Raw genomic sequence first — 288,358 nt, forward strand, 5'->3', positions numbered from 1 at the left:
CAGGTTAACTTCGGTTAATCATTTTCAAAACTTGCAAACTTGAAACTTTCAACACACACAGGTGGTCCCAACGGAGACTGTGACAACGGTGCTCCGCTGCCCTACTCAGAGTCCTCGGCATCACTTTGGGGAAGGGGTGCGGCGCTCACACGGGCCTCCTGTCTGCCCCTCAGCTTTGCATCTAGCGCAAACCACCCCCTCTCCCCACAGTGCCGGGTGTACTGAACCAAGTCGCCCGGCATCACGTTACGACCTGGGTGCTCCTCTGGGAGATGGGCATTCACATCCCGCCGGGCTATGAACACTTCGGCCTCCAGGCCCGGTTCATAAATGAATCCATAGCCCCGGCGGACATCAAACCGCCTCACCTGCCCTTCATACAACGGGCCCCGGACACGGAAGGTAGCTTGTCTTAGGCTCTCCTTCTCCCGGATCGTACGGGCCACCATCTCCGCCTTCTTTCTTTCCCTCTCCTCGATTTCCAGGCCCAACGGTACCAGCTCCCTGTCCCAATACGGCGCTGCTGCGAGCTCCGGCGCGCGGGTCAGGCCCCGCGAGACATTTTGGACACTGCCCACTGTTAGTGATCTGGGCGGCAGGTCCCGCGGTGTCTTGGCCTTGGACGCCGCCTTGCAGCGGCAACCCGGCGCAACCTCAGCCGAGGTGTGGGGAATGGGAGTGACAGCGGGTAACCTCAGTGACAGCTCAGCTGATCGCCGGCTGTCTTCATTAGCTGCGTGGAGGTGACCGGAGCGGCTGTGTCTGCTGCAGCTCCGGTCACCTCCATGCAGCAGTGCTGGAAGCGACGCTGGAGCATCCTGGATTACGCCTGGACAAGGAGGGCTTTTTGGGGCTGATTAAAGTGGTGAACCAGGGAATGTGTGTGTTTTTTATTTCCAATAAAGGATTTTTTCGGCCGTGTGTTTATTTACTGTAACTTACAGATTAATCATGGAAGGTGTCTCATAGACGCCTGACATGATTAATCTAGGACTTATTGGCAGCTATGGGCTGCCAATAACTCCTTATTACCCCGATTTGCCAACGGCACCAGGGCAAATCGGGAAGAGCCGGGTACAGCCCCAGAACTGCCGCATATAATGTATGCGGCAATTCAGGGCGGCTGTTGGCTGATATTGTTAGGGTGGGGGGCTCCCCATAACGTGGAGCTCCCCATCCTGAGAATACCAGCCTTCAGCCATATGGCTTTATCTGGCTGGTATTAAAATTGGGGGGAACCGCACGCCGTTTTTTTTAATTATTTAATTATTTATTTCACTACACAGTATAGACACGCCCACCGGCTGCTGTGATTGGGTGCAGTGTGACACCTGTCACTCAGCGTGGGGGCGTGTCTCACTGTAACCAATCATAGGCGCCGGTGGGCGGGGAAAGCAGGGAATACGAGATTGTTTAATGGGCGGCCGGCTTTTTCAAAACAGTAAAAGCCGCCGGAGCAGTGTGAATGCCGTGCAGCGCCGGGGATCGGGGATCGGTGAGTATATGAGAGAGGGGGATAGACTGACATGGACAGAGAGAGAGGGACAGAGATAGTGACGGACTGACAGAGATTAGTGCATGACAGACATTGTGAGGCGCTTCAGAACGCAGCTTTTCAGCTGCGCTCTGAAGCAGACCTTTTTTAAGCTGCGGTGCAGAGCGCACACCTGCGCACATAGCATCAGACATCAAAATCGTATGAGGGATGTCACACGTTACAATTGACTAGTTTTGTACTACTAAACGTCCAATGTATGAGGAATAAACGACGTGTATGCGATCACCGTATTTTCGTTCAATATCGATCGCATGTAGGTTTCACACACAAATACATCACGAACGATGCCGGATGTGCGTCACTTACAACTTGACCCCGACGACGGATTGAAAGATTTATTGAAGTGTGTAAAGCAGGCTTTAGGGCCCTCCTAGATTTCTGGTAGAGGACCACCTGAGGGTCTGCTCAAATGTAGTGAGTGAAGACCGCTTTAGGGGCATCCAAAATTTATGTTACAGCCAACAGGGCTCTATATAAATAAAAATTATTAATTATTATGCTGTAGATGGTATTTAGCTAATGCCCTCTGTTGGTCAGAAAGCCTTGCCAAGCATATGTGCAATGTGGAGTTCCAGCTTGTGGTAATGTCACACACCTGCTCTTGAGCTGCCACTTGCAGGTTCTGCTGAACCACTGCCAGACAAGTGGCAGCTGGAGCTGACTTGTGAAGATGGGCGCAAACACGCCATACCTTCAGAAGTAGAACAGGCAAATTGGGTTCGCTTTTCAGAAACCACTGAACCACTCAGCTGAGCATATGGCCCAGGCATGTGCAAGCTTGCCAAGCTTCAGAACCACCACCAGGTTACAGGCACGTTAAGCCGGCTTCACATCAGGGGTATTCTGCCACAATGCTGGATCTGTCAGAAATGTGGTACAGTTCAATACAGTTAAATGGCATTGCGGCAAGATAAGGTCACATGCGGCCGCATGTGACCACATATGACCTTAGCTTGCCGCGATGCCATTTAACTGTATTGAACTGTACCGCATTTCTGACGGATCCGGCATTGCAGCAGAATACCGCTGATGTGAAGCCGGCCTTATCACACACAACCATGGCTGGTTGTAGGTTAGGATGACAAGAGCTACAGATTTGTCTGGTCTATTAGAACTTTGAACAGGTGTGCTGCACTGTGCTGTGCGGTTTATTGTCACGGGCGGAGGAGGGGACGCCGCGCACTCCCTACTGCTCGGGTCCGGCTGCCGCGGCTGCTGCGGCCGGCTGCTGCTCGGTGGCTCGAGCGATGAGCCGGATCCTGGGGACTCTAGCGGCGCTCCTCGCCCGTGAGTGAAAGGGGATTGGGTTTTGGGATATAGTTTATTGTCCGTGACGCCACCCACGATTGTGGTGATTTGTTGACACCACCGCTGCTCTGTATGGGGATCCCGGGAATGATGGTATGGAGCAGCAAGTTGTTGTGTTGCCCCTCCGTGGGTAGGGGTTGGTGATCCCGGGGCCCAGTGATGAGGTGGGAGATGCAGGGCTTGGTGGGCGCAGGGACGCGGGGGTAGCACTGTGCCTTGCGGCACTGTGGTACTCACTCAGCCTGAGACGATGACACAGTTCTCGGTAAAACACACAGCTGGAAAGACGGTTCCCACGGACGGCTGCAGTTGCTTTTCCCCAGTAGTTGACGGTGACGGTCCCTTTTCCTGCACCTAAGATGATGATGGTTGCGATGGGTTCCCACCGGTAACCCGCTCCCCGGCTTGGATATGGGCCGGAGGAGCCCTACTTTGCCCGCAGGCGCTGGCCCTGAGAAACTGGTGCCCTGGCGGTGGCGGTGTCTCTCTGTTACGGTTGGACTGTTGCCTTCTATCGGGACTTAGTTGTTGGGAGACAGTCGTCCCCTTCACTGACGGATTTGGCAAATTATGGCGACTCCTAGCCTTGCCGGGATCCGAAAGGCCTCTGCCCTGGTGCTGACTGTTCCTTGTACACTGCTCTAGACCGCCGGGTCACCACCCGTCCGCGGTCTTCCAGCAACCTCCGAGCAGTCACCCCTGTGGACAATCACCGCCGTCTGCTGACCTTGCTATCTCTCAGTCCGGGGCACACACCCGGACCAACTTCAGGCTTTACAAACTGTCATTTCAGCTTTTCTCCTTAGCTCCACTACTACTTCACTTCCTTCTACTTTCACTTCCTTAACTGTTCTCAAGCTCTTCCCTGAGCTGACTGCCTGGTTCTTCCCGCCTCCAGGGCTGTGAACTCCTCGGTGGGCGGAGCCAACCGCCTGGCCCACTCCCTGGTGTGAACACCAGCTCCTGGAGGAAGGCAACAAGGATTTTGGGTTAGCTTAGATGTTCCTAACTGGGGTGTAGGGTGTGGTGGTGTAATGACCTGTGACCCCTGGCTTGCCCAGGGCGTCACATTCCCCCTTAGCAAAATGCAGACCGTCCGCGGGCTGCCCGTCCAACACCGGTTTTATTTTCTGAAAATGTATAAAAAGGTAAAACGGTAAACATATTTACATCTTATAACTTCATCCCACATCGGGAGGTTCTGTTCTTGAACGTTACGGTAACAAACATTTTAACGGTTGCGGCTCCGCTCTCTCCCACCCAAGCAACCTGGCCTTGATGCTGCCCCTAAAGCCCAGGCAGCACCCCTTGACCCCAGTCCAGCACAAGTTACCCGAGCGGGATCTGTCCTTCCCCTCCAGAGGGTAGCCACCGGTTCCTGTGGTGGCTGGGCCCCAGCCGGCTCTACTGCGGGCCCTCCCTCCAACCTGCCTCTCCGGAGGCGGTAACGGTAGCGGCAACAAAAAGATTTTTATTTACATCCCACTAACGTTTGTGGTTGCCCTGCAAGTTCTCGGGCCTGTTCATAGAGAGTTCCCTATGCAACTTTTCAAACGGTCCCCACGGGGACAACGGTGCCGGCAACGGCCGGTTCTCTCTCAATCACGGTAGAATCAGGTGACTTTCACGGTTATCATTACTTTCATCATTTTTAAACTTTCAAAACTTTTTCAAACAAAACTCAGTGGTGGTCCCAACGGGGACTGTGCAACGGTGCTCCGCTGCCTTTACTCCGAGTCCTCAGCTAGGGCAGCCCCATCCCCCTCCACCAGCATATCCAGCATGCACTGACATGCCTGCTGTGACAGGGGCACCCGGTACCCATTTCCACCGGTACACGGGGTATGGAAGACCACTGGACCTCCTACATAACGGCCACGCTCCATTGCCTCTTCCAACTCAGCAGCGGACCCGGGACTGGGGCCGGAGTTGTCATCTCTTGTTCCTGAGTTAGGCGGGTTGCCGCCAGCTGCCGCAGCCTCCTGGTCTCCAGCATCCAGCATTTCAGACCCTTCTGTGGTAGCACGTAGCAGCAGATTAGGCGAGCTTACACTGAGGCGCCCCATAAGTAACTGCAAGGGTGATGCATAGGCCGAGACTAGGCCGGGCCCCTCAGCCGCAGCGGCCGGTCCTGGTAGGACATAGGGACGTGGGTCACCAGTCGACTCTGCTACATCCATTTCCCCTCCGTACATCGGGGCAGTTGTAATCAGCTCCTCCACCTCGTTGGTCCACTGCTCCATCATCCGAAAGATCTGATCCTGCTGACGCTGGTGGAATTGCATCACCCGGGCCTTCATCCAGGCCACGGTTCCAGGCTCAGGGTCTGGCACAGTCACTGCCGGGACTTCTGGCACCATGCTGTTAAGGGGCCGCGGTCCTAGCGGTTCCCCCTGATGCACTTCAGGGCCGTCCTGGACGTCTGCAGCCAGCTGGTCCGCCGGAGCGGCTGGGCAGGGTATCGCTACCGGTTGGGCAGGTAGCGGGCCTAATGGCAGGGCGGCAGCAGCTATCACGGGTAGCGGGGAGAGAGGCAGGGTGAGCGGAAGCCGGCCGGGCCCCTCAGCTCCAATGGCCGATCCCTCAGGAATACAGGGGCGTGGGTCGCTTACCCGCTCCTCCAAATCCTCTTCGACCTCGCGTCTCCACATAGCAGCCACCATGTCCGCCATGTCGGTCTCCCACTCCTCCAGGAGGAGTTGCATATGGGCCTGCAGACGATTACTCAGCGGGACGGTCCGGTCCCTCAACCACGTCGCTGTGCCGGGCGCGGGGGCTTCCTCGTTGGGATTTGGGTTGTACATCTTGGCAATCGTGCCTTCCAGGAACCCGGTATTGCTGCAGAGTCCTGGCGTCTCTGCTTTTATAGCTGCATTCACATGTAGCCAGCCGCCATCGCGTCCCCCTTAGCTTCTTTCCGGCCCCTCCTCTATTGGGGCAGGGTTTTTGGCCTTCGCGCCTCTGCTACTCGAGAAGACGCTCGAGCGGGAACTTTTCGCGCCAAAGATGGCGACTTCTGAAATTTTTCAGCCGGATACCTCCGGCGGTCACAAGGCGCACCTCTACCCAACGGCAGAGCGGTAAGATCCTGTTCGTGACGCCAAGTTGTCGCGGGCGGAGGAGGGGACGCCGCGCTCTCCCTACTGCTCGGGTCCGGCTGCCGCGGCCGGCTGCTGCTCGGTGGCTCGAGCGATGAGCCGGATCCCGGGGACTCTAGCGGCGCTCCTCGCCCGTGAGTGAAAGGGGATTGGGTTTTGGGATATAGTTTATTGTCCGTGACGCCACCCACTTTTTTTTGATTTGTTGACACCACCGCTGCTCTGTATGGGGATCCCGGGAATGATGGTATGGAGCAGCAAGTTGTTGTGTTGCCCCTCTGTGGGTAGGGGTTGGTGATCCCGGGGCCCAGTTATGAGGTGGGAGATGCAGGGCTTGGTGGGCGCAGGGACGCGGGGGCAGCGCTGTGCCTTGCGGCACTGTGGTACTCACTCAGCCTGAGACGATGACACAGTTCTCGGTAAAACACACAGCTGGAAAGACGGTTCCCACGGACGGCTGCACTTGCTTTTCCCCAGTAGTTGACAGTGACGGTCTCTTTTCCTGCACCTAAGATGATGATGGTTGCGATGGGTTCCCACCGGTAACACGGTCCCCGGCTTGGATATGGGCCGGAGGAGCCCTACTTTGCCCGCAGGCGCTGGCCCTGAGAAACTGGTGCCCTGGCGGTGGCGGTGTCTCTCTGTTACGGTTGGACTGTTGCCTTCTATCGGGACTTGGTTGTTGGGAGACAGGATTTGGCAAATTATGGCGACTCCTAGCCTTGCCGGGATCCGAAAGGCCCCTGCCCTGGTGCTGACTGTTCCTTGTACACTGCTCCAGACCGCCGGGTCACCACCCGTCCGCGGTCCTTCCAGCAACCTCCGAGCAGTCACCCCTGCGGACAATCACCACCGTCTGCTGACCTTGCTGTCTCTCAGTCCAGGGCACGCACCCGGACCAACTTCAGGCTTTACAAACTGTCACTTCAGCTTTTCTCCTTAGCTCCACTACTACTTCACTTCCTTCTACTTTCACTTCCTTAACTGTTCTCAATCTCTTCCCTGAGCTGACTGCCTGGTTCTTCCCGCCTCTAGGGCTGTGAACTCCTCGGTGGGCGGAGCCAACCGCCTGGCCCACTCCCTGGTGTGAACACCAGCTCCTGGAGGAAGGCAACAAGGATTTTGGGTTAGCTTAGATGTTCCTAACTGGGTTGTAGGGTGTGGTGGTGTAATGACCTGTGACCCCTGGCTTGCCCAGGGCGTCACATTATTACTAAGGATAGTGCTTTAAGCAAAGCCTGTTGCCACTTTGCAGAGGCGGGGCTGCAGTGCTTTTAGCTTGGGACTGATAGAGATGGTAATTCAGACCAGGATGACAGGTCTGACAGGGCCTGTGGGCCCTCTCAAATGTATGGGCAATGGTTGGTCCTCCAAAAACAATGATAAAGGACCCCATGATGTGGATATGGTGGAGAAAGAGGCCAAAAAATAAAAAATAAGATCCACAGACGCCATTTTGTGCGCAGTGCGTAAAGCGACTTTGGTACTAACCACTGAGCCACCATACTTACCTACCAAATGTATGCGAGAGGGCCCTTTCAAATATATGAGTGAGAGCTGCCTGAGGACTCTCCAAACTTTACATGACAGCCAACATTGAATGGGGACACCATTGCGTCAATTTTGGGTGCCAACCTCTTCAATCAGGCAGGGACAAATCGAGGTCAGGTTTAGGGATATTTAAGCCAGTTTAGGGTCTTCTGAATAGATCTCCCCTGATTTTTCCATCCTTGTGTGTATTAGGATGCTGTGGTAAAAGAAACAGCGTTCCACAGAAGCAGGATAGTACACTGTTTATGGCATCATCAGCCTTTTGTGTTGATTCCTAAACATTTGTAGAGTTTCACAGATGGCAGACATTCATGCTTCATGCTTATGTGCAGAGACTGACCGGAACACTGATGGACATGTTATAGCTGGTTTTGTAAAGAGCTGTGGAATATGTTTGGTGTTATATAAATAAAAATTCAATTATGTATGAGGAAGGGCCCTGAGGGCCCTCTCAAATTTCTGGTGGAGGGCCACCTTTGGGCCCTCCCAAATATATGAGACAGGGCCCTCATGAATGTATGAGTGAGGGGCCTTACAAATATATGAGCAAGGGATGCCAGATGGTCCACCAAAAATTATGTTTGAGGGCCTTATGATGACTCTGTATATATGGTGGAGGAGTCAAAAAATAAAAAATTAGATCCACAAATGTCATGTTGTATATAGTGTCTAGAGACTGCAGTACTAATCATTGAGCCAATGTGCTGCCCTCCCAAATGTATGAGAGAGGGCCCTCCCAAATGTATGAGTGAGGGCTTCCCAAATGTATGAGAGGGCCCTCCCAATTGTATACGTGAGGGCCTTCTCAAATGTATGAGAGAGGGCCTTCCCAAATGTATGAGTGAGGGTTACCTGATGGTCTTCCCAAAATTATGGTTGAGGGCCTCAAGATGACTCTGCGATTATGGTGGAGAAGGAGGAGTGTGTCCAGTGTGTCCAGAGACTGCAGTGCTAACCAGTGAGCTACCGTGCTGGCCTCCTAAATGTATGAGTGAGGGCTCTCCCAGATGTCTGATGGCCCTCCAAAAATTGTGTTTGAGGGATGCATGATGAGTCTGTGGATATGGTGGAGAAGGAGGAGGAGTGAGTCTTCCCCCCCCCCAAAAAAAAGGTCCACAGACATCAACTTCTGCACAGTGTGTCCGGAAGTAGTGTAGGGGAAGCTTGCGTCATTGAAGGAAGAGATTTTTGGGCTAAATTTTTAGATCTGCTGGTACAATAATCAACCAAACAATTCCTAATTACAATCCAGTCTGGCATGGATTAATACAGCTTTTTTCAGGATTGAAAGCAATGAGAAAAGCAAAAACGCTTCTTGTGAACATATGCCAAAAAGGAGGATTTTTTTTCCTAATTTTTAATTTGCCTTATATACAAGTCATTTTACAGGAAAAAATGTTTCTGAACATTTTCTCCTGTAAAATGCAATTTAGATTTGGTTTTGGAGCTTTTATTGTCACTCTGTAAAAGTGGTGTAATACTCTGACAACATTAGTCATGGAAACCAAATGTGAGCAAGAAATGCATCCAGGCATCTTCCCCATGCTGTTCCCATTTAGTTTCAGCACTTTTCCATCTATTACAGCTTTTTACGGCCTTCCCAGACCTTCTTGCAAGGGCCTCTTGAAAAATATTCGAGTTTCCCATTCAGTTGCATTAGGTTTGTTGTTCGTTACGAATACATGAATACTACAAATTATTTGGCACAAATAATCAGAACCTGAATATTTTTCTATTCGCCCACCACTAGAAAAAAGGAGAGGAAAAAACAAAACAGCAAAAAAAAAGAAAATCACCTTGGGGTGAAGGGGTTAATGACCTTTCGTCATTTGTGCAGTGCAGATTGATCTTTAACGACACTTGTAAACTGGTTGTAAATGTTCTCTTGATGTCTTTAGATTTGTAGATTGAAAGAAACACCAGAATATACCGACCCTTTAAAATATCAGCTTTTAGGTTTACTCTTTCTAAGGTTATGTGGGCACGCTGAATATTTGGTTAGAGAAATTTCAGCACCAAATCTGCATCTCTTGGCAGAAAAATGTGTTTTTTTCTGCCTGTTTTTGACCTGTGTTGCCACAATTTCGGTGTGCGTTTTTTTTCCTTGCTTTTTTTTATGCATTTCTGGTAGAGGGCCACTCGTGGGGCCTCTCAAATGTATGAGACAGGACCTTCCCAAATATATGAGAGAGGGCCCTCCTAAATGTATGGGTGAGGTATGTAGCACCCAGGGATATGGGATACTCTGTTCTGGACAGTACAGGTTTTGGGGAAGTCACGGTAGTGGCCGTTACCCGGTTCCGTGCCCTGGGCCTTTTTTGTAATGGGGATATTTATAGGGGAGAATATGATAATGTTCACATGTGACGCCACTTGCGGTGTTGTTGCTAAGTGTAGGGAGCCGCTGCCGCAGAATGTCTCTACTGGGGCTGGTGGTATTTCCAGCTAGAATGGTAGTCCCTTCGTAAGTAGGGTTTTGCCCCAGAGGGTGTATGGTGCAGTGGGTGTTGGAAGAAGGTAGTCCAAACAGGTGTTCAGTGCAACTAGTTTACTCACTGCTGAAGATGTTAACTGGTTGCCCGAGGCCGGCTGGTTTCGCCTCCAGGTCCCCGTCATTCCAGTGCCAGTTTTGTTCTCTGGTACCTTCTTCCCCTGCACTTGTCCTTGGTAAGTGGGTCCCCGTGGTATAGAACAACTGGGGGTTCCCATTCTGTGGTTTGTCCACTTCTGTCCGCCTGACGGTAGCATGAACCCTGTGGGGATGGAGTCTCTGGTCCTGTCTCCGGTTCTCCCTTTGCTACTGAGTTTTTGGATTCTTTAGGGTCAGCAAGGTCCTTGATGGTCCCCTTTGATGTGCAGGTGTTAACAGGTCGGCTTGAAGCTCTTTCCTGTCCTAGGGTCCTGTACCCCGTCGGTGCGTAGTTCCGGGAGTACTCCACCGTACTCCACTGGCAACCACTTCTCCTGGGTACCAGGTCACCATCAACCCGTGTCAGGAAGTCACTGTGCTTCCACCTTCACACTCCTGCAGTCTGACACTTTCTGACCACTCTCCACAGTCTGCCTCTCCCACCTGGTCAACTAGTGGACTGGATTGGCTGCACCTCTATTTGGCTATCCATTGGTCCCACCCTAGCTGGGTACCATTGTATGGGGGAATTTTGGGGAAAAACTGGGATTACCTGGGTTTTTGTTGGTACCGGCACTGGGATTCTGGGTCCCTAAAGGAGTAGGCCCTGCATTCTCGTGGGGATGCAGAACTTTGTAGCACCCTGATGGCTTCAAGGGCGCTACAAAGTACACCTGATAGCCCTCCATAAATTATGGTTAAGGGCCACATGATGACTCTGTGGATATGATGGAGGAGGAGGCCGTGAAAACAAGTTCTGCAGATGCCATCTTTTGCACAGTGTGTGCAGAGACTGCAGTTATAGCCACTGAGCTACGCTGCAGCCCTAACAAATGTGTGAGAGAGGACCCTCCCACATTTCTGGTAGAGGGCCACCTAAGGGCCTTCCCAAATATATGAGAGTCGGCTTTCCCAAATGTATGAGTGAGGGTTGCATGATGGCTTTCCCAAAATTATGATTTTGGGTCTCATGATGACTCAGTGGACATGATGGAGAAGAAAGAGGAGGATGAGGCCTCCCTATAAAGATTCACAGATGCCATCTTATGCACAGTGTGTCCAGAGACTGCAGTGCTAAACACTGAGCCAACTGTGCTGCCTTCCTAAATGTATGATTGAGGGCTTTCCCAAATGTGTGCGTGAGGGCTGCCTGATGGCCCTCCAAACTATAGTTGAGGACCACAGGATGATTGGTGGAGGAGGAGGAGGCCAAATATGTTGGATATGGTGGAGGAGGAAGAGACCCCCCCCAAAAAAAAAAGAGACGGAGATGCTATCTTGTGTGCACTGTGTGCAGAGACTGAGCCACTGTGCTGCCCTACCAAATGCATGAGAGAAGTCCTTCACAATTTTCTAGTAGAAGGCCACTTGAGGGTCCTCCCAAATGTATGAGTGAGGGTTGCCTGGTGGCACTCCAAAAATTATGGTTGAGTTCTTGTAATGACTGGTGGATGTAGTGGAGAAGGGAGGAGGCAAATAAAAAGATCCGCAGATGCTATCTTGTGCACAGTTTGTCGTGTGCCAGGAAACTGCAGTGCTAATCATGCTGCCCACCTAAATTTATGAGTGAGGGCTCTTCCAAATAGGTGAGTGAGGGCTGCCTGATAGCCCTCCAAAGATTACGGTTGAGTACTGTATGATGAGTCTGCGGCTATAGAGGATAAGGAGGAGGAGGCCCCCCACAAAATAGGAATCACAAACGCCATCTTGTGCTCAGTGTGTTCGGAGTTAGTGCTGGAGGAGCTTGTGACATTGAAGGGAGAGATTTTTGGGCTGTATTTTTACATCTGCTGGTACAATAATCAAAAAAATAATCCTAATTACAATCCCGTCTAGCGTGGATTAATATAGCTATTCGTAGATTAAACATGAGATGTCTAACGATGTCACACACCACATGGCCAGATAAAGTAGTAGCATGTTACTAGAACATTTCCCGTTGAACTTTTTTCAAGATTAAAAGCAATGAGAAAAGCAAAAGCAAAAACACAAAGTTGCAACATGGAGGACTTTTTTTTCTCTTTTTATTTTGCTTTATATACAAGGCATTATACAGAAAAGAATGTTTCTGGGAATTTTATTCCTGTAAAATTCAACAACATTACTCACAGAAACCAACTGTGAGTAAGAAATGCAGCCAGGCATCTTCCCCATGCTGTTAAGGGTGCTTTACACGCTGCGACATCGCTAGCGATTGCTAGCGATGTCGCGAGCGATAGCACCCGCTCCGTCGTTCGTGCGACATGTGGTGATCGCTGCCGTAGCAAACAATATCGCTACGGCAGTGTCACACGCACATACCTGTTCAGCAACGTAGCTGTTGCTGCCGAACAATCTCTCCTTCAAGGGGGAGGTGCGTTCGGCGTCACAGCGACGTCACAGCGGCGTCACAAAACGGACGCCCAATAGAAGAGGAGGGGCGGAGATGAGCGGCCGGAACATGCCGCCCACCTCCTTACTTCCTCCTTTCCAATGAATGCAGGTAGGATGATGTTCGTCGTTCCTGCGGTGTCACACACAGCGATGTGTGGTGCCGCAGAAACGACGAACAACCTGCGGAATGAAACACCAACGACATTATGATTTGGAGCGACATGTTAACGATCAACGATTTTTGCCGTTTTTGCGATCGTTGATCGTCGCTCCTAGCTGTCACAAGCTGCAATGTTGCTAACGACGCCGGATTTGCGTCATAAACACCGTGACCCCGACGATATATCGTTAGCGATGTCGCAGCGTGTAAAGCACCCTTTACATTCAGTTTCAGCACTTATCCATCCATTGCAGCATTTTTACATTCCTTTCAAATCTACTTCCAAGGTCCTCCTGAAAAATATTCGAACAATCGGAACCCAAATATTTTGCTATTCGTGAAACAGTAGTTATGGCTCTTGGAAGAAAGGGGAGGAGAAAACAAGAGTGCAAAAAGCACTAAAAGAATTTACATGCTGCAGTTTATTTTCTGCTGCAAATCTGCAATGGGAAAAAAGCAACAAAACTTCAGGATTCCCATTGACTGCTGGCATGAGGATGTGCATGCAGTTTTGTGACAAATCTGCACTCAAAAACACATCAATAACCTGCATAAAAACACACTGTGTGCACACAGCCAGTAGCTGCAGTGAAAAGGTCCAACACACTGAAACAGAGACATCTAAGTGATTAAAAAGGGGAATCACGCAAGGGTGGATAATACATATCATTGGTGGAACCTATGCGGCTGCACAGTAGCCCAAGAGGTAAGGGACCCACTTCTGCCTCAAGCAAATGGAATTATTCATTATGAAGAGCTATTGGATCGCAAAGGGCCCATATATTGTTCTTCCACACAGGCCGTCTTCGATCTGTCTTTGCCAGTGGCACCATGTCACCTTCTTATCCACCCACCATGCACATGTGCAATATGATTGTTAGGACAGGCAGGGGACTGCCAAAGATCCTTATATCTGCCATTTTAGTACACTGATGAATGCAAATCACTAAATTTATAATACACTACAGTACAGCATTATTGCAGTGCATTGTACTGGCAATGAAGGAATCACAGATGCAAATGCTGAACAGGGACTAATTTAAAAAATTAAGATAAAAAATACACATAGAAGATTGGGAAACTGGTACTCACCAGTAGCATATCGATAAAAGGAAACTCTATTCGGTCGTAGAATGGACGGATAAAGTGTGCTGTCACGCAAAACAGCCGTTTTGTTTCATTGATGCCTCTGTTTGCCATTCTATGACCAAATAAACTTTACTTTTATTGAAATAAATAAATAAATAAATAGCTGCCATGTTCTCTTGTTGCAGAGCATGGTCTTTCTTGGATGCAGATTAAGAGACCATGCTTTTCAGTTCGGAGTAGCTTTGAGATTTAGCTATTTATTAATATTCCAAATTCCAACATTGCAAAAATTAAAGACACACTCCCGTGAAATGTTTTATGCATTAAACTTGTATAAATGTGTATGTACTATTGTGTAATTGCATTAATATACCGTACTTTCAAATCACCATATTCCCTGGTCTCCAGCGTGGCTCCATTCCTCTTCTCATTCACATGACTGCATTTCTAACTCACCCAATCGCACTGGGTTCTATGTATGAGCTGGAAGTTGCTTTAGGCTATGTGCGCACTTTGCGTCGAGGTAGTTGCAGTTCTAAACGCATCCTTTGACAGAAATGTTTTTTGCGAAAGTTGCTTTTGACCACAAAAACGCGATAAATACACTTGCGTTTTTTACCGCGTTTTGGCCGCATTTTTAGCGCGATTAACCTGCTTTATCATTGCTTAAAGTCAGATGCGTTTTGATTACGAAGACACTACTAAATAAAGTTTAAACATACAAACACTATGAAAAAAGGATAAAAAAATGAAAATAAATATAATGTTTAAAAATCATAATGAAAATAGTTATATTTAATATAATTATAGCGGTTTGATTAAATTTAATGTCTAAAATAACAATAAAATAGTAATTTTCATTAATTTAATTGTCGGACTGTGTGTGTGTGTAAAGGGACATATCATTCCATTATTTTGATGTCCTAAACTACATGTGTTTATGTAGTCCAAAACGCATGTTATCTGCATCAAAAAAGCATGTAAAACGCTTGGATTTTGAGAGAGGATGCATTTTGACATTTCTCATTGACTTTAATGATAGCAAAACGCAGCCCAAATGGCAAAAACAATTGACATGTTGCTTCTTTGAACGCTGAGTTTTTGCCCAAAATTATGCAAATTAAATGCTGTGTTTTGAACTGCAAAGTGCGCACAAGAAATCCCCATTTCCCATAGACTTTGCTTGCAAATCAAATCGCATGCCTTTTGGCATGAAAACGCTGAAGTTCAAAACGCTGCGGAAACGCAGTTAAAAATGCAAAGTGCGCACATAGCCTTAAGCTATGTTCGCACAGTGCATCTTTTGGTGCATTTTTGAGGTCACAAAGATGCACCTAAATGCATGTATTTCCTTCCCCCAGCAAAGTCTATGAGATTTCGCTTTTGCTGTCTACACTGTACATCTTTTTTTGTCTGCATCTTGACTGCATTTTTGAAGATGCAGCATGCAAATTCTTTTTGCGTTTTTCCAGCGTTTTTGAGCCCTTCCCATCAATAGATATGACTTAAAAAATTCATTGGGCAAAATGTGGTATAAATGCACGCATTTTTGGATGCGGTTTTTGCCGCAGGTGCATTTTTGAGCATTTTTTGGGGATAAAAACGCTGCACCTTAAGAAGCACTGTGTGAAAATAGCCTAAAGTCTATGGAGCATCAGAATAGTGTCAGAACAAGGCACCACAGATAAAAGCAACATCTGGCTCACACATAGACCCCATTGTGATCTGGGAAATTGGAACTTCAGTTCTTTATTTCAGAAGAGGTCCAGGACAACACTGAAAATCCCAAAATATGGTGATTGGTAATTATATCAATGCAATTTCACTACATTACAAACATATTTACACAGTTTTAGGGCATAAAACGTATCATGGCAGGGTGTCTAATTTGCTATGGGTTCCTCTAGTTAAGGGGGCTTTACACGCTGCGACATCGCTAATGCGGAGTCGTTGGGGTCACGGAATTTGTGACGCACATCCGGCCGCATTAGCGATGTTGCTGCGTGTGACACCGATGAGCGATTTTACATCGTTGCAAAAACGTGCAAAAACGCTCATCGGTGACATGGGGGTCCATTCTCGATTATCGTTACTGCAGCAGTAACGATGTAGTTCGTCGCTCCTGCGGCAGCACACATCGCTATGTGTGACGCCGCAGGAACGAGGAAGCTCTCCTTACCTGCCTCCCGGCCGCTATGAGGAAGGAAGGAGGTGGGCGAGATGTTACGTCCGGCTCATCTCCGCCCCTCCGCTGCTATTGGGCGGCCGCTCAGTGACGTCGCTGTGACGCCGCACGGACCGCCCCCTTAGAAAGGAGGCGGTTCGCCGGTCACAGCGACGTCGCCGGGCAGGTAAGTATGTGTAACGGGTCTGGGCGATGTTGTGCGGCATGGGCAGCGATTTGCCCGTGTCGCGCAACAGATGGGGGCGGGTACCCACACTAGCGATATCGGGACCGATATCGCAGTGTGTAAAGTAGCCTTTAGTCTCACAGTGATCAACAGATTCTAAAGAACTACGTTTATGAAATAAACCATGTGTACACATTGAGTATTTGGTGAGTTTTCTACGCCAGAATTTGTACCCAAAACCAGGAGTTGAACATTAAGAGGACAAGTATAATAGAAACACGTCACCACTAGGGATGATAGAATACCAATATATTTGCCTTCGCGAATATCCAACGAATAGGTCGCCGCTATGCGAATATTCGATGCGCCATGTAAGTCTATTAGAAGCCCGAATAATTGTTATTCGGGTTTCCCATACTTACATTGCGTATCGAATATTTGTGAATAGTCGAATACCGGCGACCTATTCGGCGAATATTCGTGAAGGCGAATATTTGTGGTATTCGATCATCCCTAGTCACCACTTCTGCATTTTTTACCCATTCGTGGTATCATCATATAACTAAGGACGTGAAAATCTCATCAAATACTCACTATGTGCGTTGGCCATACTCTTTTTTTTTTTTTTCTGCTGTAGTTTTTCTTTACAATCCTACATGCATACATTGAGTATTTGGTGAGTTTTTTTTACCTCAGTATTTGAAATCCAAATCCAGGATTGGGTAAAAAATACAGAAGTAGTGCACGCGTTTTTATTATACTTTTACTCAACGTGTGCATGTTGCCTTTGGCTACATTCCCGCAATGAGTTTTTGGCACATGTTCTGTCAGTATGCTGTCTGCACCCTTAGATGAATTCATTGAAGGGTGCAATTTGTAAAGTGGGGTCATTTATGGCATGTCCGTTTTTCTGGCAAGTCAGGTTCTCTGCCACTGTGACATGGCACTCTTAACCCATTTCAGCAAGATCTGCATCCAAAAATGGTATTTCTTACTTTCTGAGCCCTGCCATGTGCCCAGACAGCAGTTTTCGACATCATATTGGGTATCTGTGTACTCAGGAGAAATTTGGTAACAAAATATATTATTCATTTTCTCCTTTTACTGCTTTTGAAAATTAAAAACTTGGAACTAAGCTAATTTTTATTGGAAATAATTTGAATTTTTTATTTACTCAGCCCAATGTTTTACAATTCTGTGAACCACTGCAGGTTAAAAATGCTCACTACACTCCAAGATAAATTCTATGAAAGGAGTAGTTTCCAAAATGGGTTCACTTGTGGGGGTTTCTGCTGTTTTAACATGTCAGTGTCACGATGTGTGACAGTTGACAGACAGTCTTGTGATGTCTGGCTGTAGAATGTCAGTGTTTGGATACATAAACTACTCCCTGACATTCTATTCTTCCTACTGTGGTGTAAATGGTATCTTATGGTTCTTCTCTGCTTGTGGTTAATCCCTTTCCTTTTAGGACCTTGCGGATATCATCACTTTTCAGCTGTTAATCTTTATCACTGTTTCCTTTAATATCCAGATTTCCCCTTCGTGTTTGCTGGTGATAGTTATATTCCTACACAGGCCTTGGAAGCAAGCAGTCAACTTGTATTCATCTGAAGAAACATTGCTGTTTGTTGCTGTTCCTCTCCCTGAGCCTTTCTGGAGATGTTATTTGTTTACTTACCCCTGTTTGTGCTCTCAGTGTCTTCTTTAGAGCTTAGTGGGGTTGACTAAGCACTCATCCTATCCATCCATTCCTTACCTGAGGCCCACTTCAGGATCAGTCATATCCTGATCAGCACAAAAGGTGGTCAGAAGACCCAGGGACCAGCAGACATCAGGGGTCTCTGTCTCCCCTTACCTAGACAGGTTTCCCTACCCTTCCTTGATAACATACGTGTGGAACTTCCCCATAACTATTATGACAATCAGGGGGTCTTCAAATGTGACAGAGAGTTCAAAATCTATGCTAGCCAAAATGGTGCTCCAAAATTCAAATAGTGCTCCTTCCATTCTGAACCCTGCACCCAAAATATAGCTGTATCTTGTCTGTAGTGGCATGGATCTCAGAGCAATAAGCCTACACCTGTCACTCAACCATCCACTCACCTCTTGATTTGAAAGCCATAAATGCTTGGTCAGACTCGGTGTTGTGTATGGCCAATGCTTGAGTACAGTGCTAAGACACTGTGGGTACTGTGGAGCTGTAGAAGCCACTGTCCTGCTGTCTGCCTCTAATTTTTTAAAATGTGGAGACTCCAAGATGTGTCTCCAAGTTGTATCTTGTCTGTAGTGGCAGGGTTCTCAGAGCAACAGGCCTACACTTGTCACTCATCCATCAACCCACCTCCTGATTTCAAATCTGTATATGCTGGGCCAGACCCTTTGTCATGTATGGTCCATGCTTGTTGCAGTGGTAGACCACTATTGGTACTGTGGTCCAATTGATGCCACTGTCCTGCTGTCTGCCCCTAATTTTTGGAAACGTGGAGATTTCAAGTTGGGTGTCCAAGTTGTATCTTGTCTGTAGTGGCAGGGTTCACAAAGTAACAGGCATACTACTGTCACTCAACCAATATTTCATACACTGTGTGCAGAATTATTAGGCAAATGAGTATTTTGATCACATGATAATTTTTATACATGTTGTCCTACTCCAAGCTGTATAGGCTTGAAAGCCAACTACCAATTAAGTAAATCAGGTGATGTGCATCTCTGTAATGAGGAGGGGTGTGGTGTAATGACAACAAAACCCTATATAAGGTGTGCTCAATTATTAGGCCACTTCCTTTCCTTTGGCAAAATGGGTCAGAAGAGAGATTTGACGGGCTCTGAAAAGTCCAAAATTGTAAGATGTCTTGCAGAGGGATGCAGCAGTCTTGAAATTGCCAAACTTTTGAATCGTGATCACCGAACAATCAAGCGTTTCATGGCAAATAGCCAACAGGGTCGCAAGAAGCGTGTTGGGCAAAAAAGGCGCAAAATAACTACCCATGAATTGAGAAAAATCAAGTGTGAAGCTGCCAAGATGCCATTTGCCGCCAGTTTGGCCATATTTCAGAGCTGCAACGTTACTGGAGTATCAAAAAGCATAAGGTGTGCCATACTCAGAGACTTGGCCAAGGTAAGGAAGGCTGAAAAACGACCACCTTTGAACAAGAAACATAAGATAAAACGTCTTACGTCAAGACTGGGCCAAGAAATATCTTAAGACTGATTTTTCAAAGGTTTTATGGACGGATGAAATGAGAGTGACTCTTGATGGGCCAGATGGATGGGCCAGAGGCTGGATCAGTAAAAGGGCAGAGAGCTTCACTCCGACTCAGACGCTAGCAAGGTGGAGGTGGGGTACTGGTATGGGCTGGTATCATCAAAGATGAACTTGTGGAACATTTTCGGGTTGAGGATGGAGTGAAGCTTAACTCCCAGACCTACTGACAGTTTCTGGAAGACAACTTCTCCAAGCTGTGGTACAGGAAAAAGTTGGTATCGTTCAAGAAAAACATGATTTTCATGCATGACAATGCTCCATCACATGCATCCAACTAATCCACAGCATGGCTGGCCAGTAAAGGTCTGAAAGATGAAAAAATAATGACATGGCCCCCTTGTTCACCTGATCTGAACCCCATAGAGAACCTGTGGTCTCTCATAAAATGTAAGATCTACAGGGAGGGAAAACATTTTTTATATTGGCTTATCGCCTCACCTCACAACTGTAACTATTTAAGTTTTAACCTTAGAAAATATTATTCCAAATCTCACCGCTTGTATCATCTGTTTACACATTCCATCAGGGCTGTATTATTATTATTATTATTTCTTATTATAGCGCCATCTATTCCATGGCGCTTTACATGTGAAATACATAATTGGGACAAGTACGATAATCATAAACAATACAAGGCACAGACTGGTACAGGAGGAGAGCGGACACTGCCCGGGAGGGATCACAGTCTACAATTGGCATTCATGCTTCCCTAGACACTTTAAGTGGTCGCACCCCTTACTGACAATGTAAAACTATGAATTTGTGCACACGACATTTATTTAAGGTGGTTCTACTCTGCAACATACTTGAAAAAGTGCTAAATGCTAAAAGAACGAACATCTATACTTGTACCGCCCCGGGGCTCGGCCAGCTGCCGAGCCGCTCGGGTCCGTGCTCGTCGGTGTGTGGCTCCTCCGGGACCCGGGGGTCACATCGCTCTGAAAGGAAGTTGGCGCTACGTGTAGGGATTTCGGTGGGGAAGGTTCACGGCCGAGGCCATGTAGTTTAAGGGTGTAAGTTTGTGACACTACCCACGGGTTGTGGTGAATGGATGGACACCACCGCTACCGTTGACTAGGCTCCCAGGGACGGTGTAGTGCAGCTTGGTGTTGACCCCTCCGTGGGTAGGGGCGATGGTCCTGGGGCCCCGAGGGAGGTGCTGAAGTGGGGAGATGGATGATAGACGCGTGCTGGCGTGTGGGTGCAGTGCGCGGCCCGAGGGCACTGTTGTACTCACTATTACAGACACACTGGAGTCTCTGGTAAACCAAACAAGATGGTAGATGGTGCCCGCAGCCAGCTGTGCTTCTCCCCTTTCTAGATTGGTGGTTTCCGCCTTTCTCCTGCACCTCACTTTTTGTAGAATTTTGACTCCTATGGCTGAGCAACGGTAGTCCGCTCCCCAGCTTTGTGTGTGCCGGTAAAGCCCGTTTGCCCGCAGACACTGGCCCGTGGGATCTCGATGCCCGAGCGGTGGCTTTCCATCACTATGGTTGGACTGTTGTCTACAGTCGGGTCTTGGGTGGGAAATAACCTAAAGTCCAGACCTCAATCACTAAATTTGACTCGGTCCAGTGGTTTCTGGGCCTCGTACTGGGTCTGAGTACCCCTCCTGGCACTCCTGTTCGGTACCGGCGGGCCACCACCCGGTCCCGGTCCCCCACGGCTCCACCGGCCATAATCCCAGCCCCCTCAGGTGGCCACCACCGCCCGCCTCCCCACCAGAGGCGACCGGGCTCCAACTCAGACACCTGGTGTCAGACTGTGGCAGACCTGGACACAGGTCTGCACTTCAACTCCACTCCACTGCTCTGCACAGACTAAACTACTGAAACTCAACTGTTTTTCCTGCCTCAGGGCCTGTGAACTCATCGGTAGGCGTGGCCAACCACCTGGCTCTGCCCCCTGGTGTGGACATCAAACCCGGAGGGAGGTGACAAGGGTTTTGTAGGTTGGCTGCTGTCACCTTATTAGAGGCGGGTGTTTGTGCAAGGGATTACCTGTGACTACCTGGCTAGTCCAGGGCATCACATACTTGCTGCACATACGTTCATTTTTTTAGCTTCATTTAACAGCTTCAGGTTTTCAAAGTCGTTAAATGGATAAAATAGGTAACCAAGCCATTTTTCAGGATACTATTGCCATGAAGTTTCTGACTAGTACTTAATACAATTTCAATAATAATAAAAATAATAATAATAAAAAAACACAGCAGCCAAAAGATGTTAGAAAATAAGAAAAAAAAAAGATGCCAGTGTTTCCTAACCTGTCCACCACCAGAGAAACACGAAAGATTTGCAGATGTCTAAAATGGTGTGCACATACTCTAACAATTCATATACCCTTTAGATAGTGGATAGGGCGCTCGTACACAGACTACAGTTAGCCGAATCTGGAGATAGATAGGTACAGCCAACAGTCTGATTGTCAGGGAGATGAAGACCCAACATGTCCGATTTTAGACTATGGATGATTTTTTCACTAAGAGATGAACACACCGCTAGAGACATCTAGTAGTGAGCACTCCTGTATATGGGATAGTCAGGCGAGATAGCTGACAGCCAAATGATGGGACACCTGTCTATAGTGTATGGGGATTTTAGTCAAATACTCGTTTGGCTGATGTATGGCCTCATTGAGACAGCTATTTATTTAGTTTGGCACACTGACCCTATAATGATCTACTATCAAGTCTAATAAATTAAATATTGCTGCATATACATGACTACATCATCAGAACCAACCTCAAATCACCATAACATTACCAGAACCAACCTCAATTCACGGCTACATCACCAGAACCCCCATCGGTACAAAGCTACATACTAGAACCGCCATCTGTACAAGGCCACATCACCAGAGCCACCATCTGTACACAACAACATCACCAGAACCAACCTCAAATGACTATTACATTACCAGAACCACCATTGGTACACGATTACATCAACAGAACCAACCTGAACTCAAGATTACATCACAAGAACCAAAGCAAGCACAACATATAATTCTATGGTATGAAACTCCAACTCCTAGTATGTCTTTAACAATGGTAAGGAGATACTAAGAGTTATTACCAGCCATCATCAGACTACGGACCATACAGGAACGTACTGATGAATTGCAGGCAGTAGCACTATTAAACATTTTAAAAATACCTTAACTTTTGAGTGATATCTTCTGTTTTAGGTATAATAATTCTGAGCACATTGGTGTGGGTCTGGGTCCTGAGAACCCCATAGATTTCTCAAAAGACCTCTTAGAAGTGCACAGCTCAGGAGACAGGACTATGACTTTTAACTGCATCCGCTCTGTGCACTTTTATACTAAAACTTTTCAGCTGTGCATGGGGGTTTCAGAAACAGATTCCTCACCAATCTGCTCAGAATTATTGGGCATAAAACCATGAAAAAAATTCTCCCAAAAGTTCAGTTAGTCTTTGAGGTGCATTTTCAATGCTGCTTATAATCAGAAATTGATTTGGTCTAACTACACAGGCTGTCAGATCACCCGACGCACAAGCAAAATGTTTGTAGGGTGAACATTATTTTTCTGCTTACATAAATAAATATTTATAAAGGGGACGGTTCCCCTACAAAAATCGGACACAGTTTAGCTCACAGGGTTTGTGCGGTCTAGAATGACAAGTCAGCAGTCAAGTATGTGATTTACAGACTCCTGGTCAAAATTCATCTAGTTTGTACGGTCTCGCTTAATTCACTTGTATTGAGAGAGGCTGCGCCCCTAGACAGGTTTTATCAGGAGGTGTCTGCATATTGCATACTTGACCACTGTTACTGGCGCAGACACCTGAGAATCCTCATAGCGCACAATGAGTGCGCTGTGAGGATTCACAAATCTGCAGTCACACAGAGTGACTGCAGACTTGTCATTCTAGACTGGACAATCCCTTTAATATTTGCTTAAAAATCTAATTTTTAATATGCAAATGAGGGGGATTTGGTACACCACTGACGTGTCTTATGGCTTGGTGCACCCTTATGCCATTATATTTGCATATGAAAGCCAGTCCCTTGTCTTGATTTACAGCGTTCACTTAATAAGAGCAGTAAAATCAGACTTGCAAGCTGATTTTAAACATCACTTTTACTAATGGAGCCCTGCCAATAAAAACAAAAGACTTTAAAATACAAATATGAGAGCATAACGGAGCACCAAAGCAAAGACCACACCACTGGTGCACTGAAGCAAAGACCGCACCAACGGTGCACCAAAGCAAAGACCACACTAACGATGCCCCAAAGCAAAGACCACACCAACAATGCACCAAAGGAAACACCATATCAATGCTGCACTAAAGTAAGGACCACACCAACGTTGCACCAAAGCAAAGACCACACCAATGGTGCACCAAAGCAAAGACCACACCAACAATGCACCAAAGCAAACACCATATTAATGCTGGACCAAAGCAAAGACTACACCAACGGTGCACCAAAGCAAAGACCACACCAATGGTGCACCGAAGCAAAGACCACACCAACGGTGCACCAAAGCAAAGACTACACCAACGGTGCACCAAAGCAAAGAACACCCCAATGGTGCATCGAAGCACCCTCATTTGCATATTAAATAAAAGTAGATTTTTCTGTAAATATTAAAGAAGTACTCTGGTAATTTTCATCCCCTACACCTGTGTAAATGTTAGTGCAGTGTAAGGTCTGTGATAATTCATTCACTAATCGCTGTTTCTCATGTGCCTGACTTCATAATGACTTCACATCCACAGCTCCTTTTTGCAGACTTCCCTCTTCTCCAGTCTTCTGCAGTACATATCAATATGGTGCCCTGAAAAATAACATTGTCATTATCATGTTCCTCAATTAAAAAAAAAAAAAAAAAAAAAGTTCTCTGCATTAAATAAGCCCCTGAACAAATTATTTTTCCTCACTATGCTTCCTGCAAAAAATATTACTCCACATTATCTCTTACGGTACATGTCCTCCACACTATCCTCTCCTATTAAATATTCCTACCACACTGTCCCCACTTATATACTTGATCGCCACACTGTCCGCCCTTGTGTGCTATGAACGCTACACTAACCCCTAATAAACTAAAACACCACTGTCCTCCCTTATAAATTATATCCACCACACCTTCCGCAATTATGAACTATGAGCTGCACACTGTCCTCATATCATGCTGCCCCCTCCTCACAATGTCCCATGCATGCTGCCCCTCTCCATATTGAACTTAGCATGCTACCCCTTCCCATAATTAGCTGCCAATGCTGACTTCCTTCTTTCCATAATGACACTTGCATGCTGCCCCACTCATCATACTGAGATCACCAAACTAAAGCTTATGCTGGGACCCCCCACACACTGCATCACTCTTCATACTGGGTCCCCTACATTGCTTACACTACATTGCCTACATACTTATTCCACTCATGCTCACTCCTCTCCATACTCAGCCCCCATGCTGCCTCTTCTCCATAATGAGTTTCCAATGCTGTCCGCCCTCTCATACTCCTCTCATACTGAGTCCTTACAGTTTCCCCTATTGATTTTGTCCTTTGCACTATCCCTCACTCTGTAAGTCCCGCTAAACCCCTGTCTACAGTTATAGGCCCCCTAAACCCCCATCTACAGTAATAGGCGCACTAAACACTCATCTTCTTTAATAGACCCCCTAAATCCCTATCTTCTTTATTAGGCCCCCTATAACCCCATCTTCTTTAATAAACCCTCTAATCCCCCATCTTCTTTAATAGGCCCCCTAAAACCCCATCTTCTTTAATAAGCCCCCAAAACCCACGTCTACTTTAATTGGCCCCCCAACTCTAAGACTACACAAATAGCCACTCTAAGCACTAGTCTATTAGAATAGCCTCCCATATATCCTAGCCTATTATAATAGCCCCTAACCCCTGTCCAGAGTTATAAGCCCCCTAACCCCCAGACTACAATAACAGGCCCCCTAATCCCCAGTCTATAGCTTTAGCCTCCCCTTCCATCACAATCCCCAGTCTCTAGTAATAGCCCCCCTCCCCCTCTCATCCCCAGTCTGTAGCATTAGCCTCTCTCTTCCCCCTCATCCCATCTCTAGTATTAACCCTCTCTCTCCCATCTCATCCCCAGTCTCTAGTATTTGCTCCCCTTATCCCCAGTTTATAGCCTTAGCCTCTCTCTCCCTTCTCATCTCCAGTCTCTAGTATTAGCCCCACTCATCCCCAGTCCATAGCATTGGCCTCTCTCTCCCCCCTCATCCTCAGTCTATACCATTAGCCTCTCCTTCCCCCCTCACAACCAGTTCGTAACATTGATGACATCTCCACACTTTCAATGAATCTTCAGCTATGCAAGATGACCTGCTCTGGTGTCCGCTGCCCTTCTCCTGCTCCGGTGAGTACTGTCTTCTGTCTCTGGCATCGGTCGCGTCCCCCTCCGTGGCATCCTGCTATGAGGTATGCATGTGATGTCCACAGCATTGGATGCCACAGAACAGAGCAAGGAGCTGATTGGTGCTCCTCTGATCCCAGAGTTGTGGCTCTGGCACTTACGGTGTCAATCAACTCCCTGTGCCCCCAGTTTATTTGTATTCGTGTCTTAAAGACGCGGATACAAATACATGGAGGTGCGTCTCCCCCCTCTGAAAAAACAGTGGGTTTAATAGACTATCTAATGGAGGCGGAGGGGAGGTTAAAAAAAATACATATTTTTTTTTTTTTGCTACCAGAAAGTGCCGCCCCCTGGAAGGCGTCGCCTCAGGCACCGGACCATGGGTGTCTAGTGGTAAATACAGCCCTTCCCTCTATGTACTTAATAGCACTCTGTATCCATACTTGTGCACATACTGGCAGGTGACCAGTTAATGCAGCATTAGTTGAATACCCTATTTATTAAATTGATGGCTAGACCATACAATACAAACACTTTTTACCACGTACATTTTCTTTATTTCCTATTTCCTCAGAGATTGTAAGCTTCGAGCAGGAACCTCACTCTCTTGGTATCCGCGGTATTATGTATTTACTCTGTAATGTCTTTATTGTCTGTACATGTCCCATATGAATTGCAAAGTGCTGTGGAATATGTTGGCGCTATAGAAATAAAGAATTATTATTAATATTATTATTAATAATAATAATAATAATTTATAATGTTATTAATTTTTTATTATCGAATACTACTCGTAAGTGATCACTTCCATGTAGGAACCCCCACAATGAACTTTTTGTCAGTCTTCTTTACAGAAAATTGCATTCTGTTGTGCTTTCAGTTTTTATTTTGCAGGCTGAAAAGAGAAGCCCGCAGTCACTTTGTGTGGATGCAAACTGATAGTGTGTGTGATGCTGGCAGTCAGTTTGCTCAATAGAATATAGAGCAGAGCATCTGGGACTCTAGTAAGCAAGTGACTGCAAATGTACAAATAGCATACATGTATACGAATGACCACCCACATTTATGGAATCGTAACAGTATGTGCAAACAATACAGCCTCTCCAACTGGGAACTGTAAGTGTCATGACACATGAAATACTGTGATGAAAAAAATGGATAAAAAAGACTTGTTCCTTATGGGGTTAAAATGTCATTCCGTGATGTACAACATGCATGACTCATAATGGGATTGGTTTCCAGGAACCTTCTGAATAACAAGGTCCATTCCCCTGACAGGCTATACGTTTCATCTGATATATTTAGATGGCGCTTGTTTCACATACACAGAGCTGTACAGTAAACACAGGGGATCATTAAAGCTTAGAGGGACAATTCATTACTGAAGATGTATACACATAGATGCACTGGGCATAAACATAGAGACAACGATTGCGTACAAGACTAAGGGGTGCTTCACACACAGCGAGCTCGCTGCCGAGATCGCTGCTGAGTCACGCTTTTTGTGACGCAGCAGTGACCTCATTAGCGATCTCGCTGTGTGTGACACTGAGCAGCGATCTGGCCCCTGCTGCGAGATCGCTGCTCGTTACACACAGCCCTGGTTCATTTTCTTCAAAGGCGCTCTCCCACTGTCACACACAGATCGCTGTGTGTGACAGCGAGAGAGCGACAAATGAAGCGAGCAGGGAGCAGGAGCCGGCGTCTGACAGCTGCGGGAAGCTGTAACCAAGATAAACATCGGGTAACCAAGGTGGTTACCCGATATTTACCTTAGTTACCAGCCTCCGCCGCTCTCACGCTGCCTGTGCTGCCGGCTCCGGCTCTCTGCACATGTAGCTGCTGTACACATCGGGTTAATTAACCCGATGTGTACAGCAGCTAGGAGAGCAAGGAGCCAGCGCTAAGCAGTGTGCGCGGCTCCCTGCTCTCTGCACATGTAGCTGCATTACACATCGGGTTAATTAACCCGATGTGTACTGTAGCTAGGAGAGCAAGGAGCCAGCGCTCAGTGTGCGCGGCTTCCTGCTCCCTGCACACACAGCTAAGCGGTGTGCGCTGGTAACTAATGTAAACATCGGGTAACCATACCCGATGTTTACCTTAGTTACCAGTGTCCGCAGCTTCCAGACGCCGGCTCCGTGCAAGCGCAGCGTCGCTTGCACGTCGCTGCTGACTGGGGGCTGGTCACTGGTCGCTGGTGAGATCTGCCTGTTTGACAGCTCACCAGCGACCATGTAGCGATGCAGCAGCGATCCTGACCAGGTCAGATCGCTGGTTGGATCGCTGCTGCATCGCTAAAGTGTGAAGGTACCCTAAGTAAATCAAGTCAAGAACACGTCACATAACAGATGAGTGCAGAGCAGTGAAGGGTTATAAATGCAGATGAAGAATGTCAGAGATGCAAATGTCTATAGAAAGTAAATTCACCACTTTACATAAAGTCATACTTATACAGTAGATTGAGAGAAATGTAATAACTAGAGATGGGTGAACCTGCAGATGTTAGGGTTTGGCGGGTCCAGACAGACATAAAACCCAAAATTGAGCCTCTACGCCAAACCTCATGTAAGTCTAAGGGACCCAAAGTTAAGTGTTATAAAATGGTGTTAGTTGGGCTGGAAAAAGAAGCAAAATGGGGATTACAGCAGAACAGTTATACTTACTGAGTCTCCCATGTGGCTGTCACACTGCTTCTGGGTCTGCTCATTAGATCTCATGAATATTCACTTCTTTCCCCACCCACCATCTGTGACTGCAGGCAGACTGCTGGCATGTCAGCGTCTGTGATTGGTTGTCCTCATGTCCTCACAGTAGCTGTCTGGGTCTCGGAGGTGGAGTGTAAAAATAAATAAATAATTGGATAAAATGGCACAGGGTCCCCTTTTGTAATGTTTTACACTTATTTACAAATGCATAATAAAATACATATGTTTCCTTCACTTAAGGGGACTCTGTTCAGTTGATGTGAAGCACCCCATGGGGCAGGTGGTTAACCTACTCGTTGCCGGGCTGTTGCGGGTTAGGCTATGTCACGGGTGGCCTTGCCTGGTTCCATTGCCCCGAGGCATGCAGTAAAAGGAAGGGAAGGTGGGGTGATTGGGAAAGTTTGTCGTGACGCCACTTGTGGTATGCGGCCAGGCAGTAGCCGCAGCTGCAGAATTCCTCACTGGGGCAGGTATTATGGCAGCCGGGATGGTGTCGCTCCCCACAGGTGGAGCGGGCTCTGGGTGGGATGACGGAAGGAGAGGTGGAGGCTGTCGGCGCCAAAGCGCTGGGTGGCGATGCCGGTAAGGACAAGCCAACACAGTCTTTAAAGGGTTTAGGTTCTTTTACTCACTGCTTTAAAGCTGCACCGAGGGGCTGGTCTGTGCCGTCATGGGCTCTGGTCGATCCCAGATCCATGGAAGGTCAGAACCGGTGCGGTAGCCTGTGGGTCCTTCCTTACTGCGCTTTGTAGTGCGGGTCCCTTTGGCTTGAAGCTACTTAGAGTCCCTTCCGTACTAGGTAGAGTACTGTTCTCTATGCCAGTAGCGTGGATCCCCTTAGTCTGACCGTAATCTAGGCCCCGGAATCCTAGGTGCCACTTGGCTCTGGAAACTTGTAGTGGTCAGAGAGGCATAAAACCCCTCCGTCTGGCAGAATCTGATGGTGCAACTTGGAATTGCACCACCCTAGGGTGCTGCACCCTGAACTGTGCTGACCCCAGTGGAGCTGACATGGTATCCCCACAGCGACCGTTAAAACTTCTATGTCCCATAGAAACATGACCGCTCATTATCTCTCCTGCTGGAGAACCCCTTCTGCTGTGTGTAACTCCTCACTCCCCCTGGTGGCTGCTCCCCCCTCCATGCATGTCCTAAGCTAGTGGATTGGGGCCCCTGTTGTGATGGCATCCTGTAAACGCCACACTGTAGGCAACCCCTTTGGTACCCGACCCTAGCCCAGTCCCCGGTGGCGAAAAGGGCAACCCATGTATGTATGTGGTTGTGTATGGTAAAACCAGCACATACCTCCCCTGGATCCATGATCAATACTACATCCCAGTTGGAGTGCAGTACCCTGTGGCAACTAGAGCCTCAGGGGCACCACAGATGCATGGTGCCCAAATTGCAAGCAACATGAATCAGAGCCTGGCTACACAATTGCAGCATGTACTGTATGTTTGACTCTGAAATTCTTCAGGTTTTTAGAGGAAACATAATTTAAAGATCCAGCCACGTTGTATAGGAAGAGACCTGACCTGTCACGAGCCGCGCCGTCTTGCTTCTTCCTACTTTGCTCCAGGATTATTGACAGGTCTGTCATTTAGGGCAAGATCTGTCAATCAACTAGAGCAGTGTAGCCAGAAGACAGGGCAGATTTTAAACTATTGATAATCAGCAGTGGCGTCAAAGCTTTTAAATGTCGTTTCAGAGTAAAACATAGCTAGCTGCAATTATTCCATTGACAGGTTCCATTCAAGTAAGTTTCTACAAACACATAAGGGGGCTTTACACGGTAGCGATAGCAATTGCTAGCGATATCGAGCGTGTAAGTATCCGCCTCCGTCGTGCAAGCGGAATCGTGTGATCGCTGCCGCAGCGAACATTATCCCTACAGCAGCGTCACACACACTTACCTGGTCGTCGTCGTCGCTGTGACTGCCGAACAATGCCTCCCTCAAGGTGGAGGGACGTTCGGCATCACAGCGACATCACCGCAACGTCACTAAGCGGCTGGCCAATCAAAGCGGAGGGGCGGAGCTGAGCGTGATGTAAATATCCCGCCCACCTCTTACTTCCGCATTGTGGCCGGCGGCAGGTAAGGAGACGTTCCTTGCTCCTGCAGTGTCACACACAGCGATGTGTGCTGCCGCAGGAGCGACGAACCACAATGAAAAACAACCCTTACCGATTTTTGAGTTTGGGATGACCTCTCCATGGTGATCGATATTCACCATTTTTGAGGTCGCTTAAGGTCGCAGGTACGTGTCACACGCTGCGATATCGTTAATGACGCCGAATGTGCGTCACTAACAACGTGACCCCGACGATAAAACATTAACGATATCGTAGCGTGTAAAGCCCCCTATACTGTATAGACCACATACACAAGACTATGTTCCAGCTTCAATTTATAAATACAGTCATGAAAAAAACTAAGTACGCCCTTTTTGAATCCTATGATTTTAAGCGGCATGTCATAATAAAAATAAGTCTGGTCATTAGAAGACCTTAAAATTAGCTACATAGAATTTCAGATAAACGAAACCAAAATGCAGCAGTGTATGAAAAATTATGTACACCCTCGTTGCTTCCATAGGAATTAAAAGGGTGAGTTGCAGCCTGATGCTAATAAACAAAGTCCCTTGATTAATCGTTCGTCGGCACCTTTATTAAAACAAAAGTTTTGGCGGTTTTCCTTATTAAAAAAAAAAGAAAAGAAATGTGGTAGCACAACTAAATTTTGCAGACTTGCATCTAACAAACCACAAGACTTCTGGAACAATGTTTTTTGAACATACAAAACCAAGGGGGAGATGTTTGGCTAAAATACCCTGCGTCAGGTATGGGGAAAACCAAAAATTGCAATATTCTGGAGCTTGGCCAACACTTGGCCAAGCGCACCAGCACACAAATATGCATGAGAATGGTTAAATAAAAGAAAAGAATCAAGGTGAAGCATTGAGCCTGTTACAGAACAGACTTCAACCTAATTGAAATGCTGTCTCAGAAGGACTATATACTGACAGTGAAATTTTATGTAACCTCATTTTCAAAAGTTTACTTAATTTTGTCATTTTTATATATAGGGCAGATTTATGGGATTTTTTGGAACTTGTCACATTCTCAGACAACTTCTCTAACAGTACTGTTAATATTTAAGTATGGAGAAAACAGAGTAGGCACTCACCAATTTTTGCTGTGTAGAAAAAAGCAGGCATTTATTCGTGCGCTGAAATTACATATTGTGGCAAGCGGGGAAGGGGAGAGACAGGACAGCTCGTTAGACGACGGCCGTTTCGCACACTATAAATGCCTGCTTTTTTCTACACAGCAAAAATCGGTGAGTGCCTACTCTGTTTTCTCCATACTTACATATTGGATTTTTTGTCTTGCTTTTGGAATGAGCACCACGTAGCTGTAGTAGATTTTCCTCCAGCTGAGCCTCACTGGTCACACCAGAATGCGGCAGGTAACCGCTTAATGTGAAAACTAACAGATATTATAGTTAGAAGTAGTGCCCTGTATTTTTTCCTTCTCAACTCCTGCTTATTCAAAGTACTGTTAATATTATTTTCATAGAGGAAAATTTGTAAAATCTATAAAATACAACTCTGTCTCTGGAAAGGGGACATATCCACACCCACAATAAACATATCAGATTAATTTAAACTGAGGAAGAAAGAGAAAGCTAACTCTGCATCTGGCCCCTGTTCAGCTAGGACCACCTGGCGTGGACTGGTAATTTAACAAGTATGTCTGCTGGGAAATGCATCAGTTCTGGGGTCTGTGTATCCAGAGCTTGAGAAGCATCAAATGTATTTCATCTGGAGTCAAATCTGCTGCTCTCTCAATGAAGCCAGAGTGACACTTGCACGTGTGACTCCGGCCTAAAAAAGGAAGAAGACCTTTTTATACTCTTCCTGACCTGTTCCTGTCCTTTATTCTTTTCCAGTCCACCCCAATCCCTCTATCCTCATTTTCCTCGCTTTCCCCATTTTCCTCTTTTTCTTCCCCTTCCTTCCTCTCCCTAACCCCTTTCCCTTTTTCCGCCTTCTTTTTCTTCTCTCCTTTTGCAACACACCCGTTTGTGCGTCTTGCAGCCATAGAGCCAATGATCGGTGGTGCACATCACTTATCAACATTTGTTTGTTTTTGGCCAGGACATTTTCTTTTTTTTTTCTTGTATAGTTTTTCTACCCTCCTGCACCACATCAGTGCATGCTTCCTGCAGCCATTGAGCACTGGTTGTTGACACACCGGTTGTTTTTTTTTTTTGTTCAACTAGTGTAAAAAAGAGTCAAATAAAAATAATTTAGATTAGATGATAGGACTAGATTAGTTTCACTAAAATTCTCTATCTACTACAATATTTTACTGAATATATTCAGGATTAACGTTAGATAGTTGCGGGCGCTCAGTAATTTTTTTTTACTGACGTCCGTTTAGTAATTGTAGGTTTAGATGTGTAGTGTAATCTTTGTGTACTTTTACTACAGTTTTTTCTATGGCATAGAATTATGGTTAATGAAATTTAGTTATCTGTTAATTAGATTTTTATTTCACCAAATTTTTATATTCTCCCTTTTATTTTTATATTTTTCGTTCTAGATTATATTCTTCCATTCACACACATACACACACACACACACACACACACACACACACACCTGGCTAAAATTTGGTTATTGTAAAACACACACACGTAAAAAGTAAAATGTCCCGCTCGTCTCAAAAAGAGTATGCAGCTGAGAAGGCATACGCCGTTCTTGTCTCCGACACTGACAGTGATGGAGAGGATCCCACCTTCCTTAATTGCTCCAACTCCTCTTCTTCCTCTAGTGATATTGAAACCCCATGCCGACACTCTAGGACAGCAAATGAGCCAGTGCTCAGCATTATTGACCCAAACTCACAACTAGTGACCCCTTATTGACCTTGTGAAGCCCCGCAGGTGTTGTGTCGGTGTTGGTGCGTTACCTTCAGGGACTCCACGTTGCTGGATCTCCGTCACTGGTAGGAAATCTTCTGTTTTTGATCGTGACGCCACTCTCAGTATTGCGGTCAGTGGGGACCGCCACTGCAGGTTGAGGGTCGCCTGGGGCTGATGGTGGGTGCAGTCGGATGTAGTAGCCTCCTGAGAGTGAGGCAAGCCCCAGGGCCCTAGTAGGTGCGTAGTACCACAAGGCGCAGAATGACCACACAGGCAGGAATGTCTTTCAAGGGCTTTACTCACATATGATGGCAGGGTGAGTAGCCCGGGCGTAGCTGAGATGAACCAGGTGGGAACCAGGTATCCTTCAGGCTGACTTTATGAGGGTGACTACTGACTCGCCTTCCTTAGCCCTTGGTGGTTTGGGGTGACCCCGACTTTGAGTCCCTATGGTGGTCACCCAGGGAAGATGCTGCAGCCTCTCTCCCCCTTTTGTTTGCCGTTTGCTTGTTCCCCGGACCAGGCCACTCCAGCTGCTTGCCTCCTGTGACCTATGGGCCCTCACTGCGGTTACGTGGCTGCGGCTTTTGTGGTGTTGTGGTGTGGGCTTTGAGAGCCCCACACCGGCAGGTTTAGCAGAAGAAAGCTGGATCTATCTTCGCTTCGGGATCTGCCGCCCGGTTGGGCCTGGTGCTCTCTAGCAGTCTCCTTACTTCCCACTCCGTTGCACTCCCTAGCTGAAGCTGGCTTTCAGGTAGCACTCCTAGTTGACCGTTCTCCCCCGTCTGTAGCCACTGCGCGGACGCTGTCAGATTGCACAGCTCCAGGGATCTGCTCCTCACTTGAGCTCCCTGGACTCTACACTGAACTGGCTCACTGCTCCTCCTCTCCTGTTCTTGCCTACGCCACCTAGCAACCAGACTCTCCACCACACCCCTTGAGAGGAGATGGAGGCTCTACCCCCTCCACTATTCCAGTGAAGGTGAAGGCTTGCCCCCTCCTGGGATCCCCAGGGGTCCTCTCATGGGTACATGTGTGAGACCTGATCACTATGCGCCTGTGTTCCACACCCCGGTCAGCCTTCTGGATTACCTGTATTGTACTGTCCCCAGCATGGGTGCAATACTCAGTGGTGCCTGACCAGGTCAGGGGCGCCACATTCCCCCTTAGTTATCACCAGCACGTCCTCGGGCTGCAAGACAACATTTTAAAAATGCATAAAACATTAAAACATGTAAAACATTTAAAAGCACCAGGTATCAGACATCACCACCCTCCACCCACAAGTCCGTTAACCCACCCAAAACCCTCTCAGGAGGCAGGTCACCGGTCCTGTTGGTAACCAGGTCTGGGCCATCCGTTTCCCCAGACCTTTCCTCCAATCTTCCTCTCCCGTTGGCCGCGACTTCAGCCACTTCTGGCAGGATGTAGAGGCGGCTTACATGGGCTGGTGGTTTCAGGGTATACCTGGCCTGGTGGATCCGCGCCCTCAGCCTCTTCTGGCAGGATGCAGAGGCGGCCTCCACAGTTGGTGCTGACCAGGTACCCTCTTTGTGGTGGTGAGCCAAGGCCCCATAAACAGGCGTGCTCTCTGGTCGCAAGTGAGCCAAGGCCCTATATACGGACGGGCCCCTCCTGGTTGCAGACGAGCCAAGCCCCTAAACAGGCTGGCCCTGGTGGTGGTGCCACTGGTGTAACTATTTACACTGCGAGAGTTTGTGGCTATAGCAAGTTCATAGCCTTAAAGTTTATTTCTCACAATAGTTTTTGTGGGCACATGCTTAAACAATAACGTTGCAAACTTTTCAACTTGTCAAACTGGTCAAACTTTCAGTACTTCTTTCTTTACTTTACTCCTCGGTACCAGGGCTTTGGCCTATTGGGCTACGGCACCTGCTGTTTTCTTGCTCCTTGTCATCCTCTGAGGTAGTTTCATCTGTAGGCTCTTTGTCTTTTCTTTCTTGATCTTCATCTGTTTCCTTTGCTGCATCTGTTTCTTTATCTCTGTCTTTTCTTTCTTCTTTGGGACATGGTGCTACGTCTAAGGCATAGTAGCCCCTTTCTCCTTGATGCAAGGTGAACTGTACTGCGTCTCCAATTTTCAAATTTCTGCCTGAATGTCCTCTGGGCAGGTGGGCTTGAACATCTCTCCGATTCACAAATATGCCCTCTTTTATTCCTCTTGCTACAATAAAGCCGTATCCGCTTTTCAAATTGAAGTCCTCCACAACTCCTCTACAAAGGGGTCCTCTGACCTGGGCTTTGGATCTTCTCAGGGCTCGTTTTTCTTGCAGGTCTCTGGCTGTGACTTCTCTCTGCTCTGGAGACTGTGGTGTTGGAGGATACTTTGTTCTGCTGCGCCGTGTCTTGCGGGCTGGGTTCATGCCTGCGGGCTCCCAGGTGAGGTCTTTGGGCTGATCTTCGTCAGCAGACGGGGTCAGGTCTTCCTCATCCCAGCGAGAATAGGGCAGCATCTCCGGCTCTGAGTATAGGTCCACTGCTGGTGGCTCCGGAGTCAGCTCCTCAGCTTCCTGGCCTCCTCTCCCCCTTAGTTCTTCTTGGCACTCCTTTGGTGGCAGTGCTGGGGATGGGCTTTCTTCAGCTGGTCTGGGCGGTGGACTCTCTGGCGCGGCTGCAGGGGTTGCCTGAATCTCCTTGGGGGTATGCGGAGGGAGCAAATACCGATCCACCATCTCCTGTGGGAACTGGGCCTCTAGGTCAGCCTTCAGCTTCCAGTATTCGGGGTCCTCTCCTATCAGGGTCTTCCTAGCAGGGACCTCTTTGGACTGGGGAGCGGTGTCTGCTCTGGCCTTGCAGGCCGGGGAAAATAGTGATGCAATCTCTTGGCGGGCCGCGCCCTGTATGGCGGCGGCCTGGTCTTGGCGGGCCGCGCCTGGCATGGCGGCGGCCTGGTCTTGGCGGGCCGCGCCTGGCATGGCGGCGGCCTGGTCTTGGCGGGCCGCGCCTGGCATGGCGGCGGCCTGGATCAGTGTCGCTGTTGCAGGGGGCTCTGTGCAGGCTGGGCTGGACGTCGCTGCAGCGATCGGAGCTTGGCGGGCCGCACCTGGCGGGGTTGCGGCCTGGTTCAGCATCTCACTTGCGGCGCGGACGAGCGTCGCGGCTGCGGTGGGGTCTTGGCGGACTGGGCTCAGCAGGGTGGCAGCCTGGGTCAGTGTCACACCTGCGGCACGGATCAGTATCGCAGTGGTAGTCGGACCTTTGCGGGCCAGGCGGGGCATGGCTGCGGCGGCCTGGATTTGGCGGGCCGCATCTAGCGTGGCTGCGGCCTGGTTCGGTGGCGCCGCGCCGGGCGCCTCTGCTGAGACCGCGGGCGTGGCAGCAGGGGTCGGGGCACTTGCGCTGACCGGGGCATCACTCGACTCACCCATCTGTGGCAGCATCGGGGTCTGCGTCGTCGCCGCTCGGTCTGACATGCGTCGCGCGGCTCCCTCCTCGTAGGTCCGCACCGCCGCAGCCATCTCCAGGAGCTCCGTGCGTTCTTCCCTGAGCTGTCGCACAATCCTGGCCTCCAGCTGGTCGCAGAAAATAGCAAGCTCCCGGCACCACCAGGCAGCAGTGCCTGGTTCTGGGTATCCGCGTCTGGACTCCATTTTCTCTAACAAGCTGCTGGCTTCTCTTCTGCTCCGCCGTCTCTGGACGCTTCCGCTTTCTTCATCAGCGAGGTCAGAACTCTGCAGGGGATCTCTGGGTAGCCACGCCTCTTCGTGGGCGGTAACTTCTTCCAGCGCGGGCTGCTGTTGTTTTTCAGCGCGCTTTTCATGGTGGCAATATGGCGGCGCTTCCAATTTTTCAAGCGGACCGCCCAGGCACATGGTCACCTGTCTGAACAGGTCTAGTCCTTATCCTGTTCGTGACGCCAGATGTGAAGCCCCGCAGGTGTTGTGTCGGTGTCGGTGCGTTACCTTCAGGGACTCCACGTTGCTGGATCTCCGTCACTGGTAGGAAATCTTCTGTTTTTGATCGTGACGCCACTCTCAGTATTGCGGTCAGTGGGGACCGCCACTGCAGGTTGAGGGTCGCCTGGGGCTGATGGTGGGTGCAGTCGGATGTAGTAGCCTCCTGAGAGTGAGGCAAGCCCCAGGGCCCTAGTAGGTGCGTAGTACCACAAGGCGCAGAATGACCACACAGGCAGGAATGTCTTTCAAGGGCTTTACTCACATATGATGGCAGGGTGAGTAGCCCGGGCGTAGCTGAGATGAACCAGGTGGGAACCAGGTATCCTTCAGGCTGACTTTATGAGGGTGACTACTGACTCGCCTTCCTTAGCCCTTGGTGGTTTGGGGTGACCCCGACTTTGAGTCCCTATGGGGGTCACCCAGGGAAGATGCTGCAGCCTCTCTCCCCCTTTTGTTTGCCGTTTGCTTGTTCCCCGGACCAGGCCACTCCAGCTGCTTGCCTCCTGTGACCTATGGGCCCTCACTGCGGTTACGTGGCTGCGGCTTTTGTGGTGTTGTGGTGTGGGCTTTGAGAGCCCCACACCGGCAGGTTTAGCAGAAGAAAGCTGGATCTATCTTCGCTTCGGGATCTGCCGCCCGGTTGGGCCTGGTGCTCTCTAGCAGTCTCCTTACTTCCCACTCCGTTGCACTCCCTAGCTGAAGCTGGCTTTCAGGTAGCACTCCTAGTTGACCGTTCTCCCCCGTCTGTAGCCACTGCGCGGACGCTGTCAGATTGCACAGCTCCAGGGATCTGCTCCTCACTTGAGCTCCCTGGACTCTACACTGAACTGGCTCACTGCTCCTCCTCTCCTGTTCTTGCCTACGCCACCTAGCAACCAGACTCTCCACCACACCCCTTGAGAGGAGATGGAGGCTCTACCCCCTCCACTATTCCAGTGAAGGTGAAGGCTTGCCCCCTCCTGGGATCCCCAGGGGTCCTCTCATGGGTACATGTGTGAGACCTGATCACTATGCGCCTGTGTTCCACACCCCGGTCAGCCTTCTGGATTACCTGTATTGTACTGTCCCCAGCATGGGTGCAATACTCAGTGGTGCCTGACCAGGTCAGGGGCGCCACAACCTCATCCCTCGAAGATTATGAGCCAGACATTCTTGCTTTTGTGGCCCAATTAGAAATCCAAGTTGGCACTGCCAGCCACACAGAAATTGACTTTTTCAAAGTCTTTTTTTCTCCGAGGATTTTGTAAATCTTATGGTGGTCCAAACAATTTTGTATGACCAACAATTTTTTGTCCAAAACTGCACTTCATCATTTGCTAACTGGATTACTGTAGATGCAGTGGAAATGAAGATGACTTTGGGCCTTGTCTTTCACATGTGGTTAGTGAAGAAGCCACAACTTCGGCAATATTGGAGTGTTAATGTTTTATTTAACACTCCAGTATTCTATGCCTTGAACACGCTTTGAAGCTATTCATAAATTTTTCAATTACAATGATAATGCGCAGCAGAGTCGGACTGGGGTGTCTGGGGCCCACCAGAGGCATTCACTCCAGGGGCCCAACCTACAGCGATATGCAAATACCTGTTAGTCATTATCCCCGTTATAGTGGAGCACTGACTGTAAAACACAGGTGGCTCCTGCAGATCTCCTGTGCATAATAACTGATGTAATGTTACAGTAGTTTGCAGTAAGGGGGATCTTTGGTGAAAACAAGTGATCACCAATGCACAGGTGGGTAGGTGATCAGTTATTGAATGAATAGATCAGGGGTCGAGGCGGACATCAGTTCCACTTTCAAGAGGATAAAAGTTGCCCGATCGGTGCAGGTCCCAGCAATCGGTCCCCACAGATGAATACGTTATCACTTATCCTTAGGACACGTTCACACGTTCAGTATTTAGTCAGTATCTTACATCCGTATTTCTAAGCCAAAACTAGGAGTGGGCTAAAATGCAGATGTGTTTCTATTATACTTTTCCTCTGATCTTGCCACACCTTGTTTAGGCTACAAATACTGAGGTAAAATACTGACCAAATACTCAACATGTTCGCATGGCCTTAGAATAGGCGACTACTTAGCATATTTGCTACAGTGTAATAGTCACAGGACAGGGAGGGGTTAAACATTCAAGTATTTAATCTCTACTGGAAATAATCTTCCCTTTATTGATAGAGAGAAAAAATGTCCTCCAGACACAACACAATCCCCTATACCAAGACCAATAATATTACATACAGGGGAGAAATACCACCACACCATCACCAATAACATATTACCACCACATAGTAACTGAATACAACCACATGCAAGAGAGAAATACCGCCACACCATAATTACACTATGACCAGACCACATAAATGACCAAATAATACCACATACAACAGAAAAATACCCCCACACAGTGACCAGACCACACATTACCACAACACAGTGCCCGAATAATACTACAATAATGATTATGAATAAAAACCACAATACTAATAACACTAATATTACCATCAGTACCATTATATTCAGGAGCTCTGTATATAGTGTCAGTGTACAGGTAATACAGTGATAACCAGTGACATTTTACACAGGAGCCCTGTATATAATTTATAGTGTGTGTGTACATGTAATACACTGACTTACCAGTGACGTCTGTAGCTGAGGTTATTCATCTTGGCTTTTCTCTTCATTCAACGCTGACTGCCATCACTTCTTCCTGCTATGACGCAACTCCACAGAAAATAACACACAATCACCTATAGCCAATCACTCCCAGAGCACATTCCTCACTTTTCCCCCAATTTCTATACCATGGGAGGCAAAGCACTGGGTTGGTGGCACACAGTAATAGGGGCGTACACAGCGGCAGGAGGCTCACAGCAGCAGGAGGCTCACAGCAGCAGGAGGCTCACAGCAGCGGGAGGCTCACAGCAGCGGGAGGCTCAATACAAGGGGAGGATCACTGCAAGGGGAGGCTCACTACAGGGGGAGGCTCGCTACAGGGGGAGGCTCAGAGCAGGGAGAGGCTCAAAGCAGGGAGAGGGAGGAGGTTCATGGCGGGAGGAGACTCATGGCAGGAGGAGGCTCATGGCAGGGGGAGGCTCACGGCAAGGGGAGGTTCATTACAGGGGGAGGCTCACTCCAGGAGGAGGCTCACGGCAGGGAGAGGCTCACTGCAAGGGGGAGGCAGGAGGCTCAAAGCAGGGGGAGGCTCACAGCAGGGGAGGCTCACAGCAGGGGTAGGCATGAGGCTCACAGCAGTGGGAGGCTCACAGCAGAAGGAGGCTCAGAGCAGGGGGCTGCAGGAGGCTCACTGCAGGGGGAGGCTCACAGCAGGGGGAGGCAGGAGGCTCACTGCAGGGGGAGGCTCACTTCAGGGGGAGGCAGGAGGCTCACTGCAGGGGTAGGCTCACTAAAAGGGGAGAGAGGGGAGCCAGCACGATCTGAAAATGGCATGCATCATATAAAAAGTGCAAATTCACAGATTTATTCCAACTGTACTGTAATATAAATGAGATTTTTAGCAAATAATTGATCAATTCTTTGAGCCACCACTGCCAACGTCACGGCAAATCTCAATAGGGGGGTCCTACTCTATATTCTGTATTTCATGTGCCATGCGGCCTCCTAGATAAAGTTAAAAGCAGAACCATAATGGAGCACACATACCTGTAACCTGTCTATATAACCGCTTCTATGTTGCAAAAGAGGCAATTGTGGATAGAGGCCAGCCCAGGTCCCAGCATGTGGAGCAAGCTCTACACATACCAGGACTATATCAGAACTGACCCTCCCAGTGCCAGACAGCAACCATTGATAAAGGCGGACCAGATCCAAGTATGGTGCTTAATTAGCAATGCCTGTGGAAAGGGTGAGGCAACTGAATGTGTACAGCTACCAACAGGAGGACCCCCCTATTGAGATTTGCCGTGACGTTGGCAGGGGTGGCTCAAAAAATTGATCAATTATTTGCTTAAAATCTCAATTTTTTTTATTATAGTACAGTTGGAATAAATCTGTGAATTGTCACTTTTTATATGATGCATGCCAATTTCAGATCGTGCTGGCTCCTTTTTCTCTGTTATGACTGTAGTTATGCTACAATTTCTGGTGACTGACCATCACCATACCATGCACGCCTGATTTTGGTTTGCAATGTATTCCTCCTGTTGGTAGCTGTTCAGATTCAGTTACCTCACCTCTTTCCACAGGCAATGCTAATTAAGCACCATTCTTGGATCTGGTCCGCCTTTATCAATGGTTGCAGTCTGGCACTGGGAGAGTCAGTTCTGATATAGTCCTGGTATGTGTAGAGCTTGCTCCACATGCTGGGACCTGGGCTGGTCTCTATCCACAATTGCCTTTTTTGCAACATGGAAGCGGCTATATACAGGTTACAGGTATGTGTGCTCCATTATGGTTCTGCTTTTAACTTTATCTAGGAGGCCGCATGGCACATGAAATACAGAATATAGAGTAGGACCCCCCCCCCTATTGAGATTTGCCGTGACGTTGGCAGGGGTGGCTCAAAAAATTGATCAATTATTTGCTAAAAATCTCATTTTTTTTATTATAGTACAGTTGGAATTAATCTGTGAATTGTCACTTTTTATATGATGCATGCCAATTTCAGATCGTGCTGGCTCCTTTTTCTCACTAAAAGGGGAGGCAGGAGGCTCACTGCAGGGGGAGGCTATAAAGAGAAGAAAAAAAGCTCCACATGAAATCATGTGCACACCAGGAATTAGATATACCTTAAAATATGAAACTTTATTAAGTGCCAAACACAACAAACAAGGTTAAAAACATTTAAAATGACACAAAAAGCCCCCTAAAGCCCCAATATAGGACATAATTGCCATAAGTAATAGCCACAATGGACAATACAATTCTACAGTACAGACCCCTACAGCGATAAATAACAAAATGTAACAGCAGAAAACACATGTATACATACATGTCTCACAAGGGAGATGATAATGGCCTCAAATAACCACCATATAATAATGGAATATCACAATAGTTATGAGATAAATCACCCTGAATAGGGAAACCCAATCCACTACAAAGTAGTATAAAGAACCTATAATGTGGTGTGGTAGAGAGCCCAGAGTCAGCCCAGGGTCAGAAAATACTATACCCGAGGTGAGAACTCCCAGATTAGGGCATGCAGAGATTACTGTTACCCTTAACAAGGGCAGAAGGCTGTAAGGAGGTCAGTGACAGGCTGGGGATAGAGGCTAGGTGACCCAACACGTGTTGCCATGCTCAGGCGGCTTCGTCAGTGGTCAAGGGGGAGGCTGACTGCAAGGGGAGGCTCATGGCAGGGGGAGGCAGAAGCGCTTACCTGGTGCCTGCGCGTCGTCTGCTTCCGTGCGACCCCAGTGATGACAGATGTCGGTGCGGTGCTGAGGAGCTCCTCTGCCTCAGTCCTGGCACCGCACTGTTCAAATGTACGCGTGCCTGACAGACACACGTTCCTTTGATTATGAGAGGCGCAGTATGTAGCTCCTGCACTTACCTCATTTTGTGCAGGCCTGAGAACTCCCGCACTGCAAGGAACTGTGGCGAGTCACATGACTGTGATGTCACCACAGGTCCTGCTACAACAACGGAAACTGCAGAGATCGCACAGATTATTCTGTGCGATCACTGCAGTTTATGATGGAAAGGCTGGGGGCCCATCAGAGCATGGAGGCCCAGTCTCCCCGCTTAACACCCCTGCCCAGCCCGCGGTAATAAGCCCGAGGTACTATAATAAATATAAAGCATGGTAGCTTACTGGAGACCGGGGGCCCACTAGGGCCCCTGGGGGCCAACCGGAGGATTCTCCGGTGCTCCGCTGGGCCAGTCCGACGCTGATGCACAGTGTCCACCCCGACATGACCCCAACTTTCACTGACTTTTCAAAGCTAGGCCAATTATTGATCACTGTACATTCTCCAAAGGGACATCTGAGTGGATGAGTCCCTCATCCACTTCAAGGGCAGACTCAAATTCAGGTTGCACCTGCCCAGTAACAGGGTCAGGTATAGAACTGAACTCTACAAGCTGTAGATACCTGGATTGATCTCTCTGAATCCCCTGTTCTTGGAGTGAGTGGTATAATGTGTGAGATTGGTGCATCTGAGTCGCCCACCACAGAGCTGCAGCAGTCGCCTGCGGGACACTGCGGGGAGTTCTCTGTAGGGACCCTTCTGGCAACAGGTATGTCAGGTTCACTTTCATAGGAGTCGTGATGTGAAGCCCCGCAAGTATTGTGTCGGTGCATTACCTTCAGGGACTCCACGCAGCTGGATCTTGTCACAGGTAGGAGATCTTCTATTTAGGATTGTCGTGACGCCACTCTCAGAATTGCGGTCAGTGGAGACCGCCACTGCAGATTGAGGGAGGCCTGGGGCTGATGGTGGGTGCAGTCAGTTGTAATAGCCTCCTGAGAGTGAGGCAAGCCCCAGGGCCCTGTGTAGGTGTGTGGAACCACAAGGCGCAGAATAACTCAACACAAGCAGAATGTCTTTCAGGGGTTTTACTCACTGTTGATGGCAGGGTGAGTAACCCGGGCGTAGCTGGGATGAACCAGGCTGGAACCAGGTATCCTTCAGGCTGACTGATGAGGGTGGCTACCGACTCGCCTTCCTTAGCCCTTTACGTTTTGGGGTAACCCCGACTTTTAGTCCCTATGGGGGTCACCCAGGGAAGTTGCTGGTGCCTCTCTCCCCTTCGTTTTGGCCCATTTGCTTGTAGCCTGGACCAGGACACTCCGGCTGCTTGCCTCCTGTGAACTATGGGCCCTAACTGTGGCTACGTGGCTGCGGACTCTGTAGTGTGGTCTTGGGGGTATAAAGTGCCCCCTCATGCAGGTTTGGCAAAGGAAAGGTGAATCTATCCCTGCACTGGGACCTGCTACCCGTTTGGGCCTGGTTCTCCCTGACAGTCTCCTTACTTTCCACTCCGTTGCTCTCTCTTTAGCTGTGTGTGGATTTCGGGTAGCACTCCCAGGTGACCGTTCTCCCCCGTCGGTAGTCACTGCGCGGACGCTGTTAGACTGCCACAGCTCCAGGGTCTGCTCCTCACGTCTGCTTTCCCTGAGCTGCACACTAAACCGGCTCACTCGTGGGACCTGCACTGCTGCTCCTGTCTGAGCTCCACTTCCATGCTCCTCACTCCTCCACACTCTGCTTCAGACTGCTCTTCTCCTCCTCCTTCCTCTTTTCCCTTTTGTGCCTGCCTACGCCACCTAGCAACCAGGCTCTCTACCACACCCCTTGAGTGGAGATGGAGGCTTCGCCCCCCTCCACCCCTCGGGTGGAGGTGGAGGCTTCGCCCCCTCCTGGGATCCCCAGGGGTCCTCTCAAAGGTACATGTGTGAGACCTGATCACTATGCGCCTGTGTAGTCACACCTCGGTCAGCCTTCTGGATTACCTGTGTTGTACTGTCCCCAGCATGGGTGCAGTACTCAGTGGTGCCTGACCAGGTCAGGGGCGCCACATTCCCCCTTAGTTATCACCAGCACGTCCTCGGGCTGCAAGACAACATTTTAAAATGCATAAAACATTAAAACATGGTAAAACGTTTTAAAACCACCAGGTACCATACATCACCACCCTCCACCCACAAGTCCGTTAACCCACCCTAAACCCTCTCACGTTGGCCGCGCCTTCAGCCACTTCTGGCAGGATGTAGAGGCGGCTTTCATGGGCTGGTGGTTTCAGGGTATACCTGGCCTGGTGGATCCGCGCCTTCAGCCTCTTCTGGCAGGATGTAGAGGCGGCCTCCACAGTTGGTGCTGACCAGGTACCCTCTTTGTGGTGGAGAGCCAGGCCCCATAAACAGGCGTGCTCCCTGGTTGCAGGCGAGCCAGGCCCCATAAACAGGCGTGCTCCCTGGTGGTGGTACCTCTGGGGTAACTATTTACACTGCGAGAGTTTGTGGCTATAGCCAGTTCATAGCCTTAAGGTTCATGGGTTTCTCACATTAGTTCATGTGGGCACATTTCTTGAACATTAACGTTGCAAAACTTCAAACTTTAACTTCTGTACTTTACTTTACTTTACTTTACACAGATTCCTCCTTACCAGGGCTTTTGCCTGTAGGGCTGCGGCACCTGTTGCTTTCTCCATCTCTGTCATCATCTGTAGTGGTCTCATCAATGGGTTCTTTGTCTTTTCTTTCCTCTTCTTCTGTGTCTGTTTCTTTTGCAGGATTACTGTAGGGACTTCTGGGACATGGTGTAACATCCAGTGCGTACCATCCGCGTTCTCCTTGGTGCATGGTGAATTCCACTGAGTCTCCCATCTGTAAGTTTCTTCCTGGATGTCCTCTAGGCAAATGGGCTCTAACGTCCCTTCTGTTTACAAAGATACCTTCTTTCATGCCAGGTGCAACTATGAAACCATATCCACTCTTCAAGCTGAAGTCTTCCACAACTCCACGACAAAGTGGGCCTCTGACCTGTGATTTGGCTCTTCTTAAAGACCGTTTCTCTTCCAAGTCTCTGGCTGTTACTTCATCCTTCCTATTCGGAGATTGCTGTGCAGGGGGAAACTTTGTTCTGCTGCGGCGCCGTGTCTTGCGGGCTGGATTCTGCTGGGTTGCTACTTCACTGCTTGCAGGCTCCCAGGTGAGCTTTCTGGACAAATCTTCCTCAGCGGAGGGTGTCGGGCTCTCTTCATCCCAGCGGGAATATGGCAACATCTCTGGCTCTGGGCATGGATCCACTGCTGATGGCTCCGGGGTCAGCTCCTCAGCCTTCTGTTCTCCTCTCCCCCTTAGTTCTTCTGAGCACTCCTGTTGTGGCAGCGCTGGGGATGGGTGTTCATCAGCCGGCCAGGGCAATGGACTTTTTGGCGTGGATATTGCCGGAATCCTCCTGGGGGTGTGCGGAGGGAGCAGATACCGGTCCACCATCTCCTGTGGGAACTGGGCCTCTAGGTCAGCCTTCAGCTTCCAGTATTCGGGGTCCTCCCCCAGCAGGGACTTCCTAGCAGGGACTTCCTTGGGCTGGGGAGCGGTGTCTGCTCTGGCCTTGCAGGCCGGGGTAAATAGTTGTACAGTCTTGTCTTTGCGGGCCGAGCCTGGCGTGGCAGCGGCCTGGTCTTGGCGGGCCAAGCCTGGCGTGGCAGCGGCCTGGTCTTGGCGGGCCGAACCTGGCGTGGCAGCGGCCTGGTCTTGGCGGGCCGAGCCTGGCGTGGCAGCGGCCTGGTCTTGGCGGGCCGAGCAGGGCATCGCTGCGGCGGCCTGGATTGGCGTCGCAGCTGCGATGGGATCTGTGCAGGCTGGGCTGGGCGTCGCTGCAGCGATCTGGGCTTGGCGGGCCGCACCTGACGTGGCTGCGGCCTGGTTCAGCACCTCACTTGCGGCGTGGACGAGCGTCGCTGCTGCGGTGGGGTCTTGGCGGGCCGGGCCTAGCATGGCGGCGGCCTGGGTCAGCGTCACACCTGCGGCGTGGATGAGGGTCGCGGCGGCAGCCGGATCTTTGCGGGCCGGGCAGGGCATCGTTGCGGCGGCCTGGGCTTGGCGGGCCGCACCTGGCGTGGCTGCGGCCTGGTTCAGCGTCGCCGCTCCGGGCGCCTCTTCAGGGACTGCGGGCGTGGCAGCAGGGGTCGGGGCACTCGCGCTGGCAGGGGCAACACTGGACTCACCCATCGGTGGCATCATCGGGGTCTGAGTCGTCGCCGCTCGGTCTGGCACTCGTCGCGTGGCTCTCCCCTCATAGGCCCGAACCGCCGCAGCCATCTCCAGAAGCTCCGTGCGTCCCTCTCTGATCTGCTGCACGATCCTCGCCTCCAGTCGGTCACTGAACTGGGCAAGCTCCCGGGCCCACCAGGCAGCGGAACCCGGCTCTGGGCTCCTATCTTCAGACGCCATCTTCACCGCGTCGTCGCTGCTCTCCAGGTCTTCTCTCAGCAGCAGACTTCTGACTTCTTCTTGCAGCCGAAGTGCCAATTCCTTCACTTCCTGCAACTCCTCTCCCAGCAGCAGGCTTATGGCTCCCTTTCTGTCCCGACGTCTCTGAACGCCTCCGCTCTCATCACTTGCGAGGTCAGGACTCTGCAGGGGATCTCTGGGTAGCCACACCTCTTCGTGGGCGGTAACTTCTCCCAGCGCGGGCTGCTGTTGTTTTTCAGCGCGCTTTTCATGGTGGCAATATGGCGGCGCTTCCAATTTTCCAAGCGGACCGCCCAGGCACATGGTCACCTGTCTGAACAGGTCTAGTCCTTATCCTGTTTGTGACGCCAGATGTGAAGCCCCGCAAGTATTGTGTCGGTGCATTACCTTCAGGGACTCCACGCAGCTGGATCTTGTCACAGGTAGGAGATCTTCTATTTAGGATTGTCGTGACGCCACTCTCAGAATTGCGGTCAGTGGAGACCGTCACTGCAGATTGAGGGAGGCCTGGGGCTGATGGTGGGTGCAGTCAGTTGTAATAGCCTCCTGAGAGTGAGGCAAGCCCCAGGGCCCTGTGTAGGTGTGTGGAACCACAAGGCGCAGAATAACTCAACACAAGCAGAATGTCTTTCAGGGGTTTTACTCACTGTTGATGGCAGGGTGAGTAACCTGGGCGTAGCTGGTATGAACCAGGCTGGAACCAGGTATCCTTCAGGCTGACTGATGAGGGTGGCTACCGACTCGCCTTCCTTAGCCCTTTACATTTTGGGGTAACCCCGACTTTTAGTCCCTATGGGGGTCACCCAGGGAAGTTGCTGGTGCCTCTCTCCCCTTCGTTTTGGCCCGTTTGCTTGTAGCCTGGACCAGGACACTCCGGCTGCTTGCCTCCTGTGAACTATGGGCCCTAACTGTGGCTACGTGGCTGCGGACTCTGTAGTGTGGTCTTGGGGGTATAAAGTGCCCCCTCATGCAGGTTTGGCAAAGGAAAGGTGAATCTATCCCTGCACTGGGACCTGCTACCCGTTTGGGCCTGGTTCTCCCTGACAGTCTCCTTACTTTCCACTCCGTTGCTCTCTCTTTAGCTGTGTGTGGATTTCGGGTAGCACTCCCAGGTGACCGTTCTCCCCCGTCGGTAGTCACTGCGCGGACGCTGTTAGACTGCCACAGCTCCAGGGTCTGCTCCTCACGTCTGCTTTCCCTGAGCTGCACACTAAACCGGCTCACTCGTGGGACCTGCACTGCTGCTCCTGTCTGAGCTCTACTTCCATGCTCCTCACTCCTCCACACTCTGCTTCAGACTGCTCTTCTCCTCCTCCTTCCTCTTTTCCCTTTTGTGCCTGCCTACGCCACCTAGCAACCAGGCTCTCTACCACACCCCTTGAGTGGAGATGGAGGCTTCGCCCCCTCCACCCCTCGGGTGGAGGTGGAGGCTTCGCCCCCTCCTGGGATCCCCAGGGGTCCTCTCAAAGGTACATGTGTGAGACCTGATCACTATGCGCCTGTGTAGTCACACCTCGGTCAGCCTTCTGGATTACCTGTGTTGTACTGTCCCCAGCATGGGTGCAGTACTCAGTGGTGCCTGCCAGGTAAGGGGCGCCACATTGACGCCACTCTCGGTTTTGCTGTTAGGGTGATGGGGGACCGCCACTGCAGTTTAACGAGCGGCTGGGGCTGATGGTGTCTGCAGTCTATTGGTAGGGCCTCCCGAGAGTGAGGCTGGCCCCAGGGGCTCGGGTATATGTGTGTGGAACCACAGGTCGCAGAATAACTCAGTCGCAGTCCAGAAAGTCTTTTAACTTGTTTACTCACGTTCAGCTGGTTTTGTGAGGTAACCCGGGTGATACTGAGATAGACCAGAGAGAAACAGGTATCCTTCAAGCTGCTATAGGGGTGACTGTAAGCTCGCCTTCCTAGCACTTCTTGTTTCAGATAACCCCCGACTTGAAGTATATGGGATTCATCCAGGGAAGTCGCAACTGCCTTTTCTCCTCTTTCTGGCCCGTTTGCTGGCAGCGTGGACCAAGTAAAGATGGTTTCTGGCACTAGCTCACTTATGGGTCCCCTCGTTGCTGCTGATGCTGCGGGCTCTGTGTTGGTTGGTGAGACACTTTGAGTGCCCTCAACGGCAGGTTTAGTAGGTAGTTAAACTTGAGCCTACTTCGGGAACCTGTTTCCCCTCAGTGCCTGGTCTACCAGGAGTCCCCGTACTCAATCACCTCTCTTCTTCCTGAGGTGTCTTTCAAGCTGACTGTGTGGCAACCGAACTCCCCCGGAAACAGCCACTACACTTGCAGGGTCTGACTAGCGTGTCTGCGTGCCCGCTCTCCGCTTCAGACTGACATGTGTCCTCCTCCACTGTTTCTCTCTGACCCGCTGCCGCTGCAAAACTCTACTTTCCAGCCTCCCCTCCGCACCACTAGCTGACATGTGGAGGCCACGCCCCCTCCTGGGTCTGCCCAGGGGTCCCCTCTAAGATGTGTGTGAGACCTGGTCACTATATGTCTGTGCGTACACACCCTACTCAGCCTTTGGGATTACCTGTTTGTACTCACCCAGCATGGGTGCAGTACTCAGTGGTACCTGACCATGTCAGCGGCACCACACATCCACTGCTGGAATGTACGTAGATAACTTTTACACCAGCATCCCACAGTTCAAATCTCTCTCTGTCAGAGTTATTGTAGCATGCAGTACTGTGTGCAAAAATCAGAGAGAACTCCCTAGGATGCATATTGAGCTGCTGCTCAGGTATTGTGAGACTAAAGCTCAATGTAGTGATAACATGTTTGTGGTCAAGTACAAGGGAAAGAGAGATGTCTTTTTATTGACCATAATCTATTGAGATGGCAGCACTCCCACCAGTGTATGACATTCATCTACACAGGATGCACAAACAACCAAAATATGTCCTGGGGTACAATAAAGACATGACGGGACTTGATTTTTCTGATCCAGTCCTCCAGCCCTACAGTGCCATGTGAAAAGCCAAGGTGTGGTACAAGAAGCTGGCTGTGCACATCATACAGATAGCTCTGTATAATGCTTGTGTGCTATCACAATGTGCAGGTCAGAACGGTACCTTCCTTCAGTTCCAGAAGGCAGTGATCAAGGCCCTTATAAATGGAAGTCAGGAGGGAGCAGGCACCAGTACTTCTGTAACTGAAAGTGCTTATGTTGTACCATTTTCCCAGTTGAGGTCCCTCAAACAGCAAAGAAAGGAAAAAAGTGCCAAGTATGCTACAGAAGGGGGATTAGAAAAGATACCACTTGGCATTGGGACACCTACCCTGACAAACCTGGCCTCTGTATAAAACAATGTTTCAATGTCTACCACACATCCAAGAATTACTAAATTTATTTTTTCACTTTTCACATTTGCCAATCTGACATAGTGTACACAACTCACATATGCTAACCTGATGTACTCTACACAACTCACATATGCCAACTAACATACTCTACACAACTCACATATGCCAGCGTGATGTATTTTACACAACATACATATGCCAACTTAATGTACTCTACACATTGTGCATATGCAACAGCATTATAAAATTCACATACTAGGAAAACACTAGATCAATAGGATCACTTTGCGGTAGCTTTCTACTATTTTGGCACTTCAAAGTCTCTGCAAATGTGTCCTGACACCCACAGACCATTCCATCACGTCTGCGCTCCAAAACATCACACCTTTCTTTTGGAGCTCTGCATGTCCAACAAGTAGTTTCCCACCAGATATGAAGTATTGGCATACTCAGGAGTTATTGCACAACAAGTTTTAAGTCCATTTTCTCATGTTAGTCTTGTGAAATAGAAATATTTTGGGGCTCAAGCAATATTTTTGTAAGAAAAAACATTTTTTCATTTTCATGGTTCTATGTTGTAAATTATGTGAAGCACTTGAAGGCTCAAGGTGCTCTCCACACATCTAGATATATTCCTTGAGGGGTCTATTTTTCAAAATAGGGTCATTTGTGGAGAGTTTCCACTGTTTAGGCACATCAGGGGCTCTCTAAACACAACATCGCATCTGCTAATGATTCCAGACAATTTTGAGTTTGAAAAGTCAAATGGCACTCCTTCTCTTCGATGCCCTGCTGTGTACCCAAACAGTAGTTTTCCACCACAAATGGAGTATCAGCATACTCAGCAGAAATTTCATAACAAATTGTATGGTGTAATTGTTTCTGTTACCCTTGTGATAATAAAAAATTTGGAGCTAAAAAACATTTTTGTAAAACATTTGAATTTTTTTATTTTCACGGCTCAATGTTCTAAATTTCTGTGAAGCAACTGGGGGTTCAAGATTGTCACCACACATCTAGATAAGTTCCTTGTAGGATCTAGTTTCCAAAATGGGGTCACTTCTTGGGGGTTTCCACTGTTAAGTCTAAGTTCACACTTCTGTTGTTTTCCATCAGTCACAATCTGTCGTTTTGAGAAACATCTGAATCCTGCAGAGCTTCAGTTTTTTTCCCCCATAGACTTGTATTAACGACGGATTAGGACTGATGGCCTTGCGTTGCATCCACTATGTGACTGATTAGTCGTGAAATGACTGACAGTAGGACGGAAGCAAAGCAGGATGTAACGTTTTTTTGAGCGGCAAAAAAACCACACCACGCAGTACTCTGTCGGCATCCGTCATGGTTATAATGAAAGCCTATGGGCGCTGGAATCCATTGGAATCCGTTAAATGACTGATTCCGACTGATCCGTGAAAGTGGAAATTCCTTTTTGGTTAGTACAAAATTCTCTCTCTCTCTCTGTCTGTCGGTTGCTCTCTCTCTGTTGATGTCGGTCTCTCTCTGTCAGTCGGTCGGTCTCTCTCTGTCGGTCGGTCTCTCTCTCTGTCGATGTCAGTCTCTCTCTGTTGGTCGGTCTTTCCCTCCTTCATACTCACTGATGACCGTCGCGGCGCTGCACGGGTGTCACACTGCTCCGGCGGCTTCTCCTGGTTTTGAAAATACTGGCCCACCGGAACCTATGATTGGTTGCAGTTAGATGAGCCCCCACGCTGAGTGACAACTGTCTCACTGCAACCAATCACAGCCACCAGTGGGCAGGTCTATATCTTGCAGTAAAATAAATAAATAATTTAAAAAAATGGCGTGCGGTCTTCCCTAATTTTGATACCAGCCAAGGTAAAGCCACACAGCTGAGGGCTGGTATTCTCAGGATGGGGAGCCCCACGTTATGGGGAGCCCCCAGTCTAAAAATATCAGCCAGAAGCTGCCCGAAAATGCCGCATCCATTAGATACGACGGTCCCGGTACTTTACCCTGCTCATCCCGATTGCCCTGATGTGGTGGCAATCAGGGTAAAAAGGAGTTAATGGTAGCCCATAGCTGCCAGTAAGTCCTAGCTTAGTGATGGCAGGCATCTATAAGACCCCCATCACTAAACTGTAGTGAAAGTAAATAAACACAAACACCGAAAAATCCTTTATTTGAAATAAAAGACAAAAAACACCCTCTTTCACGTAATCCACACGAGGTCCCACAACGCTTTCAGCCCTGCTACATCGGAAGCTGACAGGAGCAGCCGTAGAACACACAGCTGCTTGCTGTGAGCTCCACATAGCAACTCAAGTGAGTCGCACTGTCAGCGATGACATCACTCATATAGTACCGTTGTGTGTGTGTTGTCATGATGGGGGGATTAGTACCTTTGTGTGCGGTGATGATGGGGGCGGTAGTGCCGGTGTGTGTTTGGTGATGATGGGGGCGGTAGTGCCGCTGTGTGCGGTGATGATGGGGGCGGTAGTGCCTGTGTGTGTGCGGTGATGATGGGGTCGGTAGTGATGGTGTTTGTGTGGTGATGATGGGGGCGGTAGTGCCGGTGTGTGTTCGGTGATGATGGTGTTGGTAGTGCCGGTGTGTATTTGGTGATGATGATGGAGGCGGTAGTGCCTGTGTGTGTGTGGTGATGATGGGGTCGGTAGTGCCGGTGTTTGTGCGGTGATGATGGGGGCGGTAGTGCTGGTGTGTGTGTGGTGATGATGAGGGTGGTAGTGCTTGTGTGTTTGTGGTGATGATGGGGGCGGTAGTGCCGATGTGTGCGGTGATGATGGGGGCGCTAGTGCCATTGTGTGTGTAGTGATGAAGGGGGTGGTAGTGCCTGTGTGTGTGCGGTGATGATGGTGTTGGTAGTTCCGGGGTGTATGCTGTCATGAAGGGGGCGGTAGTGCCTGTGTGTGTGCGGTGATGATGGGGGCAGTAGTGCCGGTGTGTGTGCGGTGATGATGGGGGCTGTAGTGCCGGTGAGTGTGCGGTGATGATGGGGGCGGTAGTGCCGGTGTGTGTGCGGTGATGATGGGGGCGGTAGTGCCGGTGTATGTGCAGTGATGATGAGGGCTGTAGTGCCGGTAAGTGTAAGGTGATGATGGGGGTGGTAGTGCCGGTGTGTTGATGGGGGCTCTCTCTCCTTCTCTCTCTCTCTCCCCTTTGCCAGGTAACTGATACGTTTTTTTTTAATGGATCCGTCCCATCAGTTGTACCACAATCTGCAAAGCATCAATCATATCAGTCACAAAACTGATTGTGACTAGAGATGAGCGAACCGGTCGCGGTTCGAGGTCGGTTCGCCGAACGGAGGTCCCGTTCGAGTTCGGTTCGTCGAACGTTCGACGAACCGAACTCGAACCAATAGGCTATAATGGGAGGCAATCACAAACACATAAAAATGCATTATAAATGTACACATACAGTTAATAAACATTGCCATAACACTTACCGGTCCCCGTGATCCCTCCTGCACTCTGTCTCCTGCCGCTATTCCATCCGATAATCGCTGAATCCTCCCGGTGACCGGCACTGCCAGCAGTGATGCAGGACCTATCGTGACGTCAAAATAGCCATGTGACCAGTCACGTGGCTATTATCTCATTGGCTACAGACTGGTCATATGACTATGACGCGTCATGTAGGACCTGCGAGTGCATCTCTCCGGTACACGGTGCACATTTGTGTATCGCCGTGTACCGGCGACATGCTGTAGCACACGTTCGACTCCCCTTTCCGTTAGGGACCGGCTGACACAGCCGGTCATTAACGGAGATTACCGTTGCCATAGCAACGCAGTTAGCGGTGACGTCACCGCTAACCGCGGCTCCGGGAATCACATGATCGGAGCCCTGTTGCTATGGTAACGCGTCTGTTACCGCCAGCAGCCAGCAGCACTGATCTCTCACTCCGTGAAGGCTGCAAGCTGCTTTCCGTGCAGCCATCACGGAGTGATTTCTGCACGGGAAGCAGCGTCTTCCCCCATTCAGCAGTGATGGAGCAGAGCTGCATTTGTTGAACGAGAAAGACAGAAGACCATGGATCGTGGAGGGCTGACAGGGGGTAATAAAGATGGAGTCTCTAATGTATCTGTGTATTTATTTCTATTAAAGTATTTTTTCTCTGTGTGGTGTCTTTTTTTTAACCCTTTATTGGAGATTCTTAATGGCTGGGTCAAACGTGCCTGACATTAAGAATCTCTGGCTTAATACTAGCTAGTAAAACAAAGCCAGTATTAACTCATAATTACCCAACAAGCCACCCGGCTTCAGGGCTGTTGTAAGAGTTGGATACAGCGCCAGTGATGGCGCTTCTATGAAAGCGCCATTTTCTGGGGCGGCTGCGGACTGCAATTCGCAGCAGAGGCGCCCAGAAACCTCGGGCTAACCTATGCTGCGGATTCCAATCCCCAGCTGCCTAGTTGTACCTGGCTGGACACAAAAATGGGGCGAAGCCCACGTCATTTGTTTTTTAATTATTTCATGAAATAAGTGAAATAATTAAAAAAACGGGCTTCCCTATATTTTTGGTTCCCAGCCGGGTACAAATAGGCAACTGGGGGTTGGAGGCAGCCCGTGGCTGCCTGCTGTACCTGGGTAGCATACAAAAATATGGCGAAGCCCACGTCATTTTTTGGTGGGCAAAAAACTTCTGCATACAGTCCTGGATGGAGTATGCTGAGCCTTGTAGTTCTGCAGCTGCTGTCTGCTCTTCTCCATACAGACAGACAGCAGCTGCAGAACTACAAGGCTCAGCATACTCCATCCAGGACTGTATGCAGAAGTTTTTTCCCCCCTGAAAAAATTATGTGGGCTTCGCCATATTTTTGTATGCTAGCCAGGTACAGCAGGCAGGTACGGCTGCCCCCAACCCCCAGTTGCCTATTTGTACCCAGCTGGGAACCAAAAATAAAGGGAAGCCCTTTTTTTATTATTTCATGAATTTCATGAAATAATTAGAAAACAAATTACGCAGGCTTCGCCCCATTTTTGTGAACAGCCAGGTACAACTAGGCAGCTGGGGATTGGAATCCGCAGCACAGGTTGGCCTGAGCTTTCTGGGCCCCACTGCTGCGAATTGCAGTCTACAGCCACCTCAGAAAATGGCACTTTCATAGAAGCGCCATCTTCTGGCGCTGTATCCAACTCTTCCAGCACCTGCCTGCTATACCTGGCTAGCATACAAAAATATGGTGAAGCTCACGTCCTTTTTTTGTAGTTTTTTGGCAAAAAAAATAAAAAATGCTTCCCTGGATTTTCCATTGCCAGTGAAGGTAACACCAAGCAGTGGGGGTTAGCAGCCAGTAGCTGCTTGGATTACCCTTAGCTAGCAATACAAAAAATGCAGCGGGAGCCCATATATATTTTTTTTAATTATTTATTTAAATAACTAAAAACAAAATGGGCTTCCCTGTATTTTGATTGCTGGACATCACAGTGCTGTAAAAATAAATCTTTAAAAAAAATGATGTAGCGCTCCACGGTATTTTTGATTCTCAGCGCAGATAAAGCAGACAGCTATGGGTTGCCACCCCCATCTGCCTGCCGTTACCTTGGTTGGTAATCAAAATACAGGGAAGCCCATTAATTTTTTCTATTTAAAAAATAGTTAAAAAAAAGATGACGTTGTGTCCCCCCATTTTTGATAGCCAGCTAGGGTAAAGCATACGGCTGTAGCCTGAAAACCACAGCTGGCAGCTTTACCGTGGTTGGGGATCCAATGTGGAGGTCCCCCCAGGCTCTTTTTTTTTATAATTATTTTATAAATATTAATAATTACACAAAAAAAGTAGGGTCCCCCCCAAATTGGATCACCAGCCAAGGTAAAGTGGACAGCTGTGGTCTGGTATTCTCAGGGTGGGAAGGTCCATAGTTATTGGGCCTTCACAGCCTAAAAATAGCAGGCCGCAGGCACCCCAGACGTGGCGCATCCACTAGATGCGCCAATCCTGGCGCTTCACCCCAGCTCATCCCGTGCCCTGGTGCAGTGGCAAACGGGGTAATAAATCGGGTTGATACTAGCTGTAAGGTCACCTGACATCAAGCCCAGCAGTTTGTGATGTCATGGCGTCTATTAGATACCCAACATCATAAACTGTCAGTACTAACAAAAAAAAAATCGACAAAAGAAATTTATTTGAAAAAACAGTCCCCAAAACATTCCCTCTTTCACCAATTTATTGTAAGAAAAAAAATAAAGGGGTCCCACGACGACTCTGGACCGTCTAGAACAGGGGTGGGGAACCTTTTTGCTGCCGGGGGCCATTTGGAAATTTCTGCCAACCTTCGGGGGCCGCACAAAATTATCAATGTGAAAATGAACCAACTATATTTGGTCAAACAGTTAATTAACTCACCCCTATTGTGGTGGCCGGAGCGGCTTCTCTTTGGTGCGGCTGTGATGTTCGGTGATACTTATGTTGCTTCTATCTTTTCCAAGTTTGTCTCGGTCTGGAGCGCAGGCAACTCTTTGTGATAATAAGATTGGTAGACTATATACATCACACAACAGACACAGGGACTGGAGTATATAAATCACAGGACACATACATCACTGAAGGGGCTGTTGGCATATACATCACATAGGAGACGCAGGGACTGCTGTATATACATCACATAGGAGACGCTGGGTCTGCTGTATATACATCACATAGGAGACGCTGGGACTGCTGTATATACATCACAAGAGACACCTACATCACAGAAGACACTGGGGGCACATACATCACACAAGGGGCTGGGGACATGTATATGCTCCCTCCTGTGATGTATATGCTTTCAGCCCCTCCTGTGAGGTATATGCCCCCAGCCCCTCCTGAGAGGTATATGCCCCCAGCCCCTCCTGTGATATGTACAGCCCCAGCATCTCCAATGTGATGTATATACCCCAGTGTGTGATGTATATATCACAGGAGGGGTTGGGGCATACACGTCACAGGAGACACTGAGGCATATCCATGACAGGAGGGGCTGGGAGCATATACATAACAGGAGATGCTGGGGAACACACATTACTAGGTCACAGGGAGGCATAAGCATTGCTGTGGGGCACACACATCACTAGGGCGGCACAGAGAGCACTAGGGGGGGCACAGGCATCACCAAGGGGGGGCACAGAGACATCACTAAGGGGGGCACAGAGACATCACTAAGGGGGGCACAGAGACATCACCAAGGGGGGGCACAGAGACATCACTAAGGAAGGGGGGCACACAGACATCACTAAGGGGGGGCACACAGACATCACTAAGGGGGGGCACACAGACATCACTAAGGGGGGGCACACAGACATTACTAAGGGGGGGGCACACAGACATCACTAAGGAGGGGGGAACACAGACATCACTAAGGAGGGGGGCACACAGACATCACTAAGGAGGGGGGCACACAGACATCACTAAGGAGGGAGAAGGGGCACACAGACATCACTAGGAGGAGACTGGGAGGCACAGACAGAACTTGCAGAGCACAGACTTCACTAGGGGGTACACTGCACTTGGGGTGGTAAGGAGCACTGGAGAGAACTCAACAGTGGGGGTGATCCACATCGCTGGGGAGTCTGCACACAGCACTGCAGGGGGCACGCTGCACCGGACAAGGGGCAGAAAGCGGGCGGCACACAGCGCCGGGGAGCGGCAGCACACAGGCCGTGGAGCTGCACGCTGCACCGGAGAAGGGGCAGAGAGCGGGCAGCACACAACACGTGGAGCTGCACCGGAGAAGGGGCAGGGAGCGACAGCACTGATTGAGGCACGCTGCATTGGAGAAGGGGTGTAGAGCGGGCGGCACAATGCAGGAAACAATGAAGCTGCTGTGGGACTAAACCCGCCCACAAAGCCTGTGCTGAGCATGCTGGCACCTGCCAGGGAAAGAGCTCATTGGTGCGCGCTAGCAGCGCCTGTGAAGCCTTAAAGGGCCGGCGCCCGATAAGATCACAGCAGTGGCCGGAGCACTGCCACCCCCGGGAATCTGCCCGGGGGCCGCATAAAAGGTCTTGGCGGGCCGCATGCGGCCCGCGGGCCGGAGGTTCCCCACCCCTGGTCTTGAATATGGGGGGGAGACACTCAGGGAACGTATCCCCCATTTTCTAGGAGTGCTGTCACGTTCCCCGACTCCCCTGCCACGCTCCCCGGCTCCCCTGCCACGCTCCCCGGCTCCCCTGCCACGCTCCCCGGCTACTTTTCCAGGCGTCCCCTGCTCCACGGCCTCCATGCTCCCTCACCTGCATCCTCCAAGCAACCCGGTCCCGGCGCCCAGCTCCGATGCTGAGCGCTCCTGCCTCCTGTACACCGCTCCCTGCTCTGGCTTCTGGCACCCGGACCTCGCGCATGCGCATTAGGGCGTGCGCACGGTCATTGACCCTCTCTTAAAGGGCCAGCGTCCTCCAACAGGATATTGAAGATTCAGGTGCAGGGTATATAGGGGGTTCCTTTCCAAGTGGGCGGGGCCTGTTCTTCGTGTTTGCTAAGCTAGGAGTCAGGTCTCCCTGTGCCATTATCTCGTACTTACCTATCTCTGTTGTAGAGCCGCTCCTGTCTCGCCAACCGGTCCTGACTGTTCCAGAACCCCGAACGGACTGTCCGCCATCTTCTCAGTTCCTACCGTCTCTGATCCCTGGATCCGTGTGGTGACCGACCTCCCCGTTCCACTGGTTTCGGACCCTGCCTGACATCATCTCGGCCTCCGAACCTGCGCTCCGTCACCCGGACTACCTTCAGAGATTCCGTGGTCCCAGGGACTTCTACACCCACTCCTCTGAACGGACTGTCCTGCTACCCGTAGTGCTTCGGGGTGCTCAGCCCAGTGGATCCACCTCCTGGGCCTACCCGTCATCCTGGTCCTAACAAGTGCAGACCCTTCATGTGAGGCGTGTGGGTGCAATGAATCTGCACTCACTCTCCCCGGGTCCACAGCAGCAGAGTCCATGTCGTAATGGTTGCTACCAAAGCTGCAATGCCCTGCTCATGAGGTAAGGGCATGTCTAATCAGGAGAACTATTCTACATTTCCAAATATTGGTATTTGCTGATATTATTGCTATTCCACCTACTATATATTGGGGATAGGATCTTGGAGATGGAATACCCCTTTAAGTCCAGTTATCCAGCTGAATGAATACTTAACAACAGAGCTCGCTATTTAGATGTGTTTTCTTGTGGCGTATAACGGACTCTCATGTTTCGTAGTCATTCAGCAGGGCAACTATAAAAGCAAATCCCTCCATTTGGAAATGTAGTATAGCTCTCCTGATCAATTATGTTCCTTACCTCATGAGCAGGGCATTGCAGTAATAATAGTAATTTATTAATTTATATAGCGTTATTAATTCCATAGCGCTGTATGTCTTTGGAGTGTGGGAGGGAACCGGAGTACCCGGAGGAAACCCACGCAAACACGGGGAGAACATACAAACTCCTTGCAGATGGTGTCCTTGGTGAGAATTGAACCCAGGACCTCAGTGCTGCAAGACTGCAGTGCTAACCACTGAGCCACCGTGCCGCCCATTTAGCTTACAGATGCATAACCACCACTCACTGTGTCTGAACACAGGAAGCTGAGCTGACAGCTGCTCTGTGCATGCGGCAGCGTCTATTGTGAAGGAGAGGGCCGCGGGGGATCAACGCTGCACAGGTACCGTGGGACACCGAGGAACACCGGTGGGGTTATAGGGGGTGACCTGGCAGGGCCTGGGGAAGAGTTTTCTGTCGCATGTGTCATGGCACATGCGACAGAAATCAGAGGAGTAGGTTGAATGCGGCCGTCGCGCTGCTGTGCGCGCGGCCATCTTGGATTTCTGGGAGGGCATCAGGGGGGGCACTTTGGCGACACCGGGGGACCGGAGGGGACCGGGGAGGAGATTTATCATGTTTGTTCATGCCAGATGGGAGATAAATAATTTTTTACCGGCGCTGTCATTTACTGTAACGTGATCATCGGTGTACAGTGTATACCTGTGATCACGTGAGCGGGGACCGGAAAACCCGTCCTGAATCATGATCTCCAGGGTCTCAGCTAGCCCTGAAACCCCGGAGATTTTCTGATGCTGGGGGGCGCTATTCACTTATTTCTGCCTGCTGTTTATAAACGGCAGATCAGAATAAGGCTACATTAACACAACCGATCCATTTTTGCGGTCTGCAAAAAACAGTCCGTTTTTTTTCACGGGTGCTTCCGTGTGGCATCCGTTTCCGTTCCGTAGATGGTCCGTATGTCATCTGTTTGTCATCCGTGTGCCTTCCGTTTTTTTTGTGCACTGCAAAAAAATCTGAAGGAGGGTAAATGCATAAATTTACCCAGGATCCATAGCTTCATCCTACATGAGGCGGTCACATGTTCACTCCACTGCCATTTTTAACTGCTTTTCACAGCGTAGAGCGCTCTGGTGATTTTCTTGTGCTTGTGCACTTCATATCAGTCTTTTCTGTCATTATAATGGCAGAAAGACACATAATGTCCAACTCTCCTGCATTTTGTAATTTTGCACCCTTTGGTGCCTTTCATGTGGTACTAAGGGGTGCTTAGCTTTGTATTTAGCCAAAAAAATGAAAAAAAAATGACGTAGGGTTCCCCCTAGTTTTGTAGCCAGCTAGGGTAAAGCAGACGGCTGCAGCCTGCAGACCACAGCTGGCAACCTCACCTTGGCTGGTAATCCAAAACTGAGGGCACCCCACGCTGTTATTTTAAATTAAATAAATAATTAAAAAAAAAAAAACACGTAGGGGTCCCCCCAAAATTGGATCACCAGCCAAGGTAAAGCAGACAGCTGGGGTCTGATATTCTCAGACTAGGGAGGTCCATGGTTATTGGACTCTCCCCAGCCTAAAAATAGCAGGCCGCAGCCGCCCCAGAAGTGGCGCATCCATTAGATGCGCCAATCCTGGTGCTTCACCCCAGCTCATCCCGTGCCCTGTTGCGGTGGCAAACGGGGTAATATATGGGGTTAATACCAGATGTGTAATGTCACCTGGCATCAAGCCCTGGGGTTGGTGAGGTCAGGCGTCTATCAGATACCCGACATCACCAACCCAGTCAGTAATAAAAAAAAATAGACGACAAACACATTTTTATTTGAAAAAACACTCCCCAAAACATTCCCTCTTTAACCAATTTATTAGAAAGAAAAACAAATCCAGGTCTGGTGTAATCCAAGGGGTTGCCATGACGATCCACACTGTCCCAGTCAATGAAGAGCAGAATGTTCCCCATTGGCTGGGAGAGCAATGCAGTGACCTGAGCTAACATCAATGGGTCAGCCCAGGTCACTGCAGGGCATGATAAGTGCTGCTGTCAGCGAGGTACATTACCTGCGCTGATCTCCAGCACACTGACAGCACCTGTCACTGAGCTCAATGACCGCCGCCTTCACAGCCAAGTATCGCGAGAGGCCCGTGACGTCACCGCTAGTCAGTCTCGGGTCGGAAGCGAGAGAAGGTGATGTGACAAGCGGCGGCCATGGAGGACAGTGACAGCGCTGAGGACGGGATGGCGGGACTTCATCACCGCAGGTAAGCCGAGCGGGACCATGTGTGCAGAGTGTGTGTGCAGAGTGTGTGTGTGTGTGTACATGTGTACATGCCGCGGGCAGGAGTGGGCGGAGCGAGCTGAGCGGGGAAGTGTGGGCTTCCTGCACGTAACTAGGATAAACCATTGGGTTACTAACCAAAGCGCTTTGGTTGGATACCCGATGTTTATCTTGGTTACCAGCTTGTGGCAGGCTGCCAGCGATGGCTCCTGCACACTGTAGCTGTAAAAAGCCCTGCTTTTTGCTGCTAGAACCGTTCTTGAACGTATCTAGAACTATCGAATTTTAGCAAAAAAGCTCGACTTCTAGTTCGATCTAGAACAGCCCCAAAATCACTCGAACCACGAACTGGAGAACCGCGAACCACGCTCAACTCTAATTGTGACTGATGCGAAAAAATGGAAGTGTGACCTAAGCCTTAGGCACATCAGGGATTCTCCAAACACAACATGGCATCTGCTAATGATTCCAGACAATTTGGATTTGAAAAGTGAAATGGTGCGCCTTCTCTTCCAAGCTGGCCATATCCCCACAGAGTAGTTTTCCACCACAAATAAGGTATCGGCATAATCAGGAGAAATTTCCCAACAAATTTTTGGGGTCCATTTTCTCTTGTTACTCTTGTGAAAATGCAAAAGTTGGGGCTAAAATAACATTTTTGAGCAAAAAAGTTACATTTTCATTTTTTCTTTCTATATTGCTGTAGTTCCTCTGAAGCACCAGAAGGGTTAATAAACTTCTTGGATGGGGTTTCAGGAGTGTGAGGGGTACAGATTTTGGAATAGTGTCACTTTTTGGTATTTTCTTTCACATAGTCCTTTCCCATAGTCACTTCAAATGTGATGTGGTCCCGAAAAAAATGTTTTTCATAAATTTTGTTGGAAAAATTAGAAATTGATGATAATATTTTAACCCTTCTAACTTCCTATAAAAAAAATGATATTCCAAAAATGGGATTGTTATAAAGTAGACATCTCGTAAATGTTATTTGTTAATTATTTTGTGTGACATAGCTCTCTGGATTAAGAGCATAAAAATTCAATTGCAAATTTGTCACCAAATTTCCGATGTTTTCACAAATAAACACAAAAAATAATGTCCTAAATTTACCGCTATCCTGGAGTACACTATGTCACTAAAACAGATGCTCAGAATCACTGGAATCCGTTGAAGCGTTCCAGAGTTGTCACATCAAAAAATGTGTTAATGTGGGATGAAGGGGTAAATTGTTTTTCGACATATAGTCATATGAAAAAGTTTGGGCACCCCTATTAATGTTAACCTTTTTTCTTTATAACAATTTGGGTTTTTGCAACAGCTATTTCAGTTTCATATATCTAATAACTGATGGACTGAGTAATATTTCTGGATTGAAATGAGGTTTATTGTACTAACAGAAAATGTGCAATCCGCATTTAAACAAAATTTGACCGGTGCAAAAGTATGGGCACCCTTATCAATTTCTTGATTTGAACACTCCTAACTACTTTTTACTGACTTACTAAAGCACTAAATTGGTTTTGTAACCTCATTGAGCTTTGAACTTCATAGGCAGGTGTATCCAATCATGAGAAAAGGTATTTAAGGTGGCCACTTGCAAGTTGTTCTCCTATTTGAATCTCCTATGAAGAGTGGCATCATGGGCTCCTCAAAACAATTCTCAAATGATCTGAAAACAAAGATTATTCAACATAGTTGTTCAGGGAAAGGATACAAAAAGTTGTCTCAGAGATTTAAACTGTCAGTTTCCACTGTGAGGAAAATAGTAAGGAAATGGAAGAACACAGGTACAGTTCTTGTTAAGCCCAGAAGTGGCAGGCCAAGAAAAATATCAGAAAGGCAGAAAAGAAGAATGGTGAGAACAGTCAAGGACATTCCACAGACCACCTCCAAAGACCTGCAGCATCATCTTGCTGCAGATGGTGTCAATATGCATCTGTCAACAATACAGCGCACGTTGCACAAGGAGAAGCTGTATGGGAGAGGGATGAGAAATAAGCCGTTTCTGCATCGCCCCACAAACAGAGTCGCCTGAGGTATGCAAAAGCACATTTGGACAAGCCAGTTACATTTTGGAAGAAGGTCCTGTGGACGAATGAAACAAAGATTGAGTTGTTTGGTCATACAAAAAGGCGTTATGCATGGAGGCAAAAAAAGACGGCATTCCAAGAAAAGCACTTGCTACCCACAGTAAAATTTGGTGGAGGTTCCATCATGCTTTGGGGCTGTGTGGCCAATGCCGGCACCGGGAATGTTGTTAAAGTTGAGGGTCGCATGGATTCAACTCAGTATCAGCAGATTCTTGACAATAATGTGCAAGAATCAGTGACGAAGTTGAAGTTACGCAGGGGATGTATATTTCAGCAAGACAATGATCCAAAACACCGCTCCAAATCTACTCAGGCATTAATGCAGAGGAACAACTACAATGTTCTAGAATGGCCATCCCAGTCCCCGGACCTGAATATCATTGTGGGATGATTTGAAGCGTGCTGTCCATGCTCGGCGACCATCAAACTTAACTGAACTGGAATTGTTTTGTTAACAGGAATGGTCAAATATACCTTCATCCAGGATCCAGGAACTCATTAAAAACTACAGGAAGCGACTAGAGGCTGTTATTTTTGCAAAAGGAGGATCTACAAAAATTAATGTCACTTTTATGTTGATGTGCCCATACTTTTGCACCGGTCAAATTTTGTTTAAATGCGGATTGCACATTTTCTGTTAGTACAATAAACCTCATTTCAGTCCATAAGTTATTAGATATATGAAACTGAAATAGCTGTTGCAAAAACCCAAATTGTTATGAAGAAAAAAGGTTAACATTAATAGGGGTGCCCAAACTATTTCATATGACTGTATCTACTGATAAGAGAAAAATGTGGGAGAAGGGAACATGCTAAATAAGCAAATTGCTACTCTACAGTGACATAAAACCGTGCTGCGACATAAGTATTGTGGCCAAAGATCATTCTTTGCTACAGCTACATTACTGCATAGTACAGATGGTGTCCTTGGTGGGATTCAAACCCAGGACCCCAGCGCTGCAAGACTGCAGTGCTAACCACTGAGCCACCCATTGAGCCACCGTTCTGCCCATGCATGTCACTGGGGTCATATTCAAATCTGCGAGTTAAGGGGGCTTTACACGCTACGACATCGCTAATGCGAACTCGTTGGGGTCACGGAATTGGTGACGCACATCCGGCCGCATTAGCGATGCCGTTGCGTGTGACACCGATGAGCGATTTTGCATCGTTCCAAAAACGTGCAAAATCGCTCATCGGTGACATGGGGGTCCATTCTCAAAAATCGTTACTACAGCAGTAACGAGGTTGTTCCTCATTCCTGCGGCAGCACACATCACTCCGTGTGACACCGCAGGAACGAGGAAGCTCTCCTTACCTGCCTCCCGGCCGCTATGCGGAAGGAAGGAGGTGGGCGGGATGTTACAGCCCGCTCAGCTCCGCCCCTCCGCTGCTATTGGGCGGCCGCTCAGTGACGTCGCTGTGACGCCGCACGGACCGCCCCCTTAGAAAGGAGGCGGTTCGCAGGTCACTGCGACGTCGCCGGGCAGGTAAGTATGTGTGATGGGTCTGGGCGATGTTGTGCGGCACGGGCAGCGATTTGCCCGTGTCGCGTAACAGATGGGGGTGGGTACCCACACTAGCGATATCGGGACCGATATCGCAGTGTGTAAAGCCCGCTTTAGTGTGACCGTGATAAGAAACTTACAAACTTTGCGTCTTGCAGCTGTAACATCATCGAGCATAAAGGATAACTTCAGCACAGAAAAACAGAAGACTTGACTCTTTTGCAAAGCAGAGTTTATTTATTAGGATCCAAAATTAGTGAAAACAGATAAAATCTAAGGCGGAGGCCACACGAACACTACTGAGAGTACATCGCATGACACTCGGCTCCTGCTCTGCTGGAGTGTAAGCCGAGTGTCATGCTACTATGATGTGATCCTGCGATCGCAGCAGAGCCGCGAAGGACAGGGCGGGCGGTGCAGAGGAGAGGGAGGGACTAATCTCCCTATCACCTCCATTGTCAGCTGATGCGTATATCACACTGCACTCTGCTGTAATGCAAGTGCAATGCGATGTTTCTCTCACACCCATAGACTTGTAAAGGTGCAAGAGAAAACAAATCAGAGTCCACCCCCAGCATGCTGCGGTTGTTTTCTCGGTCCGATTAGGGCTGAGAAAAAATTTGCTCATGGGAGCGGCCCCATAGAGTAACATTGGTCCGAGTGGAATACGATTTTTTTTATTGCATTTTGCTTGCTCCGTTTTACTCACCGTGTGTCCTTAGCCTAACATTTTGACAGTGCAGGGGTCTTTTTAAAAGATTTCTGTATGAGGAAGGAGCCGAGTATATGATGATATGTGGCATTATGGCAGACACATTGTTCTTTCCTACTAGGCACGCAATCTTTACTGCAGTGTGGCCAATCCCTTTATGATTTGTGTAAGAGGCACCATTTGAAGCATCATTAGAGATGAGACATATTAGGAGGAGGAAACCCCCTCCAGCCCATAAATTGTAAGATCTGCGTGTATAAAGCCCGCTTTATACGCTACAAGATATCTTACGATGTGTCGGCGGGGTCACGTCGTAAGTGACGCACATCCGGCATCGTAAGGTATGTTGTAGCGTGTGACAGCGATGTGCAATTGCGATTGAACGAAAAACTGTTCATCGCATGCACGTCGTTCATTCCTGACGAATTGAACGTCAGATTGTTCATCGTACCCGGGGTAGCACACATCGTAGTGTGTGACACCCCGGGAATGATGAACAGATCTCATCTGCCTCCTGCGGCTCCCAGCTCACAATGCGGAAGGAAGGAGGTGGGCGGGATGTTTACATCTCGCTCAGCTCCGCCCCTCCGCTTCTATTGGCCGGCTGCCACGTGACGTCGATGTGACGCCAAACATCCCTTCCACTCCAGGAAGTAGACGTTCGCCGCCCACATAGAGGTCGTATGGAAGGTAAGTATGTGTGACGGGGGTTAATCGTTTTTGTGGCACATTCAACAAATTGAACGTGCTGCACATACGATGGGGGCGTTGCAAATCGCATACGATATCGTATGCGAAATTGCAACGTATAAAGCAGCCTTTGGTAAAAAGCAAAACATTTGTGAGATGATTAGTAATTGGCATGCTCATTCTCACCTTTACTGCTAGATACGGTGAACGTCGGTGAACTTTCCACAAACACGTAGCATAATCCTCTTTAAATGTCATCTGCCGGAAACTGGTGTTAGGCTATGTGCACACGTTGCTTTTTTTTCAGCGCGGAAAAAAACGCACCCTCTGGCAGAGGGGAGAATTGTAAACAATGCTTTTTGAGAAAAACGCATCGAAAACGCATGCGTTTTTCATGCGGTTTTCATGCGTTTTTTTAGGTGCGTTTTTTTAAGACTTGTCAGTGGTAATAAAGTTGGCTGAACACAGACCTTTGGAAAAAAAACCCTGTGATGTCACTTCCTTCTCCACATTCTGTTTGGATAAATGGGAGGGCTTGGAATGGAAGGAGCACCATTTGAATTTTGGAAAAGTTGAAATAAACTTCGCGCACCATGTCATATTAGCAGGAAGCCCCTTGGGTACCTATACGTCAGAAAATCCCCACAAGTGACCCCATTTTGGAATCTGCACCCCTCAAGGATTTTATTCAGGAGTATATTAAGCATTTTGAATCCACAGCTACTTCCCCCAAAATGTTGCTGTAGCAACAATATTCTCACTTTTAGGCCCGTTTCACACGTCAGTGAAAAACACTGACGTTTTTCACTGGCGTGTAAAACACGCACATGTCCCTCCGTGTGCCGTGAATCACGGCACACGTGGGTTGTCTAAGTGCAATCCGGGCTCCGTTCTCCGTGGCCCGTGATTGCACTCAGTAATCATCTCACCTGCGCCCGCTCCCGCTCTCCATGGTGCTGACTGTTCCCGCGGCGCAGCATCCGGCCGGCGCTGACCCCTGCAGCAGCTGCGTCCGGGTCGGCTGTGTCGCGCATCATGAATATGCGCGACAATAATGAGCCGGCTCAGAAGCAGCAAGCTGCACAGGCTGCAGAGGACATCGCTGGACGCCGGGTGAGTTAAAATGATTTTTATTTTAAAAGCACGTTTTTTTCTGGCACATGTTTCACGGACCACACCACTGCGTGGTCCGTGGAACATCAGTGATGCCAGAAAAAAATGGACATGTCTCCGTGCGGCAATCACGCACACGCGGGTACGCCGCACGGAGACACGTGCAGTGAAAAATCACTGACGTGTGAGCAGACCCATTCATTATAATGGGTCTACGTATGTCAGTGATTCTGGTACGTATAAAAAAAAGCACAAACGTACCAGAATCACTGACGTGTGAAAGGGGCCTAAGGCTATGTGGCCATGATCCAGCGATACGGCGTCTAGTACACAGTGTCAGCCTTCCTGCAGCTGCCAATGCCCACGATTTGGGTTCAGGCTGCTGTGGAGCTCTATGCTACCTGCAGAGAGCACTCTCGTCTCCACAGCATAAATTGACATGCTGAGGCTCGGGAAGCCACGCTACCGGTCAGTTTATGCTGCGGAGAAAAGAAGCACAGTGGGCATGGGATCTCCAAAAATCCTTCCACTGTGCTTCTACTGCACAACGCAGCGTTATGGATGCAGGGAAAACACTGCGCCCATAACGCTGCAAACCCTGATTGTGGGCACACAGCCTAAAAAGCGTCAATGGATGAATGGATGTCAAATATATATAACGTCCCACCTCCGCCTGCATATTCTAAGCTGGCACCTTTAGTACCTTTCATGTGGCACTAAGGCTATGTGCGCACTTTGCTTTTTACCTGATTTTTACCTGCTTTTTCAACTGCAGCGTTTAATGCCAAAATAGTTGTGCTCCGCCTTTCAAGCAAAGTCTATAGGAATTTGGTTTTCTTGTCCGCACTTTGCAGTTCAAACTGCAGCCTTTTTGTTGCAGAACTTTGGTCAAAAACTCAGCTTTGCAGGGCAAAACCCAAATGGCAAAAACAATTGTCATGTTTTTGTTTTTGCCATTTGGGTTTTGCCCTGCGAAGCTGAGTTTTTGACCAAAGTTCTGCAACAAAAAGGCTGCAGTTTGAACTGCATAGTGCGGACAAGAAAACCAAATTCCCATAGACTTTGCTTGAAAAGCAGAACACAACCATTTTGGCATTAAACGCTGCAGTTGAAAAAGCAGCAAAAAAGCAGGTAAAAAGCAAAGTGCGCACATAGCCTAAAGGGTGCCTAGCTTAGTATGTATCCAAAAAAAAAAAAAATGAAAAAAATGGCGTGGGGTCCCCCCTATTTTTGATAGCCAGTCAGGGTAAAGCAGACAGCTGTAGCCTGCAAACCACAGCTGGCAGCTTCATCTTGGCTGGTGATCAATTTGGAGGGCTCCCCAGGCTTTTTTTTTTTTATTTATAAATAAAGAATTAAAAAAAAATAACGTGGGGTCCCCCCAAATTAGATCACCAGCCAAGGTGAAGCTGACAGCTGGGGTCTGGTATTCTCAGGGTGGGAAGAGCCATGGTTATTGGACTCTTCCCAGCCTAAAAATAGCAGGCCGCAGCCGCCCCAGAAGTGGCGCATCCATTAGATGCGCCAATCCTGGCGCTTCGCCCCAACTCATACCGCGCCCTGGTGCGTTGGCAAACGGGGTAATAAATGGGGTTGATACCAGATGTGTAATGTCACCTGGCATCAAGCCCAGCAATTAGTGATGTCATGGCGTCTATCAGATACCAGACATAACTAATTGACAGTAAACAAAAGCAAAAAAAATGACAAAAAATTTTTTATTAGAAAAAAACACTCCCCAAATCATTCCCTTGTTCTCCAATTTAATCAAAAAATTTGAAAAAAATGGGTCCGCAGAAATCCATTTGGACGTCCCACGTCGCCTCTGGACCTTCTAGAATATGGGGGCACGTTCAGGGAACGTTTCACCCATTTTCTAGGAGGGCAGACCCTCCATTTGAGGAGAGTGGGTGCCAAAAATCTGCACCCACTCTCCCCGGGTCACAGCTGCAGAGTGCGAGCAGCCAGCACAGCTCTCTGAACACAGTGCTGGCTGTCAGCTGATCTGCACATGTGACCGGCCAGCGTGCACTGTGAAGGAGGAGGGGGCCGCGGGGGATCAGCGCTGCGACCGGACAGGTAAGGTGGAATACCGGGGGAATAGGGGTTGACCGGGCAGGGCCTGGGGGGCATTTTTCTGTCGCATGTCTCAAGGCACATGCGACAGAAATCATAGGAGTAGGGCGGCCGGTGCGCTACTGTGCGCGCGGCCATGTTAGCTTTTCGGGAGGGGGTCGGGGGGGGGTCGGGGCGGGCACTTTGGCGACACCGGGGGCTTTCCAGGACTTTGCCAGGAAGTAAGGTCAACAGGAAACCTCTTGACCTCACTTCCAGGTAAATGCCTGCGTTCTGGCATGCCGACAAAGCCTGCGGACCGCAACAAAAAAGCAGCTCACTGCGGTGTAGCTGCGTTCTGACCCACATCATTCATTTAATGGGGGAGAGAACGCAGCCACACCGCACAAAAGAAGTGACATGCTGCTTTTCTTTCCGCACCGATTTTTGGCATCCAAAACGCTGCGTTTAGAAACGCAGCGCGTGCACTGATTTTTCGGCTTTCTCATACACTTTGCTGGGAAAGCTGAACGCATGCAATTTGCCACTGAAACGCTGCGGTTCTATACGCAGCGTTTCCGCGATAAAAAACGCAACGTGTGCACACAGCCTTAGAGAGCCGACCTACTTATAATTTATGATATGAACCACTCCCAGCTTAAACCTTCCACCAATCAACCATCAAATGAACAAAACGCTATCTCAATGGATTGAACATACCAACATAAAACGTCATCATTGTTGCTGACACCTCAGTTATGTACACAGGGGATATGCTGCTGAGGATTGGCACCTCTGTGCTCTATGCTTTGCTAGTTTTTCAGGACATAGACCACAGTGCCCCCTGTCGCCTTCATATTCTGAGATTGCTGTCTTTGCATACTGTGCATTTCTATGGAAATCTGGATGCAAAATATTTGCATATGATACTCAATTTCCTTAACTCAATACCTTTTTAGAAATACCGAATCACAACATGAATATGCGGCCGTCATCTTTATGTCAATATTTCCAAACGAGGCCAGGCTGATATATAACAAACAAGGTTACTTTAATATTTGTGTCCAATTTCTCTGCTTCAGATACATTGTTTTTCTATTGTTACTTATAATAATTATAGTAATATTCTATATTATAATATACATTAATATAGGTTTAGTGGAACCAGTGGCGGTATTTCAATTTGTGAGGTAGCACATCTACAAAAATAATGTCTATTAATTTCTATACCAATTGCTGAGTTAGGAGCGATCCTCTCCAGGGCTTGCATTGCTATTCTCTATCACAGCTTCTATCATACTGATGGTCTCGTGAAGGTCTAAATACATATTTCACTCTGGTCTATTATGTTTGGAAAATTTAGTGAATTAACAGATTTTTGTAACGTTAATTGGGCAACCTGGCCTTCCATAACACCCTAGAAGTGCCACAGGCTGATCGCATCTAGGCCACGCCGCAATCATGCAGTAATTCATGTAAAAGGAGCCTCGATCAAGAACTGAGTGCATTTACTGTACATACTTTTAAGTAGGCGCCAACATTTCTGAGTGTAAAATATTTTTTTCAGTTGGTCTTATATAATATTCTAGTTTTCTCAGATAATAACTTGGTTTTCATTGTCTGTAAGCCATAATCATCAACATTAGCAGAAATAAACACTTGAAATAGATCACTCTGTTTATAATGACTCTATATAATATGTGTTTCACTTTTTGCATTGAATTACTGAAATAAATTACCTTTTTGATGATATTCTAATTTATTGAGATACACTTGTATATACTAGAAGCTATATGGGGACTCATACTGTATATAGGGGCTATGTGAGGGCTCATACTGTATTTAGATGGCTATGTGAGGTCTCATACTGTATATAGTGAGTTATGTGGGGGCTCATCCCATATATAAGGGGCTATTTGAGGGCTCATACTATATATAGGCAGCTACAGTATGAGGGGACTCATACTATACGTAGGGGTGACTATTTCAGGGCCGATCCTGTATATAGGAAACTGTGGGGGTGCCTCATAATGTATATAGGAAGCTATGTAGAGATTCAAACTCTATATTTGGGGTTTATGTAGCGCCCCTGAGACTGGTCGCTACAGGGTATATCATTATATCCTCCCCGGGCAGATGAAGATGTTACTCTGGAAAGTTTTACACACACCTCACACCACCATACAGCAGGGAGAAGCAGTCACTAGGAAAGGGTTAACAATGTTTCTACAGACACAGTCAGGAAGTGACTCAGCCAGTTCCTAGCAGACCCATGTTGCCATGGTAACTTGCAAAAGTGGGGGCATGAGAAGTTAGGAGTAGAGACACCTTTAGCCAGGCAGAACAAGCTTGGACACGAGACAGAGCAGACACACAGTGTGTAGCTCCCTGAAGGGAGACTGTCAGGCCTTCAGGGAGGCAGAACAGAGCTTTCTGGATGTAAGACTGAACAGACAGCACAACCAAACTGGGGCCAGTAACACCTAGAGAGAAGGGACCCAGCACTTGTAATTGTGGACTAAAAGGGGAGCAGTCACCAGAGCATGGGAATGAGCACAAGAGAGGTACAGAGCCCCAGTTGGGTGGCCGCGGCACAGCAGCAGAGAGGGAGCCTGGGGAGATGGGACAGAGGTCCGACCCACGAGAGGCCCAGGCTGCCGGCCTCTACGGGCCAGGACTGGGGGAGAGTACAGAGTAGTGCATGGAGGAGAAAGGACACAGATTGCCAAACCGGATCCAACCTCTGACCTGCCCGGGAAGCGACCGGAGTCTCTGATGACGAGGATCAGCACCTCGGGTGTGATACCACCTGAGCCAGTAAATAAAGTAACTGGAACCCGCACGTGGTGACTCTGTGAGTAACTGCCGCCGCCCTGCGCTCCGGCGCTCCCATGGACTGCCGCCCCCGTTCTCACCAACCTCCCAGGGTAACTGGCTCCACTCGTGGGGAACAATACCATCCCAGCTGCACATAACACCTGCCCCGAAGAGAGCCTGTGCAGCGGCACCTAATTCCTGGCCGCATACCGCGGGTGGCGCTGCAAAGCATCCCCATTCCCCATCCATGCTGCTCCTGGGAAAGGACTAGTCACAGGAAGGGTCGGCGGCGGAGGAGGACGAAACCCCAGTCACCGCTGCAACCAGTGACACACTTCCCAGGGGCCCGTCACCCTCCTTCCATCCCCATCTGTACTGTTTGTTTGCTGCTCTTGTTTAACATGTAGCCAATGGGGTCACGGAGCTAGGTCAGGCCAATCACAGCTACCCCAAGGAACTACTGGCCCAGTGACGAGTACCCTAAGGCCCCGTGGACGCTACAGGTATATGTGAGGGCTCACACCAGACTGATAATCTGGCACAGCGGGTATTTACCCACTGGGCCGTGGTGTAAATATTTATAGTTGGCACTGCATTGCCCTCTCGTCTGGCCATCGGCCCCTTTAAGACTCTTGCTGCCGGTTCCTTTAAGACTTCGCCTGCGGTGACCATTGTCTGTGTATACACAGGGCTCTTTATGTCTGACGCTGGCCATTAGCAGCGTCAGAACATCTTTTTTGTGGGAGGAGTTCACCCTGTACTTACCAATCCTGGGAATACTGCTCTTCTGCACAACCCACGACTTACAGTGGACCTTGGACCCAGCCTGGACCCTGCCTGTGCTCTGGACTGAGCCTGGACCCACCCTGGACCCAGCCCGGAGCCTGAACACTGGATGGTTGGACCCAGCCTGGCACCTAAACCCTGCCTACACCTGGCTTGGACCCACTCTGTACCTGGCCTGGAGCCTGAACCTGGCCTGGAGACTGGACCCGGCATGGACCCTGGACTCGGCCTGGAACTTGCGCCCTGGACATGGCCTGGGCCTTGGACTTGGCTTGGACTTAGACGAAGCCTGGACCCAGCCTAGACCCTGGTCCTGGCCTAGACTCTGGTCCCGGCCTAGACCCTGAACCCAGCCTGGACCTTGGACCCATCCTGAACTCTGGACCCAGCCTGGACCCTTCTTCACCCTGGGCCCAGCCTGCACACAATCTAGACCCTGGACCCAACCTGGACCCTGAAACCTAGAGTAGACCTTGGATCCAGCCTCAATGCTGGACCCATCCTGGATCCAAGACCCGGTTTAGACCCAGAACCCGGCCTGGACCCTGGACTCAGCCTGGACCCTGGACTTGGCCTGAACCTGGGCTAGACCCTATACCCATCCTAGACCCTGGACACGGCTTGGATCATGAACACTGGACCCAGCCTGAACCCAGAATTCAGCATACATCCCTGATCTAGCCTGGATTCTGGACGCTGGAACTGGCATAGACCCTGGACCTGGCCTAGACCCTGGACTCGACCTGAATCCGTGACCCGACCTGGACCCTGGACACGGTCTAGACCCTGGAACCTGTCACGCTCTCCGGGTCCCCTGCTCTGCTCCCCGGCTCACCTGCCACGCTCCCCGGCTCCCCTGCCTCGCTCCCCGGTTCTTCGGTTCGGTCTCCGTCGCTCCCCGCTCTCCAGCCTCCATTGCCTGCGCTTCCCAGGTGTCCTGGTCCCCGCTCCCGGCGCCCGTCGGCTTCCCAGCCCCAGCCCGGCTCTGCTGCTTCCTCCTCACCGCTTCCTGCTCTGGCTTCTGGCACCCGGGCCACGCGCATGCGCATTAGCGTCCACTGACAGGAAATGAAGCACACAGGTACAGGGTATAAAGGGGTTTAGTGTCCAAGTGGGCGGGGCCTGTTCTTCGTGTTTCCCAAGCTAGGAGTCAGGTCTCCTTGTGTTCCTGTGAGATACTCACCTCTCTCTCTCTTCTAGAGCCGATCCTGCCTTGCCATCCGGTCCTGCCGAATCCCGAACCCCGAACGCTGTCTATCTGCCATCCTGACAGTCCGTACCATCTCTGATCCTTGCGGTGACCCGTCATCTCGCTCCAACGGTTCCGGACTCCGCCAGACATCATCTCGGCTTCCGAACCTGAGCTCCGTCACCCGGACTACCATCAGTGACTCCGTGGTCCCAGGGACTTCTCCATTATACTCTTGTGCACGGACTGTCCTGCTACCTGTAGTGCTCCAGCTACCGGACCCCTTACCATCATCAAGGAGTTCGGCCCAGTGGATCCACCTCCTGGGTCTGCCCGTCCACCTGGCCCTAACAGTAAGAACAGGCCATGGATCCCGCTGAAGCACTAGCAGCCTTACAGGAGGAACTCACACGCCAGCGTGAGACTCAGACCCGCATGCTGCAATTCATGTCTTCTGTGGACGCCCGCCTGAACACGCTACAAGCGTCAGTTACGTCTTCAGCATCTCGGGCATCCACTAGCAATCCACGGCTCCAGCTCCCGTGGCAGCCTCTTCGGATGCTTCCAGACTTCGTTTGGCCTCACCACCCCGGTACGCCGGAGATCCCAAGACCTGCAGGGGATTCATAAACCAATGCTCCCTCCATTTCACGCAGTTGCCGCATTTGTTTGCCTCCGACCAAGCCAAGGTCGCCTTCATCATGTCCCATCTAGAGGGTGAGGCACTGGCGTGGATGAACCCCTTGTGGGAAAGGGAGGATCCTGTGACCACGAACATCCAGGAGTTCCTGCAGGCATTTCGAGGCACCTTTGACGAGCCCGGACGCGCCTCCGCGTCTGCCTCATCTCTTCTCCGGTTACGTCAGGGGACTCTAACGGTGGGTCAATACGCCATCCGTTTTCGCACCTTGGCTTCGGAACTCGGGTGGAACAACGAGGCCCTAACCGCCGCCTTCTGGGAAGGTCTCTCGGGTCAAATTAAAGATGAGCTGGCTGGTCGTGACGTACCGTCCACCCTGGATGCCCTGATTACCTTAGCGACTCGAGTGGACATTCGCTTTCAGGAGCGATCCAAAGAGGTGTCCCGTGAGAGACGTCCGGTACGGCATTCCTCTCCTCCGCAGAAGCCCGCCGTACTCCAGTCAACGGCATCTGGTGTCTCCGTCCACGAGCCCATGCAGATCGACCGTGTGCGGCAGTCTGAACAACGTCGAGCAGAGCGGCTCGCCAAGGGCCTCTGCTTCTACTGCGGAGAGGGTACACACCTGCTACGCTCCTGTCCAGAGAGGCCGGGAAACTCCAAAGCCTAGGGTTGGTAGGAGAGGCTACCCTAGGTGCTGGGACTCTCTCAGACCCGGTTACGTGGACTGTGCAAGTGACAACGGGAGAGACGCGGTTCACGGCTGAGACGTACCTCGATTCTGGGGCAGCAGGCAATTTCATCCAGCAGGCCACGGTGGACAAGTACCAGGTGCCTGTTACTCCACTCGACAAGCCCCTCGTGATAGCCTCTGTGGATGGGAGACCCCTCTCTGACACCATCTCCTGGATCACCAGGCCGGTCGAACTGCGTATCGGTGCCCTGCACACCGAGAACATCGCTCTCTACGTCCTCCCACACATGTCCCATCAAATCCCGCTGGGACTTCCCTGGTTACGGACACACGAACCATCAGTCAGCTGGGGCACTGGTGAAATCACCCGATGGGGCTCTTCTTGCCATGAGAACTGTCTGAAGACCATACAACCCATCCGACGACCTCCGGTTCCAGAGTCCCTACCGGGACTGCCCTCGGCCTATTGGTCCTTCGCGGACGTCTTTGATAAAAAGGAGTCAGAGGTACTTCCGCCACATCGTCCTTACGATTGTGCCATCGACCTGCTCCCGGGAACTACACCACCTCGAGGACGGATATATCCACTGTCTCCAGCCGAAACAAGGGCCATGTCTACTTACATCACAGAGAGCCTGGCAAAGGGATTCATTCGGAGATCCTCCTCTCCTGCTGGAGCAGGCTTCTTCTTCGTTAAGAAGAAAGAAGGCGACTTACGCCCATGCATAGACTACCGGGGATTGAACCAAATCACCGTGAAAAACAAGTACCCCCTGCCGCTCATCCCCGAATTGTTTGATCGGCTTAGAGGAGCTCGTGTGTTCACCAAGTTGGATCTTCGTGGTGCCTACAACCTGGTCCGCATCCGCTCTGGGGACGAATGGAAGACCGCGTTCAATACTCGCGATGGGCACTATGAATACTGCGTGATGCCCTTCGGCCTGTGTAACGCACCAGCAGTCTTTCAAGAATTGGTGAACGACGTTTTCCGGGACCTTCTCTACGTCTGTGTGGTGGTGTATCTGGATGATATCCTTGTCTTCTCTCCGGACCTCCAGACCCACAGAGAGAACGTGCAGCTGGTTCTACAAAGACTGAGAGAGAATCGTCTGTACGCCAAGTACGAGAAGTGTGTCTTTGAGCAGTCTTCTCTCCCCTTCCTGGGTTACCTCATCTCCGATACCGGACTGCAGATGGATCCAAAGAAGGTCTCCTCCATTCTCAACTGGCCTCCTCCTTCTGGACTGAAGGCAATCCAACGCTTTCTGGGATTCGCCAACTATTACCGCCAGTTCATCCCTCACTTCTCTGCTCTGACTGCTCCTCTCTCCGCCTTGACCAAGAAGGGGGCTAATCCAAAGGACTGGTCACCTGCGGCCGACGCCGCGTTTGGCTCTCTGAAGCGGGCATTTGCCTCCTCTCCTGTACTCCACCGTCCAGAGTTAAACCGCCAGTTCACCTTGGAGGTGGATGCCTCCTCCTCGGGAGCCGGAGCAGTGCTCATGCAGAAGTCCTCCTCCGGGAAGATGGTGACTTGCGGTTTCTTCTCCAAGAGCTTCTCAGCGCCTGAACGCAACTACACCATCGGTGACCGAGAGCTATTGGCAGTCAAACTGGCTCTGGAGGAATGGCGCTACCTTCTGGAAGGAGCAGTGTACCCCGTTATTATTTACACGGACCACAAGAACCTGGAATACCTGCGGTCTGCTCAGCGACTGAACCCACGGCAAGCCAGGTGGTCCTTGTTCTTTGCCAGATTCGATTTCCAGCTCCATTTCCGACCCGCGGACAAGAATGTACGCGCTGATGCCTTGTCCAGGTCTTTCCTGCCTATGGAGCAGGAGGAGGAGACATCCCAACCCATCATCTCTCCTAGTAAAATCATTCCGGTGGCCCCTGTCACCCTGGCCCAGATACCGCCCGGGAAGACCTATGTCTCTGAGACTGACAGGCAAAAGTGTTACACTGGGGCCATGCCTCGAAAACAGCCGGTCATGCTGGTCAGAAGAGAACTTGGAGTGCGATTGTACGTCATTACTGGTGGCCATCCCTTCGCACGGACGTCGCTTCTTTTGTCTCTGCCTGCTCCTCTTGTGCCAGGAACAAGACGCCCAAACACCTGCCATATGGCCGTCTTCTGCCTCTGCCTATACCCTCAGTTCCGTGGCAACACATTGCGATGGACTTTATTACGGACTTGCCATTGCCCTCCGGACACACAGTCATATGGGTCGTGGTGGATCGGTTCTCTAAAATGGCTCATTTCGTCCCTATGGCTGGACTGCCCTCTGCCCAGGAACTCGCGGACGCCTATATACATCACATCCTCCGCTTGCATGGCTTTCCATCACACATTGTGTCCGACAGAGGAACTCAGTTCACCTCCCGCTTCTGGAGGGCTCTCTGCAAACATCTGGGAGTGACTCTGGACTTCTCTTCAGCCTACCATCCTCAGTCAAACGGCCAAGTGGAACGGGTCAATCAGATCTTGACCTCCTTCTTACGTCACTACGTCAACGCCCATCATGACGACTGGTCCACGCTTCTTCCTTGGGCTGAATTCTCCCATAACCACCACGTCAGTGAGTCCTCCTCCAGCTCTCCCTTCCATGTCGTTTACGGACTTCAGCCTACCGTCCCATTGCCTGTATCCTCTTCCTCGGATGTCCCTGCTGCTGATGCTGTAGCCCGTGACTCTACAATCATTTGGGACTCTGTTAAGGCATCCCTTGCACGTGCCTCCCTGCGGATGAAGAGACACGCAGACAAGAGACGTCTGGACCCTCCGTGTTTCTCTCCTGGAGATCTCGTCTGGCTTGCTTCCAAGTACGTCCGATTGAAGCTACCATCCTACAAGCTGGGTCCTCGCTACATCGGGCCGTTTAAAGTCCTCAGAAAGATCAATGAGGTCTCCTACAAGCTACAGCTCTCGGCCACGATGAGGATACCCAATTCCTTCCACGTCTCCCTGCTCAAGCCGGTTGTCCTTGGTCCCTTCTCCGCTGCTGCCAGTTCGGCTCCTCCTCCTATTGCCGATGACGACATCTATGCGGTAAGGGATATCGTGGCCATGAAGACCGTACGGGGTCGACAGTTCTTCCTGGTGGACTGGGCAGGGTATGGTCCTGAGGATAGGTCCTGGGAGCCCCGGGAGAATGTGGGCACTCCTCTGATCCGTGCCTTCCTGTCCCGGTTGCGGGGAGGGGGGCGTGGGGGGGGTACTGTCACGCTCTCCGGGTCCCCTGCTCTGCTCCCCGGCTCACCTGCCACGCTCCCCGGCTCCCCTGCCTCGCTCCCCGGTTCTTCGGTCCGGTCTCCGTCGCTCCCCGCTCTCCAGCCTCTATTGCCTGCGCTTCCCAGGCGTCCTGGTCCCCGCTCCCGGCGCCCGTCAGCTTCCCAGCCCCAGCCCGGCTCTGCTGCTTCCTCCTCACCGCTTCCTGCTCTGGCTTCTGGCACCCAGGCCGCGCGCATGCGCATTAGGGCGCGCGCGCGGTCATTGACCCTTTCTTAAAGGGCCAGCGTCCACTGACAGGAAATGAAGCACACAGGTACAGGGTATAAAGGGGTTTAGTGTCCAAGTGGGTGGGGCCTGTTCTTCGTGTTTCCCAAGCTAGGAGTCAGGTCTCCTTGTGTTCCTGTGAGATACTCACCTCTCTCTCTTCTAGAGCCGATCCTGCCTTGCCATCCGGTCCTGCCGAATCCCGAACCCCGAACGCTGTCTATCTGCCATCCTGACAGTCCGTACCATCTCTGATCCCTGCGGTGACCCGTCATCTCGCTCCAACGGTTCCGGACTCCGCCTGACATCATCTCGGCTTCCGAACCTGAGCTCCGTCACCCGGACTACCATCAGTGACTCCGTGGTCCCAGGGACTTCTCCATTATACTCTTGTGCACGGACTGTCCTGCTACCTGTAGTGCTCCAGCTACCGGACCCCATACCATCATCAAGGAGTTCGGCCCAGTGGATCCACCTCCTGGGTCTGCCCGTCCACCTGGCCCTAACAGAACCTCTGCGTCTATTGTTACATTTGTATATCTCTCTCTCCCCACAGGCGCACCTTTCACCCATATCTCTTTGCTCCTCCAATTGCTCAAATATGGTGTTTTTACTTACTAGTAGAGTTGAGCGCGGTTCGTGGTTCTCCAGTTCGCGGTTCGAGTGATTTTGGGGGCTGTTCTAGATCGAACTAGAACTCGAGCTTTTTGCTAAAGCTCGATAGTTTTAGGTATGTTCAAGAACGGTTCTAGCAGCAAAAAGCCAAGCTAATTACTAGCTGGCTTTCCGCTGTAATAGTGTAAGTCACTCTGTGACTCACACTATTATGAAATTTCAGCATATAGTGTGCGGGAACAGCGCATTCAGATCACTGCTGCTGGGATAATGGCGATCGCCATTTTTTTTTTTTCCTTGTCTTCCTTCCCTAGCGCGCGTGTAGTGGGGCGGGCCAGCATGTCAGCCAATCCCAGACACACACACAGCTATGTGGACTTTTAGCCAGAGAAGCAACGGCATGTGTGATAGGATGTCCATGTCACATGACCCTGCATTATAAAAACGGGTATCTGCCCGTCAGGACGCCATTATCTGCCTTCTGCATCTGGGTGTCAGTCACCGCTGGCATAGCTCCTGTCTCCGATACTGCTGTGTACGCTCTACACACAGTGCTATACAGAATTAGGATAGAAGTTTCTTTTAGCCCTTGTAAGGGCTAATAACAGCAGGCTCAGAGCCATAGGTGACAGTCAGGTCCGTGGAAACAGATTTTAACAGCTACAGATAAGAGCGTCTGTGTACATAAGGTCAGGGACTTCCTCGCTGCATTTCCCCATTAGGAAGGATATAAAGTGAGGCTTCCTTTCCTCTACACAGACCCACAACCCTGCCACTGTATCCTCCTGCCCTTTGCACACTCCAGCTCATTGTTACTAAGCCATTATACTAGCAAACACTGAGGAAACTTAGTGGCATCCTAAAAGTGGCTGTTGGACTTCATTATTGTCCCACTGGTGCAAAGCTATTTGCAGCACCCCTGCATTGCATACTCAAACTCATTTTTACTAAGCTATTATACTAGCAAACACTGAGGAAACTTAGTGGCATCCTAAAAGTGGCTGTTGGACTTCCATTAGTGTCCCACTAGTGCAAAGCTATTTGCAGCACCTCTGTATTGCACACTCAAGCTCATTTTTACTAAGCCATTATACTAGCAAACACTGAGGAAACTTAGTGGCATCCAAAAAGTGGCTGTTGTACTCCATTTGTGCCCCAATGGTGCCAAGCTATTTCTAGCACCTCTGCATGACACTCTCCTGCTCTGTTTTTAATAAGCTATAATAATAGCAAAAAATGCTGCCAGTTAGTGGCATCCAAAAAGTGGCTGTTGTACTCCATTTGTGCCCCACTGGTGCTAAGCTATTTCTAGCACCTCTGCATGATACCCTCATGCACATTTTGCAACGCTATTTTTATAGCAAACTCATGGAATTCCTTGCTGCATTTCATCATTAGGAGGGATAGAAAGTGAAGCTTCCTTTACTGTCCTGGTACTGGTATTGGGATATATACCTTTCTCTTTCTTTTCTTCTTAATTTTTTTATATAGCGGTAACATAGTATATACCACCTTATCCAAATCTGCCAGTCCCACCATAACAGATGTTGTTTCTTCAGCAAATGTTACTGTTGCTTAACCACCAAACCCACGGACACAAACTTTTTTACCCTTTCCAACACACCTGTTCCCCTTTCCACCAGCATCTGCCCTTTTTCAACTCAGTTTGTATATGACCAAAAGTGCAACTCTGCAGGGACACCGTACTCAACGCCGTCTCAGCACAGCAGCCAGCCCTCGGTCTCTCAGATGTGGACAAGTAAGACCATTTCCTCCTATCCATGACAAAGCGTTGAGATTCACTCTGTGCACCACTGGTGTTTAGTGGAAAAGCAGATCTAAGATTGCACAACACCTTCTGCTGATACTCCTGCATACGTGCGTCCCTTTCTATGGCAGGAGTTATTTCGCAAAATTTTGTGTTCTACCGGGGATCTAACAGTTTGGCAACCCAGTAGTCAGCATTACTTGGAATTCGTACAATCCGAGGGTCATGTTGTAGGAAGTGCAGCAAGAAGGCGCTCATGTGTCTTGCGCATCCAGGAGGACCAAGTCCTTGGTGTGTTGGTGGTGGAGAGGTGAGAATCGTGCCTCCTTCCTCTGCCCTCTCCCCCCAACCTCGCACAACCGAAATGTGACCAAGCTCTCACTCATCTGCTGAGTCTTCCATGCCCGTCGCCAGTTCGTCCTCCATTTCTTCCTGGGCTCCTGCACCTTCCTCAACAGTTTTGCTGATACTATGTGCCCTTGATAATCCCTCTCCCCCACCGTACCATGACTGCCGCCAAGGTGCCGCTGACCGTCTGGACCATGTAGATCTTGTTATCCCTTCCGCATATGACTCCTCCAGTACTTCCTCCCCTTCCTCTTGGACCAACACCTGACTCCGAATAATGCTTACAGTGTGCTCCATCATGTAGTTGACCAAAATTGTCACGCTGAGAATGGCATCGCCAGTGTTAAACATCTTCGTCAACATTTGTAAACTGTGTAGAACGGTGCATAGGTCCTTGATCTGACACCACTCCAGCAGCATGATCTGCACCCCCTCTGGATCAAGTTAGCCCAGGGTATACATCATAACGTATTTCAGCAGGGCTCTGCGGTGCTGCCACAGACGCTGCAACATGTGCAGATTCCAATTCCTGCGTGTCGGAACATCGCATTTCAGGCGTTTAACCGCCAGACCTTAAGACTTCAGGAGCGATGAAAGTTGTTGAGCTGCTGGGTGCGAACGATGGAAGTGAGCACATAGCGAGCGTGTCCACTGTACGAGGCCATGTAGGCCAGGATGTTGTTTTAAAAATTGCTGGAGAATCAGATTAAACACGTGAGCCATACAAGTCACGTGTGTCACATTGCCCTGATGAAGGCCCGCAGACATGTTTGCATCATTGCCGCACTCGGCTGTTAAGTCACCAACATAGTCCGCTACGTCAATTTGTACTCCTGTCGCAAGGTGACAACGTGTTCCTTTCGTGCATAGTGCTGATGATGGGAGAGGAGTCGACGCCAGCGGCGCAGGTGGACGCAGGTTATGCTCACCAACTGGGCTGCGTTACCTTGATAGATGCAGAACCAATGGCTAAATGCAGGTGGTGGGTATCTCACAGATGAAGTACCATCATTCAGCTACAATCAATGGGAAGACACCACACCTTTTGGGAAGACACCCTTTTTTAGGCCCCTCCTGTCTGCAGACCACTGCCAGACATAGCTTTGAACCTCTGGTTACTGTTACCCCCAGTTCAGTTTTATGATTTTGTGTGCTTGTTACCTGAATTCTTTTCCTGCTTGCTGTTTATGTACCTCGTTGGCCGATTCGCATTTCACCTCTGCTTGTTTTCTGATTAAGTCCTGTCCCTCCCATTCTGTTCCTCTTCCTCAATTAATGTTTTGACCCTGCATGACTACTATTCTCTGGAACTGCAGCCTTCCACAGGTATTGATCAACTTGGGCCCTGTGTCATTCAAAATCACTGTATAGGGGTTAAAGGGTTTCAGGGTTATGGGGGTCCAGCTTGGTGAGTGGCTTCCCTCTAGCCTATCCTTTACAGCCCGTCTGAGTGTGTCGACCCAGGCAGGCGTTACACCGTGCCCTCTGCAGAAGGCCATGTAGGCCGGGATAGTGTTTTAAAAATTGCTGGACAACCAGGTTCAACACGTGAGCCATACAAGGCACGTGTGTCACAATGCCCTGAAGAAGGGCCGCAGACTGGTTTGCATCATTGTCACACCCGGCATTCCCTGGCTGCTGGTTGAGTGGAGACAACCATTGATGAAACTCGGTCTCACTCTACAGAGCTAACCATCCACAACTACTCAGCGGTGTCTCACATTTCCCCTACATTTCAAAGTAAACATTTGACCGCCTGATGGCCTTGAGCTCTGCTGCCAGCATAGTAAGGAGGTGTGTGGGATTCCTTGGGTGCAGTTACAAGAATGGGTGGCCTGACCACACAGGGTTTGGGCTGAGGTGCAGGACCAACACGAGGTTGATGAGGCAGAAGCAGTGGAGGAACTTGGACATACAGAGGAAGGATTGACACACAACTCGTGGGGACGGAAAGACTTGTACAGCAGACCCTTCTCCATCTCTCACCATAGTTACCCATTGCCCAATTAGCAACATGTAACTCCCCTGTCCATGCTTACTGGTCCAAGTATCTGTGGTGAAATGCACCCTGTCACACACAGAGTTTCTCAAGGAATCGGTGATGTTGTGAGCGACCTGCTGTGGTAGCGCGGGCACCCCTTTCTTGAAGAAGGAGTGGCGAATGGCCATCGGCTCTTGGGGCACTGCGATGGGCATAAGGTCTCGAAAATCCTCAGTCTCAAAAGGGTGTAAAGGCAGCCTTTCTGTAGCCAACAAGTTTTGGATGCTGAAACTAAACCTCTTAGGCATGTCATGCACTTCGAAAATCATGTAAAAAACAGCGAGGGGACTCCAACCACAGTCTCCCTCATTTCCACTAATTGGGCCACACACACCCCACTTGACTGGCATCAGTTGACCCCCCTTTTGAAAATGAAAAAGATGCTTTGCATGAAGCACGCTCAAAAATACGCGTGCCTTTCGCCTCCCCTGGATGACCCAGGGGAAGAAAAGTCCTCTGAGAGCCATGACTTGTTCATCTTGGTTCTTTGAGAAACACAGCAAGGGGACTCCAACCACAGTCTCCCTCGTTGCCACTAATTGGGTCACACACACCCCACTTGACTGACATCAGTTGACCCCCCTTTTCAAAATGAAAAAGATGCTTTGCATGAAGCACTCTCAAAAATACGCCTGCCTTTCGCCTCCCCTGGATGACCCAGGGGAAGAAAAGTCCTCGGAGAGCCATGTCCACATTGTCAGTGGACAGACGCATGTGCTTATCTGTCAGCAGACCCCCCAGCAGCACTGAAGACAGGTTCCGAGAGAACGCTGGCTGCAGTACACGACAAGATCCCCAAGGCGTACGTGGCGAGCTCAGGCAATTTAACCAGATTGGAAGCCTAAAATGAGAAAGGCTAAAGTTGCACAGTAATGGCATCGATGTTCCCTTGCATATACTCATATATCTGTGTCTCCTCCTCTTTTTCATCATAACGCTGTTTTGTTTTCGCATGAGAATTTGTTCTTGTCACTTTCCCATGTGTTTGTGTTGTGTTGTGAGTTGTTTGTCACCTTTTGGACACCTTTGAGGGTGTTTTCTAGGTGTTTTTATGTGTTTGTGATTGCCTCCCATTGTTTCTTATGCAGTTCGAGTGGTTCGCCGAACCGAACTCGAATGAGACCTCCGTTCGGCGAAACGAACTCGAGCCGAACCACGGCCAGTTCGCTCATCTCTACTTACTAGTACTATACCTGCCAGATTGGTGTTCAGCCTTTGTATATAGAGTAGTTTTCCCTCATAATTTTACACCAGTGTTCTAGATTTACATGTTTTTCTCATTACCATATATCTTATTTGCCATGATTTAGAGAAATTATTCTGCAATCGCAGGGCACCTGACCCCTACCCTAGATGCCATAATTATCGTCTGAAACCACAGACTTATCCAATATTGTGCTCAACATTTGAAGACATATGTTCATCTTACCTTTATATATTCTGTAAACATGTGCTTTATTCATAAATTGTGGTATTTTTGTATACTTATATTTTTTTTATTTATGTTTAAGCAAAAATCTTGATACCAAAACGTTGGTTTTCTGCTCAGGTTGAGGTGCACTATTTTTGTAGAAAATCAAATAAAAATTCAAAAATTTTTATAACCCTCTTCATGTATCTGTCCTTCTGAGTGCTGGAGTTATTCTCTTTAGATTTGACTATTTTTCTCCAGTCACCTACCTTCACAGTAGAACCGGGTCCTATCCTTCAATAATTTATACTTTGTGTGCTCAAGCTCCTGTTTCGCATGTTTATAGATGTCTTTTTCAAATCTGTCATATAATGTGGAACAGGCTGCAGCAATTCAATTCTTTCAAGAGTAGCCACACCTTATCAATTCCTCACAATCACCTCGTAGAAGAGTCGTTCGAGGGATTACTTGAAAGAATTGAAAAGACACACTGCCCTGGAGCTGCTCGCTATAACTTTAGCTGAATAACATAGAGCTCAAAGAATTCCCAGAGAGCTGAGGGCTTCATTCAGACACACCCTTTTCTCTGACATCTCTTCTTATTGTAACCAGTTTGAAAGTATCTTAAACAAATGTTCTATGGATGTAATTTGTTTGTTACTTGATTTTCTGCAAAAAGAGCTTAGCGAAGTCAAAACCAACATCAAGAACATTGAGGAGCTCTGTCTTCAACTTTGATGGTCTTAACGCCAAGAGTAGTGAAGCAACCACGGAGTTCTAGCAGACTTTACAATCCCACAAGCATACTAAATTCTTACATGATCAAGACAACTACCTCAAGAATTGGATATATAAATGGCGTACCTCTACCTTTGAACCAGAACGCAGATGTAGCATTGGCTGTTTGATTGTTTTTAGGGTATTTTATTCGCTGTGTTCACTATATGGTAAAACTGATGTGTCAGTATGATTCCTCCAGTTGCTATGAGTTCGTAGATACCAAACATGTATAGGTTTACTTTTATCTAAGGTTAAAAAATATCAGACGTTTGTCCCAAAAAAGTGGCATACTCTTTTGCACCATTTTCTGCGACCTGTAGCATTGTCATTTTTCAGGATATTGAGCTCAGTGATGCCTTATTTTTTTGTATCTTGAGCAGGTGTTTTTAACTGTACAATTTTTGGAAAGCTGCTACGTTTTGATCACCCCAAAATTTATGACAAACAAAAAACGTAATTTTGGCGTCTGGAACTTTTTGCCGCTACAGCATTTACCAATGAGATTAATTGATTTTATATTTTGATAGATCGGGCATTTCTGAATGTGGCGATTCCAAATATGTATATGCTGTATTTATTTTTTTAACCCTTTAATTTTCAATGGGGCGAATGGGGAGTGATTTGAACTCTTAGGTTTTTTATTTTTTAAAACTTTGTTTTTTACTTTTTTTTAATTTATTTTACTAGTACTATAAGGATCAGTAGTCTGATCGCTTGTTCATTTTTGCTGATCATAGCTGCACAGCTCAGATTAGAAGAAATGCTTGTCTTCTGTTACAGCCAGCACTCTGCAGATTCACCTGCGCCTGATAGCTGCACATGTCTGTTGTACAGACCAACAGACATGTGCAAGACTCTTCGCCAGCTAACCACAGCGGTTGGCGATGATTACACCAACGTGAGCCATGATGTACTCAGTACATTCACTATCGATAAGAGGTTATCATTTATTTGTTGCAGTAGTACCTTTGTAATATACATGATTCAATGCTCGGTATGTAATTTACACTATATAGGGTGCACCTCTAGAACTCTATGCAGATGGATCTCAGAGCATATTTATGATATTAAAAATGAAACCACACAGCCTCTCTAACATTTTTTTGCATGTTCACAAAGGAGATGTGACTTGCATAAAAGTGGTAGCTATAGAAAAAATCCATCTGCCAAAGAAAGGTGGAAATAAATTGCACATTTTACACCAATTGAGGCTTTCTGGATTTTAAATGTAAATACACACAAGCCGCAGGGTCTGAACTTAAAAACAGATTTGTCCCTAATTTATTAAAATCAATGGGGAGAATTTTTGTTTTTGTTATATCTTACTGAACTGTCTACAGGTAAATTTATGTTAGTTAGTGTGTTTTCTCTTCTGTGCTGTTTTCTGTTGAAATAATGGCTTAATACACCTATTTGCTATCGCCGCCATATTTTTTTTAATTGCTGTTCTATTTACCCTGTACACTTGTGTAATTCTGTCATACTATGACTAAGGACATTCATTGGTTTGAAACGCATAATGGCGGATTTGAGGAATCGTCCTCTGTACATGTTTTGGATTTTGTTTTAATATGATCTGAATAAAATGGATTTTTAAATTTACATCACCTGTCCGAGGACGTTGTTGCTGTAGTTTTACCTATGTTCCTTTGATATATGTATAACAGCAATAAAATTCAATCCTTTATTAATATTGATTTAAAAAGGAAAAACCAAATTCCTCTTGTTCCACAAATCAATTCAACAAGCCATCACCATGTGTAGTTGATTCTATGTACCCAACCTGTAGGTCATCGGACCATATATACGGACCATATATACATTCTTGACATATTGATTCATAGGGATACTGCAGGAGGCCTCCATACATGCACCTACTATAAACCAACAGCGTCGAATTCCCTACTCCGTTGGGATAGCTGCCACCCTCAACATCTTAAACGGGGGATCCCAAAAGGGCAATTTCTTCGAATTAGAAGGAATTGCTCTAAGGAGGGGGATTTTCGAGCTCAGGCCAAAGATCTGGGGGAAAGGTTCCGAGAGAGGGGGTACCCTAAAACTATCATCAAGAAGGCCTTTGATGAGGCTAAGGAGAGACCTAGATCGGAACTATTGATTTCTAAAAAAAGGAATGAGATACAGGATGGATCAAATAGGTTCATCACTACCTTTGATAATGGCGCGGACAGCGTACGACACATTTTTAATAAACATTGGTCAATCCTAAGGATGGACAGGGACCTTCATCCGATTTTGCCTGAACAACCTCAGATCACCTATAGAAAAGGTAAATCCTTGGCAGACCGTTTAGTCCACAGCCATTTTACACGAACGGTCGAGGAGAATTGGCTGACAAAAGGTGTGAAGGGCTGCTTTAAATGTTCAGGGTGTATTGCTTGCCCGGTTATACGGGTTACCAAGATGTTCAGGAGCAATGTGACTTCAGAAGAATTCATTATTCGACATTTTATCAACTGCCGCACACAAGGGGTCGTTTATAAAATTGATTGCGTGTGTGGCCTCGAATATATTGGAAAAACTATCCGTGAATTTAGAAGGAGGATAGGTGAGCATTTGGGCGATGTGGAACATCGGAGGGACACTGCTGTGGCCAGACATGTCAATGAGAAGCACGGGGGTGATCCTCGTGTATTGAGATTTACAGGGATTGATAAAGTCCCGAGACCAAAAAGGGGAGGGGATTGGGACAGACTGGTCCTTCAGAGAGAGACTAGATGGATGTTCAAGCTCGAAACCCTGTCCCCTAAAGGTCTGAATGAGCAACTGCTCTTCAATAGTTTCATTTAGTATCCGTGGATGGTATTTCCCTGCAATTCATAACTATCCCACCTTTCCTTGAGTCTCTTGGTTGGAGGCAGTATGGTGGCATATTTTCCTTTTTCTGTCACCATATATGCCCTTTCTAACCAGTGCTATTTGGATCATTAAGGTTACCCACACCGTTTGGTGTTGGATCTACATACAATAATTTGAAAACCAATATATCAGTGGATCTATTCTTGTCCCCTTTGAACACATTGTAACGATAATGGTACCTTTATGGCAGACTTTGGACCGTACTTTCTCCCTTAATTAATGTCACTACATTAACCAACTTTATGGCCCCTCACCTTTAAATTGGATGGGAACACTCATCCCGTAATGTTTGAATGATGGGGGGTGTACATATTGGTTGGGGGAATCTTCTATATGGAGTGTGCAGTGTTCGGATGATCCGCCCCCTCTGTGACGTTCCTGTGTGGTAGGCCCTGGTTTGTCTATCACGGACGGGGATATACGCCCCTGAATGGGGCGCGCGCTTCCATGGTGGAGCGCGCGCTCTCTGAGCGGTCACAGAGGTATGCGACATTTGAGGGTGGGATCTTCCTCTTGTTGCTACGTGTCTCCCTCAGTTGGGGGCGGTGCCCAGTATGAGCGCTGACAGAGTGCACGCCCCTTGGGACACTGTGTGGAGATACGTCACTGGAGAGGAGGAGTTTCTTCTTCCCCCCTGGTACTGCCTACTTTTGTAGTAAAAGGGGTTCCCCAGACGGAATACTGGGGGTATGCGTGCCCTGACTCGGTTTCGCTGGTTGGTACGTTATGGGAAGCACGTGACATCTGGGGGTGGGATCTTCCCCTTGGTGTGACGTGTCTCCATCAGCTGGGGGCGGTGCTCGTGTTTAGCGCTAGCAGAGCGCATGCCCCTGGGACGCTGTATGGAGGTACGTCACGGATGTGGGGGGGGGAGTCCTCCCCTATTGGTATTGCTTACGTCTGACGGCGAGGGGCGTTCCCCAGATGGAACGCTGGGGGCATGCGCGCCCCGATCTGTAATCACTAGTATATACGTCACGGACATGGGGGAGGATTCCACCCAGATGTGATTGACGTCACTGACTATGAGGGGCGTTCCCTGAGGGGGAGCGCGCGCTGAGCAGTCTAGGACGCCGACATACACGTGCTGTGAACAGACGGGACAATGTGAATATCCACACGATAATGATGGAGTTAAACATCAGGTGAGAGTGACCTCATGATTGGAGGAACTACACTAATATCCTGTATAAAAGACCCCACCTTTTGTGGGCCAGCTTCCTTTGACATTATAGGCATGTGAGGGCTGGCGACCAGGACCTAATATATTTGTAGCACTATGTCCCCTGAGGAGTCAATGTGGACGAAACGCGTCGGGACGCCTATAGGGTCAGCTTGCCTATAGGGTCAGCTTAGGGGGGTCCAGCTTTACATACTAGATGTGGTCCGTCCTTGTTAGGACGGAAGTTTGGGGCAGCAGGCAAATTTGTTATTTTGTCTCCAGATTGGATAGGGAGAGTGTATGCTGAATGGCATGATATACCCAGGATCCGATGGAGAGACTGCTTGCCCTCTTGTGAAAGGATGTGGTGAGACCATTCCTTTTATATATGCCTAATATATGTTGATATGTCTTGTTGTCTGACCATTGTCAGCATATATGAAATTGTGACATACTTTTTTTAGGTATATTAATTTTTTCTGCTGAGTTTATTTTGTGGACCACTGTCCTTGATCTTGGCAATAATACTTCATTTATGTTTGTTGTGTTTTTTTGTTATGTTTTTTTGATCTAGTGGCCACCACTGTGTGTAACCCCGTATATATGGTCCGATGACCTACAGGTTGGGTACATAGAATCAACTACACATGGTGATGGCTTGTTGAATTGATTTGTGGAACAAGAGGAATTTGGTTTTTCCTTTTTAAATCAATATTAATAAAGGATTGAATTTTATTGCTGTTATACATAATCATATTTGGGATTGCTGTACCTTATCCTTTGATATATGTGCCTACATTTTTCCCTTGCACGGCTCTGAACATAACTTCCTAAAATCAACATATGTACGGTGAGCTGAAGATTTTTTTTTCTTGGTGTAATCCTCAGTATCTGGATTATTCTGTATATACACTGCCCAGTACCCCTTCTCCTGACCTGTAAATTGAGTGTATTTCTCAGTATCTGTATTATTTTGTATATATACAGTACACTGCACAGTTCCACTTCTCCTGTCCTGTCGTCAGAGAGGCTGCATTGGATTTCGGAAGGGTCACTATTGGTTTATTATTTTTTATATTTCCTTGGGCAAATAAAAATAAAACTGGGAAAACCTGGTTAAATTGGTTATCCCAAGTTTGGAAGTCATGCCCTATCTTCTGGACAGAGGATGACTTTCCAGTTACTGTGGATCTGACCACTGAGACCCCCATGATCCTGAGAAAGGTACCTTTGAAGAGCACCATGTATTTAGAGTTGTGATCGATCAGATGCAGTGTCACACCATTCACATGAGGATCTTCAAATAACTCCTTTGAGTATTGAGGGGAATGAATATCTAAACGCAAAATTCACTGATCAGGGTTGTGGGGTATTATAATATATAGGCTGGTGGGGTTTGTGTGTCAGGGCTGCTTTTGGTTCCGGTCTGGCCTTGACTCACACTGTACATACAGTAGGTGGCTATGTGAGGTGTCATACAGTATTTAGGGAGCTATGTTAGGGCTCATACTATATATAGGAGTCTATGTGCGTGCTCCTACTGTATATAGAGAGCTATGTGGGGGCTCATACTGTATTTAGGGAGGTTATGTTAGGGCTCATACTATATATAGGAGTCTAAGTACTCATACTGTATTTAGGGAGCTATGTGGGGATCATACTGTATATAGAGAGCTATGTGGGGATCATACTGTATATAGAGAGCTATGTGGGGATAATACTGTATATAGAGAGTTATGTGGGGCTCATACTGTATTTAGGGAGGCTATGTTAGGGCTCATACTATATATAGGAGTCTATGTGGGGATCATACTGTATATAGGGGTCAATGTAAGGACTCAGAATCTATATATTGGGCTATGACATTGCTCATACTGTAAATAGGGTTTATGTGAGGGCTCAGAATGTATATAAGGTTTATAGGGGGATGTCAGCATGCTTACTTATGCGCAATTGTAAGTGATACAATTAATATTAATTTAAATAATAATTATAATGAATATGTTCACATTGAACAGAATTAATTTCAGCCTATTGTTTGAGCCTCCACAATAGTCAGTGTCTCTTATGTGGCCCCTTGTGAAAATTAATTTCCCAGCCCTGCTCTACTATGTATAGTGCTGTATACAAATAGCCAGATAGTGAAGCTACATAAGGGTGCAGTCACATAGCCGTATATCTCATTCGAGGGCGCATTGACACGCCCGCACTGGGGCCTGGGGGTTACTCGTTACCGGGTCATGGATCTGTTTCTAGGACGCTGCGGTGGCAGTAAGGCCCAGTTCCGTGACCCCCGACGGTGCCAGTTTAAGTAGGGATGATAATGGGGATGGTAGTTCATGACGCCACCTGTGTTATGCGGCAAGTTAGGTGTCGCCTCTGCGGGATGGGACCTCTGGGGCAGATGGTGACGCAGCTTGGTTGATATAGCTCTCGACAGGCAGGGCTGGGCACCAGGGTGGATGGGATAGTAGTAGGTGATTGATGCAAGGACTTAACGTTGGGGTGCAGGACTGAGGATGTTAGTAATAACTGGACAACACAAGAGCTGTAGTTTCCTTTACCTTTTACTTGATAGTTGATGAAACAAGCCTGGGAGACTGGTCCAGCAGGTAACGGAGGTCTGGTCAGCCTGGAAGCAATTGAGGGGATCCACCTAGCCAGGTGGGTTGTAGGCCTTCCTACTTGCGCTGTAATGTGTCGGTTCCTGCGGCTTGAAGCTAAGCTAAAACCCTCTTCCTTATGTTGGTTCTGATTCTCACCCATATGGCAGGCAGCGCGAGTTCTTTACTGGTGCCGCTCTTTTGTCACAGCTTCTAGCTCTACTATGCTGCTGTGCCCTGGGCATTCTGTGGGCCAGGAGAGTTGCAATCTCCTTCCCTCCGGATTCTACTGGTGGGACTTTAGTACCCATGAAGCCTAGGGCTCTGTTGCCCTGTTCTCTGCGCTTGGTCCTGAGGAAGCTTTGGTGCAGCTCTCTTCCCAGTGACTGTCTTCTCTCCACTCCTAACATGATCTCTCAGTTTAGTTTCCCTTTCGCTTGTCTGTGTGTTCCTAACGCCTCCTCCAGGCCAGAATGCATATGGAGGCTCCCCTCAAACTGGGTTCTCGAGCTTCCCCTTCTGGTCTGGAGTAGGAAGTGTTGAGTACTAGTGTACCTAGCATGGGAAACCCACCTCTTGCTTCTAGGCATAACATCACCCCTTGTGAGGAGGGCAATGTTACTGTGGCATCCGGACACTGGGGTGCCACAGCATCACAATGTTTTGACTGGTCAACGGCTCTGCAGACCTGAGCATGAGAGCTAAATAGAAATACATGCTGTCACACTCAGATCAGGAGAGCCGACGAAAAGTCTGTGCATTGCAATGTGATCCTCTGATACATTATACAACCCTGTGACTGCACACTAAAGACTAGAAAGTTCTGGTTGCTACAATGAAGAATAAATTAACAATCTGGGCATCTGCTGAATGTCCCTCACTGCCAAATGGGTATGGCTTGGGGTGTTGCCAGGGGCGTGTTCGCTTGGGGTGTTGCCAGGGGCGTGTTCAAAATATGAGTGCCTCATACTTTATCCCTGTTAAGGCCCTGTTACATGCAACAACATCTCTAACGAGATATCACTGGGGTCACGGAATTTGTGACACACATCCGGCGTCATTAGCAACATCATTGCGTGTGACACCTACGAGCGACGCTAACGATCCGAAAAGCGGCACAAATCATTGATTGTTGACACGTCATTCATTTTCAAAATATCGTTGCTCGTTTTGGACGCAGGTTGTTCATCGTTCCTGAGGCAGCATACATCGCTACTTGTGACACCCCGGGAACAACGAACAACAGCATTCCTGCGTCCTCCGGCAGGTGGGAGTGACGTTAATGTGGCTGCTTTCCGCCCCTCCGCTTCTATTGGTGGCCCGCTGTGTGACGTCGCTGTGACGCCGCACAAACCTCTCCCTTAAACAAAAGTTTGTTCACTGGCCAAAGCGACTTCGTTAGTAAGGTATGTGCGTGTGATGCGTACTAACGATATTATTCGCCTCGGGCAGCGATTTGCCCGTGACGCACGCACGAAGGGGGCAGGTGCGATCGCTAGCGACATCGCTAGCTATGTCGCTGCGTGTAAGGCAGCCTTTACTGTTCTTCAACAGGGAGGTATGCCAATATATGTAATTGTTCTTCTATCCTGTGAACATGCATACGTCTGCAAGACAGTTAGTTAGCTATTTAAGTATACTGCCCTTATATTTAATAAAGTTTTTAATTTCCTTATTTGTTGATTACCACCTAAATCCAATTATTTCCTGCTTTGAAACTATCATTCACATGTTTGCTACATTCCTAGAGGAATACATTAAGAGTAATATTCAGCAGACATATGGATGTGCGGGTTCACCGGATTTGGGTGAACCTTAGTTAAAAGTTCAGTTCCGTACCCGAATCTCGTAAAATTCAATGTAGACCTGAGCTTTTGTGCTGTAAATTGGTCATAGTAAGGGCTAGGGGGCTGTAAAAGGAAGTAAAATGGGAGCAAGGCAAAACAATTTCCCTGCAAACAAATGCATTTAGGCAATAAATAAATCATTTAAAAAAAAAAAACAACAACGTGGGGTCCCCTCTATTTTTGATAACCAACCAAGCAGCCCTCAGCTGTTTGCTTTACCTTATCTGGTTATTAAAAATAGAGGGGATCCCACAAGGTTTATTTTAAACGATTTGTTTGTAGAAAAAAAAATAAATTTTAAAAATTGACATCCCCCTATTTTTGATAACTAGCCAAGGTAAAGCAGACAGCTGGGGGCTGATTTTATCAGACTGGGAATGTCCATGGTTATTTAGCCATTCTTAAAACTTTCAAATTTCTGCCTCCAGCAGCCCCAGAAGAGGCGCAACCATTATATGCACCAACCCTGGTGCTTCACCCCAGCTCTTCCTGATTGCCCTGGTGTGATGGCAATCCATGTAATATTTTGGGGGTTGATGCCAGCTGTGAATTGACGTCTGGCATCAAGGGGTTAGTAATGGATAGGTGTTTATCAAACACTGCCATTACTAACCAGGTAAGTGCAAAGTAAAAAGCACACATAGGAAAAAATAGTTTATTTGAATAAGGACTCCCCCACACTCCCTCATTCACCAAGTTATTAATTTAAAAAACCCTCAAAGTTCCAACGTAATAAAATGGTGTAATGTCCCATGTTGTCCATCAAATACTATGGCGCCTCGTTCTCAGAATAAGGTATGAAAAGGGTTGTCCAGGTTTTTGATGAAAAACTGACTGTAGACTTCTGAATTCTCATAACACGTGCACTGCACACTTTCAGGATTCACCTGTGCTAGAGGTAAGAGTCGGTAGTCATGTGAGTGTAAGTATGTAATATGCATCCTTCCGGAAACTTTTCAACTCAACATGACTGGCTTCACTCAATTCACTGGTATTGAGCGAGGCCACCCATATCTGGTCAGCATGTGACTGCATGTATGCTTATGGCATGCTTGCAGTTTCATGACATCCTGATCTCAGAAGTTTGCAGTCACATACAATGACTGCAGATCTTTATCACCAACTTGGACAACCCCTGTAATGTTCCTAATATAAATATAAACATAGTAAGCCATAACTTCACATGTAATCTCACACGTTATAGAGTGTAACATGTGTACTTTGATCACAGCCAACAACTGCACAAGAATACATCACTATCACCACCAGCAGTACAGAAATACATCAGAAATGCATCACCAGAATCACCATCAATACACAAATACATCACCTGAACCACCCTCAGCACATGAATACATTACCACTGGAACATGACTTTAGCCTCAGAACCACAATCAGTACATGGTACATCAATTGTAATGTCAGGCCCCAAATACATTTATATTGCATATTTTCATCGCAAATTTTGACAACTCCTTTAATGCTTCTAACATAAATCCAAACATAGTAATCCTAAACTTTGTACGCAATTTTACAAGTTATGGCTTGATCAGAACCAATAACAGCACAAGTATACATCTTCAAAATCGCAAGCAGTACAGAAATACATCGCTAGCACCCCTATCAGTACATGAATACTTCTCCAGAACAACCGTCAGTACAGGAGTACATTACCAGAATCATCAATACAGAAATATATCAACAGAGCCACCATTATTAAATGGATAAATCACCAGAACCACCATCCCATCAATACATGAATACATAACCAGGACCACCATCAAATCCTACCTGGATTGCAGACATGTAGAAAAGTACTCTATATCCACTCTAAGCTGTTTACAACTCAATAAAGAGTTCTTTCTGGATACCAGTGATGATTTCATCTGGTATAGTGATTAAACCAATGTGTGAATTTGTCTTGTTAGAAAAAGGCTAGAGAGGAGCACTGGCAAAGTTATGCTGTAGGCACAATTCTAAATGCTCTAAAGTAGATTCCAGTAGGTGCCCTCAACCTACTGTATACTATGAAAAAATCCTCCATGGAAAAGTTCATCAGAGCCAGATAAAGGAAGCAAACAAACAAAAAGACAGATAGATGTTCCTCACTGTGTTCCCTGCATAAAATATGACCCACACATTGTCTTATGGCACGTATGATACACTGCCCTCTGCTTTTTAAAGTTTCCTCTCATATTACGTCCCTCCTACACTTTCCAGTTTCTATACTGTGCTCCATTCTCACTCTCGCCCTCCTCAGCATACTGTCCCTTTTGCTGTGCCCTCACACTGTCCTATTATTATTCTGCCCCCTCTCTTTCCTGCACCCTCCACATTAACCAGTCTCTATTCTGTGGCCCCTCACACTCACTTTTCACCCTCCAAACTTCACACTTTCTTTTAATAGTCTCCTCACACATTTCCCCCTCCCTCATATTGTCTCCTTACACATTCCCTTCCATCGCTCACTACAATCACTCCTCACATATTTACCCCCTTGCTCTGCATACTGCCTCCTCACACATTCCCTTCATTCCTCAAACTCTTTCTGCACACATCTGTGGCGCCCCTGAGGCTTCAAGCGCCACAGTTTACTGCACCTCCTTTGGGGTGTAGTACTTAACCCGGGTCTAAGGAAGGTCGGCAACACATACATACAGTTACAGTGGGTTGCCCTCCCCAATGAAGATTGGGCCAGGGTCAGGTAACAGAAGGGGGTCACCACAGCGGTTGCGTTTACAGGATGCCACCAGACTTAGGGGCTCCCGATCCACTGGAACCGGGACTCAGGGTCAGGGAGAAGCAACCACTAGGGGGAGTTAGGAGCACACTGTGGGAAAAGCAGGTTGACCTAGTGAGAGTAGTGAACCAGCCGGTGGCAGCAGCTGGGGGCAACAGCTTCCAACAGACAACAAAATGTCAGAAAGAGAACAGCTACAGATGCCGAGCAGAGTGGACGTGCCGCGAGGCAGCTCTGTGGGCCAAGGAGCTTCAACACGGTTGCTGGTGTGCCGCCCCTGTGCTAGCAGCTGAGCTGCTCGGATCCGGATCCGCGGTGGCTCGAGGGGTCTCCAGACCCGAGGGTCGTGCGACCACTCAAATGAAGGGGGTATTTACAGGGGGATGTATTAGAGTTTGTGACGCCACTCGCGGTATGTGGTAATTAGGAGTACCACTGCTGCAGTTGGGAGTACCCGGGGATGATGGAATGGGGCAGCCAGGTGTTCTTGTGACCCTCCATGGGTAGGGGGGATGTCCCAGGGCTCAGTGATGGTAGGGAAGTGCCATTGCATGCAAAGGGGTCACTTGCGTACTCACTCAGTCCATTAAGCTGACACTGACAACTGGATAAACCAAAGTTCTGGATACCGCTGCCGCTGAGGGGAGGTAGTTTGGGTCCCGTCCCAATGGTGCTGCCTGGTGATCCGTGACCTGCCTCCTGGCACTAAGTTTACTTCTCTGTTTGTCCCGGTAGTATGGAACTTGCTGGGTCCCGCTCCCCATAATGGCGAAGTGTGGGAGCTTGCTCTCAGGGTTTACACTTGGGATTTTCTGGACCATTTTGAGTGGAAAGTTCTATCCCCTCGTTGCGCTAGTACCCCGATTTTGGAGCGGGTGGAGAGCGGAACTTGAAGGCTCTGTTCTTGTCGGGTAAATTGTCAGGTTGCCTGACGCTACTCCCTGACCTAGGGTCCACGTACCCCGTCGTGCCCTGGTCCCAGCCCAGTGATGGTGCAAGGCCGCCGGCTGTCCTCCTCGAGTTCCATACCACTTGCCACGATCCCATGTGACCGGGGGTCCAGCTCCTCTAGGCCCAGACCACCGTCTGCCACCTAGATAGCTTCCTAGGAGCCCTGCTCCTGACCTCCTCTCTCTTTCACTTCTCAAGCTCAACTCTCCTCTCCTGACGCTCCTGACCTCCCCTCTCCAACCCCCCCAGGTAGGCGACTCTATTCCACTCAAGCCGTCCACTGGTGTATTTGGTGGGTGTGGTGCAGAGTGTACCTAGGATTTTGATTAGCTGATGTAGGCAACACCCTATAGTTGGGGGACCCATACCAAGAAGGAGGTGGATACTGCACGGGAGGGCAGATTATGCAATACCCTGTGACGACCTGATAGTCCAGGGCATCACACTGGGGAGAAGCAGGAGGCTGCTTCCACAGGACCGGCGCTGTCGGGGTACAAAACCCAAGGGCAGACATACATCACATTGTCTACCAACTTTGCAAGGGTCGCGAAAACAGGCTAAAAAAGTCACCGGACTATTCCTGGAGCCATATAGGATATAGGATCCGGGGCTGAGGTCTTCGGCCGGCCCCACGGCGGAACCACGCTATCAGCATACAGGACGGGGCACCTTACTGACACCGGGATCCCCAAGTGCTTCACGCCACGGGGATTTGATACTTAGCACATCAAAGGAGGAAGGGCCCATAGGCTGACACATTAGACCTCACCTTCCACGGATTCGGGATCGGCTGGAGCTCATCGTGACAGAGACCGGTACTCTGGGTCAGCGCCTGAACTACCAGTGAGTAAAAAATCTGGAACCGCAGCCCCTGCCTCTGCCTCTAATTTGCCGTCACCATCGTCCAGCGCTGCGGCACCAACGGGGACTACCACCACCCCTGTCCATCCTCCATCATCCTCCCCGGGGTAACCCCGCTCCACCTGTGGGGAGCGACACCATCCTGGCTGCTACCTTCACCATCAGCCCCGGGAGCAGCACCCGCAGTGGAGGCCCATCTCTAGCTGCGGACCACAGGTGGCATAATGATCTAAGAAAGACTTTCCTCACCGTCACTACCCCATCTTCCATCCTTTCTTCCGTCCATCGCCTGCCCTCCCTCCTGTACGCCTCAGGGTCACGAAACCGGGCCAGACCAGCCCGTGATGACGCAGAGGATCTGTAACCCCCGGCCCGGCGATAAGTCGGGGTTAACCCCCTTGACCCCAAGGTGTTACATGTCCTCCACTCCCTCTTCATACTATCTCCTCACACATTCTCCCCCCAGCTCCCCATACTGTTTTCTTATACATTGCCCCCCATTCAAGATACTGTCTCCTCTCATATTCACCCACACTGTCCATACTGTCTCCTCATACATCCACCCTCCCCATACTATTTCCGCACCCATTCCCACTTGCTTTCCATACTGTGTTCGCACCCATCAGCCCAACCTTCTTCCCCATTCTGTTTCTGTACCCATTTCCCCCCCTCTCTACAAAAAGTGTGTCTCGAATTTTCACCCCATTTACAATAAATCTTTGGTCTCTTCAGCTCCATTTGAGAGTTTACTATACCAAAGTTCTTCACAACTATGCGGCACCAGAGAATGACATCAGCAGCATGATCAGATGACCTGATCATGCTGCTTATGTCACCCTGATCCAGAAGTGCTGGTGGTAAGGGCTTCATTGTACTCACATCATTGCAAGTGCAATTAATCGCTGGGATCTAGTGTTACAAAGAACGGTTAAATGCCACAATAAGAGCTGGTAAAATAGAGCCGCAGGGGATATCTCTTGATCCATTGCATCAGGTGGCCCAATTGTGTTGCTCTGCCAACTGTGCCCTGGGCAAAAGCCCCGCCTACCCCTCCCCAAGATATGCCCCTGGTATATGAGACAAATGCAATGACATAATGAATATCTGCTCATGTTTGAGGCTTAGTGTGTTAAACAGAGTCAAAAAATATTGAGCTGAACATTGCAGAATGTGATGGGGGTGTGCCGCCCCCACTCCTGTAGCAGCCGGGCTGCTCGGATCCGGACCTGCTGTGTGGCTCGAGGGATCCTCGGGGACCCGGGGGTCACGTGAACACGCCAAATGAAGAGGGGGGCGTAGTTGTACGTGCTTAGCCGTATTCAATTCGTGATGCCAACCACGGTGAGTAGTGAGGTGGGACACCACCACTGCTGTTGTGGGACACCCGGGGGAGATGTAGTGGCAGCTGGATGTTAACCCCTCCATGGGTAGAGATGGTTGCCCCGGGACCCCACTGTCTCTGTGCAGGGTATGGCGATAGCAAGGAATTGCGCGCCCAGACGTACCAGGGGATGTTTGGTTACTCACAATTAAATGAATCACACAAGTCTTTTGATAAACCAAGGTGCTGGTGGCCGGCCGCCGCGGCCAGTTGTACTCTGGTCCCCTACCCGGGCTGGTGGGCGCCGTCTTTTCCTCTGCACTACTTCTGTTGTTTGTTTAGACTTCCTGGTATGGAACACGGGAGTCTGCTCCCGGCTTTTTGTGTACCTGAGGAGCCGTGCCCGCTGACACTGACCTCTGGGATCTATGGGCCCTGGCGGTTGCCTCTCTGTGTGTGGTTGTCTGCTTTTGGGACTTTGGTTGGGACAGGACCTATAATCCTGCCCTCAATTGGTTCATTAGCTAGGCTGTTGGTTCTGGTCCTGGCCTCAGGGTCCGAGTACCCCCCTCTGTGCACAGTTTCCGGGTCGGGTCTCTGGTGCCAGTACCGGCGGGCTCCAACCCTGTCCTGGTCCACCTCGGATCTCCGGCTGCCGTCTTTCCGTTGCTTGCCGACGGAAACCACTGTCTGCCACCTAGCCAAGGTACCAGGGCTCCAAACCTGGCACCATTCAACTTGGACTTCTCCTCCACTCGAGCTACACCTAGCCCCAGCCTCCACTCCTCTCAACTTGAACTCTTGACTTGAACTCCAGACTTCAACTGCTTGTTTTTCCGCCCCGGGCTGTCTAGACCCTAGGTGGGCGTTCCCTAACCACCTAGTCCCACCCACTGGTGTGCCTGTCTTGCCCTGAGGGGGGTGACTAGGGTTTCAGGTCGGCTGTATGCAACCCTGTGAGGGAAGGTGTTATGCGGGGGCCTAATGGGTGACTACCTGGTTTTGCCAGGGCATCACATAATCCAAGACTGCCTAGAAGTCCACTGTTTTGGTTAAACTAATCAAATGTAAGATTTTATGTTGGTGGACTCTGCTTTTCTTGTGATAAAACAAAAAACAATATCTACTGGTTCAGAAATAAAACTTGTTACACCTTGTTGTATAGAGTTAACGTTACCAAACCTTCATTACATGATACTTGTCTGCCATCTGATGGCTACTTGGTGTATAGCAGGTTATGCGGGATTTTTTTCTGTGAGATTTGTGAAATTTCAAACCTGTTCCAAGCATCCAAATAGGGTTATTTCTTGGGCGAAGGCATGTACTTATGGGAAAGTCAGAGAATTTCTGCAACAAATATGTAATGTATCAACATATATATAAACACACCTTTATCAAAAAATATATCTCAAACTGCCTTTTAGCTTGGATCATAGGTTATTTTCATTAACTTGTTAGAAAACTGATTTTAGGTTCCTCAGATGTGCACAAAGCAGTAAAACATGAAATAAGCAAAAGCATATCACATGTAAAAATGCCATAAAAACACACAGAAGACTATTTACAAACAACATTGTTAATAATAATAATAATAATAATAAATAATAATAATAATAATACGTGCTATTTGTGTTTTCAGCAAAGGGATTTTTTTTCCAGAGTTAATTGTACAATTTATTTACAAATGTCCTTTTATTTTTCTTTATTGTTCCCTCCAGGACGTCTTCCCATGAGATTATTTTGTGTTCCTTTTATGTCTTGTGATGCTTTATTTTGCTCAGTACGCCTTCATTGTAGAAATAAACAGTTCCTCTTAAAAACCTCAGATGCCATCTGACGATTGCTCAAAGTACATGACGTCCTAAAAAATAGACAAAGTATTATACATTTTTGTTGTTTTTAAGCCATGTTTGGATCAAACTCGGGCTCAGAGCCGTTTAAACATTATATAGGGGAATATTGCATTGTAACCAGTTACTTAAAGGGATACTCCCAACTATGAAAGTTGTCACCAATCCCTGTGATAGTGGTGGTGGTGGTGTGGGTCCCTCTATAGGGATGTGCTCCTGACGTGCCTCGTCAGAGAGGAGCAGAGTTCGCTATTGGACTGCAGGAAAAAGCTGAGATGATGCCATATTTTCTATGTAATTACCCCAGAATACTGATATAAATTCAGTATGTTGACAAATCTGGGTGCAGTATACATGTGCCCTAGAGCTTTCACACCCAAGGGTTTGATTGGTGCAGGAGCTGCCCGCCATTGACATGCAGGAACCTGGTCCAGCGTACCAGTCTAGTGTATGCTGCATCTTTTGCACATGGTCCAGCGGTTTGTATGATAAATTGCTACTCTATACTGTGCACTTATTGGGTCGGTATGCTGTCTGTTCAGCACACAGCACACTGACTGAATATATACTCATCTGAATGAGCCCCAAGGGGTCATTTGGTCTGAATTTCCACCTCTGCATAAAATGGTTCTTACAATAGTATTTTTTATTGTTATTTACTAAATGAGTCATCATGTTCTTTCAGTTGCCGAAAATCATAATAATTAGCTTCCGTGCAAAATAATGTGGTGGATGCTCATGGATACATGAAAGGACAGACTAATCAGTATAACAAGGTTAAAGTCAACTTTATAGGCCGCATGGCTGTACCATCAAAGCCAGGTATGTTTGGTCCTAAAATTCTGCATTACCTTAAAAGTTGCCAGGCACATAGGCAGGGCAGAGGGCGGAGAGAAGCCACTAGGGACCCTCCTGTAGAACTGGAGTCCAGTGTGGTCTTGGTCCCCTGCAGCTTTCAGAGTCCAGCATACTTGGCTGGGGTGCTCCAGCCAGTGTCTGATCCATGCTGCCTACAGATTAGGCAACATTTATCAGCAGTCAGGCTTTCTCTGACTCCTGTCGGCCAAAGGATGAAAAATCAATAATTGTGGTCTTGTAACTTCAACACAACATCATTTTATGTTCTGTGGGTATGAGGTGAACACAGCAAGAAGATGGCCCTTCTGCTAGAACAATATATGTTCCCTTAGCAGTCCATTAGCTCATCACAGTGCACATTCCCACCTGCTTTTGAGGTAACAGTGGCCCCCTTACCCGATGGGCCCGGAGCAGCTGCACAGATAGCACCGATGGTATGTCGGCCCCTGAGTGCACTGGAGTTTTGCCAATGTAATTTACAGCAAACACATTGTGCAATGTACAGTTAGGTCCAGAAATATTTGGACAGTGACACAAGTTTTGTTATTTTAGCTGTTTACAAAAACATGTTCAGAAATACAATTATATATATAATATGGGCTGAAAGAGCACACTCCCAGCTGCAATATGAGAGTTTTCACATCCAAATTGGAGAAAGGGTTTAGGAATCATAGCTCTGTAATGCATAGTCTCCTCTTTTTAAAGGGACCAAAAGTAATTGGACAAGGGACTCTAAGGCCTGCAATTAACTCTGAAGGCGTCTCCCTCGTTAACCTGTAATCAATGACGTAGTTAAAAGGTCTGGGGTTGATTACAGGTGTGTGGTTTTGCATTTGGAAGCTGTTGCTGTGACCAGACAACATGCGGTCTAAGGAACTCTCAATTGAGGTGAAGCAGAACATCCTGAGGCTGAAAAAAAAGAAAAATTCCATCAGAGAGATAGCAGACATGCTTGGAGTAGCAAAATCAACAGTCAGGTACATTCTGAGAAAAAAGGAAATGACTGGTGAGCTTGGGAACTCAAAAAGGCCTGGGCGTCCACGGATGACAACAGTGGTGGATGATCGCCGCATACTTTCTTTGGTGAAGAAGAACCCGTTCACAACATCAACTGAAGTCCAGAACACTCTCAGTGAAGTAGGTGTATCTGTCTCTAAGTCAACAGTAAAGAGAAGACTCCATGAAAGTAAATACAAAGGGTTCACATCTAGATGCAAACCATTCATCAATTCCAAAAATAGACAGGCCAGAGTTAAATTTGCTGAAAAACACCTCATGAAGCCAGCTCAGTTCTGGAAAAGTATTCTATGGACAGATGAGACAAAGATCAACCTGTACCAGAATGATGGGAAGAAAAAAGTTTGGAGAAGAAAGGGAACGGCACATGATCCAAGACACACCACATCCTCTGTAAAACATGGTGGAGGCAACGTGATGGCATGGGCATGCATGGCTTTCAATGGCACTGGGTCACTTGTGTTTATTGATGACATAACAGCAGACAAGAGTAGCCAGATGAATTCTGAAGTGTACCGGGATATACTTTCAGCCCAGATTCAGCCAAATGCCGCAAAGTTGATCGGACGGCGCTTCATAGTACAGATGGACAATGACCCCAAGCATACAGCCAAAGCTACCCAGGAGTTCATGAGTGCAAAAAAGTGGAACATTCTGCAATGGCCAAGTCAATCACCAGATCTTAACCCAATTGAGCATGCATTTCACTTGCTCAAATCCAGACTTAAGACGGAAAGCCCCACAAACAAGCAAGACCTGAAGGCTGCGGCTGTAAAGGCCTGGCAAAGCATTAAGAAGGAGGAAACCCAGCGTTTGGTGATGTCCATGGGTTCCAGACTTAAGGCAGTGATTGCCTCCAAAGGATTTGCAACAAAATATTGAAAATAAAAATATTTTGTTTGGGTTTGGTTTATTTGTCCAATTATTTTTGACCTCCTAAAATGTGGAGTGTTTGTAAAGAAATGTGTACAATTCCTACAATTTCTATCAGATATTTTTGTTCAAACCTTCAAATTAAACGTTACAATCTGCACTTGAATTCTGTTGTAGAGGTTTCATTTCAAATCCAATGTGGTGGCATGCAGAGCCCAACTCGCGAAAATTGTGTCACTGTCCAAATATTTCTGGACCTAACTGTATGGGATCAAAGTAACTCCCACTCCAGGTTGTTTTACCCCATTAAGTTCTGTGTTTTTCCAAAAATAAGCCATCCTACAAAAATAACCCCTGGCAAGAATTTTGGGCCTTTTCAGAGCAAGCCTTAAATATAAGCCCTACCCCGAAAATAAGCCCTAGTCGCGGTTCAATAATGAAGTGTCTATGCAGCTAAAAAAGGTTAAAGAATACTGCAGGACACTTCATTATAGAAAGCAGACACCCCAAAAAAGAGATAAGAAAGTAGACAGAAGACCCCATGATCATACTCACCAGATGCCTAACCTGCAGTGAAACGCACCGCCACACATCAAATCACACACTCACATCAGATCACACACCCACACACATCAGATCTCACACACACATCAAATCACACACACACCAGATCTTATACACACACACACACACACACACACACATGCACACAGACACACACTCACACCCACACACACATCAGATCGCACACACACACACTCACTACATGCAGTAATACTGATTGCTTCTGGCCGGCACAGAATCCTGGGACGTAGTGTGGTGAAAATATTGAGGACCTGTGGTTGTGTTCCACCGCCGAGTCCTCAATCTGTTACAATGGGAAGCAAATCGGTATTGCCATATGTGGTGGGTCAGTTTGTGTGTGTGATCTGATGTGTGTATATGAGTATGAGTGTGTGTGCGTGAATATGAATGTGTGTATGTGATCTGATTTATATGAGTGTGTCAGCCAGAATCAGGGGAGGTCAGAATGCAGCATACCTGCTGGGAGCAGCCATTGAGGATCGCAGAAGGACCTGGGAGCCGCGCAGACATCCGGCATGAGTCTCCTAGGAAGGTGGGTCTGATTTTTTTGGGGGGTGTAAACTTACCCCCAACAGTGGTTACCCAATAATAAGCCCTAGCGCTTTTGTCAGGGCAAAAAAAATATAAAACAGTGTCTTCTTTTTGGAAAAACACGGTAGCATCCTCACAAAAATGTTATTGCCCAGTCCCTTTCCATAACGCATTCTGTGCACGGTGCCTGTGTTCATATACTTACTTATCACTTTCTCACATGATCAAAGCCATTTTAACATTTCTGTTGTTGGTTTATAGCTAATAGATGTGTAGGTAGTATAATGTAAAGGATTACTCTGCTTTATCACTTTTCTTTGCTATTGATGGAGAAAGTGTATTACTCAGCTTTGGTATCCTACTGTATAACCGCAGTGTGCTAGTGAGTTAATTATGGTAATTAAGAAATTATATGTTGCCTTAATTTATGCCAACAGAAACTACACCTTGTCCCTCAAATATTAGGGGGTCATCATACAGTTTTGTTTATGGAAAAGTGAAAAAGGTAAAACTTTAAAAAAAAAAAAGTTTGCTCCTTAATAGACAAAATATTAAGAACCTTAAAGGGTTAAATTTGCTAAATAAAGATTAAAAAATACTTTTTAAATTTGTTTTATTTTTTATATTTTGGCCAAGGCCTCCATGAACCTCAGTACATCCCTGGTTTCTGCGCTCATCCCGGCTGCCTGGTATTGACAGTGCTGTGGTTTTTGTATCCGCAGCTAATTATATAAACCGCATCTTCACAATCATGTCCAATACTTCTGGTGAAATTAACTGCTTAACTGCTAATTAATCTGCGTCACAATTACTCAATGACTCTCCTGTCTACATCTTTATCTTGTGGTCGATATCTCCTGTTGTGTCACTGACATCTAAATGCTCTGCTGTATATCTACAGTGGATATAAAAAGTCTACACACCCCTCACAAAAAGTAGAGCTGTTGTCATGTAAAAACTCATACCAAGAAGAACCATTTCAGAATGTAGAACTAGGTTTTATTTTTTCTTTCCCCTTGAAAATTATTGTAGTTTGCTTTTTCCCTGGATTAGTACAGATTACAGGTGACATAAAAAGTGGAAAAAGTTCTGAAATGATTCTTCTTGGAATTATTTTTTAAAAGACAAAAACTTGGCATTTTAACAGGGAACAGGGATGTGTAGACCTTTTTATTTTCAACGTACATCTTGTGGTGTAACACTTTTCCACTGTCACGCACCTGACTTGAGGTGTGGCTCCTGTGTTGGGATCTTCTGTTGTGTCCTCCCGTCATGTTATTCTTTGCCTTGTGACGGGCCATTCCCTGCACTTAATAAAGAATGTACGTCTGGAACTCCAATGGTGTGAACAAAGTGCAAAACGCAAAAACATATAACTATACAATAAGGTAAAGAGTTGCACACTAGTCACAATGTATGGGGAAATAATGAAAAACAAAACCACGCCAAGGTAATCTCTATTTTTAGTATGCACTTTCCGTCTTAGAACCCTGCCCCACCCATAGCCATTTGTTTCATTTCACATATATAGCTTGGTCCTTTGCTTCCCGTACAGAGCAAGTTTTTTTTAACTGGAGGTGAGGTTATATATAAGTTAGGGACCCCCAAAAATAGAGAGTACCTTGGCGTGGTTTGGGGGCTCTTTTGCATTGATCAATACAATGGCTAAACATCTCTTGCATTCCAATTATTCATAGCAGTTATGCATATTCCATTTTCAAGTTTTTTCAATTTTTCAGATAGTTCATTGAATTTTCCATTCTAGTATTCCCATAGCAGTTCTGCTTTTCATTATTTCCCCTATACATTGTGACTAGTGTGCAACTCTTTATTTTATTGTATATTCTCTGCACTTGGTCATTCGCCAGCAGCGGGAGGGGCTTACTCACACACGCTGCTTCCGGGCAATTGCTCTGCTTTATCTCGTAGTGTTCGTACCTGGTGCGGTGAGAGTCTTATTCTCTACTTAAGTTGCGGTAAGCGCCCAGCTCTTGGTGACAATGATTAATCTTGGTACTCGACCCCAGACTGACCTCTATCTTGTCTCTGCCTGATCCCTCTGACTTTTCCGTTCCCGTCTGGCTCACGACTTCGGCTTCCCTCCTGACTACTCTTTGCCTGTCCCGTGTGTTTTTACGTACTCTCCTGGTTACATGAACCCCGGTTTGTTTCATGACCTCTCTCCTGTCTGCTCCCTGAGTCTCTTCGCATCCTCTCGGTTCTGACCCCGGCCTGCCTGACTTCCCTAGTGCCTTGTAGCGTATTGCCTGTTCCCTGCACCGCTCAGTGATTAGTTCCTCACTCCTCTGTGAGAGGGACGTTACACCTACACTATTATATGAGGCATAAATGATTTCTGAAGCCTTTCTCTATTAATTTATTGATATCAATTATAATCACTAGTGTTTTCAAAGTAGAACAAAACAATTTTGAATTTAGTATGTGCAATTACAGATAATAGGAATTTATTTTAATTTATATTCATATATATTAACTTGCCTATTATTATTTTATTACTTGAAAGCAACATAGAATAACGTAAGTGACTATATCCTGAATAACAATAGATCTAAAGGAATTCTAAATATTTTATTCAGCATTAAATCCATCTTATCACATCCTATTACACTGTGACTCTGTGTCAATTGTCTGCCATCTTGTGGCCAAAATCTAGATTACACAAACAAAAGAATCATCATTATGATGTGTCCTTCTTGTGAATAGTGGTAAGTGAACCAGTGGATATTCAGGTTCGACAGCCAAACTTGACCCTAGACAATGAACCCATACAAGTAAATTAGGATGAGAAGTTCTTGGCTGTAAAATGGGCGTAGTAAACGGTAGGGTGCTACAAATGGAAGTTAAATGGTAGTAAGAGCAGGATAGATATACATACCTTGTTTTCCGGAGGATCATATGGCAGACAGACTCTCTTCCAGGCCTGCTAATTAAGGCTCATCAATAGTCACTGTTTCCCCAGCCCATCATCTATGCCAGTGTCAGACTCCTTATCACACAGTCCCCTCAACACTGTCTGCATCTGTGATTGGTTGTAGTAATTTTGCTGTATGGTAGTGTAAAAATAAAAAAATATTTTAAAAAAAAATGACATGGGCTCCCAACATATTTTCATAGTCAGGGCTGGTAAAACAACAGCTACAGGCTGCAGCCCCCACCTGTGAGCTGTACCATGGCTGGATATCAAAATAAAAGGTGTCATAAACCAGCTAATGTAGTCACACAGATGTCCCTCTGCTCGTTCATCAATCTATCAAACTGTGACGACACAACACCTCACAGCCCCACCCTGACATCTGTAATACATCGGAGCCCCCAAGGGGTAAGTAAAGTCTGCTTGGTGCAGGGTTACACTGACATATGCTGTCCACGCAGGCACAGTGAGGCATGAAGAGGGAGACAGAGCAGGCCGCGCAACCTCCAGCGTGGCACCTCACTCGCTCTCGACCCTGAGAGGCTGACTGGTCCATTTCAATAGCATCCAGAACCTGAAGAAAGGGTAAACATGCTCCGGGAATCACTAACAGCTGATGGGGGACCCGGTTGTGAGCAGGTGACATCACTCAATTCAGCAGAGGTGACACCCGGGCTCCCCCGCTGCTCTCAGTGAAGGTGATGACAAATTGCCAGATTGCAGGTCACAGCTGTGACCCCCAATCTGACAGACTGGCAGCAACTGGAACTTTCATTGAGGGCAGCGGGGGGAGACCCCAGAATGACTTTCACTAAACTGACTGCCAGTGTAGTCGATCAGTTCGGCAGTTAGGTCACACCTGGGCTCTCTTGCTGCCGTCAGTGAAAATTGAAGCAGTGGGGGAGCCCAGGTGGGACCTCAGGTGATCGAACTGTTGGACTAGTCTGGCAGTCAGGTGACAGGAAGTCACATTGGGGCTCTCCCCCTGCCCTCAGTGAAAGTTGAAGCTGCTGACAGACTATCGAATTGCGGATCATGGCCATAACCCGCAATCCAAGAATTTGGCAGCACTTTCACTCACAGCAGTGGGGGTGTGACCTCTGCTGAAGATCAGACATGATGTAACAGAGCTGAGAATCATCATGGGACTTCGTATGGATTACGTTGGATCTGAAAGGGGTTTTGTATTTTATTTCAAATAAAGGAGCTTTATTTCTTTTCACGTACCAAATTAGTAATGGGATGTCTCATAGACATCTCCTATTACTAATCCAAGGCTTGATGGCAACTCTGATTTTTTGACAAATCATACATGTCATTAACCCCTTATATTACCCCAATTGCCACCGGACCAGGGCAATTTGGATGAGCTGGGTAAAGCGCCAGGATAGGCACATCTAATGTGATGTGCCAATTCTGGGCAGCTGTGGGCTTGTATTTTCAGGCTGGGAGGGCCCATATCCATGTTTCCTTGCACCTGTCTGCTTTACCATGGCTGGATATCAAAAATGGGGAGACCCTATGTCTTTTTTTCATCCTCTGTTTTGATATCCAACCATGGTAAAATTCACAGGTGGAGTCTGCAGCCTGTAGCTGTTCTTTTACCTGCACTGGCTATCAAAATGGGGCGGGAGCCTGAGTAATTTTTTTAAATTATTTATTTATTTTTACACTATCATACAGCAAACTAACTGCAACCAATCATACAGTTAGGTCCAGAAATATTTGGACAGTGACACAAGTTTTGTTATTTTAGCTGTTTACAAAAACATGTTCAGAAATACAATTATATATATAATATGGGCTGAAAGTGCACACTCCCAGCTGCAATATGAGAGTTTTCCCATCCAAATCGGAGAAAGGGTTTAGGAATCATAGCTCTGTAATGCATAGCCACCTCTTTTTCAGGGGACCAAAAGTAATTGGACAAGGGACTCTAAGGGCTGCAATTAACTCTGAAGGCATCTCCCTCGTTAACCTGTAATCAATGAAGTAGTTAAAAGGTCTGGGGTTGATTACAGGTGTGTGGTTTTGCATTTGGAAGTTGTTGCTGTGACCAGACAACATGCGGTCTAAGGAACTCTCAATTGAGGTGAAGCAGAACATCCTGAGGCTGAAAAAAAAGAAAAAATCCATCAGAGAGATAGCAGACATGCTTGGAGTAGCAAAATCAACAGTCGGGTACATTCTCAGAAAAAAGGAATTGACTGGTGAGCTTGGGAACTCAAAAAGGCCTTGGCGTCCACGGATGACAACAGTGGTGGATGATCGCCGCATACTTTCTTTGGTGAAGAAGAACCCATTCACAACATCAACTGAAGTCCAGAACACTCTCAGTGAAGTAGGTGTATCTGTCTCTAAGTCAACAGTAAAGAGAAGACTCCATGAAAGTAAATACAAAGGGTTCACATCTAGATGCAAACCATTCATCAATTCCAAAAATAGACAGGCCAGAGTTAAATTTGCTGAAAAACACCTCATGAAGCCAGCTCAGTTCTTGAAAAGTATTCTATGGACAGATGAGACCAAGCTCAACCTGTACCAGAATGATGGGAAGAAAAAAGTTTGGAGAAGAAAGGGAACAGCACATGATCCAAGGCACACCACATCCTCTGTAAAACATGGTGGAGGCAACGTGATGGCATGGGCATGCATGGCTTTCAATGGCACTGGGTCACTTGTGTTTATTGATGACATAACAGTAGACAAGAGTAGCCGGATGAATTCTGAAGTGTACCAGGATATACTTTCAGCCCAGATTCAGCCAAATGCCGCAAAGTTGATCGGACGGCGCTTCATAGTACAGATGGACAATGACCCCAAGCATACAGCCAAAGCTACCCAAGAGTTCATGAGTGCAAAAAAGTGGAACATTCTGCAATGGCCAAGTCAATCACCAGATCTTAACCCAATTGAGCATGCATTTAACTTGTTCAAATCCAGACTTAAGACGGAAAGACCCACAAACAAGCAAGACCTGAAGGCTGCGGCTGTAAACGCCTGGCAAAGCATTAAGAAGGAGGAAACCCAGCGTTTGGTGATGTCCATGGGTTCCAGACTTAAGGCAGTGATTGCCTCCAAAGGATTCGCAACAAAATATTGAAAATATAAATATTTTGTTTGGGTTTGCTTTATTTGTCCAATTACTTTTGACCTCCTAAAATGTGGAGTGTTTGTAAAGAAATGTGTACAATTCCTACAATTTCTATCAGATATTTTTGTTCAAACTTTCAAAGTAAACGTTACAATCTGCACTTGAATTCTGTTGTAGAGATTTCATTTCAAATCCAATGTGGTGGCATGCAGAGCCCAACTCGCGAAAATTGTGTCCCTGTCCAAATATTTCTGGACCTAACTGTAGATGCGGACACAGGGTAGGAGGGTGTCTATAGTAGTTTGCAACCAATCACAGACACTGGCACAGAAGGTGTGCAGAGAAAGCAGTGAATATTGATGAACCTTAATTATCGGGCCCGAAAGGGAGTATGATTGCAGTGTGATTTTCTGGGAAACACGGTATGTATAACTATCCTGAATAGGAAGAAGACGTAAAGTAAAACGTCTGTGTGTAGGGTTCAGCACTGATGGAGTTACCTCTTGGGCTTGCGATGGGCAATCTAACCATGAGTATTAGACCCAGTTCCACCATTTCTTGTAGCCATGCTTGGTACATACAGCCCCTTCCATATAATCTTTCTGGCATACTGGTAAGGGAAATACAGATGCGGGGGTGCAGCATCCTGCTTTGTTCCCTATAATTCCCTTAATAAATTCGCAGGTTGTGGTACTAATAATTTCCCTAAGATATTGCATATTCTTATATATATTAACATCACCTACATTCCTCTAATTGTACCTGCGTGAATTGTAAACGTAGTGAATGTGCGGCTCCTTTCCTTTATTATTGAGTGAGATTTTCCAAGCCTAGATTGATTCTCTCTCCCCTCATTGTGAAGGTCATACATAAATCCGCATTCGCGGTATTAATGATGGAAAAAAAGGGGATTACCATACTTTGAATGAATTACCATATGGGGACACCATGTGTGTATGATAAATCCATATTATGTGGTATTAACCTGCCTGAGGATATATTTACAAAAACATGCGGTGCTGCACATCCATTATAGGATTATCACCTAATAATATGCCTTGGAATGCTGGGGCATATGCGGATACCGGTGGGATCTAATGTCAGGCATAACAACTTTTGTACTTGTTGTTGCCCTTGGGTATTCTATTTACATGATAAACAAATCGTTACTAATCTAATTAGGGTCCGTATAACTGATGGACCTTCAGGTTTTCTTATACTGATTTGCATACAATTCTCATGTACCTGTCGGGAGCATGCGCAGTGCTCACAGACACATTCAGCTACAAGCGTGACATCACTTCCGGTTGCGGTGACAACCATATTATGGGGAGATAAGGTATGCACACCAGTGACTATGGAAGGGGAATACATGGAATAGCAGAAACTGCTGTGTGAATACTGACATGAAAAATTCAATAGCTATTTGTTAGAATGAAATGTGAAAAATGGAACCTGCATTACTGCCATGAATATATGAATAAAGAGAAATTTAGCTACTGAATTGATCAATGCAGAAGAGCCCCAACACTACGCCAAAGTATTTCTCTACGTTGGGGTCCCTAGCTTGTGTGTGTCCTCTCATGCAGTTAAAAAACTTACCGTGTATGGGACGCTGAGACCCAGGCTATATATGCGTATAATGTGGATTGGCAATAGGTGTGTATGGGGAGGGTTCACAAACGAAAAACTACTAACATTAAGGAATAACGTTTGGAACTCCATTCTATGTCTGAACTGGGTGCAAAAAACCTAAAAAAACATCACTATGGGGAGATAAGGTATGCACACCAGTGACTATGGAAGGGGAATACATGGAATAGCAGAAACTGCTGTGTGAATACTGACATGAAAAATTCAATAGCTATTTGTTAGAATGAAATGTGAAAAATGGAACCTGCATTACTGCCATGAATATATGAATAAAGAGAAATTTAGCTACTGAATTGATCAATGCAGAAGAGCCCCAACACTACGCCAAAGTATTTCTCTACGTTGGGGTCCCTAGCTTGTGTGTGTCCTCTCATGCAGTTAAAAAACTTACCGTGTATGGGACGCTGAGACCCAGGCTATATATGCGTATAATGTGGATTGGCAATAGGTGTGTATGGGGAGGGTTCACAAACGAAAAACTACTAACATTAAGGAATAACGTTTGGAACTCCATTCTATGTCTGAACTGGGTGCAAAAAACCTAAAAAAACATCACTATGGGGAGATAAGGTATGCACACCAGTGACTATGGAAGGGGAATACATGGAATAGCAGAAACTGCTGTGTGAATACTGACATGAAAAATTCAATAGCTATTTGTTAGAATGAAATGTGAAAAATGGAACCTGCATTACTGCCATGAATATATGAATAAAGAGAAATTTAGCTACTGAATTGATCAATGCAGAAGAGCCCCAACACTACGCCAAAGTATTTCTCTACGTTGGGGTCCCTAGCTTGTGTGTGTCCTCTCATGCAGTTAAAAAACTTACCGTGTATGGGACGCTGAGACCCAGGCTATATATGCGTATAATGTGGATTGGCAATAGGTGTGTATGGGGAGGGTTCACAAACGAAAAACTACTAACATTAAGGAATAACGTTTGGAACTCCATTCTATGTCTGAACTGGGTGCAAAAAACCTAAAAAAACATCACTATGGGGAGATAAGGTATGCACACCAGTGACTATGGAAGGGGAATACATGGAATAGCAGAAACTGCTGTGTGAATACTGACATGAAAAATTCAATAGCTATTTGTTAGAATGAAATGTGAAATTTCTCTTTATTCATATATTCATGGCAGTAATGCAGGTTCCATTTTTCACATTTCATTCTAACAAATAGCTATTGAATTTTTCATGTCAGTATTCACACAGCAGTTTCTGCTATTCCATGTATTCCCCTTCCATAGTCACTGGTGTGCATACCTTATCTCCCCATAGTGATGTTTTTTAAGGTTTTTTGCACCCAGTTCAGACATAGAATGGAGTTCCAAACGTTATTCCTTAATGTTAGTAGTTTTTCGTTTGTGAACCCTCCCCATACACACCTATTGCCAATCCACATTATACGCATATATAGCCTGGGTCTCAGCGTCCCATACACGGTAAGTTTTTTAACTGCATGAGAGGACACACACAAGCTAGGGACCCCAACGTAGAGAAATACTTTGGCGTAGTGTTGGGGCTCTTCTGCATTGATCAATTCAGTAGCTAAATTTCTCTTTATTCATATATTCATGGCAGTAATGCAGGTTCCATTTTTCACATTTCATTCTAACAAATAGCTATTGAATTTTTCATGTCAGTATTCACACAGCAGTTTCTGCTATTCCATGTATTCCCCTTCCATAGTCACTGGTGTGCATACCTTATCTCCCCATAGTGATGTTTTTTTAGGTTTTTTGCACCCAGTTCAGACATAGAATGGAGTTCCAAACGTTATTCCTTAATGTTAGTAGTTTTTCGTTTGTGAACCCTCCCCATACACACCTATTGCCAATCCACATTATACGCATATATAGCCTGGGTCTCAGCGTCCCATACACGGTAAGTTTTTTAACTGCATGAGAGGACACACACAAGCTAGGGACCCCAACGTAGAGAAATACTTTGGCGTAGTGTTGGGGCTCTTCTGCATTGATCAATTCAGTAGCTAAATTTCTCTTTATTCATATATTCATGGCAGTAATGCAGGTTCCATTTTTCACATTTCATTCTAACAAATAGCTATTGAATTTTTCATGTCAGTATTCACACAGCAGTTTCTGCTATTCCATGTATTCCCCTTCCATAGTCACTGGTGTGCATACCTTATCTCCCCATAGTGATGTTTTTTTAGGTTTTTTGCACCCAGTTCAGACATAGAATGGAGTTCCAAACGTTATTCCTTAATGTTAGTAGTTTTTCGTTTGTGAACCCTCCCCATACACACCTATTGCCAATCCACATTATACGCATATATAGCCTGGGTCTCAGCGTCCCATACACGGTAAGTTTTTTAACTGCATGAGAGGACACACACAAGCTAGGGACCCCAACGTAGAGAAATACTTTGGCGTAGTGTTGGGGCTCTTCTGCATTGATCAATTCAGTAGCTAAATTTCTCTTTATTCATATATTCATGGCAGTAATGCAGGTTCCATTTTTCACATTTCATTCTAACAAATAGCTATTGAATTTTTCATGTCAGTATTCACACAGCAGTTTCTGCTATTCCATGTATTCCCCTTCCATAGTCACTGGTGTGCATACCTTATCTCCCCATAGTGATGTTTTTTTAGTTTTTTTGCACCCAGTTCAGACATAGAATGGAGTTCCAAACGTTATTCCTTAATGTTAGTAGTTTTTCGTTTGTGAACCCTCCCCATACACACCTATTGCCAATCCACATCGTATATATAGCCTGGGTCTCAGCGTCCCATACACGGTAAGTTTTTTAACTGCATGAGAGGACACACACAAGCTAGGGACCCCAACGTAGAGAAATACTTTGGCGTAGTGTTGGGGCTCTTCTGCATTGATCAATTCAGTAGCTAAATTTCTCTTTATTCATATATTCATGGCAGTAATGCAGGTTCCATTTTTCACATTTCATTCTAACAAATAGCTATTGAATTTTTCATGTCAGTATTCACACAGCAGTTTCTGCTATTCCATGTATTCCCCTTCCATAGTCACTGGTGTGCATACCTTATCTCCCCATAGTGATGTTTTTTTAGGTTTTTTGCACCCAGCGGTGACAACCATGTCTCCGCATACTGTTCATCCGGAATGTCTTTTCACGTGTAATTGTGATGCCCTATATCCATTTAGCCCATGTAACTCTCGCCGCGCCTATCGGGCGATTACTGTCTGAATTCACCTGAACCGGCTGTATTGATGTGACTTCCGGGTTTCGGGATTCCGGATATGACATCACATCCGGTCATGGCAGCGCCCATTCCTGTGTATATACAATCCTCATAGCAACCACCAACGGTATGTAATTGCTTCACCATTTGTTTTAAATGAAATAAATTAGGTTCCTATATATACCCCTCTATATGGTCTAAACCACACCCTCCCCTGATGAAGCTGTCCGCAGCGATACGCGTGGGGCTGGCCATGCTCCCCCTGGTATTGCCATGATTCTTACTCCATGCTCCACAAACTGGGTAGTATATCATGATTTAAAAGATACCTCCAACCTTATTACTCTCTTCCATCCATTAGGTGAGGATATTTCACTATATGACCTCTGCTGTGCAAGTATTTGATTCCATTGCTTGATTCTGGTGGGCTTATGCCCCATAGGACACCTGGGGCAGAAATTGACATTCCCTGGTTGGTTATTTATCCACAGCTTATTAACGCTACTGCAAAGGTCTCACCACCAGGGATATACCATGTTTGCACATCTTTATGCTTATGTTCTGATATTGCATCGCCTATGATTATTGTGGTAGATGTGCTGCATGTCTTGCTCACGTTTTCTATATTATAAGTCTATGGGTTATGCAAACCCCATTGATACAAAATAGGAGGCATAGAGTATCACCTCTGTTGAATATTATACTTAGTACCTTGCATGACTTTGTGTGGCAATACTTTTCTCACCACCTGATCCTAGGGGGAACGTGCTTGTACCTGTGCTATTCCTGCAAATTTTAATTGGTTTTATGACAAATTGTGTGTTGTGTGTGTTTTTTGGACCTAATAAAATTGTTATTTATATCAAGTATACGGACCAGTCATTGGTTATTTGTATAATTGGGTTGCGCGCCTCTTATGCATGAGCTTTTTCTCCCTTCTCCCACGTATGGTTTTCATGCAGGCCGCAGCACCCCTCTCTCTATTAACCTGAGCTGTGCATTCGGTTTTTTTGTTTTAGCATTGTTGTTGTCCCTGTTCCAGGGTTCTTCAGGATAGCACGCCATTTGCATATTGCTATTTATATATTATCTGTGATTGTCATATAGTGGTATTGCATTACATTGGTGGTTTCTACAAATATGGATTGGGAAGCGCATGAGGCGGGCTGGCGCACTCAGCATAATGACAATCTTTTGCTTTCCAAAGTTGATGTGACTCCGGATACTGAATTTTCCAAATGTTCCAGTGAGCTCTTGGCCCTACACAAAAAGTGCATCAGATTGCACTGGAACATACGTTGTTTGGAAGAGTATCTGGGAGCTGATATGTGTCCGAGAGGACTAAGAGTTCAGATATTTCCAGCGTGGGAACCCACGACCGCATTTAAAAATACATGGGAAAAAGGGCTGTTGAAATGTTCACACATCATTATAAACATGCTGTTGGAATATAATAGAGAATTATTTTCTAATATAAAGAAGGAGATCAAGGAGACTGAAACACGTCTTAACAAATTTGATATGGCACAACAGGTGCAACCTTTCCACGCTACTATGAAGGATAGTTTAGACAAGTATGAACAGGAATTAATATCACGCAAACGTAGTAAGCTTACTAGATACCGTACAAACTTTGAAACAAAAACTGCATACAAATGGAAGCATGGTGGCAATTCCAGATGGGGGAATTCCACACATGGTGCACGGAATAGAGTGAGACATGGGAATACCACTGGGGAGGCTAACACAAGCGAAGATTTTTTGTCCACCGCAAGCAGCAATTTAGACACAGGACCAGACGAGGCAAGAGGGGTAGAAGATCCCACAAAGCGTGTGACGAGACCCAAGACCCGAGTGAATTACCAAAACAACAAGCGAAACAGACGGATGTAGGAGAGGTTCCTGGATCGTCACTCATGAGGGAATTGATACCTGATGGTTCTCTACATCCATCCGATTCCAGAGAACAAGGTATGAATGATGACTTACAGATTATAAACCTGTCTGACTATGTGTTATCACCTGGGGAAATTTCGGTCCTACAGAAGGGACTCACATTTGTCCCTACTCATGGTTTGGATAAATTTACGTTAATAAAGGATTTGTATCTCTTCTTTAGGAGCCTAGTACTCAGAGCCATTCATAGGAAACCTGACATGCTCAATGGCCTACCCGACATGGATAGGCAAACTCTTCAAGATCTCCTGGACCTCCTACAGGAGAACGAAAGTCCAACAGGTAGGCGGGTCTTCCCATATAAAAACAAGTCCACGGTCACACCACCCCTCTCATTGGCTCCTGCTGTCAAAGTCTTCTTTGATTTGGTCAAAACTGACATCATGAGATTACCTACTAAGGTCACCCTGGAACATAATTTAAGTCCTATTGAGAAGGCGGCCCTTGTCCAGCTTAAAAATAATAATACCTTTGTCATTAAGGAAGCGGACAAGGGCAGCAACGTAGTCTTATGGCCCACTACTATGTACATTGAAGAGGCCAATAGGCAATTAACTAATCTAAGGTGTTATGTCAAGATTCCATCTGACCCAACCAGTGTATTCCTTAAAAAATTAAAATCCGTACTTGACCGGGCCTGCAGTCTGGGTGTCATCAGTAGCAAAGAAAAGAAATACATATGGGTTGAGCAACCAACAATACCCACATTTTACATGCTACCAAAAGTCCACAAGAATGCCTCCAAACCACCGGGTCGCCCAATTGTTTCCAGCATTGGGAGCCTGTGTGAGAAGGTGTGCACATATTTGGACTTTTTCCTCCAACCCATCGTTCTTCAACTCCCTTCTTACCTGAGAGATTCATCGGACTTCATTCGCTTTTGCCTTGACATCGAAATACCTCCCCAGACTTTGATTGTGACTTGTGACATAGAATCCCTGTACTCTAACATCAAACATGATGATGGCATCAGGGCCCTCGGTCACTTTCTCAATAAACAATCTAACTCGGACAGAATGCACGATTCCCTGTTGATTGATTTGTGTAGTTTCGTCCTTGAACATAACTACTTTCTGTTCGATAACACCTTCTTCAGGCAAACATCAGGAGTTGCGATGGGGGCACGGTGCGCACCGGCACACGCAAACTTGTTCCTTGGGTGGTGGGAGGAGACCACCGTCTATCCCTCCCACCTGTACAGGGAACATGTTTTGCACTGGCGAAGGTACATTGATGACCTGTTTTTTCTATGGAGTGGCACTGAGGAAACTTACCAAGAATTTTTGAACTTTCTAAACACTAATCCCCATAACATCTTCGTGACTTCGAATTTGTCATTTTCAACAGCAGTTTTCCTGGATCTGAACGTAACAATGAAAGAAGGCCATTTATCCACCAGTCTCTTCCGCAAACCTACGGCTACCAATAGCCTTCTTCGATTTGACAGCTTCCATCCATTACACACAAGAAGAGGAGTACCGGTGGGTCAATTTTTAAGAACGCATCGCAACTGTACATCTGATGACGAGTTCTATCATCAAGCTCACGACCTGACCAAACATTTTAGGAACAGAGGGTATCCGAGAGGGGTTATCTCTACGGCTTTCCAACAAGCAAAACAGGACACACAACGTGATCTACTGACCCACAAGAAGCCTCATGAGGACCAACCACTTCGACTGATTACAGATTTCAACAGTCACTGGAATCAGGTAAGATACATTCTGCGGGACCATTGGAGGGTTCTTAAAACTGATATCCAGGTGGCACCCCTTGTGAGTGATGTTCCTCTCCTCACTGCCAGAAGGGCCCCTCGTCTGAGAGACATGTTAACCAGAAGCCACTTCAAGAGAGCTACAGCAAGATTGAACAGGGGACAGACATTAAAAGGATCCTACCTGTGCAGTGAGTGCAACATATGTCAATTTATGCACCCAACAAGAAATGTGTTCGTCAACCCCACTGACTCTACTCCACATAGTCTGTCAACAAATATTAATTGTAAGACCACTAATGTCGTGTATGCCATTATATGCCCATGTCAGAAAATCTACGTGGGATAGACCTCCCAGGAATTACGGAAGAGAACACAAAAGCACATATCCACCATCAACTTGGCAAAGTCGGACCAAAAGAAAGGAAAAACCCTTACATCTGTGGCCTCACACTTCCTCAGACATCATGGAGGTTCGTGTTACAACTTACGGTTGGTGGGACTTCAGAGAATCATGAGTAATGGCAGGGGTGGGTCCTTGTTGAAACCCCTCTTGAGGGCTGAGGCGAGATGGATTTTTACACTCAAATCCCTCACACCTTCAGGACTCAATGAAGAATTGCTATATACTGGCTTCTTAGGTTAACAACACATTTTTTCCATAAAGATGGAGTGTTCTTACACTTTCGCTTCTCCCCATTCTAGTGTCCACCTATAATGAATTCCACATGTGGGGATCTATGGAAGAGTGATATGGACTGGAAGAAGTAAATCACGTCTATTGAGATGTCTATTATGTTCATCATTTTTTGAGACTTCTCCATGAAGAAAGAACAAAAGATGGATTCCTCTTTCAACATCCCTTCAGACCCAGCAAGAAATCATATTGGACAATTAGGATATAATTGATGCAATTTGTATGTCGGGAAATCTGAGCCTTCTCTCCCTTCCCCTTGTGGGAGGGTTGATATAACCATGGTATTATATCCCTGCTGTTGAATTCAGCTGTGAGTCCTAAATATGGACATATCAATTGATGGACTGACCTCTTGGGCTTGCGATGGGCAATCTAACCATGAGTATTAGACCCAGTTCCACTATTTCTTGTAGCCATGCTTGGTACATACAGCCCCTTCCATATAATCTTTCTGGCATACTGGTAAGGGAAATACAGATGCAGGGTGCAGCATCCTGCTTTGTTCCCTATAATTCCCTTAATAAATCCGCAGGTTGTGGTACTAATAATTTACCTAAGATATTGCGTATTCTTATATATATATTAACATCCACCTACATTCCTCTAATTGTACCTGCGTGAATTGTAAACGTAGTGAATGTGCGGCTTCTTTCCTTTATTATTGAGTGAGATGTTCCAAGCCTAGATATTCTCTCTCCCCTCATTGTGAGGGTCATACATAAATCCGCATTCGCGGTATTAATGATGGAAAAAAAGGGGATTACCATACTTTGAATGAATTACCATATGGGGACACCATGTGTGTATGATAAATCCACATTATGTGGTATTAACCTGCCTGAGGATATATTTACAAAAACATGCGGTGCTGCACATCCATTATAGGATTATCACCTAATGATATGCCTTGGAATGCTGGGGCATATGCGGATACCGGTGGGATCTAATGTCAGGCATAACAACTTTTGTACTTGTTGTTGCCCTTGGGTATTCTATTTACATGATAAACAAATCGTTACTAATCTAATTAGGGTCCGTATAACTGATGGACATTCAAGTTTTCTTATACTGATTTGCATACAATTCTCATGTACCTGTCGGGAGCATGCGCAGTGCTCACAGACACATTCAGCTACAAGCGTGACATCACTTCCGGTTGCGGTGACAACCATGTCTCTGCATACTGTTCATCCGGAATGTCTTTTCACGTGTAATTGTGATGCCCTATATCCATTTAACCCATGGAACTCTCGCCGCGCCTATCGGGCGATTACTGTCTGAATTCACCTGAACCGGCTGTATTGATGTGACTTCCGGGTTTCGGGATTCCGGATATGACATCACATCCGGTCATGGCAGCGCCCATTCCTGTGTATATACAATCCTCATAGCAACCACCAACGGTATGTAATTGCTTCACCATTTGTTTTAAATGAAATAAATTAGGTTCCTATATATACCCCTCTATATGGTCTAAACCACACCCTCCCCTGATGAAGCTGTCCGCAGCGATACGCGTGGGGCCGGCCATGCTCCCTCTGGTATTGCCATGATTCTTACTCCATGCTCCACAAACTGGGTAGTACATCATGATTTAAAAGATACCTCCGACCTTATTACTCTCTTCCATTAGGTGATGATATTTCACTATATGACCCCTGTGCAAGAATTTGATTCCATTGCTTGATTCTAGTGGGCTTACGCCCCATAGGACACCTGGGGCAGAAATTGACATTCCCTGGTTGGTTATTTATCCACAGCTTATTAACGCTACTGCAAAGGTCTCACCACCAGGGATATACCATGTTTGCACATCTGTATGCTTATGTTCTGATATTGCATCGCCTATGATTATTATGGTAGATGTGCTGCATGTCTTGCTCACCTTTTCTATATTATAAGCCCATGGGTTATGCAAACCCTATTGATACAAAATAGTTAATGCTACTACAAAGGTCTCACCACCAGGGATATACCATATCTGCATATTTGCATGTCTATGGTCTGATATTGCATCGCATATGATTATTGTGGTAGATGTGCTGCATGTCTTGTTCACCTTTTTCTATATTATACGTCTATGGGTTATGCAAACCCCATTGATACAAAATAGGAGGCATAGAGTATCACCTCTGTTGAATATTATACTTAGTACCTTGCATAACTTTGTGTGGCAATACTTTTCTCACCACCTGATCCTAGGGGGAACGTGCTTGTACCTGTGCTATTCCTGCACATTTTAATTGGTTTTATGACAAATTGTGTGTTGTGTGTGTTTTTTGGACCTAATAAAATTGTTATTTATATCAAGTATACGGACCAGTCATTGGTTATTTGTATAATTGGGTTGCGCGCCTCTTATGCATGAGCTTTTTCTCCCTTCTCCCACGTAGGGTTCAGCACTGGACACAAGGAGTCCGGTAAAGACACCAAAATTTACAGTGTGGGTTTGCTCATCCCTACTTATAACTGAACTATTATTCACTGTTTTTATTTTTAAATTAATTTAGAAGAATGTGTGTTAGTGTGGGTGTGTGTGTAAAAAGTAGAATGGAAACATAGAGGTACGTATTTTGAAGTGGAGAAATCTGACATGGTTTTCAAGAGAAATCCATGTCAGAAATATTTGTACTTTTTCGACGTGGTTTTCTGGTCTGATGTAATTTGTACAGTTGTTTTTCCGCAAATTATTTGCAACTTTTCTTTACGTTAATATCATATTTCTAGCGTATTTCAAAAGAAATGGGCCGTTTTACCTTTTCCCTCTTGCAGAATGGTTTTTAAAAGTTTCCTGGAAAAAGAAAAACTGTTTTATGAACAGCAATGCGGTTAGCAATGAAATCAGAATGAAGCCTATTCAAAAAGTATTTGAAAGAGTTTTTGATGCAGATTTGAAGCAGAATGTGCTCCAAAATTTACATAAAAATCTGTTGAATATGTCCTGCGTTTGTACTGATAAAGAAGCATACGTGTTTCATCCAGCTATTGTAAACACCTACCTATTTAATACATTGTTAAAAACATCAATGACATATCACTATGCCACCATTGGTAATTTATTGGCTTCTGGTGGTGCAACTAGTATTATCCCCACCGAATGCTTGAATAAAATTGCAGAGACCCAAGAAAGCATTGGTCGGGGGCTGCCTTTCTGAAAGTCAGGAAAAAACAAACTAGAGACATAGCTTAACTGGTGTTGCTCTTTATGTGGCACCCCTGAGTCTTCAGTTGCCACAGGGTACTGCATCTCACCAGAGGTGCAGTACTCATCCCAGCTAAGGATGAGGTCGATACCGGTTCACAACATCCACAACCACACATAAGCCAGTTGTCCTCTCACAGATACGGGGTTAGGGTAAGGTCATTTAGGATGGTCACCATATCGTCTGGGGCCTCCCACAAACTAGCTCTGGGGCTCGAATGGGCGGGGTGACTGTTAAGGGGAGTCAGAGCTACACTCACACAGACAGACAGACAGTGACTGGTATCGAGACACCACCGGTAACCAAGTGAGATGCAGGAGAACACAGTTGCTGAGGGGAGAGGTAATAGCTACATCAGGACCGGCTTCATCTCAAGGTGCGGAGCCCTAGTCTGGTGGGCACTTCATGGCCTACCAGCAGAATCCGCCGGGCCGAGGATTTCAAGTCTTCTGGACCACAAGAGCGCCCGGGGCAAAGCAGCATATAGAGCCAGAAGCTGTGACCATAGGGCAGCAAATCAACAAACTCGCACTGCGTGCTATGCTGGACGGGGAACTTAACCACCTCAAGGACTTGGGTTCCTGTGTAGCTTCAAGTCGCAGTGACCTACACAACAGAGCGCAAGGAGGAAGGATTCATGAAGTATCCCTCCGGTGTTGGTCCGAAACTATCCGAGATCATCTCAAGCCCATCACAGCAGAGTCTGGCAGTCCACCGGAAGGAGCAGCTCAGTGAGTAAACACCTTAAACTACAACCGTTGTGTCGTCTGATCATTCCTGCGCCCTGTGCTTCCCACACTGGGGTGGACAAGTATCCCCAAAATCCTCCCTGGGGCCTAGCTTTGCCTGTGGAGAGCTGCAACATCCGAGCTGCGTTACAATCCACCCCAGCAAAGAGAGAGTTTCCGCAGCGGCGTCTCCCATACCTGGCCGCATACCACAGCTGGTGTCATGAAAGACAACTACTTCCATAACCACCATCATCCCCATCCCCTCTCATCATTTAGTTGACACTGCGGGATCACAGAGCTGGGCCAGGCCACTGTGACAACCCAAACTCCCCCCCAAACACCAGCCCGGTGATGAATAATTCCCAAGACCCTGCGGGCACCTCATTTACTAACATCACAAACATCAAGGCTCTCATCAGCAGGACCAATGCAGATCGGACATTGGCAGCTGATATTACTGATATTCTGCCAATAAATTTGATATACATAAACCCCTGAAAGTGTTGGGCATTTGTGATATTTCAATAATATTTGGATTTTTTTTGGAACATATTTCCAGGCAAACTAAATTGCATATCAACGCAGCTAATAATCATTGACATTACAATACATTAATAATTATTGACATTACAATACATTAATTTTTTTTAAGCCAAATTGTAAAGATCCTGAATTAAAAGTGTTGTACAAGATCAGAAATAAAATCAGCCCATAGGCAGCAATATAAGTAAAGAGTAAAGACTCATCCATTTAATCCCTGCCATTCCAGCTCCGCATCCCTGATGCTCTGTAGATGTCAATCTGTAAAATGCACATGACTTTCTGCAGACAATCACTGACCTCAGCAGTATACAACACAAGTCCGCTAAAGGCCAGAGATTGGCTTCAGTGCTCACTGGAGGTTTATGGGGTGAGACAGCTATAGCTCATATAAACCATCAGGTAGCATTAGGGATGCAGCACAGGAAAAGGAGAGGACAGATCTTTGATGCAACCTGTGCAGCCGCACAGGGACCCAAGAATTAAAGAGGCCCATTTCTACCGCCAAAGCAGGTGGAATTGGGCATTATGATGAAATGTTGCAAAGGGCCCATATATTGTTGTTGCACAGTGGCCCTCTCCTGTCTATGTCCACTACTGGGAGAGTACAGATTATTGATTAAGTTGCAAGTATTGCTGCTTGTGCCCTATTTTTTTCATGATATTTGGCAAACCCTTCAATAGGTGCATATTATTATAAATGTAAGTTATGATTTGCAGAGCAGCCAATAGTAGAGGCCGTTCAGCAAACCAATTACATTACAAGGGGCTGCTGATAAGTCTTTGGCTTTACCCAGAAAGAAACGAGGTAGGATGATGAAACTTTACATTTGTTCCACATACTCTCCACTGATGTCAACACACTTCTTACATCGATATTCCAAGTTCTTTAAGCCTAGCATAAAGAAATATTTCGTTTGTGCCTCAAACCAGACATCCATAGCAGTCATGGCATCAGAAACGGTGTGAAATATGGTACCCTTGAGGTGTTTCTTCAGGTTTGGAAACAGATAAAAGTCAGTGGGCGGTTCATATGGTGAATAAGGTGGGTGGTCAACCAGCTGGAAGCCCAGCTCTGCCAGTTTTGTCATGGTCACTGTGAGGGCCGGGGAGGACTGGTAGGCCCAGGAGGTGGATCCACTGGACCGAGCACCCCACCTGCAGGGCAGGGTACACAGTAGCTGGAGCACTAGCGTGGCAGGAACGGGAAGAACCAGGTCACAAGGGTCATGGAGTCCCATAGGACAGTACAGGAACAGGTGCAGGTATCAGGAAGCAAAGACAGGACCAGATCACTAGGGTCACAGCGTACTTTAAGGCAGTAATACAGGAAACAGGAACAAAAGGACCTGAGCACCTAGCTCACAAGACAAAGCAAAGAAACACAAGCGATGATCAGGCCCCGCCCACATGGAAAGGCCTGTCCTATATGCCCAGCACAGCCTCAGGTCATTTCCTGTTGCAGCAGTGCTGGGCCTATAAGACCAGGTGAGTGGGCGCGGCCCAGTCCTATACAGAGGCATCAGTCAGAGTCAGACTCCTGTGACCAGGAACAGGACTCAGGGGAGCAAGAGCGGGAGCGGCAGACGTGGCCGGTGAATGCATGGACTGGACCAGTGAGCAAGGAGTGGTGGTGCGCTGGCGAGACTGGATCAGTGGGTACAGAGCTTTGCCTGAATGGTGAGACTGGATCAGTGAGTACAGAGCGACGGCGTGACAGCGGGAGCGTGACAGTCACTTGTGCAGTGTGAGCGGAGGCATTGTCTTGCAGGAACAAGATTCCTTTGGATAGTTTGCCGTGCCTTTTGGCCTTCAGAGCTGCCTTTAATTGCTCTAAAAGTTTAATGTAATACCTTGCATTGATGGTGGAACCCTTTTGAAGGTAGTCCACTAGCAGCACACCCTCCTTATCCCAGAACACAGACGCCATCACCTTAGTGGCTGATTTTTGCCCCCTGAACTTCTTTGTGTCTCCACTCTTTTGACTGCTCCTTGGTTTCAGAGTCATAAAAATAAATCCAGGCCTCATCCATAGTGACTAGTCGATCCAGGAATGTCTTATCAGTCCAGAAACGCTGACATATGGAAGTTTTCACTCGCATGTTTCCCTGATCTGTTGTTAAACATTTGGGGACCCTCTTTGCAGATAGCTTCCCCATGTCCAAATGTTCATGGTTAATGACACAAACACATTCATGGAAAATTCTCATGATGTCCGCTATTGCTTTAGCTGAAATTCGTTGATTCTCCTCTAAGAGGTTGTGCACAGTTTTGATGATCTCCGGAGCAACAACCACTTTCGGTTGTCCAGGACGTTCCTCATCATTGGTGCTGCAGTGGCCTGTTTCAAATTTGGCAACCCAGGTCCTAACTGTGGAATATGAAGGACATTGATCCCCCAATGTCTGCGACATATCACCATGAATATCCTTCGTGAACTTTCCTTGCAGAAACAATTATTTTTTCACTCCTATGCTGTCAGTTGCTGTGAATATCACATTAGACTCCACCATTTTGTTTTCCCACGTCCGTAGAACACTGTTGCCATAAGCAACAAACACAAAATTTTGAAAACACACATTAGACACATAAGGCTTTCATGTGATATAACATTCATTACCATAGAAACAAAAAAAGATCACAATACCAAAGACTTATCAGCAGCCCCTCGTACACAGTTTGGAGACCAATCAGGATGCTTTGTTCCTTGTGTAAATATCACCTTTTCACTTAGGGGTGCTTCACACACAGCGAGCTCGCTGCCGAGATCGCTGCTGAGTCACGCTTTTTGTGACGCAGCAGTGACCTCATTAGCGATCTCGCTGTGTGTGACACTGAGCAGCGATCTGGCCCCTGCTGCGAGATCGTTGCTCGTTACACACAGCCCTGGTTCGTTTTCTTCAAAGCCGCTCTCCTGCTGTGACACACAGATCGCTGTGTGTGACAGCAAGAGAGCGACAAATGAAGCAAGCAGGGAGCAGGAGCCGGCGTCTGACAGCTGAGGTAAGCTGTATCCAAGATAAACATCGGGTAACCAAGGTGGTTACCCGATATTTACCTTAGTTACCAGCCTCTGCAGCTCTCACGCTGCCTGTGCTGCCGGCTCCGGCTCTCTGCACATGTAGCTGCTGTACACATCGGGTTAATTAACCCGATGTGTACAGCAGCTAGGAGAGCAAGGAGCCAGCGCTCAGTGTGCGTGGCTCCCTGCTCTCTGCACATGTAGCTGCATTACACATCGGGTTAATTAACCCGATGTGTACTGTAGCTAGGAGAGCAAGGAGCCAGCGCTTAGTGTGCGCGGCTCCCTGCTCCCTGCTCACACTGGTAACTAATGTAAACATCGGGTAACCATACCCGATGTTTACCTTAGTTACCAGTCTCCGCAGCTTCCAGACGGCGGCTCCGTGCAAGCGCAACGTCGCTTGCACGTCGCTGCTGGCTGGGGGCTGTTCACTGGTCGCTGGTGAGATCTGCCTGTTTGACAGCTCACCAGCGACCATGTAGCGATGCAGCAGCGATCCTGACCAGGTCAGATCGCTGGTCGGATCGCTGCTGCATCGCTAAGTGTGAAGGTACCCTAGGTCCCTACAGATTATACTGTAAAGGCCCCTTTACACACTGAGACTTTCAGCGACCCCCACCAGCGATCCCAACCTGGCCAGGATTGCTACAAAGTCTCTGGTGAGTCGTTGGTGAGCTGTCAAACAGGCAAACCTGCAACAGAAATCCGGACCTGCAGAACGACCTAGCTAGTCATTGGGGACGTTGTAAAGCAGCTTTTTGAAAGGTAAGTCGCTAACGAAGTCACTGTAAAGTCCCCTTTACACACTGAAACTTTCTAGCGATCATGCTGCACAGCGGGAAACAAAGGACCAAAGAATGGTCCCGAACGATTTGTAGCGATCAGAAACTTCACAGCAGGGGCCAGGTCGCTGAAGTGTTTCACACACTGCAATGTCGCTGGGGAGGTCGCTATTACGTCACAAAACCGGTGACGTTACAGCGATATCGTTTGCGATGTTGCAGTGTGTAAAGCCACCTTAAGAGTACCGTCACACTTTAGCGACGCTCCAGCAATCCCACCAGCGATCTAACCTGGTCAGGATTGCTGGTGCATTGCTACATGGTCGCTGGTGAGCTGTCAATCAAGCAGATCTCATCAGGGACCAGTGACCAGCCTCCAGCCCCCAGCGACGCGTGGAAGCGATGCTGCGCTTGGTAACTAAGGTAAATATCGGGTAACCAAGCGCTTGCTTACCCGATATTTACCTTGGTTACCAGCGCACACCGCTTAGCGCTGGCTTCCTGCACTCCTAGCCAGAGTACACAACGGGTTAATAAGCAAACCGCTTTGCTTATTTACCCGATGTGTACTCTGGCTACGTGTGCAGGGAGCAGGGAGCCGGCACTAGCAGCCTGAGAGCGGCGGACGCTAGTAACCAAGGTAAATATCGGGTAACCAAGCAAAGCACTTCGCTTGGTTACCCGATATTTACCTTGGTTACAGCTTACCGCAGGCTGCCAGACGCCGACTCCCTGCTCCCTGCACATTCAGATCGTTGCTCTCTCGCTGTCAAACACAGCGATGTGTGCTTCACAGCGGGAGAGCAACGTCCAAAAAATGAACCAGCACTGTGTGTAACGAGCAGCGATTTCACAGCAGGGGCCAGATCGCTGCTCAGTGTCACACACCGCAAGATCGCTAATGAGGTCACTGGTGTGTCACAAAAACCGTGACTCAGCAGCGATCTCGCTATGTGAGAAGTACCCCTAAGTGTTTTCTGACTCTAGCTCCGACCTTGCTTGTACTCACTACGCCTTCTGTTCTATCCTTGGATTGCTACTTGCTGCTGACCTGCACTGATTTAACCTTGACCCACCATGACAATTCTACTCTCCTGACTATATCCCTAACTTCTGCTTTTCTCCTTGTCCTAGAACCTCTGGATCTGTCAGGCAAAATGACTACTCTGCTATAAACTTGCTCCACAGGCAATTAACTACACTGTGAACACAACCCTGGGACCTCTGCGCTGAAGGCCGGATTCCTGTAAAGGTGCAAAATAGTGAAAACCGTAGGGTTCCCAGTGACCTGTTAAACAGAGTAGCTAGTGCAAAGACTCTACATGTAAACACTGATAAAAAGTGCCAGATTTCCATGTACTGTCCAGGAGACATATTTTTTTCAGCTCACTTTTCAGCTTTTCTGTGTAGCTCGGGCCAGAGACAGAATCAGCAGCCATCATCTCATTATCATTAATATAAATAAATTCAAAATGACAAAAACAAGGTACTCTTGATAGGAACATATTATTAATAGGGCAAAATGGTGCCCCTTATGAGAAAATGGGCAATAGGATCATTAAATTATCTCCAAGACAGAGTTTTTGTGTTAAAAAAAAAAAAAATCACAAAATGGAGTGATATATTCTTATTGTAAAAATTACAAAATGTTTATTGAATTAATTTAAAAACAATGGAGTGCAAAATACTTAAAAAATATGAATAGGTGGATTACTGAGGAGAAATCCAATGCTCCAAGGACATGTTTTGTCAATTTGCACTAGCACATTTTACAGATTTCTGAAATCTTACTCATTTGGTGCATTTTTTCCTTGCGTTTTTTAACTGTGGTGTGTTTTTAAAACCACAGAATGTCAATTAGTTCCATTTTTTTTACTACATTTATTATTATGATCAAAACTGCAAAATGCATATTTTCTGACAACCCATTTTCCATGCTGTGAAAAAGAAAACACTACAAAAAAGCACCAAGTGAATGTAATCTAAAGTGGTGAAAAACCGGTAGAAGGAAGAAGCGGCACCGTGGGGAAGAGACCAGGTGCAGTCGCTCAAAGGACACTCAAAAATACTGCAAAAAAGCACCATGTGAACGTAATCTAAAGTGCGTTTCAAGGCTATTTTATTGGTGGGCTCAAGGCTGTCTTAATGGCTTTATGGCCTCTAGCCAAATCAGTGTGCTTGGACCCCTATGACAACCACTCACAGGAATAAAAAGTAAATGGTTGATAATAAATATATATTTATTTTATTGGCACTTCAACAAAACTTTTGTTAAAACATTACAAGCATACTGTACAGCTCGTGGGATGGAAGACAGTCGAAGCTGGAATCTTATCTGACCACTGTTAGCTAAGAGAAAAATCTCTTTTTCAGGCTATATTTTGCTAGTTTAAGGGTAAAGGAGGCAGCGCACTACCATGTCACGAGTATGAAAAATGCTCAGTTAAACATGGTTATGATGGTGGAATGGGGGGGGTTGTGTATAATTTTGTGTACGTTCGTATTTTAGGCATGGTGCTCTGTCCATTTTGTGTATATTGTCCTGTTAAGTTAGGTTAATCACTCCTGGCTTTTGACCCTAAGTATGGGGTAGGGGGGCCTGGGATCCACCAAACTCTCTGCTTGCCTGGGAGATTATTCAGTCTGTCTGAGAAAGAGAAGAGAGAAGGAGTAAGATTGATCCTCTGGGGAAGAAGCTTCAGCTACAGGCAGAGCCATTGAGAAACCCTGATTTCCCTGGAAAAGGACTGCTGGAGGATTGTGTCTCATCCCCGGGACATTTATCCCATTACTGGACTATTTTACCCTCTGTGTGGTGGATTTTTTGATGAACATTCTGGATTGCATGGAATAAATATTGTTTGGCTTGTTCAATCATCTCTCGCTCTGTTGATTGTGTGATATCGGAGAAGGACCCCATTACAGTGGTCATTCTTTTCTTATAAAGTTGTCTGAAAGTTTAGTTACTCTTTAGCATACACAGATTAGCAGAGGACACTATACTCCTGAAGCTCCTGGGCAAGTGCCCTTTGGGCCCATGCTCTAAGATGGCCTGGGTGGGCTATCAATAACTGTTTGGTGCTGTTCCGATCCGATCTCTTGCATCAGAATGATGTAGCTTGCTTCAGTGCGAACCATGTCCTCAACATCATTTACTATACAGGGCTCTATACACTTAAATGGAATCTGTCAGCAAGTTTTTGCTATGTAAGCAGAGGACAGCATGCGTTATAAAACAAAAAGCAAATATGCTTCTCTTATCAGAGTGTGTTCAATTGTTTATGTACACTTAAAGGTTTATTGCTCTGAGATTACCATTACAGAACTATAAACTCATGTGCAGAGCAGTCTGACATGTCCCCTGTTGTGATTGACACATCACAATCAATGCACAATCTCTATATAGAGCCTGGTGTGGGTGGGGGTAGCTCTTAGCTCTGGTGGCTTTAGATAGTAATCTGTGTGACACACCATTGGATTCAGAATCTCTTTGCCTACATTATGTTGCTGTAAGATGAGGTAGCAAAAACCTGCTGGCAGATACCCTTTAATAGTGGCTTTCCCTGGTACTAAGCTGAAGTACCACATATAGCACAGCCAAATGTACGGCGCTCTACCTGGTAAACAGTAGTACATGCAACCCCAATTTCTTTTAGGAGTCAGACCCCCAATGATCAGATACTTACTGCTTGTCTTAAAAATGTGGAAAACGTATGGGCAGAGATGAGTCTACCCAAACCTTAAAGTTCGGTGTTCAAACCAAACACAAACTATGCAAAAAAATCAGAGTTCGACTTTGGAGTTCAGGTGCTTTACGTATGCAAACCTTTCGAGCGAGCATCGCTGTGCTTGGATCCGCTCGGTGCTCGGTCCAGGCCTAGCTATTTGCAGTGTCTAAATGGCTCGCACTCAGGGTAAAAATGGTGTTATTGGATGTAGTGTGTACAATAAAAGAAAAAACCTTGCCCTCCCCCGAGGTGGTCTGTTTATCGCTGGCTGTATGTTTGTATGTGGGCAGAAAGAGAGTATGCCGACATTGAACGGGGGGGAGGGTGGGGCACCCTAAAAAAATTGAAGTGCAAAAATGTTTTCCGTAGTCAGGCCGAAACCTCTCTGGAACATTATTTTTCAATTTAGCCCATATTGAGCATTATTGCGCTTATATCTTTTGAGATTTAGGGCTGTCTCTTAAAGCAGGGATAGGGAAAGGGTCAACCAACATGGAACGGGGGTGCCCAAAAACGTAAGGCGTCATACCCTCCGTTGTCAGGCAGGGAAAATAAATCTTTTCTCCCTGGAGTTTATCAGGGTCCCCTTTAGTTCATACCTTTCCTTTACCTGTGATAAATATTCTGATCCGCTGATGATTTTTATTAATTATTTGTGCAGTATTGGGTGGGTTTTGTTAATTGTTCATTTGAATATCAATAAAAGTTTTTTATTGGGGTTTGAGATTTTTTTGTGAATCCTCTTTACATTCTACCCGACTTTTATTTTCATTGGTTATCCCCCTATGTGGGCAGAAAGCTAAACTGCCCAATCTGTCAGTTTCAATGAAGTTCAGGTCAAGTTTGGGTCCAGAACAGAAGTTTAGTCCAGCTGAACCCACGAACCCGAACTTCCAATCGTTCTCTCATCTCTACTTACAGGATGTAGAATGTAATAGAAAAATATGTTGTAGCCAGTTATTTTGTATCTAAATTAGTTTGTGTTCTCGCTGTGTTAGACAGTTTTCCTACTTCATCCACCACTCCAGATATTTATTGATCTGTCAGAGTATTATCTCTTTACTAAGGTCTACATGAGATAAAAATAAAAGTGGGCCCCTCTGGTTACATTCTTTCGTTATCACTCAAAAATGACTAATAAGAAAAGAAGGGAAGAATTTGGTCCTAAAAAATATGGTCATTTCTTTTGCAAAAGATGTATTAATTAACAGTAATTGCACTTTATACTGCACATTACTGGAAAAGCTTATTTACACGGGCCCCAGGCCTCATAATTCCCGATAATAGGGACACACTTAACTAGTTAGACGCCAATTAACCTACCAGTATGAGTCTGAATGGAGGGAGGAAGAACAGAATCCCTGCTCACATTAGGAGAATATATGTGGTTCACATCCATAGCGCTCAGTGTTATGAACTAGAAACTCTCGCACTGCAAGAGAACAATGCGAGGCACTGTGCCACTGTGGATAAAGTAATGCTTTTCCACCCCCTAGACTTTCCCTCCCTCTCAGTCAGCTGGGACACTGTAAGAATTACTTTGAAAGCATGATCACAATGCTTAATTAAATACAGATATCCATGGGAGCCCAGCTAATTATCCGGATCGGCAGTATAGAACAGATGAATTTACTGTACTTACTATAAGAAAGCAGGTGCCAATCAAAGCAGCTTTCAGCTTCACGTCAAGATCGGCTGGAAATTCTATTCCAAAGTTATCGGCATTGGTGAACACATCATTAACGAATCCAGACCAATACTTGGAAATCTTCCCAATGATTGACTTTTCATTTAATGTTTTCACCTGCCGAATGGAACACAGAAAAAGATATTGTAAGAAAAAGATATGAAACTTCATCTTCTGAGACATCAATGTGAGTGTTGTCCAGGAACTCTGCTGCTTACTTAGGTTGTCTTTTTTTGCTAATTACTAATCTAGCACCCCTGAGGTATCAGGTGCCACAAAATATGTAACCAACAGTGGACAACCCAAACCCTGGAATACCAGTGCCAGTGACAACACAAGACACAAACACACAACCCCTTTTCCCTGCCTGGAGACAGCTTAGAGACGGGTCTGATGGAATCCGCCTATTGGTAGGAGATCATTCAATCCGTAAGCTAGAAACTCAGGAGGGGGAGGGATTGGAGTTGAACAGAGAGCAAGCGGGAACTGAAGTGAGTTTAGAGTGAGGAAGACGGGAGTGAGGTTGGAGTCAGTTAGAGGGAGGAGTTAAGCATGAGAGGTCGTTAGTAAGGTGTGAGGAGGTGAAAGTGAGAGAAATTGAGGAGAAAGGTGTTACAACCTGAAAAAAGAACTGGAGCTAAAACAGGAGGAGCGTTGCTGTGGAGTAAGGAACCAGTACTCAAGGAACCGAGGGTTGCCAGAGGAGAGCGGGACCAGTACTCACAGAACTAAGCACAAGGTGGGGTGCAGAACCCTTGAACGGGAATACGTGTCAAGCTACCTGTTAACTCTGCCAGGTGAGGGGATCGTCAGGGTCCCCCACCAACCTGAGTGTCTGGAGAAAAGCAGCAAATAGAGGACCTGGGAACAGGGACAGGAGTCCAACCCATTAAAATTGTTCAGGCTGTCTGCTATACGGGCAAAGACTGTGAAACGGAGGGGATCCCAAGAAATTTTAGGCCACAGGGACACACCAAAAACCAAAAGTGTGCACAGACGACAGCTCACCAGGTGACTAACTGGCACTGGGAACAAAGGGCGAGGGAACACCTGAAAACCCACACCAACAGGGTACTAGTACCAGAACAGTGAGTAAAAACCAGTTTAAACTTCAGTTCCTGTGTGGCTTGAATCCTTTTTACATTGGTGCATCATCAGCTCACACTGCACACTACAACCACCATCATCCTCTTCCGGGGTCTAGCCCTGCTTGTGGAGGGCCAGAACACTTGAGCTGCATTATACTACCCGCCCTAGGAAGATCACACAGCGATGGCTCCCACAAAATAGCCGCAACCCACAAGTGGCGTAGTCAAAAACTCATTTTTTTTTATTTTTACACTTTTTTCACCCTTTTTCGGATCGATCCCTGGGGTCACGGAACCGGGCATCGACCGCGACCATGACTCTCCTGTTCACTTCACGCGCGGGACAGAGTATCCCACTGCCCTGGGACGTCACACTAACATACAGAATTATATGTGGCCGAGAGCACACAGAGAGGCCAAGATTTTGTGTGGCTAAGTAAATTTTGCAATGAAGTGCACCTTATTTTGTTATAACATTCTAGTCTAAAGAAAGTCGGTCAATAAAAAAAGAGAAAAGTGTCTATCACATCTATGGATTTTATCTATAATATCTGTCCCACAACATGTGCCGTTATAATGAATTTGGCATGTCTTCTACCTTGTCTGAAGTGCAGAAGTGTAAAAAAACCCCCAGTAGTAATTAAAAAGACAAAGGGAGCCTGTCAGGGGCATTACGCACCCAGAACCACGAGCAGTTCTGGGTACATATTGCTAATCCCTGACTAACTGCCCCTGTATACACTATACATAAAGGAATCTTTAGACAAAGTATTTCTAAAGATTATTTATAATATGCTAATGAAGCCAGGGACTAGTCGTAAAGACGTTACTTCCCTCAACTAGTCCGCCCTATTAGCATGGTAACATGCCCACAGGGGCGTGCTAACATGCTACTCAATGCAGCATCACAAGTGGTGACATGCATACTTATGTCCGCTGTCTCCACTGTTCAGAAGTCCCGGCACTTCCGGTCATGCACAGTATAAAGCCGGGTGTATGCGTCCCGGCTTCACGAGGTCTAGTGTGCATCACCGGAAATGCTGGGGACTTCTAAACAGCGGACACAGATACGCACATAACTGCTGGTTATGCTACATTGAATAGCATGTTATCCCCCCCTATGGGTGTACTGACATGCTAAGAGAGCGGACTAGTTGCTAATTAGCACATGATAAAGATCTTTAAAAATACTTTTTCTAAAGATCTCTTTATCTATGCTACTAGATACAGGGGCGGTTAGGTAGGGATTAGCAATATGCACCCAGAGCTGCTTGGGGTTCTGAGTTCATATAGCACCTGACAGGGTCCCTTTAAGTGAACTTCTTCCTAAAAGTTACTAAAGATACATATTTAATTTATATTATTTTTACATTTATATGAGAGCTTCCAAACAGGGGTATATGCTCATTTTGTGATTTTCTCGTGTTTTTTTTTTTTAAATGGCCACAGTGTGATAGTGCTCCTATTGCATATATACCAACTAATGCTCTGTCTCACTTTTTTGCTTTTAATGTACATGTCAGTGATTTGTATTGTGGTTGAGCATTAACACAATTGTTTTCCAAAAATCATACTGAAACCATTGAAGTTTATAGACCCTTTAAAAATTCAGACACTGACGTCATTCTGGCTGGTGCTGTCCATGGCCTTGCCTTTTGAATACTCATTTGCCTATCCCTTTTGTTTCTATATGTACTCTTTGGATCTGACCGCGGACTGTTGTGGCGCCCCTGAGGCTTCAGTCGCCACAGAGGTACTGCACCTCAGCCAGAGGTTTGGTATCCCATCCTGGGTATGGAAGAGTTCATACTCCGGTATGCACACAAAGCACGCAACACTTTTAGTTAGCAGCTCACCACCAAGTCAGGGTTAGGGTTTGGTGCCATTAATGCTATGTATAGCCACCACTGGTGATGGCATCTCCCTCCTTCTAGTTTGACATCTGGGGGGTGGAGTCTAGTTAGTGGGAGCAGTCTGTGACAGAAAGTTAGGGAGTCATGAAGGAGCAGTGGAGAAGCGAAGACCTGGGGCCTGGAGCTGGTGCAGCTCGGCCCGGACACAAGACAGAAAGGGGCCTAGAGCTCACGGGAAGTGCACCATACTCCCGTAGCCTCGTTCCACATATGACATATTGGAGTGGAGGGACATGGCCGCAGAACGGGGACTGGTCCCTAGACTAGAGGAGAAGAACCAATGTGCTTATCTAGTAAATCCAGGGGCTACGGACACATCTAGTACCAAAGTCAACTCCGCACAAGAATCCACAGGAACGTGACCACATAGGGCCAAGGGAGCTTCAAGCCGCCCTACAGGGCCCGCAGACATCGGCTCAGGGCACTGTGTGCATAGGTGCAGGACAGGCGTGTGAGAAGTCAGTGCAGGAAGACTACCAGGGAAGGAATATAAGAAAGGTGCACCTGACTTGACCTCCAAACTACCCGGGATCGACTGGAGCCCATCACAGTGGAACCCAGCACTCCAAAGGCGGTCACTGGCTAGTCATGTTACCTTGTAACCTGCTACAGTGAGTAAAAATCTTGAGACTGCACCCCTGTGTCGTTCCATTATTAGCCTGAGCCTCTGGCCTGCACCCCCACCATCACCTACTACTACTCCCGTCCACCCTGGGACCCAGCTCTGCCTGTGGAGAGCTATAGCAACCAAGCTGCGTCACCATCTGCCCCAGAGGTCCCCATCTCGCAGCAGCGGCACCTAACTTGCCGTATACCACAGGTGGCGTCAAGAGAGACTACTACTTTATTCCCCCTGTAAATAATCCCCCATTTTATGACCACCACCAGGGTCAAAGAGCCGGGTCCCGCCACCGTGACATCCCCCAAAGAATAGAAGCCACAGCCCTGTAACAAGTAACCCCCATGGCCTCAGTGCAGGCACGTCACTGTGACCTGTCATTCTTTTGTCCTCCTCCTCTACTTTTGACGTAAACTCTCAGACGTCTTGACTTCTCTGTTTCATGGCTTGCTCTGAGAAGTGACAACAGCCAGCATCACAGATGTAAACACTAACATACAACCCAAATACTGCTGAACATTTAATCCGAAAAACACTAATGAAAATGTGTTCATTTATTTCTTATTTCTTAACATCTTGGCCCAGAGGAAGGCAAAAACCCCATTAGGCAGGTTCTAATTTCTCCATATTAAAGCAAAAAATTCCTTCCCAACTCCACATATGGCAATTACACTAGTTCCCTGAATCATCATCCCATCATAGAATCTAGTACCTTGTAATTTAATATTTTTCAAGAAAGGCATCCCAGCCTCCTTGTACTCCTCTTTGTGAATCAACAGTAACAATATCATGTGTACATCATTGTGAAATTTGATGGCGTTTTAAAAACCATACAAATAGACAACATCTACAATGAAGGTGTTCAGTAAGATAACACAATTCCACTATTACTGACTAGTACGGATCCTTGGCACGTACACTGTGCTGTGCGAGCCGTACGCTGGGTGAGCCTTTGAATACTGCAGCCAGCTGTAGGCTTGTTTTTCCACAACTACGATTCAAGTCAGAAATATCCTTTATTCTTTACAATTCAGCGGTTGTGATTCTTCTCCTCGTGCACCACACACAGCACAATAAAGCTTCCACTCTTACTCTTTTTGTGGCAGGATACCAGAACCTTCATAAAAGGTAACACATTATTGGCGGCACTGAGCTCATCACATCGTAATCTCAGAGAAAGGGAATATTTAATGTGTTTTTTAGTAAAATCTTCAAAGCTCAAAGCAGACGTCTTTGCCTCGTAGGCTGCTTTTAGTCTCAGATTTTCCTCACTACACCTGCAACGCATGCTGACTTCAGTGCCAACAAAAAGAACTTCAGAAACAAAGACCCATGAGATAATTAGATGCAAAACCCCGAGCTAGTGCATGGATACGTTGGGCTCAAGAAAAGTCTTGTCTGTCAATGGCAAATGTATAGGAATTATTAGGTCTCTTTAACTGGTTGTAAAAACAAAGCCAGATGCAAATGATAAGGAATTTATTTCCCTCTACTGAAGGTAATGACATAACATATTGGCTTCATATGTTACAACTTGATAGTAATGAAAAAGATCATGACGTATCTAAAAGGGATAATTGGGTCTCCCATGTACAAAACACCTCTTAACCACTCTACTTGAAATAAAGACATAACAACTTTTTGGGCGAATGGCCACAGCTTTTATTTAACAGTATACATGTATCAAAACTTGTGGCTCAGCATGCCACCCTCTTTAAACATAAACCGATACATGTATACCCTCCCAACTGGCAAACAACCGATAGGTCCGTCCAAGAAGCCACTAATCATCCTTATCCCCTGGCCGTAACATACCACTGGCCCAGAGGACCACCTCGGCTGTGTCCAACCAACCCAAGGTGTGGGGTACTAACGTTCCATCGTTAAAATACCCCTCCCCAGAACCTGCAGGACCTACGCCCACAAGTTCCCAATCCTGTCTGAAGCCACTACCCCTGAGTGACTTCATACTCCCCACCGACTATCGGTGCTCCCAGCCTCTAGGAACGGACCTATCCCCCCGCTGCGACAAAGAAAACCACCATATAAACCTTTGCAATTTTTTTTTTTTTTTTTTTTTTATATAATTTTTACATTCTTTTTTTTTTTTTTTTTTTTTTATTTTTATATTAAGGGCGGGTGGGCGGGCCAAACACGACTGGCACCAACGGCAAAAGAGGAGGTACTGCCCCTAACTGCCCCTTATAAACCCCCCCTTTTCTCCCCACCCCTCATGACCTCTGGCCCAATCCTCGCCGCTCACCAAACCACCAATCCCTTAATCCCTTACACAGCCCTATTCCCTCAACATTAACCCCTTCCTACCCTATACCCTCCCGATAGTCATGGGCTCATTCACCCCTATGGGGCTCATTGCCCATCTGATGGCTTCTTTGTAGAAGAAATGCGCTTGTAACAAAGTGGTTAATCATTGCATGATATTTCTGTGGTTAATGAAAGTGAAATATCACAAAGCTTGAAGTAGAAACGTCATAATCACAACTTTGTCAATGAAATAGGCATGGATGCAACAAGTTACGTACACTCTGTCGAAGGGATTATTCAGAGATTAAGCACCTTGCAACTTTTCATTAACCAATGCCATTAGGTCATTGTGGCAATTCCCTAAAGAGAACTTGTTACTTTTAATATTCAGTTTTTCTTGAATGAGGTTATCTCGTTTTTAAATGGGAAAAATTGAAAAGCATTTGTAAAAACAAATTATATACAGCATAAGAGGAAAGTTGTATTTTGAAGTACAAAGGGATTATTAATTTTATTGTGTATAGCATGTTCTTAGGTAACTAGCCACCCTATTGTCTGAGTCACTGGTTATGGAGCATGTGTCGCTATGTTGGTATATGCAACAGATGAGGACTTCTTTATCTGTGTGAAGAAGGACTTTATGCTGATCTAACAGTAGATGGTGATGTTGTTTCCTTACTCACTGTACTCTTAAAAGTCTTTTGTTTTCTTCTTGGTTTCACTTTCTCTTTATGATACAATGCTGTATGACTGTGCCTATCATTACCTCATGTTCTCTCAGGACTAAAGAATTTGTTATCCCATGTAATCTGCTCTGTGAACTTTCTTCTGCAACTGGAAAGCTAGAGGTTGTGCTGTGCAACAGGTTATGGGCCCAGGCACACAAAGATCCCAGGCACCCCAAGATCCCAGGATACCAGGCACCAAAGAATCCCAGGCACCGAGGATCTCAGACATCCAGGACACCAGAAAGCTCAGCAAGACCCTGGTGAATACAGAAGAATTCTTCAGAACAATTCTCACCAAACAAGTAAGACAAGTTAATAATAATGAATAGCACAGAGCCAGAACTCACAGTAGCTAAGCTGAATAATGAGAACAATCAGTTATGGAAGTTCAAAGTGGAGATGTTATTGTCTAAAGATGATTTATGGGAAGTAATCACTACAGATATCCCATGTGTGATTATTATCATTGGGTCTAAGAAAAATAAACAAGCAAGGGCTACTATCAGCCTATTAGTAGAAGATTCTCAATTAATACACATAAGGAATGAGGATACAGCACAGGGAATGTGGGAAGCATTAAGAATGCTACATGAAAGACCCAGCTTAAATCACAAGTTATTTCTGCTAAGAAAGCTTTACAGTATGAGACTGAGTGCAGACAATCACATGTAAAAGAATATAATCTCTATGATGGAAGTGATATCACAGCTGAGATCAATTGGTGAAGATATTAAGGATAGTAACATAGCAGCAATATTATTGTGCAGCTTTGATTAGTGGTGTGAAAGTTTTATTGTCCCAATATCCATGTAGGATCAGAGGTCTGCTGCCCTCGCAGTCTTTCGAGCAGACCTCTCAGATTTTGTAAAACATACTACAATAAGAACTTTGTTTGCAGTTGCAGCAATAAAACAAATGGAGTTGAAGCATCTGGACGTAAAAACAGCATCTTTGAATGGAGATTTAACAGAACATATTTACATGGAACAACCTCCAGGATTCAAAGATAAAAGTAACCCAAACATGATTTGTAAACTACTGAAAAGTATATATGGTTTAAAACAAGCTGCTAAAACGTGGAATGATAAAAATCACAGAAGTGCTCACAAATGAAAAATTTCCAAGAAGCAAATCTGATCCTTGCCTATACACAAAAAGACTGATGGACAGATGGATCCATGTACTCATATATGTTGATGATATTTTAGTTTGTTTTGAAAAAGAAAGGATTAAAGAGGACATACTAAGAATTCTGAATCAACATTTCGAGATCACAGATTTGGGAAATGTGAAACAGTATCTTGGAATACAGATAGAAAGAGAAGAAGATGGAAGTTTCCTATGTAATCAAAATTACATGATTCAAGATATAATCAAAACATTTGGATTGAAGGATGCAAAAACATTAAAGTCTCCAATGGAAACCAATTATCTTAAAGAGATGAATAGCGAGCAAAATGTGTTACCAAATAATGAAGAGTACAGACAGTGATGTCGCTCGTGAAAGCACCCGCCCCCGTCGTTTGTGCGTCACGGGCAAATCGCTGCCCATGGCGCACAATATCGCTAGGCCCCATCACGCGGACTTAGCTTCCTAGCGACGTCGCTTTGGCTGGCGAACAACCTCTTTTCTAAGGTGGCGGTTCGTGTGGCGTCACAGCGACGTCACACGGCAGGCATCCAATAGAAGCGGAGGGGCGAAGAGCAGCCACATGAAAAACACGCCCACCTCGTTGCCAAAGGACGCAGGTATGGTGTCATTCGTCGTTCCTGGGGTGTCACACATAGCGATGTGTATTGCCTCAGGAACCACCAACAACCTGTGTCCTGAACCAGTAATGACATTTGGGAAATGAATAACGTGTCAACGATCAACGATTAGGTGAGTAATTTTGATACTTAGCAGTTGCTCGTACGTTTCACATGCAACAACGTTGCTAACGAGGCCGGATGTGCGTCACGAATTCCGTGACCCCAACGACATCTCGTTAGCGATGTTGTTGCTTGTAAAGCCCCCTTAACTGTATCTAGTGACTGTTACAAGGCCAGATATCGCAGCTGCAGTAGGAATTTTGAGTAGAAAAGTGGCGAAGCTGAATGAAAAGGATTGGAATGCCGTGAAGAGAGTAATATGTTATTTGAAAGGAACTAGCAACGTTAAACTAAAACTACCTACAAGTGATAAATGCTCTTTAACTGGATACGTTGATGCAGATTGGGCTGGAGATCCAAATGACAGGAAATCTACCAGTGACTATCTTTTCTTTCTTTCAGGCAGACCAATTAGTTGGAATAGTAAAAAGCAATCTATAGCAACACAGTCATCAACAGAAGCAGAATATGTTGCAGCAGCACGTGAGTCAAAAAGTTCTATGGTTTAGACACTTGTTAACAGACCTAGGACAACCACAGTTGGAACCAACAAATATAAATGAGGACAATCAATGATGTTTTGTTTTTGCTCATATGGAAAGAGTTAACCCAAGAACCAAGCACATTGATGTGAAGTATCATTTCTTGAGGGATCACCAGGAACAAGGAATACTGAAATTAGAACATTGTCCAGCTGAAGATATGACAGCAGATATTTTCACAAAGGCATTGAATGCTGAAAGACATCAGAGACTAATGAAGAAATTAGGCTTAACTGAATAAGTCCTTACTGTTGAGAAAGGGTGTTGGTATATGCAACAGATGAGGACTTCTTTATCTGTGTGAAGGAGGACTTTATGCTGATCTAATAGTGGATGGGAGAGGGGAGCCAGCACGATCTGAAATTGGCATGCATCATATAAAAAGTGAAAATTCACAGATTTATTCCAACTGTACTACAATAAAAAAAATGAGATTTTTAGCAAATAATTGATCAATTTTTTGAGCCACCCCTGCCAACGTCACGGCAAATCTCAATAGGGGGGTCCTACTCTACATTCTGTATTTCATGTGCCATGCGGCCTCCTAGATAAAGTTAAAAGCAGAACCATAATAGAGCACACATACCTGTAACCTGTATATAACCGCTTCTATGTTGCAAAAAAGGCACTTGTGGATAGAGACCAGCCCAGGTCCCAGCATGTGGAGCAAGCTCTGCACCATACTAGGACTATATCAGAACTGATCCTCCCAGTGCCAAACAGCAACCATTGATAAAGGCGGACCAGATCCAAGATGGTGCTTAATTAGCATTGCCTGTGGAAAGGGGTGAGGTAACTGAATCTGAACAGCTACCAACAGGAGGAATACATAGCAAACCAAAATCAGGCGTGCATGGCATGGTGGTGACCGGCCACCAGAATTTGTAGCATAACTACGACCAAACAGAGAGAGAGGGGAGCCAGCACGATCTGAAATTGGCATGCATCATATAAAAAGTGAAAATTCACAGATTTATTCCAACTGTACTACAATAAAAAAAATGAGATTTTTAGCAAATAATTGAATAAATTATGCTGAAAGACATCAGAGACTAATGAAGAAATTAGGCTTAACTGAATAAGTCCTTACTGTTGAGAAAGGGTGTTGGTATATGCAACAGATGAGGACTTCTTTATCTGTGTGAAGGAGGACTTTATGCTGATCTAATAGTGGATGGCGATGTTGTTTCCTTACTCACTGTACTGTAAAAAGTCTTTTCTTTTCTTCTTTGTTTCACTTTCTCTTTCTGATACAATGCTGTATGACTGTGCTTATCATTACCTCATGTTCTCTCAGAAGTAAAGAGTTTGTTATCCAATGTAATCTGCTCTGTGAACTTTCTTCTGCAACTGGGAAGCTAGAAGCTGTGCTGTGCAACAGCTAGCAGGCAGTATACTTTAAGGCTGCTTTACATGCAGCGACATCGCTAGTGATGTCGCTCGTGAAAGCAATCGCCCCCGTCGTTTGTGCATCACGGGCAAATTGATGCCCGTGGTGCACAATATCGCTAGGCCCCGTCACACGGACTTACCTTCCTAGCAACGTCGCTGTGGCCGGCGAACAGCCTCCTTTCTAAGGGGGCGGTTAGTGCGGCGTCACAATGACGTTACACGCCAGGCGTCCAATAGAAGCAGAGGGGCGTAGAGCAGCCGCATGAAAGTCACGCCCACCTCATTGCCGGAGGACGCAGGTACGGTGTTGTTCGTTGTTCCTGGGGTGTCACACATAGCGATGTGTGCTGCCTCAGAAACGACTAACAACCTGCGTCCTAAACCAGCAACGACATTTGGGAATGAACGACGTGTCAACGATCAATGATTAGGTGAGTAATTTTGATCGTTAGCAGTCGCTCGTACGTTTCACACAAAACAACGTTGCTAACGAGACCGGATGTGCGTCATGAATTCAGTGACCACAACGACATCTGGTTAGCAATGTCGTTGCATGTAAAGGCCCCTTTAGAGTCAGCTCTTGCCAAACTGAAGCAGGATGGATCCTAGCCTCAGCTTGTTACGTCTGTCAGAGGTCACAAGCTCAAAAAGACTACCTTGGACAGGTGGCTTGGCTTAAGCCAGACCATCTGGCAGATTCTAGAGACACCCTGATACCGTTAAACCACTATACAGAGATCTAGTTTTCCAACAGGATGCAGTGGAAAGCTACCATGAAGAGGCAGGAGTGTTCACCAAGCAAGCCAAGAAGTCACGTCAAGGGCAAAATCAAGCGGGTTAGTCAGAAATTAAGCCAGTGTCAGGACTAGAGATGAGCGCGGTTCGCGGTTCGAGGTTCTCCAGTTCGCGGCTCGAGTGATTTTGGGGACTGTTCTAGATCGAACTAGAACTCGAGCTTTTTGCTAAAGCTCGATAGTTCTAGATACGTTCGAGAACGGTTGTAGCAGTAAAAAGACAAGCTAATTACTAGCTGGCTTTCCACTGTAATAGTGTAAGTCACTCTGTGACTCACACTATTATGAAATTTCAGTGCATAGTGTGCGAGAACAGCGCATTCAGATTACTGCTGTTTGGATAATGGTGATCGCCTTTTTTTTTTTTTTTCCTTGTCTTCCTTCCCTAAGCACGCGCGTGTAGTGGGGTGGGCCAGCATGTCAGCCAATCCCAGACACACACACAGCTAAGTGGACTTTTAGCCAGAGAAGCAATGGAATGTGTGATAGGATGTCCATGTCACATGTCCCTGCATTATAAAAACGAGTATCTGCCCGTCCGGACGCCATTATCTCTTCTGCGTCTGGGTGTCAGACACCGCTGGTGTAGCTCCTGTCTCCGATACTGCTGTGTACGCTCTATACACAGCGCTATACAGAATAGGGATAGAAGTTTCTATTAGTCCTTTTAAGGGCTAATACCGGCAAAGTCAGAGCCATAGGTGACAGTCAGGGCCGTGAAAACAGATTTTAACAGCTACACAAGATGACAGCGTCTGTGTAGCTAAGGTCAGGGATTTCCTCGCTGCATTTCCCCATTAGGAGGGATAGAAAGGGAGGCTTCATTTCCTCTACCCAGACCCACAACCATGCCACTGTACCCTCCTGCCCTTTGCACACTCAAGCTCATTGTTACTAAGCCATTATACTAGCAAACACTGAGGAAACTTAGTGGCATCCTAAACGTGGCTGTTGGACTTCTGTATTGTCCCACTAGTGCAAAGATATTTGCAGCACGTCTGCCTGCATTGCACACTCAAACTCATTGTTACAAAGCCATTATAATACCAAACACTGAGGAAACTTAGTGGCATCCTAAAAGTGGCTGTTGGACTTCATTAGTGTCCCACTAGTGCAAATATATTTGCAGCACCTCTGCATTGAACATCCAAGCTGATTGTTACAAAGCTATTATACTAGCAATTTATGCTGCCAGTTTAAGGGCCGTAGTTGCATTGTCAGGGATAATTATTGTTGTTTATTCTGCTGTTAATAAAGCTAGACCACCGCTGCAATCTACACCACCTCTCAATTTTTACTACCACATTTTAAGTGCACAATCTTGTCGCAATCATAATGAGTGGCAAAATGACAGATGCTGGTGGAAAGGGGAAGAGACGTGTTGGAAAAGGAAAAAAAGGGTTTGTCCGTGGGGAAGGTGGCAAAGCGCCATTAACATCTGCTGAAGATAGACTATCTTCCAGCAAAAGTAAGATGCCTACTACTTACCGTGGACAATCCGATGTGCTCCCTTTTTTACGGACACGAACAACTGGAACAAAGGTAGATGATGGCCAAAAAAGGAAAATGCTTGAATGGATCTCAAGTGGTCCAACAAGTGCCCTCTCCACCACCTCAACTACCGCATCCAAAAAACACCAGTCCTCTGAGTTGTCAGCCCAATCACACTTGCATTCTCCCAGCTCTGAAGTCTCCATCCGCCCTGCACAGTATGGTGGAACTAAGATGGCTGAGTCTGCAGAGCTGTTCAGTCACACTATAGCCTGGGAATCAGAGGTCTGCTCCCAAGCTACAGTGAGTACAGACTAGGAAATGGTCTGCAGTGATGCCCAGAACCTTTGTGACTCTGATTCAGGCCTTGAGGACCAAGTTTCTGAGCATAATGTTGACCCTTTTTCACAAACTGTAACACCTGTTGTTATAGACAATGAGGAACATACTGATAATGATGAGACGCAGATACCAGATTGTGATGACAACTTAAATATTCGGTCAGGGCAAGAAGAGGCTCGGTCTGAGGGTGAGGGGAGTGCAAACACAACAATTTATGAGGAAGTTCTAGATCCCACCTACTGTCAACCCATAGTCAGGCACTCGAGGAGGTCAACAGAGGCGGTGGAGGAGGATGCAACTGACGACGAAGTTACCTTGCGCCTTCCTGGACAGAGTCGGAGCACTGGTAGCACGTCTACAACTGCATCCTCAGCCACCACTCTGCCTCTGAGCACTAGTCGGGGGGGGGCTCAGCAGGTCGCATGCCCTCTAAGCCTTGCCTAGCCTGGTCCTTTTTTGACATAGCAAAAGATCGCCCAAATTATGTGATCTGTAAAATTTGTCGTGATTCTGTTAGTAGAGGGCAAAACCTCAGCAGTTTGACAACTTCTTCCATGAATCGTCACATGAATAAATATCATATGTCCCAGTGGGAAGCTCACCGTGCTGCAATGCGGCCTAGCGGAGCGAACCATCCACCGCTTGCCCCTTCCAGTGCATCCGCGTGCTCTTCATCTTCTAGGACTGTGGGGACAGCTATCACACCTGGTTTTCCACGCACAACTTCCACCACTGTAATCGCAACAGGCAGTTTGCTTGGTAGGTCGTCAGTTGGTTTGGAAGGGGAAACAAGTACGTGTGTACAGCTCTCTCAGACATCGATAGCACCAACGTTGGATGAAGGCAACATCATGTCTCCGCCTGCACTTTCCTCACAAACCTGCATTTTTCCAGGGACACCCTACTCAACACCGTCTACACACAGCAGCCAGATCTCTATCCCTCAGATGTGGACAAATAAAAGGCCATTTCCTGCGACCCATGACAAAGCTAAGAGGTTGACTTTATCCCTCTGTAAGCTCTTGGCTACCGAAATGCTGCCTTTCCGCCTGTTGGACACACAGGATTTTAGAGACCTTATGTCTGTCGCTGTGCCCCAGTACCAGATGCCCAGTCGCCACTACTTCTTTAAGAAAGGTGTGCCCGCACTACACCAGCATGTCGCACACAACATCACTGCTTCCTTGAGAAACTCTGTGTGTCAACGGGTGCATTTCACCACCGATACTTGGACCAGTAAGCATGGATAGGGACGTTACATGTCGCTGACTGGGCACTGGGTAACTATAGTGATAGATGGCGAAGGGTCTGCTGCACAAGTCTTGCCGTCCCCACGACTTGTGTGTCAATTCTCTGTCTATCCAAGTTCCGCCACTGCTTCTGCCTCCTCCACCTCATCTGGGTCCTCCACCTCCGCCACAAGCCTGCCTGGTCAGGCCACCAGCGGTCTCACTGCGCAAAAGGAATCACACACCCCTCATTAATATGCTGGCAGCAGAGCGCAACGGCATCAGGCGGTCTTTAGCTTGACATGTCTTGGAAATAGGAGTCACACAGCGACTGAGTTGTGGGCAGCTCTGGAGACTGAGTTTAATAAATGGTTGTCTCCACTCAACCTGCAGCCTGGTAAGGCCGTGTGCAACAATGCTGCAAACCTGGGTGCGGCTCTTCGCCTGGGCAAGGTGACACACGTGCCTTGTATGGCTCATATGTTGAACCTTGTTGTCCAGCAATTTTTCACACTATCCTGGCCTAGATAGCCTTCTGACCAGGGCATGAAAACTGTCTGCTCACTTCCGCCGTTCAACCGCCGCAGCTGAGCGACTTGCATCGCTCCATAAGTCTTTCGGCCTGCCGGTTCATCGCCTGAAATGCGATGTGGCGACACGCTGGAATTAGACTCTCCACATGTTACAGCGACTGTGGCAGCACGCTGAGCCCTGGTGCAATACGTCATGACGTATAGCCTGGGCCAACGAGATGCAGAGGTGGGGCAGATCACCCTGATGGAGTGGTCTCAGATCAAGGACCTATGCACCCTTCTGCACAGTTTCGACATGGCAACGAATATGTTTAGCACTGACAATGCCATTATCAGCATGACAATTCCAGTCATTTACATGCTGGAGCACACGCTAAACACTATTCGGAGTCAGGGGGTGGGACAACAGGAAGGGGAGGAACTACAGGAGGATTCATATGCGCAAGACACAACAACATCACCAAGGTCCAGACGTTCATCATCACCAACACGGCAAGCATGGGACCATGGGGGACAGGGATCAACAAGGGCGCATGGTAGCAGGTGAGATGTTGAGGAAGGTACAGGAGAACATGAAGAAATGGAGGACGAACTGTCCATGGACATGGAAGACTCAGCGGATGAGGGAGACCTTGGTCAAATTTCAGTTGAAAGAGGTTGGGGGGAGATGTCAGAGGAAGAAAGAACGGTTAGCACCTCTATGCCACAAACACAGCGTGGACTTGGTCCGCATGGCTGCGCAAGACACATGAGCGCCTTCTTGCTGCACTACCTCCAACATGACCCTCGTATTGTCAAAATTAGAAGTGATGATGACTACTGGCTTGCCACACTATTAGATCCCCGGTACAAGTCCAAATTTTGTGACATAATTCCAGCCATAGAAAGGGACGCACGTATGCAGGAGTATCAGCAGAAGCTGTTACTCAATCTTAGCTCGGGTTTTCCACCAAACAACCGTGCAGGTGCAGGGAGTGAATCTCCCAGTTGTAACTTGACAAACATGGGACGGTCTCGTCATCTCCAACAGTCTACCAGTACCAGTAGCACCGTATCTGGTGCTGGTAACAGCAATTTTATTGAATCTTTCCATAATGTTTTTAGACCCTCCTTTGCAAGGCCACCAGAGACAACAAGTCTGACACATAGTCAACGGCTGGAGAGGATGATACAGGAGTATCTCCAAATGAACATCAATGCCATGACTTTGCAAATGGAGCCTTGCTCATTTTGGGCTTCAAATCTTGAAAAATGGCCAGAGCTCTCCAGTTACGCCTTGGAGATTTTGTCGTGTCCAGCTGCCAGCGTTGTCTCTGAACGTGTCTTCAGTGCTGCTGGGTGTGTGCTGACAGATAAGCGCACACGTCTGTCCAGTGACAATGTGGACAGACTAACGTTCATCAAAATGAACAAGTCATGAATCCACAAGGAATTTACTACCCCTGTGTCATCCTGGGGAGAGTAAATGCTTGTGGATTTGGAATGTGCTTGATGCAAATCAAAACATCCTGTTTGCAACTAGGGCACAAGTGCTGCCACTGAAGGGGTTAGTGTCTGTGTGGCCCAATTTTTGGAAAAAAAGGGAGACTCCGCTTGTAGTAACCCTAGCTTACATTGTTTTTAAAAATGATCCAAGATGAACAGAGCTGGGATCAGGAAAGACTTTGCTACCTACCCCGGTGTCATCCTGGTGACGGTTAAGTATGGCGTATTTTTGAATGTGCTTGATGCAAATCTAGCTGTGAAGTGTGCAACTGGGGCACAAGTGCTGCCACTGAAGGGGTGGGTGTGTGTGGGGCCCAATTTTTGGAAAAAAGGGAGGCTCCGCTTGGATTAACCCTTGCTTACATTGTTTTTAAAAATGATCCAAGATGGACAGAGCTGGGATCAGGAAAGACTTTGCTACCTACCCCGGTGTCAACCTGGGGACGGTTAAGTATGGCATATTTTTGAATGTGCTTGATGCAAATCTAGCTGTGAAGTGTAAAACTGGGGCACAACTGCTGCCACTAAATGGGTGGGTGTGTGTGTGGCCCAATTTTTGGAAAAAAGGGAGACTCCGCTTGGAGTCACCTTGCGGTGTTTTACATGATTTTAGAAGGGCGTGCCATGCCTATATCTGTGTCTCCTCCTCTTTTTCCTTGTCCAGATCTTTTGTTTTTTCATGAGTATATGTCCTTGTCACTTTCCCATGTGTTTTTGTTGTGTTGTGAGTTGTTTGTCACCTTTTGGACAACTTTGAGGGTGTTTTCTAGGTGTTTTTATGTGTTTTTGATTGCCTGTCATTGTTTCCTATGCGGTTCGAGTTCGATTCGTCGAACGTTCGACGAACCGAACTCGAACGAGACCTCCGTTCGGCGAACTGAACTCGAGCCGAACCGCGACCGGTTCGCTCATCGCTAGTCAGGACATGGAAAATAAAAAATGGGAACGATAACAAGAGCCAAGTTAGGGTATGTGCATACACAGAAGTTTTGTTTCTTGAGCAATAAACACACATCTGGCAGTAAAACTGCACGCGATTTTGTAGCGTTTTTGGTGCATTTTTACCTTGTTGTAGTGCATTTTTGCCCCTGCGTTTTTGACCATGCATTTTTTCACTATATTCAATGGAAAAACATAGGGAAAAATGCAGAAAATAAGTTATATGCTGCTTCTTTTTTCTCCACCCAAAACTGTAGGCAAAAAATAAGCAATTTGCGCACAACCTTTTGGATTTCTCAGACTTTGCTGGGGAAGGTCATACATGCAGTTTAGGTCCATAAACTGCACCCAAAACTGCACCAAAAAAGCACTAAAAACGCAGCAAAAACAGCAGTGTGTGCACAGGGCCATAGAGCAATATCAGAGAGAGCTTAGTTCTAGCTGAACACACTAATAACTGGCAGCTACAGTCAGTCTGCTGGGATTTGTTTAGAAGGGAGCCCAGCTCTCAGCTCTCAGCAGTGAGCTAATTACCTACCATCTCACTGCAGCAAAACAAGTTAAAAACAAAGGGGAAATAGTCTCAGAAGCTTGAAACCTAAACACCCACATGCTGCTGACTTCCAGGAGTAACAGAATTGTTACCATGGCACCAGGGGTGTAACTAGAGTTTGATGGGCCCCCCCTCCACGTACATCGACATTTAGGGTACAGGATAATGACACTGACACTCGGGGTACAGGATAATGATGCTGACACTTGGCTCTTACCCACAGAACCCAGATTTCCCATGATCTGAAATCCCTCTATCAGCACCCAGCTTTCCTATTTTCTGATATCCATCTTGTCCTCGGCACACTGCTTCCCCATGCTCTGCTATACATCTTTCCCTCAGCACCCAACTTTCCCATATCAGAGCATGGGAAATCTGGGTGCTGAGACATGATGTATAGCAGAGCATGGGAAAGCTGGGTGCTGAGAGAAGATGTATAGCAGACCATGGGAAAGCTGGGTGCTGAGGGAAAAGAGCCTTTTTCCCTCAGCATAAAACGTTCCCATCCCCTGCTTGTATCTTTGTTTCCCCTTGTATATAGTTCTCCAAATACAATAATGGCACCCACATAGCCTTCCAAATAGTATAAAGGGTCCCACATAACCCTTCATATATTAGAATACACTTCCATAGTCCTCCATGTATTATAATGCATTTCCCATAGTTTTCCATGCATTATAATTCACCCCATAGTACTCAATATATAATACTGCACCACATAGTCCTCCATATATTATAATGCACTCCCATAATCCTCCATGTATAAAGTAGCCCTTCAATTATTATCTTGAATTTCTCATAGTTCTCTATGTATTATATTTCACCCCATAGTTCTCCATGTATTATACTGCACCACATAGGCCTCCATATATTATAATGCAGCCCTATAGTCCTCCTTGTATAAAGTAGCCCTCCAATTATTATAATGAATTTCTCATAGTTCTCCATATATTAGAATTCACCCCATAGTTCTCCATATATTACACTGCACCACATAGTCCCCAATGTTTTATAATGCACCCCCATAGTCCATATATAAGGTAGCCTCCATAGTCCTCCATATATTATAATGTAGCCCCCATAGTCCTATATGTATTATAACGCAACCCCATAAAACTTCATATTGCATTATGCAGCCCCATACTCCTCCATACATAAGGCACCCCTATATTCCATGTATAAGGTGTCCTTCATTTTGTATTATGCAGCCCTCCCAGACCTCCATATATAATAATGCAGCCAGCCTCCTCAGGCCTCCATGTATAATGTAGCAGCCAGCTTCTCCAGGCCTCCATGTATAACAATGCACCCAGCCTCCTCAGGCCTCCATGTATAATATAGCACCCAGTCTCTCCAGACCACCTCCATGTATAACAATGCACCCAGCCTCCTCAGGCCTCCATGTATAATATAGCAGCCAGCCTCTCCAGGCCTCCATGTATAACAATGCACCCAGCCTTCTCAGGCCTCCATGTATAATGCAGTATCTCCAGGCCTCCATGTATAATGCAGTATCTCCAGGCCTCCATGTATAATAATGCAGCCACCCCAGACCTCCATATATAATGTAGCCTCCCCAGACCTCCATGTATAAAGCAGCCTCTCCAGGCCTCCATATATAATGCAGCCTCCTCAGACCTCCATGTATAAAGCAGCCTTTCCAGGCCTCCATGTATAATAATGCAGCTACCCCAGACCTCCACATATAATGCAGCCTCCTCAGACCTCCATGTATAAAGCAGCCTCTCCAGGCTTCCATGTACAATAATGCAGCTTCCCCAGAACTGCCCTCCCAAGCCTCTGGCCACCATTTACTCACTTATATTAAAAAAAAAACCAAGTACTCACCTTCTCTCTTCCTTCCACCGCTGCTGTCCTCCCCGCTGCTCGTTCCCCCGGTGCTGCGGCCGGCGTCCTCCTGTCCTGCACTCTGTGCACTCAGCACAGCAGTCACTCGGGAGTGACGTCATCGCACAGGGGGAGAATGGTGATGCATAGCGTGGCACCGGCCGCGCTATGCTTCATCATTACTGTGCGCGGTGACGGGGGAGACGCCACAGCCGCTGACACCAGGTAGGGGGCTCCGGTGCCGCCGCTGACATCAGGCAGGGGGGCCCGGTATCGGCGGCGGCAGCGGGTCAAATAGCGGCCGCGAGGTCTGTGACAGATCAGCGCAGCTCCTCTCACACTGACAGGAGCTGGCTGCTGATCTGCCTGGCGGCCGCCGGGCCCCTGACCTCCCGGGCCCGGTCTCGATCGCGACCGCTGCGACTGCGGTAGTTACGCCACTGCATGGCACCACCAGGGCAGGGGTTCCAGCCGCATGTTCAGACACGTATGTGACACAGCTTCATTTTAGGTGGGGCCTCCGGACCTCTTGGGCTAGGTTTTTAAGGAAAAAATTGATGAAACTGTCTAACTAAGGTGTTAGCATTAATGTAACCGGCTACGACCAAGATCTCTCTTCTGGCCGATAACCTTTCCAATGAACCAGGTATTGTTGGGCTATCCATAAATCTAAAATTTTTTGACCATTACCCTCCAGATTGCCTTTAATCAAGATCAGAGAATGAAATTCATAACAGGAAGAACAGATGTGATGCCCTGACCTATCAGGTCGTCACAGGGTATTGCGCAATCTGCCCTTCTGCACAGTATCCACTCCTCCTTGGATGCGGGTCCTAGTCCTTTGGTGCTGCTAACAGCTTAGCCAATCAAAATCCTAGGAACACTTTACACTGTACCCACCAGACACACCATTGGGGGGGCCTAAAGGGAATAGGGCCGCCCATATGGGGGGTTGGTAAAGGGAAAGTGAACAAGGGACAGTGGAGCAGAAAGAGAAGGAGAGTGAAGTGAGCCAGGAGAGGAAGCAGGCTGAGGTGACTCTCTGAGAGGTAGAGGTCACCGGCCTGGAGCAGGGCTCCTGTAGTTACTAGGTGGCAGACGTTGGGCTGGGCGTGGTAGAAGCTAGAACCTCGGTCGCAGGGGATTGTGTTAAGGGGCATGGACTGCCGAGGAGGGCAGCTGGCGGCCTTGAGCTATAATGGGGCAGGGGCCAGGGCATGACGGGGTACGTGGACCCCAGGCCGGAAAGTAGCTTCACGCGTTCCGGTAATTTACCCGACAGGGGTGAAGACTTCAAGATTCATCCCAAACCCGCTCCAAAATCGGGGTAGTAGCGCACTGATGGGATAGGACTTTCCCAATACGGTCCAAAGAAATCCTACGCGGGAACCCTGAGAGCAACCTCACTCCGTTAGCCATACGGGTGAGCGGGACCTGAAGAGTTTTATACCTGAGGGTCCAAATAGAGACAAAAGATGCCAAGGAAAGGCTAGCAGCAACACCAAGGGCACGGACCCAAGCATGCTCCTTCCAAGCTGCAGTGGTGCTCAGAATTCTGACTTACAAGCTGTCGGCGTTGTTGCATTATTTGAATGTAGAGCAGCGTTATAAGGAGCTCATGCAGCTGCTGGACTACTTGGCAGTACGACAAATAGGCCTCTAATGGTAATCTTTGTAAATTAAATTGATTTTATAAAAGCTACACTAAGCAGCCCAATAAGTGACACCGCTGGAATCAGGGTCTCTTTTCCTTCATCATGCTGCTTTCAGGTTAGGCGGCAAAAACCTGGTGACAGAGTCCTTTTAAGAGATTTTTGATAATGATTGTTTATGGGGAATTTGGTTAGATGGAAAAACTCCACCCAGTCAGACTGATGGTCAGAGACATAACACCAAAGAAATTGTTCAAATGTCTGGTTGGCACATTTGGTCTTAATACAAAAAAAATAGAGATGCACTATAAAATAGAAATGGTTATCTCAGCAAAACTGCAGTTGCAGTCAAACTCTGACATCCAACAGAGTATAAAATTCAGATGGTAAATAATAAATAATAAGCCTGGCACATGAAAGTCTGCCCATTTTACGTTAATACATTTTTTATATATAAAAATAATAACAATGATAATCATGTTACCATGGGGCCCACAAGGATTAATAACAATAACACAAAATAATAACAATAGTTATGATAAAATCTTACACACCGGTAAAGAATCACATGCACCAAATGAACATACAATAGTAAAATTATAAAATACAACATGATGCCTTTATCTTATCTGCTATTACATACAAATGAACTGAGCTGAAATATCTGTCTGAACATGGACCAATAAACCTGTTATTAGGCCTCTTTCACACGTACGTGAAAAAACACGCACGTTTTTCACGGACGTGACAGAGGTGCGTTTTGCCCTCGGTGAGCCGTGTTTATGGCACACGTGTGTTCTCCATGTGTTATCCGTGATAACACACTGAGAACGGGAACTTTCTACTCACCTGTCCCTGGCGTAGCTGTCCGTGGTGCTGATCTTCAGTCTCTGGTCCTGCCAAGTCCCCGCTGCTGCTGCTACAGGCCGCATTGAAGTGAATATGCAATGAGCATAATGAGCGGTGGTCGGAAGCAAGTGACAGCAGCGGCAGAAACAGCAGCGCTGGAGAAGGTGAGTAAAGATTTGTTTTTTTTTCTCGCAGACACATGTGATATCTCCAGTGCTTGTCACACGGAACACATCCGTGTGGTCCGTTTGCGTTCTGTGTGACCCGTTTGCGTTCCGTGTGACACCCGTGATTCCGGAGAAAAAACGGACATGTCGGCGTGTGGAGCATACGGGCACACGTATGCTCCACGCGTACATACGGTCCATGGCAGAAAACGCACGTGAGCGCAGACCCATTGATTTTAATGGGGCTACGTGTGCCCGTGTCTCCAATACGGGAGGAAACGGACCAAACACGTACCGGAGGCACGGACGTGTGAAAGAGGCCTTACTGTGAGTGCGAGCTTAACTACTCCTTAAGAGGTTACTTGAGAGGTTAATTGTGCCATTTCAGTAATGGCGGGTTTATTAACTTTTATTATTTTGTGTCATTGTTATTAATCCATGTGAGCTCTGTGGTAACATTATCATTATTTTCATATCTAAAAAAAATATTAAAGTAAAATAGCCAGACTTTCATATGTCAGACATATTTATTTATGTTCAGTCTTACCATTGCTCTATGGGTGGTAAGTAGATGAGAAGGGCAATTATATATTTATCTTATGTGGTAGATTGGCTCACTCAGCAGCTTGATGAGGTAGACAAGGTAATGCTTTCTATTTACATTTTCTGCTGGTTTATTCAACTCCATAAACCAGGCCAAACAAAGCAAAACAGCCTTTCTGGCATAATGAATATAAAATAGCATACAATTAATCCATATAACTTCCGGGTCCACCTGACTATGTACCAGGTACCGTTCTTTGCAACAAGAGCACAGCTCTGGAGGTCTGCTACCTCCATACACAGAACACTGAGTGAATCCAGAGGCCTTTACCATTGACCATTCTACACACTTGTTACAAAATGCCCTCCAGAGTTAGCAACAAAATGAGGTCCCCAATCGGAAACAATATTCCCTGGAACACTGTGTAAATGCACAATGTTTTCAATGAATAATTTTATTAAAGGTTTCAGTTAGGTAACCCAGACAAAGGGACAAAATGACACTGTTTTCTGAACCTGTTGACCACTGACCTTAGGTGACCTCAGTAAAGTCAGTGACCTCACCTGAGGTCACACACCTGCTTCACACACCTGCATCTCCTGGCAGTTATAATTATTGATAGTACCTTTCTACTTAAAAAAACCTAACTGATGATGATCAAAGTTAATGCCCTCTCTCCATACAAAGAGTGCTGGAGAAGACTGAGTATACCATTTCCTAACAAAAAAGCCGAAGACTAGAGATTAGAGATGAGCGAACCGGTCCCGGTTCGGCTCGAGGCCGGTTCGCCGAACAGGGGTCCCTTTCGAGTTCGGTTCGTCGAACGTTCGACGAACCAAACTCGAACGTATAGGCTATAATGGGAGGCAATCACAAACACATAAAAATGCATTATAAATGTACACAAACAGTTAATAAACATTGCCATAACACTTACCGGTCCCCGCGATCCCTTCTGCACTCTTTCTCCTGCCGCTATTCCATCCGATGATCGCTTAATCCTCCCAGTGACCTGCACTGCCAGCAGAGATGCAGGACCTATCGTGACGTCAAAATAGCCATGTGACCAGTCACGTGGCTATTATCTCATTGGCTACAGACTGGTCACATGACTATGACGCGTCATGTAGGACCTGCGAGTGCATCTCTCCGGTACACGGTGCACATATGTGTATCGCCGTGTACCGGCGACATGCTATAGCACACGGTCGACTCCCCGTTCCGTTAGGGACCGGCTGACACAGCCGGTCATTAACGGAGATCACCGTTGCCAAAGCAACGCAGTTAGCGGTGACGTGACCGCTAACCGCGGCTCCGAAAGCACCGTTGCTATGGTAACGCGTCTGTCAGCGTTACCGCTGTTACCGCTGACAGCCAGCACTGATCACTCACAGAGTGAAGGCTGCACGCTGCTTCCCGATTGTAGTGAGGATTGTAGTGAGGATGAGGTTCCCCAGCCCCAAGTGATGAGCTGGTGAACCTCATCCTCACTACAATCATCACTACTACTACACTAGTGATGATTGTAGTGAGGATGAGATGCCCCAGCCCATGATGAGCTGGTGAACCTCATCCTCACTACAATCGTCACTACTACTACACTAGAAAGAAAGAAGACAGAAGAGCAGGATCGTGGAGGGCTGACAGGGGGTAATAAAGATGGAGTCTCTAATGTGTCTGTGTATTTATTTCTATTAAAGTATTTTTTCTCTGTGTGGTGTTTTTTTAACCCTTTATTGGAGATTCTTAATGGCCGGGTCAACCATGCCTGACATTAAGAATCTCTGGCTTAATACTGGCTAGTAAAACAAAGCCAGTATTAACTCATGATTACCCAACAAGCCACCCGGCTCCAGGGCTGTTGGAAGAGTTGGATACAGCGCCAGATGATGGCGCTTCTATGAGAGCGCCATTTTCTGGGACGGCTGCGGACTGAAATCCGCAGCAGAGGCGCCCAGAAACCTCGGGCTAACCTGTGCTGCGGATTCCAATCCCCAGCTGCCTAGTTGTACCCGGCTGGACACAAAAATGGGGCGAAGCCCACGTCATTTGTTTTTTAATTATTTCATGAAATAAGTGAAATAATTAAAAAAAAACGGGCTTCCCTATATTTTTGGTTCCCAGCCGGGTACAAATAGGCAACTGGGGGTTGGAGGCAGCCCGTGGCTGCCTGCTGTACCTGGCTAGCATACAAAAATATGGCGAAGCCCACGTCATTTTTTTGGTGGGCAAAAAAATTCTGCATACAGTCCTGAATGGAGTATGCTGAGCCTTGTAGTTCTGCAGCTGCTGTCTGCTCTTCTCCATACAGACAGACAGCAGCTGCAGAACTACAAGGCTCAGCATACTCCATCCAGGACTTTATGCCGAAGTTTTTTGCCCCCTGAAAAAATTATGTGGGCTTCGCCATATTTTTGTATGCTAGCCAGGTACAGCAGGCAGGTACGGCTGCCCCCAACCCCCAGTTGCCTATTTGTACCCGGCTGGGAACCAAAAATAAAGGGAAGCCCTTTTTTTATTATTTCATGAATTTCATGAAATAATTAGAAAACAAATGACGTAGGCTTCGCCCCATTTTTGTGTCCAGCCAGGTACAACTAGGCAGCTCGGGATTGGAATCCGCAGCACAGGTTGGCCTGAGCTTTCTGGGCCCCACTGCTGCGAATTGCAGTCTGCAGCCGCCTCAGAAAATGGCATTTTCATAGAAGCGCCATCTTCTGGCGCTGTATCCAACTCTTCCACCACCTGCCTACTATACCTGGCTAGCATACAAAAATATGGCGAAGCTCACGTCCTTTTTTTGTAGTTTTTTGGCAAAAAAAATAAAAAATGCTTCCCTGGATTTTCCATTGCCAGTGAAGGTAACACCAAGCAGTGGGGGTTAGCAGCCAGTAGCTGCTTGGATTACCCTTAGCTAGCAATACAAAAAATGCAGCGGGAGCCCATATATATTTTTTTTTAATTATTTATTTAAATAACTAAAAATAAAATGGGCTTCCCTGTATTTTGATTGCTGGACATCAAAGTGCTGTAAAAATAAATCTTTAAAAAAATGACGTAGCGCTCCGCGGTATTTTTGATTCTCAGCGCAGATAAAGGAGACAGCTATGGGTTGCCACCCCCATCTGCCTGCCGTTACCTTGGTTGGCAATCAAAATACAGGGAAGCCCATTAATTTTTTCTATTTAAAAAATAGTTAAAAAAAAAATGACGTTGGGTCCCCCCATTTTTGATAGCCAGCTAGGGTAAAGCAGACGGCTGTAGCCTGAAAACCACAGCTGGCAGCTTTACCGTGGTTGGGGATCCAATGTGGAGGTCCCCTCAGGCTCTTTTTTATAATTATTTTATAAATATTAATAATTACACAATAAAAGTAGGGTCCCCCCCAAATTGGATCACCAGCCAAGGTAAAGCGGACAGCTGTGGTCTGGTATTCTCAGGGTGGGAAGGTCCATAGTTATTGGGCCTTCACATCCTAAAAATAGCAGGCCGCAGGCACCCCAGATGTGGCGCATCCACTAGATGCGCCAATCCTGGCGCTTCACCCCAGCTCATCCCGTGCCCTGGTGCAGTGGCAAACGGGGTAATAAATCGGGTTGATACTAGCTGTAAAGTAACCTGAGATCAAGCCCAGCAGTTCTTGATGTCATGGCGTCTATTAGATACTCAACATCATAAACTGTCAGTACTAACAAAAAAAAAAAAAAAAAATCGACAAAAGAAATTTATTTGAAAAAACAGTCCCCAAAACATTTCCTCTTTCACCAATTTATTGTAAGAAAAAAAATAAAGGGGTCCCACGACGACTCTGGACCGTCTAGAATATGGGGGGGGAGACACTCAGGGAACGTATCCCCCATTTTCTAGGAGTGCGGACCCTTCATGTGAGGAGTGTGGGTGCAATGAATCTGCACTCACTCTCCCCGGGTCCACAGCAGCAGAGTCCATGTCGTAATGGTTGCTACCAAAGCTGCAATGCCCTGCTCATGAGGTAAGGGCATGCCTAATCAGGAGAACTACTGTAGAGGAAGCTCTGCTCACTGGTATATAGGTGCTCAGAGGTAATAATAGATAAAATTAGTGAGTAACCTCGGCACTCTAAATCTCCCAGACTAAGTCAGTAAGTCACAATGGATAGTAATGCAAAATCACTTTTTATTGGTCCGTATTAAGAAAAAAAAAATTTTCATAAGCATATATGTTTTTGTCCAAAACAAGTTACAAATGACGTTTCGGCCTCAGCCTTCGTCAGATTGGACTTATCTGCATGTAATCATGAAAAATGACAATAATCAGTATCACATAAGAGTGAGAGAACAATAACATAAACTCGAACAATGTAGAGGTACAATTGGGATGCAGCAAAAAAATTGCAACACAGCAAGAAATGAAACACATGATACAAATGTCATAATACAGTACAAGGACAATATAGTAATGACAAATATGGGGTCAGAGTAGACTTACACAGCTCTGGTACGAAAGAGATGTCAATCATAAAGTAACATGTGCAGTAGGTGTAGAGCTACAGTATGCATGGCAGAGCTAATGGGTAGACCGACCATAGAAAAAGAATGGAGAAAAAGTGGAGAAAAAGTGGAGAAAAAAATGGAGAAAAAGTGGAGAAAAAGTGGAGAAAAAGTGGAGAAAAAGTGGAGAAAAAATGGGGAAAAAAGTGGAGAAAAAGTGGAGAAAAAGTGGAGAAAAAGTGGAGAAAAAGTGGAGAAAAAGTGGAGAAAAAAAATGAAGAAAAAAAATGGAGAAAAAGTGGAGAAAAAGTGGAGAAAAAGTGGAGTAAAAGTGGAGAAAAAATGGAGAAAAAATGGAGAAAAAGTGGAGAAAAAGTGGAGAAAAAGTGGAGAAAAAGTGGAGGAAAAAGTGGAGAAAAAAATGGAGAAAAAGTGGAGAAAAAGTGGGGAAAAAAATGGAGAAAAAGTGGAGAAAAAGTGGAGAAAAAGTGGAGGAAAAAAATGGAGAAAAAGTGGAGAAAAAGTGGAGAAAAAGTGGAGAAAAAGTGGAAAAAAAATGGAGAAAAAGTGGAGAAAAAGTGGAGAAAAAGTGGAGAAAAAGGGGAGAAAAAATGGAGAAAAAGTGGAGAAAAAGTGGAGGAAAAAGTGGAGGAAAAAGTGGAGGAAAAAGTGGAGGAAAAAGTGGAGAAAAAGTGGAGAAAAAGTGGAGAAAAAGTGGAAAAAAAGTGGAAAAAAAATGGAGAAAAAGTGGAGAAAAAGTGGAGAAAAAGTGGAGAAAAAGGGGAGAAAAAATGGAGAAAAAGTGGAGAAAAAGTGGAGGAAAAAGTGGAGAAAAAGTGGAGAAAAAGTGGAGAAAAAGTGGAGAAAAAGTGGAGAAAAAGTGGAGAAAAAAATGGAGAAAAAAATGGAGAAAAAAATGGAGAAAAAGTGGAGAAAAAGTGGAGAAAAAGTGGAGAAAAAGTGGAGTAAAAGTGGAGAAAAAGTGGAGAAAAAGTGGAGAAAAAGTGGAGAAAAAGTGGAGAAAAAGTGGAGAAAAAGTGGAGGAAAAAGTGGAGAAAAAATGGAGAAAAAATGGAGAAAAAGTGGAGAAAAAGTGGGGGAAAAAGTGGAGAAAAAGTGGAGAAAAAGTGGAGAAAAAGTGGAGAAAAAGTGGAGGAAAAAAATGGAGAAAAAGTGGAGAAAAAGTGGAGAAAAAGTGGAGAAAAAGTGGAGAAAAAGGGGAGAAAAAAATGGAGAAAAAGTGGAGAAAAAGTGGAGGAAAAAGTGGAGGAAAAAGTGGAGGAAAAAGTGGAGAAAAAGTGGAGAAAAAGTGGAGAAAAAGTGGAGAAAAAATGGAGAAAAAGTGGAGAAAAAGTGGAGAAAAAGTGGAGAAAAAGTGGAGAAAAAGGGGAGAAAAAATGGAGAAAAAGTGGAGAAAAAGTGGAGGAAAAAGTGGAGGAAAAAGTGGAGGAAAAAGTGGAGAAAAAGTGGAGAAAAAGTGGAGAAAAAGTGGAGAAAAAAATGGAGAAAAAAATGGAGAAAAAAATGGAGAAAAAAATGGAGAAAAAGTGGAGAAAAAGTGGAGAAAAAAATGTAGAAAAAGTGGAGAAAAAATGTAGAAAAAGTGGAGAAAAAATGGAGAAAAAGTGGAGAAAAAGTGGAGCACCCTTTGGTGCCTTTCATGTGGCATTAAGGGGTGCTTAGCTTTGTATTTAGCCAAAAAAATGAAAAAAAAATGACGTAGGGTTCCCCCTAGTTTTGTAGCCAGCTAGGGTAAAAAAGACGGCTGCAGCCTGCAGACCACAGCTGGCAACCTCACCTTAGCTGGTAATCCAAAACTGAGGGCACCCCACGCTGTTATTTTAAATTAAGTAAATAATTCAAAAAAAAACACGTAGGGGTCCCCCAAAATTGGATCACCAGCCAAGGTAAAGCAGACAGCTGGGTCCTGATATTCTCAGACTAGGGAGGTCCATGGTTATTGGACTCTCCCCAGCCTAAAAATAGCAGGCCGCAGCCGCCCCAGAAGTGGCGCATCCATTAGATGCGCCAATCCTGGTGCTTCGCCCCAGCTCATCTTGCGCCCTGGTGCGGTGGCAAACGGGGTAATATATGGGGTTAATACCAGATGTGTAATGTCACCTGGCATCAAGCCCTGGGGTTGGTGAGGTCAGGCGTCTATCAGATACCCGACATCACCAACCCAGTCAGTAATAAAAAAAAAATAGACGACAAACACATTTTTATTTGAAAAAACACTCCCCAATACATTCCCTCTTTAACCAATTTATTAGAATGAAAAACAAATCCAGGTCTGCTGTAATCCAAGGGGTTGCCATGATGATGCACACTGTCCCAGTCAATGAAGAGCAGGATGTTCCCCATTGGCTGGGAGAGCAGTGCAGTGACCTGAGCTAACATCAATGGGTCAGCCCAGGTCACTGCAGGGGATGACAAGTGCTGCTGTCAGCGAGGTACATTACCTGCGCTGATCTCCAGCACACTGACAGCCCCTGTCACTGAGTTCAATGACCGGCGCCTGCACACCAAGTATCGCGAGAGGCCCGTGACGTCACCGCTAGTCAGTCTCGGGTCGGAAGCGAGAGGTGATGTGACAAGCGGCGGCCATGGAGGACAGTGACAGCGCTGAGGTCGGGATGGCGGGACTTCATCACCGCAGGTAAGCCGAGCGGGACCATGTGTGTGTGTGTGTGTGTGTGTGTGTGTGTGTGTGTGTGTGTGTGTGTGTATATGTATGTGTACATGCCGCGGGCAGGAGGGGGCGGAGCGAGCTGAGCGGGAAAGTGTGGGCTTCCTGCACGTAACTAAGATAAACATCGGGTTACTAACCAAAGCGCTTTGCTTGGATACCCGATGTTTATCTTGGTTACCAGCTTGTGGCAGGCTGCCAGCGATGGCTCCTGCACACTGTAGCTGTAAAAAGCCCTGCTTTTTGCTGCTAGAACCATTCTCGAACGTATCTAGAACTATCGAGCTTTTTCAAAAAGCTCAAGTTCTAGTTCGATCTCGAACAGTCCCCAAAATCACTCGAGCTTAGAACTGGAGAACCGCGAACCGCGCTCAACTCTACTAGAGATGAGCAAACTTGTTTGGTTTGCATTTGCCAATTTCAAATTCAGTACGAGAGTTCACTATCCGGATCTAGGCCATGCAACCAAGCAATTTTGAGAAAACACGGTAATGATCTGCTATGTTCGTTTTCCAAAATGCTTTTCTAATAACATATGATGCTTTTGGTTAGGATTGGGGTGCCGTATGATGAATGGAGGAATGTGTTTCATGATGGGACGGGTTGGGGAGAGGCCATAGCAGCCGCATGCTTTATTTTTTTACTTTATTTCTGGATGTTTCTGCACCAATCATAGCGTAGAAAACATCCACAAGGTTCAGACACAAGGGCTAGTGTCATTGGCTGCCTAAGTCACATGTCCATCTGCATATAAAATGAGAACATGCGGCGTCGGCGCTATTTTGTAAATGCTAAAGTTAAGGGAAGGTGGTGCCGCTGCTGCTAGACAGTTAGCTTTGCTAGGGGTTAAATCATAGGTAGTTGAGATAGATAGGTGCGTGATAGTGTAGAATATGGACCTGCAGTGTAGAGAAAGGTGTGTGCCACAAGTCGGCATTTCATGATATAAGTAGGGATTGCTACTTGTCAGTGCCTGCTAAAGAGTTGCCAATGAACAATCTCAATAGGTATTGAAACTTTTTAGTGCTTGCAAAAAACATTGTCAGTGAACCATCTCAACAGGAAGTGCTACTTTTTAGAGCCTATTAAAAATTTGCCAGTGAACCATCTAAATAGGTATTGCTACTTTTAGTGGCTGCTAAAAATTTATCAGTGATTCATCTCAATAGGTTTTGCTACTTTTTAGTGCCTGCAAAAAAATTGTCAATCATCTAACTAGGTATTCCTACTTCTGTGGGCCATCCCAATATTGCTATCTCAGCCAAGAAATTCACAATTTTACTTTTGTGTCAGGTGTCTGACCGGTGTGAGCCTCAGGTTGCGAAACATCTGTTTCAAAGGGAAGGGTACATCAAACAAGAATGACAAATCATGAGGTCATGGTGAAAGCGGGGAATAGGTGGGCTGTTCGAGCTGTACATGGAGAACGTTCTAATGTTAGTCAAAGCTCTTCTGAGCAAAGACTGGCTCCTCCTATCCAAAGAGAACTAAGAACAACTTTCATTAATGGACGAGCTACTCCACTCCATTTCTTAAGTAGACGCACATCACTTCAACTTGTAAATGAGGGCCAGAAACAGCATGTGCTAGAGTGGATAGCAAGTGCTGCATCAAGAGGCCTCTCCTCCTCTTCCTGCACCTCAAAATCACACACAGTTCATTCCCCAGAGGTCCCACCCCAATGACACTTGTTTCCCACTGAGGCACAATTCTCCAACCACCCAACTGACTGTGGGGAACCACACATGTGCGAGTCTGTAGAGTTGTTTACAAATTCTATCCCATGGGCATGAGAGGTCTGCTCCAAAGATTCACAAAATGAAGAGGAGGAAAGCATCTGCACCGATGCCCAAAATCTTTGTCAGCTGGAACCAAGGCGGACAAAGTCAGGTCCGAGCAGGATCCAGACTCTCGTCAACAGACGTTAACCCCCTGTGGTGGAAATGATGATGATGAGACTCAGATACCTGAGGTGCCCACGTTCTGTACTGTGATGTCCGGTCAGGAAGCAGAGGACGGTGACTGTCAGGGTGAGGAATGGGACAACAGAGAGAATGACGACAAAGTTGTAGATCCCACTTGGTGTGAACCCAGACGCAAACAGCTGAGTAGGTCAGCAGAGGAGGTGGAGGAGGAGGAAGATGAGGCTTTCCTGAACAGACACGGAGTGATGCAACCAGGACAACCACTGCAACCTCAGTTGAGTGAGATTTGGTCAGTTGTTAGAGAAGAGGACATGCCTGTAGATTTTGACCAATCTCATAGAGCACACCACATGTTTCAGAATCCACCATAGCATCTCTGCATACACCTCCCCCGCAGTCCACCAGTTTGTCCTGTAAACTCTAATCCACCTTCTCATCACATCAGCCAGCCCTCAGTCAGAAAGACAGACAGACAGAGACAGACAGACAGACAGACAGACAGACAGACAGACAGACAGACAGACAGACAGACAGAGAGAGAGAAAGACAGAGAGAAAATGAATGAATGCAACCTCATTCTGTGAAGCGGCTCACAGCTTACAGTATATCCAGCTACTCCCCTCTGTGCATAACTAAAATACAATTATAAATAAAGAATAATAATGAATTAATTTAAAATTGAAAATAAAAAAAAATCTTTACTGACACAGCCAGGACTTGAACTCGTGAAATTATGCTTCTTAGGCGAGCGCTCTATCCATACAGCCACTGGCTCCAATGAGGAACATGAGGATGTTTTTTTTGTCTTTTATTCCAAATAAAGGATTTTTCGCTGTGTGTGTTTCTTTACTTTCACTTTCAGGTTGATCATGGAAGGTGTCTCGGGGAACCGCCTGGCATGATTAACTCATTATTACCCCGATTGCCACTGCGCCAGGGCAATTCGGGATGAGCTGGGTGGAGTCCCAGGACTGTCGCATCTAATGGATGTGGCAATTCCGGGAGGTTGCTGGGTGATATTGTTAGGGTGGTGGGCTCCCCAAAATGTGGTGCTCTCCATCCTGACAATACCAGCCTCCAGCCGTGTGGCTTTATCCTGGCTGGTATCAAATATGGGGGGAACCGCATTTTTTTTTATTATTATTATTTATTTATTTTACTGCACGATATAGAGCCGCCCGCTGGTGGCTGTGATTGGTTGCAGTGAGACAGCTGTCACTTATCGTGGGGGTGTGTCTGACTGCAACCAATCATGGGCTCCAGTGTGCGGGGAAAGCATGGAATAACTGAATGAATAATGAAGTGGCAGCCATTTTCAAAAAAGGAAAAGACGCCGCATATTTGTGACAGCCATGCAGTGAGACACCCGTGATCGGTGAATAGGAAAGAGAGAGGATGTGCACATAGCTTTATCACATAGTCTGATTAGAGCTGAGGAAAAACTCACAGATCTGCTTTAACTCATTAACTAAAGGGTGCTTTACCATGCTGTGACATCGCTAACGATATATCGTCGAGGTCACGTTGTTAGTGACGCACATCCGGCGCCGTTAGCGACATCGCAGCTTGTGACACCAATGAGCAACGATCAACGAGGGCAAAAACGGGAAAAATCGTTGCTCGTTGACACGTCGTTCATTTCCTTAATATCGTTGCTGCTGCAGGTACGATGTTGTTCGTCGTTCCTGCGGCAGCTCACATCGCTATGTGTGACACCGCAGGAACGACGAACATCTCCTTACCTGCGTCCACCGGCAATGAGGAAGGAAGGAGATGGGCGGCATGTTCTGGCTGCTCATCTACGCCCCTCCTCTGCTATTGGACGGCTGCCGTGTGACGTCGCTGTGACGCCGCACGAACTGCCCCCTTCGAAAGGAGGCGGTTTGCCGGCCAGAGCGACGTCGCAGGGAAGGTAAGTGCGTGTGATGGGTGTTAGTGAAGTTTTGCACCACGGGCAGCGATTTGCTCATGTCGCACAACCGACGGAGGCGGGTACGCTCGCTAGCGATATCGGTACCAATATCGCAGCACGTAAAGTACCCTTTAGATAGGCCCAAGTGCCATGTGAGATTTTTTTGCATTGCATTCTCCTGATTCATAGGCCAATGTGACTCCAGCCTAACCCAATGTCTCTGGAGATGGCAAAAAAACTCTGCAAAATCCACTGACGAGCAAAAGGGTAACAATGTATTGAACTTTTGACTTTCAGGCTTATAATCTCATCATCTACTACAGTTTTGAATGTGAGACTACCATAATTTTAAAACCAATCATTTTGGCTTTCTCATACATAAATTTGATTTCCATCTATTTAGGATATCATTAGTTACGTAGATTCTTGTCATGTCACTTCATGGTTACGATTTTGCTCCTGGTGGTGGAAAAATCTTTTTCTTCCATATATTACAAATTACAACCTATTCTCACATTCCCTAATAGCTCAGTGTGTTATGAGGTTGGTTCTGAAGCAAAAGGTCATTGGCTTAAAATTGAGGAGCGGAGCAACCATGAAGATTTCCCAAGAAAGAGAAACAAAATCATCCAGCTAATTAATAGCGGTCTCTTGGCCAAGAAAATTGCCAAACTGCATCATGTGAGAGCCGTGACATATGGAAAAATACAAAATGATTTGACTTTATACTTGATTTCTATTATATGTGACTTCATGGATTAAAAGTGATGTTTAAATGAAGATCTTCTCAGCGCTGGACTTTACTTATTTACAAATACAAAATAAAGTTTGCAAAAAAGTACGAAAAGTGGACAGTACAAGAATGGAAACAAGTGATTGGAACAATGACACAAAAGTCAATAGACTGGGCTCTGACAGATTCAAATGGGTCTGGAAGAAACTAGGAAAAAAATGGACCAACAGATCCAGAAATTGAAGGATTTGTCAAGTTCAATGGAGGAAGCCTGATGATATGGTGTTGTTTCACATCCGTAGTTGTTGGATACTTGACCAGGATCAATGGTGGTCTCAATGCTGAGCTATATATGAGTATCCTACAAGACTAGTTACTTCGTAGACCGAGTACTAGGAGTATGAAAAGGGCAGCATAGAGTTTCAGCAGGACAATGACAATGAAGTAGAGGTGCTGGTTTGGTCCCCAGCCCTCAACCCAATCAAACACCTGTGTGGAAAGTTGAAGAAAAAGATATTATATATACATACATACATACATACACAGACACACCCAATTAGTCTCAATCAGCATGTACAAACATTGGGAGTAAGAAGACACCTGGGATCAGATTTTGCAGGAGACACGTTTGAGTCTGATCGACAGCCTACCCGGAAGGATTCAGGAAGTGTTGAATGCCAAGGATTTATTTATAAGATACTGATGTGACGCCCTGGGCAAGCCAGGGGTCACAGGTCACAACACCACACGCACCCCACATTCCCTGCAGGCACACCGAAGTCAAACAGAAATCCTTGTTGCCTTCCTCCAGGAGCTGGTGTCCACACCAGGGGGTGGGCCAGGCGGTTGGCTCCACCCACCGAGGAGTTCAAAGCTCTGGAGGCGGGAAAACCAGGCAGTTAGCTCAGGGGAGAGCTTGAGTGAAGGAGTAAACAGTGAAGTGGAAGGAAGTGGTAAAGGAGCAAGAGAAAGTGACAGCAAGAAGCCTGAAGTTAGTCCGGGTGTGTGCCCCGGACTGAGACAGCAAGGTTGGCAGACGGCGGTGACCGTCTGCAGGCGAGACTGATTGGAGGTTGCCGAAAGGACCGTGGACGGGTGGTGACCCGGCGGTACCGGAGAGGTAACAAAAGATTAGTCAGCACTAGGGCAGGGGCCTTTCGGATCCCGGCAAGGCTAGGAGTCGCCATAATTTGCCAAATCCGTCAGTGAAGGGGACGACTGTCTCCCAACAACTAAGTCCCGATTGAAGGCAACAGTCCGACCGTAAAGGGGAGACACCGCCACCGCCAAGGCACCAGTTTCCCAGGGCCAGCGCCTGCGGGCAAGAGTGGAGCTCCTCCGGTTCATATTCAGGCCGGGGAGCGGGTTACCGGTGGGAACCCATCGCAACCAAACAACAACACATAGGTGCAGGAAAGAGACCGTCACCGTCACCTGCAGGGGATTTCAGCAGTGCAACCGTCTGAGGGACCCGTCCAACCAGCCGTTTGTTTACCGAGAACTGTGTCGTGTTGAATGGCTGAGTGAGTACCTTTGTGCCGTGCGGCACAGCGCTGCCCCTGCACCTCCACAGGCCCATAGCCCGCCTGTCCACCATCCCCAACTCCATCACTGGGCCCCGGGATCACCAACCCCTACCCACGGAGGGGCAACACAACAACTGGCTGCTCCATACCATCACTCCCGGGATCCCCCAGCCAGAGCAGCGGTGGTGTACACTTAATCACCACAACCGTGGGTGGCGTCACGGACAATCCACAATCCCCACACCCAAAATCCCCTTTTCACTCACGAGCGAGGAGCGCCGCTAAAGTCTCCGGGATCCGGCTCATCGCTCGAGCCACCGAGCAGCAGCAGGCCGCAGCAGCCGCGGCAGCCGGACCCAAGCAGTAGGGAGAGCGCGGCGTCCCCTCCTCCGCCCGCGACAACTTGGCGTCACGAACAGGATCTTACCGCTCTGCCGTCTGGTAGAGGTGCGCCTTGTTATCGCCGGAGGTGTCCGGCCAGAAAATTTCAGAAGCCGCCATCTTTGGCGCGAAAAGTCCCCACTCGAGCGTCTTCTCGAGTAGTGGAGGCACGAAGGCCAAAACCCCGCCCTGATAGAGGAGGGGCCGAAAAGAAGCTAAGGGGGACGCGATGGTGGCTGGCTGCATGTGAGCGCAGCTATAAAAGCAGGGACGCCAGGACTCTGCAGGCACCCTGTTCCTGGAAGAAGTCACCAGCAGAATGTGGATGCAGTCCCGCAGCACCGTAGCCCCCGCGCCGGGAACCGCGGCGTGGGTGGAGATCCGGACCGCGCAGCTCTATCAAAGGCTGCAGGTCAAGATACAGCTCCTCATGGAGGAGTGGGAAGCCGACATGGCGGACGTAATAGCGACCGTGCGGAGACGCGAGGAGGAAGCCGAGGAAGGGAGGGTGAGTGACCCACGCCCCGATGCCCTTGAAGCGCCGGTCATCGCGGCTGCGGGACCCGGTCCAAGCCCTCTCACTCTGTTGCCTCCCTCGCCACCCGTCTCGGAAGCTGTGACCCCGCCACTAGGCCCGCTGCCACCGCAACCGGTAGCGATACCCAGCATGCCCGCCCCGGCGAGCCGACCTGTACCCGGAGCCCGTAGCAAGTCGGGGGTGCTGCCCTGGAAGGCCCCGAAGTCTGCACCGGAGGCAGCCCCGGAGAAGTCCCCCGAGCCGGAGCTGATGACCCGTTCCGAGCCGAAGGCCCAGCAGCGGAAAGCCCCTGTGCCCATCCCCCACACCTCGGCTGAGGTTGCGCCGGGTTGTCGCTGCAAGGCGGCGCCCAAGGCCAAGACACCGCGGGACCTGCCGCCCAGATCCCTGACAGTGGGTAGTGTCCAGAATGTCCCGCGGGGCCCGTCCCGTGCGCCGGAGCTCACAGCAGCACCGTATTGGGACAGGGAGCCAGTACCATTGGGTCCGGAGATCGGTGAAAGAGAGAAGAAGAAAGCGGAATTGGTGGCACGAGCAATCCGGGAGAAGGAGAACCTCCGCCAGGCGACGTTCCGTGTTCGGGGACCGCTGTATGAAGGACAGGTGAGGCGGTTTGAAGTCCGCCGGGGCTATGTGTTTATCTACGAACCGGGCCTGGAGGCTGAAGTGTTTATAGCCCGGCGGGATGTGAATGCCCACCTGCCCGAGGAGCACCCCGGCCATAACCTGATGCCGGGTGACATCGTGCAGAATACCCGGCACTGTGGAGAGAGGGGGTGGTTCGCCCTAGATGCAAAACTGAGGGGCAGCCAGGAGAGCCGAGTGAGTTCTGCACCCCCTCCCTCGGATGAAGCTGAATATCCGGAGTAATGGCAGTGGAGCACCGTTGTCCAGTCCCCGTTGGGACCACCACTGTGTTTGTTTAAAAGTTTGAAAGTTTGAAAAATGATGAGATGATTACCGAACAGTCACCTGATTGTCCTAACCGTGATTGAGAGAACCGGCCGTTGCCGGCACCATTGTCCCCGTGGGGACCGTTTAAAAAGTTGCATGGAGAACTTTCCATGGACAGGCCCGTGAACTTGCAGGGCAACCACAAACATTAGTGGCTTGTAAATAAGTTGTTTTACCGTTACCGTTTCCGCAATTGCCGCCTCCGGAGAGGCAGGTTGGAGGGAGGGCCTGCAGTAGAGCCGGCTGGGGCCCAGCCACCACAGGAACCGGTGGCTACCCTCTGGAGGGGAAGGACAGATCCCGCTCGGGTAACTTGTGCTGGACTGGGGTCAAGGGGTGCTGCCTGGGTTTTAGGGGCAGCATCAGGGCCAGGTTACTTGGGTGGGAGAGAGCGGAGACCGTAACCGTAAACCGTTTGCAACGTTTAAGAATTGAACCTCCCGATGTGGGATGATGCCATAAGTTGTAAATATGTTACCGTTTTTCTATTTTTCAGAAAACAAAAAGGAAAATAAAACCGGTGTTGGACGGGCAGCCCGAGGACGGTCTGCGTTTTGCTAAGGGGGAATGTGACGCCCTGGGCAAGCCAGGGGTCACAGGTCACAACACCACACGCACCCCACATTCCCTGCAGGCACACCGAAGTCAAACAGAAATCCTTGTTGCCTTCCTCCAGGAGCTGGTGTCCACACCAGGGGTGGGCCAGGCGGTTGGCTCCACCCACCAAGGAGTTCACAGCTCTGGAGGCGGGAAAACCAGGCAGTTAGCTCAGGGGAGAGCTTGAGTGAAGGAGTAAACAGTGAAGTGGAAGGAAGTGGTAAAGGAGCAAGAGAAAGTGACAGCAAGAAGCCTGAAGTTAGTCCGGGTGTGTGCCCCGGACTGAGACAGCAAGGTTGGCAGACGGCGGTGACCGTCTGCAGGCGAGATTGGAGGTTGCCGAAAGGACCGTGGATGGGTGGTGACCCGGCGGTACCGGAGCGGTATACGAAGATTAGTCAGCACCAGGGCAGGGGCCTTTCGGATCCCGGCAAGGCTAGGAGTCGCCATAATTTGCCAAATCTGTCAGTGAAGAGGACGACTGTCTCCCAACAACTAAGTCCCGATTGAAGGCAACAGTCCGACCGTAAAGGGGAGACACCGCCACCGCCAAGGCACCAGTTTCCCAGGGCCAGCGCCTGCGGGCAAGAGTGGAGCTCCTCCGGTTCATATCCAGGCCGGGGAGCGGGTTACCGGTGGGAACCCATCGCAACCAAACAACAACACATAGGTGCAGGAAAGAGACCGTCACCGTCACCTGCAGGGGATTTCAGCAGCACAACCGTCTGAGGGACCCATCCAACCAGCCGTTTGTTTACCGAGAACTGTGTCGTGTTGACTGGCTGAGTGAGTACCTCCGTGCCGTGCGGCACAGCGCTGCCCCTGCGCCCCTGCACCTCCACTGGCCCATAGCCCGCCTGTCCACCATCCCCAACTCCATCACTGGGCCCCGGGATCACCAACCCCTACCCACGGAGGGGCAACACAACAACTGGCTGCTCCATACCATCACTCCCGGGATCCCCCAGCCAGAGCAGCGGTGGTGTACACTCAATCACCACAACCGTGGGTGGCGTCACGGACAATCCACAATCCCCACACCCAAAATCCCCTTTTCACTCACGGGCGAGGAGCGCCGCTAGAGTCTCCGGGATCCGGCTCATCGCTCGAGCCACCGAGCAGCAGCAGGCCGCAGCAGCCGCGGCAGCCGGACCCGAGCAGTAGGGAGAGCGCGGCGTCCCCTCCTCCGCCCGCGACACTGACAAAATAATAAAAAATAACATTTTTAGGAGCAAAACAGTAACAATGCAGTGATACGACAGGAATCTACATAATTAATCATACTCTAAATAGTTGAAAATCATATTTATGTATGAGATAGCCAAGATGATTATCTATAAAATTATGGTATTCTCACGTTTGAGGCTGTAGTGTATGGTGAGATATGAAGTCAAAAGTTTAAAATATTGTTATCCTTTTGCTCATCAGTGCAAATTGCCTTCCACTGGGAAACAGTGATATGTGATGGCTGGAGTACTGGACACCACTTTACAAGTATGATTATGTGCTAGAAATCATAGCTGCAGGTTATTATGGGGTGGCTTACACAACAATGCAAAATGACGACTCTCAAAATGTTCTAATTTGCACAAAAGTGCAAATTTCAGCAGGTTTAATGTGAACTTGATCCTCCATGGATCAATCTGCTCATCACATGTCCTCTCACTTCCCAGACGTGTACAGACTGTTGGAAAAAGGAGCGTGAATGTCGCACAGTATTAGACATGGCTGTGAATAATATATGGCTATAAGAAATTTCCAAATTATTGTTTCTTGCTTTCTTTACTTTACACGGTCCCAACTTAGTTGGAATTAAGGATGTATAATTTAGCTATATATTTATAATTAGGTCCATCAATATGACTTTATTTAAATAGAGAGTTAGATGACCTTTATAGTATAGAGTTCCCTTTCATACAAAGTGGGAAATAAGTGATTTGCTTTAGGCTAGTATCAGACGCTGACGGGTTCAATCCAATTGTATCATAGAGCAGAAATGCACTGGACCCATGCTGTTGTTTGCTTTACATTTTACATCCCCATTATTTTTTTCAGACACAATAGTACCGTGAACCATAAACCAGTTAATACTCTTGGACTCAAATGAAGAAATACAAGGTAATGGGTAAAGTAACATTAATATTCTCACTATGGTGCTTGCAGCCCACAGAGTATATTCTAATCTGGTCATTGCTCTTTATTGTGGATAATAAAATATATGATTGCATTGAAAGTGGTTATTAACGGGAAATGGTGAAAAGGTTAACTTATAGTGACAAAGCTGCAATTATTCCTCTGACACCGCAGTAATCATTATCATATATGGATTGAAAGGTATGTGTCAGCCTGATGCCATAGCTTTACCATATAATATATGTAAAAATGTTTTATTGAGAATACAGAGGATCTAAACATATTTAAGCTGATGCTCCTTGTAGAAAGAGAACTTGGCAAAGAAAGAGTATGCATGAGGATTTTATTATCAGAGATCTTTACAATTATAGATATATACTGTACAGTACTTGTTCTTTGTTGTTTTATGCACATACTCATCTCTCCAATTTCAGCAGTAGGTCCCCACTGCTGGTCACAGCTCTAACCGAATGGTGTATCAAGTTTCAAGGCTTCCAGATTCAGCTCTCCTCACTTCAGCAATGACTCCAATGCCTAGTTCTGGCCACTGTACATTTTCTATCTCCTGTCAGCTTGCCATAGCAGTTGGTTCTGCTTAGAAACCACTGGTGGACACAGACAGAAAAGACACCCTGTGCAAGAATAATATATGGGCCGTTATCAGCCTAAAGGGTACTTTACACGCTGTGATATCGCTATCGATATCGCTAGCAAGTGTACCCGCCCCCGTTGGTTGTGCGTCACGGGCAAATTACTGCCCGTGGTGCACAACATCGCTTACACCTGTCACATGGACTTACCTTCCCTGCGACGTCGCTGTGGCCGGCGAACCGCCTCCTTTCTAAGGGGGCGGTACATGAGGCGTCACAGCGACATCACACGGCAGCCGTCCAATAGAAGCGGAGGGGCGTAGATGAGCGGGACAAACATCCCACCCACCTCCTTATTGCGGCTGGCCGCAGGTACGAGGTTGTTGCTCGTTCCTGCGGTGTCACATACAGCGATGTGTGCTGCTGCAGGTATGACAAACAACCTCGCTACTGAATAGGCAACGATTTTTGGTAAGTGAACGACGTCTCACATACCTCTTTTGCGATCGTTTAAGGTCTCTCATATGTGTTACACGCTGCAACGTCGCTAACGACACAGAATGTGCGTCACAAACACCGTGACCCAGAAGATATATCGTTAGCGATGTCACAGCGTGCAAATGGCCCTTAAGACCTCATCAAAATGCACAGTTCCACCTGCTTTGAAGGTAGAAATGGGTCCTGTAACCTCTTGGATTGCAGCAATGTTATGTCCGCCCTTATTAGAAACATAGATCTAGTGGCTTATTGCAAGAGGACTTTGGCCTCAACCAGTGGCGTAACTAGAGTGTGATGGGCCCTGGTGCGAAAGTTGGACCTGGGCCCCCCTCCGGACGTTGGTCAGATGAATGGGCACCTGTAGCGTTTTAAATCCTGTCCTGTCTCTAATGCATAATTAAAAAAATATAAATAGTTTTAAAAAAATTCTACTCATCTTGCCTCTGCTCCCACATCACCAAGTGTCCTCTGTAGCGAGCGCGGAGTGGCCTGCAGTTGACATCAGAGTGTGTCCTATAGAGCATGACGGTACTACCATGCTCTGCCCCCAGTCACGGTATGGACGTCAGCTGCCAGCCACTGTTTGCCCGGCAGCGGGTATAGCAGTGCAGGGACCCAGCGGGTCAATGTGCTGTGATGCATTTCAGCTGGATGTGCGCCCTCAGACGCTCATCCAGCTGAAGTAGGAGCTGGGGTTGGCTGGTCCCCTGTACCTTTGGGCCTGGAAACAATCTCTACGTTTCTCTACGTTTGTGATCGTTACTCCCCTGCCTGCTCTCCTCACCCCAACCACCAACTATAGGCTGCTGAAGTCAGCTCACGTATTGTAAAGTTAAAGCACCCTCCCAGGACATACTGCATCAAATCTACTTTAGGCCATGTGCTCACATTGCGTTTTTATGTGCAGAAAATCTGCACATAAAAACGCATGTTTGGAACAAAAAAAAGCAACTGAAAAAAATGAGCATTTTTTATTGCGTTTGCGTGTTTTTTCACCTACTTCTTTTTGAGCGTTTTTTAGTCATGGCAATCATGGGGGTTCAAGCGCTGTACCCCCGCGGTCGCCAGGTCCTGGCTCTCGCTGCCAGGAGCAGTACCCGCGCCGCTCTCGGCAGTTTAACCCTCTAAATGCTGCAATCAATGTGATTGCTACATTCAGAAGGCAGGGAGAGGCATCGCTTACCCCTCTCTGGCGATCGGGTCCCTGTAGTGCAATCACAGGGATCCGATCACTGCCATGGCAACCCTGGGTCATCACCATGATGACCCTGGATAACTGAGGTATGGATCGCCTCACAAACCAGGGCACCTCCGTCACCAGAGTTCCCTGCAACAAGGTCCCGTGGTAAAGACCATGAGGCCTAGATGCAGGAAACCCTGGTGACATCACAAGGTGAACTGAGTTCATGGCGGCGGATCTGCAGGAAACCCCGGTGATCTGCAGGCATGAACTCGATTCACCTTGTGATATCACCGGACTTCCCAGAAGCAATGTCCTGCAGTAAAGACTGAGATAAGGAAATGGCTGCAGGGAGCCCCAGTGACATCAAAAAAAGCATATAACATACAAATATTCAACGTGGGCATTACACATGCGTTTTTTCCTGCATTTTTCACTGACTCCATTGAAGTCAATTGGTTAAAAAGCAGGAAAAAATGCAGAAACTGACACGCTGCTTCTATTTTCAGCAACAAAAACTGCAAAAAACAGCGTGGGCACAGCAAGTGAGGATTCTCAGACTTTGCTGAGATGATTTTTCCTTGCTTTTATAGATTAAAAAAGCAAGGAAAAACGCTTGAAAAAAGCCACATGTGCACAAGGGCATCTGTGTATGTAGCAGAGCAGTGCACAGTAATTTAGCTGGATTTAGATACAGGACCTGGCTGTGCGGCTTTCATCAAACTGCTGCAAACACTCCCTCCTCTCTGCTCACATTGTGCCTGATTCTGTGGGATGGCCCCAATCACCTGATCAGCCTCATCCCCCCCAAATCCCAAAGTGTCCAAAGCAGCATACATTATTACATTAAGATAACATAGAACGTAAAGAAGGTCAGATGCACTTTCCTGCCACAGCTCACCCCTCTCCACATGATCGCACATCAGTAAATAAACAATCAGACGCTGTCGGTGACTGCACAGAGCGATGGAAGGGAAGCAGAGTATATACAGCCTGCGCTGCTGCCCTCACCTGTTATATCTCCTGCAGAGGCCGGCAGCACAGTGTACAGTACTCACGTGCAGAGACTGGAGGGGGCAGAGCTCACGCTGCCCGGCCGCTTCTACTGAAAATGCAGGAACCGCTCTCACTGACAGGAGCGGCTGCTGATCTGCAGCGCGGGCCCCTAACCTGCGGGCCCGGTCGCAATCGCGACCCCTGCGACCGCGGTAGTTACGCCCCTGGCCTCAACACCACCCCTGGTGTATACGGCACATTATTTTTTGGGCTCTTGTTCTTGACTGCTATTATTGACCTCGATCTTCATCTTGAGGTTTTTACTGTTTTGCTTTAATCTTGCTCCTTGAATTTCTTCATAGTTTCATAGTTTTTAAGGTTGAAGGGAGACTAAGTCCATCTAGTTCAACCCGTAGCCTAACATGTTGATCCAGAGGAAGGCAAAAAAACCCCAATGTGTCAAATAAGCTCCAATGGGGAAAAAAATTGCTTCCTGACTCCACATACGGCAATCAGACTAGTTCCCTGGATCAACACCCTGTCATAAAATCCAATATACATAACTGGTAATATTATATTTTTCAATTAATGCGATCAGGCTCTGCTTAAATTTTACTTGTGAATCCCTCAATACAACATCATACGGCAGAGAGCTCCATAGTCTCACTGCTCGTACAGTAAAGAGTCCTCATCTGTGATTATGATTAAACATTCTTTCCTCAAGACGTAGCGGATGCCCCCGTGTTCCAGTCGCAGGCCTAGGTGTAAAGAGATCTTTGGAAAGGTCTCTGTACTGTCCCCTCATATATTTATACATTGTGATTAGATCCCCCTAAGCCTTTGTTTTTCCTAACTAACTAACCCCAAGTTTAATAACCTGTCTTGGTATTGCAGCCCACCCATTCCTCTAATAATCTTGGTCGCTCTTCTATCTACCTGTAAGATTATGCTATTTATAACCTTCTATACTTTTGCTAACAAGAAATGCATCCATTCCTCTCTTAAATTCATTCAGTGAGTTGGCCATCACCACTTCCTCAGGAAGAGAGTTCCAGAGCCTCACTGCTCTTACCGTGAAGAACCCTCTTCTATGCTGATGTAGGAATTTTCTTTCCTCCAATCGAAAAGAATGCCCCCTTGTTCTTGTCATAGTCCTTGGTACAAACAGATCATGGGAGAGATCTCTATATGGCCCTCTGATATATTTGTACATATTTATTAGGTCTCCCCTAAGTCTTCTCTTTTCTAGAGTAAATAGACCTAATTTTGATAACCTTTCCGTGTATTGTAATGCACCCATTTCATTTATTATTTTAGTAGCCCGCCTCTGAACCCTTTCAAGTTCAGTAATGTCTTTCTTCAGCACCGGCGCCCAAAATTGCACACAATACTCCAAGTGTGGTCTGACTAGTGATTTGTACAGAGGGAGAATGATGTTTTCATCTCGTGCCCCCAGACCTCTTCTAATGCATCCCATCACCCTATTTGATTTGGTGGCTGCTGCCTGACACTGGGCACTCCAATTTAGATTCTTATTCACTAAGATGCCTAAGTCTTTTTCCATGTCTGATTTCCCCAGCAGTTTCCCATTTAGTAAGTAATCGTAGCATCTGTTTCTCCTTCCCATGTGCATAACCTTACACTTATCTGTGTTAAACCTCATTTGCCATTTTTCAGCCCAATTCTCCAATTTACTCAAGTCCATCTGTAGTTGCAAACTGTCCTCCTTTGTGTTAACTACCTTACATAGTTTTGTATCATCTGCAAATACTGATATTTTACTCTGTAAACCATCCACCAGATCATTAATAAATATATTAAATAGTAGGGGGCCCAATACAGACCCCTGTGGCACCCCACTAGTAACCCTGGCCCAATCTGAGTATGCACCATTAATAACCACTCTTTGTTTTCTACCACTAAGCCAGCTACCTACCCATCTACACACATTTTCCCCGAGCCCAAGCTTTCTCATTTTACTTAGCAGTCTTTTATGTGGGACAGTGTCAAATGCTTTACCGAAGTCGAGATAAATGACATCCAATGATTCTCCTCGGTCCATGTGAGAGCTTACATCCTCATAGACGCTGATCAGGTTAGTTTGACAGGAGCGATCCTTCATAAATCCATGTTGATATGGAGTTAAACAGTTATTAACATTGAGACATTCCATAATAGTATCCCTTAAAAACCCTTCAAACATTTTACCCACAACAGATGTTAAGCTTACCGGCCTATAGTTTCCAGGTTCCCTTTTGCACCCTTTTTTGAATATTGGTACCACATTTGCTAGCCGCCAATCCAGTGGAACAGACCCAGTTTCTATAGCGTCTTTAAATAAAAGGAATAGAGGCCTGTCTATCACATTACTTAACTCCCTTAATACCCGAGGGTGAATGCCATCAGGGCCTGGTGATTTGTCAATTTTAATGTTACTAAGTCGGTTCTGCACTTCTTCCTGGGTTAGGCAGGTCATACTTAATGGGGCATTTACATGATCACTCTGCATTTCCCCTGGCATATGCTTTTCCTGTGTGAACACAGTTGAGAAAAAAGTATTTAAAACATTTGCTTTTCCCACATCGCTTTCTATGATTTTACCCTCATTATTCTTTAAAGGGCCAACACCATCAATTTTAATCTTTTTTCTGTTTATATAATTAAAGAATAGTTTGGGATTTGTTTTGCTTTCCTTAGCAATGAGTCTCTCAGTTTCTACTTTTGCTAAATATATTTGTTTTTTACACATTTTATTTTTTTCTCTATATATTTTTAATGCTTCCTCGCTGCCTTCTTGTTTTAGCTTTTTAAATGCCTTTTTCTTATTATTCATTGCCCCTTTTACATCCTTATTAAGCCACATTGGTTTTCTCCTGTTCCTAGCCCTTTTATTTCTGTATGGTATGGCTAGCTCGCAGTGGGTGTTTAATACTGATTTAAAAATTTCCCACTTATTTTCTGTGCTCCCATTTTTGAGGACATTGTCCCAATCAATTTGGCGAAGGTCTTCTCTAAGTTGATCAAACTTTGCTTTCCTGAAATTCAGCGTTTTTGTAACCCCCCTCCAAGGCACCTTACTAAAGGACAAGTGGAATTGTATTATATTGTGGTCACTATTCCCTAGGTGCCCATCCACTCGTACGTCTGTTATTCTATCTGGCCTGTTGCTTAAAATTAAGTCCAGAAGGGCTGCCCCTCTAGTTGGGCCCGGCACAAGTTGGGACAGATAATTATCCTTAGTTACTGACAGAAACCGGTTTCCTTTCTGAGATACACAGGTTTCAGTTTCCCAGTCTATATCGGGGTAATTGAAGTCCCCCATAATAATCACCTCATTGTGATTTGCTGCTTTGTCTATTTGTTTCAATAATACATTTTCAGTGGTTTCTGTTATATTTGGTGGCTTATAACAAACCCCTATGAGGATTTTATTAGTTTTCCTTCCTTGTATCTCCACCCATAGAGACTCCACCTCTTCATTTCCCTCTTGAATATCTTCTCTTAGTCTGGGCTTTAAACTGGACTTTATATATAGACAGACTCCACCCCCTTTCCTTTTTTTACGATCCCTCCTAAACAATTCATATCCTTGCAGGTTAGCCGCCCAGTCATAACTATCATCTAACCATGTCTCAGTTATTCCTACTATGTCGTATTTCTCCTCATACATTACCAGCTCCAGTTCCTCCATCTTATTGGTCAGGCTTCTTGCATTGGTCAGCATGCAGGAAAGAAGTTTTGCTCCCCTTTTCTCAGCTTCCTTCTTAGTACCCTGTCTTGGGTCCTCTTTACGGCATCTAGTATCCTTGATTAGTTTGTCCTTCTGCTGCATGTTCTTGTCTGCTGTTTTTTCTCCCATCCCCTCTTCTTCTAGTTTAAAGCCCTCCTGATGAGTGTGGCAAGCCTTCTGGCGAACGTGTGTTTCCCAGGTTTTGTGAGGTGTATCCCGTCTCTTGCGAGAAGTCCATCGTAGAGGTAATTCACTCCATGGTCTAAGAATCCAAATCCTTGCTGCCTGCACCACCGTCGTAGCCAGTTGTTCAAATTTAGTATCCTATTCCATCTTCTGACACCATGGCCATCGACTGGGAGGATTGATGAGAAAACAACCTGTACGTTCCGTTCCTTTATTTTCTTCCCCAGAATTTAAAAGTCTTCACAAATAGTTGGCAGATCATTTCTTGCCGTGTCGTTTGTTCCTACATGTATCAATAGGAATGGGTATTCGTCCTTGGATCCGAGGATAGTTGGTATCCTGTTGGCCACATCCTTGATTTTTGCTCCAGGGAGGCAGCATACTTCTCGTGCGGTTATGTCCGGCCTGCAGATAGTTGCCTCCGTGCCTCTTAGTAGTGAGTCGCCCATAACTACCACTCTTCTTTTCTTTCTGGACGCACTGCTTGTTGCTCCTGAGTGCTTTTGAGTGTCTTTTGTTTCTGCTTTTGTTGACAAAGTAACTTCTTTTGATGATACTGTGTCTTCTCCTGTAGAGACGGTATCATCCTGAGCTGTGCCATTTTCGTTCTCCAGCATGAGGGCTTCATATTGGTTGCTAAGCTGTGTGGGTGGTGCCGACCACTTGATCCGCTGGCTTCTTTTGGTCACATGTGTCCACTTTTCAGCCTCTGTATGTGTTCTGAAGCTTTTCTCACTTTCCATATCCTGAATTGTTGCTTCTGCCTCGTTCTTGACTTTCACTTGTCTTAAGCGGGCTTTATACGCAGCGACATCGCTAACGAGATGTCGCTGAGGTCACGGAATTCATGACACACATCCAGCCTTGTTAGCAACGTCGTTGAGTGTGACACGAACGAACGACCAAAAATACTCACCTGTACTCATTGTCCGGTCGTTGTAATCCCGATTATCATTGCAGCTTTTGCATGAAGGTTGTTCATCATTCCTGAGGCAGCACACATCGCTACGTGTGACACCCTGGGAAAAACGAACAACCGCTTACCTTCGTCCTCCGGAAACGAGGTGGGCGTGTCTTTCCTTCGGCTACTCTCCGCCCCTCCACTTCTATTGGTCGCCTGCCGTGTGAGGTCGCTGTGACGCTGCACGAACCGCCCCCTTAGAAAGGAGGCGATTCGCCGGATACAGAGATGTCGCAGGGAAGGTAAGTCCGTGTGACGAGGCCTAACGATATTGTGCACCACAGGCAGCGATTTGCCCGTGATGCACAACCGACAGAGGCGGGTGCGATCGGCAGCAACTTCGCTAGCGATGTCGCTGTGTGTAAAGCCCGCTTTATTCTTGGTTTTGATACCTGGCCCATACCCTAAGTCTTTTTTTTAATTTCCATCTTGATGCATCTAGACCATATTTTTGTCTATGACTAGATTGGATCCTCAAGCACACTTGCCACCATTTGAAAATTATTTTGGGGATCCCGGCCTAGCAATCTGAGCAGGAAAAGGTATCTTTTGTTGTTGGCATTGGACAATCACATCATATATGGTCATGCTGAGTCTTCAAAAATGAGACTTGCTCTTTGAAATATCTCTGTTATGCCAGATTTAGGTAGTCCTAAGCTATTTACTATGTGACTTAAGATGGAACTTAGATGGGTTGTCTTTATGAAACATTATTTTTAATAAGAGAAGGTGGGAAAGTGGGAGAGGAGGTGCAATAGTAGTGGATCTAAGCTGAAGATATTTGTGTAATGATTTCAGTCATTGCGAAGAACAACAGAAAATTAAACTTACGGTTTAATGAATCATACCTCAAAATTGACATCACCTAAGCAGCGAAATGTTAAATATGGACCAATAATCTTCAATACATCTTCCTTACTTTCATTCTGAATTGTGAATTTTGGCTGCAGAGGATCCCATTTTTGGACAATGAAACCAACAGTTGTCCCAGGGGGAGCTTGAACTTCCAGCTAAAAAGAAAAAGAAACTTCAATTAGTCAAACAAGAAAATGATGTTGAAATTCATCTACCACAGTAACTTTCAATACCCTTGACATTACCAGGGGACTGTCACTTAGTGCTGATTGTCAAAGCAACTCATTCAGCAATATCTGTCCTGAGCAATATGTCCATTATAAACAAAGAAAGCTGTAATTTCCTCTCTGTGTGTCAAAAACCATCACAAATGTAGTAAAGTGTTTAATTGTGCACAAAAATGCATTACTCAAAGCTAAATGCATCTGAATGAAAAGAGCTAAGTAGTTGTGTACGTGCAGATGTACAAATTATATACATTTATCTTTTGCTTTTTCTCCAGGATTGTTTTCATGTTAAATTTTGAACTATGAAATATACATATACAGTAGGTCACAATAGTGTGTACACCCCTCAGATGTTTGTAAATATTTTAATATATGTTTAAATGGGACAACAGTGAAGATATGACATTTTGATACAATGCAACTGTACCGCCCCGCGGGCTCGGCCGGCTGCCGAGCCGCTCGGGTCCGTGCTCGTATGGTGGGTGGCTCGAGCTCCTCACGGATCCGGGGGTCACGTGGCTCCTCAAAGGGGTTGGCGCTACACGTAGGAGCTTTGGTGGGGAGTTCCACGTCCGGAGCCGCGGTGGTTTGTAGTGGATTTAAGTTCGTGACGCCACCCAAGGGTTGTGGTGAATGGATGGACACCACCGCTGCCGTTGACTAGGCCTCCCGGGGACGGTGTTGAGCAGCCTGGTGTTGACCCCTCCGTGGGTAGGGGAGTGAGGGTCCCGGGGGCCCGATGGAGGTGCTGAGGCGAGGGGATGGGTGCGTGCTGGGTGCTGATGCGGTGCGGCGCGGTGCACGGCCCGAAGGCACTGGTGTTCTCACTATGACACAACACACTGCAGTCTCTGGTAAACCAAACGGGGTGATGAACGGGGCCCGCAGCCGGCTGCAGCTTCTCCCTTAACAGGTTGGTGGTTTCTGCCTTTCTCCTGCACCTCCTTAATGTGAATGTTATGACTCCTATGCCTGAGCAACGGTATTCCGCTCCCCGGCTTGCTGGATGTCGAGAGAGCCCTGTTTGCCCATAGATGCTGGCCCTGTGGGTCTCTATGCCTTGGCGGTGGATTTACCCTAATGGTTGGGCTGTTGTCTTCAGTCGGGTCTTGTGTGGGAAAGGTCCTAAAGTCCAGTCCTCAATCAGTTGATTTTACTCAGCCCTGTTGGTTCTGGGCTTCGTACTGGGTCTGAGTACCTCTCCTAGTGCTCCAGTTTCCAATCGGTTCCCCGGTTCGGTACTGGCAGGGCACCGCCCGACCCCGATCCCTACGGTTCCAGAGGCTGTAATCCCAGCTCCTGCAGGCGGCCACCACCGTCTGCCTCCTTGCCAGAGGTGACTGGGCTCCAACCCAGCCACCTGAGTAGACTATTGGCAGGCCTGGTCACAGGTCTGCTCTTGAACTCGACCTCTCTCTTGGAACTACTCTCTAGAACTCGTGTTTTTCCCACCTCCAGGCCTGTGAACTCCTCGGTGGGCGGAGATGACCGCCTGGCTCCACCCCCCTGGTGTGGACATCAAAACTGGAGGGTGGTGACAAGGTTTTGTAGTTTGGCTGCTGTCACCTTTTTAGGGAGGGGGGTGTGTGTGCATGGGACTACCTGGGATGACCTGACTAGTCCAGGGCATCACACAACATAATCAGTGTACAGCTTGTATAACAGTGTAAATTTGGTGTGCCCCCTAAATGACTCAACACTCAGCCATTAAAGTCTACACCCTAGGCAAAAAATTAAATACACCCTTAAGTGAAAATGACATCCAATTGGCCATTTTCCGTCCCCGGTGTCAATGTTTCAAGGTCTCAGGAGTAACTGGGGAGCAGGTGTGTTTAATTTGGTGTTATCGTTCACACACTGTCTCATACTGGTCACTGAAAGTTCAACATGGCACCTCATGGTAAAGAATGTTCTGAGGACCTGAAAAAAAGAATTGTTGCTTTACATAAAGATGGCCTAGGCTATAAGAATTTTGCCCAACGGAAACTGGGCTTCATCACTGTGGTCAAGACCACACAGCAGTTTAACAAGACAGGTTCCATTCAAAACAGGACTTACCATGGTCAAAGAGTGTGAGTACACATTCTTAGCATCATAATGTTATGGTTGTGTAGAAACTTACAAGGGAACACACTAAAAACAGGAAGTGACCCTGCCGGTTCCTGTACAGGGTAGAGATCCCACCCCTGCAGTCCATAGTGGTTCCTGCATAAGTTGGAAGAGCTCTGACCACAGACTAAACGATGGCAACTTGGACCTCCTTACTAACAACAAACAGAAGACAGGCACAGAATAAACAGCAGAGGGAGTCATCCTCACTGGTCTTCCACTGACTGGTATAAACAAACACCAATATGGCTGGACATCAAAATAAGAATGTCATCAACAGGAAATACCAGCATAGAGAAGTATGTAAAAGCCTCCCCGGAAAAATGATTGCGCAGACAAAAGAGTAAATAAATACACCTGTCACCTCAATAGAACTAAAGCAAGGATAACAGAAAATAAACACCCAAAGGAAAGGTGTATCTGCTGTGGTTCAGTGGACAGAGAACCCAACCACAGAGCAGAATCGAGGGTTTAAATCCAATTGCATGACACATATCCTGAGGTTATCTTTTCAAAATAAACATGTGAGTGCTGACAGCACTGCTGTAGAAGTTAAAGATGTGCTCAGACCATATGCCACAAACTTCATCAAATTTGTCTGCATGGCTGTTGTCCCAGAAGGAAACGTCTTCTAAAGATGGTGGTGGGATTGTCATGATTTGGGGCTGCGTGAGTGCTGCCAGCTATGGGGAGTTACAGTCCATTGAGGGAACCATGAATGTCAATGTGTACTGTGACATACTGAATCAGACTATGATCCCCTTTTTTGGAAACCGGGCCAGAGGGCAGTATTCCAGCATGAAAATAACCCCAAGCACACCTCCAAGAAGACCACTACCTTGCTAAAGAAACTGAGGGTAAAGGTGCATTATGACCCAAACATGCCTCCAGACCTAAACGCTATTGAGAATCTGTAGGGCAGAAGAGTGCAAAGTTTCTGACATCCACCGGATCAATGATGTTTTCATAGAGGAGTCAAAGAGGATTCCAGTGGCAACCTGTGAAATCGATAACTACGAGAGTTAAAGTGTAAATGTATTTTCATTAAAACCAGTTACCAGCACCAGATACGGTGCTAATGGTATGGGTAGACTGTTGAAGATGACGAGACCGTCCCATGTTTGTCAAGTTACAACTGGGAGATTCATCCCAGCACCACAGTTGTTTGGTGGAAAAGCCGAGCTAAGATCGAGTAACAGCTTCTGCTGATACTCCTGCATACGTGCGTCCCTTTCTATGGCTGGAATTATGTCACAAAATTTGGACTTGTACCGGGGATCTAATAGTGTGGCAAGCCAGTAGTCATCATCACTTCTAATTTTGACAATACTAGGGTCATGTTGGAGGTAGTGCAGCAAGAAGGCGCTCATGTGTCTTGCGCAGCCATGCGGACCAAGTCCACGCTGTGTTTGTGGCATAGAGGTGCTAACCGTTCTTCCTTCCTCTGACATCTCCCCCCAACCTCTTTCAACAGAAATTTGACCAAGGTCTCCCTCATCCACTGAGTCTTCCATGTCCATGGACAGTTCGTCCACCATTTCTTCATGTTCTCCTGCACCTTCCTTAACATTTCGCCTGCTACTATGCGCCCTTGTTGATCCCTGTCCCCCATGGTCCCATGCCTGCCGCGTTTGTGATGATGAACGTCTGGACCTTGGTGATGTTGTTGTGTCTTGCTCATATGAATCCTCCTGTAGTTCCTCCCCTTCCTGTTGTCCCACCCCCTGACTGCGAATAGTGTTTAGCATGTGCTCCAGCATGTAAATGACTGGAATTGTCATGCTGATAATGGCATTGTCAGCGCTAAACATATTCATCGCCATGTCGAAACTGCAGAAGGGTGCATAGGTCCTTGATCTGAGACCACTCCATCAGGGTGATCTGCCCCACCTCTGCATCTCGTTGGCCCAGGCTATACGTCATCACGTATTGCACCAGGGCTCGACTGTGCTGCCACAGTCGCTGTAACATGTGGAGAGTCGAATTCCAGCGTGTCGGCACATCGCATTTCAGGCGATGAACCGGCAGGCCGAAAGACTTCTGGAGCGATGCAAGTCGCTCAGCAGCGGTGGTTGAACGGCGGAAGTGAGCAGTTTTCATACCCTGTTCAGAAGGCCATCTAGGCTGGGATAGTGTGTTAAAAATTGCTGGACAACAAGGTTCAACACGTGAGCCATACAAGGCACGTGTGTCACCTTGCCCAGGCAAAGGGCCGCACCCAGGTTTGCAGCATTGTCGCACATGGCCTTACCAGGCTGCAGGTTGAGTGGAGACAACCGTTTATTAAACTCAGTCTCCAGAGCTGCCCACAACTCAGTCGCTGTGTGACTCTTATTTCCAAGACATTTCAAGCTAAAGCCCGCCTGATGCCGTTGCACTCTGCTGCCAGCATAGTAATGAGGGGTGCGTGATTCCTTCTGCACAGTTAGAACTCTGGTGGCCTTACCAGGCAGGCTTGGGGCGGAGGTGGAAGACCCAGACGAGGTGGAGGAGGCAGAAGCAGTGGCGGAACTTGGACAGACAGAGGATTGACACACAAGTCGTGGGGAAGGCAAGACTTGTGCAGCAGACCCTTCACCATCTATCACCATAGTTACCCAGTGCCCAGTCAGCGACATGTAACGTCCCTGTCCATGCTTACTGGTCCAAGTATCGGTGGTGAAATGCACCCGTTCACACACAGAGTTTCTCAAGGAAACGGTGATGTTGTCTGCGACATGCTGGTGTAGCGCAGGTACACATTTCTTAGAGAAATAGTGGCGACTGGGCATCTGGTACTGGGGCACAGCGACAGACATAAGGTCTCTAAAATCCTGTGTGTCCACCAGGCAGAAAGGCAGCATTTCGGTAGCCAAGAGCTTACAGAGGGATAAAGTCAACCTCTTAGCTTTGTCATGGGTCGCAGGAAATGGCCTTTTATTTGTCCACATCTGAGGGACAGAGATCTGGCTGCTGTGTGTAGACGGTGTTGAGTATGGTGTCCCTGGAAAAATGCAGGTTTGTGAGGAAAGTGCAGGCGTAGACATGATGTTGCCTTCATCCAATGTTGGTGCTATCGATGTCTGAGAGAGCTGTACACACGCAATTGTTTCCCCTTCCAAACCAACTGACGACCTACCAAGCAAACTGCCTGTTGCGGTTACAGTGGTGGAAGTTGTGCGTGGAAAACCAGGTGTGACAGCTGTCCCCTCAGTCCTAGAAGATGAAGAGCGCGCGGATGCACTTGAAGGGGCAGGCGGTGGATGGTTCGCTCCGCTAGGCCGCATTGCAGCACGGTGAGCTTCCCACTGGGACATATGATATTTATTCATGTGACGATTCATGGAAGAAGTTGTCAAACTGCTGAGGTTTTGCCCTCTACTAACAGAATCACAACAAATTTTACAGATCACATAATTTGGGCGATCTTTTGCCATGTCAAAAAAGGACCAGGCTAGGCAAGGCTTAGAGGGCATGCGACCTGCTGATCCACCCCGACTAGTGCTCAGAGGCACAGTGGTGGCTGAGGATGCAGTTGTAGAAGTGCCACAAGTACTCCGACTCTGTCCAGGAAGGCGCAAGGTAACTTCGTCGTCAGTTGCATCCTCCTCCACCGCCTCTGTTGACCTCCTCGAGTGCCTGACTATGGGTTGACAGTAGGTGGGATCTAGAACTTCCTCATCAATTGTTGTGTTTGCACTCCCCTCACCCTCAGACCGAGCCTCTTCTTGCCCTGACTGAATATTTAAGTTGTCATCCCAATCTGGTATCTGCGTCTCATCGTCATCAGTATGTTCCTCATTGTCTATTACAATAGGTGTTTCAGTTTGTGAATAAGGGTCAACATTATGCTCAGAAACTTGTTAATCATGGCCTGAATCTGAGTCACAAAGGTTCTGGGCATCACTGCAGACCATTTCTTGGTCTGTACTCACTGTAGCTTGGGAGCAGACCTCTGATTCCCAGGCTATAGTGTGACTGAACAGCTCTGCAGACTCAGCCATCTCAGTTCCACCATACTGGGCAGGGCGGATGGAGACTTCAGAGCTGGGAGAAAGAAAGTGTGATTGAGATGACAACTCAGAGGACTGGTGTTTATTGGATGCAGTAGTTGAGGTGGCGGAGAGGGCACTTCTTGGACCACTTGAGATCCATTCAAGCATTTTCTTTTTTTGGCCATCATCTACCTTTGTTCCAGTTGTTCGTGTCCGTAAAAAAGGGAGCACATCTGATTGTCCACGGTAAGTAGTAGACATCTTACTTTTGCTGGAAGATGGTCTATCTTCAGCAGATGTTAATGGAGCTTTGCCACCTTCCCCATGGACAAACCCTTTTTTTCCTTTTCCAATACGCCTCTTCCCCTTTCCACCAGCATCTGTCATTTTGCCACTCATTTTGATTGCGACAAGATTGTGCACTTAAAATGTGGTAGTAAAAATTGAGAGGTGGTGTAGATTGCAGCGGTGGTCTATCTTTATTAACAGCAGAATAAACAACAATAACTATCCCTGACAATGCAACTATGGCCCTTAAACTGGCAGCATAGTTTGCTAGTATAATGGCTTAGTAACAATGAGCTTGAGTGTGCAATGCAGTGGGGTTGCAAATAGCTTTGCACCAGTGGGACACTAATGGAAGTCCAACAGCCACTTTTAGGATGCCACTAAGTTTACTCAGTGTTTGCTAGTATAATGGCTTAGTAACAATGAGCTTGAGTGTGCAATGCAGTGGTGCTGCAAATAGGTTTGCACCAATGGGACACTAAGGCTATATGCGCACGTGCGCGCTCTGCACCGCACCTAAAAGGTGCGCTTCAGAGCGCAGCTGAAAAGCTCCATTCTCAAGTGCATGGTGCCGGCAGAGAACGTGCGCTCTGCATGCTGCCTCTCCCTATAGACAGCATGCAAACCGCACGGAAGAAGTGACATGTCACTTCTTAGAACGCAGCGATTCGGGCAGCAGCCGAATCGCTGCGTTCTAATATGCCACATGCGTACGGCTCCTGCACAATCTCCATAGACTGTGCAGGGGACGCAGGACGCATGCAGTTATGCTGCGCTGCAGATCGCAGCATAACTACATGTAATACGCACATGTGCGCACATAGCCTTATGGAAGTCCAACAGCCACTTTTAGGATGCCACTAAGTTTACTCAGTCCAACAGCCACTTTTAGGATGCCACTAAGTTTACTCAGTGTTTGCTAGTATAATGGCTTAGTAACAATGAGGTTGAGTGTGCAAAGGGCAGGAGGGTATAGTGGCAGGGTTGTGGGTCAGTGTACAGGAAAGGAAGCCTCACTTTCTATCCCTCCTAATGGGGAAATGCAGCGAGGAAGTCCCTGACCTTAGCTACACAGACGCTGTTATCTGTAGCTGTTAAAATCTGTTTCCACAGATCTGACTGTCACCTATGGCTCTGAGCCTGCTGTTATTAGCCCTTACAAGGGCTAATAGAAACTTCTATCCCTATTCTGTATAGCGCTGTGTGTAGAGCGTACACAGCAGTATCGGAGACAGGAGCTACGCCAGCGGTGACTGACACCCAGACGCAGAAGAGATAATGGCGTCCGGACAGGCAGATACCTGTTTTTATAATGCAGGGACATGTGACATGGACATTCTATCACACATGCCGTTGCTTCTCTGGCTAAAAGTCCACTTAGCTGTGTGTGTGTCTGGGATTGGCTGACATGCTGGCCCGCCCCACTACATGCGCGCGCTTAGGTAAGGAAGACAAGGAAAAAAAAAATGGCGATCGCCATTATCCCAGCAGCAGTGATCTGAATGCGCTGTTCCCGCACACTATACGCTGAAATTTCATAATAGTGTGAGTTACAGAGTGACTTACACTATTACAGCGGAAAGCCAGCTAGTAATTAGCTTGGCTTTTTGCTGCTAGAACCGTTCTCGGACGTAACTAGAACTATCGAGCTTTAGCAAAAAGCTCGAGTTCTAGTTCAATCTAGAGCAGCCCCCAAAATCACTTGAACCGTGAAGTGGAGAACCACGAACCGCGAACCACGCTCAACTCTAGCCACTACGCCATCAAACAGCAATTTGCTTTTGGAGAGCATCCTCTGAGAGGAGATAGCTTCAAGCTTAGGAAGCTGACCAAGCACAGCGAGGTACGTGGGCAGGTAATCGGATAGCCCCAACCTGGGTTCTCCAAATGAATTTGTGGGTTCAGTTTTAGGTAGTGGAGCAGTTCTATAATCCACCAGCTGGAACCATTGCCCCTAGACTGAAGTCATGTATAATCACCGGTGATAGCAGCAGACCCCTTTTCTTATTCCTCAGTTTTCAATGCAAGTCTTTGTGTTCCACAGGATGGAGGGAAGATAATCATGGCTGTTCCCTCATTGTTCACTAGTTCAATTGCCTTTCAGATTACACAGACTAGTACACCTCAAGGAGTTGATGCAATTCGTAATCAGCAGGCATTCCACAAGTTATCATACAAAGATGGCACTGAATAGTCCAACATTAAACAATTCCTCATGTTCCTCAAATCACAAAAAAAGAAACAATTTGTCTAGCATAATTAAGAATAGTTAACACCCACACAAGTGTCCAGATATTACTTATTAATGCTGAGTCATCACAATAAAAAGTTCACCAATCTGTGAACAACTGCATCTTAGGGGTACTTTGCACACTACGACATCGCAAGCCAATGCTTGCGATGCCGAGCGCGATAGTCCCCGTCGCAGCAGCAATATCTTGTGATAGCTGCCGTAGCGAACATTATCGCTGCGGCAGCGTCACACGCACACACCTGCCCTGCGACATCGCTCTGGCCGGCGACCTGCCTCCTTCCTAAGGGGGCGTGTCGTACGGAATCACAGCGACGTCACATGGCAGGCGGCCAATAGAAGCGGAGGGGCGGAGATGAGCGGGACGTAAACATCCCGCCCACCTCCGTCCTTCCGCATAGCCGGCGTGAGCCGCGGTGACGCAGGTAAGCTGATGTTCCTCGCTCCTGCAGCTTCTCACACAGCGATGTGTGCTGCCGCAGGGGAACGAGGAACAACATCGTACCGTCGCTGCGAAATTCTGAAAATGTCGGACACTACACCGATGATACGATTACGACGCTTTTGCGCTCGTTAACTGTATCAAAAAGGATTTACACACTACGATATCGACAGCGATGCCGGATGTGCGTCACTTTCGATTTGACCACACCGACATCGCAGCTGCGATGTCGTAGTGTGCAAAGTACCCCTTAATGTTTGTGGGAACAATTTCAGAAAAACCTTCCTCAACTTAAAATTGTAAAGATTTTGAATTTCTAACCATCTAAAATACGTAATAACTAGTGATGGGCGGTTTTGATGCTATAGTGATGCGAGAAGGGGAAGATTGGGTGTAGGAATATGGTGTAAAAATTTCAGCAACAAATGTCTGCACCAGCTTTCAGCAAAAAATTTGCACCCCCTGGCAGAAAACCTCACCTTCAAAACTGTTTTTGTGTATTTTTTGGTCAAGAGATGCAAATTTGGTGCTGAAATTTTGTATTTTAGTTCAAATAAAGGATATTTTCAGTGTTTGTGTTTATTTATTTTCACTTACAGTTTAGTAATGGTGGATCTTATAGACACCTCCTATTACTAATCTTGACTTAGTGGCAGCTTTAAGCTGTCATTAACCCCTTATTACCCTGATTACCATTACACCAGAGTAATCGGGATGAGCCAGGTAAAGTGCTGGGATTATCGCATCTAATGGATTTGACAATTCTGGGTGGCTGCAGTATGCCATGTTTAAGCTGGGGCACCCATTAAGCATGGGTGCCCCAGCTGTCAGATTTATCATGGCTGGGTAATAAAATTGGGTGTGACCATGTCATTTTTTAAAATTATTTATTTAAATAAATTAAATTAAAAAATTTGCACGCAGTCCCACTTATTTTCATACTGCCAAGCAGTGTACATCTGTAAGTATATGCGTTGTTTCGCTCTCTGCATCTAATATTTTCTAAGTCCATGAGCATGCTCAGTTTACAACTGTGAGATTACCCATAGTTCATTGTGGGATTACCCATAGTTCATTGTGAAGGAGATGAATGTCACATGATTGAACTTAGCTCCCGGATGCTTGCTCTGATAGGCGGCAGGTTTACCTGCTGGGAAGCTATTCATTGGTGGACTTTATTGATTGACTAACAACCCTATTATAGAGGGAGACATAAAGCCATATTAAACTGTGGAAATGCCTGGAGTTATATCGGTCACCTTGATAGGTGCTTACTTATGAGTGACTCATATATTGGCAAATCATAGCGTAGAACACATAACAGTGCTCGATCACATCCAATTGAAGTGTGAATGGAAGTTATCCTGAATTTGATTTGGCCACTGGAGTCCACCACTATTGGTAGCCCTATGGTGAGGTCACCATCAGAGGTTTTAAAAGGGGATGTAACCGGTTTTCAGCATTCTATAGCCTCAGCCCCCTGATGAAGCCAGTCATGGCGAAACATGTTGGGGAGGCTATTAGCTGTTAGTTTTTAACAGGCAGTGTAGGTGATAGATAGCCAGCCATATTACGTTAGGAATTTATCCAGAGTAGTGTCGATCCGCAGCCGCACTTATCTTATACGGAATTGGCTTCCCACCTGCCAATTTTAACCTTTGTCCATTTATATAATTTAATAAAGTTTATTTGATTATGTCTTTAGTTAGGGTACCTCTTGTTGCCCTTCGGGCAAATAGTGTTTGCAGTGAATTTTCTAACACAGTTCTATTTAGGAGTGTCACCCCTAGAAACAGATAAGCATGCTGTGACTTTAAGAAACGATTCTCCTCCTTCTGTGTTTAGTGGACTGGCCGGCAGAGTCGGCGCTCCCCATCTGAGCTGTGTAGTTGGACTAATTCTGTCTAAAACTGCGGAAAGAGGAGACAAAGTGAACAGAGGAAGTCAGATCGCCGGAGAGAGTGAGAAAAGAGAATGGTGGTTGGGGAAAAGCGTGTTGCCTTGCTGCTGAAGAGATGAACTGCCGACTGGACCATTTCAGAACCATAGTAGCCGTTGAGCTAATACCGGACTTGGAACCTCTTAAGGTCGGCGATCCCGCTGACATAAAGAGATGCCAACCAAAAAAGTCAAAGAACTCCGGGTCTGTGGAAGAAGAGACATTCCTGCCTTTCCTAGAAGGGACGTGCGTACCAATGAGCTATCCGAGCATTGTGGCATTGAGCTCTGTGGAGTTGACTGGTTCCCCCTCAACAGTACTGTGAGTCTTCTACCGGTGTGCACAACCAAAAGGGTTTAGCATACATCATAGTAGTTAGGCCACGGTAGCATGCACCCCGTTTAGCAGGGGCCATTTAACTTGTTAGTGTAGTGTACTATATTAAGTCTCCTTGTAAAGTTTATCATTGTATTTATACTTCTAATAGCTGGTGTGACACAGGTTTGTGCGACCCTGCTAGAATTGCGGAGTTTGTTAACTTTATTACTGCCAAACTATATTCACTGTTGATTTACACATTTATTTCCTGTCCATTAATAAAGTGGTTCCCTTGTTTCTGCACCCTCACCTCCTGTACCATAACTGAACTCTGCCTAGAAGTGGTACTTTTGCCACCATTTCATCTACACCTATGTTCCCCATCTATGGCATGTTGGAGATCCCTTCCCTACTTATTATGGCGCTGTCAGCATTGATTGCATAGTGTCACAGTATATATGGAAGCTTGAACATAACAAAGATTTAGAACACATAAAAGTGAAAAAATGGAAAAAACTGTTTTTCAGCTGTCAAAAAAGTGTCAACATTATTTAAATGTGAATTATACACAAAACTGAGCAAGTAAATCCTCTATACTAAATGTTATGTGATAGACAGCACTCTGCCAATTCTAGTTTCCACTCGGTGGTTTCCACTCATAAGTGTCTTCATGTCGTTAAAGTGTAAGTGTCATTTCAGGTGATGTTTCAATCTAAGCAGTCAGCACATAAGGAATAACACTGTTTCTGAATATTATACGATTTGTATCCTGTAATTTTTAACAGTTTTCTACTTTAGTCTCCAGCACGTTCTTTCCCGCCCCAACCCCCTCTCTATAGACAAACTAGAAAGAAATTATTTTTAGAGGCTGTATATCAAATTTTTACTAGCAATCCTACCTTAATTAAATATTTAAAACATCAATTTTTATTAGATAAGTTTAAAAATACAAAATAATTCCACACCGTGAGTGAATACACACAACCAAAAAAAACACAAATAGGGACCTCTTTAAATGCGGAGTTATTGTGGAAGTCTTGGTACTGTCTATCTAGATTAGGGCAAAAAAATATATCTAAATGCACCCTACATCAGTCTGTCCGCTACCTGTCAATGGAGATATAACTTACGTTACACGCACCCTAAAGTTAAATAGGTGCCCCCATTGCACGGCGGCTAGCCCTTGGAAGCTGCCCCTAAACTCCCTCAGTAATTTACATATAGGCAGTTTAGATGTTTAGATAATTATTCAAGATGGTCACTTATCTTAAATCTTCTCACGGCAGCTTTTCCACATAGATACAGTCCGCAAAGAGTCCAAAAAGAAAACTCTACGCGTTTCCCCCCACTAATATGTATTGGGATTCATCAGGAGTTTAAAGGCACAATCGCCATTCTGATGTTCAGCTGCATATGTGGCAGCAAGTGTCCCTCAAAGACGGTGCTTGTGGCAGACCCTCTCTATAGACTTGGATAGATAACAACTGTAATGTGATTCCTCACTAAGATGAAAACCTGTTTTCACTCAATATTAACCTCTAACCAACCACCAATATACCATTTAACAGCGGTCGTTCAGGGTACTTATTCCTCAGCGCTGCAGGCTTATAGTACAATTGCACCTTTAGTATTTCAACATCATTAATCTATTGTTAGTAGCTGGTCTATTACATCATCTATTGAGTCTTACGTATTCTATCATCCTAGGGTGACCAATCAAAAAACACCAACTCAGCTCCGATGATTTAGACCTTATAGTTCCATCACCTGTTTTTTTTGCTCTCTTCGTAAGGTATGCAGTTTTAGTATTTCTTAGCTTAGCTTCTCAGCATATTGACATGTTTATGTTTGTTTTTTCAGACAAGTCTCATACTTGCATTAAAAAAATGTAAAGTTTTTGCTACATATGCAGAGAAGTCACTTGACTACCTTGATTAGGAAAGCCTACAACCCTGTATTTTGGCTGTAGATTAGCAGATTAGGACAAGAGTTGGGCTCCACACATGCTGCAATAGACATGCATCACATCTGACCCAGTGGCTGCACGGGAATAGGCAATGTATGCCTTTTTCAGCCCCAATGATTTGGAGTGAGCCAACTGATCACAGTACCAATTGCTATCTCTGCATGGTTCTCACCATTAGGAAATGAGTTTTAATGAAAAAGAAGTGGACTTTTCAATATCCAAATAATCCATCTGCAATATGTCCAGTACCACATACAGAAGAACTGCTGGTTCCAAAAGCACCAGAAACATTTTGAGTCGCGTCAAGGGAGGAAAAAGAAGATGCTTGTGTGGCGCCCTGGACAAGCCAGGGGCCACAGAGAACAACACCCACACACCCCACACTCCTAGCAGGCACACCGAAGTCAGACACAAAACCCTTGTTGCCTTCCTCCAGGGGCTGATGTTCACACCAGGGGGTGGGCCAGGCGGTTGGTCCCGCCCACCGAGGAGTTCACAGTCCTGGAGGCGGAAAAACCAGGCAGATCAGTTTGAGATAGAGTTTGGAGAGGAGTGAGGACAGTTGAGAAGTGAAAGTGAGAGAGGAGAAAAGTGACAGCTAAGCAGCCTGAAGTTGGTCCGGGTGTGTGGCCCGGACAGATCAGCAAGGTTGGCAGACGGTGGTGACCGTCTGCAGGAGTGGCTTATCGGTGTCTACTGCAAGGACCGTGGACGGGCGGTGGCCCGGCGGTACCAGACCAGTACACAAAGAGAAGCCAGCACCATCTGGCAGGGGCTTACAGACCCCGGCAAAGCTAGGAGTCGCCGTGAATTTGCCGAATGCGTTAGTGAAGGGAACCTGCTGGGTTTCCCAACGACCAAGTCCCGACAGAAGGCAACAGTCCAACCAAGTGAGGGAGACACCGCCACCACCAAGGCAACCGTTTCCCAGGGCCAGAGCCTGCGGGCAAAAGGGGCTCCTCCAGCCCATATCCAAGCTGGGGAGCGGGTTACCGGTGGGAACCCATTGGAACCATCTACCGTATCTAGGTGCAGGGAAAGGCAGTCATCATCAACCTGCCGGGAGAAAACAACACCGCAGCCGTCTGTGGGACCCGTCCATCCAGCCGTGTGTTTTACCGAGAACTGTGTCCTCATCATTGGCTGAGTGAGTACCACCGTGCCGTGCGGCACAGAGCTGCCCCTGCGACCCTGCACCTCACCAGGCCCTGTAATCCGCCTGTCATCCATCCCTACCCCATCACCGGGCCCCGGGACCACCAACCCCTACCCACGGAGGGGAGAACTAACAACAAAGCTGCTCCCTGTCACCGCTCCCGGGATCCCCGTCCAGAGCAGCGGTGGTGTCACCAAAATCACCACAACCGTGGGTGGCGTCACGGACAATAATCCAAACCCCACAGTCAAAATCATCCCCTTTTCACTCACGGGCGAGGAGCGCCGCTCGAGTCCCCGGGATACGGCCCACCGCTAGAGCCACCACCGAGCAGCAGCAGCCGCAGCAGCAGCGGCAGCCGGACCCGAGCAGTGGGAGAGCGCAGCGTCCCCTCCTCCGCCCGCGACACTTGGTGTCATGAAGCATCTTCGTCTCATGACCCAGGCTTTTTGTCAGTGACCTCAACTGAACCACACCTTATAACTAGAGATGAGCGAACCGGTCGCGGTTTGGCTCGAGGTCGGCTCGCCGAACGGGGGTCCCGTTCGAGTTCGGTTCGTCGAACGTTCGACGAACCGAACTCGAGCCAATAGGCTATAATGGGAGGCAATCACAAACACATAAAAATGCATGATAAATGTACACAAACAGTTAATAAACATTGCCATAACACTTACCGGTCCTCGCGATCCCTTCTGCACTCTGTCTCCTGCCGCTATTCCATCCGATGATCGCTGAATCCTCCCGTGACCAGCACTGCCAGCAGAGATGCAGGACCTGTCGTGACGTCAGAATAGCCATGTGACCAGTCACATGGCTATTATCTCATTGGCTACAGACTGGTCACATGACTATGACGCGTCATGTAGGACCTGCGAGTGCATCTCTCCGGTACACGGTGCACATATGTGTATCGCCGTGTACCGGCGACATGCTCTAGCACACGGTCGACTCCCCGTTCCGTTAGGGACCGGCTGACACAGCCGGTCATTAACGGAGATCACCGTTGCCATAGCAACGCAGTTAGCGGTGACGTCACCGCTAACCGCAGCTCCGAGAGCACCGTTGCTATGGTAACGTGTCTGTCAGCGTTACCGCTGTTACCGCTGACAGCCAGCACTGCTGCACGCTGCTTCCCGATTGTAGTGAGGATTGTACTGAGGATGAGGTTCCCCAGCCCCAAGTGATGGGCTGGTGAACCTCATCCTCACTACAATCGTCACTACTACTACACTAGTGAGGATTGTAGAGAGGATGAGGTTCCCCAGCCCCAAGTGATGGGCTGGTGAACCTCATCCTCACTACAATCCTCACTACTACTACACTAGAAAGAAAGAAGACAGAAGAGCAGGATCGTGGAGGGCTGACAGGGGGTAATAAAGAGGGAGTCTCTAATGTGTCTGTGTATTTATTTCTATTAAAGTATATTTTCTCTGTGTGGTGTCTTTTTTTTAACCCTTTATTGGAGATTCTTAATGGCCGGGTCAAACGTGCCTGACATTAAGAATCTCTGGCTTAATACTGGCTAGTAAAACAAAGCCAGTATTAACTCATGATTACCCAACAAGCCACCCGGCTCCAGGGCTGTTGGAAGAGTTGGATACAGCGCCAGATGATGGCGCTTCTATGAGAGCGCCATTTTCTGGGACGGCTGCGGACTGAAATCCGCAGCAGAGGCGCCCAGAAACCTCGGGCTAACCTGTGCTGCGGATTCCAATCCCCAGCTGCCTAGTTGTACCCGGCTGGACACAAAAATGGGGCGAAGCCCACGTCATTTGTTTTTTAATTATTTCATGAAATAAGTGAAATAATTAAAAAAAAACGGGCTTCCCTATATTTTTCGTTCCCAGCCGGGTACAAATAGGCAACTGGGGGTTGGAGGCAGCCCGTGGCTGCCTGCTGTACCTGGCTAGCATACAAAAATATGGCGAAGCCCACGTCATTGTTTTGGTGGGCAAAAAACTTCTGCATACAGTCCTGGATGGAGTATGCTGAGCCTTGTAGCTCTGCAGCTGCTGTCTGCTCATCTCCATACAGACAGACAGCAGCTGCAGAACTACAAGGCTCAGCATACTCCATCCAGGACTGTATGCAGAATTTTTTTGCCCCCTGAAAAAATTATGTGGGCTTCGCCATATTTTTGTATGCTAGCCAGGTACAGCAGGCAGGTACGGCTGCCCCCAACCCCCAGTTGCCTATTTGTACCCGGCTGGGAACCAAAAATAAAGGGAAGCCCTTTTGTTTATTATTTCATGAATTTCATGAAATAATTAGAAAACAAATGACGTAGGCTTCGCCCCATTTTTGTGTCCAGCCAGGTACAACTAGGCAGCTGGGGATTGGAATCCGCAGCACAGGTTGGCCTGAGCTTTCTGGGCCCCACTGCTGCGAATTGCAGTCTGCAGCCGCCTCAGTAAATGGCACTTTCATAGAAGCGCCATCTTCTGGCGCTGTATCCAACTCTTCCAGCACCTGCCTGCTGTACCTGGCTAGCATACAAAAATACGGCGAAGCTCACGTCCTTTTTTTGTAGTTTTTTGGCAAAAAAAATAAAAAATGCTTCCCTGGATTTTCCATTGCCAGTGAAGGTAACACCAAGCAGTGGGGGTTAGCAGCCAGTAGCTGCTTGGATTACCCTTAGCTAGCAATACAAAAAATGCAGCGGGAGCCCATATATATTTTTTTTAATTATTTATTTAAATAACTAAAAATAAAATGGGCTTCCCTGTATTTTGATTGCTAGACATCACAGTGCTGTAAAAATAAATCTTTAAAAAAATGACGTAGCGCTCCACGGTATTTTTGATTCTCAGCAGATAAAGCAGACAGCTATGGGTTGCCACCCCCATCTGCCTGCCGTTACCTTGGTTGGCAATCAAAATACAGGGAAGCCCATTAATTTTTTCTATTTAAAAAATAGTTAAAAAAAAAATGACGTTGGGTCCCCCCATTTTTGATAGCCAGCTAGGGTAAAGCAGACGGCTGTAGCCTGAAAACCACAGCTGGCAGCTTTACCGTGGTTGGGGATCCAATGTGGAGGTCCCCCCAGGCTCTTTTTTATAATTATTTTATAAATATTAATAATTACACAATAAAAGTAGGGTCCCCCCCAAATTGGATCACCAGCCAAGGTAAAGCAGACAGCTGTGGTCTGGTATTCTCAGGGTGGGAAGGTCCATAGTTATTGGGCCTTCACAGCCTAAAAATAGCAGGCCGCAAGCACCCCAGACGTGGCGCATCCACTAGATGCGCCAATCCTGGCGCTTCACCCCAGCTCATCCCGTGCCCTGGTGCAGTGGCAAACGGGGTAATAAATCGGGTTGATACTAGCTGTAAAGTCACCTGAGATCAAGCCCAGCAGTTTGTGATGTCATGGCGTCTATTAGATACCCAACATCATAAACTGTCAGTACTAACAAAAAAAAAAAAAAAATCGACAAAAGAAATTTATTTGAAAAAAACAGTCCCCAAAACATTTCCTCTTTCACCAATTTATTGTAAGAAAAAAAATAAAGGGGTCCCACGACGACTCTGGACCGTCTAGAATATGGGGGGGGACACTCAGGGAACGTATCCCCCATTTTCTAGGAGTGCGGACCCTTCATGTGAGGAGTGTGGGTGCAATGAATCTGCACTCACTCTCCCCGGGTCCACAGCAGCAGAGTCCATGTCGTAATGGTTGCTACCAAAGCTGCAATGCCCTGCTCATGAGGTAAGGGCATGCCTAATCAGGAGAACTACTGTAGAGGAAGCTCTGCTCACTGGTATATAGGTGCTCAGAGGTAATAATAGATAAAATTAGTGAGTAACCTCGGCACTCTAAATCTCCCAGACTAAGTCAGTAAGTCACAACGGATAGTAATGCAAAATCACTCTTTATTGGTCCGTGTTAAGAAAAAAAAAATTTCATAAGCATATATGTTTTTGTCCAAAACAAGTTACAAATGACGTTTCGGCCTGAGCCTTCGTCAGATTGGACTTATCTGCATGTAATCATGAAAAATGACAATAATCAGTATCACATAAGAGTGAGAGAACAATAACAAACTCGAACAATGTAGAGGTACAATTGGGATGCAGCAAAAAAATTGCAACACAGCAAGAAATGAAACACATGATACAAATGTCATAATACAGTACAAGGACAATATAGTAATGACAAATATGGGGTCAGAGTAGGCTTAGACAGCTCTGGTACGAAAGAGATGTCAATCATAAAGTAACATGTGCAGTAGGTGTAGAGCTACAGTATGCATGGCAGAGCTAATGGGTAGACTGACCATAGAAAAAGAACGGAGAAAAAGTGGAGAAAAAGTGGAGAAAAAGTGGAGAAAAAGTGGAGAAAAAAGTGGAGAAAAAGTGGAGAAAAAGTGGAGAAAAAATGTAAAAAAAGTGGAGAAAAAGTGGAGAAAAAAATGGAGAAAAAATGGAGAAAAAATGTAGAAAAAATGGAGAAAAAATGTAGAAAAAGTGGAGAAAAAGTGGAGAAAAAATGGAGAAAAAAAATGTAGAAAAAGTGGAGAAAAAGTGGAGAAAAAGTGGAGAAAAAGTGGAGCACCCTTTGGTGCCTTTCATGTGGCACTAAGGGGTGCTTAGCTTTGTATTTAGCCAAAAAAATGAAAAAAAAAATGACGTAGTTTTGTAGCCAGCTAGGGTAAAGCAGACGGCTGCAGTGTGCAGACCACAGCTGGCAACCTCACCTTGGCTGGTAATCCAAAACTGAGGGCACCCCACGCTGTTATTTTAAATTAAATAAATAATTAAAAAAAAAAAACACGTAGGTGTCCCCCAAAATTGGATCACCAGCCAAGGTAAAGCAGACAGCTGGGGCCTGATATTCTCAGACTAGGGAGGTCCATGCTTATTGGACTCTCCCCAGCCTAAAAATAGCAGGCCGCAGCCGCCCCAGAAGTGGCGCATCCATTAGATGCGCCAATCCTGGTGCTTCGCCCCAGCTCATCCCGCGCCCTGGTGCGGTGGCAAACGGGGTAATATATGGGGTTAATACCAGGTGTGTAATGTCACCTGGCATCAAGCCCTGGGGTTGGTGAGGTCAGGCGTCTATCAGATACCCGACATCACCAATCTAGTCAGTAATAAAAAAAATAGACGACAAACACATTTTTATTTGAAAAAACACTCCCCAAAACATTCCCTCTTTAACCAATTTATTAGAATGAAAAACAAATCCAGGTCTGGTGTAATCCAAGGGGTTGCCATGACGATCCACACTGTCCCAGTCAATGTAGAGCAGGATGTTCCCCATTGGCTGGGAGAGCAGTGCAGTGACCTGAGCTAACATCAATGGGTCAGCCCAGGTCACTGCAGGGGATGACAAGTGCTGCTGTCAGCGAGGTACATTACCTGCGCTGATCTCCAGCACTGCTGACAGCCCCTGTCACTAAGTTCAATGACCGCCGCCTTCACAGCCAAGAATCGCGAGAGGCCCGTGACGTCACCGCTAGTCAGTCTCGGGTCGGAAGCGAGAGAAGGTGATGTGACAAGCGGCGGCCATGGAGGACAGTGACAGCGCTGAGGTCGGGATGGCGGGACTTCATCACCGCAGGCAGGGCCGGCTCCAGGTTTTTGTGGGCCCCGGGCGGAAGAGTCCCAGTGGGTCCCATACACACGCAGACACACACACATACACAGATACATACACGTGCATATACATATTTAAAGACAAACTCACAAAAATACATGTAAACAGACAAATCTATACAGTCATATACACTGACATACATAGATACACATCATACATGCATACATACAGAGACACACACTGCTATGCTGCATACATACATACAGACACACACATACTGCTCTGCATGCATACATACATATAGACAGACACACACACACTGCTCTGCTACATACATACATATAGACAGACACACGCATACTGCTCTGCTGCATACATACATGCATACATACAGACACGCATACTGCTCTGCTGCATATATACATGCATACATACAGACAAGCATACTGCTCTGCTGCATACATACATGCATACATACAGACATACACGCATATTGCTCTGCTGCATACATACATGCATACATACAGACATACACGCATATTGCTCTGCTGCATACATACATACATACATACATACAGACACGTACACTGCTCTGCTGCATATATACATACATACACACATACTGCTCTGCTGCATATATACATACATACATACATACAGACACGCATACTGCTCTGCTGCATATATACATGCATACATACAGACACGCATACTGCTCTGCTGCATACATACATGCATACATACAGACACGCATATTGCTCTGCTGCATATATATATACATACAGACACGCATACTACTCTGCTACATATATACATACATACATACAGACACGCATACTGCTCTGTTGCATATATACATACATACATGCATACTGCTCTGCTGCATATATACATACATACATACATACAGACACGCATACTGCTCTGCTGCATACATACATGCATACATACAGACATACACGCATATTGCTCTGCTGCATACATACATACATACAGACACGCACACTGCTCTGTTGCATATATACATACATACACGCATACTGCTCTGCTGCATATATACATACATACATACATACAGACACGCATACTGCTCTGCTGCATATATACATGCATACATACAGACACGCATACTGCTCTGCTGCATACATACATGCATACATACAGACAGACACGCATATTGCTCTGCTGCATACATACATACAGACACGCACACTGCTCTGCTGCATATATACATACATACACGCATACTGCTCTGCTGCATATATACATACATACATACATACATACAGACACGCATACTGCTCTGCTGCATATATACATGCATACATACAGACACGCATACTGCTCTGCTGCATACATACATGCATACATACAGACAGACACGCATATTGCTCTGCTGCATATATATATACATACAGACACACATACTACTCTGCTACATATATACATACAGACACGTATACTGCTCTGCTGCATATATACATACATACACGCATACTGCTCTGCTGCATATATACATACATACAGACACGCATACTGCTCTGCTGCATATATACATACATACATACAGACACGCATACTGCTCTGCTGCATATATACATACATACATACAGACACGTATACTGCTCTGCTGCATACATACATGCATACATACAGACAGACACGCATATTGCTCTGCTGCATATATATACAGACAGACACGCATACTACTCTGCTACATATATACATACATACAGACACGTATACTGCTCTGCTGCATACATACATGCATACATACATACAGACACGCATATTGCTCTGCTGCATATATATATACATACATACAGACATGCATACTACTTTGCTACATATATACATACATACATACAGACACGCATACTGCTCTGCTGCATATATACATACATACAGACACGCATACTGCTCTGCTGCATATATACATACAGACACGCATACTGCTCTGCTGCATATATACATACATACAGACACGCATACTGCTCTGCTGCATATATACATACATACAGACACGCATACTGCTCTGCTGCATATATACATACATACATACAGACACGCATACTGCTCTGCTGCATATATACATACATACATACAGACACGCATACTGCTCTGCTGCATATATACATACATACATATAGACACGCATACTGCTCTGCTGCATGCATACATACAAACACACACCTTGCTCTGCGGGGCCCACACACGCGGCTCCGGGGGTCACACACACGGCTCTGCGGGGCCCACACACGCACGGGGGGACAGGGAGGGGCGGGGAGGGAGTGATGTCCCACATACTGATCAGGTCACGGTGCAGATGGGGCCCACACAGCGCCGGTGGGAAGCGATGTGCTGGGGGTCGCTGGCTGGCACTGTGACTCCTTCATCTGTGCGACTGAGCAGGACGCCGGGCGGTAGCTCCGCCCACAGATGATGCTCAATGCAAGAGAACACAGTGGCCTTAAAGGGCCGGCAGGCACAGTTTCCAGTGCCAAGGACTGCTGCCCCCGGGCCGACCGCAGGTAAGCTGAGCGGGACCGTCTGTGTGTGTGTGTGTGTGTGTACGTGTGTACATGCCGCAGGCAGGAGGGGGCGGAGTGAGCTGAGCGGGGAAGTGTGGGCTTCCTGCACGTAACTAGGGTAAACATCGGGTTACTAACCAAAGCGCTTTGGTTGGATACCCGATGTTTATCTTGGTTACCAGCTTCTGGCAGGCTGCCAGCGATGGCTCCTGCACACTGTAGCTGTAAAAAGCCCTGCTTTTTGCTGCTAGAACTGTTCTCGAACGTATCTAGAACTATCGAGCTTTTGCAAAAAGCTCGAGTTCTAGTTCGATCTCGAACAGCCCCCAAAATCACTCGAGCCTAGAACTGGAGAACCTCGAACCGCGCTCAACTCTACTTATAACACAAAATGAACTGAACAATCTTGTTAGGTGATTTGGATCTGCTCAAGAGTAAGGGGTACTTTGCACACTACAACATCGCAGCTGCGATGTCGGTGGGGTCAAATCGAATGTGACGCACATCTGGCGTCGCTGTCGATATCGTAGTGTGTAAAGCGTTTTTGATATGATTAACGAGCACAAAAGCGTCATAATCATATCATCGGTGTAGTGTCTGACATTTTCATAATTGCGCGGTAGCAACGGTATGATGTTGTTCCTCGTTCCCCTGTGGCAGCACACATCGCTGTGTGAGAAGCCGCAGGAGCGAGGAACATCAACTTACCTGCGTCACCGCGGCTCACGCCGGCAATGCGGAAGGACGGAGGTGGGCGGGATGTTTATGTCCTGCTCATCTCTGCCCCTTCGCTTCTATTGGCCGCCTGCCGTATGACGTCGCTGTGATGTCACATGACCCGCCCCATTAGGAAGGAGGCGGGTTGCCGGCCAGAGCGACGTCGCAGGGCAGGTGAGTGCATGTGAAGCTGCCGTAGCGATAATGTTCGCTACGGCAGAGATCACAAGATATCGCTGCTGCGACGGGGGCGGGGACTATTGCGCTCGGCATCGCAGTGTGCAAAGTACCCCTAAGGCTGAGCTTTTCGGTTCCAGTTTACAGCAGTGTAATCTCCTAGCGGGCGATGTTTGGATTTCTTTGTTCCACAACCGTGATCTTGTCCAATACTTCTTCATGGAGGGCAATCTTGTGGCATGCAACAACATCCACAATCTAATGATAGCTCTGAGGCCTCTGCCACATTCACGTGAAATTCACGCACGTGCCGAGAGACACGTATTTTCCCTGCGTGTTGCGTGCAGGTAAGTACGTGTCTCTGGTACGTGCGTGACACGTGTGTTCTACGTGTGCTATCCGTGATAGCACACGTAGAACCGGTAATTAACATACTCACCTGGTCCTTCCTGATGTCCGCGCTGCTGTCCGTGGTGCTGATCCTCGGTCTCCAGCCCTCCCGTCTCCCCGCTGCTGCCAGGCAGTGAAGTGAATATTCAATGAGAATAATGAGCGGCGGTCGGCAGCAAGAGGCAGCAGCGGCAGAGACAGGAGGGCTGGAGAAGGTGAGTTAATGTTTTTTTTTTTTTTCACTGACATGTGTGTTTTCTCCGGCGCGTGTCACACGGGACCGCATCCACACTACACCCATGTGGTACGGGTGCGGGCCGTGTGACACCCGTGCTGCGGGAGAAATCACTGACATGTCAGCGCTTTGAAAAACGCACACACGTACAAACGCACACGGACACACGTTCCGTGTGGTTTTACGTGTGTGTGCCTGCTACAATAGGGTAGCATTGGTTAACGTGTCTCCGTGCCGCCGGTACGTGTAAAAAATGACAAACACGTGCCGGCAGCACGGATGTGTGTCGCAGGCCTGAAGAGAAGTCAGAATCCAGAGAAATGAAAGCTCTTCATCGATTGATCCAAAACAAGCCTAAAAGCAATCTTGCTGCATAATATCAGTGTGTTACCTTCAATTTCATTTGGTTATGCAGTCCATATGAAAGAAACCTTTGACAGCTGTTGAGATACCTGAATTATGACAAACATTTATGGCCCCTTTCTGGTGACTTAAAGGGAAACTGTCACCTACTCACCTGCGGGTTGGTCCGTTACATTCCAGTCTAATGGCTGTCGTTGCTCTCGGGTCCGGTGCCGCCTCTCTTCTTGCAATCTCTATCCTCATTCTTGCTTTGTGTGGATGACGCGTCCAACGTCATCCACACAGTGTCCTCCGTTGCACTTGCACTCCTGTGCATATGCACCTTGCTCAGCCATGCTAAGGGCAGAGCAAAGTGCTGTAATGCACAGGTACAGGGAAAGATCAAAGAAAGCCTGTGCCTGCGTATTACAGTACTTTACTCTGCTCTCAGCAGGACAGAGCAATGTGCATATGTGTAGGAGCGCAATGGAGGGTGCTGTGTGGACGATGCAGGACGTGTCAGTCACATGAATAAAGAAGGAGAATGAGGATCGCAAGGATACCGGAGGTGTCGGACCTGAGAGCAGCAATACTTATTAGACAGGTGCTGCTCCTCCAGTGGCTGTAGGAGTTTGATCCAGTGAAGCGGCACAAAATAACAGTAATGAAGATCCATATTACCGGAAACTAGTGCTCTCGCAGTGCAGCATGAATGATCCAAGTAGATCAGAAAAAGGCCAATAGCTTTTATTTGCAACACATTAATATGACAAATTTCGCCTGCAAAATCAGCCTTCTGATTTACCTCAGGAAGGCTTATTTTGCAGCTGAAACACATTGTATTTTAACAATGTTTTGGATTATAATATATTATATATTATATTATATTATATAAAATGCACTTTTCCTTCCAAAAGGTTGTGAGGAAAATGAGGGGTGCATCTTATAATCCAAATGTAGCTTACCAAGGGAGGTGGAGAGGGGTCACAGGAGATGCTGTGGGTAACGGGCTCTGTGCTGCGGGCTTACTGCAAGCGGTGCACTGTGCTGCAGGCTTACTGCAGTCGGTGCGCTGTGCTGCGGCTGTACTGCAGGCTGTGAGGCAGGGCCACCATTCTGAAAATATCTGCGGTGGGAGCTTCAAGTAATGGTTCCCGGAGTCGGCGTGTGTGCAGATGGGGCTCTTGGCTCAAAATCTCATTTGCGCACACACCATCTCTGGCCCACTGATCTCCCTGCAGCGGACTTGAAGCAAATTGCCCCAAGAGATGGCGTGTGCACAGATAAGCTTTCGACTTGTCATTTAGCTGAGAGCTCCATCTGCGCATACGCCAACTCTGGGCACCATTTCTTTGAAGCCCACACCGCTGATGGTTTCTAGATTTTTCTCCTGCTTCACAGTGACCGTAGTGAGCATCTGGGACACATGCTGCACCACCCACAGCATCGCCTTACTCCACCACCGCCCCTGCCTCCTGTGACTCTGCTCCACCACCGCTGACACCCCCCTCCAGTAAGACACCTCCGGATTATAAGACGGACTCCATATTTTTTTGTTCCCCTTTTTTTTCTCTAAGTTTGGTGTGCGTCTTATAATTTGGTGCATCTTATAAAATGAAAAGTATGGTATTTTAGCATAATATTGTATTGAAGCAAAACCTGTTGGACTTTTATTGACCTACTTGGATCATTTATGTCGCACTGGGTGACTACTAGTTTCCAATAATCTGGATCTTCATCAAACTCTGATGATACTCTTATAAACGATAGTGATAAAGCTGAGACTTTTTTTGCGGTCACAGACATCTGAAAAATCCCTAATTTGGTGGGCATATTTTTCAGACTGGAACATAGTGGTGGATCCTTATATGAGGTGTAGAGAGGTAGTAGCTGGTGATATTATAGATTTGACAGGTGCATATAGATCTACATAAAAACCCTTCACTATATATCTGGTTTGGTTACTATGACCCATCTTTCAATTTATTTTTCTAACTATGAAAGTGCTGAAGGTTCGTCAACAACACCCAGTATTTCTTAGACTGGCAGGTGACAAGGCTGGTCATAGAGAACTATGGTGGTATGACAGGCTGAAGTGTTTCTTGCTGTGTCTGATGCTAAGTATAGCAAGAAAAAAGAAGGTAAAAAAAAGAAAAGCATACAAAAAAAAATCATTATAGAATTTCAAAAACTATAAAATATACCTAAATATCTATAGTCTCTTTATGGTTATATTTAGCCCTTTACCGCAAAGTAACAGGACCATTAAGAGGACGGTTTTATTCAAGTTTTTTGTGTTTATTCTTTAACATGGAGATCAGTCTTCCATGATAATATTATTTATAAAAAATACTTCTAGTATTTTACTACTTCTGTTCATAATCTCATGATAATCTCAATGAACTTACTTAAATAGACTACACACAAGGTTTTTAATCTTCCTTTTTCACATTTTAACTTGGGATGATATTTTTTTGTATCTAATTTTTCTGTTACTTTTTTTTTGTATTCTATGCATTTCTGGAAGTAGCAAGAGGCAGATATAATGATCTTTATCAAAGCCGGAAAAACCTCCAATATGACACCAGACCATGAGCGGGAGCTTTCACAACTGATAATTGCTGGAAAGCTGAGTTCATACTAGAGCATAAAAAATATGACCAATTTTGATCCTGAAAAACTAACATTTTTTCATCTATATTGTCACCCATGTATCATCTGTATGACATCCGTTTTTACACTTCAACAGTTGTTAAAACGTACAAGACCAAATACAGTTCGTGATTTAAGAAATTGCAATAAAGAAATAAAAATCGGATGCATTATAGTTGATCTGTATGTGATCTGATTTTTTTGCACATCCATAGATTTTAATAAGTGAGTCTAAATATAAAGACTAGTCCATACTGAAAAGCCCTATTAAATAACATTGGTCTGAGTACATAAACATTGGATGCTATATTGTGGCTCGTATGGCATCCAATATTTTTTTCACACTCAGACTTAAATGGGTGAGTCTCATTCGATTTCAGAGTCAAATCGCAACATGTTGTGATTTATTTCCCAATCTGAATTGGTATAAAAAAAAGAGTTTGATCAGCACTGCCTCATTGAATAACATTGGTCCGAGAGCACAACTGAAGAATTAGACAAGAACTGCACATAGAAAAATCATACTTTAATAGAATACCACTAGGAAAAAATTAAATACCTGAACATGAGGTTCTTGGTTTACCATTCTGATCAGACTGTATGAAGCCCACTGCCATGTCACAGCGAACCTCTAAGTGGGTCCCTTGCTTACAGTATATGACGCCTCAAACGATGTGGTGCCGCATACCGAATACCGCTGCAGCGACAGTGCTCCAGCAGGGCAGGTGAGCTGGTGCCTCACAACACCCATACTGCAAGGCTAAGTCTGATCAGAATTTTAAACCAAGAGCCTCATGTTCAGGTATAGAAATTTTTGCCTGGTGGCATTAGATCAAAGTATGATTTTTGGATGTGCAGTTTGATGTTTTTTTTTCTTTAGCTATTGCATATAACACTGGTCCGAGTGCAATACCTTTATCGGTTTGCACTCATCTGTTTTAAACAGTGGTGTGAGCGAGTCTTAAGGGTGCATAATAAAAAAAATCGGATCTCAAGTAGGTCATCCATATAGCATCTGGTTTTTAGTCATAAACATTGCAATTATTAACATAGGACTGCAAGGAGGTGATCTTCCTTTTTTGCTCTCAGTTCACATACTGGGAGCTTGTAGAAGATGTGTTGTCCAGCTCCATTCACATGGTGTTTTTGTCGTGTAGCGGCCATTGTTTTGGTGGTTTGGTGTCAGTGGGGTGGCATGGTTTGGAGTAATTGGGACTCAAGGCCCCGTCACACACAGATAAATCTGCGGCACATCTGTGGTTGCAGTGAAATTGTGGACAATCAGTGCCAGGTTTGTGGCTGTGAACAAATGGAACAATATGTCCATGATTTCACTGCAACCACAAATCTGCCAAAGATTTATCTCTGTGTGTGACGTGGCCTTCAGACTTGCAGCATGGTTTTTGTGAGGCAGCAGGTCACCTGCACTGCTGGTGCACTGTCGCCGAAACAGTGGTTGGCACGCGGCACTGCATTGTTTGAGGTGTCATATAAGTTAAGCACCCACTCAGGTTCAGTATGACATGGCACTGGGCGTCATACAGTCTGATCAGAATGTTAAACCAAAAACCTCATGTTCAGGTACATAACTTTTTGCCTAGCGGCATTAGACCAACTCATGATTTTTGGATGTGCGGTTCATGTCTAATTCTTCAGTTGTGCTAACATAGGAATCTGTAATTGTTCTTTTAAATTTAATTAAGTACTGATTGTTTGTAAACAGAACACATACAGATCTAAAAAACAGACATATGGAGGACCTAAAGATGAAAAATCATCTGTTGTTACTGGATTAAAATGGGACAATTGTATTGTACGCTTGTGTGAACTCAGCCCAACAAAGAGGCTACCTACCTCATACTGTGTTCATGTTAGGTTATGTTCACATGTAAAATATTTGGTGAGTTTCTTTTTACCTCAGTATTTGTAACCAATACGAGGAGTGGTTAAGAAACACAGAAGTGGTGCTCATATTATTTCTATTAAACTTTTCCTCTGATTGTTCCACTCCTGGTTTTGTCTACAAATGCTGAGGTAAAAAAACTCACCAAATACTAGTGTACACATGGCCTAAGACGGAGGCTGAATATTTGGTTAGTCTATTACCTCAGTATTTGTAGCCAAAACCAGGAATAGGTGAAAAAATCCAGAAGTGGTGCTCATGTTTCTATTATACTTTTCCTCTGATTGTTCCACTCTAGGTTTTGGCTACAAATATTGAGGTGAAAAATTCACCAAATACTCAACATGTGCACATGGCCTTACTTTTGGTGTATCTAAAAAATAATAGGCGATTATTGGGTGATGGTTGAATCACAACTATTCGTGTTCACATTATTCATAATGAATCCCAAAGTACTCTTCCGGTATGCATCATGAATAACACATCTAATGCAAGTCAATGGGGAACCTGAGCATTATTCTTGCCGTGATGAATACTGAATTAGTACTCAGCATTCGATAAACATTATCTGAGCACGAATAGTTACAATTCACCCATCACTAATAATAATCTAATGGTGCAAAGTAAATTCTTGTCATGGGTCAATAAGGATTAATGAATCCACATTCAGTTTATAAATGTATTTTATGCTTGGATGTGGACATAGTGCTGGTCGATGTATAGTCCCATATGTTTGTTTTCTTAATCCATGTTTTGCCTCCTTATGTAGTTTAGATCAGTATATAAGATAAACTAATCCGCTACAGTGAGTCAGGTAATGAACAGATTGCACAATTTCTTTCATTGTTATACAGGAATGTTCTTTACATGAAACATTTATTGAAGCTATCTGTATCCTAGCTATGACATTTAGAAAGGTTTAACCGTGAACATATGCAACTCATCACAAAAAGGCAGTAATAATAACAAGTGATCACCACAAAGTCACTAACCTCTTGCAAGTAGCAGGGAAAGCAGCAAGTAATGCACCTCAAGGGCCTAATAACTGTGATTACTTCCCGGCCCGTGTTATTAGCAATGTGCATGGTGAAAGGCCGCAATGGTCCACATAAGTTTTTATTGAGGTAGATATTTTCCTCTATTGCAAAATAAAGCCTTTGTCCAAAGTTATCTTTTATTTCGTACTTGTTGCTCTTTTCGGTTCCAAGAAAAACTATAGAAAAAAAATGAAGGTGATTTGAAAACTTGCACATATCAAAGTAGAGTAATGGCCACGTTCTTTCTGAATTCTACTCTCTACATTACGGTATTGATTGTCATTGTGGCAACAATATTTATATGCTGTCGGCCAACTGTTGTGCTATATTACTGAAAAATAAAACAGAAGAGGCATACAAGGCATGCAGGAAACATTTACCGTATATTACTGGATAGAACCCCATTTTTTTTGGAATTGTTTAAAATTTGAATTACTTTTTTATCTCAACACAAAATGAATATTAATTTTTTTATTGTACTTTTAAACATAAAATTAAATAAGCACAACAAAGAAACTCGAAAACAAGAAAATACTTTAACAAAATACAGAGTAAAAAAAGGAAGAAAAGACTCAGTGCTATCTTGGAATCAAGTCAGCGTGCTATATGCTGCGGCAAACGTCTGTGGCTCACTTATAAAGTGTGGTGCTATGCTTATAGACCTCAATGAGGAAGAAATTAAAAACATGTCCAACGACGGCCATTTCACGCTGGCCTGTAGTTCAACTGAGCAATCTACAGACTCGATGAAAAGCAAGTCATCGTGAAACAACCATCATCTGTTCTTACTGTCTACTTTTTGAACCCTCTCTCCCCCAGGTAACCCCAGAATTTGATCTTTTTACTTCAAACAGCGAGTGCCACTTCCCTCTTACTTTTTGGAAATAAAATGCTTTAAACTCACTATGCTCATTCCCACAGGTCACTTGTCTGTCAACAATATGATGGTTTCTGTAAATTCTGTCCTGGCCAGACATCTGATTTCAGTAGCCAATCACCAACTGTAGCAGTCACATACCCAATTGGCCAAAATGGGACATTCAGAGACTGGGGAGTGCTGGGCAGTTATGTAAGAGAAGTGGTGGGAATTGTTGAGGAGAGGATCCATTATTTTAGTTTGTTTGAGCAGTCAATAACTTGGTTTGATCGAGATTGCATTCAATGGTGTAGAAAAATGTAAATGTATCACTCATCCCTCTCGGAAATCCAGTGTTAATGGGATAAGAGACAAATACTAATCAACGTAGGATATGTCATGTGGTGTCCTAAGGCTACCGTCGCCGCAGAGGTACTGCACCTCAGCCAGAGGTGTGGTGCTCCATCCTGGGTAAGAAAGAGGCCATCTGCCGGTTCATGTAACAAAAATCTGCAGACACCCAATTGTTAGTTCACACATTACATCAGGGCCGGGGCATGTCCCATTAATGCTTAGCGACCAGTAGCCTGGTTATGGAACTTAAGCCCCATGCACTGTCTCTAGTACAAACCAGGGGGTGGAGCTTGGTGGGTGAGCTGTTTGAGGAAAAATGGTCGGAGATAAATCTAAAAGTTGACCGTTGACAGAATCAGTCAGTCAGTCAGGAGCGGGGAGGAGACTGACTAGGGGTCCGGACCCTGGGGGGTCCTCCTCAATGCTGGGGATGTTGAAAAAAGAAGAATTAGGGGAGGGGTGTCAGACTCCCCTAAAGTTTTGTTCCACAAGCTACATCTCCCGGTGGAGGTATTTTGTCGCAAACGGGGTCCCGGTCCCTAGGATAGAAAAAGACTTCAGGACTTGCTAGCAACAATGGAGGCCAGGGTGACTGTACGCACCTTTGGGCCACAAGCAGCACACGGATCCGCTGGAAGGGGGTCACAGAGGATCAAGGAGCCAAGCATGCAGAATTCAATTTGAGGGTCTGTGACTCCTGGCTCATGGCACTGTGTGTGGAGGTGCAGGACCGGCGGAAGAGAGTCAACGCAGATGAGATGACCAGGAAAGGCAAACAAAGGCGAACCGGTACTGGCCTCAGACTTACTCAGGATCGGCAGATGCCCATCACTGGGGATCCCAAAATACTGTGGTGAACTAATCTGGCTGTTAACTGAGAACCGGTACAGTGAGTAAAAGACTGTTATTGCAAAGCCACGGTGTCGTTTCATTCCTACTGCATCACAGCCTGCCCTCATAGAATTTTTAATATTTACAACGGTCGCCCCGGGGTCCCGCTCCACCTGTGGGGAGCAAGAACACCTCAGCTACACCATCACCACCTGCCCCGGGGAACACGCAGCGCAGTGGCAGCCCACATAGCCGCAAAACCAAAGGTGGCATCACAAACTTTAAAAATTATAAATACAACTCCCATCATCATCTCCTTTATTATTCACAAGACGTCGCCAGGGTCACGGAGCTGGACCCCGCCACCACTGACATCCCCGGACTAGTCTGGCCTGTTTCCGAGTACCCCCGGCCCTGGGGGGCGTGTCATGTCATGCCTTCCATTCATGTGCAAAGTGAATGACTTTAGTATGGCATTAACAAAAATTATAAAATACAATTTCACTTCGGCACCCCATTATTAAAGTTTTTATGCCAAAAAACTGGCTTAAATATTTTGAAAAGTCAGAAAATATTTGCACAGTGAAAAGTTGTGCAAAAATAGTTAATTTTTTAATTTTCACACCAGATTTGGTTAGCATCAACCAAATTCTTGTAGCTGGTTAAAATTGGCCATGGTCAAAAGTCACAAAATTGGGGCTATCCCTGCTTGTCTAATTCATGATGAGTTATGGTATAAATTATTACACAAATCTTACTCTAGTCTATAAATGAAGTAAGAATTTTGCTGAGGTGCACACAATGTTTAAGACTTGCCTAATTTATTAACTTGCAAACGCCTCTTATTGAATTAGGTGCCTCTGACTCCACTATGTCCCCTCATGGTGACTGGTGTGAATAATCTCTATCTTTACATCTAATGTATCTCATATCAATCGTTCTGTAGATCATTCTTTCTGTAGAGCTTGTGAATACCATTATTATTTCTTCTGAAATGTGATTGTTTTACCCTTACAGTTTACAATTAGCAGCTAAACTAAAAACAGCAAGTGTAAGTGATGAGCGGAGCATTACAAAAGCCTGAGGGATGATTCACACTTATCATGGAGAATCCATCAGTGAATATTATATTAAATACAAGATATGTATCCCACAGTGATCGATCAAGCTTGAAATTTTTTTGTACCAACCTCCCCAATACCTGTTTTTTTTCTTTTTGTTCTATTATAGTAAGAAAACCATTACATATCCCGGCCCTCACAGAGAAAAAACTGAAGGCATCAAAGTTTATCTAGCCGTAGGCATGATTATCTGCATGGAGTCAGTTCCAAGCTGGGCCTCTTCTCCTGTGGGGTCCTTCCGCTATGTTGCTTAATACTTGTCTCCTACTAAGACACAAGTCTTAATTGAATCTAAGACAAAATGCCCCTTTGTTACATCTCACTCTCGTCATGTACATTATCTCTTTCATATTCTTTCCAGAAATCTGCCAGCTAATTGGTGGCAGTTTTCTGTAAATACAACTAGCATCATTGCAGGAGTGAAATATCATAAAAATGCCTGAGTAAATGGTGTCAGCTCTTTGTGATATGTAGCTATGAACAGTGATCCAAAAATGCTCTCATTTAAAGGCAATTTAATGTTCTCTGGGGTGCCAAGCTTGAATCCTTTGTAAATACTATAGAGAACTGTATATGAAGAATGTGAGGGAGGGCGCATTGTGCACACGTATAGTGATTATGTATTCTACACCATAAATGTATCCAGGAAATTCTACGCATATCTGCCACATGTAGACTTTGACTTTCTAAACCAGAAGAGTTTGATACTTTAAAGTACAGCTTTGGATTGGGGCCCTCTTATATGTTATATTAGGGACATACATAACCCTTTAAGAAAAGGAGGATCTATCCTCTATATGCTTTTGTTTTTTTAACCCCCTTCTTTCAAGAGCCATAACATTTTACCATGCGATATACTGGAAAATGGGAATTACATATCAATTGCAGCATTGTGCTGTAATCTGGCAATATTATTTTACAGGTCTGTCTAATTACAGTGATACCAAATGTTTTTTTGCTCTGTAAAACTTTCCAAGTGTGGCGCCCCTGACCTGTCAGGCACCACTGAGTACTGCACCCATGCTGGGGGCAGTACAATACAGGTAATCCAGAAGGCTGACCGAGGTGTGACTACAAAGGCACATAGTAATCAGGTCTCACACATCTACCTTTGATAGGGACCCCTGGGGAATCCAGAAGGGGGCGTGGCCTCCATGTCCACTCAAGGGGTGTGGTAGAGAGCCTGGTTTCTAGGTTGCAGAGGCAGACAAAGTAGGAAGGAGGAAGCTGAGTCTGAAGTGGAGCTCAGGGAGAGCAGACGCAAAGAGGAGACCTGAGGCTGCCACTAGTCAGACAACGTACACGCAGTGACTACCAACGGGGGAGATCGGTCACCTGGCAGTGCCACCCGAAATCCACCCAAGGCTAGAGAGAGCAAAGGAGTGGCAGAGTAAGGGGACTGCCAGGGAGGTACCAGGCCCGAAAGGGTAACAGGTCCCAGTGCAGTGATTTATTCAATTTTCCCTGCCAAACCTGCCAGTAGGGGCACTCCAGACCCACACCATACCACCACAGAGTCAGCAGCCACATAGCAAAGAGAGGGCCCATAGTTCACAGGAGGCAAGCAGCCGGAGTGACCTGGTCCAGGCTACAAGCAAACGGGCCAAAAGAAGGGGAGAGAGGCATCAGCAACTTCCCTGGGCGACCCCAGCAGGGCTTCAAGTAGGGGTCACCCCAAAACACACAGGGCTAGGAAGGCGAGTTGGTAGTCCCCCTCATCAGCCAGCCGGAAGGATACCTGGTTCCAGCCTGGTTCATCCCAGCTACGCCCGGGTTACTCACCCTACCATCAACTGTGAGTAAAAACCCTGAAAGACTGCCTGGACTATGTTTGAGTCATTCTGTGCCTTGTGGTTCCACACACTTACACAGGGCCCTGGGGCTTGCCTCACTCTCGGGAGGCCACTACAACTGACTGCACCCGCCATCAGCTCCAGGCACCCCTTAACCTGCAGTGGCGGTCACCCTGACCGCAATACCGAGAGTGGCGTCCCAAAAATCCTAAAAGAAGGTTCCCTACCTGTGACCAGACCATCCCACGTGGAGTTCCTGAAGGTAATGCACCGACACAACACCTGTGGGGCTTCACACAAGCAGATTGTTTCACGCAACTCTGGTCAACGGTCTGGGTCAGTCTCTCGCCGTGGACAGGAGCTGCATGAAATTCATCTTATGATGAACTGGGCTGTAGAGACATTACCTTTGCGCCACATGATGCACAGATGACGTCACGCCAGTTTGGTGAGTCAAACACTGTGCCAAAGAACCTACCATCTCTACCTGTAAGGCCCCCTTTACATGTCAGTGAAAAACCCAGATGTTTTTCACTGATGTGATAAAGGTGCGTATGTCCCTCCATGTGCCGTGATTTTGGCACACGTGTTATCTCCGTGTGCTATCCGTGATAATACATGGAGATCAGGCACTTATACTCTCCGGTCCATGCTCCTGCTGTCCGTGGTGCTGAAGTCTCCTGCTATGCTATGTCCGGCCACTGCTATCTTACCACTGCTGCTACTTCTGGGTCGGCTGTGCAGTGCATATTCATGAGCATAATTAGCCTGCCTGGAAGCAGGAGAAAGCAGCGCCTGGATACAGCGTCGCTGAAGACGGGTGAGTTTACAAAGCTTTTTATATAAATATATGTGTTTTTTTGGTACATGTTTCCATTATGTGGTCCGTGGGCCATTAGTGATACTAGAGAAAAATGGACATGTCTCAGTGCGGAATACACGGACACACATGTGCGCCACATGGAAACACGTCAGTAAGACATCACTGATGTGTGCGCAGACCCATTGATTTTAATGGGTATGCATATGCCCATGATTCTGGTACGTATAAAAACTGCAACATACGTAACACAATCTCTGACGTGTGAAAGAGACCTAATGTTTTTTTTTCACCACTAAAATATTAAAAAACTTCACATATTTGGTATCACCATAATCATATTGATGTGGCGAATCAAATTGTGGGGTACTTTTTACCACAAAATATACATCGTAAAACCAATTCCCCAAAAAACTGTGAGAATTGTGTTTTTTTTCAAAATTTCTATCCATTTGGATTTTTTTTCTACCATTTTACAGTACACTATTGTGGTAAAAGGAACAATGTCATTCAAAAGTACAATTCGTCCCACAAAACAAGAGCCCTCATGTCTATATGGACAGAAAAATAAAAAAGTTATGGATCTGGGAAGAAGGGGAGGAAAAAACAAAAATGCAAAAAAGAAATTTGGCTCCTTAGTGAAGGGGTGAATATATGACTTCTCCTTTGCATGATAGTGCTTTCACTTGCATTTGTGCATTACACGGAGAAGAGTTTTTACAGACAAAGATTTCTAGAAGTGTTCCTGCACCCATGCAGTGATTTCACTATTGTTCAGCTCACTCGGCTGTAGGTCGAGTTAATCACAGGAACATTTTTATGTAAGCTTCAGTTGGTTTATTTAGGCTTCATAAACCAGTCAAAACTAAAACTGAAAACAGCTTTTTCCGGCATACAGGAACAAACAGAACTTAACAGGCCATATACTGCTGCGCGTTCCACCCGTACAGATAAAAATCCGGCTCTTGTAGCATGAGCACTCCAGTGGAGGTCTGCACACCTCCAGACACACAGACCACAAACTAAATTGACAGGTCTCTATTTTACCTCCTGGAGCACAACCTAGGGTGGAGATATGTGAACAGCAATTCCAACTATCTCTTGGACTGTTCACAAAAACTCGGTTTGGTCATGGCCTTATAAGCCTTTCAGCATTTAACATGCTAGAGCCTGCTTCAGGGTTTACTTCACTGAGGCCATCAACCTGGGTGAAATATCTCCTCTAAGGATTTTACCAGTGACCCTGTTTTACTGTTTATAATAAAGTGCCGCATAAGGGTCCATAGATCATGAACTTCCAATAATGTCCAGAAGCCTTGTCCTTTGTGCACATGCATTTTTCCAGAATCTCTGAATCTTTTGATGATATTATGCATTGTAGATGTTGGGAACTTCAAAATCTTTGCAATTTTATAATGAAAAATACTTTTCTTAAATTGTTCCATAATTTTTAGATGCAGTTGTTCACAGATTGGTGAACTTTTGACCATCTTTGCTTCTGAGAGACTCTGCCTATCTATCATACGATTATTATACAGTCATGTGAATTAGATGAAAATTGACCCTTCAACTGGTATTATTCATAGGTATTACTTCCTTTTCCAGCCTTTTTTTTTTAACTTTGTCCCAACTTTTTTGAGATGTGGTGCAATCATAAGTTTCAAAATGAGTTCATTCATTTAAATGAAATGGAAAAATGCCCAACTTTTCAATTATGATATTTTTTAAATGTTCTATTGTGAGTAAAATATGGCTATAAAGATTTCCAAATTATTAAACGGCAACCATTGTTTAATTTTTATTTCATATATCAATAGTATACATGAAAATATGTAATTCTGAGGTAAAATCTGTAATCAGGGAAGACTTTCCCATTACTGAGATAGGAGATGGTGGCTGTTACTGATGAGATTCTATTCTGACGACGGGAGGAGGGAGGACCTAGAAGCAGAGGAAGGAGCTAGAGACTAGAGACAGAGGGAGGAGCTAGAGGCAGAGCTCCGACCTCTCCTCCATCTTCTATCTACATAGACTCATCAGTAACAGCTGCCATCTCCTATACAGATTTTACCTCAGAATTGAGAATTTGGATAATGACTGATCAATTTTGACAGAGAAAGAAGCAGATTTGTCTGATAAGATATATTACAAAGTTTCTTAGTTTTATGTGCTCTATTGACTTATGAAATAAAAATTAAAACGACAGGTATGCTTTAAATTTTTGTTTCCTTTACAATTAATACAGTGTCTAATCTTTTTTGGAATTAGGATTCTGCTAATTGTGGGAATCTGTTCAGTGATCTCCTCTCCACAAGCCTAGTTATGTCATCCAACAAGAATATGGAAATTTACCCTATTGATCATAGAATAGTGAGAAGATAGAAAACAGGCACTAAGCAGCCCTGTCTAAGGTGCAAGGTGAAGTTGTAGTGATTTTCCATCACCAAAACAAGTATTAATCTATGCATTGGGCCCCCTCCCACATACTAAATATAAATATGTATGCCCTTTATATAGGCACATATGCCTATATAGGGTCTCAGAGGTAGGAATAAAAAAAAAAAAAAATAATGCTACTGTGTTTCCCCAAAAATAAGCTCTATCCCAAAAAATAGCTCCAGCAGGAATTTTAGGCATTTTGGGAGTAAACCTTAAATTTAAACCATTCCTCAAAAATAAGCCCTAGTTGCAGTACAATAACGAAATGTTCATGCAGTTATAATAGTTACAGAATTTTGCAGCACACTTCATTAAAGAAAGCAGACTCCCAAAAGAGAGAAGACAGACCTCGCAATCATACTCACCAGACCCCGAACAGTTACAACTTGCAGGTGGCAATGGTGTACGAGATCTCCCACAAAAATCTGTGTCGCTGTCAGCTCTGCTTACACATAAATAAATCAGATTCAGGATCCCACAGCTCTCACACACACATTTGATCGCAGTATCATCACACATCACACACACATCCGGTCTCAGTAAGATCACACACACACACACACATCTGGTGATACCATACAACTCCAGGGACCTGGGAAACTGTGGAACAGAAGGAACTGTAGCGGAAACCATTGATGAACTACGAGTGGAAGGCATGGAGGATCTGCACAGGTCCTCTATGCATTCCACTGTAGGTCCTCAATGTGTTCCACCGCAGGTCCTCACAATCCACAGCGGCCGTAAGCAGTACTGTATCACTGGATGTGTGTGTTTGTGAGGTTACTGCGATTGAATGTGTGTGATGTGTGATGTCACTGCAATCGGATGTGTGTGTTTGTGAGAGTTGAGGGATGCATTCCACTGTCTCCCAGGACTCTCTTAATGGCCACAAGCAGGGGAAGATCGCTGTGGAACAACCAAGGACCTGCTGGGAGTGCCTGCTGTGGATCACAGGAGGACCTGTGAGTGACGAAGATATCCGGGGTCTGGTAAGTACAACTCTCCTGGGGAATGTCTGCTTTTTTTGGGGGGAGGGGGGTAAACTTACCCCAACCCATTTTTCACCAAAAATAAGACAAATACCAAGAATAGGCATGCGTGCATATTTTGGGGCAAAAAAAAAAAATACAACACCCTGTCTTATTTTTGGGGAAACACGGTTTGTATATTAACTATAGAATATAGACCTTAGATTTAGTTTCCCTTTCTATTGGTTTTCCATAATATTATTGTTATTATTATTTACATTTTTAAAACACTTTTTAGTTTGACTCTTCATTTTTCTTTGTTTTCTCTCCTGGATCACCCAAATAATTTGTCTTTCTTCTTCTAAGGACCATGTAGTGCCTCATATATGTATGCCCCATTTTGGAATTAAAAGCAGATTAGTAAAAGAATCCATTTATCCCTTTTGTACACTTAAAGGGGTTTTCACACTACGAGGAGAACCCCTTCTCAATCCCTAGTTTATGACCCATGATAATAAAAAAGCTTAAACACAGCTCCCGTGTCAGTACCATTCCACGAGACTGTGAATGCAGTAATCATCTTATCACTTTTGTACACTTAAAGGGGTTTTCCCACTATGATGAGAACCCCTTCTTATTCCCTAAGTTTGGACCCATAATAACAAAAAGCTTAAACTCACCTCCCGTGTCGGCACCATTCCAGCGGTGTTGGCGCTCATATTCCCATGACTTATGTGAGGTTGTTACATCACGCCGCTGCGCATCTCGCTGGCGCTCGGGTCCAGCACTGCTGCTGCTGCTTGGTGGCTCGAGTGGTGAGCCGAATCCGGGGCCTCGAGCGGCGCTCCTCGCCCGTGCAGTGAAAGGGGTGATTTTGGGGTTTGGGGAGTTGGTCCGTGACGCCACCCACAGTTTGTGGTGAGGTTGGGACACCACCGCTGCTCTGGACGGGGATCCCGGGAGCGATGACAGGGAGCAGCCGAGGTATTTCTCTCCCCTCCGTGGGTAGGGGGTTGGTGGTCCTGGGGCCCGGTGAGGTGAGACGGGGAGGGCAGGGTTGGCGAGGTGCAGGGTCGCGGGGGCAGCGCGGCGCCAGACGGCACGGTGTACTCACTCAGCAAATGATGGATACAGAGTCTCCGGTAAAACAAACGGCTGGATGGACGGGTCCCGCAGCCGGCTGCGGTAGTTACTCCCGGTAGGTTGGTGGTGGCTGTCTTTCCCTGCACCTGTTGTGCATCTTCGGCCCCGATGGCTTCCCACCGGTAACCCGCTCCCCAGCTGGGATATGGGCCGGAGGAGCCCCTGTTGCCCGCAGGCTCTGGCCCTGGGAATTCTAACTGTGGCGGTAGTTGTATTTCCCTTTCTCGGTTTGGACGGTTGCCCTCAGTCGGATCTTTGCTGCTAGGAAACCCCGGAGGTTCCGGTCGCTAACGGATTTGACCAGTTTAATGGCAACTCCAAGCCTGGTCGGGGTCCGTAGGCCCTGCCGGTTTGTGCTGGCTTCTCTTCGCTCCCCGGTTTGGTACCGGCGGGCCACCGCCCATCCCCGGTCCTACGGTTCCGCGTCAATCAGCCTCTCCTGCAGATGGCCACCACCGTCTGCAAACCTTGCTCTAGGTGCCCGGGCCACGTACCCGGACACGGTCAGTCTGCTCCTCTACTACTTTACTCCTCATGCTTTCACTCTCTGAACTTATCTGACTTCCTTTCCCGCCTCCAGGACTGTGAACTCCTCAGTGGGTGGGGCCAACCGCCTGGCTCCACCCCACCTGGTGTGGACATCAGCCCCTGGAGGGAGGCAACAAGGATTTGTGTGTGACTGGTGTGCCTATCTCGGGGTGTGGGGTGTGTTGTTGCAGTACATGTGACGACCTGGCTAGTCCAGGGCGCCACATTCCCCCTTGGTTAAATCCAGACCGTCTGTGGGCTGCCCGTCCATCACCGGTTTTATTTTTGCAAAAACTGTAGAAAAAGGTAGAAAAACATTTAAACAAAGCATTTTTCATGAATCTTCCCTTCACGGGAGGCACGGTACTTAAACGTTACTAACGGTAGTCACTTTTATTAAAACATACGGCTTCCTCTCTCTCCCGCCCAAACAACCTGACCCTGATGCTGCCCCTAAGAAGTGGGCAGCACACCTTGACCCCAGTCCATCTCCAGGCTGCCCGAGCAGGTACGGGTACAGTGTTTCGCACCATGCGGTCTTTTCAGGGGACCCACGTCCCTGGGGAACCCCTGACCCCTGGAGGATGGCCACCGGTCCAGGTGGTGACCGGGCCCCAGCCTACTCTGCTGCGGGCCCTTCCTCCAATCTGCCTCTCCGGAGGCGGTGACGGATTTATGCCAAATATTTACATTTCCACAAGTTTGTGGTTGCCCTGCAAGTTCTCGGGCGTGTCCGTAAGCAGTTCCTTATGCACGGTGCAAAGGGTCCCTATGGGGACAACTTTCCGGCAACGGCCGGTTCAATCACGGTTGACAATCAGATTAACTTCTCGGTTTATTATTTTCATTCATTTACTCAACAACAGTACTGGTGGTCCCAACGGGGACAACGGTGCAATGGAGGGACCACTGCCTTACTCCGACTCTTCCTCTGAGGTGGCCTCACCCTCTGCTACCAATATTTCAAACATGCGGTGGCAGGTCTATTGGGAAAGGGGCGCCCGGTATCCATATCCACCGGCGCGCGGGCTATAGAAAACTACCGGTCCACCGTCGTGGCGAAAGCTCTCACCCGCTTCCTCGGACTCCAAAACTGGTTCTGTATCAGGTCCGGAATCATCACTCCTAGCCCCCTCACGGTCAGGCGCTCCCTCTAGGGCCAGGTGGACTGCCGGGTCCTTCTTCTTCTCCGCGCCATGTGAGTCACCACCTGTCGCGGCAGCATCCGGACCCGCAGCCTCCGCAAGCTCTCAGACCTCCGGATCCCGGCACTCAGCACTTCGGGCCCCACCGCTGGGGCACGGGGCAGCAAGTCAGGTAGGTTAGCGCTGGGGTGCCCCATGGGTAGTGGCAGGGATGGTACAAGGGCCAGGATCGGACCGGGTCTCCCAGCCGCAGCGGCCTGTCCCTGTGGGACATGGAGGCGTGGGTCACTCACCAGCTCCGTCATGTCGGCTCCCATCTCGTACATCTGGGCAATCGCAACCAGCGCTACTACCTCGGTGGTCCACTGCTCCGCCAGGAGACGTATCTGATTCTGATGACATTGGTTGGACTCAGTTACTAGAGGCCCACATCCACGCCACGGTCCCAGGCGTGGGCTGCTGGGCCGCGGGCGGTGCAGGCGGGATTGACATGGTATCGCAGCTTCAGAGTTCCAGGAACCGGATTGTTGACAGAGTCCTGGCGTCCCTGTCTTTATAGCCGCGGCTTACATGCGCCATCCGCCCCCCCTTGGTATTTTTTCTGCACCTCCTCTTCAGGGGCGGAGCTTCGGCTTTCGCGCCTCCACTGCTCGAGAAGGCGCTCGAGCGGGAAATTTTTCGCCCCCAAGATGGCGGATTCTGAAATTTTTCGGCCGGACACCACCGGCGGGACACAAGGCGCACTTCTACCAGCTGGTAGAATGGTAAGATCCTGTTCATGATGCCAAGTTTGTCGCGGGCAGGGAGGGCGCTGTGCTCACCACGCTCGGGTCTGGCGCTGCGGCTGCTGCTCGGTGGCTCGGGTGGTGGGCCGGATCCAGGGACTCGAGCGGCGCTTCTCGCCCGTGAGTGAAAGGGGGTAGTGTGGTTTGGGGGATTTGGTCCGTGACGCCACCCACGGTTTGTGGTGAGGTTGGAACACCACCGCTGCTCTGGACGGGGATCCCGGGAGCGATGACAGGGAGCAGCCGAGGTGTTTCTCTCCCCTCCGTGGGTAGGGGGTTGGTAATCCCGGGGAGGGCAGGGTTGGCGAGGTGCAGGGTCGCGGGGGCAGCGCGGCGCCAGACGGCACGGTGTACTCACTCAGCCAATGATGAATACAGAGTCTCCGGTAAAACAAACGGCTGGATAGACGGGTCCCGCAGCCGGCTGCGGTAGTTACTCCCAGTAGGTTGGTGGTGGCTGCCTTTCCCTGCACCTGTTGTGTATCTTCGGCCCCGATGGCTTCCCACCGGTAACCCGCTCCTCAGCTTGGATATGGGCCGGAGGAGCCCCTGTTGCCTGCAGGCTCTGGCCTTGGAAATCTACCTGTGGCGGTAGTTGTATTTCCCTTTCTCGGTTTGGACGGTTGCCCTCAGTTGGGTCTTTGCTGCTAGGAAACCCCGGAGGTTCCGGTCGCTAACGGATTTCACCAGTTTAACAGCGACTCCAAGCCTAGTCGGGGTCCGTAGGCCCTGCCGGTTTGTGCAGGCTTCTCTTGCTTCCCGGTTCAGTACCGGCGGGCCACCGCCCATCCCCGGTCCTACGGTTCCGCGTCAATCAGCCTCTCCTGCAGACGGCCACCACCGTCTGCCAACCTTGCTCTAGGTGCCTGGGCCACGTACCCGGACATGGTCAGTCTGCTCCTCTACTACTTTACTCCTCACGCTTTCACTCTCTGAACTCATGTGACTTCCTTTCCCGCCTCCAGGACTGTGAAATCCTCAGTGGGTGGGGCCAACTGCCTGGCTCCACCCCACCTGGTGTGGACATCAGCCCCTGGAGGGAGGCAACAAGGATTTGTGTGTGACTGGTGTCCCTATCTCGGGGTGTGGGGTGTGTTGTTGCAGTACCTGTGATGACCTGGCTAGTCTAGGGCGCCACACAAGCCCTGCACCTAATCACCGCCAAATTCTCTCTGCCCACTTTCACTTCCTGTTAATTACTCATATGTCTGAAGGTGGGGAGAGAGAATCCGGTGGTGATTGGGCGCAAGACTCGCATGACGTAACAACCTCACATATGCGCAGGAAATGCAAGTTCCAACACCGCTGAAACAGCGCCGACACGGGAAATGAGTATAAGCTTTTTTATTTTAATGGGGGCATACATGGGGAATAATAATGGGATGTCCAAATACTGGACAACCCGTTTTAATGGGTCTATTATATTTTATTACGTATTGTGAAACAACTTCCATCATTAACTGTTCTATGGTTTCAATACTGAGCAGCTCAGTGGCTTTGGGACAGTAATACTTCTTAAACCATTATTCACAGCTTTAGTCTTAAATGAAACATCTTAAAATGTCTCTGATATGTTGTCTCCTGTTATATTGTAACTGTACAATAGTTGTATAGTGTTTGCCATTTAAAATTTATTATGCTACTTACCCCCTAAGAGTTCAACTTCTTGATGAATAATAATGTGCTGTATCTGAAAAAAAAATAAATTCAGTTATAATGTAAATGTATTATTTACAGTATATGCCATTTTTTAAATGTATCTTATAAGAATTCTTATGTTATGCTTTTACCCAATAAAAATATCCAATGTCTTCCTATCTCTCTACACTAAGCAGATCGGTCAACAAATTTTTTAACTGCATACATAATAAATAGATCTTTTAGACCTGATGAAAATGCTACACCTTGAGTATACATATGTACAGTGCCTTGCAAAACTTTTCAGCCCCCTTGCATTTTTCAACCATTTTCCACATTTCAGGCTTCAAACCTAAAGATAACAATTTTAAATTTTATGGTGAAGAATCAACAACAAGTGGGACACAATTGTGAAGGTGAACGATATTTATTGCTTATTTTAATTTTTTGTAAAAAATAAATAACTGTAATTGGGGCATGCAATATTATTGGGAAAAGGTTGAAAAATTCAAGGGGGCTGAGTACTTTCGCAAGGCACTGTATGTATTAAAGTAGGCATAAAGATTAGGGCAAAAAGCTATGAATGACTCTGGTCATACACTCACGTCAGTAGAGCCCTGTAAACATCCTACTATTTACCAGTATCCTCAGAACCTCTTCTCATTAGTAGGCCCTACAACCCATGTAAAGACATCAAGGTTCCGACTCATCAGAAGGTGTTCTGGTGATGCTACAGGTAGGACAGTCATAAGGCTGGGATGATCCAGTAGCTACAAACTTCTGAATCTTTTTGCTCAACTCAAATACATATTATATAATAATGAGATATTTGGTTTGGTAGTCTGTGGCCACTGGATGTTTTTTCTTATCTCTGATATATTTACTCCTCAACATTGAAATTGCAAGGCCAAGAAGGAAAAGTCGTGGAACTATGGAAATCACAGGATTGATAGAAATGTTAATCATATCCAGAAGTACAGGCAATTTCACACCTTAATATGTTATCAATGAGGTTATGTCATGGTCATCTTTCTATTTTTGGAGACTAGTGATGGATTCAGGGTTGGGATCCTTCATTTCTATCTGGGACTCTACATTTAAACGTGGTTATATTTTTTTCAGTACATCATGAGTTAATGTCAGTTTTGCTATCCAGCATTCCTAGCTGAGTGTTTCAGCTGCAGCTACTTTGTATCCATGCCCCTTCAGGTCTAAGTAGAGGTGTTACCCAGCAATCATTGCTGAAGATACAAATCCATTTGTGCACTAGCACCCTTGGTGGAAGGAACTGAGAAAGTGTTCCAGAAGCCGGACTTTATCCTTTTTTGTTGCTGTTGTACCCTGTTTGTCTTACCTTTCCATGTGTTTTATCAGTGTAGCGGTGGGGCTAGCATGGAGCCAACGCACTAGCCAGGGTGACTACAAGGTTTTTTCAGGGTCTCAGGTTCCTTCTCGGTGACAGTTGCGGAGACTGTATAGGGCCTAGCTAGAAGTGTAAATCAAAAAAGGTCCGTGGAGCCTCTGTTAGGAGTCTCAACACAGAAAATAGCCAGATATCCCTACGGGAATGACCTAGCCAAGGAGTGGCTCTTTATAGGAGACCACCATAACCACCATATTAAGTGGCCCTTTTAGTCAATATCCAACTTTTTGACGAGTTTAAAAATATGACAAGGGGAATACCAAGGCCAGGTATCCATCCACAGACAGCTGTTTGGGGTGTTGCCCATCATCAGTGTGGAGTAGGATTCTGGCTAAGTGGGAGCAACGCCTAGTAGACCAACAAGACTAGAAGTGTACAGAGAGCTGCAGGTGAGGATAGGAGGTATCCCATCTACTCCTCTCAGTAGAGTTAAAGCCCATCATTGTTATTGTGTCCCCAGTGTTCCCCCATTCTTGTTGTATTGTTTGCTGTATTTTTGTCATGCGTCAGATGTCTGTTGGTCTGAACGCGCCCGCCACGCTTGCAGGTTAACAATGTTTTTCTGAGTAATATTCTTGTATCAGTGTGTGCTGCACATACACCCCAGAATATGTATGTCTGGTTATCTAAAGGTGGTTATCTAAAGTTCAGGGCATAGTGACAAAATATGGCAGCAGATGCTCCCAACCCACAGTGGATGGCAGAAGTGACATGGAGAGTTGCATCATTGTACAGAGGCATGGCAACTTGGAGAGGGAGGCTCCTCACCTACCATGGTAAATAGCTTTCAGAAAGGAGGACTTTCTAATAAGATGGCCTGCAAAGATAAAAATTAGCTGCTGAAGAGAGTAAGCTGGAACCTGGACAAGGCAAGCATATGCCCTGTACTATGGGGCACGTCTTTTAGGAGTTGACCTTGAGTGATGTATGGAAGGTCTAGAATGAGCTAGTAGAGCTGGTGAGAAGGCCAAGATCATGTATGTTTTGGTTACATTATTGTCATAAGCTTGCCACAATGAAACAACCAATAGAGGCTGTAAATTGGAAATCCTGGAACTATATATCAGCTTGAAGAAGGAGCTTTGAGGGAGACCCTGGCCTGGCCTCTCAGTATTGGTGGCTTTGTGCACAAATGGGTATTGTTCCTCTAATCCTCTGGACCAGAAAGCCAATATGATTGATCAAGCTCAAGCTAAAAGACTGTAACCATACTGCTTTGTGACATGCATATGTTTTTTTTTGTTGTTGAAATGTTTAAGCATTGCAGCCCATCCTAAATTAGTGGCATAAATTCAGTTGAAGCTTGTAAGAATGTGAAGCGGAAACCCCCCCCTCACAAAGTAAATAGAAAAAAAAAAAAATCACAGAAAAGAAACAGCCATTACCAACACAAGATCAGATTATCAATGCACTAGTGTGATGCCCTGACAAAATCAGGTTGTCACAGAAGACTGCATCCATCTTCCAGATGTAGGATTCCCTCCTCCTTGGCCCTCCATCACAACCCACACACAGGTACATACACCAGCCACAAAGCCTCGTTAACCCCCAGGGACAATAGGGACACACCAGTGGACAGGGCCAAGCAGATGGTGACGCCCACCTAGGGGTTCTGAGGTGTCAGGGGAGGGAACAAGACAGTTCAGTTTGGAGGAGTGAAGAGAGAGGACAGTAGAAGTCTATAGTCGGAGGTTGTAGCTTCCGGACTAGTGGAGCTGACTTGGTGGCAGACGGCAGAGCAGGGCCATAGGCGATGGTGATCCGGTCGCGGGAGACCTTAAGTGGACCGGGGCAGGGTTGTAGCCCGCCGATGCCAACAGCGGGGATCCGGTCCGGAGGCCGTGCACAGTCAGGGTACCTGGACCCTAGGGCGAGAACTGCTTCACGCACCTTTCCAATTGGCCAGTCAGGGACAAGATTCCAAGTCTTTTCCCACCAGCAGCCCAGATAGAGCGAGACGGAAGCCCAGCGCGGGGGATAGGGCGTCTGCAAGTGCCTGCAAAGATCCCAAGGGTCAGATCTCGCGGGCCACATCTCCCACAGGAAAGATACCGGGAGTGGACTTTTCCCGTTTTATGCAGCACTAGTCAACACACAAGACAATACAGAAGTGCAGGAGGAAGGGCCCCTGTTCTGTTCACCGGTGGGACCCGAGCACCCCTCCGGAGGCTACCGGTATCCGGAACATGGTTTACTTCTTGGACTTGGTGTGACTTATTTACAAACAGTGAGTACACCGGTATCATCCGGTCCAGCCCTGCAGACTGCGTCCCTGCACCCCAGCACTCCACCGACACATGGGCCCCGGGCCTACACCTCCCCTACCCATGGAAGGGATACCATCCTGCTGCCTCGCTCCATCAGCCCCGGGCACCCCATACCAAGGCAGCGGCGGTGTCACCAACCATCACCGCAACGCACGGGTGGCGTCACTGACACAAACTCTCCCCTGTAAATACCCCCTTATTCAGTTGTGAGGACGGAAGGCTGCACGAGCCCGGGGCCGGTTGCCACTCGAGCCACAGCAACGATCCCGGATCCGAGCGTCCCGAGCAGCCCCTGCCGTGGTCTGTCCCCCGACCGCAACACTAGCAGTATGCAGCAGACCCCATGACAAAGGGGGCGGGGCAGCACAGGTGCAAAATACAGATGAAACAATCACTCACAACCTACCATTCAAAAAAGCAACGTGCAGATGGATTATGCACAATCTTCATAGAATGTGCTGGGGACGCAAGACGCATGCATTTACGTTGCAGTGCAATATGCAGCGTAAACGCATGAAATTATGCAACGTGCGCACATAGCCTAAGGATTAGTGAATTTTAGTATAGGAACGCTGGACCAAACTTATAAACTGTAAGTAAAAAGCGTTACCTTGCTCAAATATTCCAGGCCAGGTGGGACCAAGAACCGAGGTTCTGGAGGTTTAGTATCTGGAGATTTCCATGGTGGAGAAGAATCCATCTTTTCCTTATCCTCTAGCTGAGTTGTACCAGGTAGGATATTGTGAACATCTTTATCTGCTTTGGATTTGGTATCTGCAAAAAGAAAGGCAACTAAGTGTAATGTATGTTCTTGATTTATCCCTGGTATAACTATGTACATTCTTTATACAAGTAAAGCCTCATTCAACTCTCACTGCTATTACCATTTACTTAGAAATGATTTAGCATAGATCAGCACAAATGGAGAGTCACATACATGGCTAGTGCTAGGGGAATAGTTTACCAACCGGGCATGTTATTGGTGATAGTAGCAGGCATGGTATTGTGAGCATCGGACCACTAAGTCATTAGAATTCATTATATGATTGCACCTGATCAGGAGTGTATGAGCACTAGTCTGGCCTGTATTCTAGCTTCTAACAGTCCCATTCTTATTATTATTTATTGTTTTGGTGCCATTTATTCCATGGCATTTTACATGTGAAAAGAGTATACATAATAAAAACAATCACAATAATCATGAACAATGCAAGTCACTGTAAAGGCCCTGTCACACACAGAGATAAATCTGCGGCAGATCTGTGGTTGCAGTGAAATTGTGGACAATCAGTGCCAGGTTTGTGGCTGTGTACAAATGGAACAATATGTCCAAGATTTCACTGCAATCATAGATCTGCCAAAGATTTATCTCTGTGTGTGACAGGGCCTTTACAGGAGGAGAGAGGATCCTGTCCGCAAGGGCTCAATATCTATCACGGCTATTTGACCATTATATGGGGCTTTTTGTCATGGTTTGGCTGCATCAAGACAAATATAATATATTGTTATTTTTGTTTGTATTCTTCGGGAGTAATAGTTATTAAATAGGTAGTAGTAATTTTTGGTCATAGTATAGGGATTTTGACTATTTTAACTAGTCAGAGTACAGTGGGAATATTTTGTTACATATAAGGACAGTATCTGTGTAAGGTATTGTGAAATAAGTTAGATAAACTATACTAAACTATAAAAAGTGTGAAATATAATATATATATATATATATATATGTCTCTATTATCTATTGCAGGAACAAAATATTTGAGTCGTTAAAAGGCATATACATGATGATATTTGCATTTTTTTTTTTTACAAATTATCTTGTCCCCCATTGTCTTGAGATGCTATAAAAAGTAAAATTAAATTTTTATAAAATGCTTGCAGAAATACTCAGATAATGTACTGATCATGGAATTAGAAACTTCTCTGTATTTTTGTTCAGTAAACTCTTGGGTGCCCCTGCGGCTTCTGCCCAGTCTGCCATGGCTGTTTGTATATGGAGATGATATTCCAATGCACACCATATTCAGATAACATCAGTGTTCCTTCTACCTGACATGAGTTTTACACTTTGCTCTGTTAGGGCAATGCAATAATCACTGACTGTACAGGGTGGGCCATAAGTATGGATACACCCTGAGTGGGTCATAAGTATGGATACACCCTACTGTTTGTGGCATATTATTACATACGAGGGGTAAAACATTTGAGGCTGGGTTACGCCCATGGCAGCCATCTGCAAAGCCGCCATTTTGAATTCAACTTTACTTTTTTATCAGGGTGTATCCATACTTATGACCCACCATGTAGTTTTAGATTGTTGACTATGCTTCAGAATCTGCTCCCTATTCCCATTGGAAACACATAAAAGCTTGGACACGTGTGGAGGAGTCAGTCAAATTCACTGTTGACCGATTGATAGCTAGAGCATGTGTGTAGACAGTTTAAAGACCCTCATACACATTACACTATAGTCGGCTGAACCTGCCGATATCGAAAGATTTGTGTATGGCGGTGTGGGCCGACTGATCGTTGGGAGAGATATCGATTGCGTATGCCTGATTTCCGACTGCTGATTGTATTGTTATTATTGTGATAAGTGCCCATTCTCATAGAGAACACATGAGTTCTTAGCCGAGTGAGTGTTCCTTCTACGCGAGTGTTGAAAAAGATGTGTAATACTATTGTATGAACTGAGGATTTCGATTGCGTTAGGGCAATGACAACCAGAGACGGGTTCTTGGTGCAAAGACGTTTATAATATGCAACCAACTATATGTGCACAGAACAGAACATAAACACAGTAGAACATAAACACAGTAAATACCTGCCAGATTTGGAGCAAAGGGGAATTCCCGGGGCCGCGCACCGGACTCCCCCAGGGAGACCACCAGGAGCGAATCCCTATACAGGGACTGTCTGGCGATCACCCCAGAAGGCCTAAATGCGCAGCAGTCGGGACACGAAAGGGCAACAGGTATAGTCCAAAAATGTCTATACGTGATGTGAGTCCTAGGGTGGATATGAAACGGAAGGAACCGGGCAGAAGTGCCGACCAGAGATGGCAGACTGAGTCCGGGCACAGCTTGATGAGACCAGGTGAAGTCCAGAGCCGGTGTCAGGTGTTTCAACAGGATCCAAATAGCAATCAGGAACCAAGAGCAGCAGGGCAGGAGTAGATAGGAAGCCGTATACTCAGGCAACTAGACTAAGCTTAGGGGCGGGCTTTTAAACAGATGAACAGGAAGTAGGGCAACAGAACAGAAAACTCCATGTTAACAAAGGGCAAGATCCTTCAGAAGAAAACTTGAAATCCCGGAACTCTGACAAGATGGTTGTTGGCCAAACAATTGGCCTAAGCATCATTTGGCTGATCTAATGTGCATGGGCAGCTTAAGATAGAGGCACAGAGCATGTATGTAACGCATTTATGGAAAATTATCAGTCCCATAAGTGAGGTTTTGAAGGTAAGATACAAATGGGAATGAATATGCTGCTTCATTAAATTCATCATAATATTCGAGGTGAAGACGCTTTTAGTCTCTGTCCATATTGTACAAGCAATGCTGTCAGTAAATGCATGCGTGTAAATTGTATGTATAGGACCTGGTGATGCAGTGGTCATTTTAATGTCTGATTTCACAGGGCCACTTTGTCCTTTAACAAACTAGAGTTGACAGCTCTATTATTTACGGAAAGGTTGTGCTGTTTTTCCCCCTTATTTCAGAAGTGAAGTGTCAATTCTGTTATCATTTGCTTCCATTACTCCCCTAACAACTGCTGCCTTCTACTAATCAGTATAGATAATTGCTGTACTGACATTCTTAATGCCAGTGAGTGAAATGCCTTTTGTGATTTTTTTTTTTTTGCAGGCTAGCTATTCTTAAAATGAGTGAATTCAGTAAATGCCTTTAACGGCACATTGTCTCTTATGTGTTAATTAGACATAATGGAAAAGCAAACACTTCAGAGTCTGACATCACAAGAGTCTGGCTGCTACATATCACTTCCTCCTGACACTGTTCCCTTCTATTGTTTAGTGCCAGACCACCCTGAAAAAGTTTCCAAAACCTCTGTGAGTTGCTATTTAAAAATGTATAAGTATGCAGTAAATAATTCATACAATGATCTCCACTGGTGCAGCTTCAATATCTTGATGCTTTGTGTTCTGGATGAGAGGTAATTAAATTATGTGAATTGACTTGTCTCATAGCACCTTAACAGTCTGCAATAAAGTCTACTTGCACTTTTTCCTGTTCCTGAAGTTCATCAACTGCGGATTTTTCAATGGGTGCTTCAAATCACTTGTCGGTTCAAACAAAGTGATGCTCTTGAATCACCTTTGATGAACCTGCCTTATATACAGGGAATGGTATAAATAGGGTGTAAATAGCTATTTGGTAATGAATACCATTGCTATTCCTACCTTTACGAAGACTTCCTTAGTACATTGCTTGGGAAGAAGTTTCAAGTTACTCATGGTAAGCAACCATTCTGCATGTGGATGCCTTCCTCTATTATTGAAATGATGTTTCTTGTAACTAGTGATGGGCAAGCAGTGCCGCTCGTTACTTGATTGAGCAATAGGCTGCATGATTGAGTAATGAGCAGTGCCGAGCGTGGTGTTCAAGTGCTCGAGTTAACAGTGAAAGCAGCTTCTTTCACTACTTAGAGCCGCCCACTGAAGTTGAGGATTAGGCCGGTTTCACACATCCGGCTTTTTGCCGTTTTGCCGGATGCGGCGCTCTCCCGTACAGTTAATACAGTACAGTGACAGCGCTGTAACTTCCGGGTCACATGCGCCGGTCACATGACAGCATGTGACCGGCGCTTGTTGCGCTGTCACTGTACTGTATTAACTGTACGGGAGAGCGCCGCATCCGGCAAAACGGCAAAAAGCCGGATGTGTGAAACCGGCCTTAGGCTATGTTCACACATCAGTTTTTTTCCATCAGGCACAATCCGGAAAAAAACGGATAAAACGGATCCGGCCCCGGATCAGTTTTATCCCCATTGATTTGTATTAGCGCCGGATTGTGCCTGATGGCATTGCGTTGCATGCGGCTTTTGACGGATCCGGCGTAATTACTCATTGCGGTGGCCGGATGGAACGTCTCATTGAACGTTTTTTGTCTCTGAGAAAAAAACGTATCGCGCCGGATGCGGCGCGATACGGCGTGATTTACAGTGGAAGCCTATAGACGCTTGATCCGGCGCGATGCGGCAAAAAATGGATGCGGCCTACTGATCCGTTTTTTTCAACTGAGTATGCTCTAATTTATTGAAAAAAATGGATCCAGCAAAAAACGGACGAAACGGATGCAAAAAACGGATGCGCCGGATCCGTTTTTTGACGGATTAGGTATACCGGATCCATAAAAAAAAGGATCAGGCGCATCCATTTTTGCATATTCTGCGCCATTTCCGTTGCATTAGGAACACACCGGATTGTGCCTGATGCCAAAAAAACTAATGTGTGAACATAGCCTTACCCTGCTAAGTACAGGGACTCCTCCCTCAGCTGGAGTCTTAGTAGTGATGGGCAGTCCAGATCATTTTGGTGATCCAGTTCACTTGGCTCCACTCATCGAAAAGAGATGGATCTTTTTGATCCTAAATGTATCACTATAACATATGTGTTTACCCCAGGCGAAAACATAGTCAAGATGATGTTAACGAGGCCGAAACTCCAGCCATCTGTTGCCAAACCGCCGCCCACTTGCAATCGGCCATTCAAACTTTTGAGCGGGCGGGGTTTTGTTGTTCAACACAGAAAGAGACCAGATGAGCTCACCATAGTATATAGGATATCTCAGAAGGTGCGGTGAATGGAAAAATATCAGGCCAGTTCCTGAACAGACGCAATCCAGATTAGAAGAAGACAAGCATCCTCAGATCCTATATTAAAAACTTTGCTTTATTCTTCCAAAAGTTAAAGCATATACACCGTCCGGTCTACACATTGCAAACAAAAAATGTTCTTAATCTTGATTAAGAACATTTTTTGTTCGAAACACGTAGACCGAATGGTGTCTATGTTTTAACTTTTGGAAGAATAAATTAAAGGTTTTAATATACTTTCTGCGGATGCTGGTCGTCTTCTAATCTGGGTTTTGTTCAGGTTGATGGAATATAACACCCAGTGATAGCTATTAAGAGAATTTAGTGGCTCTCACTGGAGTTCCAGCTCCTGTCCTTCACAGCATGGAGCCGACTGTTTGTCTCAGATCGATCTCAGATCGATCGCTACCAACAGTGGCGTAACTATAGTTTGATGGGCCCTGGTGCAAAATTTGGAACTGGCCCCCCTTCCCGTACACCGACACTTGGGGTACAGGATAATGACACTAGGGGTACGGGATAATGACGCTGACACTTGGCTCTTACCCACAGCACCCAGGTTTCCCATGATCTGAAATCCCTCTATCAGCACCCTGCTTTCCTATGTTCTGATATCCACCTTTTCCTCGCCACCCAGCTTTCCCATGCTCTGCTATATATCTGCCCTGAACACCCAGCTTTCCCATATCAGAGCATGGGAAAGCTGGGTGCTGTGAGAAGATGTATAGCAGAGCATGGAAAAGCTGGGTGCTGAGGGAAAGAGACTTTTTCCTTCAGCACAAAACATTCTCATCCCATGCTTATATCTTTGTCCCCCCTCGTATATAGTTCTCCAAATACTATAATGGCCCCCACATAGCCTTCCATATAGTATAAAGGGTCCCACATAACCCTTCATATATTAGACTGCACATCCATAGTCCTCCATGTATTATAATACATTTCCCATAGTTCTCCATGTATTATAATTCACCCATAGTCTTCCATATATTATACTGCACCCCATAGTCCTCCATATATTATAATGCACCCAAAAGTCCTCCATGTATAAAGTAGCCCTCATATATTTCCAATTATTATAATGAATTTCCCATAGTTCTCTATGTATTATAATTCACCCCATAGTTCTCCATATATTATACTGCACCACATAGTTCTCCATATATTATACTGCACCACATAGTCCTCCATGTTTTATAATGAATGCCCATAGTCCAGTCCATGTATAAGGTAGCCTCCATAGTCCTCCATATATGATAATGTAGCCCCTATAGTCCATATGTATTATAATGCAGCCCCATAAACCTTCATTTTGTATTATGCAGCCCCATACTCCTCCATGTATAATGCAGCCCTATAGTCCAAGTATATGTTGTCCTTCATGTTGTATAATACATCCCCATAGACCTCCTTGTATAATGCAGCCCCATAGACCTCCATATATAATGCAGTCCCATAGACCTCCATGCATGTATAATGCACCCCTATAGTCCATGTATAAGGTGTCCTTCATGTTTAATATGCATCCCCATAGAGCTCCATGTATTATGCAGCCAGCCCCCCAGGCCTCCATGTATCATGTAGCCAGCCCCCCCAGGCCTCCATGTATCATGCACCCAGCCCCCCCAGTCCTCCATGTATCATGCAGCCAGCCCCCCAGGCTTTCATGTATCATGCAGCCAAAGCCCCAGGCCTCCATGTATCATGCAGCCAGCCCCTCCGGCTTCCATGTATCATGTAGCCAGCCCCACAGGCCTCCATGTATCATGCAGCCAGCCCGCCAGGCCTCCATGTATCATGCAGCACCCCAGGTCTCTGGCCACTGTGTACTCACTGATTTATAAAAATAAAAAATAAAAAAAAAAGTGCTCACCACTCTCCTCCTTCCATTGCTGCTCTGTTCTCACCACTCCTTATTTCACCGCTGCTCCATACTCACCTCTCTCCTCATTTCCCTGCTGCTCCGGTCAGTGTCCTCCCGTCCTTTGCTCTGTGGTCTCAGCACAGCAGTCTCTCAGGAGTGACGTCACCACACAGGCACAGGGGGAGAAGGATGATGCACGGAGCAGCGTCGGCGGCTCAATGTATTATCATTGCTGTGTGCAAAGACGGGGGAGGGGGGCCCGATGCCATCAGCGGCGGCAGCGGGTCATATAGCAGCCGCATGGTCTGTGACAAAACAGTGCAGCTCTTCTCTCACAGAAAGGAGCTGGCTGCTGATCTGCATGGTGGTCGCAGGCCCCTAACCTCCCGGGCCTGGTCGCAATGGCGACCCCTGCGACCGCGGTAGTTACGCCCCTGGTGTCCGATACGCCCGATCTCCCTTAGTAAGTTCTTTCTATCTCTTACTGTTACATCTCATTGTCTCTGATATATCTAACTGTCTCATTCAGATGTAGCAGAGCTGAGACTGTGGCAGATGATGCTGAAGTTGTTTTTTTATTTGTCCAGTTTCATATTCAGGGATGAAGTTGGTTTCTTATTCAGAAATTGTTTCCTGTATTTTTATGGGTTTAATAACAAAAATAAAAAATTACAGCAATAAAATACAGTGCAGTGAGGTGCCTTGATGTGTATACATATAAAGGAAACCTGTTACATCTTTTTCAATATTAAACTGCCCCCAATGTCTTTTAGGAATACAATGTGCTTCACTAATATATTTTTTTCAAACAAAAGTATTTATCATAAACACTTTTTATGTTATGTATTGCATTCCTTTTCTATCAGTTACAGGGGTGGTGCTTGCCTTCAGTCACGGTCAGTCAGGCTTCAGCTTTAAATTATGCTCACTCGCCACATTGTGATTGTTTGCCGTGACTGGATCAATGTCACAGCAATCTCTTAATAACTTTCGCGTTTGTGCAGATCTCATCAGCGTTACTTCTCAAATCTGTGAAAATTGGCTATTTGACCATGTTGATGCCAGTTCTGATACCCAGAACCCGTTTGGGCCAGGCTGGTACGACCTGAGCTTCATGCGGTGCATCACTATAAGTGTATTAGAGGTGGGAGATCAGAGGCCTATATTCATTTATCCCCTTAAAAACACCTGTTACTTATTCAAATCTTTGAAGATTGGCAATTTTTCCACTATGATGCCACTTCTAACGCCCAAAATTCATTTAGGCCGGGCTGGAGAGACTTGTGATTGATGCAGGGCATCACTATATATATAATGGTGGGGTGAGATCAGTGGCCCAAAGTCATTTAACCCTTTAAAAACAATAGCTACCAATTCAAATCGACGAGAATTGGCCATTTGAATGACTCCAATATGGTCACTGGAGGTTAAGCACTTACCTGCAAACCCATTATATCATGCCACTGCAGGTTCTTATACACTCTTTCCTTTCCCCCTTTTTTACTACCTTCAGGAATCCACATTATTGTGGAAGAAATGGGTAGGGAAGGTCCGTCTTTTTGGGTAATATATTTAACATGTGGGTACTGCCCTTATAAGGGCTGGAGCTACACAAGGGCATGACTGGGTTTAATATACTATCACCTGTTCTGCAGTTTCCATTTTGACGTCCATGATTAAAAAGATCTTGACTATTGATTGAGTGAGCTAAATATATATATATATATATACACATACACAAGACAAAAAAGGGGGACCTGTCGCAAACTATGAAAAACCCAAATAAATTCTACCTAAAAAATGATAAATGGAGGTATTTGGAATATTATAATGGCTATTGTAATACTAGCCCAGCACCCCTTCACGGCACCCTCCTTTGCTGGGTCCTACACTACACTGCATCTTCTCTAGGCTTTAAAAACCTACAAGATCAGCTGGTGAACACAAAGAAGGCTAATGAAGCTGCCAGGAGCTGGAGTGCTAGTATTACAATGGCCATTATAATTTTCCAAATACCTCCATTTATAATTTTTTTAGGTAGAATCTATTTTGGTTTTTCACAGTGTGCAACTGGTCCCCCTTTTTTTATCTTGTATTTATACACATCACCCAGATACGCACCTGTCCACATTGTAAAGGTGCTGCCAGTTCAGCTTGAAGTCAGGTTAGTACCAGCTTGGGAAACCAGCAAGGGAACCCCTGCCTCTATTCTGTTTATGTTCTATTATATATACTGTATGTGTGGCGCCCTGGACAAGCCAGGTCGTCACAGAACAACACCTACACACCCCACACTCCCGGTCAGGCACACAAAAGTCAGACAAAAACCCTTGTTGCCTTCCTCCAGGGGCTGATGTCCACACCAGGGGGGTGGGCCAGGCGGTTGGTCCCGCCCACCAAGGAGTTCACAGTCCTGGAGGCGGGAAAAGAGGCAGTTGAGTTTTAGAGGTGAAAGTGGAAGGAGGGAAGTGGCAGTAGAGAAGCCTGAAGTTGGTCCGGGTGTGTGGCCCGGACGGATCAGCAAGGTTGGCAGACGGTGGTGACCGTCTGCAGGAGAGGCCTATTGGAGCCAGCCGTAAGGACCATGGACGGGCGGTGGCCCGGCGGTACCGGACCGGTACGCAAAGAGAAGCCAGCACCATCCGGCAGGGGCTTCCGGACCCCGGCAAAGGCTAGGAGTCGCCGTGAATTTGCCACATCCGTTAGCAAAGGGAACCTCGTGGGTTTCCCAGCAGCCAAGTCCCGTTAGAAGGCAACAGTCCAACCGAGAGAGGGAAACACAGTCACCGCCAAGGCTAAAGTTCCCAGGGCCAGAGCCTGCGGGCAAAAGGGGCTCCTTCAGCACCCATCCAAGCTGGGGAGCGGGTTACCAGTGGGAACCCATTGGAACCGTACACGTTACACAGGTGCAGGGAAAGGCAGTCACCATCAACCTGCCGGGAGGAGAAACACCGCAGCCGTCTGTGGGACCCGTCCATCCAGCCGTGTGTTTTACCGAGAACTGTGTCCTCATCATTGGCTGAGTGAGTACCACCGTGCCGTACGGCACAGCGCTGCCCCCGCGACCCTGCACCTCGCCAGGCCCCGTAACCCGCCTGCCATCCATCCCTACCCCATCACCGGGCCTCGGGACAACCAACCCACGGAGGGGAGAACTAACACCCAGGCTGCTCCCTGTCATCGCTCCCGGGATCCCCGTCCAGAGCACCGGTGGTGTCTCAACCTCACCACAACCGTGGGTGGCGTCACGGACAATCTCAAATCCCCACAATCAATCCCCACCCTTTTCACTCACGGGCGAGGAACGCCGCTCGAGTCCCCACCGAGCAGCAGCAGCAGCGGCCAGACCCGAGCAGTGGGAGAGCGCAGCGTCCCCTCCTCCGCCCGCGACATATATTATATATATATATATATTTGTAAATTTTGTATTGGTACCTGTGTTTTTGCACTGTGTGTACAGGTTTATGCCCCTGCATATTTTAAACAATATAAATTAAGATATATTTTGATTCTTCAAGCTAAAAAGAGTTGGCTATTTTCCCACTTTGTGCCACTTCTGATGCTTAAAACCCATTTGAGCCAGGCTGGAGTGACCTGAGTTTTATGTACAGCATCACTATCTGTGTATAGGTGATGTAAGATGAATGGCCCAAAGTAATTTAACCCCTTAAAAACACCTGTTACTTATGTGAATCTGTTAAAATTGTCTCTTTGCCTTCTGTGATGCCAGCTCTGATGCCCCGAACCCATTTGGAGAGGGAGGGGGTGTGGCTGGAGTGACCTGAATTAGATATACGGCATCATTTTCTGTGTGGCTGTATGGTCATATTAGTGGCCAAAAGTCACTTAACCCTTTCAATAACATACCTTGTTGCCCACTTTGATGCGTATTTTTGTGCCACTTTAATAAGTTTTGCAACTGCTTTTAAAGCGATCCAATCACCAGGATTTTCCTATATAACCTAAAGCCAGTGCTACACTGGAGCTATCATGCTGATTCTATACATACCTTTAGATGTCAGATTGGATGTATAGGTTTTGAAATGTAGGCAAGTAAAGTTACAGAAATTGCACTGCTTTTAGATTGGCAGCAGCTGCCGAATAGCTACCGGTAATATATGGGTCAAGTTTTGCTATATATTCCCACCCCTGTCTGCTGCCTGGCCTCTGTAGATGTTACACTGTATGGGCTGCATTTCTAACACTCCCATATAACAAGACAGAAATGACTCATACCTGGAAGGAGCCCATACAGTCTAGCATCTAGAGAGGCCAGGCAGTAGACAGGGGCGGGAATAGATAGCAAAACCCGACCCACATATTAGCTATTCAGCAGCGGCTGCCAATCAAAAAGCTGTACATTTCTGTATCTTTGCTTGCCTGTATTTCAAAAACTATACATCTGACTCGCCCACCCCAGGGCTATGGGACACCCGGTGCCGGGCCGGACTAGTCCGGGGGTCGTCAGTGGTGGCAGGGCCCGACTCCGTGGCCCTGGTGGGTGTCAATAAAATATGGCTGCAGTGTTGGGGGTGAATAAAGTTTGTGTTTGTGACGCCACCTGTGGTATGCAGCTATTAAGCCGCCGCTGCTGTATGAGGCCTCCGGGGTGATGGAATGGCAGCAATGATGGTACTGCTCCCCACAGGTGGAGCAATACCCCGGGGCACCGTTGGTGCTTATTAGTTTCTATGCAGAGAAATGACTGAGGCAACACCAGGGGTGCAGTTTCAAGATCTTTACTCACAGTTCTTGTCAAGGCCTGCAGGAGCCTTTGGACTGCTGGGACCACCGTCAGGGACCTCCGCCGATCCCGGGTAGATCTGGGGGTTGATGCCAGTGCACCCCTCTAATTGTGTCCTTTCTCAGCTGACTTCACTGGCCACCAGCTCTGAAGCTATCTGTGGCCCTGGAATCCCTTCGTTCCCTGCTTGGTGTCACCTGGACCCTCCGAGTCCCAGGGTCTTCACCAGGAAGCGTCACTTTCTTCTTTCTTTAGCTCCTGCCTGACTAGAGCTCTTCTTCTACTCTCTGTTTCTCTCCTTCTCTGTTGCTTTCTTTCTCTGTTGCGGACACTCTGAACTCACAGAGCTCCTTTCTCTTTCACAGCTACATGCTGGCTCCTCACTCTCTCACTCTCTGAGGTAAACTGAAACTCTGACCTTCCTCTCTGCTCTACACTCGCTGGCTCTTCCCACCCCCCGGTTGCTAAGCTACCACCCTATGGGAGCAGGGATGGGTCTTACGGCCCCTCTCAGCATGCAGCATGGGAGGGTTGCTGCCACTGTCCCTGGTCCCAGTGTGTGCCTAGCAATGGGTGTAGTGCAGTTTTACCTGTGAACTGGCATGTGCCCCTTTCCTTACTCAGGATGGGACATCACACCTCTGACTGGGGTGCAATGTCTCTGTGGTGACGAAAGCCTCAGGGGCGCCACACATCCAATCTGACATCTAAAGGTATATATAGAATCAGCCTGATAGCTCCAGTGTAGCACTGGCTTTAGGTCATACAGGAAAATCCTGGTGATTGGTGCTCTTTAAGTGTATTCAAATCAGAGCAGCTCACTAAAGTGTATTTTATTGTTGTTGTTAAACCTATAAAAAAACAGAAAATAAAAAAGTGATGAATAAGAAATCTACTTCAGCCCTGAATAAGAAAATCGATGAATAAGAAACCAACTTCAGCATTGTATATCTGACCATCTCACTCAGATGTAGCAGAGATGAGACTGTCATAGACAATACATCAGATGTTGCAGGGCAGAGTGGCATGGCAAAGTAGTAGGACAGAGCAGCATGGCAGAGTGAGAAAGCAGAGTGACGGGGAAGAGTGGAAATGCAGATCAGAGTGAAAGAGCAGAGTGGTATTCCAGAGTGACAGGACAGAGTGATGGGGCTGAGTGACAGGGCAAATAGATGGTCAAATGCAGCAGAACAGAGACAGATGTAGTATCTCCGACCGTGTCTGTTCTGCTTCATCCAACTGTCTCAGCTCTGCTACAGTAGGGCAGACATGGTAAGAGATGCTCCGTCAGTTTTTATTCTGCAGAATCTGACGGTCTTAAGGGTACTATACTAATACGAGCAACCTTAAACGATCGCAAAAGCAGTCAAAATCGTTTGCCGCGGAGAGGTCGTCCTGAAACAAAAAATCATTCTCTGCTTATTAGCGATGTTGTTCGTTGTTCCTGTGGCAGCACACATCGCTGTGTGTGACACCGCAGGAGCGACGAACATCTCCTTACCTGCCTCCACCGGCAATGCGTAAGGAAGGAGGTGGGCAGGATGTTACGTCCCGCTCATCTCCGCCCCTCCGCTTCTATTGGACACCTGCCGTGTGACGTTGCTGTGACACCGCACGAATCGTCCCCTTTAGAAAGGAGGCGGTTTGCCGGCCACAGCGACGTCGTAGGGCAGGTAAGTGCTTGTGACGGGGTTAAGCGAGGTTGTGCTCCACGGGCAGCTATTTGCCCGTGTCACACAACCGACTGGGGCGGGTATGATCGCTTGCGATCTCGCTAGTCGAAGCAGGTGAAAAACAATGACCATCAGGCCTGTCGTGGGTTCAACCTCTGAGTCAATTGGACATAAGATAGGTTCTTGTGGACGGTATAGATGATGACAGGATGCACCAACCCCTCCTGGTGATATTGCCACTCCTCCAGGTCCAACTTAATTGCCAGCAACTCTCGGTAGCCAATCAAGCAGTTCCACTTCGCTGGAGAGAAAGCCATGGAGAAGAAGGAAGCCATAGGTTACTATCTTGCCCTCGGTTGTCTTCTGTGTTATGACTGCACGGGCACCTGAGGAATAGGCATTTACCTCCAGGATGAACTGCTTGCTGGTGTCTGGTGTATGCAATGCTGGAGCAGAAGCGAAGGCCTGTTTGAGTGACAAGAAGAAGTCTTTAGCCTCCAAGGTCCATTTCTTTGGATTCTCCCCTTTATGGGTCAGAGCCGAGATGGGACACATCAGAGAAGAGAAGTGTGGAATTTATTGTCTGTAATAATTAGCGAATCCCAGAAACCACTGGATAGCCTTCAATCCATCTGGACGTGGCCACTTCAGTGTGGCCAACATTTTGTCCGGGTCCATCTTCAGACCGGTATCAAAGACTATGTAGCCAAGGAAGGGCAACAAGGTCTGCTCGAACGACACTTCTCGAGCTTGGCATAGAGGCGGTTCTAGCTCAACCTCTGAAGAACTAGACAAACATTCCTCTGGTTGGTAGACAGATCTGAAGAAAAGATGACAATGTTGTCTAGGTATACAACCACGCAGGTGTAAAGAAAATCGGAGAATATGTCGTTCACAAACTCCTGGAAGACTGCGGGGGCGTTACTAAGCCCAAAGAGCATCACTCGATAATCGTAGTGTCCATTAGGAGTATTGAACGCTGTCTTCCATTTGTCACCTGATTGGATCAAGACCAGATTGTATACTCCCCGGAGATCAAGTTTAGAGAAGATCCTGGAGCCTTGAAATAAGGTCAAACAATACAGGAATAAGAGGTAATGGGTATTTATTAGGGATGAGAGAAAGTATTCACCACTATTCGGTATCCGACAGATAATAGAGTATCCGTGGTATCCGCTATCCGACGGCTAATATGGTATTCCCTCCGGTACTTTCATTTTCCTTTCTGGACTTCCTGGTGACTTTTTCCAGCCAATGAACACATCTGACATTGCTTGCCCTCACAGAAACGCCACAGCCATATTTGTTATGGTGTTACCGTGATTAGCTTGGCCGCACGGTGTCATAGGGGCTATATAAGGCAGGGGCCATTATGGTCAATCAGTCTCTCCCTCTCCCTTTCTTACTCACCGATCACGGGTGTGGCGCTGCATGGCTGTCACACTGTGGCGGGTTCTCCTGCTTTTGAAAATGCCGGCCGCACATTAATAAATCTCGTATTCCCTGCTTATCCTGCCCACCGGCGCCTATGATTGGTTGCAGTCAGACACGCCTCCATGCTGAGTGACAGTTGTCTTACTGCAACCAACCACAGCCGCCGGTGGGCAGGTCTATATCGTGTAGTAAAATAAATAAATAAATAAATGTAAAATAACGACGTGCGGTCCCCCCCAAATGATACCCAGCCGAGGTAAGCACACAGCAGCAGGCAGGTATTCTCAGGCTGGGGAGGGCAAGGGCCATGGTTACGGCCCCCCCTCTCGCAGCCGAGAATATCAGCCCGCTGCTGCCCTGAGAATGTCGCCTCCATTATGATGCAACAGTCCCGGCGTGTCACCGGGCCTTCCTGATTGCCGTGATGCGGTGGTCATCAAGGTAATATAAGGAGTTAATGGCAGCGCATCGCTGTCACTAAATCAAAGATTAGTAATGGCAGAATCTATGACACGCCATCACTAATCTGTACGTAAAGTTAATAAAACACACACCGAAAAATCCTTTATTTGAAATAAAACACCAAAAAACCCTCTTTCACCACTTTATTAAGCCCCCAAATATCCAGGTCCGGCGTAATCCACACTCGGCGACGTCTGTGAGCGAGTACTCAATGCAGCTTCATTCCGTGAACTGCCCCAATTTTAGAGGTGTGCCCCGCGGCTCACAGCTGATGTCCAGCTCCTCCCCTCAGTGCATAATTAAATTATAATTATAAATAATAATTATAATTAAAAATAAATTAAATTCTATACCGGGATGGCCGGGACTTAAACTCATCATGAGCTAATTCTCCTTAGGCAGCAGCTCTAACCATTGAACCACTACCTGTATTGGAAAACATAGGAAGATTTCGTAATCTTGACCTCTGTATTGCAGTAGAGAAACTAGAAGCAGATTATTCAGCTACAAAGATGAGAGAGAGATGAGAGAGATGAGAGAGATGAGAGAGAGAGATGAGAGAGAAAAGAGAAAGATAGAGAGATGAGAGAGAGATGAGAGAGAGAGGTAGATAGAGGGATAGATAGATAATGGATAGATAGATGAATAGATAGAGGGATAGATAGATGGAAAGATAGATAGATAGTGGATAGATAGATAAAAAATGATAGATAGATAGATAGAGAGATGGAGAGATAGATATAGATAGATACACAGGCAGACCGATGTCAAACACATAGCCTTGTATTTAGCACAAAAAAAAAAGATAATTAAAAAAAAAGCAACGTGGGGTCCCCTCCATTTTTGATAGCCAGCTAGGGTAAAGCAGATGGCTGCAGCCTGTAGACCACAGCTGACAGCTTTACCTTGGTTGGGGATCCAATTTGGAGGGCCCCAGGCTCTTTTTTTATAATTATTTATAAATAAAAAATAAAAAAAAAAAAAATGGGGTTCCCCCAAATTAGTTCACTAGCCAAGGTAAAGCGGACAGCTGTGGTCTAGTATTCTCCTCAGGGTGGGACGGTCCATAGTTATTGGCCCTTCCCAGCTTAAAAATAGCAGGCCGTAGCCGACCCAGAAGTGGCGCATCCATTAGATGCGCCAATCCTGGCGCTTCGCCCCAGCTCATCCCGTTGCCCTGATGTGGTCGCAAACGGGGTAATAAATGGGATTGATACCAGATGTGTAATGTCACCTGACATCAAGCTCAGCAGTATGTCATGGCGTCTATCAGATACCCGACATCAGCAACTGTCAGTAATAAAAGTAGAAAAAAAAATGGATGACAAAAAAAAAAAATATTTGAAAAAACACTCCCCAAAACATTCCCTCTTTCACCAATTTATTTTAAAGAAAAAAAAAATCTCCTGTAATCCATTTTGGAAGTCCCACGACGACTCTGGACCTTCTAGAATATGGGGGGCATGCTCAGGGACCGTGTCCCCCATTTTCTAGGAGTACAGACCCTCCATGTGAGGAGTGTGGGTGCAAAGAATCTGCATCCACTCTCCCCGGGTCACAGCAGCAGAGCACATGCAGCCAGAACAGCTCCACAGCCATTCTCACTGAACCCAGGAAGCTAAGTCTGACAGCCGTGCTCTGCGCATGTGCCCAGCGTTCATTGTAAAGGAGGAAGGATGGGAGGATCAGCACTGCAAAAAGGTAAAAACAGCGGGCGATCACCGGGATGGTATGGGGGGGGGGACTTAGCTGGACCCAGGGAGTAGTTTTCTGTTGCATATGCCATGGCACATGCGACAGAAATCAGAGGAAAAGGGTGAATGCGGGTGGCACGTTTGTGTGCGCCCTGTCACCTTGGATGAATCGGGAGGGGGCAGAAATGCAGTGAGGCACCTTCTACAGGCTGTGCCCATACAGTTTCTGTCTTTTCCCATTCATTTTAGCCTTTTCCTCAGTCACCACAGGTCACTGACGGGTCCAATATGAAATTATTAGAGTTTCCCATAGACTTGCATTGGGCGTTTGATATTGGCGTATACTCGAAATACTGCGAGGTATTTGTCGGATATTCGGCAGAGCGAATAATAGGGTATTCGATCATCCCTAGTATTTATTCTTTATTGCGATCTTGTTCAGCCCCCGATAGTCAATACAAGGATGAAGAGACCCTTCCTTTTTTTTAACAAAGAAGAAGCCCGCTCCAGGGTGAGAGGAGGACTTTTGGATGAAGCCTTTGGCCAGATTCTCCTTTATGTATTCAGACATGGCTTGGGTCTCTGCCTGTGATAAGTGATAGATATGCCCATGAGGAGGGAGCGACCCAGGGAGGAGATCGATGGGACAGTCATAGGGCCTATGTGCTGGTAGCGTGTCAGCCTCCTTCTTGTCAAAGACATCAGTATAGGCCCAGTAGATGGATGGCAGGCCCGGGAGATTAGCCGGCGCTGTCGGCGGGTGAGTGGGGCAAACCGGAATAAGTCACTTATGCTAGCAGTACATTCCCCACCAGAGTAAATCTCCAGAATCCCAGCCTAAAAGTGGATTGTGTGACCAAAGCCAAGGCAGTTCCAGCAGCAGAGCATGAGCCATCCGTAGCAGCAAGTGAAAGTCAATCTCCTCAGAGTGCAACGATCCCACTCACATCTCCAGAGTTTCAGTGACAAACAGGCTGGTAAACGGGGCGGAGGAGAAGGAGATATGGATGGGATTGGAATGGCACCAGACTGGAATCTGATATCGATCCACTACTGACTGCTGGATGAAGTTCCCGGCAGGGCCTGAGTCCAAGAATACATGCTTCAGGAACTGGGTAGAACCACAGGACAGGGACACTGGGATGTGGAGGACTTGATTTACCTAAGGTGGCCTCTCCCATGGACCCTAGGCTTGGTAGTTTCCTGGCTTCACAGGACAATCTAAAATCAAATGCTTGATACTTCCAAAGTAGAAGCGCTTTGACGCGGTCCACCTCCATAGGTTCATGTGGAATAGCGTTCGTGGTGGGATGAGGCAACATGGGTCTCTATAAGTTGGGTGCCAAATTTGAGGTTCTCCTCTCCTTCTCACAGGTGATTTCTCTGGCACGATCCTGGAAGCGTAGGTCTACACAGGTCGCCAAGGATATCAGGTCATCCAGTGTGGATGGCATGTTCCGGCCGGCCAGTTCGTCCTTAATTCTTCTGGACAATCCCTCCCATAAAGTGGCCACCAGGGCCTCATTGTTCCATCTGAGTTCGGAGAATAAGGTGCAAAACCTGATGCCATACTGTCCAACAATGAGATTCCCCTGGTGGATTCTCATGAATGACGAGGTAGAAGAGGTGACGTGGCTCATCCAATACCTTGCGGAAGGTATTTAGAAAAGCATCCACATATTGGTTGACAGGGTCATTCTTTTCCCAGAGGAGGTTCATCTATGCCAGAGCCTGTCCGATCAGATGCGACATGATTAATGCCACTTTGGAGCGATTGGTCGTCAGTTACAGAAAAGAAAGCTCAAAATGTAATGAACACTTATAGCCTTGAGTCACCTCTATACAGATATTGATGGGGAGGCAAGGCGAGATCTGGACAGGAATGCTGGTGACCCTACGAGGTCTGGACTAGCTGAGGGATCCAGGTTCTGCAGGGTGTACAGATGGGAGTATTCTCGTGCTGGCAGAAGAGTTCCCTCTGCATCTTGACAAGCTGGGGCGAATCAGAGGATCTTGAAGCCTGCATGGATGCCAGACTGGATTCAACAGATTTCATGTATGCTACTAGTTTTGCCTGGGTATCACATTGGCAGGTGAGCTCCTGCTGCATGTCTCCCAGGCAGGTAGGCTTGTTGGTCTTGGTGGAGTCCACAGCCTGAGCAAACTGTTATGGTCGCCGAGGGGCGGTGAGTGTTCGGGACTGGATCCACTGGACCGTACACTAGACTCTCCTGGAGAAATTAACCTGTAGCGAACCCCTATACAGGGATTGTCAGGCGCAGTCCTAGGGGGCCTAAATGCACGACTGCCAGGACTATTGAAGGCTCTTATGTCCGGTGCTGGTGTGCTTAGATGTAGCAGCATGAAGCTCGTAGCTCGGACTTGGCAACATGGAGGTGGTGGCTCAGAAGTGGCAGCACTGAGGTGGCAGCTCAGACGTGACAGCACGGTGGTGGTGGCTCAGACGTGGCAGCATGAAGGTGGTGGTAGTAAGTAGGTTCGAGGATGAGACACTGGTTAGGAATACAAGACTGGTACTAGGACATGATAAACACAACTAGACACAGTAACGTAAGGGGACAGGAAAACCATGTCTGCCATAACTGTGTGAAGAGAAAAGTAAACAAAAAACTGTCTGACTAAGTTGTTGCATGTCTTACTACCCGACAGCATCTAAACCTGGCAGAAGGGGTGATGAACACCAGACCTGAGAACTATAAATGCATTAACTAACAGGCAATGTTGCTCAGGTGCCTCCCATAAGGTGAGGCAGACTTAAATACCTTTAGGGTAATGGTTAACCTCAGGAAACAGTCCTGAGTAATGAGATGCTAGTCCATTAAGAAAGGGGGCGTGGTCGCATGCGCACCCTACAGGCACTCATGGAAGGCTTGCATATGGCCTGCAAGCAGGAGGAGGTCACGGCAGGGCCCGGGACAGGAAAGGGGTGTGTGGAGCTGCCAGGCAGGTGAGGTGAGCAGTGACCCCGCCAAGGCGTGGGAGCGAGAGCATGTGCGGGTGCCAACCTGGGACCAGGACCGGGCGCTACATGTTACGTATGAAAAATGTTTTCTCAAAATATTTCAGTTATCTGTTTCATGGCTGTGGGCAACACACATTTTCTTAAAACTGTTTTTGTGCATCGGGTCCATTTTTAAAAACATAGTATGAAAAGATAATTATCTTATACATTTTTCCAAAACCTTCCAGGAAATGATGCCTTAATACTCAGATGACTCAATCAACTATTCAATCAATCAGTTTTTCTTTTGGCATTTAGAAAATCAAGCTTATTTTTCCTGTAGACTGTGGAAAAATTGTATTCTAACATTTACATGGTATAATGAAGAGCTCCAATACGCTTTTAGGTTTTACAATGATCCTTAAGTAAAAGAGGCATATACTACATGTGTAATTATTCAATCTAAAAGCTACCGTCATGTTTGTTGGGTCATTTTTGGACAGTAGTTCCATATGTCCATACCAGTGCCCAGACCCTTCCTGCAATTCTGCTAATCTGGACCTAGTTCATGATTGATTCCTATATCCAAGTCCTGTTCAGTAGAACTGCAAAAAGTCTCCGTATTGCAGCCATTAGTATGTTTGCAAAAGTGTATTTAAAAACTTGCGTTTTCCAAGTCTTCGATTACAAAAATACAATGTTGCATGAATGTATCTTTTCTATTCAAATGTTAAAAGCTATGTGTTCCTGAAGGTGTGCGTATCATCTGTAAGAAAATAAGGAAAGCAAACCTATAAATATGAAATGAACAAAATAAGAGGCGATCATAAATAAACATCTTCTCTCTTTTGCTGGTCTGATGCTACTGTTACGTTATACTACCCTGATATATTGTGAGACTGCATAATCAATGCCTGTTTAAAAGCAAGAACCATTGTTTATTGACTTACCTTGAGAAGCCATGGAAGCAACCTCTTCAAAGAAAGCTAGGTTAAAAGCAATACCTTCTTCTCTCTGCCGAATGGAAGGCAGATCTCAGCAGGTAGTGTTACTTCAGAGGCTTCCTACCTGGTGTTATGTTCCACAAGAACAGGTAGGGAGCGACTTTTCCATCTCATGTTGCAAACTCATGTATAATATGACTACAGCTCACAGAACAAGGGAATCAATTAGGAGAAATATTCATGGGATGAAGGTTGTCAGTGTGCACTATATACTGTACACATAAAAACACGAATTAGTGCAGAGAAGAGAATCTCGTGCTATCATGTGCAATTGCACAGTTTTGTATAGGATATCTTGCGCTTAATCATGCCATCATTCATATTAAAGGAGTAGGGTTTCCATACATGTCTCATGTTTTGTAATCTACAAACACACGGCTGAGAACTGGGAGCTGAATGCAGTTTACCATCTGCAGGGCTTTTCTTTTATATCAGATTGGTGAATGATTTGGGTTATTCTTAGGGGTACTTTGCACACTAAGACATCACAGGTGCAATGTCGGTGGGGTCAAATCGAAAGTGACGCACATCCGGCGTAGCTGTCGATATCGCAGTATGTGAATCCTTTTACATACGATTAACGAGCGCAAAAGCGTCGTTATCGTATGATCGGTGTAGGGTCCGACATTTCCATAATTTCGCAGCAGCGACGGTACGATGTTGTTCCTCATTCCAGCAGGCAGCACACATCACTGTGTGTGAAGCCGTAGGAGCGAGGAACATCACCTTACCTGCATCCACCGACTATGCGGAAGGAAGGAGATAGGCGGGATGTTTACGTCCCACTCATCTCCGCCCCTCCGCTACTGTTGGCCGCGTGCCGTGTGACGTCGCTGTGACGCCGCACGACCCGCCCCCTTAGGAAGGAGGCGGTTTGCCGGCCAGAGCAACGTCGCAGGGCAGGTAAGTGCATGTGAAGCTGCCGCAGCGATAATGTTCACTACGGCAGCAATCACAAGATATCGCTGCTGCGACGGGGGCGGGGACTATCGTGCTCAGCATCGCAGCATCGGCTTGCAATATCGTAGTGTGCAAAGTACCCCTTAGACAATTAATAACAGACATGGAAAAGAATCCCATTTTATTTCCATAGTAAAAATTATAACTCAAGTGGGTCACTCACGCGTCAAAGAACTCATTACTTTACCCTTCACTTGTTTATTTTTTCTTTAACTTAATCCAATTACTTTTCCTTCATTCCCTTTTATTACTCGATTTCCATTTATCATGTATTGCTCACAGTTTTTACCAATTCTTACAGTCCAGTCTTATTATTTTAGACAAGAAAACAGTTTTTAAATAAGACTTATAGGATGAGCCATAAGATTACAAGTTGAAACCCCTATTTTTACCTTAAAAAATCTTTTGTTTCCTATTTCCTCCTGTAAATTTGGGGTGCATCTTATAGTTCAGTGTGTTTTATAAACTAAAAAAAAAAAGTTATATAAACGTCACTTAATATTTGTTATCAACATTTAAATGGAGAGTTTGCTATGTGCTTATGTTGCCCCCCCCATTCGTGACATGATGGGTTACTATGGCAGCCGAGGAGCTGCTGAAGGCCATCGACGCTGTCATCTTGGTACACCGGTGAAGCTCAGCTTGGCTGAGGTCTTAGTAGATTTTTACCAGTTCCTATAGTAATCATACATTGCAGTATATAATATAAGCAATCAATTTAAGTTCAAGTAACTTAAGAGGACTAAATATGAAAAAAAATATGAACATAAATAATAAAAAAGTCCAATTATAACATTAATTAACATATATGGTAAGTTCCAAAAAGAGAAAAGCTCAAAATGCCAGAACTGAGGTTTTCCAGTCATAGCAAGTGATGGGCGGACCCGGACTGTAAAAGTTCGAATCCGCGCAATTTCAAAGGTACACGGGTGCTGGACCCGGGCCCAGGATTCTGGGTCTTGCTCCGGAACCGGCACTTGGGAAATTAAAAAAAAGGAAAAATAAAGAAAATAAAAATTAAGCAAGTGCTTCATACATACCGAGGCTCGGCTGTACACTTCTCCTGCACGGCTGTACACTGCTCCCATGGTCTCTCCTTCACTTCCTTGGTGCTAATTACTGCTTATCCATATTCACTGCTTTCCCCACCCAATGGGCCGACCTGGCTTCTATGATTGGTTGCAGTCAGACGCTGTCACACAGGCTGGGGGCGTGTCTGACTTCAACCAATCACAGGTACTGTCTGTGGGTCAGTATTGTGGTATAAAAATAAATAAATAAATAAAATAAATAAAATAGTATGGTCACCTCGTATTATGATTCCCAACACAGTTAAAACACATGGCTACACGCTGCAGCCCCAAGCCTTGCGCTTATCTTGGCTATGTATGAAAGTAAGAGGAACCGCATGCGGCTTTTTTTTAATTATTTAAATAAATGATTTTAAAAAATGGCATTAGGTCTCCCCAATTTTGATACCTAGCTAAGATAAAGCCCGACAGCTGGGGGCTGGTATTCTCAGGCTGGGGGGGTCCAGCCTAAAAAAAGATAGCCTCCAGCTGCCCGGTATAGCTGCATCCATTAGATGCGACGAGCCCGCCACTTTACCCAGCTCTTCCCAATTGCCCTGGTGCGGTGGCAATTAGGGTAATATAAGGGGTTAAAAGAAATGCCACAGCTGTTACTAAGCCCTAGATTAGTAATGGCTGGCATCTATGAGCCCCCCTCATCACTAATCTGTAAGTGAAATAAACAAGCACAAAAAAATCCTTTATTTGAAATAAAAGACAAAAAAAATCACCCTCGTCACCACTTTATTAACCCCCAAAATACCCCTGCAAGTCTAATGTAATCCACACAAGGTCCCTCGACGATCCCGGCTCTGCTACATGTGAACTCATAGCGTGCAGCTATAGAACATGACTGGCCGCTGTGAGCTTCTGGCACAGACTGGCTGTGAGCTTCCATCAGAAAGTGAGCCTCGCAATCAGTGGTGATGTCACTCAGGTGATTCGCAGTCACATCACATTCTTCACCTGTGACCACAAATAGCCCGAGTAACATCACTGCTGATTGCTGCTCAGTCTCTGCCTTTGCAGTTACAGCACGTGGTTATTGTTATTTGGATACATGCTATAATTTCAGATGTAGCAGAGCTGAATTGTCATGGGATCTCATGTGGATTGCATCGGATCTGCAGGGGTGTTTTGGAGTTAATAAAGTGGTGAAAGAGGGCGTTTTTTTTCTTTAATTCCAAATAAAGGATTTTTTTCGATGTTCGTATTTTTTTACTTCCACTTAAAGAGTAGTGATGGGGGAGTGTCTCATAGATGCCTGCCATAACTAATTTAGAGCTTAGTTGCAGCTGTGGGCTGTCATTAACTTCTTATATTGCCCCAATTGCCATGGTACCAGGGCAATCGGGAAGAGCCAGGTAAAGCGCTGGGCTTGTTGCATCCAATGGATGCAACAATCCCGGGTGGCTACAGGCTGATATTTTTCAGTTGAGTCTCCCCAGCTTGAGAATACCAGCCTTCAGCTTTAGGGCTTTATCTTGGCTGAGTATCACATGCAGCTCCTGCGATTTTCATACACAGCAAAGATAAGCGCATAACTGGGGGCTGCAGCCTATAGCCATATGGTTTATCTGTGCTGGGTATCATAATATGGGCGGACCCTAGACTAATTGTTTTATTTATTTATTTTTATACCAAATTAGACACACACAGCGCGTGTGATTGGAAGCAGTAGTATAGATCAAAAAAATTGGTCTGCACTCAAGACAAGTGGGTGGTGGTGCAAGTGAAAAATGGGTCCAATCCAAAATAATAAATTCACTCAACTCCTAGATTGTGATGCAAAAAATGTTTTTAAATTTATTGAGGCGACTGAAGTCATTCGACGTTTCGACCCCACCTGGGTCTAAGTCAAGAGTCGCTTAAAGATGGGTGTCTGGAAATTTGAGTGGCTTCACAGTCGCATCAATAAATTTTTTAAAAAAATGTTTGCATCACAGTCTGAGTGCAGTGAATTTATTATCTGTGAAGGGAATCAGTCAGCTGACACACTGCCACTCAATGTGGGGTCGCGTCTTACTGCAACCAATCACAGGCGCCGGTGGATGGAAAAAGCAGTACATATGAAATGAGTCTAATGCATGGCCCTGAAAGTGAATGCTCAGCCTGGAAGCAGTGTACAGGCTTGTCGGTGTCTCAGTAAGTACAGCGCGCTTGCTCCTATCCCTCTATCCCTTCTACCACCATTTTTAATAGCCAAATTCTGGTCCCCATAAACTTATATCAGGATCAGTATTTGGCCCTGAATCGGATTTTAGAAACCGAATCACTGGGTTCAGATTGTCCCAGTTATCTGCGAGTTCACTCATCACTAGTCACAATACCTCCAATAAAAAGTAAGCATCACCTCGCCTTGTGAAAGAAACAAAACCTCACATAGCTCAATTTGGTTGAAAATTAATTAAAACATAACTGTTGGAATGCTGAATCACAAAACAATCTAGTTTTACAAACATTACATTTTATCATCACTAAAACAAAAACTATGCAACTTTGATATCACCATCATTTTAGTAACTTAAGAATCATGCTGCTATGTAATTATTACCATACAGTGAATGCTGTAAAATCACTCCCTCCAAAAAATGTCAGAATTCAATTTTTTTCACAATTTAATTTTTTTTTCAGTATATTGTACCGTGAAATTAATTGTGTCATTCAAAAGTACGACTCGTCCGATAAAAAACAAGCCTTCCTACACCTATGTTGATGGAAAATATAATAAAGTTATGGGGTTGAAAAAACAAAAAATTGTAAAATTGTAAATTGGCTCTGGAGGCAAGGGGTTTAGGTGCTACATAGGAAAAGGGTTCTTTGTAGATTCCCTCCCCTACACAGTAATAATGCTTTATTTTGTCCCCACATAGTAATAATGCTCATCATTGTGTCCCCTAAGAACACAACACCACCTATGAGTCCTCCATGACAGTAATAATGTTTTATTTATGTCTAACACATTAATAATAACGCATTTTGTGCACACCACACAATAGAAATGCCCATGTTGTGCCCTTTGCAAACATAAAGTACCCCTATCAAATATAAACTCTCCCCTCAGTCGCAAAATAACCAAAACTACCCCATATCTTCCCCTCTCTCTTCAGTCTCTCAATAAAAAGTACTGGCTAAAGAAAATTAAAACTTATACTCACCTTTACTCAATCCTACAAATAAGTGGCTAAAGCCTTCTCTTTAAAATGTAATGAAATTTTCATCTTGGCCTGAAGGGTTGCTTTAAGGCCTCGCTCTCACTTGCATATAATCATGGTGAGTGCAATGTGAGAAAAAAAAAATCATATTGCACTCACAACAATGTTATTGTGAGGTTTTCAGACTTTTTGCCATCTTCTGTCATTTTGCTTTAATCTGGCTTTTTCCATTGGTCATCTTGCTTCCTGGTCTGCTGCCCTCACCTTGCCCTCAGTCAATATGGATTCTTCAGCTTCTTTGTTCCTGCCCTGTTCCCTGCCAATTTCCTGCAGCTGATGGACCAGTGCTTCTGAATCCTGTTTGCAGTCTGTCTGTAACCTGGTCTCCTGAAGTCTTTGGAGGAGCTACCTTTCTGCCATTCTCTGCTTTGGATCCCTGGAACTCATGTCCACACAGGAACCCTTCTGCTCTGCCACAGACACTTACAAGTACAGTAACAGTGACCGAATTATAGGCCTAAGACACACGGCATGAAAATCAGAGCGAGTGTAATGCGATAAAACATCGCATTCCACTCGGACCAATATTAGCCTATGTGCTAGCACCCATGAGCGATTATTTTCTCAGCCCTTATCGGACCAAGAAAATAATCACAGCATGCTGCAATTGTAATGCGTTCCTGGTTTCTCTCGTAACCATTCAAGTCTATGGGGTGAGAGAAAGATCGCACTGCACTCGCAGAACACCGGTGTACCGCGAGTGCAGAGCGAGTATGGCAATAGCCGGCTACGAAGGAGAGAGAGAGATAAATCCCTCCCTCCCCTCCGCAGCACCAGCCCGCCCCCCGCAGCTGAGGTCCACTTGCACAATCGGACCTCAGTCGCAGTGACACTCGCATGACACTCGGCTCCCGCTGTGCTGCCAGCGTGAGCAGAGTGTCATGCGAGGATCGCATTAGTCCCTCGTGTGGCCCCGGCCATACCTTGAGACTTCTGCTGAATTTTGAGGATCTATTCCTGCTTAATTTGTGCCCAGCCTCTGCACCCTGCACCTGTTTAACCCTTCATGGTTTTGTGCACTTGTATGAAGTAATGCAAGAACTCTTTAGCAATCCTGTGTCCATGTGTTTCCCTTTTGCCCTTGCACGAGACTCTATGCAAACAGTATTTAACACATTACAGTTATTCAATGAGGCAGTGTTCATCTGGAAGTTTTTGCTCAACTGTAATCGGGCTGAGTAAAAGAATCGCAGCATGCAGAGTATGGACGTTGATATCGGACAAGACTCTCCAATGCAAGTAAATGTATACAAGAAAAAAAATAGACATCACACAAACCATCCGGATGCCGTCTGCTTTCTAATTGGTGAATGAGGGACAGTCTCTTGTTTTTATTTAGCTCTTTTTATGCTTTTTAGGTTTCTATTTGTGGACTATGTCAGATTCCTTGGAATGTTTCAGATTCCGTGAACTGTGTCACACCCTTATGGCTTTTTTTTTTAAATATATTGTTGAACTATGGAAAGCATAGGAGAGTAATTTTGAAAATAAAAAGTTTGTTTGTTTTTTCCTCTTTACTTACTGGGTTAGTAATTGGCATGTCACCTCTCCATTACTAAGACCAGGGCTTGATACCAGCTGAAACTACACAGCTGACATCAACTACAACTATCATTAGTATACAGAATTTGGATCAAAACAGTCCCGGGAATATTGTAGTTTGACAAGATAAACAAAATATTCCCAATATTAAACAATTTTATTACAATAAAATCCACACCACAGTGTAAATCAAGACCATGACCTTGGGGTCAAATACATATAAAATGTCAGTGACAAATACAAATAGAAAAGTGGCAGTGGTTCACAGTTATCACTTTTGAGCATAGGACTTAACTTGTGGGCTGTAATTAATTATTCGCCAAAGATTTGATTCATGACAGTCCATACAGTCCAGATAATGATATGCTATTGCTCTTCAGGTGTCCTTATCATAGGAGCAAACCATCAGCCTTCATAAAATTCCACCTCAGTAACTCCACCTCGACGCGTTTCCCCACACAGTGAGTGTGGTTCATCAGGAGGCTATGAGGCAAATACACCATATCAACATGGAGATACATATAAAGTGCATAGTTTGAGAACATTATCACAATGGCATGAAAGAAAAATAGAATAAGGAACAGATATGCAAAATGTACTTGCCCAGAATGATATGAAAATCAGGTGTGCAGGTCCATGGCGTCAGGAGCAGGATCAGCGTGGTGCAGTTGATACTGTGCAGATGGCCACCACAGTCCAAGTGATCGCCATGGATCTGCACCACCATATGTGGTATATATATACCATATATCATTCAATACACCTGGAGGTAAATCGGGTGGTTGCTATCAGAGCACCCGGTGCGCATGCCTGATACGGCGCGCGCCTGTCGCGCGCTCCCGACGGAGGCTTATGAGGGTCAAATCACCCACCGGCCATCTCCATTGGCACACTCTGGGTTCCTGACTGCGCATGCCCAGTATCGCGCGCGTGCCTCGCACGCGCCACACAGGAGCCTGCACGTCAGACCCACTGGCATACAAGAAGAAGCCACCGCGCATGCGCGCGGTCTCCATAGAAGCAGCACCAGGCGTCATCGGAGATGAAAATCACATGACCTGATACAGAAGAATATGGGTGCGCATGCGTGGTGCCTTTAGTTTTAATTTTAACCTTAGATGGATCTTGCAACCACTAATACTATCGCTAAAACAGTGGTGCAGATATAGCTGATTTAGGCACCACCGAAAGACACCATCCTACTTAACCAAAAATACATGATATATAGATAGTACAGTCTTTGATTAAGTTAGACATCATACAATATTAAGACAATTACATAACTTATATCGCATGATACAATATAGATAATGCAATTTTTTATTAGATTAGATATCGTACAGTATTCGGACAGAAGGCGCAATATAAATACCCACTATATACATTCCATATTCACCACAAGAATCCCTAGAGCAAGTACATAACAAATTCATTTTAATGATATTCATATCCATCAATATAGATACATCCCCCTAAAAATAAGGGGGTATTCTTCCAAAGTAGGGCATGGTGGAATTTTTAAAACAGTATAAAACCTGTCTATGCTAAGTGGGGAGGAAGCAATTAAAAGAAAGCTGTTCATTAAGCCCCCTTGGTGTAAGGGAGCCCACTCTAAATATCCATGCTGACTCCTTCTGTAGAAGAAGCCTGTCAAAATCTCCACCTCTGGGACTAGGCTTTACTAGCTCTATCACAGAAAAACGAATATGAGCAACATCGCCACAGTGGACCGTGTTAATGTGGCGAGAAATTGGTGTATCGCGTTTGTTCCGGATATCAGAAAGATGTTCCCCCACCCTCCTCCGGAGTTCTCTCAGTGTCTTGCCAACGTAGTCCATAGGACACGTGCAAGACGCTCTATAGATAACTCCGGAGGTCTTACAATTACTGAAGTCGCGCAGGTAAAAGGTTTTACCAGTGGCCGCACTCTTAAACCCTTTGCATTGTTCCATTGACCCACAATACTTACAGTTACCACAACGGAACATGCCAATAATTTTTCTATCCAGCCAAGTTCCTTCTGGTCTCGGTGCCTGGTACATGCTGTGAGACAGTCTATCACCCAGGGAATGTCCCCGCCTATATGTAATACATGGTGATTTAGAGATATGTTTGGACAGGTCGGGGTCAGCCCTCAAAATTCCCCAGTGTTTTTTAATAACCGAAAATACTCTATCTGATTGGGTGTCAAAAGTGCCAATAATACGTGTGATATTCGGGTTATTATCACGTATCCTCGGTGTCATGAGCGAGTGTCTATTGGTACTTTGGGCATATGCATAAGACTGCTGTAAGATGCGTCTAGGGTAACCACGTTCCAGAAACCGATCAAAAAGATCTGCTGCCTGTTTTTCAAAGTCATCCTCTCTGGAGCAATTCCTGCAAATTCGCAGGAATTGCCCCTTTGGGATCCCTCTTCTAAGAGGAAGAGGATGATGGCTATCCCATTTTAAGAGAGAGTTGGTTGCAGTGGGCTTCCAATGTGTAAGGGTCTGGATCTTGCCCTTCCCATCTTTTACTATTACTAAATCCAAAAAGGTAATGGAATTAAGATCACACGTATGGGTAAATCTAAGCCCTAGGGAGTTGTTATTAAGATCCCGAACAAATTGCTCAAACTCAAAAATGGACCCTGACCAGAGGATGAGGATGTCATCAATGTATCGGACCCAGAGTCCGATACATTGATGAGATGCCCCATCCTCCCCCCCAAAAAAACACCGTTTCCTCCCACCAACCCAGGAATAGATTAGCATAACTGGGGGCACAGGGGCTCCCCATAGCTGTACCCCTGAGCTGGTGGAAGTACTTGGTGTCAAACGACACCAAGTACTTCCACCAGCTCAGGGGTACAGCTATGGGGAACCCCTGTGCCCCCAGTTATGCTAATCTATTCCTGGATTGGTGGGAGGAAACGGTGGTTTTTGGGGGGGAGGATGGGGCATCTCATCAATGTATCGGACTCTGGGTCCGATACATTGATGACATCCTCATCCTCTGGTCAGGGTCCATTTTTGAGTTTGAGCAATTTGTTCGGGATCCTAATAACAACTCCCTAGGGCTTAGATTTACCCATACGTGTGATCTTAATTCCATTACCTTTTTGGATTTAGTAATAGTAAAAGATGGGAAGGGCAAGATCCAGACCCTTACACATCGGAAGCCCACTGCAACCAACTCTCTCTTAAAATGGGATAGCCATCATCCTCTTCCTCTTAGAAGAGGGATCCCAAAGGGGCAATTCCTGCGAATTCGCAGGAATTGCTCCAGAGAGGATGACTTTGAAAAACAGGCAGCAGATCTTTTTGATCGGTTTCTGGAACGTGGTTACCCTAGACGCATCTTACAGCAGTCTTATGCATATGCCCAAAGTACCAATAGACACTCGCTCATGACACCGAGGATACGTGATAATAACCCGAATATCACACGTATTATTGGCACTTTTGACACCCAATCAGATAGAGTATTTTCGGTTATTAAAAAACACTGGGGAATTTTGAGGGCTGACCCCGACCTGTCCAAACATATCTCTAAATCACCATGTATTACATATAGGCGGGGACATTCCCTGGGTGATAGACTGTCTCACAGCATGTACCAGGCACCGAGACCAGAAGGAACTTGGCTGGATAGAAAAATTATTGGCATGTTCCGTTGTGGTAACTGTAAGTATTGTGGGTCAATGGAACAATGCAAAGGGTTTAAGAGTGCGGCCACTGGTAAAACCTTTTACCTGCGCGACTTCAGTAATTGTAAGACCTCCGGAGTTATCTATAGAGCGTCTTGCACGTGTCCTATGGACTACGTTGGCAAGACACTGAGAGAACTCCGGAGGAGGGTGGGGGAACATCTTTCTGATATCCGGAACAAACGCGATACACCAATTTCTCGCCACATTAACACGGTCCACTGTGGCGATGTTGCTCATATTCGTTTTTCTGTGATAGAGCTAGTAAAGCCTAGTCCCAGAGGTGGAGATTTTGACAGGCTTCTTCTACAGAAGGAGTCAGCATGGATATTTAGAGTGGGCTCCCTTACACCAAGGGGGCTTAATGAACAGCTTTCTTTTAATTGCTTCCTCCCCACTTAGCATAGACAGGTTTTATACTGTTTTAAAAATTCCACCATGCCCTACTTTGGAAGAATACCCCCTTATTTTTAGGGGGATGTATCTATATTGATGGATATGAATATCATTAAAATGAATTTGTTATGTACTTGCTCTAGGGATTCTTGTGGTGAATATGGAATGTATATAGTGGGTATTTATGTTGCGCCTTCTGTCCGAATACTGTACGATATCTAATCTAATAAAAAATTGCATTATCTATATTGTATCATGCGATATAAGTTATGTAATTGTCTTAATATTGTATGATGTCTAACTTAATCAAAGACTGTACTATCTATATATCATGTATTTTTGGTTAAGTAGGATGGTGTCTTTCGGTGGTGCCTAAATCAGCTATATCTGCACCACTGTTTTAGCGATAGTATTAGTGGTTGCAAGATCCATCTAAGGTTAAAATTAAAACTAAAGGCACCACGCATGCGCACCCATATTCTTCTGTATCAGGTCATGTGATTTTCATCTCCGATGACGCCTGGCGCTGCTTCTATGGAGACCGCGCGCATGCGCGGTGGCTTCTTCTTGTATGCCAGTGGGTCTGACGTGCAGGCTCCTGTGTGGCGCGTGCAAGGCACGCGCGCGATACTGGGCATGCGCAGTCAGGAACCCAGAGTGTGCCAATGGAGATGGCCGGTGGGTGATTTGACCCTCATAAGCCTCCGTCGGGAGCGCGCGACAGGCGCGCGCCGTATCAGGCATTCGCACCGGGTGCTCTGATAGCAACCGCCCGATTTACCTCCAGGTGTATTGAATGATATATGGTATATATATACCACATATGGTGGTGCAGATCCATGGCGATCACTTGGACTGTGGTGGCCATCTGCACAGTATCAACTGCACCACGCTGATCCTGCTCCTGACGCCATGGACCTGCACACCTGATTTTCATATCATTCTGGGCAAGTACATTTTGCATATCTGTTCCTTATTCTATTTTTCTTTCATGCCATTGTGATAATGTTCTCAAACTATGCACTTTATATGTATCTCCATGTTGATATGGTGTATTTGCCTCATAGCCTCCTGATGAACCACACTCACTGTGTGGGGAAACGCGTCGAGGTGGAGTTACTGAGGTGGAATTTTATGAAGGCTGATGGTTTACTCCTATGATAAGGACACCTGAAGAGCAATAGCATATCATTATCTGGACTGTATGGACTGTCATGAATCAAATCTTTGGCGAATAATTAATTACAGCCCACAAGTTAAGTCCTATGCTCAAAAGTGATAACTGTGAACCACTGCCACTTTTCTATTTGTATTTGTCACTGACATTTTATATGTATTTGACCCCAAGGTCATGGTCTTGATTTACACTGTGGTGTGGATTTTATTGTAATAAAATTGTTTAATATTGGGAATATTTTGTTTATCTTGTACAACTATCATTACCCTGATTGCCACCTCACCAGATCTGAGGTGAAGCTCCAGAATTGAGGTATTTCATGTAATGCGACACTTCTGGGGCAGCTGCGGATTGTTATTATGTTGGGAAGGACCCAATAACCATGGACCTTCCCAGCCTGATAATATCAGCCCACAGCTGTCTGCTGCTTTTCTAAAATAGGGAGAAACCCATGATGTATTTTTATTTGTTTACTTATTTGGTTATATAAGGTTAAACACCCTTTAGTGACACATGAAAGGCACTAAAGGGTGCCGGTTTATAGTATGTAGTGGGTTGTAACATTATATAGCTGCAGGATATTTATCTATCTATGTGTATCTATATCTTGCTAAGATAGCTTTAATAATTATGACAACTGACTTAAAATTACATAGTTATCACAGTATGTAAAAGATTATGTTAAGAATGCATTGCACGCGGATGGCATATGCATGTTATATTCATGTCATACAGATTCTATTTGAGAAAAACCAAACATTCTCATAGCAACTCGCATTACATATGCAAGATGTCACATGTCCCATTTTTCTGGATGAGTATCAGAGCGATTATTTATATGCTAGTGTGAGCAAACCCTAAGCTACAGTGCTGGGTAAGTGCACCCCAGGTAAGTCACTATTTGGATAAAGATAATACTATGCCATTTGTAATATACACACTGCAGATGGTCTTAAGGTCAGTGGCATCGGACAAGCCTGTGGATAAAATGCTTTTGTTAGCTATGTTCTTTGCTTTTGGCTCGTTTGCTCATTGCTGCAGAAGTGCTGCCTGTCAAAATGATTTTCTAACGTTCACTTTTCCTATCAGAGTGGTTTAATGAGTTGGAACATGTCGCTTTACTTTTTCATTTTAATACAGAGAATGAACGGAAATATTGAGATAATCTAGATTTAGAGCGTTCATGACCAACACAGGTTTTCGCATTACCTGTCATATTTTATGAGCAAGTTTTATTTTTCCTTTTTAGTTTAATAGCTTTTGGTTCTCTTCCCATCAAGCAAATTACTGCTATAAGACACAAATGACTGGAATAATTCCTATTGTCCCTTCTTATATTTTATATTGATCTTGTTCATTTGTTGTTAAGTTGACAACATTGACAGTGAAATACTGCAGTATATCATAATATATGGGAGAAATACTTTACGACCTTCATGAGATTAACTTGCCCTCTTCATCTGTGTCCAAATGACAGACTTTTTATCATTAAAATACAAAGGCCCATCATGACTGGGGTTTTATACGCCAGTCTAAATGAAATATGTGTTGGAGTAAGATGCGCCAAATTCATTAAGAAGCTAGCACCTCTAAATGAATTTGGTGCATCTTTCTACTCGTACAACTAAAAATGTATGGCATTCAAGGACTGGATATCATTTCTGCAATAACTTGCCATACTTTTGCAGCGGAAATTATGATTAGGTCACCGATTTTGGTTGGCCCCAAAATACAAAAGAAAATGTTTTTTTCGGCATGGAGAGGCACATTTTGTAGTGAAATTTGGTGCAGACATTGCAGGATGACATTTGCACCTCCTGGCAGAAAACTGCACCAAAATGGAGTGAATACTTTTTTTTTTATTATTTTTTTTGTTTTCATTTTTGGGCCAAGAAATGTAGAGATTTAATGATGACATTTTTACACCATATTCATGCACCCAATCTACACCTCCTGCAAAAAAAACATCAAATCCACATGCCGGCAGGATACAGTAGTGATGTGTTTTTCTTGCCAGGAGGTGTAGATTGGGTGGAGGAATATAGTGTAAAAATTTCAGCACCATATCTACATATCTTGGCAAAAGAAACGCAGTTTTCTGCCAGGGGATGCAGGTCTCACCTGAGGTACGGTGACTGATGTTACTGAGTTCACCTGAGGTTAGGTTACCTGCAATCACAGGTGGAAGACTGTGAGAACCTCCAGCTGTGACTGCAAATCACCTGAGTGATGTCACCGCTGATCGCACGGCTCTGTCTCTGCCTGAAGTTACAGCGTGCGGTCATGTTCCATGATCACGCTCTGTGACTTCAGATATTTTAAGATATATAGCAGAGCTAGAATTGTCATGAAACCTCATGTGGATTACATTGGACCTGCAGGAGTGTATTGGGGGTTAATAATGTGGTGAAAGAGGATTTTTTTTGTATTATTTCAAATAAAGAATTTTTTGGTGTTTGTGTTTTACTTTTACTTACAGATTAGTAATAGGTAGGTCTCATAGACCCTCCCCATTACTAATCTTGGGCTTAGTGACAGCTGTGGGCTGTTATTAACCCTTTATTACCTCTATTACCCCTTCACCAGGGTAATTGGAAAGAGCTGGGTATGGTTCTGGGACTGTCATATCTAATGGATTCAACAATTCTGGGTGGCTGTAGGCTGCTATTTTTATGCTGGGGGTGGTCCAATAAGCATGGGTCTCCCCAGTCTGAGAATACCATCCCCCAGCTGTCAGGTTTTATTTTGGCTGGGTATCAAAATTGTTTTTTTTAAATTATTTGTTTAAATAATTAAAAAAAAAAATAAAGTTGCATGCAGCTCCTCCTAAATTGATACACAGCCAAAATAAGAGCACAGCTGGGGGCTTTTCGCCATATGCTTTATCTGTGCTGGGTATCACAATTATTTCATTTCAAATAAAGGACTTTTGATGTTTGCATTTATTTACTTTTACTTACAGATTAGTAATAGGGAGGTCTCATAGACCCTCCCCATTACTAATCTAGCACTTAGTGGTAGCTGTGGGCTGTTATTAACCCCTTATTACCGCCGATTGCCACCGCACCAAGGCAATTGGGAAGAGCTGGGTACATTTCCAGGACTATTATTGGCAGGCTGCAGGCTGCTATTTTTATGCTGGGGGCAGCCCAATAAGCATGGGCCTCCACAGCCTGAGAATATCAGCCCCCAGCTGTCAGGCTTTATAAGAGCAGAAACCTTCCTCATGTAACCCCGATTTGGAAATTACTTCCTGGGAATTCATCTATGGGTGTAGTGATGATTTTGACTTCATGAGTATTTAACCCGTTCACGAGAGGACGTAATGGTAACTCTTAAATTATGGAGGGGTGATCACCACTGGCTGCTGCTGATTTGTACAGCAGACATGTGTGCTTCGCAAGCGCAGTCCACTTGCGCCTGTTAACACCTTAAATCATGCTGTCAAAATGTGACAGCACAATTTAAATGTCCACAGTGGGTAACGCGCACTTAGCCACCCCCATCAGAGGCCCCGTGATGCAATCACGCAGAGCTGATGGTTGTCATGGTAGCACAGGGTAATGTGATGACTCTTGTCGCTATCATGACTCACTTCCTGTTACAGAAAGTAGAGCTCTGGCTGTAACAGAAGAAATGCATTTCTGCTGATCTGAGCTGTGCAGCTCTGATCAGGAGAAATTAATGAGTGATCAGACTGCTGATCCTAATAGTCCCATAGGGGGACTAGTAAAATAGAAAAAAAACATAAAAACAAAAGTTTGAAAAATTAAAAAAAAAATAAATTAAAAAACCTAAGTTCAAATCACCCCCATTTGCCCCATTAAGAATTAAAGGGTTAAAAAAATATACACACACATTTGGTATTGCCATGTTCACAAATGCCCACTCTATCAAAATATAAAATAAATTAATCCTATCGGTAAACTGCGTACCAGCAAAAAAAATTCCAAACGCCAAAATTATGTTTTTTGGTCTGTGCAAATTTTGCAAAAAACTGTAATAACAGGGGATCAAAATGTAGCATCTGCACAAAAATGATACCATGAAAAACATCAGCTCGTGTTGCAAAAAATAAATCATCTCTGAACTTTCTATCCCGAAAAATGAGAATGCCATCGGTTGCGGAAAATGGTGCAGAAAGTGCAACATCATTTTTGGACAAACGTCTGAATATTTTTTAACCCCTTAGATAAAAGTAAATGTACCACCTCACGGGCTCGGCTGCGACCGCCGAGCCGCTCGGATCCGTGCTGGTATGGTGGGTGGTGGCTTGAGCTTCTCACGGACCCGGGGGTCACGTCGCTCTGCAAGGGGGTTGGCGCTACACGCAGGGACTTGACGGGGAAGTTCCATGGCCGGGGCCGCGGTGGTTTGGTTTGGGATGTAAGTATGTGACGCCACCCACGGATTGTGGTGAATAGATGGACACCACCACTGCCGTTAACTAGGCCTCCCGGGGACGGTGTTGCGCAGCTTGGTGTTGACCCCTCCGTGGGTAGGGGAGTGATGGTCCTGGGGGCTCGAGGGAGGTAGGTGCTGAAGCGTGGGAGTGGGTGCGGGCATATGCTGGTTCAGTGCGCGGCCCGAAGGCACTGGTGTACTCACTATGACACAATACACTGGAGTCTCTGGTAAACCAAACAGGGTGATGAATGGGGCCCGCAGCAGACTTCAGCTTCTTCCTGAATGGGTTGGTGGTTTCCACCTTTCTCCTGCACCTTTTATACGAACGTTTGACTCCTATGCCTAAGCAACGGTAGTCCGCTCCCCGGCTTGCTGGTTGTCAGAGAAGCCCTGTTTGCCCGCAGACGCTGGCCCTTTGGGTCTCTATGACTTGGTGGTGGCTTTACCCTGTATGGTTGGGCTGTTGTCTTCTAATGGATCTTGTGTGGGATAGGTCCTAAAGTCCACTCCTCAATCAGTTGATTTGACTCGGCCCTGTCGGTTCGGGGCTTTGTACTGGGTCTGAGTACCCCTCCTTGTGCTCCAGTTTCCAATTGGCTCCCCATTTCGGTACAGTCGGGCCACCGCCCGACCTCAGTCCCTACGGTTCCACCGGCTGTAATCCCAGCTCCTGAAGGTGGCCACCACCATCTGCCTCCTTGCCAAAGGTGACTGGGCTCCCACCCAGCCACCTGAGTAGACTGTTGGCAGGCCTAGTTACAGGTCTGCCCTTGAACTCATCCTCCCTCCTTCACTGTCAAGGCTACTCTTTAGACTGCTCTATAACTTCTCTCTGAACTTGTGAACTCACAGGCCTGTGAACTCCTCAGTGGGTGGAGCCAACCTCCTGGCTCCACCCACCCTGGTTTGGACATCAAACCAGGAGGGTGGTGACAAGGGTTTCTTGGTTGGCTGCTTTCACCTACTCAAGGAGGAGGTGGTGTGTGTGTGTGTGTGTGTGTGTGTGTGTGTGTGTGTGTGGGACTACCCGACTAGTCCAGGGCATCACATAAACCTATACATGTTTGCTGTCTACAAACTCATAGTGGCCTGAAGCTTCACACCAATTCATCAGTTTTACCATATAGTGAACACAGTGAGTAAAATAACTCCAAAACAATAGTGCAATCCCACTTTTTTTGCAATTTTTTCGCACTTTGAATTTTTTTTGCCATTTTCCAGTACAATATATGGTAAACCTTATGGGTTTCATTTAAAAGTACAACTCTTCCTGCAAAAAAACAAGCCTTCATATGGCAAGATGGACGGAAAAATAAAAACGTTACGGCTCTTGGAAGAAGGGGAGCAAAAAACTAAAACAAAAAATGGAAAATCGCCGGGGGTTAAGGGTTAAAAAAAACCAGGTAGGAATGAATGTTGCAGAGTGAAAGTGGAAATATGCCATTGTAGTGCGCAATATATTTTAGAGCCCATACATTGTGCTCAGCTTCAGCATCCGGAGACCTGCACCCTGTAAATTTGGCATGCTTGCCTTGCTACAGAAATGCCAAACATGTGGATACTTGATTCTGGAGATGTTTGTTAGATACAGATGAAATGAGTGTGCGATAAAAAGAATGAACAAGAAATCTGAGTCAAAAATAACCCCAAGACTGTGGGCATAGAAACACAAAGTACTTTTTATCTATGAAGTTAAATAAGTTTTCTTTGAATCAAATAATCTGTTTTGGTAATTCAGTGGGTGAATCATCTATTAATAACATTCATTTCTGCTAAAAATTTGGTCCCAGTAATAGTGATGGGCGATCTCGAACTGTAAAGATCAGGGATTGTACCGATCACATAGTGATCGTGTATCCGATCCCAATCATGAGCTTTCCTTGGAAACTCGTGTTATAGATCGGGTCCAGGGGCTGTAAAAATTTTTAAAAAAAAATATTAAAAAAAATATTATGATCAGACATTGGCTTACAGACTGGTCACATGACTGTGACATCATCAACGTTCCTGTTAACTGAACTTTGACTATCACTGTGCAAGGGTCGCATCACATCGCGGTGCACAATCTCTCGACAGGAGCGGTCGGCTGCATGTATTTCCATGCAGCTGACCACTCCTGTCCTGAGAGAGACAGGCTTTGCAGGGTGATGCAATGCGAGACGCAAGTGCAATCATACCCTCACTGTCAGCCTGCTTCTTGCTCTGTACAGAGCGATGTAGCAGAGCTGACAATGCTCTCTGTGCTGCTCTCTGTAGAGTCACTTGTCTTTACAGAGTGAAGAAGCAGAGCTGACATTGCTCTACCTGTGGTCTAATGTCGGCCTAAGGAGTTTTTTTATAATAAAGATGGAGTCTCTAAATGTTTTCTTTTTTGTTTTATTTCTAATAAAAAAAAATTTCAATGCGTTGTGCTTTTTTTTTTTTTTTTTTTACTGTTTATTAGAAATTGATGGTGGCTACACCTAATTAAGCGTGACACCATGAATTTTGGGCTTAGTACCACCTGAGGAAAACTGTCAATTTTGCAGTGGCCTCTTAATTTTTGCCAGAGTCATATATTATATATACATATATATATATATATATATATATATATATATATATATATATATATATATATATATTACAGCTATGGCAAAAATTAAGAGAAAACTGCAAAATTGTCAGTTTTTCTGATTTTTATCTTTATAGGTATACTTTTGAGTACAATATAAATTGTTGTTTTATTCTAGAAACTACCGACAACATGTCTCCAAAATTCCAAGCAGAAAATTTTGTATTTCTTTTCTGAAAATACTAGTTTATAGAATAAAACAACAATTTATATTTTATATATAACTTATATATAAGTGCACAATATATAGTTGTATAAAAATAATTAATTAAAAAAAAATGACTTAGAGCTCCGCGGAATTTTTGATTCTCAGCGCACATAAAGCGGACGGTTACGGGCTACCACCCCCATCTGCCTGGCTTTACATTGGCTGGCAATCAACAGACAGGTAAGCCCCCTTTTTTAATATATTTTTATTATTATTTAAAGAAAAATTATAATAAAAAAAAAAAAAAGAAAATGCGTGAGCTCCCGCCATATTTTGATCACCAGTCAGGTAAAACCAGGCAGCTGGGGGATGGGATTCTTGGCAGCCGCACCTGGAAATGGCGCATTGTTTCTTAGCGCCATTTCCAGGCACTTTACCTGACTTGTCCAGCGGCCCTGGTGGTGGTGGCATGCTGGGTAATAAAGAATACTAACTTTGTATTCTCAGATGGTATTAAGCCCGAAATTCATGGTGTCATGCCAAATTAGACATGGCCACCATGAATTTCTAATAAACAGTAAAAAAAAACATAACATAGAATTTTTTTTTTATTAGAAATAAAACAAAAGAAATTCAGAGACTCCAGCTTTAGTATAAAAAATCTCCTTAGTCCGACGTAGTCCACAGGTAGAGCAATGTCAGCTCTGCTTCATCACAAGCGGCTCTACAGAGAGAGAAGTGGAGAGAGTATTTTCAGCTCTGCTACATCGCTCTCTGCAGAGTGAGAAGCAGGTTGACAGTGAGGGTAGGATTGCATTTGCGTCTCGCAATGCATCACCCTGAAAAAGCCTGACGCTCTCAGGATAGGGGCGCCTCAGCTGCATGGAAATACATGCAGCTGACCTGCTCCCTTTGGGAGATTGTGCGCCGTGATGCGATGTGACACTCGCACAGTGACAGTAAAAGTTCAGTTAACAGGACCTTTGATGATGTCATTGTCATGTGACCAGTCTGTAAGCCAATGTCTGTACAACATTCACATAAGACTGGTCACATGGCAATGACATCACGGAAGGTTTTTGTAACCAGAGGGCACAGCAGTGATCAGACTCGGAAACAGAAATGGTCGGGAGACAGAGACTTTTAACTATAATGACAATGTTTATTATTAAATATATTCTTTATTTTACAGCCCCCACTGTCCCATCCCATGACTGTAAAGCACGAGTTTGGTGATGGGATGCAAGTTCGCGTTATTTCGATCCTGATCCTGGTCTTTACAAAACAATCAAGCGAGGCTCCAGATCCTGACCATCAGGGGGATCGCCCATCACTATCCAGTAATAAATCTGAGTCTGTGTACAATACAGAATCTTCTTGTACTTTTTTCAGGCCAATAAAATCAGGCCAATGAGAGATCTGTGGCTGTTCACCTCACAGAGATCGTGGTCAGCAGTATATTGTAGGTATACACTGATGAGCGAAAGAGTAACAATGTTTTGAACTTTTGACTTTCAGGCTCCATATCTCACTATCCACTACAGCTTCAATTGTGAGACTACCATCATTTTATAGACAATCATCTTGGCTATCTCATGCATATCTTGTAAATTTGACTTGCAACCATTTAGCAGATTCTTAGTGATGCATATCCTTGTCATGTCACTGCATTGTTTCTGTTTTGCTTCCGGTGGTGGAAAAATCTTCTTATATGCTGAAAATTATAGTTCATTGTGTTATTAGGTTGATTCCCAAGAGAAAATGTCACTGGTTTGAATGGAAGAACAGACATGAAGAAGATTTTCCAAGAAAAGAGAAACATCCAGCTCATCGATAGCGATCTCTCGGCCAAGAAAATTGCCAAACTGCATCATGTGAGTGCCATGACAGTTGGAAGCATATGAAATATATTCTGTCCACCCATTTAAAAGCCAAGAGGAGGACAGAGTATACAGTGGCATGCAAATGTTTGATCACCCTGGTCAAAGTATTTTCTCTTATTGTGAACAGTTAAGCAACTTGAAGAAATGATCTCTAAAAGGCATAAAGTTAAAGATGACACATTTCCTTTGTTTATAGGCAAAAAAAAAATCATCTTTTACATGTTTAAATTAACAAAAGAGGAAAAGGGGCTAATGCAAAAGTTTGGGCACCCTGCATCGTTAGTACTTAGTAGCACCCTCTTTGGCAAGTATCACAGCTTGTAATCGCTTTTTGTAACCAGCCAAAAGTCTTTCAATTCTTGTTTGGGGAATTTTCATCAAAAGTCTTCCAGTTCTGTGAGATTCCTGGGTCGTCTTGCATGAACTGCTCTTCTGAGGTGTAGCCACATAGTTTTAATGGTGTTGAAATCAGGGGACTGATCAGGGGCCATTGTAAAACCTTCAGCTTGTGCCCATTGAGGTAGTCTATTGTGGATTTTGATGTGTTTAGGATCATTATCCATTTGTGGAAAAGATACTTTTTTAAAACTTCAGTCTTTTTACAGATGGTGTTTTGTTTGCATCAAGAACTTGTTGAAATGTCATTGAATCCATTCTTCCCTCTACCCGTGAAATCTTCCCATTGGCTGCAACACAACCCCAAAGCGTAATTGATGCACCCCCATGTTTAATGGTTGGTGCTATGTGCCTTTCCTGAAATTCTGTGCCCTTTTTTCTCCACCCATATCTTTGATCTTTTGGCCAAAGAATTCTATTTTTAACTCATCAGTCCACAGGACTTATTTCCAAAATGCATCAGGCTTGTTTATATGTTCTTTCGCATACATCTGATGCTGAATTTTATGGTGAGAAGAGGCTTTTTTCTCATGACACTTCCATGAAGGCCATATTTGTGTAGGTGTCTCTGAACAGTAGAACAATGTATTGTTGCGGGCGGAGGAGGGGACGCTGCGCTCTCCCACTGCTTGGGTCCGGCTACTGCTGCTGCTGCTCGGTGGTGGCTCGAGCAGTGGGCCGAATCCCGGGGACACGAGCGGCGCTCCTCGCCCGTGAGTGAAAAGGGGGGATTGATTGTGGGGATTTGATATTGTCCGTGACTCCACCCACGGTTGTGGTGAGATTGGTGACACCACCGCTGCTCTGGACGGGGATCCCGGGAGCGATGACAGGGAGCAGCTCTGATGTTAGTTCTCCCCTCCGTGGGTAGGGGGTTGGTTGTCCCGGGGCCTGGTGATGGGGTAGGGATGGATGGCAGGCGGGTTACGGGGCCTGGTGAGGTGCAGGGGTCGCGGGGGCAGCGCTGTGCCGCACGGCACGGTGGTACTCACTCAGCCCAATGATGTACACAGAGTCTCTGATGAAACAAACGGCTAAATGGATGGGTCCCACAGACGGCTGCGGTGTTGTTCCTCCTGGCAGGTTGATGGTGACTGCCTCTCCCTGCATCTGTGTAGTGTAACGGTTCCAATGGGTTCCCATTGGTAACCCACTTCCCAGCTTGAAGGTTGCTGAAGGAGCCCCTTTTGCCCACAGGCTCTAGCCCTGGGAACTTTAGCCTTGGCGGTGACTGTGTTTCCCTCTCTCGGTTGGACTGTTGCCTTCTGTCAGGACTTGGCTGCTGGGAAACCCAGGAGGTTCCCTTCGCTAACGGATTTGGCAAATTCACGGTGACTCCCAGCCTTGCCAGGGTCCGTAAGCCCCTGCTGGATGGTGCTGGCTTCTCTTTGCGTACCGGTCCGGTACCGCCGGGCCACCGCCCGTCCACGGTTCTTACGGTTGACTCCGATCGGCCTCTCCTGCAGACGGTCACCACCGTCTGCCAACCTTGCTGTTCTGTCCGGGCCACACACCCGGACCAACTTCAGACTACTCAACTCCACTTTTCTTCCTCTCACTTTCACTTCCCTCACTAATCTGAACTCTTTTCCCACCTCCAGGACTGTGAACTCCTCGGTGGGCGGGACCAACCGCCTGGCCCACCCCCTGGTGTGAACATCAGCCCCTGGAGGAAGGCAACAAGGGTTTTGTCTGACTTAGGTGTGCCTGACCGGGAGTGTGGGGTGTGTTGGTGTAGTTATCTGTGGCCCCTGGCTTGTCCAGGGCACCACAGTATCACAACTCCATAGTCTGTAAAAGACCTTCAGGAAGATTTAGCAGTCTCATGGGTGTTTTGGTTTGCCTCTCCGGCAATCCTAAGAGCAGCTCTCACAGAAATTCTGCTTGATCTTGCAGACCTTATTTTGAGCTTCATTGCTCGTGTTACTGTTCAAATTTTCTTAATTACATTTCAATCTGAGGAAAGGGCAACTTGAAAATGCTTTGCTATTTTCTTATAGCCTTCTCATGTTTTGTGGGCCTCTGTCAGTTTCATTTTCAGAGTTCTAGGCAGCTGCTTAGAAAAACTCATACGTGCTGTTCTTTTGGCACAAGGTTGGAGGAGGCTGTGTTTTTATAAGGCTACTTTCACACTTGCATTTTTTTCCTTTAGTCGCAATCCGCCGTTTTGGAAAACAGCGGAATCCGTTAATGGATTCCGCTGCTTCCCATAGACTTTGATGGATGATGGATTGCGACTGATGGACCTGCGTTGCTTCCGCTGGCTGACGCTGCGTTGCTTCCGCCGGGCGGAAGGAACGCAGCATGTAACATTCAGCGGTGGAATCCTTTATTTTTTCACTCAACATGCTCATTTTTTTTTTTTTTTTTAATCACAGAAATTTTGTTTTGTCTCTTGGTGGCCGAACGATCAGCTGATCGCCTGGCAGCTGGCTTTTGAGAGCGCTCAGCTGATCGCCTGGCAGCCGGCTTTTGAGAGCGATCAGCTGATCGCCCGGCAGCCAGGTGATCAGCTGATCGTTCACAATTGCCTGCCGCCGGTAAAACTGTTAAAAAAAAAAAAAGGCAGATTCCGTTTTGTACGATCCGTTGCATCCATTGTGCCACTATATGCAACGCATCCGTCACACAACGCAATGCAATGGATGCTGTTCAACGCAAGTGTGAAACTAGCCTAAAGCTTTCAAATTTACATCACCTGGCCTCTAATAAGGATGATGGTGAATAAGCCATAACCCTAACAGGCTAAGTCCCGTTTCATACGTCAATGAAAAACACTGACGTTTTTCACTGGCGTGTAAAACACGCACATGTCCCTCCGTGTGCCATGAATCACGGTACACGTGGGTTGTCTAAGTGCAATCCGGGCTCCGTTCTCCGTGGCCCGTGATTGCACTTAGAGATTAACTCACCTGTGCCCGCTCCCGCTCTCCATGTTCCTGATCGCTCCCGCGGTGCAGCATCCGGCCGGCGCTGACCCCCGCAGCAGCTGCTTCCGGGTCGGCTGTGTCGTGCATCATGAATATGCGCGACAGTAATCAGCCAGCTCAGAAGCAGCAGGGAGAACAGGCTGCAGAGAGCGCGGCTGAAGCCGGGTGAGTTAAAATGTTTTTTATTTTTTATGCACGTTTTTTTCTGGCACGTGTTTCACGGACCACACAACTGCGTGGTCCGTGGGACATCAGTGATGCCAGAAAAAAAATGGACATGTCTCCGTGCGGCAATCACGCACACGCGAGTATGCCGCACGGAGACACGTGCAGTGAAAAATCACTGACGTGTGAGCAGACCCATTCATTATAATGGGTCTGCGTATGTCAGTGATTCTGGTACGTTTAAAAAAAAGCACAAAACGTACCAGAATCACTGACGTGTGAAAGGGGCCTAAGGCTGAAAACGCACTTTGCGTTCACCTACTTGCAGTTCAAAACGCACCTTTTGGGCTTAATTGATTTGACCAAAGTTGCATTTTTCAGAACTTTAGCGCTGAAAACGCATGCGTATTTACCGCGTTTTTGACGTGTTTTCAGCGCTTTTTACATGCGTTTTCATCTGCGTTTTGACAGATGCATTTTGAAGATCAAGACACTGCCTAATAAAGTTTAAACAATCAAAAAGAATGAAAAAAGGGGAAAAAAAAAGAAAAAACTATTAATGGGAAAAATAATGAAATAGATGTAATTAATAAAATTATAGCGCTAATATACATTTTATCGGAAATATAGCAATAAATGCATATTTTTCATAAATTTAATTGTCAGATTTTGTGTGTGTGTGTAAAGGGACATAGCAAATCCTTATTTTGATGTCCAAAAATCATGCGTTTTGGTAGTCCAAAACGCACGTTTTATGCACTGAAAAAGCAGGCAAAACTCAGGAATTTGAAGGAATCTTTGTTTTTGCCATTTCTCATTGACTTCAATGTTAGCAAAATGCTGCAGAAATGGCAAAAACTATTGACATGCTGCTTCTTTGAATGCATGTTTTTTGCCACAAAATATGCAAATTAAACGCAGTGTTTTAAAATGCAAAGTGGGGTCTGGAAATCATATTTATCCATAGAATATCATGGAAACGCAAAACGCTGGCCATTTGGCATGAAAAAGGTGCTTCTCAAAACGCTGCAGAAACGCAGGTAAAAACGCAAAGTGCGTTCTCACCCTAATTAAAGGTTAAAACCTTGATCAAAGTTATCCAAGCACACAAATATTCAAGGGTGCCCAAACTTTTGCAAGTTGTCCCATATTCCTTTTTTGTAATTTTTAAAATGTAGCAGATGAAAATATATGGATTTTTTTTGCCTAAAATACAAAGGAAATTTGTCATTTTTAACTTTTTTTTTTTTTAGAGGTCATTTCATCTTCAACTTGCTTAACTATTCACAATAACAATATTTTTAACCAGGAATGCCCAAAATTTTACATGCCTCTATAAATGAAGTCCGTACATCCATTCAAAAGCCAAGAACAAGACGTCCCGGCAAAATATGGGAGTCAACAAGTCAGCTCATAACAAGGTCTGTTGGTTCTGGCACTACAAACACGGTTGTGGAAGTGGCTCGTATGCTTCGTAACAGTTAGGCGGGCTTTGCACACTACGGCATCGCAGGTGCGATGTCGGTGGGGTCAAATTGAAAGTGACGCACATCCGGCATCGCATGCGACATCGTAGTGTGTAAAGCCTAGATGATCCGATTAACGAGCGCAAAATCGTCGTAATCGTATCATCGGTGCAGCGTCGGCGTAATCCATAATTACACTGACGCGACGGTCCGATGTTGTTCCTCGCTCCTGCGGCAGCACACATCGCTGTGTGTGAAGTCGCAGGAGCGAGGAACATCTCCTACCGGCGTCACCGCGGCTTCCATAGGATATGCGGAAGGAAGGAGGTGGGAGGTGTTTACATCCTGCTCATCTCCGCCCCTCCGCCGCTATTGGCCGCCTGCCATGTGACGTCGCTATGACGCCGCACGACCCGCCCCCTTAGGAAGGAGGCGGGTCGCCGGCCAGAGCGACGGTCGCAGGGCAGGTGAGTGCATGTGAAGCTGGCGTAGCGATAATGTTCGCTACGCCAGCTATCACACGATATTGTACCTGCGACGGGGGCGGGGACTATCGCGTGCGACATCGCAGCATCGGCTTGCGATGTCGCAATGTGCAAAGCCGCCCTTAGTTCACATATGTCCATGCAAACACGGACATGGACAGTAGAAAATTGGAAATTTATGATTGGGAGCAATGAGACAAACGTGAACAGACTAGGCTCTTATAGGTACAAATGGGTCTGGAACATACATAAAAAGGGGCAAGAAATTGATTAATCTGTCAAGTTCGGTGGAGGAAGCCTGGTGATATGGAGTTGTTTTATAGCCAAAGGCATTGGATACTTGACCAGAATTGATGATGGTCTCAACGCAGAGCTATATGTGAGTATCCTACAGGACAAGTTACTTCATATACTTGGTTGCATAGGTTGAAAAAATAACCAACTATATATTTTGTCACTAAATCATTTATAACCAACAATGTTGTGTGTACTGAGGAAATCATCCAGCCCTTTCATAAAGGTTGTTACTACCTCTTGTTGTTGGGCATTCCACAATCTGACTACGCTAACTGTAAAGAGCCCTTTCTTATTTAGCTGCTGGAATCACCTTTTATTCCACTTGCAGTGAGTGCCCAACGGTACTTAGTGTTGTCTTTGGAAGGAATAAGTCATGTGCCAGTCCTTTGTATTGACCACACATGTATTTATACATATAAATGAGATCTCCTCTGAGATGTATTTTTTTCTAAGCTGAACAAATCCAACTTTTCCAACCCCTCATCATATGGGAGGCCTTCCATTCCTTGTAGTAGTCTAGTTGCCCGCCTTTAACACTAGAAGTCCCAGAAATTTCGAGCTCCCCCCTGAAGTCCCGAAAGAGGGTCAAATGACCCTTAGTCCAAACTGAATATAACTAACTAGAAACTAAATGGCTAAACTCAATGGAAAACAACAACCTCCTGTGGTGTGACAGTAATGGCCTTAATTACAGAACAAAAGACGGTGATTATAGGATGTTAGCTAAAATCCTTCAGGTCATTTGACCCGTCTCTGGGTTCTAAAAGGTAGAAATGTTAAATGACCCCTCTCTGCGACTTCTAGTGATAAACTGACTAACTTCTGAATATTCTTTTTAATAAGTGAAATCCAAAATTGGATCCCACTTTCCAGATGTGGCCTTACAAGTGGGGCAACAATACATTGAGCTCATGGGATCTAATCTCTCTCTTTTTATATAATTCTCTCTCCTGTTCTGTAGTCCCGAATATACTTTTATTTAATGTATATGCAGCATTAAGATTACTCCTTCCTACATGTAAAGTAATGCATCTATCAAAATTAAATCTAATTTGCCAAGTGTCTGCCCATTCCGACATCTTATCCAGATCTTTTTGTAATATTGTACTATCAAGGTACGTTTTTAATATCCTACATAGTTTGGTGTCATCGGCAAAGACTGAAGGGTGCTTTACACGCTGCAATATCGGTAACGATATATCGTCGGGGTCACATCGGTAGTGACGCACATCCGGCTCAGTTACCAACATCGCAGCGTGTAACACCAATGAGCGACGATCAACGAGCACAAAAACATGAAAAATCGTTGCTCGCTGACACGTCGCTCATTTCCTTAATGTCGTTGCTGCTGCAGGTACGATGATGTTTGTCGCTCCTGCGGCAGCACACATCACTATGTGTGACACCGCAGGAACGACGAACATCTCCTTACCTGCCTCCACCGGCAATGCGGAAGGAAGGAGGTGGGCAGGATGTTATGTCCCGCTCATCTCCGCCCCTCCGCTTCTATTGGATGTTTGCCGTGTGACGCCGCAGTGACGCCGCACAAACCGCCTCCTTAGAAAGTAGGCGGATCGCCAGCCAGAGGGACGTCGCAGGGCAGGTAAGTACATGTGATGGGGTAAGTGCGGTTGTGCGCCACGGGCAGCGATTTGCCCGTGTCGCACAACCAACGAGGGCGGGTACGATCGCTTGCGATCTCGCTTGACACTTCACTCTCAATCCCATCTTGAAAGTCATTAATAAAGAGATTAAAAATAAAAATCGGTCCTAGCACAGATCCCTGCGGTCCTCACTGCTGACTATAGCCCAATTAGAGAATGTAACATTTATGACTACTCTTTAGTGGTCTTTACACGCTGCGACATAGCTAGCATCGTCTAGCGATGTCGAGTGCGATAGCACCCGCCCCCATCGTACGTGCGATATTGTGTGATCGTTGCCATAGCGAACATTATCGCTAAGGCAGCATCACACGCACATACCTGGTCAGCGACGTCACACGGTAGCCATCCAATAGCAGAGGAGGGGTGGAGAAGAGCGGCTGTAACATGCCGCCCACCTCCTTCCTTCCTTCCTCATTGCCAGTGGACGGAGGTAAGGAGATGTTCGTCGCTCCTGCGGTGTCACACACAGTGATGTGTGCTGCCGCAGGAACGACAAACAACATCGCTAATAAACAGGCAACGATATTTGGTTTTAGGACGACCTCTCCAAAACCAATAATTTTTGCTTGTTTTGCGATCGTTTAAGATCGCTCGTACATGTCACACGCTGCGATGTCGCTAAGGACGCCGGATGTGCGTCAGTAACTACATGACCCCGACGATAAATCATTAGCGATATCGTAGCGTGTAAAGTCCCCTTATGTTTCTCATCTTTTAGCCAATTCCTTACCCAATTGCATATAATTTACCCTAGTCCTTGCTTCTTTAGCTTCATTATAAAGCGGTTATGTGAAACAGTATCAAATGCCTTTGCAGAATCCAAATAATTTGCATCAGCTGCATTACCAATATCCAGATTTGCACTTACCTCCTCACAGAAACCCAACATGTTGGTTAGACATGACTTTTCTTTCATTAATCCATGCTGCAATGAGGAAACAAAAAAAAGAGACAAAAGAGCGCTCCTGTTACAATGATCGATTACATACAATAAGGCCCTTATTGGACCGGACTCACTAGATAGGATTGTCCACCCCTGCACAACCCCAATATTTAGCTTGTTTACAACTGGCAGGTCACGCGATCCAGATACCTGATGAAGGAGGCAGCAGCCTCAAACATGTTGTGTGAAATAAATGATAGTTCCATGTATTTTTTTTCTTGCCTCTCTGCTTTCAGCACCAGTTAATACCGTATTTTCTATTTTTATTTTTTTGCTATATTAATCCATGCTGGTTATTGGTTATATTATTGTCCCTAATATATCATTGCATGTCATATCTTAAGATTCCCTCAAATGCCTTGCATGTCAGTCTTATCCGCTTTTAGTTTCCTGGATCCACCTTCTTACCTTTCTTAAATATTGGTACCACGTCAGCCATTCTCCAATCCTGAGACACCAACCCTGTTACAAGAGAGCTTAAGGAAATAAGATATAGCGGTCTGTCAATTACTGAGCTAAATTTCCTCACTATCCATGAATCAATGCCATCTGGCCTAGGAGATTTGTCAATGTTTCATTTACTCAGGCAGGAGACTTTGATTTTTTTTTACACTTGAGTACTATAGGTATGAAAAGGATAGAGTGTTCAAAAAGGAAAATGACCTTAAGTATACGTCGAGATTGGAGAAGAAATGGTTCAATGTCAATGAAGTAGAGGTGCTGGATTTGCCCCCACAGTCCCCAGACCTGAAAGCTAAGCAAACACTTTTGGGCAGAGTTAAAAAAAGAGATATATATATATATATATATATATATATATATATATATATTGTGATGTATTGTATATATATATATATATATATATATATATATATACCCCCAAGTGAGTCACCCAGTATGCTTCAACATTGGGAATGTGTAAAAGAGACCTGGGATCTGATTTTGATAGTTTTGATAGAGGCATGCTTGAATCTGACCATGTGCATGCCCATAAGCATTCAGTGTTCAAAGCCAAAAGGTAGATTTACAAAATACTAACAAAATAAGAATTAAAAGAAATTTTTAGGATTAGAGCAGTAACATGACAAAAATCTGCATAACTAATCATATGCTAAATAGTTGCAAGTGAAATTTATATATAAGATGACCAAAATGATTTTCTATGAAATGAAGGTAGTCTCATGATCAACGCTTTGGTGAATGATGAAATATGGAGCCTGAAAAACAAATGTTTAAAACATTGTTACCCTTTTGCTCATCAGTGTATACTAATTATGTATACAGTAGTTATACACTTGTAAAGTATAAAATGTGGAACTTCAGGGCAACATATCTAAAACACAAATCCAGTCACTTAGATTGACGTAACAGATTATTTAGTACTTAAAAGAAACAAACTGGCAGGATTTTCCTACATAAAGTAAAGCCAGTGCTATACTGGTTCTAGGATGCTTAATGTAAGAATATCTTTTGTTCTGAGATTGTAGGTTTTATTTCAGAAATATGTGCAAGTAAATTTCCAGCAATACAGTACTATTTGATTGACAAGTGCAACAGCAAGGCACGGGTTGGATCTTGCTATCCTTTCCGCCCGTCTGTCTGTCAGCGCCGGAATTAACATCTATTACTGCGACAGTGGGAGGAAGGCCAGACAGGCAGACAGGGGCGGCAATAGACAGCAACACTCGACCCACATAGTCCCTTCCTGTTGCACTTGTCAATCAAATCGCAGTGTATTGCTGGAAATTTACTTGCACATATTTCATAAATAAAACATCCAAACTCAGAAGAAAAGGTATTCTTACATTCAGCATCCTAGTGCCAGTATAGCACTGGCTTTACTTTATATATGAAAATCCTGCTGGTTGGTTCACTTTAACCAGTGCCATTGGTTATTTGCTTGCACGATCCAACTACAATTTCTTAAACATCCTCTTCAGGAATTCTTTTAGGGTAGTTTTCAGGTAATCTGTTTGGAGTAATTTAGAGTTAGATAGTTGTTTATAATGAAGGCTTGTATCTATATTTTATGACTGGTTCCCTTTAAAGTTGGTTCTATGGGTAGCGTAAAAAAATAACGATGAGTGATGTGATAAAGACTGATGCAAACTGATTTGCCCATAATTATTGGGATCTGTTGACTGATCTTAAGCAAAGACATGGTTCATGGAAAAATGTAAAATGATCCATAAAACTTTTGCAAAAAAAGTCAACTTTCTAAAAGTCTATAAAATATAAATAATTGGTCTAATTTTCAACTATATGCAGATAATAGAAATGTTACTATGAACTCTATAATCCCTTTTGCTCAGACACAATATAAACCTTGACCGAAACATACATCAGCACTGTGGAAACCCACTGTGGACTGCAAGTCAGCCTTATAATCAAGACACCTAATGATTGTAGTCTTATATAATTCAAAGGAAAATCAAATGCATAACCTATGGAAAAAAGTTATTAAATTATTTTGCAGGAAACACTGCTTTGAAACTACTTTGATGTCATACTGTACAGCTTCAAAGGCAACATATTTAAAAGCTTGAATTCTTTCTGTGTACACTGTGAGATTTATAGCTTTAAAAGTATTTTTTATACCAGCTACTAACATGGAAGGGAAGCAGCACACTGACCTCAGAGAAAATGTTTGATTTAAATGCCAGCTGTGGCTTAGATCCTGGCTTTGTGTACCCTACTTTTATTTTTTATTCTTCCCAGTATGTAGAGATCATCTTCATTGTTAACTGCAGAGCACACTGCTGTTTGAAAAAAGTAGATGAGTTACTAAAATTATGGAACAGTTTTGTGTTAAGCTAAGTTTGTGCATAATGTGGTATCCGAAAAATAACTTGCACAGTTTATTTTGAGTACACCAGGACAGATCTTCATGTTACCGTCATGCAAGTCCATTGATTTTTTGCAGGGTACCCCATATGTGTAGTGTTCAATATGTTTGTATAAAACACATATGAACTAGTGGAAGCACAGAATAAACAGAGGAGCTTATGGCTGGAAAGGTGTCAGGTAGAGATTAGCGAACCTGAGATTCGATGTTCGGTGTTAGTACTAGAGATGAGCGAACGGTCCCGGTTCGGCTCGAGGTCGGCTCGCCGAACGGGGGTCCCGTTCGAGTTCGGTTCGTCGAACATTCGACGAACCGAACTCGAACGTATAGGCTAGAATGGGAGGCAATCACAAACACATAAAAATGCATGATAAATGTACACAAACAGTTAATAAACATTGCCATAACACTTACCGGTCCTCGCGATCCCTTCTGCACTTGTCGCGGGCGGGAAGGAGGGTGTCAGCACACCGCGCTCACCCCTTCTGCTCGGGTCCGGCAGTTGCTCCTGGTGGCTCGAGCTGCGGGCCGGATCCCGGGGTGTCTCGAGCGGCACTCCTCGCCCGTGAGTGAAAAGGGGGGTTGTTTGTTGGGATTATAGTTCGTGACGC

The 288,358-nt window shown here is 46.3% G+C and overlaps 1 protein-coding gene across 1 annotated transcript; it reads right to left on the reverse strand.

The window, feature by feature from the left end:
- Positions 1 to 102,744: 102,744 nt before the first annotated feature.
- LOC142297296 (phospholipid scramblase family member 5-like) lies at positions 102,745 to 230,194 on the reverse strand. Its single transcript, XM_075341539.1, has 6 exons — positions 230,183 to 230,194; positions 230,095 to 230,137; positions 215,620 to 215,840; positions 185,462 to 185,623; positions 135,726 to 135,887; positions 102,745 to 102,978 (listed from the first exon to the last, which is right to left on the reverse strand). The coding sequence occupies exons 1-6, from the start codon at positions 230,192 to 230,194 to the stop codon at positions 102,940 to 102,942; spliced, it is 639 nt and encodes a 212-aa protein (XP_075197654.1). The 3' UTR covers positions 102,745 to 102,939.
- Positions 230,195 to 288,358: the final 58,164 nt, after the last annotated feature.

The sequence above is a fragment of the Anomaloglossus baeobatrachus genome, chromosome 3 (assembly GCF_048569485.1).
Source record: "Anomaloglossus baeobatrachus isolate aAnoBae1 chromosome 3, aAnoBae1.hap1, whole genome shotgun sequence".
Taxonomy (NCBI): Eukaryota; Metazoa; Chordata; class Amphibia; order Anura; family Aromobatidae; genus Anomaloglossus; species Anomaloglossus baeobatrachus.

Bases quoted from the DNA above. Each gene is read 5' to 3' on its own strand.
- LOC142297296 (XM_075341539.1), bottom strand. The intron at 215,841-230,094 runs GTAAGTAGCATA...TTTTTTCTATAG, and splicing joins AGAAGTTGAACTCTTAGGGG to TTTTTCTTGGAACCGAAAAG. The intron at 185,624-215,619 runs GTTAGTGACTTT...TTTTCTTTTTAG, and splicing joins TTCCCTGCTACTTGCAAGAG to CTGGAAGTTCAAGCTCCCCC.